A 244,618-nucleotide genomic window follows, 5' to 3' on the forward strand; every position below is an offset into this window, starting at 1 on the left:
ATATTTTAGTGTACATGCTATTTTTTTTATTATTGCAAAATTAAATTTAAAAAGTAAAATATTGTAGCAAGAACAAACAAGTAAAACTATTTTCCTACGATTTGGGTTAGCATTTATGTAAATAATTAAATAAAACTGTTAAATATTCATTAATTGCAACCAATCACATGTCTGTTGCGGACATTAAAACACACCCATGCCCTCGCCGGGACTCGAACCCAAGACCTCTGGATCAAAGCGAGTTGAGTCGACCACCCAACATGCTCGGCTACCGAGGCCAGCATAAAACTGTTAGGTTGGCCTCTTAATGTAAATACATACTTTTCAATAAAAATGTTAATTGTTATCTAAAAAACAAATGAGCAGACACAAAAGACATAAAGAGACTTTGAAACATTTTCTAAATGTTTTTCCTGTTACATTTCATTTGCACGAGGAATATAATAGCTGCTTAAAAACTGCTATACGAGGACGTAATTTTTATTATTAAAAAAAGGGAGTGAGTGAGTCATTCATTCATTTATTTCAGTGATCAGAGCCCCCCCAATAATTTTGACAAGTCGGCGCCCCTGTGCATGAGCAAAGTTATGAGCAATATAAAACACACAGGCACCGCATATTTATTTGTAAATTTATGGCCAAGAGAGAAATCTTTTACGAGAACACACAAATAATATACTTACACCCATAACGTTTTGTGAAATTTATCTAATTTGTTTGTGTAATTAGCTCAAATAGATAACACATATAAAAATAAGGAAGAACACGACAATTCTTTCAACTGATTACGCATGAAAATATCAGAAAATTGTTGAAGAAAGAACATATACATAAAATGGGTAGCATTTTATCTACACAGTGTAGAATAGTGAATGTAGGACGTATTGCTTTTCAGGATTGATGGAGTATACTTTGTCTCTCAAATCATCGTATACTTCCCATTCATCATTGAGACGGTAAAATGACCTAGACTATCTTTTAAACATGCACCTGTATAGCGAATTACACCTCTGAGATGATATTGTATTCCTTGAATTGTTAGAATCTTTGGTATTTCAGATAATTTGCAGGTAAGCTGTACATTTCTTTCAAAATTTTCTTCAGCAACTTCTACAAAAATATGGTACCGTGAAGGAGTTCTGTTAATAGTACGCAATCCTGCACAAAGAGGGTACTGTGATTCTTCTAGATTTACATAAGCATCATCGTCTGAAAAATCATGAAGTTCCCTTATCTCAGAACGGCACATGTGTGTCCTGCTTCCTGTCAAACCTCTCTCAACTTGTTCCTCAATACTATCTAGTCTGGAAGGTCTACTTATGCTTGATACAGCAATGGGTAAAGACATAGTTTTTCTGGGACATACTGCTGATGAACATAAATGCTTTTCTTCACCAGAAGCCATACCACTCCACGCATGTTGAATCATCTGTGATATTGGTAATCGGGCGTCCAATGAGGTAATTCCTGCAGGCAAAGTTTTGTAGTTTTTCATGAATTCTAGTAATGCTTTCGCACGAAGGCAATATGTAGCTGCTGTTGGTCCAAACTTCATCATCTGTGTCACGATGTAGGCAGTATCATTTAATTCAGAATTCTTTAGAATAATTTCATAGTATTTCTGGCTGTCACAATATGCAACACAAGCTAACTGGACAATGGAATCAAATCCACATGTATTCCTTACCATTACTTTCATTTTGCCAAGTTTGACTGGGCGCAAATGACATCTATTTCCATTTTTTAAAATCCCAATTGGCATTGATTTATTAGATGTGCTCATGTCAGTTCGAAGAAGTTCAGTACTATGTTCTAAATATGAAGATCTCGGTCTTAATTTCTCTCCTTGACCTTTCCAGTTTTCAACAGCACAACTTTCTGCCAATTTGTCTGTGTCAATAGTATTAACTGAATTGGAAACTGTACCTTCCAACAAGGTTGGGTTATCATCTCTCTTAGACACTTCTGTTGGGGGTTGTGCTTCCTTTCTTTTATGGTCGTGTATTTCTGTTCCTTTTCCAGACGTCCTTATCTGTACTGGATCATGACAATAATTCATATTAGAATCAACACAGTGATCAGGTTTGGAAGTTTGGTATTCTCTTTCTACAAAAAGCGCAGTTTTGCTACTGATCTGCATTACACTCTGGGAGTCATGTTCCAATTTCCGTGACGCAAATGACGAGGCTGCCAACTTCATTGAACCGCTGATGTACTGTATGTGTGTAAGAACAAAATCATCCAGTCGGGCAGGCAACTTGACATTCTGGAAAACTCTATTCTTTGTATTATTGAAATTGCTTTCTACATGGGCACTGGAAGCTGTCTTTTCACCATAACCGAAATGTGGCACCATGACAGCTGTCCATGTAGGAATAAGGTGGCACAAGTTCAAAATATCAGCTACAATATCTGGCAAGTACTGTTGATTTCCTCTGTTCCCATCTTCATTTACATTTCTCTTAACTTCCTCTGCAATCCTTTCTGCCCAGATGCGAAATCCCGCTGCTTTTGGAATTTCACTTTCAACTAGTGGGTCAGGTGGTAAAGACACTTCCGTTTCAGATTGTTCAGGAATATCTATTTCAAACCCGGCAATTCGATGTTGCAAATATAATTTGCTAACTTCGCAATGCGTTTTTTCTCCAGTAACAGTGTTAACACCCTCAGACTCGCTCATTGCAACGGTGAAAATGTGGCTTAAAAGCGTTTCAATGTCATTCAAGTCTGTGGATTGAATAACTTGTCCAAGAGATCTTAGATAAAGTTGTCGAGTTCTTCTCAGTTGTCCACGAAGACTTCCGAATTGACTCATGAGTTTGACTACGTGAGACACATCTGATCGTATGAAGCAAGTGGGAAGGCCTTGTAGTTTTTCATCAGGTTCTATGGACATGATCTCTGAACACTTATCTAAATACCTAGCAAGGGTCTGAAAGTTTGTAAACGTTTGCACGCAGGCAGACATCAGGGCCTTGGACATATCCGTTATTACCTCCATGGGTACAATTTTACATTCGATCAACCACCGACATAGCCAATGTCTGATAGTCTCTGTGTCATGGCGTTCACTGACCATGTTACAGGCAGGATATTGTTTCTGTTCCTCAGGATAAGGCACCGTTGCTTCATATAGAAATATATTAGAGGACATCCTTTCTTTTGTTCTTTCAAGTTTCTTAACAACACTACCAGTAGCATCAATACATAACCGCGATATATCTGTTGCTTTGAATATTGCCTGTGTAACACACTTGTTCATGGGACCAGTAATGAACAATGAGCTTATCATATGTCACGTCCTTCAATGACGAACTGTAAGGTTCCATGTACTTCGCAATACATAAAGCCAAAATAGGATTTTCATGCAACCTACTTTTTTTCTTTCCCAAACACTTGGCAATCCTCAGTGCATTTAATGTTGGGATGTGACTGGGTTCAGATTCACCAAATTCCATTGCTGCTTCAGCTTCTTCACACCTAATGGAGACAGCTGACTTATGTTCCTTACATTGTTTTTTGATTGCATCCTTTCTTCTTATTCCCGCTAATTGTCTTTTGTCTTGCTTGGGATGGAGCTGGCGATACTGTCCCTTAAAAGTACATTCCATAATTACTTTGCCATTCTTTGGAATGTGATTAATGTTACCTTCAAGAAATGAACCGCACCATCTGCATATTCCCGTGATCTTGACATATTGCCGATCATTTTCTGCACAAACTTTTCCCCCAGAATAAACCATTCTGCATGGGCACCTTGTTTGTGCATGAAAATGATCATGAACCTTGTGCGTCCAAACATTCCTCTTCAATACTTGCATTGTTCGTGATGAAGTTCTGCCTTGTGTTTTGCGGTTGTAAGCAACTTCCTCTGGTCCCATTTCCCGCCACTCGCATGCACCAAACTCAATATTAAATTCCATTGCATAATGACCTAAATCACCAACTCGCTCACTGTCAGGCACCCCACTTAATTTCTTCTGTACTGAGTCTGTAGGTATATCATTCCATTCTGTGTCAGATTCCTCCTCCGAAGAATACACTAAAATGGGTTCTGAAAGATCTATACTTTCCTTTGAAATATCTAGAAGTTCATGCAAACCGTATCGATTTTGGTAGGTATATGTGTGTAAGGCCTCTGGTGTGGTACTGTACACATCTTTCGCAGCTTCACTTATCCTTTTCCAGACACTGTCGCTTCTAGAAGCAATGTTTCCATTCCCAAGATTAATAGCCTCCTTTTCTGCAAGAAAGAATGGCTTCAACTTGTCAATTGGAATAGAACAGGACCTTCCACGACGTGGTACTCGTACTTTTGAGACATACGAAATCTGCAAAGATTTTAAATCATGAAACTAAGCAATAGGGTAAAAAGTAATATAAACACGAAACCAAGTTCAGTTCAATAATTTAAATAAGAAATAATTTTGATTTCCACGTTGCAGACAGCACGTTCATGTAGATTGATTGGTTTAGTTTATTTCTCGTCCCTTAAGCACGTTCATGTTGTAATTCCATAGTAGCACATAGTCCACTAAAAATTAGGCTAATCTGGATTGGACCCAAGAACCCGAACCATTGTGCAATATACCTAAATCTGGAATGAAATCCAGGACTCTTTAATTACAAGGCAACAACAGCATCAACATTATTGTCGGGATGCCTTGGTACTTGCTAGAAGTTTACTTGTCAAAATGTAACTTTTCCATGGGACAATATACAATTGGGTGAGTCAAAAATAAAAATAAAATGAGATCGAATAATGTGGGCTAGAATATAATTTTGGCATGGCATTAATTTACGTGCTCAATCTCAGCTCCATACGTTATCGTTAAGGACTTGACGATTTCGTGACAACCCATTGCCTCATTCGGTTCCATCAATATGGTTAAGGGTTATAATGGTAAATCTATCTGAGATACAGAATATTTTTTTAAAAAAAATATTACCGCAGATATTCAATTTCTAACATTTCATACAACACAATCATATCTTTTACAAAAATGAAAACCTTCATCTTCATTGATATAAGCGTGAATAGCAGAGAACACAAGCGTGAATAGCAGTGTTGCCCACGAGACGAGACTTTGGCCTCGAAAATATTCGTTTGTCTCGGGACACATGATCAATCTCGTCTCGTCTCGAATTTTTAAAAGCCTGTCCCGTGGACAACACTAGTGAATAGCAGAGAACACTCATTAAGATCGTGTAGAGTTTGTAGCGTGCCCGGTATTTGAGTGTGCAATATTCCTTCTTGATTTAGATGTCAAAGCTATATTGTGCTGTATTCTCTCTTGTAGAAGGTTTCTTTCTAGGTTATGGTAAGCAAAGAGGTATACAGCCCATCAATTCTCCTCCTGGGAATGCCTGATTCCCGCTCTGGAAGCGGGATAATATATAATTAATACAAAAGTTCGTAATCAGTACATTTCAGTTGGAACATAATTTATTAATGTCACTTCATTTCAATGAACATTGGTATGTGAGGCCATTGGGAAGTAGGCCTCATGAACTAGTGCAATTAAATATAATTGAAAATACACTGAAATATAGTAGTTGTGAATGGTGCAGTGCCTCCCAATAGCTAGAAGTGCAGTACATAATCTTTCAGCTAGATCGTAGGCCAAGGGCAATGTAATTGCACATTCTAACTTCTCTCCTAAGCAATTTCGGACATAGAGCCAATTTAAGTCTTACTCTGTAAGCAAGGTAATCTAGATTGTTTTCTAAGCGGCAAGTTCTACAATTAAGTAGGTGCGATGATTGCCTGTTTACATGCTAGTAATAAATTGCATAGGTCTTCGACCAATATAAACTCGCCATCACCTGTGATCCTGCTAGTACAAGATCGATGGACTCTCGACAAGTGAGACGTGTAAATATCCCATAAATGATGCCCAAAGTTAAATTTAGGTCCCTTATTTTACTTGATGAGTCATCACGTCATAAGGAGTACAGTGTACACCATCTGTGGGTGAAAGACGGGGCACTGTTTATTGTACAGCGAGCTATTGCATTTGAAATGGTTGGGTGCTAAACTTTCTTTACAATCCTGATGAAATGTGCTATGAGGCCTGGAGGCCGGGTCTACCTAATATTTATTTGTCTATATACAAATATTACTACTTATAATTTAATTAAACAGTCAAAACAAGAAAAGTGAAATTTTAGGTCTTTCGACAGTTGCAGCAAATTCCCATCCCTGCTTGGTACTAAATCTTCGCATTCAATGAAGCACCTTTCTGTCGTCTAGCTCACTCCGTCGGTATTTTCTTTCCGCTCCTTTTAACAACGCTGCTAGCTCAGCAATCCGCACGTGCATACGAGAGCGCTCGTTCACAAAAAAAAAAAAAACGGGATGACCTGGACTGATTTACAATATGTGGCAGCGTTCTACGAAGTGTTCTCTTTCTAACTGAAAACAATTTGTTATAGTTTTATCATCATTACAGCCCAGTAAGATCTGAGATTGATCGATTGATTTAATTTATTTTACTTCGCGTTTTGTGGCTCTTGGCTAATTTGCGAAGATGGTGATGAGTGATGAAATGATGAAATTGATGAATGGACATTCACAAACAACCAAACTCGAGCGGGATTCGAACCCGGGACCCTTGGCGTCGAAGCGTGATGTGCTAACCACTCGGCCACATGGTCCGGCCCGATTGTGTGGGAAAGCTCTTGCAGTAATACATATAATAAAGACGTAGCGTGGCCGTAGGTGGTTGGACGTTGCATTATATTGTGCATCAACCTCGACAAGTGCATTCGTCAAAGTTTTATTGTCTTGAAGTCCATAATATTGGAAACTGTGGGATTACACTTAAATACAATTAAAGATTAGTCATCTGAGGTGTCTAGATTCTAAGAAAACACCAGATTAAATATCCGAATTTATAGCAGTTAGCATGGCCACAATACGAGTATTAGTGACTAGCTTACGGTTAACCCCATCCCCCTGGACCACGTACTACATCTAGATGTCTTTAGTCCAATCCCGCGTTGTGGTCAAAATCAGGGTGGTATTTGTAGGGCGGATGGGGGAATCCCCCCTCTGGGTACTTGTGTCCCCCAATCTGCTTGATAAATTTTATCCATGGGGGGAAATTTATATGGCATAAAGTCATTATCTCATGCTCTCCCTAGATAGTCAGTAGAATCTCCCCACTGGAAATTTCTTAAATACCACACAGGTCGAAATGTGAAATATCATAAAATATCAGTGTAAAGTTCTCAAAATTTTCTCCGATCAGAAATTTAAAAATGTGGCTATCAGCATAATTTAGAGCGTTCGCAAAATAGGGAAAATCGATTTCCGTGAGCAATCTGAAATGTGTTGATCCATTTCGCTGAAGCGTTTCTCCATGCTACATGCACCGAAGAAACAAATTTGTCGTTTGTTCTCTCACCATCCAAAGAGGGAAAAGTACGTTCTCTTTTTAGCTGCATTCCACTTAAGTATGTAAGCATCAGCAATAACTGTTGGAACTCGTTGTTGAAAGACATCAATTGTAGATAGATGGCCCATATTGTTACAATGTAACAATGTTGTTTACTACTTTAGTAAGATTAAATCTTTGCTTGGATCATAGAATACATCGCCGTAAATTAATTTCTGATACCCTGTTATTTTTTTCCCCCATGAGATGTGAGCTCCAATTACCAGATCAAACTTCCGTTTTAAAAGTTATTCAGTCAAAAATAGTTATGGAGGGTCATTTTAAGGGAGGTTGCACTTACCAGTTCTTGTTTTCCCGATTTCTTTACTTTCATTTTACTTTTTAAAATTTTCCTCCAAATTTCGGGGGCGTCCGTAGTCCCTTCAGCCTCTCTATGCGTACGCCACTGTCCTTGGCTGCTGGTAGTGTTAAAAGAGCTGTACACCAACTTTGTATAAGATTCAGAATTCAGTTTTCCAGAGATCTTGTCGCGCAGTAATGTGTTTCGTCAGCTTTTGTGGCAAACTGTGGTCGTTTACTTACTCGTAAATTCTCAGAGACGGTGACGATTGTTCTGAACCTTTTTCAATGATACACACCTTAAAATGTTGACCTTGGCTCTTTGTCCTTCCTTACGCTTTTCATAAAGCGTACGGTATTATCGACTTTAAACATTTTTTTCGGTTATTTTAGAATTAGAATGTCAAGAAATTTTTAATAATTTTCTCACAGAAATTTCCCGATTTAGTTGGGAAATGACTTTCTTTTGTACGAACGTCGGGATTTTTAAAATTTCACATACTGATCTCAAACATAATTGTATGCTGTAAGCGCTTGTCTTGTGTGGACAACAGTACTTACAATTAAATTAGTATAAATATGGCTAAATGCAACAACGGGCAGTAAACGGATGTCATTCCTGAATAATAGCACATTACTTCTTAGTTGCTCATCGGATGGATCTAAAAAATCGTCTACTTTGTCAAGATTTCTCTTCTTTTTACCGTCATTAAGTGTTTTTATGTCATACATTTTATCTGTCACGCAAAATTATTTGTAAAGAAAAAAGCCACAAATATGCGATTGAATTGCCCACGCACGGTAACATTTAGACTGAACAGGAAGTTGCTGTTTGTTTACTCGTGGATAATCCCCATAAACATCGAATCCGAATTGTCACATTTTGACGCAACCTGAGGGAGCGAGGAGAGGTACGTGAGGAAGTGATTAAAATTTTTAACATTCGTTGCTCTAGTTGGCACATAAAATTCTAAAGACTGAGAGATTACGATGTCCCCTTTGCATTGTACCGTTCCATGAAGACACACGTCGGAGTGTGAGGATAGGGTAGGGTAACCAGACGTCTTGATTGCACGACAGTCCTTGAGTCTGTCCTGCTGTCTGCGATGCTACTCCAAAAATGGAAATATGTCCTATTTTTCAAACAGCGTCCTGCGAATGTCCAGCAGAATATCCAGACGAATTGTTTAAATCTGTGAAACTGTTAGTGCCTTTTAAATTAATAGAACCTAGACATTGTTAGTTTATATAGAAATACTTGTGGATCTAAAATATTTCTCGCTCGCTTCGCTCGCGACCTTGGTCTACCGCAAGCAGTCTGTTCATGATAATGATATGTAAGCTACCGAACAGTGCCGGCGATTAGGGTTGGGCGAAGGGGGACAGTTCCCCCCCTCACGTTTCGCCACTTTTGCCTAAGCACTATGCCAAACCTTTAGTGTTGTCCACGGGACGAGACGGGACAGGCTTTTAAAAATTCGAGACGAGACGAGATTGACCATGTGTCATGAGACAAACGAATATTTTCGAGACGAGACAGCATTTCCACGAGACGAAACAGGCCAAAGTCTCGTTTCGTGGGCAACACTACAAACCTTATCTACAAATGAAAATATACTGTCTTTGCCCTCCCCAGTTTTGCCACCTTGCCCCCCCTTCCAGGTTCTCGAACCAATCCCCGCCACTGGTACCGAGTGATGACTAAAAGTATATGCCGGGGCGCTTTGAAAATTGAAAATAGCCCAATTCTGGGGAATTGCATGTTTGATGCATTGATGAGATTATTACTACAACTGCGGCAAGAGACAAATATATTTTCAGTATTGATTAATATTTTAATATTACAAGTATTTGACAGTGTGTGGATGTCTTATAATAAAAAAGTAAGGAAACACACACACAAAAAAAAGAACAGTTAGAACGGGAGAGATAGGAAGGTTAATCTGTAAAACTTAAAAGATAAGCAAAATGAGGAACGAAAAAGAGAGAATGAAAAGAGAAGTATGTACAAAGGGAGGAACTCCATGGCGAAGTGGTTGAACGCTAAGAAGCCAGGTCCTGGGATCAAATCCCAGTCTGGGCATGGATGTTCTTTGAGTGTCCATTCATGAATTTAATCGTATCATCACTCTCATATTCATTGTTGCAATTAGCCAAAAAGACATAAAAGCGACGGTAAATAACAAACATCAAATCAATACAAGTACGTATTTAAAGGGGGCCCAGGGAGTCCGGAACTCGCCCGAAAGGATTGCCAAGTACTAAAATTAAATAATGATAATATGCTTGTTTATCATTTTTTTGTATAATCGATGGTTATTAATTTCCTCTGAGCTATTTGGAAGGCAAGGATTATATTGGGATCGTACAGCTTTGAATGACATTACAAAGATTTATACACACTACTACTCATAATAATGTGCATAAAATATTAATCAGAAACTTTACTTTTCTCCAACTTCATCTAACATTGTTTCTGTTATTCAATAAATATTCAATTCTTCATATTTTTTACATTAATTTCATTGCCAGGGTACTTGTTTTTACATAAATTATTCCGATCTTAACTACAGGTAAGCTCTTACATCTTTATTCCATAGGCGTGCGCATGGGGGGGGGGGGGCAGATTTTTTCCATGGAAGGACAAGCAAGGTATTTTAGAATGGGGCATATCAACCCGATAATAGTGTTGTCCCCTCAAAAAACACTACTTGAATTTGAAATTACCGCAATCATGTAAATTACTATGACTGAAATCAAATTATACGTGTGAAATATATACTTATAGGTTGATATTCGATTTCAGGGTGGCTACAAACAAGCAGAAATGAAATTCCCTGACTTTTCCAGGTTTTCCAGGACAAAATTTACATGTTTCCCTGACTATTACAAACTAAACTTAATCGATGTTTTTGCAAATGGAAATAATAAACTCATATAGATCCAGGTATAGATTTGTTAAGTACCAATATTATCTTCTATGAAATTGACTTAATTTCTCTATTCTCTATGATTTGAATTCAAAATGCAAAATAATGAATTTGGAAAATTATTGCAATTCACAAGCTAGGAAAGGATTACGGAATTTTATCATACGCAGTAAGTTTAAAATAAAATACTTGATTATTTTCAAAGTTACGACTAAATGAGATACGAGCGAAGAGTGATTGATTTCGAAATACAATTTGTAATTTATCAGTCTCCTTATACATTCTCGTTATTATATGTTGATATTTCCACTGAGGTTTGGAACCCTCTGCTTGCAAGAACCATGAGTGCGGACTTATTTTTCGGTGCATGAAGCCACTTCTCTCTTCTCTGTAAAACAAACAACTTAACTCTTGCATATAAGTGAAACAATTGAATTGTACAAAAGAAAGTGTCATATTTCCTTACATTATCAATGGTATTTCTGCTTCAGTACAGTATATCCAAGTGAAGTACTGTGAAACTGACAACATGCAGTTATACAATCATTGCTGACGAAAAGGGTATGGAGGCATTACAAATTTTGTTGCCATGGGCAACAAAATTTAGTGCCATGTTACGACAAATGCCAGAACAACGCTGGTGATTATGCCGAAAATTAGGTTACGACTCACTGTTACTAACGAAATAAATTACAACTGATATTCTTGTTTTATTTATGCCTAATCGGTAGGGATCTTGATTTTTTGTTATTTTTTTTCAAATTGGTGTATTTTTATTTTTTTTATTTTTTACTATTCGGTGTTATTTTCCCCAAAATTCACATTTTTATTTTCTGGCAAATATCTGAAATTATACCTTCATGGTGTTTTTAAACAACTGTTTCAAATTGTAAGTCACATGGCCTACGCGTCTTCGTGAGAGTTTCATATCTTGAAAGTTATTTTGGGAAAGTTATTTTCCATACCGCCTTTTTAATTTTAAGGTAAGGGTTTCAGATAATGGAATTTCCCCCGTATATACTGAAGGGTGCATAATGACCATAAGTGGCGACGCACCCAAAAAATTTAAATCAATCAATCTCACGTGACAGATACCGATATATTATAGCACCAAAAATTGGCATTAACTGTTTTTGACTTGTTAGTGTTACGTTTCCCAAAATTCGTGTTTTTGTTTTAGGACATTTTTCTGTCAAATATACCGAAACTTAATACTCCACTGTGCTTCTAAACTATTATTTTAAATTCTAGGTCACATGGTCTACGTATTTTCGTGACAGTTTGATATGTTGGAACAGATTTTTGAGGAAGTAAAAGTAAAGTGTTCCCCTGCACTTTGCCATGAAGGTGTACAGGGGTGTGGAGTTTGGGCCCTACACTTTCTTGATCACGGCTGAAAATGGGGGTGATATGATCAGCACCACGCTCCTGGCTACCTTTATCCCTCCAGGAACCCGCTTGATATGACGCTGGGTGGGAGCCGGAGCAGTTTGAATAGGTGGAAAAGATTCCGGTTCTTCCCCGCAGGGAATCGACCCCGGGTCTCTCGCATGGTAGTCAGACGCCCTAATGACTGAGCTCCATTATTTATCGCTCGACAAATGCCGATGGTGCGCACTTAGCTTGGTAATTCAAAACACATCTCGCGCGACAAATACTGAAGATGTGGTGCCTGTGTGACGGTAGATACGCACTCGATCTCCTGTTAGAACCCTGCCACTTTGCTCTGTGATGCAAATGGTTTCGATAGAAGTTGAAAAAATCGTTGGAAATACATAATTTAATGTGGCTGTCGGAATTATTCCATTATAGTTTACTCTTGAATAAAATGTTGGAAAACTTGCACTTTCTATGTATACAAACATGGCCTAGAAAAGACAAGAATGTTGGATTTCATGGAATTTTTTGTTGTTTTAGGACATTTTTTTTAAAAAATCGCTAAAAACGCCAACAATTCGCATTTTATGCCAAAGTCGCATTATTTCGATATTTCGAACGGGCGAAAAGTGTGTCCAGACATCACTGCACATTCATAAACACAACTTCGCAGCAATTACCATTTTTCAGGGTTTTCGCATTTGCGAAAAATCAATGTCCCTATTAATTGGAAATTACTTTATGGCCACCCCTCGTATAAATCAGTACATGGAAAGTGAAAATTTAGCAGGGCTGGCAGAGAAAAGTCAATTATTGAAGAAAGTGATTTGCTTTTATGATTGAATGATTCGAGTGAACATGATATTGAAATATTTACGTATTTTTTATTAGTATTTTATTTCATAATATTGGACATTAACTTACTCAGTGAGAGATTAATGACCATCTCTCACGAGTTTAAACATACAGGACAGAGAGTGGCGTTAATTTCATTGCAATACTAGTGTTGCAGTAAATTTGAGGTTGGGAGCATGCACTTGCCAATTTTTATAACGTTCGCCAATGCAGACTTATGTTCCACTTTTTCGTGATAGTATTCAATGTATATCCCGTTTTGTTGGATTCTTCTTGATATCTAAGAATAGTGCAATGTTATTGTAAACGTATGTTAACTTGTGCAAAACCAGTAATACGTCAGGATGATAAAGAAAACCTTCGTAAGCATTGCTACATTAAATAAGGTGAAGTGAGCCGGAAGAGTAATAAAATTCCAGCAGCATATTTGCAGTCTAAAGCTCTTCTTGTTTATGCATGCGATTTTTGTTGGATGTTGCAGTCCGAAGACATGCAACAAAAATCAATTCCATACGAGTGCCATTCATGCAATTTCTGTCGCATGTTGTAGTGAGATACTTTGTCAGGTGGCGATACTCGACAAAATTCGTATTTATCTTTGTTTCTATGTTCCTTCAGTTTGTCCAACAAAATGCCTTACTACGCAGTCCGACAACTATCGGACGGCGCCACCCGCTCCCATCCCCTCCATCTGTTAACAGTTCTGTCGACTTACTACTCCCATACGGACAAGAAAAAATGATAATTCAATGTATTTTCCACGTAATAGAGGCTTAACACATTTTTCTGCCCCTCCAGAAATTTCTCTCTCCCTCTCTCTCTCTCCTCCTGCCATGACTGGTTTCTGGCGCTGTGGTTGTGTTGTGCCTCCGAAAAGGGGCCTCCGAAACTTAGTAACAAGATTTCCTGTCCCCGTGCAGAGTTCCATAACGATATCTTAAAAAAGAAGTCAATCAAGACAAAATTCCCTGACTTTTCCAGGTTTTCCAGGTCTGTCGCCACTCTGGATTTCTAAGGGGGAGGTGTGCCATTCTCCCCCTCCCCTCCAGAAGTCCATGTCCCTACATTATTATACTTTCACCTAGAAATTTAGTGTAGAGGAATCTTATCGCCGGTTTTAAACGATATTATACTTTTAAAGAAAATCAAGTATATTCAAGCCGGTTTAAATTCAAAGCAGGGTTGCAGAGGCAACCTCGGACGGAAATCAACTGTAGGGACAAACATTGAGGTAAAAGAAAGCAAGGCTAGTATAATCTAAGAGTAGCAGGACAAAAGGATACTCAAGATGGAATTTGTTTCCACGTTTTTCTTGCATTATTTCTTCCAGACGTCCAAGAGCACCTGCAGGGGCACAAAGGGGCAATTGCCTCCCCTCGACATCAAATTTCGTACAAATAAAAATACATTTCGTAAAAATTTCTTGCACTATTCGCTCGCACTCTCTTCTTCCTACAGTCTTGTCAAGTTCAGGACCGTAACTAGGGGGCGGCGAGAGTTGGCCATGGGCGCCGAACGATCTAAATGGAAAATATTGTAAAAGAGAATGCGATGGACCCCATGATTTTTTTGACATATTAAATCAATATTGTTTTCAGTTTGCAAAAATTCGGATCTAAATATTTTCTTGCTCGCTTCGCTCTCAATTTGTTATCTTATGCATTGCATTGTGATTTGCCAGAGAGAGAAGTTATAACTACCAAGTACTTCAGACTCTTGCTGCTAAACAGTCTTCTCTTAAATGCATGAATACAATTGTTTGAGAAAAGGAGCGCTGCAATTTTCAGAGAGAATGTATTTATTCGTTATGGTACCTCGTATGTATGTTTGTGTATACATATACCCATCAATGCAATGAAACTAAAACAGTGACATAAAATGAAGTTTTCCTTTCCCGACTGAACTTTCATCAAGGCTGTTGCCCCCCCCCCCTAATCAGAGGGTCTGCGCACGCCTATGCTTTATTCCAATACCGTCTCTTTACCAATTCATATAATAGTAATACACTATTAATTTACATCGTATTGTAATTAGTATTAATTTGATTTAATGCAATTATTTTAATTCAAATATTATTATTATTACTATTATTATTGAGATACTTGGTTCGGACCCCCCCCCCAAAACATATTTCTAAATACGTGCCTGCAGCAAAAAAAAAAAAAAAAAGAGAGAGAGATTAAAGACAAATGTGTAATATTTCAGGAGACATGTAAGCAGTATGAATATTTCTTTGCGAAAAAGGGGGACGGGGTTTAGTTGACCCTGTGCTCTTTTACTTATAGCAGCAATCACCCCCAATACCCATCTATGGATGTCCTGCTTTCCGTTTCAGAAAATCTGGTCACCCTAGGATAGGGCCTCACACATTCTCGATATCGAGCATATTGGATCCCCGCCAAGAACCCCATGCAGAGCAACAATTTTATAATGAAGAATTCCTGTGTAATATAATTTTTTTTTTGTGTGTGCAGAGGGGTTTCAAAGTAGGCGGATTACTGGGGAGGAGTGGAAACAACCGTAAAACATAAGCTTTCGAACTGACATTGTTATAGAATCTAGATACTTCAGAGGACTGGTCATTTACTGATGATGGCGAATCAAAATTTGTGACTGTCATCTTTTTATAACATTCACAATTAAGTTGCATTAATGATAAAAATCTTTGATAAGAAGAAAGACATTTCATTATCACTGTTACTGTTCTAATTATGTATTATGGGATATAGTGTAATATACATCAATTCGTAAGTAGATTTCAGTATTTTTCTTTCTTAAAACAAATAATATATTTGTTTTAGTTGCTAATACAAAACTAACAGCAACAATCCTGGCTTGGTTCAATAGTGAAAGACGGAATTTCTCATCATATGATGATTTTGTGTGCAAGTTTCTTGAACAATTTGCTTCGAATGATTTGTTAGAAAGCCAACTGACAGTTTTGCGTTCTCGTAAATACAACACATCTTCTGGTTTATCATTAGAAGCGTACGCATTGAAGGTATATTCATCTTATTGCAACCTTGTAGAAAAGCCTAAACAAGCTGAGATAATAAGAGTAATTCTGAAGCAATTGCCAGAAACAGTTTCTAAGAATGTGGGTTGCCACGAAATTTCCAACCTTAAACAATTAACACAAAAACTCAGGGCAATAGACTTATATTCTAGTGATAAAACCAAATCTTTGTCACTACCTGGTGATTATATAAGTGGGGAGTAAAACTCGAATAGGTTCGAAAAATCTAGGCATTTTGTAAGGCAAGTGTCTATGGAAAATAAGTCATGCAGCGATTCATCTAGCTTCAGAGAGACTTATGGGCCAATCAGCTGCTAGGAATCCCAGAAACAACTATAGGCAATCTGGAGCTAATCAAGAGAGCTATAGGCGACAAGGTAACGATCGAAATTTGTACTTTCATAATAATAATCGAAGAACAAACACTCAAAGGAACGCTAGTAATGGCAATAATACAGATGCACCTAGATACAACAGGAATAGAAGATTTCAAAGTCCGACCAATACAGAATTGCGAGGTGACTCCATTAACACTAACTCAGAGATTTCAGCAAGGAACAATGGAAATTTCCGAAATGGAATGAATTGCAATGACATTAGTTTAAATCAAGAATGTTCCTCAGTAACTAATGCTACTAGTGGGAGCCCTCCGAGAACATTAAACAACTAAGGCGGGGAAATGCGCTCCAATTCGCCCTGCCAAAGGATGACCACATGGAGCTTACTTGTAATTATGATCCTTACCTTTTGCATGTTAAGTCTTGTCTCGGTGACTTTAATAGAGTTAAATATTTAGGCGTTGATAAAGAAGATGTTTTACCTGTTGCATTTTTGCTGGAGTGGTTTGATTCAGAGCCTGAGTGGACTGTTACAGATAAAGGAACTCCTACACCTTTACTTGAAGCACCAGAAATACAGGGAAGAATTTGTGACTTGTTTCTTAATTGTTTAATTGACACTGGTAGTCAATGTAATTTGTTGGATTACAAGGTTTGGATCACTCTAAGTTCTTTATTACCAAGTATAAAGCTGGAACCAATAGAAGGAATTCAGTTGGCTTGTTTCGCCGGTGACCAACGTATAAAAGTTGTGGGTTTTAAATATGTCATTATGCAGTTGGGAGATGAATTTTCCACGTGGGTTTATATGTAGTTAAACAATTACATGCCGATTTGATCTTGGGAGCACCATTTTTGTGGCAGTATAAGGCTATAATTAATTATCGTATGTCTACTGTTGAACTAATTCATTCAAGTGGTAAGGAAGTATCAGCTCCTTTTGTTCCGAGTTCCACAAATAATACTTGCTCGCTAAATTCCGTAATTGAATCTTGTAAAACTTTGACATTTGAATCTTCTCATGTTAATGATTCTGCTTATCTAGCTTCTGAAGAAGATATCCATAAGAAAGTTTATGGCAACGAATATTGTGAAGCTGGAGTTGCTGATAAGTTATTTAATTTATTACTGAAGTATCAAGATGTGTTTTCGGACAAACCAAAGGCAGCCAAGGTGGAATCTTATGACATACAACTAGATACGAATGAACCTATAGTGGCATCTACGTACCCTATTCCATTCGCTAGGCGAGATGATATGGAGAAAGAATTAAAGAAATGGAAAACGTGGGGAGTAATTCATGAAAGTACTTCTCCATACCGGAACCCTCTCCACATAGTTCCAAAGGCAGGTGGATTGTGGCGTCCTGTTGTTGATTTTAGGAAGCTGAATGAACATGTAATTTCACCCATGACACAGGTTGAATCTATATCTGAACTTTTGCCTAGGTTGAGAGGCGCAAAATTCTTTTCGACGATTGACCTAACTTGTGGATATTTTCAAATACCACTGACACCTAGATCTTATAAGTTCACATCTTTCTCATATCGTGGTATTTTAATGGAATTTCATTTTTTGCCTTTTGGTATTAAGAGTGCTGTTAGTGTTTTTGTCGACAGAATGCATAAAGTGTTTGGCAATGATACTAGTTCATTTCTTATAGTGTATGTGGATGATATTCTTATATTTTCATCATCACTGCAAAGTCATTTAAAACATTTGGACTACGTGTTGAAAACTTTGAAAGAAGTAAATATGTCCATCAAATTATCGAAGTGCACATTTTGTAAAACTGAAGTGAAGTTTCTTGGTCACATAGTATCAGGTGAAACCATCGCTGTAGATCCAGAAAGAAATCTAGCAATAACTGAATATCCTACTCCAAAAAAAAAAGGTAAAGTGCTCCCCTGTGCATAGCACCACGCCATGAAGGCGTATAGGGGGTGTGGGGGTAACGCCCAACAAATAGAAAAGCGTTAAGAAAAATTTTAGGAATGGTAAATTGGAGAAGAAAATTTGTGGATAAGTTTGCAATGATTGCTGCTCCTTTATACGATTTACTTAGAACGAATAAGAAATGGGAATGGAATGAAGCACATCTCCAGGCATTTATACGCCTGAAGGAATTGGCTTTGTCTCCGGAGATGTTAGCTCAACCTGACTTGAACAACACTTTCCATGTAAATACTGATGGCAGTAAAATTGGAATCGGTGGAGTCTTATGGCAATATTCTGACGATGGTGAAACTTTGATTATCCAGTATGCGAGCAGAGTTTTGCGAGGTTCAGAATTAACATATTCTGTGCATGAAATAGAATGTCTTGCCATCCTTTTTTTCCGTGGAAAAATTTTCAATATATCTATTGGGCAGACCATTTGTAATACACTGTGACCATCAATCACTTTCTTGGTTAAATTCAGCAAGATCGTTAAATCCAAGGCTTAATAGATGGGCTTTGAAATTGCAAAATTATGATTATACAATTCAGCATGTTAGTGGTTCTGCAAATACAGCCGCGGACGCGTTAAGTAGATATCCAATTAAGTCACAAAACAATTTGTTTCCTTCCACTTTACATGTAAACTGCACAGATATTGATTTACTTGAAGGAGAATGCTTTTTGTATTGGATGAAAGTACAACAAAACGATGAATTATGTCAACGAATAATTTCTATATTAGGCAAGGGTCATGACCATTTCGAAATTAAGGGAATATTTAAACTACATAAAAATATATTGTTTTATAGATCTACCAACTCGAATCATTGGAGAGTTTTTGTACCTGAAGCAGCTGTCAAGAAAGTTTTGTATGAACAACATGATTTGGCGGGCCATTTTGGGTTTTCTAAGCTTTATAAAAAGTGTTCTAAATTCTATTTCTGGCCTAAGATGAGAGGAAGTATGAAGTCATATTTAAGTGATTGTGTGGAATGTGCAAGGACGAAACAAAAAACACAACATATTACCAAAGAGGAGCTTCACGTGATTTCTTACAAATTACATCAGTTCTTATCTTTAGACTTGATTGGTCCATTGCCATTATCTCAAGGATATCAACATATTCTGACTATTGTAGAATTAACCAGCAAATATGTTATGGCTTATCCTCTCAGGAAGGCTACAACTCGAGAAATTATCAACAGAATTAACTTAGGTTATTTCCATCATTATCCTATGTGTACAGTTATGTTAACGGATAATGGATCACAATTTAAATCCAATGAATGGGAAAAATTTTTGAAATCAATTGGTGTAAAGCATATTCTCACTTCACCATATTCGCCTCATGCGAATCCAATTGAGAGATATAGTAAAGAGATCATTCGTTTGCTTAGACTCTTTTGTAAAACCAACCACAGATCTTGGTCCAAAGTTTTAACAAATGTTATAAAATTACTAAATTACTCATATAACGAGGTTGTTGGTTTCACTGAAATTTTTCTACACGAAGAAGTTCGAGATAAAATAACTTCTGTTATTGACTGGCCAGAAGAGATGAACGAATTGTCTTGGAAAGCTAAATATATTCAGTTAATTGAAACAACTAAACGTTCAAAATCTAGAAAGAAGATTCATTCAAACACAGAAACCCCTACAATTGTTCAAGGAGATTTGGTTATGGTTAGGAATCATGCAAGAAGTTCTGCCTTGAACAAAACTATCCATAAATTTTATGACTTATATGTGGGGCCATTTTTGGTGGAGGAAGTGAAGAACAATTTCGTGAACTTGGAGTCTTTAGATGGACAACAGATAAAGTGTAGACACAATTTACAAAATATCAAACCCTTTCACTGTTCATTGGAGAAGAAACACGAGTTGTTGTTGAATGTTAACAAATAGGTGCGCAAGGGTAACAACGTAGTTTTGAATTGATTGTCATTATTTGAAAGATTTGTTATAGTATTAAATGTTGTTTTGAATGTTGAATATTTTAAAGTTATGTAACTGTTCGATGTGTATATTTAAAATCTTGTATCTTTTTAAGCCATCAAAGTATGATGTCTATATTTTCTTCACCCCAGGAGGGGAGATTATTGTGACTGTCATCTTTTTATAACATTCACAATTAAGTTGCATTAATGATAAAAATCTTTGATAAGAAGAAAGACATTTCATTATCACTGTTACTGTTCTAATTATGTATTATGGGATATAGTGTAATATACATCAATTCGTAAGTAGATTTCAGTATTTTTCTTTCTTAAAACAAATAATATATTTGTTTTAGTTGCTAATACAAAACTAACAGCAACAAATTACACGCTGTTTATTCATGACTTTTTTTTCGCTTTCTGTATTCCATGCCGTGTATCTAAGGATAGGATTGGCACAGATCCTGGTGCTCCGTTGGCGTTTATTTCAAGTATTTTGTCTTGTGTAGCTCACGCCGCGTAAAACGGAGTCCTTTGACATAAAATAGGTATGCGAGGGGTCTTACTAGATACAATCCCGAAATTCATGAAAATACACATACATTTTAAAGTGCATCTTAAACTTAAATACCATGCTTAACAACTACGTATGTTTTAAAATGGGAAAAATACTTACGTGTTCGTCTTGCGGTGAAAATTCCAGATTATTAGAGGCAACGTAAAAATGGACGTTTTCCCAGGGTCTCCACATTATGAACCTGTATCACCTAACATCAAGAAGGAAACTGATTTCTTTGCCTTGCTTCTCATTCAGCAGTTGGTCTCAGGAAAACTGAGACCCGAGAAACTATAAACGATCAGCACACTAACCCAGCGCGGCGCTTTGTTGATACAAACAAAAATAATCGGACAATTATAAAGGACACAAAATCAGTAAATAAGCAACTCCAGTCAGATTGTTGAATTGAATGTTCATTCTATTTTTGGTTCCGAACTCTTTAAAGAGGGTCTGTCACGGATTCTCTTTGTGCGATGCTGTTAGAAACAGTGTAATATGACACTACCTCGCCCACACTACCCCAGGGTCAACACAACAGAAGGGGCTGAAACACAGTCGATGCGTGTGAACTGCTCACAATCGCAGCCGAAATATTCTTAGAAATGCCGAGGTATATTTATCGGCGTATACAGTCAGGAGCAAATATGGATTGGATAAGAACGATTCCTTACACTACCTTGATCCTTTCTTTCCATCTTTCTCGCACTTCACCCTCGCAGGGATTGATCTTAGTGGAATACATAAGCGACATTAATTATATCAAAAAGGAGCAAGTGCTGCATAAGGGTACTTTTCAAACATGCTACTTGGTACAGTCACGGACACTTCTGGGTGGTACTTGTAGTGCATTTTCTTTATTTTTCTCTGTTATTTGACTTGTACAAAACATTTGATTTGGTGTCCAAAACTATGCAACAATAATACAAATATCCTGCACTGTTTACTTTTCAATTGTCGAAACTAGTACATCAGCATCTACTTGTACTGCCACTTTTGATTTTGATCTCTCTCGGTTATTTGACTTGTACAAAAATTTTGATTTGGTGTACAAAATTGTACAAAAATAGTACAAAATTCCTGCACTGTTTATTTTCGGATTCTCTAAAATGTACTAAAGCATTTACTTGTAGTACCACTTTTGATTTTGATTTTTCTCGGTTATTTGACTTGTACAAAATTTTTGATTTGGTGTACAAAATTGTACAAAAATAGTACAAAATTCCTGCACTGTTTATATTCGGTTTCTCTAAAATGTACTAAAGCATTTACTTGTAGTACCACTTTTGATTTTGATTTTTCTCGGTTATTTGACTTGTACAAAATTTTTGATTTGGTGTACAAAATTGTACCAAAATAGTACAAAATTCCTGCACTGTTTATTTTCGGATTCTCGAAAATGTACTAAAGCATTTACTTGTAGTACCACTTTTGATTTTGATTTTTCTCGGTTATTTGACTTGTACAAAATTTCTGATTTGGTGTACAAAATTGTACAAAAATAGTACAAAATTCCTGCACTGTTTATTTTCGGATTCTCTAAAATGTACTAAAACATTTACTTGTAGTACCACTTTTGATTTTGATTTTTCTCGGTTATTTGACTTGTACAAAATTTTTGATTTGGTGTACAAAATTGTACAAAAATAGTACAAAATTCCTGCACTGTTTATTTTCGGATTCTCGAAAATGTACTAAAGCATTTACTTGTAGTACCACTTTTGATTTTGATTTTTCTCGGTTATTTGACTTGTACAAAATTTTTGATTTGGTGTACAAAATTGTACAAAAATAGTACAAAATTCCTGCTCTGTTTATTTTCGGATTCTCTAAAATGTACTAAAGCATTTACTTGTAGTACCACTTTTCATTTTGATTTTTCTCGGTTATTTGACTTGTACAAAATTTTTGATTTGGTGTACAAAATTGTACAAAAATAGTACAAAATTCTTGCACTGTTTATATTCGGTTTCTCTAAAATGTACTAAAGCATTTACTTGTAGTACCACTTTTGATTTTGATTTTTCTCGGTTATTTGACTTGTACAAAATTTTTGATTTGGTGTACAAAATTGTACAAAAATAGTACAAAATTCCTGCACTGTTAATTTTGGAATTCTAGAAAGTGGTACTACAGCATTTACTTGTAGTACCACTTTTGATTTTGATTTTTCTCAGTTATTTGACTCGTACAAAATTTTTGATTTGGTGTACAAAATTGTACAAAAATAGTACAACATTCCTATAATGTTTTTTTGTGATTTCATGAATGTGGTACTACAAGTAAGTGGAGCCCCTCGCAGCGCGCACAGTCAAGGTCACCGGCAGAAATCGAATGTCGCTGCTTGTAGTTAGATACAATAACAATGTTAATAAATGCTCCTATTAATAATAATCCTTGAGCGATTCAATTTATCTGAGATGAAGGGAAACTTTGCACGATAAAGGGAAATTCTGTGCCTAAAGAAACGGAAATGATGCTTACTGCGAAAGAGGGAGGGCAAAATATGTCGCAGAAATGGACTTTAAGGGAAAGATGCCAAATAAAAACGGAAGTTGGTTTAGTCACCACTTAACGCTCTACTTCACCCGCATTCACGTCACAACTTTCGTGTCCTTTATCTTCCCCAACAGTATTAGTACTACCACCGAGTGAACGTAGTTGTTAGCGTTGGTGGGGTGTCTGACGAGAATTCTATTTCCGGAACGGGTAAGTTTATGCGAGAATTTGTATTTTTCTTATCCTGTGTCGCTCTCTGTTACTTCTGACTAATCGCGACATTGAGGACGAGTGATGATCGCGGGCCCAACGGACGGCTTACCGACTTTTCGCTACATAGCTCCATCTGTCCACGAATCGTCTTCGGGGGGGGGGGGGGGTGATGAGTGTCATCAACTCAGTAGCGAAGTAAAAGCTGCAGGGGTAATATCGCTCTTCCGTTACATCGTTGCAGGCCTCCCCGATGGCGCAGTGGTAGCGTCGTTGCCTTGTAATTAAGGGGTCCCGGGTTCGATACCCGGTGGAGGCACATAGTGGTTCGGATCCCACTTTAAACTGTAGGTCCAGTCCCGATTAGTCTTACTGTGCATAAAGTGGACTTAAAACACCAACTCAACGTTGCAAAGCGTACCTCTGATTTTGTCACTTGTTTTTATTATCTTGCTTGTACTCTGGATGTTTTGTGTACTATTTTCCGTGCTTTGTGTACTATTGTACAACTTGTATCCAGTAACGGCGCTAATCAACTCTCTCTCTCTCACCCGTCTTACAGTATGTTTGGCAACATGTGGTGCATCCGACGCTCATTTGTTTCGTCCCGCCAGGAACTTTCGGTGCCTTGTGACTCGAAAATGCCCGATGTCAGTCGAAGAGAATTCAATTGATCGCTGATTTTGTTTCCCAGCCGCCAGCTGGAAATGAGAGCAGTATAGTAGATGAAATTGGTTAATGGAGAACACTAGCAAAGAACATGCCGAGCCCGAGAACTTCGGTGGCGAGTTCGAATGTCGACCACCTAACGTGCTCGGCGATTTTAGGTGGGACGACGTCAATTCACCCAATGCCCCGTTTCTAAATAAGCTCTCACCAGCAAAGCTCCCATCTTTCAGCACTGAAAAAGGAATTCGGAGGGGTAACTATCGCATGCAACATTTGAGTATTTCTCACTCGTATTCAAGAATTTAATATCTCCTTTCGTGCACTTAGCTGTTGGAAAATTACTTCCATTAAAACTTCATCTCGTCTGCTGTTGCACGGCGAATACATCTAGCTCCATTGTTGAGAAATATTTCTTTGCGAGCAAAATTCTAATCCATTTTAATCTAACCCTCTCTAACGAACACTAAGCTCCAACTTTGAGGATTTTTTTTTAATTCCTCGCTTTGTATTTTTTTTCATGTGCAGCCTTCAGTTTAAACAGGCTCTTTAAAAATAGGAGCTTTTCCCTTAATACCAAACGTACACGGAAGATAAAGACACGAGTGATAATAGGCGATATTTCCGATTCAAGTAAACTGAATAAAGGGTTAACATGTGGAAGTAATGCGGAATGCTCTCATTTCAAGCCATTCGTGTGCGCTCAGCGTGAGCTTTTTCGTCCGAGGAACTGATACATTTTTTACCACCGCGAACTGGAATCCCGATCACGCGTAGCACAAATAAACGAGAGCTTTCATCTCTATGACCCCGATCGTTTGAAGGTAAATTCCATGCTTTTTCTGCATTTAGATATGAATGATATTATAAATCCTGAACATGGGAATCTACTAATTTTTTGTCTGACGTAAAAGCATTGAAAAACCAAGTCTTCCGTCTGTCCATGGTAAGGATCAATCCACTCTCTTGACCATCCTTATGCCGCTTTCCTTCGCTTGCATCTTAAGCTTAACGCTCACCGAGATGCCGGAAACGCGCCGCCCCAAACCTGTAAGTGGAAAATTCAATTTGCCTTTCCGAGGATATTCCGCCCACGTATCGCGCCGCCACGCTCCGAACCACGCCGCCGCTCGGAACACTTTCCATGCTCGACTACAGCGGGGCCGAGCATGACGTTTGCCGGAGCTAAACGAAGAGACGCGGAATTACACGAGAGGGCATTCGGAAACGAGGCCAACGGAAAATTTTCACCCTAGAAACCTGTTGGCACGAAAATTCCAAGCGTTTCGCTGTCGTAGGCGATGTACACCATTTGATTTCAATAGAAGCAGACAACAGAGGTTCTGTTTCAGCATTTCCCTTCCTCTTCGCCTTCCCACCATGTTTGTCAATGAGGATCCCGTAATCCACGTCTGCCAACCAAGTGTTCTTGATTTAATTATTCTAGCAACATCGGGGGATGAATATGGAAGGGGTTCATTATTACGCAAACCTTCTCACCGTCCCAGTTGTTTAATCTCTTTTAGGTCAAAATATCTTTCTTACGATTTTATTTTCAAAACCTGTTATGTTCTTGAGTTAGAGCTTCGGTCTTGAGTTTTTGCATTAAGCACACTTTAGGAACAGATAGGTTAATAGCACAGGTTAATAGGGTCTGGACCTACCTATTAAAGTGGGATCGGAACCTGATAGAAGCTTCCCTGGCGTCGGCCAAAAGGTTCATCCGAGCCTTAAGTCATTTCTCTGCCTCTTCGGGACGGAACTCGAACCCGGAACTTAAAGATGATATGAAAAAGATGATTACTCGCTTGAAACAGAGATGTAAAAATCAAAAGCTTCTGAGATTCCTAAAACCTTTGATGATATCTTTGTATTGATTCAAGAGAGTGGTAAAGAGTTAGAAGCAACTACGACGGTGACAAGAACGTGCGTGGGTCATTAAACGCGCTCCACATATGAGAGTGCCTACGACATCGAAAGGGTACGATTTGTGTCCTCCTACGCACAAGCTGCCAGTGCGTAGGTCCCTCTCGTCGTTTGATATTTTATTCGTTCCCTCTTGAATCCGCGACGTGTGCGGAAAGGATAAGCACGGATAAAGGTACCGGGCAACGGTCTTCATGCCAGAAATTAATTCTGCACAATCGCGTCACACGCATCGCAACCTCGGTTATTTTTCGCTACGCTGTCCTAGACACCGAACAAAGGAAGGATGAAATTTAAATTTGAACCGCTTCGATGCGACGATTTTCATTTCCACAAAAAAAAAAGCATGTCAACTACACGCTGCGTTTTAATCAGAATTTTTAAGCTTTATTTTCTACCCATATAATCAAAACTATGCATGTACGAGCAATTTTTCATCAATAACCTTTATCCACGCCTTTTACACGTAATTCATTATTGGGCCAAAGACCTTGTAAAAGTGAAAACCCTATACTCATGGCGCGTATAACAATGACATTTAATACTAACTGACTTTTTGAGTGGTTTGAAAATTTTCGTAGTATTTTCTGACTTGTCCATGACTTCCGTAGTCAGGCCAATTTTCCTTACTTGTCAATGACTTCCGTAGTCAGGTCAATTTTCCTTACTTGTCAATGACTTCCTTCGTGGTGCGTACCAATTTTCGTGATTTCTTCATGACTTACTTCGTCGATGTTCAATCTTCCTGACTTGTCTATCACTTTCTTGTTCGTGAGTTAATTTTCCTGACTTTTCCATGGCTTCCCTCGTAAATTTTCCTGATTTTAAAAAGTCGACTTTCTTGACTTTTCCATGTTTTCCAGATCGGCGAGAACTGTAAGAATGGTAGTGAGAGAAACATTCCGTGCCAATCGCCCTAAGACATGCGACTATCTACTATATTACTACTGAACATTTTGACCGAAATTTGTTCATCTTCATGAAAAGCTTTAAAATGTTTAATTTTCAATATTTCAACATTTTGAACCTTCAAAAATCTCTAATGTTAGTTCAGAGATATATTCATATAATACCCCCATACTCACGTACTGACGATGTACATGTAATTTTTACTCACTAATGACAAGTCTTTGTCGCAAGATACCCGGCGTGTTTCGGGATCTACCAATGTTTCAGAAGTCTGCCACAACTTGAAAACGAGGCACCTCGAAGAAACCGTGTAATGTACGTATCTCGCGCATTTGATCTCCGAGGCTTCTTAGAATTGCCTAGTTGCCACGATTTCCTCAAAACGATAAAGTCTCGTTTTCTTTGTGAAAAACAACATCGGGTTGTCGTGGCACTTCGTAAAGCGTTCTTGTTCGAACAATCGCTTCCTAACACACACCAGCAGGCTACGTCAAACGCAGAAACAGCTCAAATCGTGGCAGAGAAACGCTTGTATTTTTCTCATTTTATGTCGATTTCCTGGTCGATTGGGCGTCTGAAAGCCACGCGGAAGATCCGGGGTCGATTCCCGGGATGGCTGATGTAATGTTGGAAACTTTTCGGCCTTGTCCCCGCATAAAGCGGCTCTGGAGCTCACCCGGCCTCAAATGAATGGGTATCTGTGGGCAACCGTTGGGTGTAAAGGCAGCCGGAGTGTGATGATGATTACCTTCAAAACGGTCTAAGAATGTGTGGGGCCCCTACCCCCACATCCCCCTATATATGCCTCACGGCATGGCGCAAAGTGCACGGGGAACTTTACCTTACCGTTTATGTCGGTTGTCTAAGTCTATTGGTTAAACGTGGCGATGAGGATTAACGATCTGACGACACTGGGGAAGGTACACTCACAAAGGCACATCCATGCCCAGGACTTCAACCGGAAACCTTCGGAGGCAAGGGCATGAGTGGATCAGTCAATGCAACTCGAATAGGCAAGTTGCCACATGTGCCTTATTTTACTACAAAATGAAGGTCTCCGCAGTAGAATTTTAATATTAAGAAGCATCAGCTTCAGAACTCCAGGGTTCTTATGATAGGCATCTGTAGGTCAGAGGATTTGAGTGTAAAATTTATAAATAAATTCCAATTGCATCACCACTTAAGAACCGGTTACTCATTCCTGAAGAATCTTATTGCAAAACTGTAAAGTACGTGATTCGAAGGAAAATCTGATAATGGTTACCATTTTCTTCACCATTACCGCACATAGAATTAATCAGATTTTGCAAATATATCATGAAATAATATACGCAGCATATCACATACAGCCACGTACGTCATTTGACACGTGTAGCGCAGCTTATGATATGTTTGGTTACGTGGGCATTTCCTCCTTACGTACATGGTAGAGAAACTAATTTAAAGAGTATCTTAATTTCGAATACTTAAAAATACAACATCAAGCGTAGTAATTTCTACCATATTTTTTCTGATTGCAGGTTACCATACATGAGGGTGGTCCACTAAGAAGCGAGCACGATGGAGATCAACTCGACGCAGATCCACATCCGGCACGGCATGAAGCGGCTGCGGGAATCGTACAAGTTCCACCAGAAGCTGGTGCACGAGGACGGAGCGCCGTCTTGGACGCCTTCCGTCGACCCATCCTACGCCACGAAGTACATTTCCGGCGACAAGGACATCTTCGCGGAGGTGGACAACGCAAGTGACCTTTACACGAACTCCTCGACGGGCAACGCAGAGTACGCGAACGCCAGCTCCAACGCCACGGGCGGGAGCTTGGAGGAGTGCGACTTCGCCTGCGTGCTGAACAAGCTGTGCGTGCCCCCGATGCTGTTCTTCTGCCTGGTGACCATGGTGGTGAACGTGGTGGTGGTGTGCTCTGTCGTGTGGATCCGGAGGCCGCTCTCCCCGACGCTGCGGTTCAGCGTCGGCATGGCGGGGGCGAACGCCTACGCGTCCCTGGTGCTGGGGATCGGCCTGCTCGTGAACAGCTACCTCCCGCTCTACGTCTTCCGGGCGCCCGTCTGCCTGGCGCTCAGCCTCGAGGCGCTCCGCCTGGGGGGAGTGGTCGTCACCGTGCTGCACTTGCTGGCGCTCTCCATCAACCACTACATCGGAATCGTGAGGCCGCTCCACTACACCTACACCATCACCCCCAGGGTCACCAACGGCTGCATCCTGGTGCTGTGGCTGAGCCCCATCATTTTCTTCTTCATCTACTTCAGCTCGATAGAAGGGCAGGGCTTCCAGTCCGATGGCTGTTCGAAATACGACTTCTTCATTTTCAGGAAGTTCCGCAGCCTGATCTGCAGCTTCTTCTTCACGCCGATGATAGCCATGTTCTTGATCTACGCGCACATCTTCTTCATCATCAGGCGCCACCAGGCCAACTGGCAGCGGTACCAGGGCGGGCAGGACTCCTCGCGCAACGTGAAGGCCATCATCACCACGCTGCTCATCCTCGGCACCTGCATCGTGGGCTGGATGCCCGCCGTCCTCATGTTCCGCCTCTTCTGCGAGGATTGCATCTACCCTATCCCCCCGCGCGGCGACGTCGTCATGTCCTACGCCTACATCACCAGCAACATCCTATTCATCATGAAGTTTATGGTGGACCCCATCATCTACGCCGCGCGGATGAAGGACATCAAGACGGCGCTGCGGCGGATGGGCGCCACGTGCTGCGGGGCCTGCGTGTCGCCGCTCGAGTCCCAGTTCGCCACCAGCAGCGAGTAGTCGCAGCACCGGTTCTCGCCGCACCACGCGCATCAACAGAGCCACCATCCTGTTACAGCGATGCCAACCCTAGCATAATGGTGCTAAACCTAGCATAATTTAACCACCTTTGGCACCTAGCACCCTATGTTTGGCATAACAGCCAAATCTAGCATAATCTGCAACCGTCGGTAGATATTGAACTCAAAGGGAAGTGCTCTGAAGAAGTAAAAATAAAAGTAACTTCACATCTCTATTTCAGGAGTGGACATGTTTCTAACAAAAGAGAGTAAACCTGCCCAGTGATCCCGTCCCACACCAACGCCTTTCATCTCTCCCGCATCTTCCTGCCATAAAATAGAAGAGGAGGGTTGGGGCGGCCCGCCCTCAAAAGTGTGTCCTTTCCTAGCACCGACACAAGGGGTCAACCATTTGCGGTGTCTGTTTTTTCACGAGGAATGTTTAGTAGAAAATTTCATTGACAAATAAAGCTCATGTGGCGCCCTCCTTTGTCGGCTAATTTGAACCATCTTTGTCTTTAGCTTGTGTTCGGTTCGGTTTATTTAACTCGATATCTAACCATTTCGGAAGCCGTCTCCCGCGGCGAAAAAAACGTTGTTCCTGTGCATGATTTTAATTCTTCGTGCTTGAGTCTTTCAGTGTATTTTTGAGCGTGTGTTGTGTTTGAGTGTATCTATGAGTGTTTTTTTTCCTGCTTTTTAATTATTTTTATATAAAATATATTTGGAACAATTTTGAAAAATGATTACTAATAGCAAAGAAGTAACTGTGAAACTCCCGAAAAGGAAAAAAAAAACAACCATGGGGATTTAAACCAGAAATGGGAGTCGTATGCTCAGAAATATAGAAAGGAGTGGGAAAGAGGCAGTTTTTATTTTTTCGTTTGGTGAGCACCTTTTTTCCTTTCCTTTCCTTTTTCTATTTGGAAAAATTATTAGTTTACATATAAATGCATTCTATGAGCATTTGAAAGTTGTAAAGAACTAGCACAAAAGTGTGTGTCTCTATAGCAAAGTGTTGTTGGAGGTGGAAATGGGTTAATACGTCCTTCCATATAACACAAAAAATGCAGGGCCTCCCCAATGGCGCAGTGGTAGCGTCATTACCTTGTAATCGAGGGGTCCCGGGTTCGATACCCGGTGGAGGCACAAGTGGTTTGGATCCCACTTTAAACTGTAGGTCCAGTCCCGATTAGCCTTACTGTGCATAAAGTGGACTTAAAACACCAACTCAAACCAACTCAACTCAAACAAAAAATGCAGTAGTATATGAAAGATATTTGTGAATTATACATCCCCCGCCAGTAATTGAAAGATAACGACGCTTAGCTGTGTCATGTCATCTTCCCTCTCCCCATCTGCTAGAAAAAATATGTGAAGTATTTTTACAAATTTACTAAAACACATGCCCTAGTTCGACCCTTGGTAAAGTATGGAGGACATATAATTATGTTTTTTCCATCCCATAGTCCATAGACCATTTCATCTGTTCTTCCTTCACCGTCGTACTTACTCCCAGAGACCCTAAGGCAAAAAAGGGACTTAAAATAAATAGATCTTAGGGTGGGATAAAATATAACATTTGAAAATAGTAATAAAATATATTGTTAATAATAATAATAATAATCCTGCCCCAGCACAATTGGGTGGCATTCTAGCATAATTTCAAAGTTCGAACAGCACTTTTCGTAGCTGAGGGGTTGGCAACGCTGATCCTGTACCGGGTGAGTTCCTTCCAGTCGACGCCCGACGGCAGCCTCAAGCGCAACGACACCAACGGCCACCTGCCGGGAAAGAACCACATGCTCTACAGGCACAACACGTTGGTGGCCAACAAGACTCGCACGGACACGTTCATGTAGAACTGGGTTCTGCCTCGTGACGTCGCGCCCGCATGAACTGGCGGTGCGCCGCATGATCGAAATGACATTACGGCAACACGTAGGACCAAATGAACTTAACAAACTTTTTATTACTTTTACACGATGCACTCAACTCTGTCACGCTCGAAATGAGATTACCTTGAATCGGTTCAGGATCAGGGAAGATTAAAAATGATAAATTATTCGCAATGGAGATATGACCTCGTGTCAGTAACTGCTTTTGCATTCCTTCATTACGTGGCTTTAAATTGCTGTTATTAGCTCGTCATGCTCTCGTGGGTGCCTGATGCACACGCTGGAGAACATACTCACAAACGCACGCACGCACGTGAATTAAATTCTCAATTGATGTATTTGCAATGTGCAATAACGTTGAAAAAGAACAATTGTGGAACATATACATTCATAATATAACACAATTTATCACTGAGAGATATGTGAAACGTAAAGTACGTTATTACATTATCGGCTTTATATATAGCTTCACTGGCTGGATGTGCGACTGGTAACTACCCCTCCTCAAAGTTATGACAAAATTAAAGAAACAATTTATAAATATTAAAACTGGTGTATTTTTAGTAAGTTATAACTCAGAATTAAAATGTTTAATTTGTGAAAAATTGTATTTTTATCGATCAATTTACGTTGACAGAATCTCTCCCGTCCCACAAATCTTCTGAAATTCCGCCTGTGCCCCGCTTATACTGAAGCTTCCTTGCCTTGCTACCCAATGGAATAATCATTGAACGTTCAGTAAATGTCCTATATCTATTCATTAAATTCATGTATGACAGACAATGACACATGTCCCAACACAAAACTTGACACAAGCTCTTACATAAAGTGCGGGGGGAAACAATAACAGTGTTAACAGTGTCCATGACTATACACAGTGCGCAAAGTTTCATTAGAACCTGTTTCATTCTACATCCGGCATGTCTTTTCATGTGGACACGAAGACTACCGTAGCCAGTACGTGGTAGAAACAATATTACACTACCCAGACCTGGATTCCTGTAGGCTTTTCTCGAATAGTAAAGTCCGCTTCTGTACCAGAAGAACTCGGAGCAACAAATTGACAAGTCACATCCTGTCGAGTTTTAAGTATAGCGATTTTTCTACTTTTGAAAAATTATAGAATTATTAGGCTTTGTTATTACATAAGTATCCATAAGGAAGTATGTCGAAAAATCTTCACCGTTGGATTTCTCGTGAAATTCTAGCCTGATTTGATATATTTCATCACCCCCATCCCCGTCCGCGAACACACCAATATGGTTCCGCCTAGGCCCGACCTGTTTCTATCATGATCAATTGTACACAGCTAAACTCTTTTACATTTTATAGGGGTTAGGGACTTTTGAATCACCCTGTATAATGAAACAAGTGAAAATCCGCCGATATCATCGACTAGCTTCCTCCGTTCCAGTCCAGCAAAGATATTCTTCGCGAGTGTCCATCAATTTCATATCATCAGCTGCAAAGCTGATGATATGAAAATCGGATTTTTAGATAAAAATCGGAAATCGGATTTTTAGATAAAAACGTGTTTCTTTGTAGCTTCTGCACGAGTGTCAACCACACGGCTACGAAGTCTCATTTCACATAAAAATTAATAAAACATTAAAATGCTGAGCAAGGCAAAACTTATAGTATAAAGAAAATCATGTTAGAGGAAACGTTACGTTTTCAGTGTATATTTTTTATACTATAAATGTTGCCTTGGTCAGCATTTTAATGTTTTAACTACATGGAAACAAGGCTTAACAGTGTTAAAAATTAATAATTTTACCATTAGCGCACAAAACACATATTTCTAGGGAAAGAACATAATATGCACATATTTTAGATACTCCAGACAAAATAAAGTTCTCAAATTCATTATGGAAATGCATATTTTGGTGTTAATGCATAAATAGGTCAAATATGTGGTCAATTAGTAAATTACTATCCTATTCGGGACCCGGTCACTCGTGCCCTCTACGGGAGAGCTACTCAAGTGTGGAAGCTTTCTTCGGTGTCCAGGGTGTCTACCAAAATAACAATTCCAAAATTCAGAACCTTTTCTTGACCTTTCTTTGCCTTTCCAATTTTTTCTTTCTCGCCCCTTACTTAGGTACAGTTGGCAATTAAGAAAATATTTATTTCTTATTCAGTCAAAAATCCCTACAACAAGCTGGTTAAGATGAAAACTGAAGCTGTACTCTAACAAGCGATTTAGGTTTGCTTTAATTATTAATGAATGGAAAAGTTAATGCTTCAGACTTCATCTTGGATGGGGAATGGCTACAAAATTTAATATTTTTACAAAACCTCACGCATACAAGAATGTAATTCTTAAGAAACAAAATGAACAAATCTTAACCACAACTCAATACAATTTTACATTTCCAAATACAGTATTCAATTTTATCAAATCCCAGTACAGGTGTATAACCATGTAAATTCAGAATGCTGTATAATTAGCAAAAATTCTTGACCACAAGCATAATTTCTTGCTTGTTACAACAGTAAATTAAAAGAAAGCCTATTGTTTCATTAAATACTTTTTGGGCCTTTTCTATTTCTTGTAATTTTTGATTGGGCTTACAGTATAAGTTTGGCAAAATGCGAAGAACCCGATCGTGTCGGCGATATATCGTCAACCCAATAATATTGTAATGTAATTTTGGTATATTTTAAAGCAAAATATATATGTAATTAGAGTGGAATACTTACACACTATTGTTAATGAAAATTTGAATAACTTTTAATTATTACAATTTTCAAGTTTCGGTATAGGTTCAAAGTGGTATCGGCTCAGCTCAGCCCTAATTATTATTATAAATTATTACATAATTGTTCAGTTTCTATTGAATTTTAAGCATTGTTTAAGGTTTCTGTGTTTCTCTCCCAAAATTGCACAACATATTAAGATACGTCCATCCGAAATTATTTCCCATCATTCAAGGTCACGCCTCTGTGTGACAACTGACGGACGAACATTTAGCAAATGTGATGAACTGTGTTTTTTAAGAAATAGACTCTTACGTTCTCTGGTGCAAAGATTATTATCAGCTGCTTGATTCGCATTTGATATCGCGATATATCGTCACAGATCAGACAGAGACAAAGTGCATAACCTTTGTCACGGGCTGCTAATTTAATAATAACTAAATAATTAACTCAACTAACTCAACTGAGCTGAGCTTAGCAACGCAACAACGAAGAATCTCTCGCCTCACCTGCTGGGCGAATTAAACATTACATGAAATATAATACGGTCAGGATAAGTGCCTAACAGTCGGAGTTACCAAGAATAAACCTAGGAGGATTTGATTTTAAATACCTGAAATGACGTTACATAATACTACGGTGTTTCTGAATATACACATATATTAAAGCACAGATAAAAACACAGTACATCTTGCCCTCTTTCACTCGATCTCACATTCATACTCTCATTCCATGGCATATGGCGACAATATGACAATTACAAAGGTTAGATTAATTACTACTTTGATCATACTCTTGCTATGTCTTGGCTACATTGCCTTTTACAATTTATCGTTTAGGATTTTTAGTATAAAGTGAATAATTGTTCCTTGTGCGAACCCCTTCTATCTTTTCTGAAGGTATAAATATATTCAATGAACTGTCGTTTGCGGCTAACATAAACTCTCATCTTTAAATTGATTATTCCGCCGGAATACCGATGCCTAGGGATGCCATAGCGCTGATTTAAGTTAAGCAATGATTTGATTTACGCAGATTCGCGGTAGATAGTCGTCATCTTTCTCACACACGCACATGGTTGGATCTTACCTTCGCTGCATTCCCTCTGACCTGGGTTGGGTGAAAGTGGTCCTACAGTTCTGGAAGACATCCCCACACTCCATCGTTGCACCTCGCGGTTATCCTGGTTGGCGAAAGTGGATCAGTCGGCAGCTCCATCTGGCCTCATCGGATCCTGGCTTCACTCGTTCACTGTCGACTCCATACGACAACTTGCGCAATAATAGGTCAGTTCTTCGCGGTCACTCGTAAGTACAGATACGTGACTTGGGCGATGAGACGAACATACGCGATGAGCCATTCGCGGTTTCACATGGATATCAAATGTTATTAACTTTCACTACTTAGGACGTTGTTTCGGACGATTGACACGGGTGGACGTGTCTGGCGTTATTCTCACATAACCACACGTATGTGCACGGATGCGTTGACGGCAAGGGGGAGTAACGACCCCCTGGTTCTATTCTGCTCTACTCCATGGCTCTGAAACACTCACTCGAGGAAAAACAAATCCAGACCTCGAGTCTGCTTGCAACTCGCAGCTCGGTCGCGCGTAGCTCACACTCCGGTGGCGATTGTAGGCAAACTGTGTAAAACTGTTTCAAATCATCCCTTTTATTCCAGATTTGAACGTAGTGACGCGCTACCCTCTATGATCAGGTGCTTGTTTATTGTTTCTGGTGCTTTGACCGTTGTCCTCCTATCCTGGTCAATGCTCACTCCGGTCCTTAACCTTTGGTAGCAGCCCCTCGCGCAGAGATTAGGCTAACTCTTTCTCCATTGTAGTCAGTCACGAAAAGCAAGGACATCTCAGTAGGGTAGCTTCTCCCTTTCAATTCAGCGATGAATCTTTAATAATTCATAACTCCCGTAGTTCTGTTCTGATTAGGCTCAAATCTTGGAATCAGTACTTTCATGATGTGGTCTTCCGCTGGTTGAAATCTCATCCAATTCGATCCATTGGTTTAGAAGTTGCATTTTTCTTGTTATTCCCATAAGAATGCATGTAAATCCGAATTCGGGCGAAAAACGGTGGTTGAGCAAGCTAGTGTTGGCTAAGGCAGTTCGCTAGACACCTGTATTCGCGACGGATATTAATAATACCAATTGCAATTAATTCCTACTAACGGGCAATTAGATTAATTACTTGTCACTCAATATTTGACCGTTATAACATTCCCCTCCTTTTAATTATGAATTTTTTTCAGAGCGAACTTGCGAGTGACAGGAAAAAATTCATACCACATATTAATGATATTTGTTAGTGATCGCACACATAGGCGTCTGAATAGGGACTCGAACCCTGGACTGTATAACTTTTAACTCAACATTAGAATGAAGTTATACTTTCTGCAATTGTACTATAATTATGAGAATATAAACGAATATGATAAAGTATACAAGAATACAATATAAAGTACATTTTAACATGGAAATCTCAACGTATATTACCACATACCTACTAACTTTGGATACACCCTGTAGTTTTATACATAATAAATGAATACTGAATAATAATCTAAATAAGATATAAGTAAATATTTGATTTGCAATTTGTTCCCGCTCACACATATGTTTGCATACTTCTTGCATTAATTATAAGAAAGGTCTACATTTTTTGCCTTTTAATATATAAAAAATAATCTCTAATTTTCCTATTGTTTACTTTACAATCGGGGTGGCTCTAGTGCAATATTTTCTTCAGTGTCTCCTTTGACATGAGCCGGACTGACAAAGGAGTCTTCTAGTCTCCCGTCGGGCCTTGAATATCGGTTGTCTGCTCCAGACATCGCTGTTCTTGCCTCAGTCTACTTCGTCCGGGTTGGTAATCCGGGGAGAGTGAGTCCAAGTTACGGCTAGTAGACGGTCTATTCCAGTCGGGTAAATTAGCAGTAGTCTGTGGGGACACGACTGTTCTAACCGCATTCACAGCACGATTCCTCTCAACTTGACTCGGGTTGTTTTGACCCCTGCAGTGTTGCCATCTCGCGTTTTCTCCATCTCTATCATCTCTGAAGTGTTGTTGTTGTGGGCGGTGATTGCTGTACTGGCCTCGCTGGCGATAAGCTTCTCTATTGTTCCTCCCAGAGTTCTGTCTCCGACTATTGTTTGTCGCCAAGTTTACTTTTGGGAATCCCCCTTGCCTTCCTTCATCAAAATCTACAAACTTTCTTCTCTGATTCTTGTTTTCCCAGGATGCTCGTTTCTCTTGCTCCAGCGCGTCCAAATCGCAAAGAATCATCGACATCGTGTCCAGGTTGGAAAGTGCGTCTCCGGTTAGCTGACGTTGCACATAATGCGGAAACATTGCGCGTATTGCGGCTAACATTTCAACTGGCTCAATTCCGGGCTTCAGGGCGTGGAAATCACTCACTCGCTGCCAAAAGAATTGTTTATAGGTGATTTTCTGGCTCTCATCAAGCCTGCGATTTCTAAGCAAAGTGATTTTGCGTTCTACTAGCTGGCGACCTTGAAATTGTTGCAGAAATACTTGTTCAAACTCTTCAAAGCTATTAAATAGTGGATTCCGCTGCTCGAGCCAGATCCTTGCACTCTCTTTGAGTAATTTTCGCATTAGCCTCAAGCAGTCTGTGCTATCGACACCGTACAATAAACAATCTTCCTTGAAGTCCCTTATGAACATTGACGGTAAAGTCTCGTCGTGATCGGGGTTGTACGTTTGAAAATGATCTAGGCTGACTTTTGAGAATATTCCGCGAGTATTGGACTCCGGGTTGGAAACACTGCGTGTCTCCTGCTGGGTGAAAGCGTTCAAGCTCGGCGAGCTCCCGCTCCGGCCGATGACGTCACGCGCTGCTTGGCGATCTAAGGAAGTTGGTGCTGATTGACAGGTCAGCTGGTTGGTCACGTCTGCTGCGACGAGCAAAAGAGTTGGGTTCCCATCCCTGGACGTTGCCTCCAATCGGCGAATCTCTTCGTCCTCATTTCTTCTCCGTTGCGTGATTTGCAAATCCTTCAATTCACGTGTCTCCGCTTCCAGTCGTTCTAATCGTCTGGTTATGCCCGTCTGATTCTCGGTCGTTCTTGCGTCCAGCGTTCCAATAGTTTCTTGAACCTGACGTAACTCTACACGCAGATCTTTCTCCATTGTGACTACATTAATGTTTGTCTCTTCATGTCTCCTTTCGCATTCCTTCTCTGACTGAAGTACTTTCTCCTTCTTTTGGTCAATTTTGGAGAACAGTAATTGGAAACGGCGGTCCCATCTTTCCTCTCTCTCTCTCCTTTCGCCAGCCTCTATCTTCCGCCTTTCTTCTTCTTCTCTCTTCCTCTTCTGTTCTCTTTCTTCATCTCTGGCTTCAATATAGCTGATTAGCTGAGAGAACATGGCCTGTACGTCCATATTTTCTGGAACTGGCAACCCTGTTACCGACTGCTCTTTCCCTAGATCCTTATCCACGTTGCCGGCTGACGAAACGCCTGCATCTGTAGAATGCTCAAACCCTGGGCGGTCCATCGTATTGTTGTTGGCTAATCTCTTGCAGAGCCGAGTAGTTCTTCGCATGCCAATCTTCTTCTTCTTCTTCTTCTCGTGGCTGGCTATCGCCGAAGGAAAAAGATATCAAAATTCTTTTCCTGGTTTCTGGTTTCAGATCCCGGGGATCGCACCCCTCACCTGCTTCCGTGTCATAACGCGTGTCCTTTTGTCCTTTATCGTCCGAAGTTAATAACGCCCATTGTTAATAAAATAATAAGATCCTCTAATAATTCTGCTATGGATAAATGCTATAGTCGCGACAAAGTATTTCACTATTACACCATAAAACACACAAAATAGTTCTAGCTACACATCGATTGCATATTCAGTTAATTAAAATCACCGTACAAATTACACATTATTACTTTAAATGAAAACGTCTTTATAGATTCTTATCAGGATTTTCAGTTACAGGTTGCAATTATTTAACTTTCAACAAAAAAAATCTTAGTTCCCCCTTAGCGTTAAATTCTGGTACCCTGTCGTAGACATTCGTAGGCTGAAAACTTCTCTTTAACAACAAGTATTAAATCCCTTGGGTAATAGACATAACTGATTGTTAACCATTACAATCAAACTTCATAAAAATTCACATTGAGTAGATAAGCAACTAATTAGAATACTCGTGACCTCCAGGTTCCTTACTAGCCTGCCTGTAACATCGTTCTACGAGCCTAATTCCTATTTGCATCCTATTTGCCTACTCTTCTATTTGCCTATTCGTCGATTATTCGGGCCTACTTTTTACACCCTTACTTGTCTATTCACATACTCGTCGATTATTCGGCGTACATTTTTACTTGCCTACTTATTTTATTTGCCTACTCGTCGCTTGTTCGGGCAACTTTTTATATGCTTACTTATTTGCCTACTCGTCGAATGTTCGGGCGCCATATTTTACTTGCCTACTTTTTTGCCTACTCGTCGAATGTTCGGGCGCCATATTTTGTCACGGGCTGCTAATTTAATAATAACTAAATAATTAACTCAACTAACTCAACTGAGCTGAGCTTAGCAACGCAACAACGAAGAATCTCTCGCCTCACCTGCTGGGCGAATTAAACATTACATGAAATATAATACGGTTAGGATAAGTGCCTAACAGTCGGAGTTACCAAGAATAAACCTAGGAGGATTTGATTTTAAATACCTGAAATGACGTTACATAATACTACGGTGTTTCTGAATATACACATATATTAAAGCACAGATAAAAACACAGTACATCTTGCCCTCTTTCACTCGATCTCACATTCATACTCTCATTCCATGGCATATGGCGACAATATGACAATTACAAAGGTTAGATTAATTACTACTTTGATCATACTCTTGCTATGTCTTGGCTACATTGCCTTTTACAATTTATCGTTTAGGATTTTTAGTATAAAGTGAATAATTGTTCCTTGTGCGAACCCCTTCTATCTTTTCTGAAGGTATAAATATATTCAATGAACTGTCGTTTGCGGCTAACATAAACTCTCATCTTTAAATTGATTATTCCGCCGGAATACCGATGCCTAGGGATGCCATAGCGCTGATTTAAGTTAAGCAATGATTTGATTTACGCAGATTCGCGGTAGATAGTCGTCATCTTTCTCACACACGCACATGGTTGGATCTTACCTTCGCTGCATTCCCTCTGACCTGGGTTGGGTGAAAGTGGTCCTACAGTTCTGGAAGACATCCCCACACTCCATCGTTGCACCTCGCGGTTATCCTGGTTGGCGAAAGTGGATCAGTCGGCAGCTCCATCTGGCCTCATCGGATCCTGGCTTCACTCGTTCACTGTCGACTCCATACGACAACTTGCGCAATAATAGGTCAGTTCTTCGCGGTCACTCGTAAGTACAGATACGTGACTTGGGCGATGAGACGAACATACGCGATGAGCCATTCGCGGTTTCACATGGATATCAAATGTTATTAACTTTCACTACTTAGGACGTTGTTTCGGACGATTGACACGGGTGGACGTGTCTGGCGTTATTCTCACATAACCACACGTATGTGCACGGATGCGTTGACGGCAAGGGGGAGTAACGACCCCCTGGTTCTATTCTGCTCTACTCCATGGCTCTGAAACACTCACTCGAGGAAAAACAAATCCAGACCTCGAGTCTGCTTGCAACTCGCAGCTCGGTCGCGCGTAGCTCACACTCCGGTGGCGATTGTAGGCAAACTGTGTAAAACTGTTTCAAATCATCCCTTTTATTCCAGATTTGAACGTAGTGACGCGCTACCCTCTATGATCAGGTGCTTGTTTATTGTTTCTGGTGCTTTGACCGTTGTCCTCCTATCCTGGTCAATGCTCACTCCGGTCCTTAACCTTTGGTAGCAGCCCCTCGCGCAGAGATTAGGCTAACTCTTTCTCCATTGTAGTCAGTCACGAAAAGCAAGGACATCTCAGTAGGGTAGCTTCTCCCTTTCAATTCAGCGATGAATCTTTAATAATTCATAACTCCCGTAGTTCTGTTCTGATTAGGCTCAAATCTTGGAATCAGTACTTTCATGATGTGGTCTTCCGCTGGTTGAAATCTCATCCAATTCGATCCATTGGTTTAGAAGTTGCATTTTTCTTGTTATTCCCATAAGAATGCATGTAAATCCGAATTCGGGCGAAAAACGGTGGTTGAGCAAGCTAGTGTTGGCTAAGGCAGTTCGCTAGACACCTGTATTCGCGACGGATATTAATAATACCAATTGCAATTAATTCCTACTAACGGGCAATTAGATTAATTACTTGTCACTCAATATTTGACCGTTATACCTTGAGATGTCTTGCGTGCAATCTTCAACGTCAAAATATAATAACACTTGATGTTTGTTTAATTAATTTCATTAGTTTATACCACCTAACAACTGTTATGTTGAATAATAGAAATAGGCCTACTCGTCTCCCTGACGTAGGCATTCGCAGGCTAATTAATTTTGGACTGCCTAAAGGGTAGTTTCAATTGCCTATCTCGATAATATTAGCCTAATTGTAGCAACTTCATGCTTCTTTTTCACAGTTATATGAAGATGAAATTTTAACATTATTGTTTCTGAGTATTCGTTATGACTTTAGCTCAGGTTTTCCTATCCTTGTGACGATATTTACGTTATTTAAATAATAAAAGTAAGCAATTAAAAACCAATATTTGCACAGTAAAACCAATTCTAACAGATGTAATATACAATACTATATATCTGCAGGTAATAACAGCTGAATCCATCTTATTAACTAATATGTGGGCCTCCCGATAGCGCAGTGGTAGCGTCGTCGCCTTGTAATCAAGGAGTCCCGGGTTCGATTCCCGGTGGAGGCACATAGTGGTTCCCACTTTAAACTGTAGGTCCAGTCCCGATTAGCCTTACTGTGCATAAAGTGGACTTAAGACATCAATTCAATCAATAAATATGTAAGTTCAGTTTTTCCCACGTTTTCTAATACGCATCAACCCTTAAACTATAATATTGTATAGGTCGCTTCATAGTTAATACTCTGTGCTATTTATACAGTGAAAAGTACCTTCTTTACTACGTGATTCCTGTTTCTTATAGTAAACAATTTCACGTTGCTTTCAGAGAGATGGGGGAGGGGGAGATGTGACATCTCAAATGAAACTGACATAGCTTACTTTTTTAAGCGCGGTATTATTTTTATAACTTTAATGGTAATTTCTATATTCTATATTTTTTGAGAAGACATTAGGAGATGCCCAGGCACACCCCTATGTTCTCTGATATGCAGAAACGTGACGATCTGCTGGTTTCAATCTTTTTATGATAATTTTTGGTTATTTTTTTTAAAAAAATAGACTGTTCTTCCGGTCAGTGGCGTACGCAAGGGGGGGTTACGGGGTTTAACCCCCCCCCCTTGAGCTTGTGAAATATTATGAAAAATGCTGTGAAAAATAATTTAAATGGCCAATTTACCACAGTCAGAGATCTGGGACAATACTATTACTATTACTACATCTACTACTACTACTACTACTACTACTACTACTACCACTAATAATAATAATAATAATAATAATAATTTGAATTATTATTTCCATGTAGCATGGAGAAAAGCACAGCATTCCAAGCACACGCGTCTTTCAGAGTGATGCCTTGAAAATAAGCACAAGTTCTTGAAAGTGAAATATGAGGGTAACTATGATTTAAAAGAGAAATAAAATGTTTTGTATTTCAGTTGCAACAATGTTCAATACTCTGGCGTACGCAGTTTTTTTGGGGGGAGGGGCCGGAATAGTAAATGTGGATAACACATGGCTTTGTTTTGGAGGGCAGGATGCATAATAAAATATTTCGTATTTTTGGAGCTTTTCAGTCTATTAAAATTGTATTCAAAGACAAAAATGGTAATCGGGACTCACTTTAAAAGAGGTTTCGTATTTACACATTTTGATTTTTTAAAGTTCTTAACGGATTTTTATTTGAAAATTCTGATTTTCTCAAAATTTTGGTAGGGGCTGTAGCATCATCGATAGAGGCATGCATATTTTGTTTTTGACAAAAAGAAAACGAAATTTGAAATAACAAATTGCAATGTTAATTTTTAAGGTTTCTGAAAGGTGTGAGGTGCATTTTCCTACCCTGTTTTGTCACGAAATGATGCGAAATGACCGGCAAAATGCGAAATAGACTCTTAAACACGAAATTTACCGTTTATATACCGACGCGACACTTTCTGAAGTCTGAAGTATCCTGTGTGTTATGCAATTCACGGAAAATTGATTAATTTTGCTGTAAATATTTGAAAAACAAAAATGGACTCCTCTATACAGGAATAAACTTAATATTCTGGTAATGATTTAATGTGCTATTAGAAGGGATGTGTTTATTTTGTGTAATAGTGCAGTTTTTAAATCAAATTTGGGATTATTTTCACATTTTTAAAACCAAAATGTAATTTTATATACCGCTTTTTCACCGCTATAACAGCGAAATTTCATTTTATTTACAGCTTTTGAACCCGAAATTGACTCTGTTTTTATACTGAAATTTTGCTTTTTTATATACCAAAAGTATGTGCCTCTAACCATCGGCCATGCCTCTACGTACGCCAGTGTTCAACGAACATGTATTTTTTTTGTGTGAACAATGAGAATTAACTAAAGAAAATTCTTGGTTCGTTGTTAGAGGCTAATGTATAGACAAAGGCTAGGCAGACAAGAATACAGTCACCAGTCTGCTTTCCCATTGTATTATTTACCGCAGCACGTTTGAATGTCTCTCTTTAAAATGTCTCACCTTGTTGACTAGACAATTATTCAAATGACAAGAAGCTTAACTATTGTAAAATGTTTTGTTGGTAAGAACAGCGAGACAATCCAGATGTGAATTATCGGGGACATTTATGCGGGGAAGAAGCCGGAAAAATTTCAACCAATTTCGGGAATCTAATCCGGATCTCCCGCGTGATTGTCAGACGCTCTACCGACCAGACCACCGCAGCTCCTTGGATGAGTTCCATACTTTCATTATTTCAATTTATTTTAATATATTTTCTTGTTTTATGGATTTTTTCACCCTTAAAATGTCTCACCTCGTTGACCAGACAAAAAAAAAAAAATGCTCCCAGGATTTGATAAAAATTGAATGATTAGAAACTAATTTCATTCTATTGTTTTCATAAATGGTATATTTATGTAGATCTCTACTACATAATAGTAGTAGTGGTATTAGTAGTATTATTAGTAGTAATTCAGCTAATTAATTAATTATAAGTATTATTAATTAATTGTAATTATTATTATTTAATTAAAGTATAATAAATCAAAGGTAATGTGAATTTGGAGAAAGTTTTAGAAATAACCCCCCCCTTGACGAAATCCTGCGTACGCTACTGCTTCCGGTTGCATGGCGGTTTCGGTATTCATACGACTAGCTCTTGCTGGCGAGAGATTACCAAACGTCTCATTGCCGTCCTACTTTGGTTCAAGAGAGGGAGTAGTACGTACATAACATCTAAGTGTATGTATGTTTTATGCTCCCCTTATATTTTATTAGCTCGAAGTTATGTTTTTCTACATAGCTATGTATAAGTAATTGCATAATATAATTACTTCTACGCGCCCGACCCTGTGGCCGAGTAATGGCGGCCCCTGTGGCGGAGTGGTTAGCACATCGCGCTACGACGCCAGGGGTCCCGGGTTCGATTCCCGGCTCGGCCATGGATGTTTGTGATTGTCTGTCATGAAAAGTCTTGAAATTGAAATATGAATGAAATGATATGAGTGAATGAAGTGTGATGGGGGAAGCTTCCGCATAGGGGCTTTCCTTAAAAAAAAAAAAAAAAAAAAAAAAAAAAAAAAAAAAAAAAAAAGTGGTTAGCACATCGCGCTGCGACGCCAAGGGTCCCGGGTTCGAATCCCGGTCGGGCTTGGTTGTTTGTGAATGTCCATTCATCAATTTCATCACTCATCCCCATCTTCGCAAATTAGCCAAGAGGCACAAAACGCGAAGTAAAATAAACTAAATCAAATCAAATCAAAATCAAAACTTCTACGCAACAACGAGCTACTTTCATAATAATAAATTAAATGTTAGTCAACAGGATACGTACAACAACTTTTTTTAAAAAAATAACAAAGAAATTACACCTTTGTAGTGCAATGCACCAAATATACTCTGTCCAGGGAATTTCTGGAGCACGCAAACGAAAATAGGTCCTCTGCGAAGGTAGTGACTCGAGCAATCAACACTCTCTTTCTTCCCTTTTCTACCGTTATGCGTGGTCTTGCTCTACAGATTCCCGAGACAGAGTGTACATACGCCAAGCGTGCTCACCTGGCATAAATATCGAAGCGTGTATGGTGCACTTTATGTTCAAACTTACATTTACTGGATATCTTGAATAGTCGACAGGAGATTCGTATGTGCCAGACCACTTGATTTGGTTTGATGCGTAGCTAACGATGGAGTCGATATAGTCGTTGTAGTCCCTGCTTCTCCTTTGATGGTTCCTGTTGAAGTATTAAATAACCGAGGTCAGAGTAATTGGGCTTATTTCCATAAGGCTATAATGTAGCCAAAGGCAGTGACGTAGCAACATATCGCGAGGCCCTGGGCGAGATTGGAATGCGAGGCTCACATAAATTTACACTTGAGACGTAACACATTGCTGGAATTTTCTTTAACCAAAGTAGTAGTAATACTAGACACGTTCTTCATTCATTAAGACAGCTGAAATATCCTTAAGTATGCTAAATATTATGCTCCTATACTCCATGAGGCCTTAAAAAGATCGCTTCGCGGGCTTTCAGCAGACGACAATATGGGGGTGTGTCTGCGAGAACCAATCAGGTCCGCGAATGAGCGAGCCCGGTTGCCACAACTCCGGTTGCCACAGCTAGCTCGCTGCACCTTTCTGGAAGGGTGAGTGACCTCTGCTTCTTGCTACCTCGGCCTGTTTGTTCGGCTGAGGAGCAGACGGCACGAGAGTATAGACAACAGTGTGCGAGCGACGTCTGCTGTTAGCCCGCGAGGCGCTCTTTCTAAGGCCTCCTGCAGTATAATGTGGCAGTGCAAGAACAAGACAAACAAAAAAAGACAGGACGAAGTGCTTTTTATTCAGGAAAAGATTAAATGGATAAATATGTCCAAGCAAGTTATGATCAATTTTTGCGAAAATGTTTCACATGAGAGATAAAGGGTGTCTCAGAAATATTTTCGATTTTGATTCTGCCCTCGGGGGCAATTCGCACGTTACGGAGAAATGAGATAGATCGCAAACGCTTGGCAACATTGTTAATATTTAGTGGCCTCGGAGCGCTTTACGGGGCAGCAACGGGCTTTTTGTGTTCGTGCGTCTTATAAAAATAATGATTCTTATGTTGTTGTGCGTCGTTTGTACCGGCATAATTATAACCTGGCAGGAATGAGAGACGTCCCAAGCGCAAATTTAATGAAATATTGGGTGAGAACGTTTGAAAACCTTGGAAGTACTATGACGAGTAAACCGCCGGGACGTCCAAAGTCATCAAGATAGAACAGAAACGTTGACCGTGTGCGCAAGTCTGCTATTCCTCGTGCAATGCTTCGGCGAGTGATCGAAAACTTTAGTTCAAGAATAATTGAATGTGAAAACATTTGTCCAATACTCTTTTCCACAAATAAGAATTTAATGTTTAAGCTTTCTTTTGGTAATAAATTTATCTTTATACCAAAAATTTAAGTATTTATTTTAATGGTTTTAAAAACGAAAATATTTCTGAGACACCCTTTACAATAATTTTTAATTTTCCGGGCCCTCTTACTCTTAGGGGCCCGCTTGCCTGTGCCTGTATATTACGACTCTGATTTGATATATTCATTAAAATTATAATGTTAAACTAAAGTTTAACAAAACCAGATACAAACAGACTGTTTTAATTTTATTATCCATAAACATTAGCCTTTTCCATGTACTTTTCTCACTTGTATTTATTAATTCTTCTGTCAACCCCATGAGACGCGAGGCGCCCACTTCGCCCAGTCCTTGCTACGCCACTGGTCAAAGGATACATTTGGAAATATAACGTGGGTTGGCACCACTGTGCAAATTCAGGTTTTTGCTTTGACGGGGGAATGTACACTCAGTGGCGTGTTTGTTAGTTCATTTCAGGGGTCAAATTTGTATATGTTGGCAATTAGTAAACTATTGTCTTGTAGTTATATGTAACTTAGAACAGTGGTTCTAACTTACGTCATTAAATCTTATGATAAAATTTGCACTAATTTAAAAACAGTATATTTAGAAACAAAGTATATTATCAAAAGAACAAAGTCATACACATAAAGAGTTATCGAACCAGTAATCAGAAAATTTGACCAAATTTCTATTGTCTGGTTCGAAGTTATTTTCCATCTAGCCTACCTATAAGTCAGGCACGTATCTTGAACTATGTTTTTTGGGGGGGGTCCGAACCAAATGTCTCAAATATTATTATTATTATCATTATTAATAATGATAAATGAAGAGTAAGGGGAACAAGGAATGTCACAAAACCAGTTTTTGGAGAAAACGACATTTTAATACTAATCTATGTTCTTTCACAGTACCTCAAATATTCGATCGTCTCTTACACGCACATTTCTCATTTCATTCCCGTGGTTTTTGTACAATTGTTTAGTACAAGTTCCAACCAACAGAATGAGCTGTAAACCTCATAATCGAAAAAAATATGGACATTTCTTGTTTTTTTCTCTTACCCTTCAAATAATATAATAATAATAATGCTTAAACTAAAATAATTATAATTACATATATTAAATTAATTAAAATAGTTTGTGTTAAAATATACAAATTAATTATTTTGATGGAATTAATTGTCACGTGCCAGTTTCGATGACACAATGAAAGTTGCAAGGAGGAATGGTTTCTCGGAATCGACGAGAGATGGCATCACGCTATATAAAGAGGAGCAAAGGAAATTATAAAAAACTTGGAGCGGAGAAGAGGGATTATATATATATTATAATAAATTGAGAAATATATAAAAGAAGAGTTCAAATACTATAAAAAAAAATAGAATGTTGTATATAGTAAATTAAAATAATTAAGAATATGGCCGCATATGAAACGTTTAGGAAAGTTATTAAGTAAGCGAACGAATTCATAAATATATCTCTTGATTTCTCTGACGAGGAGAACATCGTCAGTGTTTTGGTTGTTTGTCCCCGGTGGCGCTGTGTCAAATTAGACGCCCCGAAGCACTTTTCGGTTGCGCTCTTTATTAGTTCCACTGGGACATTGGTAGCGCTTGTTATTAGCGATCCTGGTTATTCCCCTTTGGTCGTTAAATAGGAGGTGGGGCTATTGTCAGTTTAGTCGACCCTACTCTTTCTACAAGTATAGCTTGTATTGTTTGCCAAAGAAGCGGGGAAAGCGAGCGCATGTAGATAGAATAAATAAGATTACGCTTTAAAAAAGAAAGATAATAAATTAAAAGAAGAAAAGAAGAAGAAGCCTTTTCCATATTAAAAGAAGAAGAAGATTTTCGATTATCAAAGAAGAAGAAGCATTTTTGATAATAAAAGAAGAAGAAGCCTTTTCCATATTAAAAGTAGAAGAAGCCTTTTGATAATAAAAGAAGAAGAAGCCTTGCGATAATCAAAGAAGAAGAAGCCTTGTTGATAGTCCAAAAAAAGAAGCCTTTTCGATAATCAAAGAAGAAGAAGCCTTTTCGATTATCAAAGGAGAAGAAGCCTTTTCGATTATACATATACATATACCGCGTGAGGCACCTAAAAGTACCACCTGAAATAGCGAAGAAACCAGAAACAGTAGCGATGTGAGGTTTGCGGGAAACAATAATATCAAATGGGGCTCGTAAATCGGAGGTATGGGGTGGGTCGAAAAATATCGACAAATGGGGCATCTGGAGCAAAGTCATATTTTTTTAAATGGAATGATATACAATAACATGCATAATATAAAAGAGCACACGCAGAGAAACACAACGCCGTTGGTCTCATGCATCTACTGCACATAGGAACGAAGATATGGCCATGTGAAAATATGTAAACAAACTAACAAGTGGCCCACTTGACCGTCAGTACCACGGCATGTAAGACTTCTCAGGTGCCTGACAGAACTGCCTTTACGCAGAGCAAGTTTTGATAGCAGGTCCACGAGATCGTGTTAGTTCATAGCAAGTAGTCGTAGTGGTAAGAGCGAAGATTATGGTGTTCACAAACATAGAAAAAGCAGACATGATCCTGATTTATGGGGAATGCCGAAAGAATGCCTCAGAACCCTACCGTGTGTACGCAGAGAGATATCCGGACAGACGACAGCCATCTCGACGTCTGTTTGGTAAGTTATTTATTAAATTAAGAGACACCGGAAGTGTAACACCACGAGCACGTGTGCGGAACAAGCCAACTACAGGTGAGACAGGTGCAACAAATGTTCTCGCCGCTGTTGCTGTGAATCCGCACGTTAGCTCCCGTGAAATTGCCAGGGATGCTGGGATGAGTCAGCGAAGTGTATTGCGCAATCTGCACACACACAAGTTTCACCCATATCATATCTCCCTCCATCAGGAACTTCACGGGAATGATTTTGTGGACCGTGTTCGGTTTTGCACATGGTTGTTACGACACGACACACCCGATTTGTCACGTATCCTCTTCACTGACGAGGCAAGTTTTACCAATCATGGAAATGTCAACCTAAGGAACATGCACTATTGGTCGGTGACAAATCCACATTGGCTTCGCCAAGTGGAACTCCAGCGCCTATGAAGTGTGAACGTGTGGTGTGGTATAGTGGGTGAACATCTCATTGGCCCTTTTTTTATACAAGGGACACTGAATGCTGACCGATACATACCGTTTTTACAACATGAACTGCCTGTACTAATGGATGACATACCACTTCAGACAAGGAGGGACATGTGGTACCAACATGACGGGTGCCCAGCTCACAGTGCAAGACGCGCTACAGCATGTGTGGAAAATACATTTCCAAATCGTTGGATTGGACGTGGAGGGCCTGTCAAATGGCCGGCTCGTTCCCCAGAATTGTCACCGTTAGACTTATTCCTGTGGGGAAAGCTGAAGGACATTGTCTACCGGGATGTGCCAACAACTCCAGAGGATATGCAACACCGCATTACTGCGGCCTGTAGGGACATTCCCTACGAGATGCTACATTCTGTGCAACGATCTTTGCGTGGTCGCCTCGTTGCCTGTATCGCAGCTGACGGCCACCACTTTGAACACACACTTTGACAGGTTTTCGCTTCTTACGCAGTGGTTCTTCGACATACTGTCATGGTCATTTTCATTATACTGTAACACTGTCAAATACATGGTGCTGACGATGTCTACTGTATTTTTTCTTCCTTTAACACGTTCTGTCTTCATCTTGTCCAATGGCTTCCGACATCTCATACTTGTACATGCCGTGGTACTGACGGTCAAGTGGGCCACTTGTTAGTTTGTTTACATATTTTCACATGGCCATATCTTCGTTCCTATGTGCAGTAGATGCATGAGACCAACGGCGTTATGTTTCTCTGCGTGTGCTCTTTTATATTATGCATGTTATTGTATATCGTTCCATTAAAAAAAAATATGACTTTGCTCCAGATGCCCCATTTGTCGATATTTTTCGACCCACCCATACCTCCGATTTACGAGCCCCATTTGATATTATTGTTTCCCGCAAACCTCACATCGCTACAGTTTCTGGTTTCTTCGGTATTTCAGGTGGTACTTTTAGGTGCCTATATATATATATATATATATATATATATATATATATTCTCTGTATTTTGTATAGTTCTCAGAATATAGATCCGCATTTAACTATATCCTCTTGGCTATAAAACGCTTTCTTATTTGGAATTCTCAAATAAAGAACCTATCCCCCTGAGATTAAGATATCTGTAGCCGTGGGATGTGCCAACAATGTGTGTGTGTGTTTGTTTGTTTGTTTATATTGTGTAGTAGTTGTGGTGTGTTTGTGTTTATATTATGATGTGTTTGTGTGTGTCTTGTGTAGTAATTGTGCTGTATAATGTGTTTGTGTTCGTCTTGTGTAGTAATTGTGCTGTCTAATGTGTTTGTGTTCGTCTTGTGTAGTAGTTCCTCCATTCATATTGGGGGTTAGGCGTAGAACTGACAACTCTGCACTGTAAAAAGACACGTCAAGAAACAGAAATATAAGGCCATGGATGTTCCCAAGGTAAAATATTCCGGAGGTAAAATAGTCCCCCGTTCGGATCTCCGGGTGGGGACTACTTTGGGAGGTCCCTGGACTAAGGATAAGATCTACGTTAGGAATAAGGATATTAAATTAGGCACCTGGAATGTTCTGAGCCTTTACCGGCCTGGGGCATTTCAGTGTACAGTTAATGAGATAGTGAAGTATAAATTAGATGTAGTAGCTGTCCAGGAAGTTAGGTGGCCAGGAGAAGGGAATTGTAAAACTAAAAATTATATTTTTTTCTATGGTGGTACTGAAAATCATAATTTTGGAACAGGCTTTTTCATAAATAATAGAATTATCTCGGCTCTTAAAACAGTAGAATTTATTAATGATAGGATATCATATGCAGTTTTACAGGGTAGGTGGTGTAAAATTATTTTAATAAACATACATGCACCAACGGAAGATAAAGATGATAATACTAAAGATGATTTTTATACAGAGTTAGAACAGGTCTTTGATAAATTTTCTCAGTATGATATGAAAATTCTGTTAGGTGACTGTAATGCACAGATCGGCAAAGAAGAGACATTTAAACCCACGATTGGTAAAGAAAGTCTTCATGAATTAAGTAATGATAATGGTATAAGATTGATTACTTTTGCAACCTCAAAGAATTTAATTGTGAAAAGTACCACTTTTAAACATAAAGATATCCATAAATATACCTGGTCTTCTCCAGATGGTAAAACTCATAATCAGATAGATCATATTCTCATTGATAAGAGAAGGCATACTAGTATGATTGACGTTCGTACACATAGAGGTGCTGACTGTGCCAGTGACCATTATTTAGTAATTGCTAAATTAAGAGAAATACTCTCAGTGATAAATCATAAGCAACAAAATCTTAAAGTTCTAAAATTTGATACAGGAAAGTTTGCTGATGAAAGAATTAAGAAAGATTACCAAATTAACTGTCAAATAGATTTGATGTTTTGCAGGATTTAAATGATGATGAAAATATAAATGAAACAGACGTAAATAAGAATTGGGAGCACATACGTAATGCAATAGAATCAGCAGCTAAAGAAAGTATAGGATACCATAAACCAAGAAAAAGTAAGCCATGGTTTGATAATGAATGACATAATCTAATAGAAATAAGAAATCAGGCTAGACTTAGGTGGTTAAATAACTCTGATGATACAAATCTAAACAATTATAATAGAATAAAGCGAGAAGTTAACCGCACGTTTAGAAGTTAAAAAAGTGATTACTTGAAAAGCAAAATTAACGAAATTGAAACAAACAGCAAAAATAAATATATCAGAGATTTATATAAAGGTGTAAATGAATTTAGAAAGGGGTGGCAACCTAAAGTAAACTTGATAAAAGATAAAGACGGTGATTTTCTAGCTCACCCAAGCGATATTCTAAATAGATGGAAGAACTACTTTAATGACCTTTTAAATGTCCATGTAGGAGATAAATCAGAAGTAAATGAAGTCCACACAGCAGAACCTTTAGTTCCAGAACCTAACTTGACTGAAGTTAAAGATGCTATTAAAAGGCTAAAGAATAACAAAGCACCTGGCATTGATTTAATACCAGCTGAATTAATTAAATATGGTGGAAATTCATTAATATGTCAAATTCATAAATTAATTTGTTTAATATGGAATAAAGAAGAAATCCCTCAACAGTGGAAAGAATCCATAATTGTTCCTGTGTTTAAAAAAGGTGATAAAATGAACTGCAATAATTACCGTGGAATTTCTCTACTCTCAACAACATACAAAATATTGTCTAACATTCTTTTAACAAGACTAACCTCATATGCTAATGAAATTATAGGTGATTATCAATATGGATTTAAACGTAACAGATCAACTACAGATCAGATTTTTCACATCAGACAGACACTTGAAAAAAAGTGAGAATATAATCAAAATGTCCATCAGCTATTCATTGATTTCAAAAAAGCATATGATTCGGTCAAAAGAGATAAATTATATAATATATTAGTAGAGTTTGGAATACCTAAGAAGCTTGTTAGTATGATAAAAATATGGACCAGTGAAACAGAAAGTAAAATTCGTGTGGGTAATAATATGTCTGACAAATTTATAATTCATGATGGGTTAAAACAAGGAGATGCATTATCTCCATTGCTCTTTAATTTTGCCTTAGAATATGCTGTAAGGAAGGTAAAAGAAACTAATGAAGGACTAAAATTAAATGGTGTGACTCAGTTGTTAGCATATGCAGATGATGTAGACTTACTGGGGGATGATGTGAATACAATTAAGAATAATGCTAAAATATTTTTCAAAACTGCTAAAGAGATAGGTTTGGAAGTTAACAAAGAGAAAACTAAATATATGCTTACAGGCCGAAACCAAGTCTTAGGTAATAATCAAAATCTAATTATTGATAACAACTCGTTTGAACCAGTTTCCAAATTCAAATACTTAGGAGTAATATTAACAAATGAAAATGATATTAAAGAGGAAATAAAAAGTAGGCTTAATTCAGGAAATGCATGTTACTTCTCTCTTCATAAACTTTTGTCTTCTCGTTTAATATCTAAGAAACTAAATGTTAAAATATACAAAACCGTAATTTTGCCTGTAGTATTATATGGGTGTGAAACTTGGTCCCTTACATTGAAAGAGGAACATAAATTGAGAGTATTTGAAAATAAGATCCTTAGGAAAATCTTTGGACCTAAAAGGGATGAGGAGACAGGTGAGTGGAGAAGGTTACATAATTTAGAACTACATAATTTGTATTCATGTCCAGATATTATTAGAATAATTAAATCAAGAAGACTTAGGTGGGCAGGCCATGTGGCACGAATGGGAGAGGAAAGAGGAGTTTACAGGATTCTTGTTGGGAAACCAGATGGTAAGAGACCTGTAGGAAGGCCAAGACGAAGATGGAGGGACAACGTTTAGATGGATCTAAAGGAAATCGGTAGGGATGGAAAAGAGTATATAGATCTTGCTCAAGATAGGGACAGATGGAAGGCCTGTGTTGCTGCAGCCATGAACCTTCGGGTTTAAGAAGGCTAGAGAGTTAGTTAGTTAGTTAGTAGCCGTGGTATAAATAATATTTAAGTACGTACCCCCAGGGGCGTAGCATAATGAATGAACACTCGCGAACCTCCATGCCCAGGCCAGGATTCGAACCCGGGACCCCTGGCGTCGTAGCGCAATGTGCTAACCATTCCGCCACGAGGGCTGGCTCTTAATAGGATAAATGCGGTTTTGACTCGAGTGTTCCTTCCAGCAGTGCGTGTTTTAAGAATCCAAAAGTTGGCAACAGCGACTGCCCTTGAGACGGTGCATAGCCAGGTGTAATCTCTTTGGAAGCTTGCAAGGTCTGCAAATACACGTGGGCTTTCGATTATGGGTCTCACTTATCGCATGTAAGTCAAACGCCTTCCCGGTCAACCGCGATATTTCGTCTTCTGGCGTCAGGTTAAATGCCTGCGTTGTTAGGCTAGTCGGTTGGGCATCTTACTGCCGAGTGGGAGACCCGAGTTCGATTCCCGGGGTGGGTGATCTAAGGTCGGAATTTTTTCGGCCTTGTCCATGCATTAAGCGGCTCCGGGGCTCACCCAGCTTCAAATCAATGGGTACCGGGGGGCAACCCTGGGGGGGGGGGGGTAAAGGCGACCGGAGAATGGTGCTGATCACATCACCTCCAAAATGGCCTAGATCGAGAATGTGTTGGGCCCTACCCCCACATCCCCTAAATGTGCCTTCGTGGCTCGGTGCTATATGCACTTACCTTACGTTGTTTGGCTAAATGTAGCGTATTTATGATAAGAGATTGAAACCTAACCAAACCACGAAAGCATTCCACACTTGCGCTCCTTTTATTTGCTTCATTTTTTCGCATATATATTCAACATATTCTTTATATATATATATATATATATATATATATTTATATATATATATATATATATATATATATATATATATCCTTGTCTTATTAAGAGTGACGTAATGAAGAAAATGTGTGTAATCGTGTTACCTTAGTGTCCAAATATCAACCTGCCCGACCTGTCATTTGTTCCACGAGACAAGGTAAGCCTTTACTCTTTAATAGCAAGTATTCAATAGTTGGTAAGCCTAAAAACATCCAAAGTTTTTCACTGCATTCCTTGCAAGGGCTCAAATGTGAGGAAGGTTCCGGTTAACCCCCGAGGTAATGACCCGCTGCTGGGAAGGGGAGGGCCAAGCAATGACTCATTTTTCCGTGTCGCTCTCGCGAATGTCAGATCGCTAGTCCCGAAAATGGACGAACTGCGACTTGTAAAAGAGGGAGACTACAATTTGATTGTCATTACAGAAAGCTGGATAAAGGACGGAACACCACTATCTCTAATTACTATTCAGGGTTATGAAACGCTAACAAAAAATTGAACCAAGAAAAACTGTGGCGGAATTGTAGTTTTTCATAAATCTAACTTAACTGCTCGAACAATAGAGACGAAAGTAAACACTGAAGGCATTGAAACATTAACTTTGATTCTGAAGTACATGAATAAACAGTTTGGTGTATGTTCCATATACAGACCGCCCAATGTCCCATACGCAAAACTTACATTGTTCGAAGAATTAATATCCGAAATATATCCACTAGTTGATAATCTCTTCCTGTTAGGAGATGTAAACTGCGATTATCTCACCCCGAATAAACCAGAAACACGGTTTTTAAGATCGATTTTTGATTCATTTGGTCTAACGCAAATAGTTAACAGGTTGACTGCCACAGTGAAATCAGGTGTTGACTCACCCTTGCCACGATGTTTTTTTTGTTTCATTTTGTTTAAAATAATCTTAGAAACAAATAAAATATAATGTTACTTTATTACTAATTATAATTACGTCATAATTGGCGAGTATCAATATTGATATTCATGGAAACCGAGATAAAATTTTTACTGTATTGCCATGAGTATCAAAATTGATACTCACAAAAATTGGGTCTGATGAAAACTGTTTTCACATTTAGTACAATTTAGATATTTCAGGAGAATTATTTTTACATAAAAAATGGGATTTCACAAATAAACAATCACTTTTTTCAAGAATCTGTAACAAAAATTAGATTTTTTTGCTGATATAATTATAATGATACTCAGTTCCAAGTGCTGGTTGAAATTACAAAGAATTCCCAACAGATAATTGTTATGTAAACAAACAAAAAATTGTTGTCTTCAGTTAGCATAATAATATTACTTTTGTTTCACTTTATGTAACTCAAAGAATCACTCTGCACAAAGAAAAAAGTTGCAAATGTTACATTTATTGCTCACTTGCTTGCACTTTTTCTGAGCTTCTTTCCTTCCAGAAGCAGCAACCAACTTCTTGTAGCAATTATTGCATTTACTGCGTTTTGGTGCTAAGGAAATAAGATTCTGCTGCTTTTGTTGCGTCTGGGATGGAGATGGCACAATTGTGTGTTTCTTGATAAGTACCATCACAATACATTGTTTGAAGAAAGTTATTTCCATCTTCCTTCCAGTCACCCTCTTGAACAAAGAAAGTGAGTTGGTTACACTTGTTCCCATTATTATATCAAAGGCTACTTTTCTATACCATTTAAGGCTTCTTCGTAATGCACTTGAATATGAATTCATTTCATCGGCCAGGTTAATCAAAGCTTTGCCTTTATTGTAATCGGCTACAGCAGCTGGCTTCAAAACTGGTCCTCTTCTTTGCTGCACGTAGTGTACTTCATCCCCGTGCTTTGTAGTAATCATCAGGACGTCTCTTGTGTCTTTCCATTTGAGAACTTCTCAGAGCAATAACCTCACCTTTTTGTAATTTTTTAGTTGTCACTGCTCTTGGCACATACTTCCGATTGGAACGCATAGTTCCCACCAAATGAGTATTTTTTTGTACAAGTTCATGTGCCAGTGCAATTGAAGTGTACCAATTGTCTGCATACAGAGTTCTACCTAAATGTAGATATGGCTCGGCTAGCTCAAGTACATGATACATGATAGAGCCATTCCAGGTTTGGCTTCTTTTCCCGCATAAATTTTGTATGCAATAGTATAAGAATCTGCAAAACCTATGCCTCTTGTTTTTGATATACTGGCGGAACACAATACGACCTAAGAAAGGCACAATAGACTCATCAATGCACATAAATTCTTCAGGTATAACACATTGAGTAAACTTTTGTACCAGTGTTTGTATGAGCCCTTCAATTTTGTGCAATCTGCTCCCAGGCTGTGCTGTTGCATTATCTGCACAATGAAACATTTGTAAAAAAGCCTCAAATCTATTTCTTGACATTATTTTTGGTACATTGTTATCAAACAGAAATGAATTGTTTCCAATATGAAGCGATACTAGGCATCTGCACAAGTCCCATCCACATAACTTAACCTAAAAAGTTTCTCATTTCTTCTCGATCTGTGTCGATCCATTTAGTCAAGCAAGAATGTCTTGGCAAATTGTTAGATCTTGAAATTTTTTGCCTTGCATATTTGTTAGTTTCAACAACTAGCAAATCAATCAGATCATTGTCCAAAAATAAACCACAGAAATCTGCTGGAGTTCCGTCAATGAGAATTTCAAAGAGATCTGGATTAACCCCAACAGATTCATTGTAGGGATTCTAAAGAAACCGTGCAGTTTCTAACCTGGTCTTTTGAATGCCAAGTCAAAATATTGCAGTGACTAGGGTTAACATTAACATCTGATTCAGTATCAGAGTTATAAATGTTTACTGGAAGTTGAAACACTGCTCCTGTAGTGCAAGGACTATTGGAGCTATATATATATATCACTACTGTCTTAGCTTCAACTTGTAGGTACATATGTTGGGTCCAAATCGGAATCATCACCACACTCTATTACGTCGTCACTTTGTGTGTCACTGGAAAATCCTTGAATGTCACTTTCTTCATCTAACATTTGCTTAAGTATTTCTGCTTCTTTGTGTTCCATTTTTCAGCACTCCATTTACAGCAATCCTACACAGAAAGGAACCCCCAAGAAACAACCAACGAAGTCAATCTGAGCTTTCCACAGTAAAGAGAACACAAAAGTGGTGCCAAGCCATTACGCTTCTGAGAGCAATGATAGAAGTGTATTTTTGTGCTGAAAATTCTGCTCCTTAATGTTAAACTAATGAGAAAGTAATGTAATATCAATTTATATATATCTTAGTGTAGAATTGTAATACTGCAACGCTACAACAATCGTTAAAAAGCTTGAAATTTGTAGAACTGTTTAACGTGAATAAACACCGAAAACTGAGTATCAGAAATGATTGTCAGTGGCAAATAAACATCAACGTGTGAGTATCACCTTTGATACTCATGGCAAAATTGGCAAAGCAAGTGAGTATCTGTTTTGATACTCATGGCAGTCAAACCAACCCGTATCACCGAAAAAAGTAAAACGCTGCTTGACATCATAGCCGTCGACAATACAGAATTACTGTTTAAAACTGACGTCACTGTCCCAATCGGTAAATCAGATCACTGCGTTGCGTACGCTGATTTCTTGTTGCAGAAACCGGAACCTCAAGCGAGTTACGTTTATTGTAGACATTTTAATACCTTCAACGAAGAAATTTTTGCAAAAGATATAACTGATGTAGATTGGTCAAAGCTTTACTCACTTGATGTTCATAATAAAGTGGAGTTTTTGACCTCAAATATACAACATGTTTTTGACACGCACGCACCTCTAAAAATCGTAAAACACAATAAGAAAAATGCACCGTGGATCACCAGTAATGTTAAATTGTTGAGGCGAATCAGAGATAACGCGCTACGAAAGTTCAAACTTTCGAACAATCGAAGCGACTGGCAACAATATAAAGAACTCCGGAAATTTACAACAACTGTCATAAGACAAGAAAAGAAATGTTACCTTACCTTCAAATTTGGCGGGAAAAATTTAAACCGGAGAGAAACATGGAATGAGTTGAAACAATTGGGTATTGTTAACAACAAAAAGTCTCACGATAATACATTCTCGCTCATAAGTACCACTGAAGATTTAGATGCCGTTAATGACCATTTTGGTAAAATTTGCAATGAATCTGAAATTCCTCCTCCACTTAAGGCTCAGCAAATAAAGCATTTCGAGAACAAAACCTGTTCCACCGCTGAACAATATTTTAACTTTACTGAGGTAACTGAAAAAGATGTACATAAAACTATTTATAGCATGCGTTCAAATAGTTTTGGAGTAGATGGTATCAGCACTAAAATGCTCAAACTTTCTTTGCCTTATGTTTTATCTCCGCTAACGCATGTCATTAAGTCCTCTCTTTCCAGTGGCGTCTTTCCTGAAATGTGGAAAGAAGCACGAATCCTGCCACTTCAGAAAAAGCAGATCGCCACTTCTTACAATGACTTTAGGCCTATCAGTCTTTTGCCTGTGCTATCTAAAGTACTCGAGAAAATAGTGCATTCGCAGACGTTAAACTACGTTAACACGAATAATTTACTGCCCCCGCTGCAATCCGGATTTCGTGAGAAACACAGCACAGCCACTGCTCTTGCTAAAGTTGTGGATGATATTCTTTATGCCATTGATAAACAGCAAGTCACTATTTTAGTACTTCTGGATCTCAGTAAGGCTTTTGACACTGTGCAGCATGATTTATTATTAGCCAAACTTAAATATTACAAGTTTTCTCCTTCAACATTAAACTGGTTTCAAACATATCTATTTAACAGACTTCAAGGGTCGTATTACATAACTCACCATCTCACGTGTCTCAACCTATAACGCTGAAAGCAGGCGTGCCGCAAGGATCGATATTAGGCCCCCTCCTCTTCACCCTTTACACTTCAGATTTGCAGCAAGTCATAAGATTCTTCACTCCACATTTTTACGCAGACGATACCCAGTTATATTTCTCAGATCATTATGTATCGTTGGAACATAAGCTTCAGTCACTAAATTCTGACTTGAACATCGTCAGTAACTGGTATGTATCTAACGGTCTTAAAATAAATCCAGAAAAATCCACTTTCATGATCATTGGTTCTAATTATTCAAGGTCGTTAATTAAAAATATTAAGATCGAGCTCAAAATAAACAATTTGCCCATTGTCAGGAATAACACTGCTAAAAATCTTGGTCTGATTTTTGACGAAATTTTTGATTGGACAGAACATGTAAAGACGCAATGTAGGAAAGCTTACGGAACACTTAGGAATCTGAATCGTTTCCGTGACTTCCTCCCTGCGGAATGCAAGCTAAGACTCATCCAAGCATTAATCTACCCATTGTTCGACTATTGTGATAATGTTTACGGCCCTCAACTCTCGCAAAAGCTCAGTAAAAAAATACAAATGGTGCAAAATGCGTGCTTCCGATACATTTTTCAAGCAAAAAGATCCGATCATATTCTTCCATTCTTAAATAATAATCAGGTTCTTACCATGGCAAACAGAAGGAAGTTGCACTATCTCTGTTTTATACGCCGCATACTGACAGAAGGTAAACCGCAGTACCTGTTTGAGAAGATGCATTCCCGTAGTGAAAACCATCCGTATGTTACCCGTAAGCGGAACAACTTCGATTCGTAGCGTTCCTCTGAACGCGGGATCTTAAATAGGGATGTACTATTAGTACTAGTTGATGGTAGAGACAGCCCTGAACGGGCAGGTACAAATATCTAACTATTCATTCAAATAGACTCATGATTCGTTTCTAGACTGAAGTGAGCAATGCAAATGGCAGAATGGGTGTAGACTAGCTTACCCTGTTCGGTTTAGAAATAAGACCAGTAGCTCCTGCTTCTCCGATGATTCCAGATTAAAAGACCTCGTGTCGCTCTCATGCGCACGTATTTAAACACTCGCTTGGCCTCTCGTCACCTCTTACCAAAGGCCAGTGTTCTTACCATTTCCTGTAGAATGCTTATTCTACACATTCTGAGCAGGAGCTGACAAGGTCTGCCAGGGTCAATATTTCTTAATCGAACGGGGTATGGTACGACACCCCCTCTTGCAAGACAATTTCTAAAATTGAAATTGTAGTCATGAAAAGTTTAAATTGAACCTTCTGCCATTCACCAAAATTTAAAAGGTTTTTGTTTATTACATGAAAAAAAGTTACATAAAATAAAATAATAACAAAAAAATGTCGGAGACCCTTCACCGAAAATTAAATGGAACAGAATTAAGCTCAAGCTTGAAAGCTGAAAGAAAGTCCTATGTTTACATTAGCCACACGCTGGAAGAGTCTTTCGTAATCAACAATGCTGACGGTTGGTCAACATGCGATATAAAGTGTTGTTTGCAGGTCCGTGGAGTCAGCGGAAAGTTCAACACACTGCATCGTAACGCGATACATGCGACTTGCTTCTGAACAAGTGCTAAATAAGCACAGAACATAATCCGTGAGAAACTTTAATGCCGCATGCTCGCAATCTTCCGCCTCATCAGGATGACAGTTCGAGGCGAGAGCAAAGGACCGTGGTAAACACCAAACTCCACTGGACTGCGCACAACCACACGAAGATTAAAAAATGGATGAAGGTTATGTTTGCACTTGCCACTGACGTTCTTAGCACACTATGTGTGCACACTATGACCTGAGAAATGAGACGGCAGGGCAGTCCAAATACATTCCAACCCCGGAGTCCTGGGGTACGAAACACTGTTCTGTGACATACACGGTCCTTGACCGATCATTTTCACTGGGGGACCGGATTCGAATCCCGGTGTGGAAAGTTTCGGAATACTGGTCAGCAAAGGTCAGATGAAAAGACGTGGGCCGTGGGGCGGGCGAACACAGGGTAGTCCATGGGAAGCCACTCCAAGTAGCGGTTCCAAGCCCCAAAATATGCCTTGTCCAATGGCGAACACTGGGGGGGATGTTAGGATAGGCCCCCGAAAGTTCACAGCAGACGCCATTGCATACAGTAATTATGGCCACTGGTAGGATGAAACGTCACAGGTGGCCTGGCAGGTTGCTGATCCACAGGGCTGGGTCTCAACACATTTGGGTCGTTGACTGTACCCGGAAAGTTCCAATATGTGGTGAAGGACATTGCCTGGCCTTACAGAGCAAAAGGGGACGATGTACATGAAAGATGTTCATGCTTCTTCTTAAGGGGGTTAGAGTCGTGGGGGGGGGGTTGCTCTGTAAGATGACATTTCTTCTGATGTTTCTGACGCTGTTCCAGTCCTGGGATGTCACTTGGAATAGGATTTTCGGTGCTGCTACGTGACATACACCGCTGAAAACCAAAGGAGGCTGGTGAGCTCCAAAGCCTTCAGGAATGCGTTCTTCTTCCGGCCTCAAAAATCACTGGACTTTTCGAAATTCCTTGAACTCTTGGAATTCCCGAACAGGGAAAGAAACAGGTTGGACATGGGAAAACTACATTGCTCTCAGTCATTCAATATTGAAAATATATAAAAATGTGTAAAGTAATCGTCTTCTATAGGCAAGTGAAAATCATGAGTAAAGATAAGTAAACTAAAATAAAATAAACTGCCCAATAAGTGATATAAATTATAAAACAAAGTTTGAATGAAGGCTAAAGAAAATAAAAGGCGGAAAATGTTATTTGACGCCTTAACACTGGAACACCATTAAAATGAAAATCTAACTTCATCAAAAGTAATATATGTATATATTGACTAAATTATATATATATATATATATATATATATATATATATAGCCCCTGGCTTCTCCCAAAATATAAAATAATGTGCAATATAAACTAAAGTTATGACATGGCACTAAATGCCCTTTGTTGGGACATGACCAATATACAATAAAATAAACGAAAATATCTAGGATTAAATATTGATAAATATATAAAAGTAATATGTAGATGGTATAAAATATATCCCCTGGTATCAGAAAATTAACCCAACGAAATCCATTAATATCATGTCAGAAGTGTCAAAGCATTGTAAAAAATGAGGAACTGACGAAAAAAATAATTAACCCAAAATTTGGTAACGTCACAGCTGTTAATACGGACCTAGCCACAAGTAAATTCGGGATCACTAAGATATAATAAAAGGGTAAACGACATGGCTCCAATGACGTTAAGATCATGAATTACGAAAAATACATAAGAATGGAGGAATAAATCAAGGCGACATAGTGACGCATTGTTAACGCTCACTAGTCAAGGTTGGTTTGCGCTTGCATACGCCTGACGTATAGCATAAATAAACAGTTAAAATGAAGTTCCAAATTAGTAATAGGATAACAGTAAATTCAAAACTGAAACTAAACTGGGTTATTGATTTAGAAAACATTTCTTGGCTATCTGTGAAGTAAATTTACGGTTCTGAGAATAAAGGGGAAAAAAATATATATAAGGCATTGCGTTAAACAGAAAAGAGGAATAATAATAATGCTATAACCCGCCGTGGATTTTCTTCGTCACTTAGCATAAATGCTCGTCGCGTAAGAGATTACACTTGACCCATGACAACTGTAGGCGTCTAAATCCACTCTTTTGAGTTTTTAGCCTAATAAGGTAAACAAAACTACTGTTTATGGTCGCCTTAGGAAAAAAAAAATGAAACGGAACCGTAAATGAACATCATGACGCCGGGCCGGGAGAAAATTATAGGATTTCGTATGATATTACTTCAACTAAAGTCTATGACGTGTGGGAGATTAAAATATAAGCACAATTACTCGCTATTACCTACTTTACGAAGATTAACATGAAATTAATCTGTAAGAAGTAATTAAATTTCATTCGGGAAACTTTTGAAAATTCTGAAGGAACGAGAAAAACGCATAAATAAGCGCCCTTGAAAAGACTCTTATTCTCACCTCTTTGGGAGGCTAGGAATTTCAGTGTCGACGCCAGCTGAGTGTAAAGTTCATCTACAACAAAGAAAGGTGTCATCAAATTATCTCTCTCCGAGACTGAAATAAGATATGATTCTTCCGCTAACTCGAATGTGAAAATTTCCGCACGGAAATCTGGCGACTTACATGGGAGGAAAATCCTGGACTTGAGTCTTGCGACTGCACATATCCTGAGTTCGAAGGAACAAAAGGAAAACAACGAATGAATCGTGCTTTCGGTGCAGAGATTAAACTTGCGTGTTTAAACCTATCGTAAGCTGACGGAATGTAAACGTGATTATACCTAAGGGGAGGGCTTGATTGATTACACTATTCGCAATACTTCATCGTTATTTAATGAAAAAAATGACAACCAGATTTGCCTTAATTTAAACAACCTTTTTAACTTTTATTGCTATTTAGTGATTTAGTGATTTGCGATGCGATTAAATAACCACACGAAATCTGTTGAATAACGCTAAAGAATGTTTATTTAAACATTAAGGAATGCCGTAACTTGAAATATAAATATCATAATATAAATACACATGAAATTTAAGGTATTTAAAATTCAAAGCTAGAAAACGCAAAAGGAGGAATATTAAGCTATCCTTTAATAAATAGCTGAAGGAGACAATAAATATATGGATAATAACAAAAAAATCTCGTTAATATGTGAAATACTCCACGCCTTGAATACCGCTTACGTCTCGTTCTACTTTTCATTACAAGTTGGCTTACGCCTAACTATGGTGTTTTAACAAACTAAAAGTCATGCAGACTAAGTCATTCTTATGTCATTGCGCTACAATGACAGTGTCATTCCTCTTGCTACGGGTACCTCTGTGTACACAATTAATTCGTAGGGGAAGACATAATTAACCTTAAAACTAATGGAAGGGAGCGTCACACTTACTACCTTTAGTAGCGGACATCATTGCTCCTCTATTCCTTAAAACATATATATAAACACTTGCGCACTCTTTTATATTTCACTACCGGTATATTTGCGCGTACAACTAAAAACACCTATTATTATCCCTTAGCTAGAACATTGAATCAACGAGCGGGTTATACTCTAGCCGAATGGTAGCGTCACTCTTACTACTTACGCCAGCGTATAGTAGCGGACATATAATTGCTCCTCTATTCCTAGAAATATAATTAGCGTTTCGTTTTTTCACATATTAACTTTACTTTAGTAAAAAAAATATTCCTTAAACAAGGTAAAAATAAAAATGCTCTGCGACTGACTCGTGTATTCTCTCGACTATCTCCTTATCAATTTGCACTACAATTATTAGTACCAAGGCTCCCATCTTCGGGGCGAGGAGATTTCAGTCATTTTAAATTACGAGTGAGTCGACCACTGATCCTTGTGCATTTCAAAACTATACGTGATAAAATTAAATATCCTCCTTGCGATAATCTTTAACAGTTTAAACTTAAAACACATAAACACAACTGGCGTTACTTTTCGGATCATTAACAAGTTACGGTCTGTTTTAAAAATATATATGAAATTGAAACTTTAAAGGACTTTAGTTAATTAAAACACAATTAACTTCAGCAATACTCTCTGCTGTGACCCACTAAGTACACACATCATGGTGTGATTGAGTCGTATCGTTTATAGCCGAAATATCATAAGTCACGCACCAAATTTACGTTTAAAAAAATACCAAATTGTATTTCAAGAGACTACTGCAAGGACAAGGGTCATCAAAATCAAGTGCCACTTTCAAAATTTAGATAAAATCCTTGGAATTGATGATAATTTCCCAGGTGGTAGTTTTGTCATAGCCATCAGGCCCTGACCGAAGGTACCGGGTTCGAGCGAACCACGGCGTTACTAGGAGCGGAATGACAAGGGCTTGTCGGTAGACGTGCCCGGGCTGGCCAAATTCTGGGCGGAATATGACACTCGAATATCCGACATCGAACCTTCCGGCGCGCGGAATGACGGACGTACCTTATGCCACATCGCATCGACGCGGAAAACCGCGACGAAGCAAAAGCGCCCGTGGCTACCAAAGGAAACATTCTATTTTCGTTTCCTCCGCATTGTAATGTGCTTTAATGCAGCGGGTGATTAGCCTATTGGGTGGGTGTGGTGGGTAAGGACTGAATTAAAGCTGATTATCGACATTAACCATCATTAACATTAAAACTGCGTGCTACGCAGCTTTCCCCAAAAATAAAGATTCGCGGAGAAAAAAACAATTCTGACATGTCACTATTTAACAAATTTCAATTTTCATTTATTTCAGAGTGAAATAAATGAAAAAATTCCGCAACTCCACTACGTAACTCTAATTTACATCACAATTCCGTAAAATGGATGAAAAGCCCAAGCATCTCACCACGTAACGATGCCTATCCTTTCAATTTTCATGTCTGTTTAAGAAAACAAGTCTTTGACGCTTTTAATTTCCAAAAGAAAATGAAAAGGCCCGCATCAATCCACCACGTAACGTTCCTCGCGGGATCTTAAATAGGGATGTACTATTAGTACTAGTTGATGGTAGAGACAGCCCTGAACGGGCAGGTACAAATATCTAACTATTCATTCAAATAGACTCATGATTCGTTTCTAGACTGAAGTGAGCAATGCAAATGGCAGAATGGGTGTAGACTAGCTTACCCTGTTCGGTTTAGAAATAAGACCAGTAGCTCCTGCTTCTCCGATGATTCCAGATTAAAAGACCTCGTGTCGCTCTCATGCGCACGTATTTAAACACTCGCTTGGCCTCTCGTCACCTCTTACCAAAGGCCAGTGTTCTTACCATTTCCTGTAGAATGCTTATTCTACACATTCTGAGCAGGAGCTGACAAGGTCTGCCAGGGTCAATATTTCTTAATCGAACGGGGTATGGTACGGATTTACCCCATCATTCTACCACGGCCTACAAATCATCCTTCTCCTTTTCGGCTCCCAAAGCATGGAATGCATTGCCTGCAAATATCGCTAGTGTAAACAACTCATTATATTTCAAAGGTAAAATAAAAGATCTGCTGTTAATGGAACAATGGCAGAGTCGGGGCACATACTGAAGGTATCAAGTCACTCACTATATGGAATTGTACTATTGTCTTTTGTATTTCTAGTTACACTTTTTTTGTATCCAACTAATTCCTATGTATTTTTTCTTTCTTCATTTTTTAAAATTTGTTTTATTATTATTATTATTATTATTTTTTACGTTTAGCTTACTGCCCCATAAGTTTATATCATCTCATATGTATTATCATATTGACAAGGGTTAGGTGGCAGAGCAGCCCTTGACTGAACCTCGCCCGCTGAATAAAGAAAATTTATTATTATTATTATTATTAAGATGAAATACTGCGCTTGACCGCGATGGTGCTTGACTTACGTGCGATGAGTCATACCTTTCGAGACGATGCTTGGCGCAGCGAAACCCAGGAAACTGTTGTTACTCACTAGGCGAGGGAAGGAGGAGAACTTGGGTCGGTGACCAGGCGGACATAATCTGCCTACGTGCGGCTGTTCCGTATTTCTTGTCTTCCTGCGCGCACGTTCCCCTCTCCATAGTCAAATTGGGCCACGCACGCGTCTATGTCCGGTCTTGTTCAAATGTTAGGGTAAAAAAACAGTACGGCACAAGGAACCTTGCTAATCGAAAGAAGCCCGGTCAAGCCATAAAAATGTCAGGATATAATGAATGAACCAGATGTCGGACAGGCACCTCAAACAAGCCTCTCCCACTCAAACTGGTCCCCATTCTTTCCGTTGAGCGGAACTCTGTCAAAAGAAACTGGGAAAATGAGGAGGGTGTCTTCCACGAAGGGGAGAAGTGAACTAATCACAGAACCTTCCACTTGAAACAAGAGACCCAAGATCAAACCGTGTTTGATCCTGGGAACATCTGCGATGAGCGGGGCTCCACCATGTTTTTCCCCATTTGACTCCATGGTTTTGAATTACCGGAAACGTGTCCCTGCGAGTTTCTGGCAATTAGCGATGAGGGATGTGCTTCACTGTGTTTTTACCCTTAGCGACAACCACATGGAGCTTACTTTGTAAGATTCTCTTTGCAGTCACTTTCACGGTTGTTTTTGTGTACGTTTCAATACTAACCAAAATATTTTCATCTTCGTTGTATATTATAGTTGTTACGAGAAAATAATCTACGTTATGTATTTTTAAATTTCCCTGCCTTTGTAGATTCATATTTAAACACGTGAGGTTGGGTCACTCTAATGGCGCACTGGTGGCGTCGTTGCCTTGTAATCACTGGGTCCCGGGTTAATACCCGGTGGAAGAACATAGGGGTTCGGATCCCACTTTAAACTGTAGGTTCAGTCCCCATTAGCCACTTAACAACAATAACAGAGGTCCCAAGTTTGAATCTCATCCTGGTCGTAGGTGTCCATCAATTTCATATCATCCATCACTCATCCTCACTTCGCGATTAGTTCAAAGTGACAGAAAAGTGACGTATAACAATCTAATTCGATCAATCAAAGCCTTTACAAATAGAAAAACGCAAAATGCTGAAGGAGGCCAAGGAAATAGAGAAGAAAGGTGAAGAAGACACAATAAATTGGAATGGGGGACTGAAGATAAACAAAGAATGGAAGAAGGTGTTAGAAAGAGTGGAAAGGACAAGAGCGAAAGAGGAGAGAAGAAGGAGTAAGAATGAAGAAAGAAAGGAAAAGAAAGGGAGATAAAGAGTCCAACCACATTCCAGATGAAAGAAAATGTTTAGCTAAATCGCCTGTCAGGTGAAAGTACAGTTGACAAGGGAAGGCCACCTGCTGGAATGTTCCAGGAAAAACAACTTTCTAATAGTCTTGTGTCTGGAGGGGAGTAATTTTTCTGTATATATATCGTGCTGTTTTGTACCTTGTTTCATTTGTACTTGGTGCAGAGTCTGAAGAAGACCTTGCTAGAAGGTTGAAACGTTACGTTTAGTTTATGTTTCATAATAAAATAAATTTCTGGCTTGTCAGCATATTCAGTTTTTCATATCATGGAAACAAAGCTTAATGGTGTTATAATTTACAAATAGAGTTTGTAGTTTCCCGTGTACGCTAGCTATTAAGAAAGCTATGGAGAATGCAGGGATACATTTAGTATGCAATAAAATCGCAAAAGTATAATACGTAATATGGCTACATGTAAGAAAAATTAAAATACAAATTCCTTTCTCTTTCACTGTATTAACAGTTGTTACAGGAATTATTTTACCATTGCGATTTGTATGTACAATCCTACACTTATAACGGTGCTCCTAATGCAGCCAAACTTTTCAGAAGAAACCCGTTGAAGTTTTTCTCGAAGTCCTTGATGACTGTGTTCTTCATGGCCAGTCCTATTACTATCTCAACTGCCGGATAAAGAGATTCGTCGATACTCCCTGTGGTTACAGTGCTCATTATCCTGAAACAAAACAAAGATAATTAGACATTTGCTCTCATTTGACAAGTTCTTTTAACCAAATACAGGGTGTCTACTAAAACAACAAATCCAAAATTCTTGGCATTTCCTTGGCCTTTTTTTTTCTTAACCTTTATTAACACGGCCAGTACACTAGACTCTCGCTAATCCGGCCCTCAATAGTCCGCCCATGTAACAAAATATTGTAGAAAATCAAAAATATGTAGTGCGTACAGCCTATGGCTCGCACAAAAATAAAATAAATCTTATCTTATCTTATCAGTAGTCCGGCCCACATCCGGCCTGTAGTCACTCAAGCAGAAATGACGCGCACAACAATGAATTATCGTGTTCAACAATGTTGTTAGTTAAAAATGTTAAACAATGCTATACATACGTACAGTATTTGAAATTGTGACTTTCTTACAGTAAAGTTCAGTACATACTACGGCTTCTAAAAGGAAACTCGTAGAGTACAGCCTGTATAGTCCCTATGTGTTTAAACTACATAGTAGTACGTGATTTCCGACCCTCTCAATAATCCGGCACTTCCTCGAATCCGGCACCCATATGTGCAAGGAATGCCCGGATTAGCGAGAGTCTAGTGTACTTAAGTAAAGTTGGAATTTAGTAATTAAGAAAATAAATATTGTTTTAGTGAAAAACCCATATCAAAAGTCAAATTATGATGAAAGGTGAAGCTGTATTTAACAAGATACTTATATTTGCTAATGCATCCCGTAGTGTATTTGGTAGACTAGCGAGGCTCTGGCGTCTGGACTCACAGCCAGAATATTACAGGGTGTCTATAAAAGAACACCGGGGTTTTAAACAACGATAACGCGCAAACGGTATTAGGTAACTCAGGCAAGTTAATTACTTTGAAATCAGTAGCTCATCAAGTTTTATTCACGCCGTTTAGAGTTCCAACAAAGGTTGGCAACGCTGTGCAGCGTTGACCTTGAAGTAGCCGAGCCCAGCCGAACACAGTCGGTGCAGTTCAGTGCAACAGCGACGACACAACAGAAGGCGCAGTGTGTGATATGGCTTGTAGAAACTGGACCGGCTATTACTGTACAGCGGAACTTTCGACGCGAGTATGGTGGTGTTTAGCCTTCGGACAAAACCATTCGTCAATGGCTTAAGGCGTTTAAAGAAATTGGAAGTGTGGATTGGAAGGAAAGGGCCTATTCCATGGCCTCCAAGAAGTCCGGACCTTACTCCCTTATACTTTTTCCTATGGGGACATGTGAAGAACATGGTTTATGCGGAGAAAATTCAAGATGTCAACCATCTAAGGCAAAGAATTATCACATCTATGGCAACCATCTCCCCAAACATGTTGGCCAGGACGTGGCAAGAAGTTGATTATCGTTGGGATGTGTGCCGTGCTACAAACGGGGACACATTGGAATTTGCTAAATTGTAAACAAAATTTGATAACATTACCTTCAAAAATATGTATTTACTTTTTCCTCAGTTTCAGTTTTGAATAAAATATTTAGCTTCAAACCCCAGGAGTTCTTTTATAGACACCCTGTATTATGTAGGGCTCGTGTTGTCGTCCCTCTATATTTGCGATTGTCCGTTCATAAATTTTATCTTACCACCATTCATCCTCATCTTTGCGATTAGCCAAAGTGGCAGAAAAGTGAAATAAAAAAAAATAATCAATCAGTCATAGTAGTAGCAAAAATTCTTGGCCACACAAGTATAATTTCTTGACTTTTAATTGACTTCTTGACCTACTTGTTCATTTCTTTACATTTTCTTGACGTTCATGATTTTCTTGACTGGTAGATACCCTGAAATAATAATATTTAATTGAAACTCGAGACTAAGTTCGCATGAGAACTGGTAGCATTCACTTGATGCCTGTCAGTAAGGGTAAATACCAAGGATATGTAAATACTTTCTCGTTCATCATTCAAATGAAATCCAAGTCAAGTTTTTACTCAGGTAATGATATATCTTTTACTTCTTACCAATAAAATTAATTGTGTGTCATTCCATTGTAATTTCAAAGAAATAACAGCGTCTTACAATTTAGCTTGACCACACTTTACATCATTATTAATTTATTTATTCATTTTATTTTGGTTTTAGCTGTTATACCAGCTCTACACCAAGTGTCCTAAAATATGTCATGCATGTAACATGATTCTGTTGCATCAAATTACAAATTGTTTTCATATGTCTATATTAATATCATCAAAAATCTAAAGTTGATAAATACAATTGTTATATCTGGTGAAGATATCAAATTACAAATTTTGAATATATATATGTCTATATTAATATCATGAAAAATCTAAAATTGATAAATTCAATTGTTCAATTGTTATATCTGGTGATGATATCAAATTACATATTTTGAATATATACAGTTTCCATATGTCTATATTAATATCATGAAAAAATCATAAAATGATATATACAATTGTTACATCTGGTGACGATATTAACGAGGATAAAGAGGTTGGGAGAGGTATTCCTTTTTTATTAGATTCTTGAATTAGATCTCTCTTTGATACAAACAAAAATTCAAAGCCGAAACTAAAAACAAAACACAGTCCATAATTATCATGGCAACAGGTCTTAGAAGATATATACATGCAGGTGAGTTACCATTCTGTGGTATCATCAGTAATAGGTCTGATTATTAAATAACACAAGAATCACATCAAATTACAGAAATTAAGAATAACAATAAATATTTCTACAACTGGGAAGAACAATAAACATTTGTACAACGAGTAAGGAAATTAACAACAATAAATATTAGCCCGTGAGCCGCGGTAGCTCAGTCGTTACAGCGTCTGACTACCATGCGAGAGACCCGGGTTCGATCCCCGGCGGGGGCGTTTCAAGCTTCTCCGGCGCCCACCCAGCATCGTATAAAGTGAACGTGGAGGAAACTCTGTGGAGTAAAGGCAGTCAGGGGCGTGGTGATGATCACATCACCCCCACCTTCGGCCGTGATCAAGAAAGTGTGGGGTCCTAACCCCATACCCCCTATACACCTTCATGGCTTGGTGCATAAGCACAGGGGAGCACTTTTTTAAATATTTAGCCCAAGGGGAAAGGACGTGTCACATTGCCGCTATGTAGGACAGAGGTAACAAATCGTTCACAGTAATGGCGGTCAGGGCATTGCCAACCTCGTCGAAAACTATCAAGAATAAAAATGCAGAGGAAGAAAGGAAGAAAGTGTAGAAGCAAGAGTTATTTTTATTTGTATTACTTCGCAGTTTTGGAACCCAATCGCCGCCACTGTGTACTACCAGTTGTTTTGCCCGCCATTGTAGCACATGGCCTGTGTGATGTCATAAATACAAGATGGCTGCCGCTTCATGCACTAACAAAGAAAATCGATCATTACTCCTTTAAGAGTGGTTTTTGACAACATTTTATAGACATATTTTTTGTTCAGAATTGAAAAAGGAACTAAACTGATTCTTCCACGCCTTCATGGCGTGGTGCATAGCACAGAAGCACTTTACCTTTTTTCTTACACTTTTCTTTATAACTCGCAATGTTATGGAGATATATCCAGTGAAACTATCCCATAGTGGTTACGATCCCACTTAAAACTGTAGGTCCTATCCCGATTAGCATATCTGTGCATAAAGTGGACTTAAAACAACAAATCAATCAATCAACTCAGGACTTCTGGCCACGGAGCGTGCCCTGCCAACCACTCCGTCACGTAGATCGGCGAAATGAGACAACAATCAGGAAAAACATAGAAAAAAATGCTGAAGATCAGGGAATGATGAAAAACACCAAGAAGGAGACAACCCCCCTTTTTTAGCGTCAGTATGAGGTAACAATGACTCACTTTATGTCGTCCACCTTCGTCCTGCCATATGTAATGACTTTTTTCGCGGGGTCGAAACCTATCACCACTGTTGCCAAAGCTTTCACTTCGCATACGCTCTCTCCGCGCACATCTGGAACGCCGTCTGTTATAGTCAGGCTAAAGGTTATCTGAAATAAACAAGACAAGATCAGGAACGTATCCTGGATCCCTCTAGCGGGAACCAAAGGCACACGCATACGTGAACAGCGAATGAGAGAACCTAATATTTCATTTAACGCCTTGTTTTCACGTTACTTACCCTCCTAAAACAATTGGGGCAATCCATGTGAAATGAACAAGTGAAGAGGCATTTTTCAACCTCACATATTTTGATTCATTCGAAATTTGGCATACTGAAATGGCCACTTGAGGTAGGAAAATATGCAACTTTGCAGATCCATATCTTTTGTATTTCTGAAAGTACAGTGTTGCAAACTGCGATTTTGGCCATTTTTTCCGACATCTTTTTTTAATTTTAAATTACAATATTTCGGCAACAAGGGCACCTACAGAAGTGTAAAGGTCTTGAAGGGCTCTTTTACATGACATGTAGCATGTTTATGCCAGGGTAAAAAACAATTGAAGGTGGTGTAAATAACATTTTTGTAGACATTTCCCCCAAAATTGGTATTTTAACTATTTTTTTTAAAAAAAATACATGTCATACATACACTATTACTCAATAAGTACACAAAATTTACAAATGCGACGCCAATGGGATCCGGAGTTATGTTAGATGTAGATTAGGTTAGGGTAGGGTATAGTAACAGATTTTGATAACTCCATTATTAGTGTGCATAGCAAAAAATGAAAAGAGGGGTAAGTTGATGGAAGTAGGTGAGTTTCACTCTGAAGTGCTTGAATTTTCAACGTAGCATGCACCGTTCAGGATGTACACTGATACGACCCTAATTGGTAACCAAAAATGCCATATCTATTATATTACTATTTTAATGTAAGGAACCAAGTTCCATTACAGGCAAAATTACTGTTTTGTATATTTTAACTTGTAGCAAGCATGCGGGATAAAAATGTTGTTTTCTGAGGACCAAGGGCGGATTAAAGGGGGGCGGGAGGGCGACCACCCCCTCCGAGGCTCTTGAGGCGTCATGGGAGACTTCCACCGAGGACCTACTTCATTTTTTTCATATATTGATAGATAATTTACACAGTTTGAATGAAATATAACACACATAGTGTCAATTAAGGATCATACAAGAGCGTAATAAAGGGCGCCCCACTTTCGAGGGCGACAGACCCTTAAGGGCCTTATTATATTTCTTCAATAATATGCACGGTTGAAATGCAACAAGGCAAATATTGTGGTACTTTCCGAAGAACTACCGTAATGGAGGAGATATGGGCGACGAAAGGTATGAGGCGATGAGTGACAGAAGGCGAATGAAGATAAGAACGACGAAAAATAGGGGCGACGAATGATGCGTGGACGACGTGACGGAGGGGAGGAACAAAGATAAGAATGACGAAGGATGAGGCCGACGAATGATAAGGGTGCGACAAGAGAGAGGGGCGACGAGAAACAGTGGCGAATAAAGATAAGAATGAAGAAAGATATGGGCGACAGAGAGGGAGGCGACGAGAGACAGGGGACGCGAACAAAGATAAGAATGACGAAGGGTTGAGGCGACAAATTACAAGGGGGCGACGAGAGAGGCGGACGAGAGACAGGGGATGGATAAAGATAAGAATGATGAATGATAAGGGTGCGACAAGAGAGAGAGGGGGAAGCGAACAAAGATAAGAATGACGAAGGATGGGACCGAAGAAAGGAATGAGGCGATGAGAGACAGGAGGCGAACAAATATAAGAATGACGGAAGATAGGGGCAACGAATGATAAAGGGGCTACAAGAGAGAGGGAGCGACGAAAGATAGGAGGCGACGAGAGACAGGGGCGAACCAACGTATGGATGACGAAGGAAGGGGAAGGGACGACGATAGCACGAAATGAACTTAAGGTGAAGGACTATAGTAATATCACTAGGGTGGATGGAAAGAGTCGGGATAAAAGCGCCCCTTCACAGGGGTTCTAGAAAATATTCCCGTCACCTCTGCTTCCTCACTCATTTCTTGCATGCACAGTTACTGTGGAAAGGCCGTAGCCAGAGAAACAGCAGCTGACATGTACCCGAACGCCACTAGGGTGATGAAAAACATTTAGGCAAACTACAACTATCAATCTCAGTAGCTTTCTGCAAGAGCAAATTAAAGACTTGAGGATGCTATCATTCTTCTACTGCGCTTCTCACAAGGGCTTTTTTTTAAGTTATTTATAAATTTGCAAAGTTGGAATGATATGTATCAAACACTGAGGCATTTTATGACATACCCAAAATTAGCAACTATGAGTGGTGAAACAGCCGTGCTCTTCTTGCCTGTTGGAACAAGACAGGTTAAGCTGCTCCACTGTTCCCGGCAGTCACATCTATTGTAATAAAATATCAATAGTTGTGAGTTTTGAGAAATCTATTAGCCTTTATTTCATTGAAGTTAGAAAACTTACAATGATTCGTGTGCTCAGCAAACGTTGTAGTATTTTATACAGTGCTATAAAAACCGAAGGTGCAAGCGGTGCTTCAAGCTTTGGTGCCTGGACCCCCATCCAACTTTGTTTTAAAAATTTAGAATGAATATTCCTTTATTTCTTAGTTCTACATTTAAATAAAGATGAGATTGAAGAAAACAATAAAGTATCACTTATTAAGTAACACAGACTTGTGTTAAACTTATTTGCAGCAGAAAGCCTCAAGATTGAATACAGACTTCGCGGGCCTTTAACAAAATCGTTTCTTTGTCCTGCGGTGCTCCTTGATTTATCAAAACACTAACTTGAAAAGTGTACCAGCGACGTTAGTTCTAATCTTGTACACCCAATACATTCAGACAGACACTATGCAATGGAAGATATCACAATCAGTGGTGTGGTCAGGATTTTCGAAAGGGGGTGTACGTTCTTTTGTAGAAATACTGGGACAAAAGGGGATTATGACTCCCATCAACCCCACTTTGGTACGCCTCTGATCACAAAACTGGAGACCATTTTTGAAGTCACTACTTTCATCCTGGAACACGCCTATTACACATCTACTACACTTGATTTCCTCACTTTACCCGTAACTGTGGCCTGTGTAGAACGTGCACTTTCGAAACTTTAGCCAATAACATATTATCTGCGGATAAACAAACATGTCAGATTTGAACAATGAGCACAGGCAAATTGAATGGCTAAACGTTGAACACGCTGTGAAACACTTTGCTCATGCCAAAGCACGCAAGCGAATGTTTTAGTTTTTCAAAAAATTGAAGACTAAAATTGGTAAACGCTGTAAGTGCCAGAATGATTCAAACACCGTTTTCCACGTTAAACTGTGAAATGTACCATGCTTTATAATGTGGTAAACGTGAAATGTGGCTGGTAGACCTCTAAGTAGTTCAAAGGGCGTGTAAAGAGGTCACTAGTGTGCACGTTCTTACTGGCTGATGCGATTTCCCAACACTCGATTTCAGGCTCCTTGCCCAGAATTTTATTTCGGGGGGGGGTGTTCAGCCCTTTTTCCCTTCCCCTAGCTAGGTGCCTGGTAATAATAATAATAAATTCTTTATTTTCGTTGACCTCTTTCCGAAAAAATATAATAAGAAAAATGCAAGAAAAAATACAAATAATCGTTAGAGTTTCAAAATTAACAGTTATATGTCTGCTAAGTACAGTTAACATAATTTATACATGACCAGATCACAAATGCTAAATTTGTAAAAAGAAATATACATTACCAAATTTCAATATTAAAATGAAGTTTACTACTTTAATTCATTAAGGTTGTACAGTGCTGTTAGGTACTGTTTTATTTCTTTCAGTCTCTTGTACGTATCAGTAATTTGTTTGATGTGTGTGGGGAGTTTGTTATAAAATGTTATTCCTGCAACATGAGGTGCTTTGTTTGAAAGAGCAAGTCTATGCGCTTGCATATGAAAGTTATCTTTTTGGTGTGTTAGTGCGTATGTAATTACTTTATAAATATATAGGGACAGACAAATCGTAGCTAGGGGGAGGACTAAGGAGGCTAAATATCTAATTTAAATGTTATTTTTATTGTTAATAACAGAAATAAAGTTATATCATAGTAAAAACTGGATTACATCGAAAGAAGTTTAGTGTATAATAGAGGAACCAAGTTATATTTCTATATTCTACCATTTAATCCAAGGAATAAATGGATCCACAGGTTCCAAAACTTAAAGTTTTCTTTGTGAAAGGTCACAGATTATAAACTTTATGAGTAAAATTTACCACTAACTGTTAAAGTCTTTTCAGTCTGACGTTTCTGCCGTGAGCAGACGACAGAATTCCACACTTTCAGCGACTGTCAGTTTGGTACACTTCGCAACATCTTATTTGACCGCCCCGAAAGAATTCTAAGTCCCAAAATCGTAAACTTTAGCAACATTGCACTTCGGCTCCAGGTGAGAGTAGCCAACTTTGAGTAGGTCCTTCCACTAGACGAAAAACGCTGCGGTGATAGGTTTTCAATTTAACACTTTCCATGAACTTAGAAACTATAAACCGCTATTATAATACGCAATCAAAAAAGAAATAATAAATTGGAAAAAGAACCTTGAAGGATATTTACGATTCTGCTTGCTCGACTTGATATTTTGGGGGTTTGAAACACTGAATAGAGTTTTTCTCCACCTGGAGGAAATTGCCATCACGTTTGTGCAGAAAGAAGCAAATTTGTGAGGAGTTTATGCGACATTTTATTTACAATACCTTGCACAATATCGAACAGTTCTCAAAAACATATATTTTGCACGACTTGTCGAGAAAATGAGCTTCAAACACAGGAAGGTGGGAGTCTTCATAAACGTCAACATGTTTTTAAGGGTTTAACGACATTAAGTTAACGTAGAGCAGTTGGTTAGGCGCTGCTATCCTTATTTTTCATCAAGCGTGAAAGGTAGCGGGTTCAAATCCCACCCTCTCCTCTTTCTTTTTTTTTCTTTTTTTGTTTGCTGAACAGATACCGTTGATATTAGAATATTTAAAAAATGAATCCGATGCACACTTGAGGGACGTCCCTTCTGCACATATTTCCCCTTAGAAGTTGGAGATTTCCAGGATTTAAAGTTAAAACTTTTCTTTTTTAGTTATTGTTCATATGTTGTGTTCACACACACATCATGATTAATTCACACATCACATATATGTATTCAGGATGCAAAATGTAATGTTATTTAAGTTATATATTGTTTGTTTTTCACTGACACCTAAAATATTGATTATTTGATTTCGATATTAAGTAGTGATGTAGTGCAGTACTGTAACGGAGGAGAGCGTTTAATGAGTTCAAATTGCTAAGATTTGTAATTTTATGTCCGTTCCTTCTTAATGACTGTTGTCAATCCCCTCACCACCATCTTACCATGCGTCTAAAAATAATAGTAAATCGCCAATTAACATAAGGAAATGGTTATTGCGACGGAGGCTGATTCGATAAGAAGCTACTAATAAGTATTTATATAGTGAGTGACAAACAAAAAATTCAAAACCTCATAATTATCGTTAATTCCTCACTGCTTTGTATCTAAAATGTTTGTCTTCTTTGAACAGAAAGTACGAGTATCAGATATAACAATCTTTCCGCACTAACTTTGCAATATTCGAAACCACCATTACAGACTTAGGTCTATGTAACTTGATTCTGCGCATTCCACGTGGCATGTGACTTCCCCCTATCATCGAAATAACTTTCTCTTATTATTTCCTTTCACCTCGTGAAATACAGAGACCAATGTTAACTTCTTAGCACGGTGGATAAACTTTACACCCAACGATATACTCCTGAAAAAAGTCCTGCCTAGGTGGAGAATCGAACCTACGACCTCCCTCGTAAGAATCAAGCACGTTACCTCTTCTCCAGGCAGCTCATGTTAAAATTTGCTACCAGTCTGAAGAAACCAATTCACACATAATATCATATCTATAATTTCCTCATGGCAATTTTCATGAGGAAACGAATTCAGATAAAATCGAGAAACGCTGAAAGGGAAAAATGATGAACATATCTATTGTTGTTTTGTCAAATTTTGTAAATTGTGTAAAATTTCCGTGTTTTGAGAAGTATTTTGTTGTTTGTTTAAAGTAGAAACAGGAGAGCGAAAATGAGTCATTTGAACCAGACCCTGTTTGACAAGAAACTTCAGCTTTATGTATGAAAAAAGAGAGGAACGTATGAAATATAAAATATGTGTGATCAGGTGGCAAGGCTGAATACCCTAGCTGGGTCTTCCTCCGCCTTACCAGATCCAGGTATAGACAACCGCCCAAATGGTAAGGGAAGATTTCTGCCTGTACCTCCCTTGCCGACTCGCCCCCCACTCCCATGGTTGAAAGCAAAGTAAGTATATAATATAGTTGAGAAAGTAGCGCAGTCTTCCCTCCCGAAGCTGAAAAGAGAGGGTCGTGGGCGGTCCCAACCCTGACGTCACTCACGGGACAGAGGTGACGCTGTCACTAACCTTCCCGCTGCATTTGTGTGAGGGAAAGTGAAAGTGCCTTGTGTTCCCTTTTTCTGTAGCTCTTGTGTGATAATGGAAATTTTTTTCCAACAACAATAACATTTCAGGAAAATGCCGCGTAATTGTACTGTTGCTTTGTGCCCGAACAACGCAAGAAATACAGTTGGACAGGCACGTATCCAAGCAAAAGTTTTCGGTTTAAACTAGATAAAATGAGGATTTTGGTTTCTTGTGCTGTGAAATAAGATAATGGGACGATAATTTAAGGAGAGAAATAATTATCAAGGCAAGACGGGTATACAAAGTGGGGTATAGGGGGCTTGACCCCCCCCCCCTCTCCAGGAAATTTTTCAGTTTACGTTAGATAAAATTAGGCTTTCGGCTTCGTCAATAATATGACAATAATTTAAGGAGAGAAATAATTACCGAGAAAAGACTGAGAATGTTCTATAACCCTGTTATTGTTATTAGCGCGTATCCAAGATGGGGATCAGGTGGCTCGAGTCCCATCAGGTAAATTTTTCAGTTTACACTACATAAAATTAGGTTTTTATCTTCTTGAATAATGTGACGATAATTTAAGGAGAGAGACGGAGAAGTACCCTGTTGTTGATAATATATTGCACGTAAACTTTACTGTTATCGCAGTGAACTTGAGCACTATGTTGGGATTTGTCAGTATTTGGAAGCTGCACAACAAAGGTAGCTTTACACGTAGGGCGATTCGTTGTAATTTCTAATCTCTGGAAGACGCGAGAGGGAATGTTCTTGAATAAGAGGAGTCGAACTACTGGCAACATCTATTAATCGTTTATCTGCGGAACATTCGCGGTGGCTCAGTCGGTAACGCGTTTGACTACCATGCTAAAGGTCCCGGGTTTGATCCCCGGCCGGTTCAAATCCGGGAACTTTTCTAACGATGGAAGCGGCCCCGGCGCCCACCCAGCGTCGAATGACATGGGTACCTGGGGGAAACCCTGGGGGGTAAAGGCGGTCAGGGGCGTGATGCTGATCACATCACCCCCACACACGACCGGATCAAGAAAGTGTGGGGCGTTACCCCCACACCCCCTATACGCCTTCATGGAGTGGTGCTATGCACAGGGGAGCACTTTACCTTTTTTTTTTACCTTTTACATTCTAGAATATAATGAGGATAAATATGCGTTAATGACATGGGTACATGGGGGAAACCCTGGGGGGTAAAGGCGGTCAGGGGCGTGATGCTGATCACATCACCCCCACACACGACCGGATCAAGAAAGTGTGGGGTGTTACCCCCACACCCCCTATACGCCTTCATGGAGTAGTGCTATGCACAGGGGAGCACTTTACCTTTTTTTTTACCTTTTACATTCTAGAATATAATGAGGATAAATATGCGTTAATTAGAACCATTCCTAAATAGATATTCTTTGACCGGACCTTGGATCCAATGAGAAAAATGGCGCTGTCTCTGACGTCATTTCCTTTTAAGCGTTCAATTCAAGGACTTGTTCATGATTTATTTCATCGTGTATAAGGCGCTTTACTTCAGTCTCCAATATGAAATCATAAAAACTGCTGGTGACTTGATTTCAAAAAATGTGTCCAAGATAACGAGTGGCGTTCCCAGGATTTTCGGAAGGGATAGTGGTTACGTACACTATTTTTGGTGGTCATCCTCATTTTGCAATCTTTTCCTGTCTTTGACGTTCAAATGGAGCTATGACCCCACCAAACCTCCCTTGAGCACATCACTGGAGATAAATAAGTAAGCATTTAATCATATTGGAAGACAAAACATTAGATGTGTTGGGAACGGAAGGGTTTTCACTGTGCATTAATTGTTTCGAGATCCAGCTGTATTCTAGAAGACTTACTTTGATGTGTGAGAAGACTGCGGAAGCTGTGACAGGCAATTTTGAACACTTGCGAGTGCTTAGGCCTGAATATGAACAATTTGGTAGGTTTCTGCTTTTATAAGAGCTGCGAACATGGGAGGACAAGGCACATTAGTAGTGTTCAGGCTTGAATCAGAGAGAAATATTCGACAACTGTCTGTGTCCAGTTCGCAGCCCACAGTTTGAATCTCGCGATGTCGAGTGGATTGTCCATCTCGTGTATGTGTAACAGGCCTCCAATAAAAAAAATGGGTAAGCTAAACAGTCATAAATACGGATGTATTAATTTGGGCAAGAAAACGCGCGTTCTAATTGTTGATCTTGGTTTCGTTTATTTTCCTTCACCTTTCTGCCACGTTTGGTTATCGCGAAAATGAGGATGAGTGATGATATAATGAAATTGATGAAGGGACCTCACAAAGACCAATTCAGGCCGGGATTCGAACCCGTGACGAGCGCGAATTCTTGTTCCTATGTGTTGTACTCTGCAGTGAATAATGAAATAATTTGGAATGAAAAATGTATCCCAGAACTAAAAAAGCCAAATGAATATTTTTGAAGAAACTACAAAAAAGTGTGTTTTGTTACCTGTTGATCCCCTCTAATATATTTAATTTTTGCCACCTTCCATCACTTTTTCTAGCTGTATAGATTTAATCGCGATAAGTAGCTAATGAGCTTATGGAAGTCACGAGGGACAATCATAAACAGAAAACTGTGTACTCCTGATTTCACAGTGCCCTGCAGATGCACTGGGAGGAAATTATTTGTATTTTCTTTTTCCTTTCTTTAGCGTTGCTTTTCCATCACTTTACCTAACTTCTGCCATGACGATGAACGTTGATTAAATTAAACGTATGAAAAGTGGTTACATGGGAACACTCATGCACAGGCCAGGGCTCGAGCCCGGATCCTTCAGTAACGAGACCGTGAGATGCAGAAATTAGGGAAATCAAGCAATGCATTTTTTTTTGGAAAAACGTTAATCATATACAAATATGGTGTATCAAAAATCCAATTGAAATTTACGTACCACTGAGTAAATACGCAGTTTGCTTTTCCGATACCCACGTATCCGAATAGTTAGAGCTTTCCACTCATCTTTGTTGTCGGCCGACCTCCGTGGGGGAGTGCAAGTGGTCCCGGATCGGTACCCGGTGGAGGCACATAGTCGTTCGGATCCCACTTTAAACTGTGGGTCCAGTCCCGGTTAGCTTTTATGTACATAAAGTGGGCTTAAACACCAAATCAATCAACCGCGGGGAGTGGTTATCACTGCACGCTACGACACCAGGAGTTCCGGGTTCGAACCCCTACCTCGGCATGGGTGTTTTTTGTGTTTGTCTCTTCATTAATTGTATTGTGCCATCTTCGCGATTAACCAAATGTGACAGCGACGCTAAGTAGCAGAAATCAAATCATTGATTGATTGTTTCATTTGTTTTACTTCGCTTTTCCTACACTTTTGGCTAATCGTCAAGATGGTACGATAAAATTGATGAAGGGACAAACACAAATAACACCCATGCCCAGGTCGGGGTTCGAACCCGGGATCTCTGGCTTAATAGTCAAATCAACATGTTTTGTATTTTCGAAAGTGGATGGGATTAACGTGTGCTTCTTTTCAGTAGTCCTTCCTCATTTTGCAATCCTTTCCTTTCTTTGACGTTCTATTTTTAGGAATACTGGGCCCTAAAGGGGGAGGGGGATTATGACCCACACCAACCTGTCTTGGGCACGCCACTGATTGCTATCCAAAGTGTCGACTCACCGCACGTCACTGCGTATTGCTCTTTTTTGCAATCTCCTGTGCAGCTCCTCCCCATGCTATTATGTAATATTCTAGTTAAAATATATACATTTTCTCTACTTTTTTGCATACATGGTCAATATGATATGTACAGTAGAGCGTCGATTATCCGAAGTAATTGGGGGACATGGGTGTTCGGAAAACTGGTTTGTTCGGATAATCGAACTGTACATGTTTATTTGCCAAAAAGAAGTACTGTACAGTAAATTTATTCATAAAAACAGGCATCTCTTTAAGTATGTATTACAAAGTAACGTACAAAGGCAACTTTAGTAGGAATATATAGTATGTGGTACAGTTTATTAAACAAAAATATGTACATATTACATACGCATTTTGCATGAACAATACACACAGTACACAAAATTAACGTTTAAAAAAATCCTTTATTTTGGTCTGTCTAAGCAAGCCTACACGCTTACGAGCAGCTAAGTCACGTACTTTTTCATTACAGATATCTGAAAGTGAGCGAGTACACAGTTCGGTTAAGCGGTCGTTCGGTTGACCGACGTTCGGATAATCGACGCTCTACTGTACATTTTAATTTATCAACAATAACTAAACCTAAAGATTTTGCTGGATTTTCATAATTGATATCATTGTCATATATTCGTCGATGGTAGAGGTAACTTTTAGGGAATGCATAAATAGACACAATAAAGAGAGAACCACAGAGCTTACCCCTCACATATATAAGAAGGATAGATGGAAGCATAGGCTGGAGATACCTCGCAGCGGTCCGTACTTCGTATTTTAACCACTAGATGGCAGGAACATAATTTAAAATGCATTATCCTTCTTATAGTTCACACATTTAGCGAAATGGAAGTCAAGGCGTAAAATTAAGAAATGTATTTAGCTATAATTATTTAAATATATTTTAGCTAAGTTGTTAACAATAACTTAAACATTTTGAACAACGCTTTTTATACATTTCAAAACTCCCGCAAGTACAGTTTTTAGTTGTTTGCACATATAGAAGGTGAATTTGCGTTCTATTGTCCCTGTTCGGGAAGCCATTTAAATACAACTAATTTTTTCAAGGAGGTATGGTTGAGTCGCTGCATTGCGATTCCTAAGGCCTCTTATTTACCAATACGAAGATATCATTTAATATTAGTTTACCCTAATTTCCAGTTTCGTATGTGCACATTTTTTCTTCCTTCGTTCATTATTTCTACTCCTTTGACTATAAGCCTATACATCTACAATTTATCTTGTATCTATATTTTGATTTTGTTTTTATTACGTCACTTTTCCACAGCGATAAGGATGAACGATTAACGAATGCCTGAGCCTGGCCAGGGTTTAAATCTGTGACCCAGGAAACGATGAGGCTGGCATGTGTGTGATTCATTTGTTTAACATTTTTCATTCATACGAATATGGACCAACGGTAATACTACTACTTATTATTATTATTATTATTTGATTTTTGGCCGATTCTACTGTCACGCGCGTGTCAACAGTAAGAATAAGTGTCAAATTTGCTCCTGCCACGTAATTCGTCTGCTAAGAGGATGTTACAAATGAAGGGTACAGGGGAAAAAAGATTAATGTCACAGAATTACAAAAATTGATATTTTGCCTCCTTGATATTAAAGGCAGTCCACACTAACGGTTAAAATGTCAAAACAGGCTAAAAGTGCTGAGAGACACATTCAGGCGCGGAGCGTCCATGTAAGCCGTGTAAGCCGGGCTTACACTTTATTAGTTCTAGTAAAATGTATGTTATTATATGGCAAAATTCCTAAAAACATCAAAGTTCAACTCGGCCCGATACCAGTCTTCGAGTTCCTGTTTGTTAGATTGCAACACTTCAGCACCATGGGGCATACGGGAACTCCCGCCTTCTGCTTGCGGAAAGTTGTAAGCCGTCTGAATGTTGCCTTACAAATTTCTGACCGCGAAGGAGCAATGCCTACCGTATCTGGACGGAGAAGAGCAAGGAATATAGGAGGGAGAAGAGCGGGCCAAACCCTAGGTTTGTAAACCTACGGCCACAGGCTTACAGCAGCGTTGCAAACCTCATGTTTAGAAAAAGTGTTGTTCATGGACGTCCGCAGTATTTCTTTCCACCAGGGAGGATTAAGCAAAGTATTTTTTTTTTTCAGGGGTTGGGGTAAACTTCTCAAAATATACTAATTCAATTTGAAGTTAAGATTTTTCTGCAACGCCCTTACAATAATTAACAATTTGATGTGACTGAAATGAAATTGTATGTGTGAAAATGGTTGACATTCATTTTTCAGGAAGTGTATCCTTGCGTTGCCCCTTCTGGACATCCATGGTGTCGTTTAAACTCCGAAATTATGCTACATACTACTAAATTGTTCTGTGATTTTCATATTATTAATATTAATTTATAACAAAAACATAAATATAAATTCGAATGGTTCAACCAACGGCATGTGTTCGACGTTATACGTGAAAAGTTTGGGAAAATTCAGCCACAACGAAAAGTGGCCCTCTTGTTTTATTTATATCCCCAACTTACAAACGACTTTTTACTTGTGCGAGATTTAGCACCATTATGCTTGGGTTGGCTTCACTGAATACGCGCCAGCGAGACACAGGTACAGCGCCTTGAATAACGTTGTGTGGAAAACGACCCAAGAAACTGGTTCCCCAGGCGGATGAGAAACATAGATGGCAGTGCGATCAGTCTCGGTGCTATTTTTCTTATGAAAGTAATGCGGCTTTGTTAGTTTTTGGAATATATTATGTAGATTTGTTTGTCTTGAAAGGCGGTAAGTGAATTGATGGAAACAGTTATATTTGTGGAGTGATTTGCAGTCACGAAATGGCATTCATTTGGAAAGAAAAATAAAATAAAATTAATAAATAAATAAGTAGCATGCGTAACACAAGAAGAAACATCGCAAAGTGATTCCGGACGTCAGGTGTTGGATTGTGTACTAGAGTTTTATTTTTCTATGTTATTAGAATATAAATACTTAGTATCCTGAGAGATATTTCATACCGAGGCGACAAACCACAAGTGTCGCTTGGAAGCGAGCAGTCCGTAATCAATGCAGCCTTTCGAACCGTAGGAACACAAGCTCTGACTGCACCGTTTCCTCAAGGAGATTTTACACCAAAGCGACACGGGTCCTTCAGTCCAAGGCAACTTTCACACCGAAGCGACACATGTTGCTTGGAAACGAGCCAATCAAGAGCAACATTTCACATCGTAGCGGCATGACGGGAAGCACAGCTTCTTGTCGCTTTGGTGCGCAATCTCCTAAAGCAAGACACTCATTGAATCGCGCATGCGCAAACAACAAACAACGGCAACATGTTGCAAGCTATTGAGGAAATGGCCCAGTTTGAGCGACGCACAAGCGACAAAGCGACACGTGTGACTTATCGTGTCGCCTAGATCTGTTGTTGTAATGTGCGGTTTTTCGTGTCGCCTATCTGTTGTTCCCACAATTAACAGCGAACGCTTGCCAATAGACTGAAGGCACCATGTCGCTTGTCACTTAGTTGGGAACTCCCCCTGTAGCGCGTCGCTTCTGTCTGAGCACCCTTCCTTTAAGGAGCTTTCCGACCGAAGTAACAAGTAGCACGCGAATACGCCATATGAACGCGTCGTTTGCTGTTTGGACCCTCATGTGCAATGAATGCTATTTTACAGTCTGGAAGTGTGAGTCACTAGTGTGACAGTGTGTCGCTTGTCCCATTGGTTTGAAAGTTTCCTTACACTCATGTCGATGGTACTAAGAAAGTTTTGTGGGGTTCCCCTTGTCGTTTCATGGAATTATCATTATCATCATCGCCACGATTAGTTTAAAGCGGAAGAAAAGAGACAGTAAATATCCAAAATACAAATGCTTCAGTGTGTATATCTTTAAAAGAAATGATGAAGATGATAATAATAATGAACCTAATTCATACACAAAAATTTAGTTGCCAAGAACATTCCACGCGTATTTTTTCTCCCGTATTATTAACGAAAGTCTGACGATAACAGGACGTGGTCGACTGTCTAGAATGTTCGTTAATATCTTCGCAACCACTGTACCAAATATCATAGCAATTATCACATTCATAGAAATGCTTCATGTAAAAGAATCAGACGTTGCAGCGAAAACTCTATTTACTTCCATTTTAAGCAGTCGAACACCAAGCACCGGGGTCAACACCAGCGCCTCTAGCGGATCATTTTCGAGTGGAACCAGCCAGAGCGCGCTTAACTGTGCCGTTTTCCACACTACGTTATTCAAGGTGCTGTAACACAGGTCCTGCAAGAGGAGGAGGGGCTCCAACGTTGTCGGGTACGAATGGTTGACTGCAAAGGAAATTTGAGCCGGTGGTGCTTCAAGGAGTGTTTTTTTTCCAGGAACAGGGAATTCTGAAGCAAAAATATAACAGGAAGGGGAAAAAGGAGAAACCTAAAAATGAGCGGGATACGGGATAACTACATTTAGTATATTTATAATACTATATACAACAATATTATTATTATTAAATACTATCCTGATTAATTTTGTGTAGCTACATTTGTGCTAATTATGATATTTACTAAGAAGATCAATTTAAGTGAATGATCTAAAATAAAGCTACTGCTTTACAAACAAGTTTATCTACTAATGTGACGACATGAATACTTTCCTGATATGTTCTGTTTGCTGATATAGTATATGACTGGCTTACCTAACCCATACATAATTCGTAAACATGTCTGTATGTATTTTGGCGGCGATGTTACTACGTTGAAACTTCATTGCTGTTTTTACAGCAGACGATTTTCAAGGAACCCGTTTCCTGTCCAAAGCTCGGTCACCCCTATTTAGCCACTGAACGCGTTCGGTTGGCGCATGCGCAGTTCCGTCCATGGTCTCGGCTAAGGCAGCCAGACAGTAGATACACATTGATGTGCTAAATTCTTGTTTCTGTTTTTAGCTTGTAGGAGAGGATAAACATCAGAAATATTAAGATCTCTGTTTTCCGTTTATGTATGAACTCAGCTGGTAATAATTGAGCTAAAAAGTGCAAAAATAAATAAATAAATAAATGTTAATGAAAGCTGAAGATTGAACCAATTTTACAAATCTTATGTCAAAAGTAAACCAAATATTATTAATTACGTAGTCCGTGATTCAAACACTCTTCGAACAGCGTTCGAAAAGCCTGTTTATGATCTTTTAGGTGCCAGATTTATTTTTACTGTATCCTAAGAAAGCACTTACATGTCATTTGATAGAAATTTCTGGATATGTCCCTACAATTAGTGAGCACAGTGACCAATTTTGGATCTGGTTTCTTTTTGTTTCCCCGTTCTTGTTGTCGAGGTATTGCTTTTGCGAATTCCATCTATTGAAAGCGGACTGTCGGCCCTGTGCTGTGGTGTGATAGTGAAGTACATTATGGAATAAAATAAGTGTGATTGTGCTGTGGGGTGGAGAACTTGTTGAAGACGCCGTTATCCAGCAAGGATTTTGCTGCCAAGAAGAAACTTGTGGATGTAGCAAGCATAGTAACAGAAACGAAAAATAAAATGCGCCGATTTTGTGATTCAGGGTACGAAGCTGATACTTGGTTATGCGGTTGTAAAAAGTATTCAGCACTTTTCTGTTTCCTTCTGTTTTCGTTGCTTTATTATTATTATTCATTTTATCTAACTTTGCATATTCTTTATCGTTACGTTATTCATTGTGATAAGAATAAGACTGACTTAATTAGAATTTTTAATTTGGTGAAAAATTCCAGGGAAGTGTTCTGAAAAAATGGGGGGAGGGGTCGATGTGTGTGGATAAATCACTAACCATGTCAGCCCAAAAATAAGCACAACGGGAAATAACCTTCATCATGATAGGCTTACACTGTTGGAAAGGTCACGCTCCGCCACTGCACATATTTAATGAAGTTTTAAACAAACGTGTGCAGGGGAAAAAACTATATACTATGTCCTAGGCTTACAGGGCAAAAAATATGATTGTCCATCTATTGTGTAGGAATAGATCGTCGCGTACGATACGGACTCATTGCGCAATATAACAACAATGCGTCTCTTAGGTTTACTGTATCGTTTCACCGAAATTAGTGACATCTCAGCCCTCACCTTGTACTTCAAATCATTCATCTCCCCAATAATAGAATACTGCTCTCCCGTCTGGTCCATGGCATGTCCCACTCAGCTCTCCAGAATCGATTCTGTTCTTAACTTTTTCCTGGCTATAGTTCGTTACAGGGTTCCCTCATTACGCAACTTTCCAACACCACATCTCCTGGCCTTTCTAAACCTACAGACTCCCTATCAGCGCCGTTTACTGAACGATTTTAGGTATCTTTACAAAATTGTCAATGGTAAAATCCGTTGCAACACGCTCCTTCAGGAATTCCACTTTCGAGTGCCTATGTGCTCAACACGCAACACAAATCTATTTTACACAAAAAAGCCTAGACTGGAAATTAAAAAAAGATCGCTTTTCCACAGACTTCCCACTCAATATAACGACCTCCCATCAAGTGCGGATGTATTTTCCACAGAATATGCCTTTCGGTCAACCATCAGAAGGTATGTTGCCAAATAATATTTAAATTGTGCTATCTTGACTTATTTATATTAATATTTTGTCTTATTGTGCTATTTTTATTTTTGTTCTTTTTTGTTATTTTCATTGTTACTGATTTCAGTGTAAAATGGCTACGTGCTGTATCTGGAATTTTCTCAATAAATAAATAAACAGCCTTTACTTCACAGACGCATTGTCGTCTCAGTTCTGACATTGTCAGTTTGAATGCAGGTTTTGTTGGTTTCACAGTGTTCGCCACGAGTGACCCAGAAGTGGATAATTTTGGAAGAACAAAGAAGAGGCGAGTGATGTTAGAAAGAAAATGCTGTGTAGTACTCATGAAACAGGGACAGACTGCAAGTGCTCTCGTTTGAAATGCTTTGCGGTGATACCTCCTACAGAAAGAAATAACATAATTGTGCAATTTAATAGAATGAACAATTATAATGCACAAAACTCTTATCTAGGGGGTTTAATTACTGTTAACGATGTTTTACGAAGAAAGCCAAGACAAAATCAGGATGACGCCAATTTACATACACATTCATACAGTTACAAAATCCTTGTACTTTGAGGTGGTGTAATGGCTGAGTTACCTGTTTGTTACAAGGCATTTGTGGATTTACATGGTGTCAGTGCAAGGCGTGTACAGACAATTCAGTCTAAACTAGCACTGACAGGTTCTGTTGGTAAAGATGAGCGTGGGAAGAATAAAACTAGACCAAACAAATTAAAACGGGAAACTCTGAATGCCATATACAGTAATCAGGTTCTTGTATTATCTTGTCCACATCAGAAAACGTTTAAAAACTGTTACAGTGACTTACCCGATCAGGGGCCATTCCTACATGGAGTGTGGTCGAAACATGTCTCTAATAAATCAGAAAATTAGACCTGAAGTTCCTGCAGATTGGAGTGACAACATTAGAGCTGCAAGACAGAAACCAAGTCCTTTCATTGTGGAAGATTGTGACCAAAGTTTATTTAGAAGTTGGGGCGATTTCTTTCATGGTACCTTCAAACCAAAGTGCCCGTTCCCTACAAGACCAATCCTTGAGCTGCAGATTGAACACACTCAACCTCAACTTGTATTACACAGGAACACATATAACGGCGCTTGGTCTTCAAGTGTGATAACACTTGAAAAACGCAAGAGAAACATCCAGCCTTAGTTAGAAGAAGGTGAATTTGTGTATCCATCAAGAAAATATGGTATGGCACTTCCAATTTCTCTTGAAAAATATAAAGACTTGCAAGACTTGAAGAAATTCTGTGGACAATATGCAAGGTTCTATGAAGAACTTCCTCATAGTGATAAATGAGTGACTTTATGCATTTGCATTTTGTTCGTGTATTTCACAAAGCATTCATATTCTTTATTAAGGTATTTTACAATTCAAATGGACATTCACCTTTCTTTGCTTTTTTTCTGTGCGAATAATGGACATTCATCATTTTCACCTGCAAAATGTGCATTATGAACGAATTTTGCCAAAAATGTGTTCTTCGTCTTTACATTATTAGACACACTGTTATATAATTAGTTAAACAATACAATGCTTCAGATTATGTAAAACTTTCATACAGTGCTAAGCCATATTGTAGATGTAAGAGCGTTTCAAACATTAAAATTCATTTAACTCCATTCCAGTTTCTTGTGACATTCATCTTTTTTCCCCTGTACCCTTCAAATCATAAGAACAGATGAAGACGAGAAAATGCAAGTTTTTGACTAGTGGGAATGAATGTACAGGTAATTTAGAACCTTTTTTTTTAGAAAGCATTTAGCGATATTATTTTAATGCTAACAGAACCTAACCTAACTACGAGAGCATTTAGGTTTATTATTAGAATAATGCTAAGGGACCTAATCTTAAAACATTTTTGTGTAAGTAATCGCTAAAACTTCACAGTATGTGTTACAGACGTAATTGCATACATAGCATGATGAAATCACGATAAAACAAAGACCGAGTCTGCTGCCACGCGCATGTCTCTTCTGAGGTTACAGCAGAAAAAGAACGTGACAGCAGACACTACCTCGATTTTTTTATAATAATAATCCGTCGCGCAACAGCCCATGAAGGGCCTAGGCATACCTACCGACTGCCGGTCTTCCTCCCACTCTTTCCTTCGTCACTTCTAAGCGTGGAGATCTTCAACCAGTATTGGAATAGTCGGGGGGGGGGGTCAGCCCGACGTATCCCCAGAAATTATGCCCTCAGATTGTGGAAACGATGGGTAAAATCGTTCAGTAAGTTGATCCGGATCAAGCAGATCGTGTCACAAAAATTACCCGTTCATTTTCCCTTGGGGGGGGGGGGTGATGGAAACGTTTTGGGGGTGTAAGTTTGTGGATTTTAAGTGCATATTTTGAACCGTTTTTAAAATGTTCGCCCTAATTCAATTTGTTCATAGATATTTCCAGAGATTAACCCCCCCCTCCCTTCCCTTCACTTAACATTTCATTAGAAACAATATGTCAAATGCAGGAAGAGATGGAAAATAGATTTTTGTGATAATGTTAACATTTCAGTCTAACGTTTCGAATATTGCTTTCCAATAATGTTCAGTACTTGATTTAATCAATCGTTGGATAAAACTCAAGATATGACATTGAAAAACACAAAATTTAAACATATTATTACCAGGAATCATTGCATGCTATTCTTAAGCTAATTATAAGGAAATTTAAAACATTTGCGCAATATTTTTTAACTCTATTTGTATGGTTCTTGTCGTAGGTGTAACTCGAAGTTCATCATGAGGGGGTGCCCAATTCATCGATGAGATATCAGTGCATGGGTGCACGCTCGCTTGCCTGTCTGAAGCAGTGGCGGCCGGTGGCAACTATGATGGGTAGTGCCAACGTGATCAAGAAATCGAAAAAAAAAACCTCCGCAATGCTCACCCCCGCCCCCTCCTTGAGGTTGCGCCACTGGCCAAGATGTATATCCTCGTTTGGTAACGTGGAAAACAACGTGTGTTTAAGTAATAACGTACTAATCCGATTCATCTTCACTCACCAACCTATCTTTATACACTACAGGACACTTCCCTAAAAATATAACGATTACAAGAGGTAAGGAAAAACAAATCCTATCACCTTTTCCTCGTCCATGCACACGTATTCTAACTGGATGTCGAAAATATCTTTGTTATGAAAATAAATTGTCGAAATGTCAAAGGAAACTCGCATCATCATAGGATTTTTTACTTTTATATTTTTTAAAAAGTCTGAATGGCCCTCTTGGTGCATCTATCTATTATCAAAAATGTTCATTTAGCTTTGGAAAAGTACTAGGTTCATTTCTCCAAAAGTAGGTAGAAATTACTTCCCTTCCCCAACGGGTATTACAAATTAGTCGTATTTAGCGACTTTTCTCTGAAGGTGGCAATTGTGTCAACACTGCGAAAGTTCCCCCGCCGTGCCAGGCCAAGACGGGCACGGTTTCTTATGGGCCAACCCCGCCTTCCGCCACTTTGTTCTCGGCTCATGGTGGAAATGTTCCTCGCTGAGACTTCTTCAACCCTCTGCACGTGTGTCAACTTGGTTAGGTCCATGATTAGGCCAGCTCTTCCGCGGCACGGACTGTTGCCTCGCGAGGGCACGAACGAAACAGCTGGCGATGCAGTGAGGAGGTTGGGGCGGTCGTCACGTCAACTTGACCGATTGCAAGATTCGAATCTCCTTATCTGTAAACTATCAATGTATTAATTTAACAATACTTGGCGAGGTATGCATTTCTTCCGAGGGTAGTGCCATGGCACGGCGGCTCTACCCCTCGAGCCGCCACTGGTCTGAATTAGTACTAATAACTACAGATATAATATGACTAACTAACTCTCTAGCCTTCTTAAACCCGAAGGTTCATGGCTGCAGCAACATAGGCCTTCCATCTGTCCCTATCTTGAGCAAGATCTATATACTCTTTCCCATCCCTACCGATTTCCTTTAGGTCCATCTCAACGTTGTCCCTCCATCTTCGTCTTGGCATTCCTACAGGTCTCTTACCATCTGGTTTCCCAACAAGAATTCTGTAAACTCCTCTTTCCTCTCCCATTCGTGCCACATGGCCTGCCCACCTAAGTCTTCTTGATTTAATTATTCTAATAATATCTGGACATGAGTACAAATTATGTAGTTCTAAATTATGTAACCTTCTCCACTCACCTGTCTCCTCATCCCTTTTAGATCCAAAGATTTTCCTAAGGATCTTATTTTCAAATACTCTCAATTTATGTTCCTCTTTCAATGTAAGGGACCAAGTTTCACACCCATATAATACTACAGGCAAAATTACTGTTTTGTATATTTTAAATTTTAGTTTCTTAGATATTAAACGAGAAGACGAAAGTTTATGAAGAGAGAAGTAACATGCATTTCCTGAATTAAGCCTACTTTTTATTTCCTCTTTAATATAATTTTCATTTGTTAATATTACTCCTAAGTATTTCCTAAGTATAACTTGTTCAAATGTTAGGGTAAAAAAACAGTACGGCACAAGGACCCTTGCTAATCGAAAGAAGCCCGGTCAAGCCATAAAAATGTCAGGATATAATGAATGAACCAGATGTCGGACAGGCACCTCAAACAAGCCTCTCCCACTCAAACTGGTCCCCATTCTTTCCGTTGAGCGGAACTCTGTCAAAAGAAACTGGGAAAATGAGGAGGGTGTCTTCCACGAAGGGGAGAAGTGAACTAATCACAGAACCATCCACTTGAAACAAGAGACCCAAGATCAAACCGTGTTTGATCCTGGGAACATCTGCGATGAGCGGGGCTCCACCATGTTTTTCCCCATTTGACTCCATGGTTTTGAATTACCGGAAACGTGTCCCTGCGAGTTTCTGGCAATTAGCGATGAGGGATGTGCTTCACTGTGTTTTTACCCTTAGCGACAACCACATGGAGCTTACTTTGTAAGATTCTCTTTGCAGTCACTTTCACGGTTGTTTTTGTGTACGTTTCAATACTAACCAAAATATTTTCATCTTCGTTGTATATTATAGTTGTTACGAGAAAATAATCTACGTTATGTATTTTTAATTTCCCTGCCTTTGTAGATTCATATTTAAACACGTGAGGTTGGGTCACTCTAATGGCGCACTGGTGGCGTCGTTGCCTTGTAATCACTGGGTCCCGGGTTAATACCCGGTGGAAGAACATAGGGGTTCGGATCCCACTTTAAACTGTAGGTTCAGTCCCCATTAGCCACTTAACAACAATAACAGAGGTCCCAAGTTTGAATCTCATCCTGGTCGTAGGTGTCCATCAATTTCATATCATCCATCACTCATCCTCACTTCGCGATTAGTTCAAAGTGACAGAAAAGTGACGTATAACAATCTAATTCGATCAATCAAAGCCTTTACAAATAGAAAAACGCAAAATGCTGAAGGAGGCCAAGGAAATAGAGAAGAAAGGTGAAGAAGACACAATAAATTGGAATGGGGGACTGAAGATAAACAAAGAATGGAAGAAGGTGTTAGAAAGAGTGGAAAGGACAAGAGCGAAAGAGGAGAGAAGAAGGAGTAAGAATGAAGAAAGAAAGGAAAAGAAAGGGAGATAAAGAGTCCAACCACATTCCAGATGAAAGAAAATGTTTAGCTAAATCGCCTGTCAGGTGAAAGTACAGTTGACAAGGGAAGGCCACCTGCTGGAATGTTCCAGGAAAAACAACTTTCTAATAGTCTTGTGTCTGGAGGGGAGTAATTTTTCTGTATATATATCGTGCTGTTTTGTACCTTGTTTCATTTGTACTTGGTGCAGAGTCTGAAGAAGACCTTGCTAGAAGGTTGAAACGTTACGTTTAGTTTATGTTTCATAATAAAATAAATTTCTGGCTTGTCAGCATATTCAGTTTTTCATATCATGGAAACAAAGCTTAATGGTGTTATAATTTACAAATAGAGTTTGTAGTTTCCCGTGTACGCTAGCTATTAAGAAAGCTATGGAGAATGCAGGGATACATTTAGTATGCAATAAAATCGCAAAAGTATAATACGTAATATGGCTACATGTAAGAAAAATTAAAATACAAATTCCTTTCTCTTTCACTGTATTAACAGTTGTTACAGGAATTATTTTACCATTGCGATTTGTATGTACAATCCTACACTTATAACGGTGCTCCTAATGCAGCCAAACTTTTCAGAAGAAACCCGTTGAAGTTTTTCTCGAAGTCCTTGATGACTGTGTTCTTCATGGCCAGTCCTATTACTATCTCAACTGCCGGATAAAGAGATTCGTCGATACTCCCTGTGGTTACAGTGCTCATTATCCTGAAACAAAACAAAGATAATTAGACATTTGCTCTCATTTGACAAGTTCTTTTAACCAAATACAGGGTGTCTACTAAAACAACAAATCCAAAATTCTTGGCATTTCCTTGGCCTTTTTTTTTCTTAACCTTTATTAACACGGCCAGTACACTAGACTCTCGCTAATCCGGCCCTCAATAGTCCGCCCATGTAACAAAATATTGTAGAAAATCAAAAATATGTAGTGCGTACAGCCTATGGCTCGCACAAAAATAAAATAAATCTTATCTTATCTTATCAGTAGTCCGGCCCACATCCGGCCTGTAGTCACTCAAGCAGAAATGACGCGCACAACAATGAATTATCGTGTTCAACAATGTTGTTAGTTAAAAATGTTAAACAATGCTATACATACGTACAGTATTTGAAATTGTGACTTTCTTACAGTAAAGTTCAGTACATACTACGGCTTCTAAAAGGAAACTCGTAGAGTACAGCCTGTATAGTCCCTATGTGTTTAAACTACATAGTAGTACGTGATTTCCGACCCTCTCAATAATCCGGCACTTCCTCGAATCCGGCACCCATATGTGCAAGGAATGCCCGGATTAGCGAGAGTCTAGTGTACTTAAGTAAAGTTGGAATTTAGTAATTAAGAAAATAAATATTGTTTTAGTGAAAAACCCATATCAAAAGTCAAATTATGATGAAAGGTGAAGCTGTATTTAACAAGATACTTATATTTGCTAATGCATCCCGTAGTGTATTTGGCAGACTAGCGAGGCTCTGGCGTCTGGACTCACAGCCAGAATATTACAGGGTGTCTATAAAAGAACACCGGGGTTTTAAACAACGATAACGCGCAAACGGTATTAGGTAACTCAGGCAAGTTAATTACTTTGAAATCAGTAGCTCATCAAGTTTTATTCACGCCGTTTAGAGTTCCAACAAAGGTTGGCAACGCTGTGCAGCGTTGACCTTGAAGTAGCCGAGCCCAGCCGAACACAGTCGGTGCAGTTCAGTGCAACAGCGACGACACAACAGAAGGCGCAGTGTGTGATATGGCTTGTAGAAACTGGACCGGCTATTACTGTACAGCGGAACTTTCGACGCGAGTATGGTGGTGTTTAGCCTTCGGACAAAACCATTCGTCAATGGCTTAAGGCGTTTAAAGAAATTGGAAGTGTGGATTGGAAGGAAAGGGCCTATTCCATGGCCTCCAAGAAGTCCGGACCTTACTCCCTTATACTTTTTCCTATGGGGACATGTGAAGAACATGGTTTATGCGGAGAAAATTCAAGATGTCAACCATCTAAGGCAAAGAATTATCACATCTATGGCAACCATCTCCCCAAACATGTTGGCCAGGACGTGGCAAGAAGTTGATTATCGTTGGGATGTGTGCCGTGCTACAAACGGGGACACATTGGAATTTGCTAAATTGTAAACAAAATTTGATAACATTACCTTCAAAAATATGTATTTACTTTTTCCTCAGTTTCAGTTTTGAATAAAATATTTAGCTTCAAACCCCAGGAGTTCTTTTATAGACACCCTGTATTATGTAGGGCTCGTGTTGTCGTCCCTCTATATTTGCGATTGTCCGTTCATAAATTTTATCTTACCACCATTCATCCTCATCTTTGCGATTAGCCAAAGTGGCAGAAAAGTGAAATAAAAAAAAATAATCAATCAGTCATAGTAGTAGCAAAAATTCTTGGCCACACAAGTATAATTTCTTGACTTTTAATTGACTTCTTGACCTACTTGTTCATTTCTTTACATTTTCTTGACGTTCATGATTTTCTTGACTGGTAGATACCCTGAAATAATAATATTTAATTGAAACTCGAGACTAAGTTCGCATGAGAACTGGTAGCATTCACTTGATGCCTGTCAGTAAGGGTAAATACCAAGGATATGTAAATACTTTCTCGTTCATCATTCAAATGAAATCCAAGTCAAGTTTTTACTCAGGTAATGATATATCTTTTACTTCTTACCAATAAAATTAATTGTGTGTCATTCCATTGTAATTTCAAAGAAATAACAGCGTCTTACAATTTAGCTTGACCACACTTTACATCATTATTAATTTATTTATTCATTTTATTTTGGTTTTAGCTGTTATACCAGCTCTACACCAAGTGTCCTAAAATATGTCATGCATGTAACATGATTCTGTTGCATCAAATTACAAATTGTTTTCATATGTCTATATTAATATCATCAAAAATCTAAAGTTGATAAATACAATTGTTATATCTGGTGAAGATATCAAATTACAAATTTTGAATATATATATGTCTATATTAATATCATGAAAAATCTAAAATTGATAAATTCAATTGTTCAATTGTTATATCTGGTGATGATATCAAATTACATATTTTGAATATATACAGTTTCCATATGTCTATATTAATATCATGAAAAAATCATAAAATGATATATACAATTGTTACATCTGGTGACGATATTAACGAGGATAAAGAGGTTGGGAGAGGTATTCCTTTTTTATTAGATTCTTGAATTAGATCTCTCTTTGATACAAACAAAAATTCAAAGCCGAAACTAAAAACAAAACACAGTCCATAATTATCATGGCAACAGGTCTTAGAAGATATATACATGCAGGTGAGTTACCATTCTGTGGTATCATCAGTAATAGGTCTGATTATTAAATAACACAAGAATCACATCAAATTACAGAAATTAAGAATAACAATAAATATTTCTACAACTGGGAAGAACAATAAACATTTGTACAACGAGTAAGGAAATTAACAACAATAAATATTAGCCCGTGAGCCGCGGTAGCTCAGTCGTTACAGCGTCTGACTACCATGCGAGAGACCCGGGTTCGATCCCCGGCGGGGGCGTTTCAAGCTTCTCCGGCGCCCACCCAGCATCGTATAAAGTGAACGTGGAGGAAACTCTGTGGAGTAAAGGCAGTCAGGGGCGTGGTGATGATCACATCACCCCCAGCTTCGGCCGTGATCAAGAAAGTGTGGGGTCCTAACCCCATACCCCCTATACACCTTCATGGCTTGGTGCATAAGCACAGGGGAGCACTTTTTTAAATATTTAGCCCAAGGGGAAAGGACGTGTCACATTGCCGCTATGTAGGACAGAGGTAACAAATCGTTCACAGTAATGGCGGTCAGGGCATTGCCAACCTCGTCGAAAACTATCAAGAATAAAAATGCAGAGGAAGAAAGGAAGAAAGTGTAGAAGCAAGAGTTATTTTTATTTGTATTACTTCGCAGTTTTGGAACCCAATCGCCGCCACTGTGTACTACCAGTTGTTTTGCCCGCCATTGTAGCACATGGCCTGTGTGATGTCATAAATACAAGATGGCTGCCGCTTCATGCACTAACAAAGAAAATCGATCATTACTCCTTTAAGAGTGGTTTTTGACAACATTTTATAGACATATTTTTTGTTCAGAATTGAAAAAGGAACTAAACTGATTCTTCCACGCCTTCATGGCGTGGTGCATAGCACAGAAGCACTTTACCTTTTTTCTTACACTTTTCTTTATAACTCGCAATGTTATGGAGATATATCCAGTGAAACTATCCCATAGTGGTTACGATCCCACTTAAAACTGTAGGTCCTATCCCGATTAGCATATCTGTGCATAAAGTGGACTTAAAACAACAAATCAATCAATCAACTCAGGACTTCTGGCCACGGAGCGTGCCCTGCCAACCACTCCGTCACGTAGATCGGCGAAATGAGACAACAATCAGGAAAAACATAGAAAAAAATGCTGAAGATCAGGGAATGATGAAAAACACCAAGAAGGAGACAACCCCCCTTTTTTAGCGTCAGTATGAGGTAAAAATGACTCACTTTATGTCGTCCACCTTCGTCCTGCCATATGTAATGACTTTTTTCGCGGGGTCGAAACCTATCACCACTGTTGCCAAAGCTTTCACTTCGCATACGCTCTCTCCGCGCACATCTGGAACGCCGTCTGTTATAGTCAGGCTAAAGGTTATCTGAAATAAACAAGACAAGATCAGGAACGTATCCTGGATCCCTCTAGCGGGAACCAAAGGCACACGCATACGTGAACAGCGAATGAGAGAACCTAATATTTCATTTAACGCCTTGTTTTCACGTTACTTAACCTCCTAAAACAATTGGGGCAATCCATGTGAAATGAACAAGTGAAGAGGCATTTTTCAACCTCACATATTTTGATTCATTCGAAATTTGGCATACTGAAATGGCCACTTGAGGTAGGAAAATATGCAACTTTGCAGATCCATATCTTTTGTATTTCTGAAAGTACAGTGTTGCAAACTGCGATTTTGGCCATTTTTTCCGACATCTTTTTTAATTTTAAATTACAATATTTCGGCAACAAGGGCACCTACAGAAGTGTAAAGGTCTTGAAGGGCTCTTTTACATGACATGTAGCATGTTTATGCCAGGGTAAAAAACAATTGAAGGTGGTGTAAATAACATTTTTGTAGACATTTCCCCCAAAATTGGTATTTTAACTATTTTTTTTAAAAAAAATACATGTCATACATACACTATTACTCAATAAGTACACAAAATTTACAAATGCGACGCCAATGGGATCCGGAGTTATGTTAGATGTAGATTAGGTTAGGGTAGGGTATAGTAACAGATTTTGATAACTCCATTATTAGTGTGCATAGCAAAAAATGAAAAGAGGGGTAAGTTGATGGAAGTAGGTGAGTTTCACTCTGAAGTGCTTGAATTTTCAACGTAGCATGCACCGTTCAGGATGTACACTGATACGACCCTAATTGGTAACCAAAAATGCCATATCTATTATATTACTATTTTAATGTAAGGAACCAAGTTCCATTACAGGCAAAATTACTGTTTTGTATATTTTAACTTGTAGCAAGCATGCGGGATAAAAATGTTGTTTTCTGAGGACCAAGGGCGGATTAAAGGGGGGCGGGAGGGCGACCACCCCCTCCGAGGCTCTTGAGGCGTCATGGGAGACTTCCACCGAGGACCTACTTCATTTTTTTCATATATTGATAGATAATTTACACAGTTTGAATGAAATATAACACACATAGTGTCAATTAAGGATCATACAAGAGCGTAATAAAGGGCGCCCCACTTTCGAGGGCGACAGACCCTTAAGGGCCTTATTATATTTCTTCAATAATATGCACGGTTGAAATGCAACAAGGCAAATATTGTGGTACTTTCCGAAGAACTACCGTAATGGAGGAGATATGGGCGACGAAAGGTATGAGGCGATGAGTGACAGAAGGCGAATGAAGATAAGAACGACGAAAAATAGGGGCGACGAATGATGCGTGGACGACGTGACGGAGGGGAGGAACAAAGATAAGAATGACGAAGGATGAGGCCGACGAATGATAAGGGTGCGACAAGAGAGAGGGGCGACGAGAAACAGTGGCGAATAAAGATAAGAATGAAGAAAGATATGGGCGACAGAGAGGGAGGCGACGAGAGACAGGGGACGCGAACAAAGATAAGAATGACGAAGGGTTGAGGCGACAAATTACAAGGGGGCGACGAGAGAGGCGGACGAGAGACAGGGGATGAATAAGGATAAGAATGATGAATGATAAGGGTGCGACAAGAGAGAGAGGGGGAAGCGAACAAAGATAAGAATGACGAAGGATGGGACCGAAGAAAGGAATGAGGCGATGAGAGACAGGAGGCGAACAAATATAAGAATGACGGAAGATAGGGGCAACGAATGATAAAGGGGCTACAAGAGAGAGGGAGCGACGAAAGATAGGAGGCGACGAGAGACAGGGGCGAACCAACGTATGGATGACGAAGGAAGGGGAAGGGACGACGATAGCACGAAATGAACTTAAGGTGAAGGACTATAGTAATATCACTAGGGTGGATGGAAAGAGTCGGGATAAAAGCGCCCCTTCACAGGGGTTCTAGAAAATATTCCCGTCACCTCTGCTTCCTCACTCATTTCTTGCATGCACAGTTACTGTGGAAAGGCCGTAGCCAGAGAAACAGCAGCTGACATGTACCCGAACGCCACTAGGGTGATGAAAAACATTTAGGCAAACTACAACTATCAATCTCAGTAGCTTTCTGCAAGAGCAAATTAAAGACTTGAGGATGCTATCATTCTTCTACTGCGCTTCTCACAAGGGCTTTTTTTTAAGTTATTTATAAATTTGCAAAGTTGGAATGATATGTATCAAACACTGAGGCATTTTATGACATACCCAAAATTAGCAACTATGAGTGGTGAAACAGCCGTGCTCTTCTTGCCTGTTGGAACAAGACAGGTTAAGCTGCTCCACTGTTCCCGGCAGTCACATCTATTGTAATAAAATATCAATAGTTGTGAGTTTTGAGAAATCTATTAGCCTTTATTTCATTGAAGTTAGAAAACTTACAATGATTCGTGTGCTCAGCAAACGTTGTAGTATTTTATACAGTGCTATAAAAACCGAAGGTGCAAGCGGTGCTTCAAGCTTTGGTGCCTGGACCCCCATCCAACTTTGTTTTAAAAATTTAGAATGAATATTCCTTTATTTCTTAGTTCTACATTTAAATAAAGATGAGATTGAAGAAAACAATAAAGTATCACTTATTAAGTAACACAGACTTGTGTTAAACTTATTTGCAGCAGAAAGCCTCAAGATTGAATACAGACTTCGCGGGCCTTTAACAAAATCGTTTCTTTGTCCTGCGGTGCTCCTTGATTTATCAAAACACTAACTTGAAAAGTGTACCAGCGACGTTAGTTCTAATCTTGTACACCCAATACATTCAGACAGACACTATGCAATGGAAGATATCACAATCAGTGGTGTGGTCAGGATTTTCGAAAGGGGGTGTACGTTCTTTTGTAGAAATACTGGGACAAAAGGGGATTATGACTCCCATCAACCCCACTTTGGTACGCCTCTGATCACAAAACTGGAGACCATTTTTGAAGTCACTACTTTCATCCTGGAACACGCCTATTACACATCTACTACACTTGATTTCCTCACTTTACCCGTAACTGTGGCCTGTGTAGAACGTGCACTTTCGAAACTTTAGCCAATAACATATTATCTGCGGATAAACAAACATGTCAGATTTGAACAATGAGCACAGGCAAATTGAATGGCTAAACGTTGAACACGCTGTGAAACACTTTGCTCATGCCAAAGCACGCAAGCGAATGTTTTAGTTTTTCAAAAAATTGAAGACTAAAATTGGTAAACGCTGTAAGTGCCAGAATGATTCAAACACCGTTTTCCACGTTAAACTGTGAAATGTACCATGCTTTATAATGTGGTAAACGTGAAATGTGGCTGGTAGACCTCTAAGTAGTTCAAAGGGCGTGTAAAGAGGTCACTAGTGTGCACGTTCTTACTGGCTGATGCGATTTCCCAACACTCGATTTCAGGCTCCTTGCCCAGAATTTTATTTCGGGGGGGGGGGGGTGTTCAGCCCTTTTTCCCTTCCCCTAGCTAGGTGCCTGGTAATAATAATAATAAATTCTTTATTTTCGTTGACCCCTTTCCGAAAAAATATAATAAGAAAAATGCAAGAAAAAATACAAATAATCGTTAGAGTTTCAAAATTAACAGTTATATGTCTGATAAGTACAGTTAACATAATTTATACATGACCAGATCACAAATGCTAAATTTGTAAAAAGAAATATACATTACCAAATTTCAATATTAAAATGAAGTTTACTACTTTAATTCATTAAGGTTGTACAGTGCTGTTAGGTACTGTTTTATTTCTTTCAGTCTCTTGTATGTATCAGTAATTTGTTTGATGTGTGTGGGGAGTTTGTTATAAAATGTTATTCCTGCAACATGAGGTGCTTTGTTTGAAAGAGCAAGTCTATGCGCTTGCATATGAAAGTTATATTTTTGGTGTGTTAGTGCGTATGTAATTACTTTATAAATATATAGGGACAGACAAATCGTAGCTAGGGGGAGGACTAAGGAGGCTAAATATCTAATTTAAATGTTATTTTTATTGTTAATAACAGATATAAAGTTATATCATAGTAAAAACTGGATTACATCGAAAGAAGTTTAGTGTATAATAGAGGAACCAAGTTATATTTCTATATTCTACCATTTAATCCAAGGAATAAATGGATCCACAGCGTCCAAAACTTAAAGTTTTCTTTGTGAAAGGTCACAGATTATAAACTTTATGAGTAAAATTTACCACTAACTGTTAAAGTCTTTTCAGTCTGACGTTTCTGCCGTGAGCAGACGACAGAATTCCACACTTTCAGCGACTGTCAGTTTGGTACACTTCGCAACATCTTATTTGACCGCCCCGAAAGAATTCTAAGTCCCAAAATCGTAAACTTTAGCAACATTGCACTTCGGCTCCAGGTGAGAGTAGCCAACTTTGAGTAAGTCCTTCCACTAGACGAAAAACGCTGCGGTGATAGGTTTTCAATTTAACACTTTCCATGAACTTAGAAACTATAAACCGCTATTATAATACACAATCAAACAGAAATAAAAAAATTGGAAAAAGAACCTTGAAGGATATTTACGATTCTGCTTGCTCGACTTGATATTTGGGGGGTTTGAAACACTGAATAGAGTTTTTCTCCACCTGGAGGAAATTGCCATCACGTTTGTGCAGAAAGAAGCAAATTTGTGAGCAGTTTATGCGACATTTTATTTACAATACCTTGCATAATATCGAACAGTTCTCAAAAACATATATTTTGCACGACTTGTAGAGAACATGTGCTTGAAACACAGGAAGGTGGGAGTCTTCATAAACGTCAACATGTTTTAAAGGGTATAACGACATTAAGTTAACGTAGAGCAGTTGGTTAGGCGCTGCTATCCTTATTTTTCATCAAGCGTGAAAGGTAGCGGGTTCAAATCCCACCCTCTCCTCTTTCTTTTTTTTCTTTTTTTGTTTGCTGAACAGATACCGTTGATATTAGAATATTTAAAAAATGAATCCGATGCACACTTGAGGGACGTCCCTTCTGCACATATTTCCCCTTAGAAGTTGGAGATTTCCAGGATTTAAAGTTAAAACTTTTCTTTTTTAGTTATTGTTCATATGTTGTGTTCACACACACATCATGATTAATTCACACATCACATATATGTATTCAGGATGCAAAATGTAATGTTATTTAAGTTATATATTGTTTGTTTTTCACTGACACCTAAAATATTGATTATTTGATTTCGATATTAAGTAGTGATGTAGTGCAGTACTGTAACGGAGGAGAGCGTTTAATGAGTTCAAATTGCTAAGATTTGTAATTTTATGTCCGTTCCTTCTTAATGACTGTTGTCAATCCCCTCACCACCATCTTACCATGCGTCTAAAAATAATAGTAAATCGCCAATTAACATAAGGAAATGGTTATTGCGACGGAGGCTGATTCGATAAGAAGCTACTAATAAGTATTTATATAGTGAGTGACAAACAAAAAATTCAAAACCTCATAATTATCGTTAATTCCTCACTGCTTTGTATCTAAAATGTTTGTCTTCTTTGAACAGAAAGTAGGAGTATCAGATATAACAAACTTTCCGCACTAACTTTGCAATATTCCAAACCACCATTACAGACTTAACTCTATGTAACTTGATTCTGCGCATTCCACGTGGCATGTGACTTCCCCCTATCAGCGAAATAACTTTCTCTTATTATTTCCTTTCACCTCGTGAAATACAGAGACCAATGTTAACTTCTTAGCACGGTGGATAAACTTTACACCCAACGATATACTCCTGAAAAAAGTCCTGCCTAGGTGGAGAATCGAACCTACGACCTCCCTCGTAAGAATCAAGCACGTTACCTCTTCTCCAGGCAGCTCATGTTAAAATTTGCTACCAGTCTGAAGAAACCAATTCACACATAATATCATATCTATAATTTCCTCATGGCAATTTTCATGAGGAAACGAATTCAGATAAAATCGAGAAACGCTGAAAGGGAAAAATGATGAACATATCTATTGTTGTTTTGTCAAATTTTGTAAATTGTGTAAAAATTCCTTGTTTTGAGAAGTATTTTGTTGTTTGTTTAAAGTAGGAACAGGAGAGCGAAAATGAGTCATTTGAACCAGACCCTGTTTGACAAGAAACTTCAGCTTTTTTCCAAAGACTGTATGAAAAAAGAGAGGAACGTATGAAATATAAAATATGTGTGATCAGGTGGCAAGGCTGAATACCCTAGCTGGGTCTTCCTCCGCCTTACCAGATCCAGGTATAGACAACCGCCCGAATGGTAAGGGAAGATTTCTGCCTGTACCTCCCTTGCCGACTCGCCCCCCACTCCCATGGTTGAAAGCAAAGTAAGTATATAATATAGTTGAGAAAGTAGCGCAGTCTTCCCTCCCGAAGCTGAAAAGAGAGGGTCGTGGGCGGTCCCAACCCTGACGTCACTCACGGGACAGAGGTGACGCTGTCACTAACCTTCCCGTTGCATTTGTGTGAGGGAAAGTGAAAGTGCCTTGTGTTCCCTTTTTCTGTAGCTCTTGTGTGATAATGGAAATTTTTTTCCAACAACAATAACATTTCAGGAAAATGCCGCGTAATTGTACTGTTGCTTTGTGCCCGCGGTGGCTCAGTCGGTAACGCGTCTGACTACCATGCTCAAGGTCCCGGGTTCGATCCCCGGCCGGTTCATATCCGGGAACTTTTCTAACGGTGGAAGCGGCCCCGGCACCCACCCAGCGTCGAATAACATGGGTACCTGGGGGAAACCCTGGGGGGTAAAGGCGGTCAGGGGCGTGATGCTGATCACATCACCCCCACTCACGACCGGATCAAGAAAGTGTGGGGCGTTACCCCCACACCCCCTATACGCCTTCATGGCGTGGTGCTTTGCACAGGGAAACACTTTACCTTTACCTTTTACCTTTGTGCCCGAACAACGCAAGAAATACAGTTGGACAGGCACGTATCCAAGCAAAAGTTTTCGGTTTAAACTAGATAAAATGAGGATTTTGGTTTCTTGTGCTGTGAAATAAGATAATGGGACGATAATTTAAGGAGAGAAATAATTATCAAGGCAAGACGGGTATACAAAGTGGGGTATAGGAGGCTTGACCCCCCCCCCTCTCCAGGAAATTTTTCAGTTTACGTTAGATAAAATTAGGCTTTCGGCTTCGTCAATAATATGACAATAATTTAAGGAGAGAAATAATTACCGAGAAAAGACTGAGAATGTTCTATAACCCTGTTATTGTTATTACCGCGTATCCAAGATGGGGATCAGGTGGCTCGAGACCCATCAGGTAAATTTTTCAGTTTACACTACATAAAATTAGGTTTTTATCTTCTTGAATAATGTGACGATAATTTAAGGAGAGAGACGGAGAAGTACCCTGTTGTTGATAATATATTGCACGTAAACTTTACTGTTATCGCAGTGAACTTGAGCACTATGTTGGGATTTGTCAGTATTTGGAAGCTGCACAACAAAGGTAGCTTTACACGTAGGGCGATTCGTTGTAATTTCTAATCTCTGGAAGACGCGAGAGGGAATGTTCTTGAATAAGAGGAGTCGAACTACTGGCAACATCTATTAATCGTTTATCCCCGGCCGGTTCAAATCCGGGAACTTTTCTAACGATGGAAGCGGCCCCTGCGCCCACCCAGCGTCGAATGACATGGGTACCTGGGGGAAACCCTGGGGGGTAAAGGCGGTCAGGGGCGTGATGCTGATCACATCACCCCCACACACGACCGGATCAAGAAAGTGTGGGGCGTTACCCCCACACCCCCTATACGCCTTCATGGAGTGGTGCTATGCACAGGGGAGCACTTTACCTTTTTTTTTACCTTTTACATTCTAGAATATAATGAGGATAAATATGCGTTAATGACATGGGTACCTGGGGGAAACCCTGGGGGGTAAAGGCGGTCAGGGGCGTGATGCTGATCACATCACCCCCACACACGACCGGATCAAGAAAGTGTGGGGTGTTACCCCCACACCCCTATACGCTTTCATGGAGTGGTGCTATGCACAGGGGAGCACTTTACCTTTTTTTTTACCTTTTACATTCTAGAATATAATGAGGATAAATATGCGTTAATTAGAACCATTCCTAAATAGATATTCTTTGACCGGACCTTGGATCCAATGAGAAAAATGGCGCTGTCTCTGACGTCATTTCCTTTTAAGCGTTCAATTCAAGGACTTGTTCATGATTTATTTCATCGTGTATAAGGCGCTTTACTTCAGTCTCCAATATGAAATCATAAAAACTGCTGGTGACTTGATTTCAAAAAATGTGTCCAAGATAACGAGTGGCGTTCCCAGGATTTTCGGAAGGGATAGTGGTTACGTACACTATTTTTGGTGGTCATCCTCATTTTGCAATCTTTTCCTGTCTTTGACGTTCAAATGGGGCTATGACCCCACCAAACCTCCCTTGAGCACATCACTGGAGATAAATAAGTAAGCATTTAATCATATTGGAAGACGAAACATTAGATGTGTTGGGAACGGAAGGGTTTTCACTGTGCATTAATTGTTTCGAGATCCAGCTGTATTCTAGAAGACTTACTTTGATGTGTGAGAAGACTGCGGAAGCTGTGACAGGCAATTTTGAACACTTGCGAGTGCTTAGGCCTGAATATGAACAATTTGGTAGGTTTCTGCTTTTATAAGAGAATCAGAGAGAAATATTCGACAACTGTCTGTGTCCAGTTCGCAGCCCACAGTTTGAATCTCGCGATGTCGAGTGGATTGTCCATCTCGTGTATGTGTAACAGGCCTCCAATAAAAAAAATGGGTAAGCTAAACAGTCATAAATACGGATGTATTAATTTGGGCAAGAAAACGCGCGTTCTCATTGTTGATCTTGGTTTCGTTTATTTTCCTTCACCTTTCTGCCACGTTTGGTTATCGCGAAAATGAGGATGAGTGATGATATAATGAAATTGATGAAGGGACCTCACAAAGACCAATTCAGGCCGGGATTCGAACCCGTGACGAGCGCGAATTCTTGTTCCTATGTGTTGTACTCTGCAGTGAATAATGAAATAATTTGGAATGAAAAATGTATCCCAGAACTAAAAAAGCCAAATGAATATTTTTGAAGAAACTACAAAAAAGTGTGTTTTGTTACCTGTTGATCCCCTCTAATATATTTAATTTTTGCCACCTTCCATCACTTTTTCTAGCTGTATAGATTTAATCGCGATAAGTAGCTAATGAGCTTATGGAAGTCACGAGGGACAATCATAAACAGAAAACTGTGTACTCCTGATTTCACAGTGCCCTGCAGATGCACTGGGAGGAAATTATTTGTATTTTCTTTTTCCTTTCTTTAGCGTTGCTTTTCCATCACTTTACCTAACTTCTGCCATGACGATGAACGTTGATTAAATTAAACGTATGAAAAGTGGTTACATAGGAACACTCATGCACAGGCCAGGGCTCGAGCCCGGATCCTTCAGTAACGAGATCGTGAGATGCAGAAATTAGGGAAATCAAGCAATGCATTTTTTTTTGGAAAAACGTTAATCATATACAAATATGGTGTATCAACAATCCAATTGAAATTTACGTACCACTGAGTAAATACGCAGTTTGCTTTTCCGATACCCACGTATCCGAATAGTTAGAGCTTTCCACTCTTCTTTGTTGTCGGCCGACCTCCGTGGGGGAGTGCAAGTGGTCCCGGATCGGTACCCGGTGGAGGCACATAGTGGTTCGGATCCCACTTCAAACTGTGGGTCCAGTCCCGGTTAGCTTTTATGTACATAAAGTGGGCTTAAACACCAAATCAATCAACCGCGGGGAGTGGTTATCACTGCACGCTACGACACCAGGAGTTCCGGGTTCGAACCCCTACCTCGGCATGGGTGTTTTTTGTGTTTTGTCTCTTCATTAATTGTATTGTACCATCTTCGCGATTAACCAAATGTGACAGCGACGCTAAGTAGCAGAAATCAAATCATTGATTGATTGTTTCATTTGTTTTACTTCGCTTTTCCTACACTTTTGGCTAATCGTCAAGATGGTACGATAAAATTGATGAAGAGACAAACACAAATAACACCCATGCCCAGGTCGGGGTTCGAACCCGGGATCTCTGGCTTAATAGTCAAATCTACATGTTTTGTATTTTCGAAAGTGGGTGAGATTAACGTGTGCTTCTTTTCAATAGTCCTTCCTCATTTTGCAATCCTTTCCTTTCTTTGACGTTCTATTTTTAGGAATACTGGGCCCTAAAGGGGGAGGGGGATTATGACCCACACCAACCTCCCTTGGGCACGCCACTGATTGGTATCCCAAGTGTCGACTCACCGCACGTCACTGCGTATTGCTCTTTTTTGCAATCTCCTGTGCAGCTCCTCCCCATGCTATTATGTAATATTCTAGTTAAAAGATATACATTTTCTCTACTTTTTTGCATACATGGTCAATATGATATGTACAGTAGAGCGTCGATTATCCGAAGTAATTGGGGGACATGGGTGTTCGGAAAACTGGTTTGTTCGGATAATCGAACTGTACATGTTTATTTGCCAAAAAGAAGTACTGTACAGTAAATTTATTCATAAAAACAGGCATCTCTTTAAGTATCTATTACAAAGTAACGTACAAAGGCAACTTTAGTAGGAATATATAGTATGTGGTACAGTTTATTAAACAAAAATATGTACATATTACATACGCATTTTGCATGAACAATACACACAGTACACAAAATTAACGTTTACAAAAATCATTTATTTTGGTCTGTCTAAGCAAGCCTACACGCTTACGAGCAGCTAAGTCACGTACTTTTTTCATTACAGATATCTGAAAGTGAGCGAGTACACAGTTCGGTTAAGCGGTCGTTCGGTTGACCGACGTTCGGATAATCGACGCTCTACTGTACATTTTAATTTATCAACAATAACTAAACCTAAAGATTTTGCTGGATTTTCATAATTGATTTCATTGTCATATATTCGTCGATGGTAGAGGTAACTTTTAGGGAATGCATAAATAGACACAATAAAGAGAGAACCACAGAGCTTACCCCTCACATATATGTATAAGAAGGATAGATGGAAGCATAGGCTGGAGATACCTCGCAGCGGTCCGTACTTCGTATTTTAACCACTAGATGGCAGGAACGTAATTTAAAATGCATTATCCTTCTTATAGTTCACAAATTTAGCAAAATGGAAGTCAAGGCGTAAAATTAAGAAATGTATTTAGCTATAATTATTTAAATATATTTTAGCTAAGTTGTTAACAATAACTTAAACATTTTGAACAACGCTTTTTATACATTTCAAAACTCCCGCAAGTACAGTTTTTAGTTGTTTGCACATATAGAAGGTGAATTTGCGTTCTATTGTCCCTGTTCGGGAAGCCATTTAAATACAACTAATTTTTTCAAGGAGATATGGTTGAGTCGCTGCATTGCGATTCCTAAGGCCTCTTTTTTACCAATGCGAAGATATCATTTAATATTAGTTTACCCTAATTTCCAGTTTCGTATATGTGCACATTTTTTTGTTCCTTCGTTCATTATTTCTACTCCTTTGACTATAAGCCTATACATCTACAATTTATCTTGTATCTATATTTTGATTTTGTTTTTATTACGTCACTTTTCCACAGCGATAAGGATGAACGATTAACGAATGCCTGAGCCTGGCCAGGGTTCAAATCTGTGACCCAGGAAACGATGAGGCTGGCATGTGTGTGATTCATTTGTTTAACATTTTTCATTCATACGAATATGGACCAACGGTAATACTACTACTTATTATTATTATTATTATTTGATTTTTGGCCGATTCTACTGTCACGCGCGTGTCAACAGTAAGAATAAGTGTCAAATTTGCTCCTGCCACGTAATTCGTCTGCTAAGAGGATGTTACAAATGAAGGGTACAGGGGAAAAAAGATTAATGTCACAGAATCACAAAAATTGATATTTTGCCTCCTTGATATTAAAGGCAGTCCACACTAACGGTTAAAATGTCAAAACAGGCTAAAAGTGCTGAGAGACACCATATTTAATGAAGTTTTAAACAAACGTGTGCAGGGGAAAAAACTATATACTATGTCCTAGGCTTACAGGGCAAAAAATATGATTGTCCATCTATTGTGTAGGAATAGATCGTCGCGTACGATACGGACTCATTGCGCAATATAACAACAATGCGTCTCTTAGGTTTACTGTATCGTTTCACCGAAATTAGTGACATCTCAGCCCTCACCTTGTACTTCAAATCATTCATCTCCCCAATAATAGAATACTGCTCTCCCGTCTGGTCCATGGCATGTCCCACTCAGCTCTCCAGAATCGATTCTGTTCTTAACTTTTTCCTGGCTATAGTTCGTTACAGGGTTCCCTCATTACGCAACTTTCCAACACCACATCTCCTGGCCTTTCTAAACCTACAGACTCCCTATCAGCGCCCTTTACTGAACGATTTTAGGTATCTTTACAAAATTGTCAATGGTAAAATCCGTTGCAACACGCTCCTTCAGGAATTCCACTTTCGAGTGCCTATGTGCTCAACACGCAACACAAATCTATTTTACACAAAAAAGCCTAGACTGGAAATTAAAAAAAGATCGCTTTTCCACAGACTTCCCACTCAATATAACGACCTCCCATCAAGTGCGGATGTATTTTCCACAGAATATGCCTTTCGGTCAACCATCAGAAGGTATGTTGCCAAATAATATTTAAATTGTGCTATCTTGACTTATTTATATTAATATTTTGTCTTATTGTGCTATTTTTATTTTTGTTATTTTTTGTTATTTTCATTGTTACTGATTTCAGTGTAAAATGGCTACGTGCTGTATCTGGAATTTTCTCAATAAATAAATAAACAGCCTTTACTTCACAGACGCATTGTCGTCTCAGTTCTGACATTGTCAGTTTGAATGCAGGTTTTGTTGGTTTCACAGTGTTCGCCACGAGTGACCCAGAAGTGGATAACTTTGGAAGAACAAAGAAGAGGCGAGTGATGTTAGAAAGAAAATGCTGTGTAGTACTCATGAAACAGGGACAGACTGCAAGTGCTCTCGTTTGAAATGCTTTGCGGTGATACCTCCTACAGAAAGAAATAACATAATTGTGCAATTTAATAGAATGGACAATTATAATGCACAAAACTCTTATCTAGGGGGTTTAATTACTGTTAACGATGTTTTACGAAGAAAGCCAAGACAAAATCAGGATGACGCCAATTTACATACACATTCATACAGTTACAAAATCCTTGTACTTTGAGGTGGTGTAATGGCTGAGTTACCTGTTTGTTACAAGGCATTTGTGGCTTTACACGGTGTCAGTGCAAGGCAGTCTAAACTAGCACTGACAGGTTCTGTTGGTAAAGATGAGCGTGGGAAGAATAAAACTAGACCAAACAAATTAAAACGGGAAACTCTGAATGCCATATACAGTAATCAGGTTCTTGTATTATCTTGTCCACATCAGAAAACGTTTAAAAACTGTTACAGTGACTTACCCGATCAGGGGCCATTCCTACATGGAGTGTGGTCGAAACATGTCTCTAATAAATCAGAAAATTAGACCTGAAGTTCCTGCAGATTGGAGTGACAACATTAGAGCTGCAAGACAGAAACCAAGTCCTTTCATTGTGGAAGATTGTGACCAAAGTTTATTTAGAAGTTGGGGCGATTTCTTTCATGGTACCTTCAAACCAAAGTGCCCGTTCCCTACAAGACCAATCCTTGAGCTGCAGATTGAACACACTCAACCTCAACTTGTATTACACAGGAACACATATAACGGCGCTTGGTCTTCAAGTGTGATAACACTTGAAAAACGCAAGAGAAGCATCCAGCCTTATTTAGAAGAAGGTGAATTTGTGTATCCATCAAGAAAATATGGTATGGCACTTCCAATTTCTCTTGAAAAATATAAAGACTTGCAAGACTTGAAGAAATTCTGTGGACAATATGCAAGGTTCTATGAAGAACTTCCTCATAGTGACAAATGAGTGATTTTATGCATTTGCATTTTGTTCGTGTATTTCACAAAGCATTCATATTCTTTATTAAGGTATTTTACAATTCAAATGGACATTCACCTTTCTTTGCTTTTTTTCTGTGCGAATAATGGAAATTCATCATTTTCACCTGCAAAATGTGCATTATGAACGAATTTTGCCAAAAATGTGTTCTTCGTCTTTACATTATTAGACACGCTGTTATATCATTAGTTAAACAATACAATGCTTCAGATTATGTAAAACTTTCATACAGTGCTAAGCCATATTGTAGATGTAAGAGCGTTTCAAACATTAAAATTCATTTAACTCCATTCCAGTTTCTTGTGACATTCATCTTTTTTCCCCTGTACCCTTCAAATCATAAGAACAGATGAAGACGAGAAAATGCAAGTTTTTGACTAGTGGGAATGAATGTACAGGTAATTTAGAACCTTTTTTTTAGAAAGCATTTAGCGATATTATTTTAATGCTAACAGAACCTAACCTAACTACGAGAGCATTTAGGTTTATTATTAGAATAATGCTAAGGGACCTAATCTTAAAACATTTTTGTGTAAGTAATCGCTAAAACTTACAGACGTAATCGCATACATAGCATGATGAAATCACGAAAAAACAAAGACCGAGTCTGCTGCCACGCGCATGTCTCTTCTGTGGTTACAGCAGAAAAAGAACGTGACAGCAGACACTACCTCGATTTTTTTATAATAATAATCCGTCGCGCAACAGCCCATGAAGGGCCTAGGCATACCTACCGACTGCCGGTCTTCCTCCCACTCTTTCCTTCGTCACTTCTAAGCGTGGAGATCTTCAACCAGTATTGGAATAGTCGGGGGGTCAGCCCGACGTATCCCCAGAAATTATGCCCTCAGATTGTGGAAACGATGGGTAAAATCGTTCAGTAAGTTGATCCGAATCAAGCAGATCGTGTCACAAAAATTACCCGTTCATTTTCCCTTGGGGGGGGGGGTGATGGAAACGTTTTGGGGGTGTAAGTTTGTGGATTTTAAGTGCATATTTTGAACCGTTTTTAAAATGTTCGCCCTAATTCAATTTGTTCATAGATATTTCCAGAGATTAACCCCCCCTCCCTTCCCTTCACTTAACATTTCATTAGAAACAATATGTCAAATGCAGGAAGAGATGGAAAATAGATTTTTGTGATAATGTTAACATTTCAGTCTAAAGTTTCGAATATTGCTTTCCAATAATGTTCAGTACTTAATTTAATCAATCGTTGGATAAAACACAAGATATGACATTGAAAAACACAAAATTTAAACATATTATTACCAGGAATCATTGCATGCTATTCTTAAGCTAATTATAAGGAAATTTAAAACATTTGCGCAATATTTTTTAACTCTATTTGTATGGTTCTTGTCGTAGGTGTAACTCGAAGTTCATCATGAGGGGGTGCCCAATTCATCGATGAGATATCAGTGCATGGGTGCACGCTCGCTTGCCTGTCTGAAGCAGTGGCGGCCGGTGGCAACTATGATGGGTAGTGCCAACGTGATCAAGAAATCGAAAAAAAAAACCTCCGCAATGCTCACCCCCGCCCCCTCCTTGAGGTTGCGCCACTGGCCAAGATGTTTATCCTCGTTTGGTAACGTGGAAAACAACGTGTGTTTAAGTAATAACAAACTAATCCGATTCATCTTCACTCACCAACCTATCTTTATACACTACAGGACACTTCCCTAAAAATATAACAATTACAAGAGGTAAGGAAAAACAAATCCTATCACCTTTTCCTCGTCCATGCACACGTATTATAACTGGATGTCGAAAATATCTTTGTTATGAAAATAAATTGTCGAAATGTCAAAGGAAACTCGCATCATCATAGGATTTTTTACTTTTATATTTTTTAAAAAGTCTGAATGGCCCTCTTGGTGCATCTATCTATTATCAAAAATGTTCATTTAGCTTTGGAAAAGTACTAGGTTCATTTCTCCAAAAGTAGGTAGAAATTACTTCCCTTCCCCAACCGGTATTACAAATTAGTCGTATTTAGCGACTTTTCTCTGAAGGTGGCAATTGTGTCAACACTGCGAAAGTTCCCCCGCCGTGCCAGGCCAAGACGGGCACGGTTTCTTATGGGCCAACCCCGCCTTCCGCCACTTTGTTCTCGGCTTATGGTGGAAATGTTCCTCGCTGAGACTTCTTCAACCCTCTGCACGTGTGTCAACTTGGTTAGGTCCATGATTAGGCCAGCTCTTCCGCGGCACGGACTGTTGCCTCGCGAGGGCACGAACGAAACAGCTGGCGATGCAGTGAGGAGGTTGGGGCGGTCGTCACGTCAACTTGACCGATTGCAAGATTCGAATCTCCTTATCTGTAAACTATCAATGTATTAATTTAACAATACTTGGCGAGGTATGCATTTCTTCCGAGGGTAGTGCCATGGCACGGCGGCTCTACCCCTTGAGCCGCCACTGGTCTGAATTAGTACTAATAACTACAGATATAATATGACTAACTAACTCTCTAGCCTTCTTAAACCCGAAGGTTCATGGCTGCAGCAACATAGGGCTTCCATCTGTCCCTATCTTGAGCAAGATCTATATACTCTTTCCCATCCCTACCGATTTCCTTTAGGTCCATCTCAACGTTGTCCCTCCATCTTCGTCTTGGCCTTCCTACAGGCCTCTTACCATCTGGTTTCCCAACAAGAATTCTGTAAACTCCTCTTTCCTCTCCCATTCGTGCCACATGGCCTGCCCACCTAAGTCTTCTTGATTTAATTATTCTAATAATATCTGGACATGAGTACAAATTATGTACTTCTAAATTATGTAACCTTCTCCACTCACCTGTCTCCTCATCCCTTTTAGGTCCAAAGATTTTCCTAAGGATCTTATTTTCAAATACTCTCAATTTATGTTCCTCTTTCAATGTAAGGGACCAAGTTTCACACCCATATAATACTACAGGCAAAATTACTGTTTTGTATATTTTAACTTTTAGTTTCTTAGATATTAAACGAGAAGACAAAAGTTTATGAAGAGAGAAGTAACATGCATTTCCTGAATTAAGCCTACTTTTTATTTCCTCTTTAATATAATTTTCATTTGTTAATATTACTCCTAAGTATTTGAATTTGGAAACTGATTCAAACGAGTTGTTATCAATAATTAGATTTTGATTATTACCTAACACTTGGTTTCGGCCTGTAAGCATATATTTAGTTTTCTCTTTGTTAACTTCCAAACCTATCTCTTTAGCAGTTTTGAAAAATATTTTAGCATTATTCTTAATTGTATTCACATCATCCCCCAGTAAGTCTACATCATCTGCATATGCTAACAACTGAGTCACACCATTTAATTTTAGTCCTTTAGTTTCTCTTACCTTCCTTACAGCATATTCTAAGGCAAAATTAAAGAGCAATGGAGATAATGCATCTCCTTGTTTTAACCCATCATGAATTGTAAATTTGTCAGACATATTATTACCCACACGAATTTTACTTTCTGTTTCACTGGTGCATATTTTTATCATACTAACAAGCTTCTTAGGTATTCCAAACTCGACTAATATATTATATAATTTATGTCTACAGATATAATATGACTCTTGAATAAATGTCCACACTGCGAGCGAAGCGAGGAAGAACATTTTTAGAATTATTTCCTTGCAAACTGATTATGCATATTATTAATTAAACATAGCGACAGTATCCCACGATGTTTACTCTTTACAATCTTGATTTGCTCGTTCGGCGTCCTCTTTACCTCAGCATATGCCCCTCCTGTTCTAGCTTTAGTTAGAAAATATGCATATATATAATTTTAATAGTTCTATGTAGCGAGTGAGTTCCAAATTCTGCGGATGTTTTCAAATCTCTCTTTAAACAATGATTTACAAACTGAAATAAAGTAATGAAACTCTATATATTTAGAGCATGGCCATGAAGACTTTAAAATATAGTGGGAAGTTGTGATGCACGTTTAATAGATGATACCTGGTATTGCTTTTGAACGAAATCGGTCAAGTAATTCCATATTGAAGTATTATACCCTTACAGGACTTTTGAATATACACTTGGCACTGTTGAGAGTTTATCTTTCAAATACTGAACAAGATACTCTAGGGAATTAGGAGTCATGTGCCTCTTTGCCTTAAAACAAAACTAAATAACATGTGCAAATAAACGCATGGCATGAGTAGTGTAATTGATGATACAACCAGGGCCACTTACAGGTGTACAAATGATGAGCTCATATAATTAAACAGCCCGATTTGCCCACACTTAAAATTATGCCAAGATGCCCTTATTCCCCAATTCTTCAAGTGTGATATGCTCTTAATTCTAAGAATTTTGAATCCTAGTGTACAAATGATGACCCCCCTCAGATTGATTTGCCTACACTTATAAAAGGCACTTCTGTGAGATTGTTGTCCATAAATTTGTTAAAAATATGCCCCTTTTGATATTTTTTTTGCCCACACCTAAAACTAGGCCAAACGTATTAACACACACCCACACCCACCCACACCCACCCACCCACATACACCCACACATACACACACACACACACACACACACACACACACACACACACACATACACCCACACCCACACATATTTACTTCTGGTTTAAGTTCAATTGGGCACCAGGCATTCAATTGCATCCAGCTTGTTTGTTGTAATCCACTCTTATTTAGAGTCAGGCTTATATTTGTCCCAGCCTGTTATACAAAAATCAATACATAACACTCAGCGCTAGGTTATTGCCTTTCTAGGACATGCATGTCTGTGCAGGCATTTGCGGAAGGTCAGTGTAGATCAATATTTATTCTCTTTTTCCACTTATAGGCTATTAGCTTTACAACCTGTCATAATAAGCATAGAGTTTTGGTTTAAAACCCAAAAAATTTTATATAATAAACTGAGAATAAAAATTAACAATATTAACATATTAAATATACACAAGAAATATACAAAGCACACAGCTGAACAAAATATATATATATATATTAAGTACAAAATTTTGAATTGAACCCCAGGAAATCTTATATAATAAACCAACAACAAAAATGCCAAATCAAAAATATTGCAATCAGTGTAATAAAAATATATCCAGCCCCAATTGGGCCAGACACCAAAAGAATTGTCACCCAGGCAAATATAGAACTCCCACTAAAATATGTCCTAAATGCCACAAAATATTTAGCAAGGCATATTTCAATAGACATGTGGGCTCTTCTTCTGCACAGTTATCAACATTGCCCCCACAACCATCTACATCTGGTCTGAAAAGGAAGCATGAAACACCTGTTAATGCTGGACCAGCAAAGCAGCCACGCTATGAACCCATCCATAGCAGTTTTAACGGCCAATTAGGGGATCACCGTTTTGTATCAGAGCCAAGATGTGACATTAAGAATTTTTTGAACAGTATAAATCCAGATGTGCAGGCAATTCTAAATGCACAAAATGGCTCTTATAAGCTGTCCCTCAAATTGTTTACACAATATAAGAAACCAAACGCCACAAAATTTACACAGCCCCACATAACAGAAACTGTACCTGTATATTCAAATTCAAATTCAGACAAAATAATAAGCAGTTTGATAGATCAATTGAATATTAAACACTCTGAATTTGCAGCAAAAGAGTCTGGATGGAGCCTATGCGGATCTCCACACAAGTTATATATTAATAATTCTGAATTCAGCCCATTACAAGGTTCCACTTATGTGCCATTACCTGCCAATATCAAAAACAAAACAGCCGTGGTTAATATAAAAAATAATGACCAGAAATGCTTTTTGTGGTGTATTTTAGCTGCTTTGTATCCAGTTTCAAGGCATCCTGAGAGAATAACTCATTATAAACAACATGAAAATGATTTTGATGAGGCAATGGAGGGTTTAGAATATCCAATGCTTGTTCAGAATATTGATAAATTTGAAAAAAAAGGCCAGGCACATCAATAGCAAACAATTATCTATTAATGTATTTACTTGTTCTACTGGCCGTGATAATTGCTTGATAGATCCTCTCAGAATCAGTACACTTGATGATGAATCTGCTATTCCGATTGATCTGCTCTTAATTAAAGGGGATGGCACAAATCATTACACTCTGATACATAATCTTGAAGCTTTAGTCAGAACACAACTAGACAAAACTCATAGAATATTCAAGTTGTGCAGAAGATGTTTGTCTGTATTTGATGGTCAAAAAATGGTGAAAGGGGTTCGGGAAGAGAATGCAGAAATTGCTAAAAACAAGTTACTTGAGCATCTGAAATACTGTGGCAACCATAAACCTGTTCATATGGTGATGCCAATGCCAAGTGAAAATGCAAAATTCAAAAAGTTTGAAGCCCTGTTGGAACACCCAGCATATATAGTCTGTGATTTTGAATCAAATCTCAAACCCCTTGCATTTTGCAGCCCAGATCCTCATGAACCTTCAATTACACCATACCAGCTACATGAACCTTCCAGTTTTTATTATGTGGTTGTACAGGGTGGTGTGGTTAGTAAAGAATATTTATACATGGGAGCAGATGCCATCAAAGAATTTGCACATAGAATAGAAAATGAGTGCCATGACATAGCATCTAATATTTTATTAAAATCAAAACCCATGTTGCCTTTAACAGAGAAACAGATTGAAGATTTCAACAATGCAGAAAAATGCCCGGTATGTGATTCTCAATTTTCAGATGCAAATATCAAGGTGAAACACTATTCTCATACAGATGGTAAATTCTTAATGGCCCTGTGTAATAGCTGCAATATTAAGATCCAGAGACCAAAATTTGTCCCTATATTTTGCCATGGAGCATCCAATTATGATTTTCATCATTTGATCAGGTACGAGGGGTTTGACAAGCAGAATTTAAATATTTTAGCTGAAAATAATGAGAAATATATTGCCATTAGCAAAATAATTAAAGTTAATAGTGTTCCTATTCACTTAAGATTTCTTGATTCTTACAGAATTTTATCGGCTAGCCTGGCTACACTGGCCACTCAATTATCTGATGATCAATTCAAAATCACATGTGCTTTGTTTCCAAATCAGGACCTGAAATTAATTAGGCGGAAGGGTGTATATCCATATGATTATGTTACAGATTTTTCTAAATTTGATGAGTGTTCTCTGCCACCACAACAAGAGTTTTACAGCAAAATCAGAGCATCTGGAATCACTGATGATGATTATCACCATGCCCAGTTGATGTGGAACAATTTAAAATGCCAGACATTTGGTGATTATCACAAGGCATATTTAAAACTTGATGTGACCCTCTTAGCTGATATATTGCAGGCATTCAGAAAATCCTCCATGCAAAATTATAAGCTGGATCCAATGTATTTTTACAGTGCTCCGGGCCTAGCATGGTCTGCAATGTTTTTAAACACTAAAATGCAATTGGATCTGATCCAGGATCAAGATATGTATCTGTTTATGGAACAATGTATAAGAGGAGGCATGGTGCAATGTTCTCAGAGATATGCCAGAGCAAATAACAAACATATTCCTGATTATGATCCAGCACTGCCATCAAATTATATACTGTATGTAGATGCAAACAGCCTCTATGGTTATGCTATGATGGATAAACTGCCATATGCAGGGCTTGAGTGGGTTGAAGATTTCAATATCGAAGATCTTAAGGATTATGATGACAGTAACTATGGCCTGTTCTTAGAGGTTGATCTGACAATTCCTGATGATTTACACAACACATTTTCTGATCTGCCCCCAATTCCCGAGGTTAAGTGTTCACCTGGCTCTAAACAGAAGAAATTGATGATGACTCTGGAGCCGAAACAGGATTATGTTATATATTACAAAAACCTCCAGTTCCTGATGAATCATGGTGTTCAAGTGACCAAAGTTGGAAAAGTTATGAGGTTCAGGCACTCAAGATGGTTGAAACCATATATTGATACAAACACAGAGCTTCGAACATCTGCAATGAGCCAATTTGATAAGACCTTGTTTAAATTGATGGTCAATTCAGTGTATGGCAAAACAATTGAAAATGTCAGAAAACATATTGATGTTAAAATAATTACTGACCCCAGCCGGAGCAAAAAATTGATTGCAAAGCCCAACTTCAATTACAGAAGAATTTATGATGAAAATATGGCACTTTTCAACATAAAAAAAAAAACAAAGATTAAGTTTGATAAGCCTATTTATGTGGGGGCTGTGATATTGGAATTGGCCAAATTACACATGTTAAAATTGTATTATAATGTGTTGAAGCCTTTTTATAAGGATCGTGTAAAATTGATGTACATGGATACAGATAGTTTTGTTCTTGATATTCAAACAGAAGATGTTTATCAAGATATAGCACAGCCTGAATTGTTTAAATATTTTGATACCAGTGAACATACAGAGATTCAACACCACAACAAAAAGGTGCCTGGCAAGTTAAAAGATGAGACACTTGGTGATGTTATTGTGGCATTTGCTGGGTTAAGGGCCAAGATGTACAGTTTTGAAACATGTAGTGGCGCTGTTGCCAAAAAGGCCAAGGGCATTGGCAGAGTTATTGTTGACAAAGAGCTTGTATTTGAGGATTACAAAAATTGCCTCAAATCATGTAGCACAATCAGAACACAGAAAATAGAATTCAGAGTGTGGATCACTTGTTGACTAGCAATATTGTAAGAAAAGTGGCTCTGGACCCACATGATGATAAGAGATGCATTTTGTCATGTGGCATACATACTTTACCATGGGGTCATTGTGATTTGAAAAATGGCAATCAATGCCCAATTACAGAGCATAATTTGAAATAAATAAACATGCCTATGAACTTATTTGGGTTCAAAAAACAGGCTATTATGGAGCTGCCAACACCACAACCCTCTTCTGATATAATATCTAAAGAGCCTCCCCGATGGCGCAGTGGTAGCGTCGTCGCCTTGTAATCATAGGGTCCCGGGTTCGATACCCGGTGGAGGCACAAGTGGTTCGGAACCCACTTTAAACTGTAGGTCCAGTCCCGATTAGCCTTACTGTGCATAAAGTGGACTTAAAACAACAAATCAAATAATATCTAAACTAAGTGCTTTGTTAATTATTCATCTGAACAGCATACTTACAGATGTTGATGATGAAACAGGCAAAACATTGTACATATTTAACAATAATTTAAATCATTACCAATTACCTGTAGGTGGTCAATTGCAATTTATTACAACCCCTGAGGGTAATGTCAAGATTTCAGTAGGGAGAAATATTTATAGAATTAAGCACTCAAACATGATTTCTGGCACTGTATATACTGTTTCTGCTGGTGACTGCTTATATATTGAGGTCCCTGGGTCATATGACAAGCTTATACCTTTTTTTATAGAATTAAGAATCAGATATTCAATAATAAATAACCACTAAAACAAAAATGCCTAATGATATATTTGGCCATACAAGACATGAAGATCACAGTGATGAGATTCTGATGCCTGATGTCAGAGTCAAGAAATTAAGAAGTGATTTACAAGCTTTACAAACCACACTCAATGCCAGTCTTCAACTAGAAATTACAAATTTACAATCACAATGCATGGACCCTCTTCTTAAAATTGACTCAGAACTCAAAGTGCTGCTTCAGAAATATACTGATCTGGCAACATTGGATAATTTTCAAAGTTTAGAAGAAGCTGTAGCAGCTCTTCAAGCCAAATTTAAGACCCAGGCCACCAACTCTGAGCAATTGAAACAACAATTGGAAGAGCAGATAAATAATGTCCAGACACAGCTCCAAACAATTGTCAAAAGCATAAAATCACAAGAAGATTTTGATCTAGTGATTTCCACTCTAAAGGAACAGATTCAATCACTCCAGATACCTAATCTGGACCCCTTGAACAATGCCATAGCCGAGGTTAAAGAAAAAATTGAGACACTTGAAAATTTTATGAACAACTTGCCATCTTCTGATGCTTTGAGTGCAATAACTCGGAGTGTTGCCAACATCAAGCTGCAACTTGAAACATATGAAGATTTTGGAAAAATTCAAAGTACCATAACCCATCTTGAGGGTACAATAGCAGCAGTGCAAAGTGATTTGACAAATGTACAAGAATCTCTAGAATCCCGCCTGCCTGGTATTGTAGACACACTTGTCAGTGTCCAGCAACAGATCACAAAGCTTGAAAACCTCAACACTGAATCTGAACTATCTCATTTTCATCACTTGATCGATGATATCCAAACAAAACTTGAAATTTTACAACAATCAACACCCTCTCAGGCAGATATAGCCCTGCTCCAAAATGCTATGCAAAATGTGGCTGATGCTTCTGAATTAAACAATGTAAAATTGCCACTTGAATCTTTGCAAAATACTGTATCAAATCTGCCTACATCACAGGAACTTAAAAATATTAAGAGAGCAGTGAATCGCATATTGAAATCAGAAGATATCAAGAATATCCAGACAGAGATCAAACAACTTACTCAGACAGTGGCCACTCTACCAACTAATCAACATATTAATGAACTGCATGCCCTGTTTGAGGATATCAGAAGACAGGTCCATGATCTTACTGCTCAAAATTCAAAATTGGCAGTTATTGAAAATTTGCAACAAATTGTAGCTAATATCAAGCAGCAGCTAGGGACCATGGAATCCAATCAAGCAAATGCTCTGTCTGTTTTTGCCACACAGCTTCAAGAGATTGTGCAACAATACAAGAAACTTATTGTGGACATAAAAATCAAGCCAGGCCATGATGATGTTGTTAGGACCATCAATGAGCACCTTGAATCTGTAACAAGCAGATTGCTTACAGCAGAAAAAGAAATAACTGGCATAATCGAGAATCCTAAACATACAGTAATTCTTGAATTGTACAGCATCCCCAACAAAGAATATGGTTCACCATTTACACCAGGTGGCAAAATATATATGCTGTCCCCTGCACAATTTTATTACCAGTTTTTTGTTGGGGACACACTGAGACCAATCAAGATCAAATATTGGCTTCAACCACAGGCACACCACTACCCCACCTTATCAATAACAAATGCTGACAACAAACCAAAAATCACCAGTGTAGAGTTAGAGGATTTTACAGATCCCAATACATTAGAAACATCTTTTGCTGAAGATGATGGATCTCTGGAATTTAATATACAAATAGGAGACAAATTATATTTAGAAAATCCTGTAGTATCAGCTGCTGAACACCCCATAGTTGCAATATTCTTGTTTTCATATTATGTCTAGACAAATTATTGTTGATGAATTACACAGACAAGCCAGACATAATTATAAGAGACTGCCAGTAGTCACAAAAGGCATAGATGATTTATGGCAGAGCGACTTGATTGAGATGGCAAGTGGACAGTTGAAAAACTTAGACAAAATCAACAAGGGCTACAAGTATCTACTTACTGTCATAGATACATTTTCAAAATTTGCCTGGGCTGTGCCACTCAAATCCAAGACTGGAAAATGTGTTACAGAAGCCATCAGGACAATCATCAATCAGAGTGGAAGATCACCGCGCTATTTGCAAACAGATAATGGCAAAGAATTTTATAATTCTGTGTTCCAACAATTTATTAAAAGCCAGTCAATACAACATTATTCGAGTAACAGTGATCTCAAAGCCTCAATTGTAGAGAGATTCAACAAAACCCTAAAAAATCTTATGTATAAACAATTTACACTTCAAGGTAATTATAAATGGCTTAATATTCTTCCAGAACTTCTACATAAATATAACAACTCGGTTCATTCCACAATCAACATGAAACCCTCTGAAGTAACTTCATCTGATGAGCAAAAATTGATCAGGACTGTTTATTATCCTAGATACCAGCCAACAACAAGAAAAGCCAAATACAAGGTGGGTGATCAAGTGAGAATCAGCAAATATAAGCACTTATTCAAAAGAGGCTTTACAAGAAACTGGAGCACTGAATTATTTACAGTGGTTCAAATTAAACCTGGGACCCTTAACACATATATAATAAAAGATCACCGAGGAGAAATTCTCAAAGGCCGGTTCTATGAAGAAGAACTCAACAAAACTAAACAGCCTGACACATATCTCATAGAAAAAATCATCCGCAGAAAAGGCAACAAGTTACTTGTCAAATGGCTAGAACTTCCAGAACACAGCTGGATCGATGCAGACAAAGTGATAATATGAGCACCTGGGATGTTATAAAAAGGCTGCCAGAACCTGAACAGCAGATTAAGAGAAATGGCAAGTTGCTGCCTGATAATATTAGATGTCTTATTGTTGGGCCATCGGCTTGTGGTAAAACTACACTAATGATTGATAATTTTTTATTGGCACCCAACTGGTTAAACTGGAAAAACAGGCACTTGTAAGTTTTCTCTAAGAGCTTGGAACAATTAAAATATCAGCAGCTGATGAAGCTATATGATGGATTGGATATTGCCACTTTTGAACCAGATGTTAAGCCACTCCATGAATGTCTCGATAATTCTGTTGTTGTGTTTGATGACATTATACTGGATAATCAAAACAAGGTTAGAAATTTCTTTACACAGGGCCGACACAAAAACATTGATTGCTTCTACCTGGCACAGACTTTTTCTAAAATACCGAAGCAGCTAATCCGAGACAACAGCAATTTTATATGTGTGTTTCATCAAGATCATACCAACCTCAAACACATACATGATGAATATGTAGGTGGGGACTTGAGCTACAATGATTTTTCCAAGATTTGCAGCAGGTGCTGGATCCAGGACAGTTATGGGTTTGTCACAATTGATATGACAAGAAAACCCAATAGTGGCAAATACAGAAATAAAATCAACAATTTTCTAGACATTGAAACATACATAAATAACCATGAAAAGGCCAATCATTGATGATCTTAAATTAAGAGATTATCTTGTAAAAAGATTTAAGGGATGGAAATCACAGAACCGAGGAATTTATGAACAACATAAACAAACAGAACAGCCTATTATTGATGCTATTAGTGAATTAGGTAAAAATATCAAAACTGTTACAGAGCAAAATCAAAATTTGATCACAGAGCTTGTACCTGTAGCTGCTAGGAACATATTAGATTATCCAATCACCCCACTTTCCAGTATCCATACACCTAGTCCTGTTGCTCCTCGAAGAATTGTAGCTACCCAGGATCCTATTGAATTGGGTCTTCTTGCTCAAAAATATTTAAGCACACCTAAAGACAACAAAGATGAGGTCTTTGGCTTATATGCTGACACAGAGCGTGATGGTAGCATCATACATAGAATTGGCAATTTCAGAGTAACATTTATGGGAGATGATATAATTGTATATTCAGAATCTCATCTTGGACAAAGAGGTGGTTTTGTTAAATATCCCGGCACACCTGGGTTGTGGGAACTGATGACTAGGAAAAAACCTGGCAGCTATACAGATCAAGACTATGAGCATTACAAAGAAATATTAATAAAATCAGATGCTCTATACCAGAACAATGATCCCACACAAAAAAAAGTCAAGTCTAGCAGTGGAGCAAAATACAACAACTTAATCAAGCCCATATGGTCACAGATCAAGACTGGCAGTGGAATCAAACAATACAACACCCTGCCTAAAGAATTTGTGTGGGTTGATGATGTCAGGAAACTTGTAGATAGGTTATTGGTGATAGCTAGAGAGGAAAATGCTGGCAACCACAATTTTTACAATAAAAAGGTTGGAATTATGGACATGATAAGCACCAAATTGTCTAATTTTATAGTAAATGACACTAAGGGGATTGGATATCTTATAAAAATTATTAATACTCTCTCTGAGGGCCGGGGGTTGGTTAATGACATTATAAACAAGCTGCCATTTGAACTACATATTCCAGGCTATCAGTATTGTGGTCCAGGCACAAAATTGGACCATAGATTAAACAGAGGTGATCCTGGTGTTAATCCCCTAGATGCTGCTTGTAAAGACCATGACATTGTAGGGTGTTTTTGTCAATAAACATATAAAGTATATAAACGAGAGATCAAGAGTTAATATACTACATAGGTTGTAGTCTGTGCAAAGCTGCACTATCGATGTTCTACTGTTTTGGTTCTCGAATATTTTTTTTGTAGCACTTGTGTTCGTCCGAGTGAGAAGCACAATAAAACTTCTCGGAATAAACTGTACGTGTTCTTTTATTACACCAACATAGGTTATGGGCCCAGAACGCCCAGAACACGTCTAATGCAGTTGTAATAAGGAAAAACGAGGAAGTGCGGCTGTTCATGTTTGAATACGGACTGTGAAAATGGAGTCGGTGAAATCGACTATACAGAAGTTAAATAACAGGAACTATCAAACGTGGAAGTACAAATTGGAGTTACTACTTCTAAAGGAAGAATTGTTGGATGTAGTGACGGGTGTGCAGCCAAAAGAACCGGACGAGGAATGGAAGAAAAAAGACGGAAAAGCTAGGGCCACCATTGGACTTTTGCTGGAAGATGATCAACTCGTTCATGTAAGAAAGCAGGAAACAGCGAAAGGATATTGGGATTCTTTGAAACGGTATCATGAAAAATCAAGTCTCACAACTAAAGTGTATTTATTGAAGAAATTGTGCCGCTTACAGCTTAGTGAAAATGGCGACATGGAGCAGCACATTTATGCAATGTTGGATATTGTGGATCAACTTGCAGCTTTTGGTGAAAATTTAGCGGAACATTTGCAAGTAGCAATGTTGTTGTGTAGCCTGCCGGACAGTTACGAGACGCTAATTACTGCACTGGAGACGAGACCGGAAGAAGACCTAACTTTAGAAATGGTGAAAGGGAAGCTCATACATGAATATAAGAGAAGAAAGGAAGCCAAAACTGACAGTGGTGTTTATTCAGAAAGTGCTCTTAAAGTTAAATCCGATAATGTGAAAAGTGTCTGTTTTTTTTGTAAAAAGCCAGGTCACTTTAAACGTGATTGTTTTAAGTACAAGGCACATAAAAGGAAAATTGTGTATAAAGCAAACCAGGTGAGTAATGTTGAAGAAAGTGAAAAAAGAGATGATGAAAGTGGTTCTGATTGTGATAATGTTAATTTTCTGTGTTTTGAAGCAAGTGAAAAAGGTACTGGTAGAGACAAATGGTACATTGATTCAGCAGCCACATGTCATATGACCAGTGACAAGGAATTTTTTGCCACATTTAATCCAAGTATAACAAATGAAATATACCTTGCAGATGGAAGTTGTTTGAAATCACAAGGAATGGGTGAAGGTGTAATACAATGCATACATGATAAAGGTATACAGAATGTATTAGTAAAATCTGTGTTGTATGTACCTGAGTTGCATGGTAGTTTACTATCAGTGAAATGTCTTACTGAAAAAGGTTTAAATGTTGAATTTCACAATAACACATGTATCATTAGTAAAGATGGAAAAACTGTTGCATCAGCAGATCTGACAAATAATTTATATAAGTTGAATACTATTTCAAATGTAGAATCTGTAAATCAATTGCACAAGGTAAGTCATGAAAATGACAGGAAATGTATTCATCTTTGGCATCGTAGGTTAGGACACAGAGATGCAACAATTGTTAAAAATCTTGGAAATATAGTTAAAGGTGTTGATATTGATGCATGTAATGTAACTAAAGTTTGTGAGGAATGTATTCAAGGTAAAATTTCTCGTAAATCATTTCCAAAATTGAAAACTGAAAAATCAAAGGAATTATTAGATATAGTGCATTCAGATGTATGTGGTCCGATGGACGTTGAAACTCCTAGTGGGAACAAATATATACTTACATTTATAGATGATTTTAGTAGGTTTACTATGGTATATTTAATGAAGAAAAAGAGTGAAGTTGAAGATAAGTTACAGGAATTTGTACAGTATGTAAAAAACAAATTTAAAAGAAAACCTAAAGTAATCAGGACTGATAATGGAGGAGAGTATATGTCATTACAATTGAAAGATTTCTTCAAAAGGGAAGGAATAGAACATCAAACTACAGTACCATATACCCCACAACAGAACGGCGTTGCGGAAAGGAAAAACAGAAGCTTAGTTGAAATGGCTCGTTGCATGATAATTGATGCTGGCATGCACAAGAAGTACTGGGGTGAAGCTATAAATACAGCAAATTACTTACAGAACAGGTTACCCACAAAGATATTGGAGACTACTCCATATGAAAAATGGTACGGAAAGCAACCATACATGGGTCATGTGAAAGTGTTTGGCAGTGTTGGATATGCTATGATTCTAAGTCATCGACACAAGATGGACGTTAAAGGAAAGAAACTTGTCTTAGTTGGATATGAAGGATATAAAGGATATAGGTTACTAGATATGACATCTGATAAGATTTACATAAGCAGAGACTGTAAATTTATTGAAAACTCAAGTCATGTAATTTCAACTTTGAAACCTATCCAAAAATCTGAATCTAATCATAATACTGATTGTGAATTATCCGTGGACATTCTTGGAGAGGAACCAGAAATGCATTCACATTTTGGTAAAAAGGAAGTGAAGAGTGATTCAGAACTAATTTGTGATTCAAAAACTGATGAACATACAGATATCAAAGTAAAGAAAAGGACACCAGATGTTATCAGAAAATCTACTCGTACAACAAAAGGACAATTACCAGCTAGATATCTACAAAAGGTCATTGTGGAAAGAAAGTTACCAACATCTTTTGAAGAGGCAGTTACAGGACCTGATAATAATAAATGGGTGACGGCAATGAATGAAGAAATGAACTCATTAAAAGAAAATAAAACTTGGGAACTAGTTCAACCAGTAAATGGAAGAAATGTAATTGGTAGTAAATGGGTGTATACCATTAAAGAAGATGCACAAGGAAAAGTTACTCGTTACAAAGCCAGACTAGTTGCTCAAGGATATTCACAAATCTATGGTGATGATTACGATCAAGTGTTTGCACCAGTTGGAAAACAAGCAACATTCAGAGTTCTTTTAACAGTTGCAGGACAAATGAATATGGCAGTCAAGCATTTTGATGTAAAGACAGCATTTTTGTATGGTGATTTAGATGAAGAAATATACATGAAACAACCTGAGGGATATCATCAACCTGGAAAAGAAGAATATGTATGCAGATTGAAGAAAAGCATATATGGGTTAAAACAAGCCGCAAGATCATGGTATAATAAAATTGATGAATTTTTGGTTAACAATAATTTCAAAAGAGGTGAGGCAGATCCGTGTCTTTATACAAAATCAGTTGATGGGAATATGATCTATATTCTAATGTATGTAGATGATCTTGTTATTGCATGTACAAATGTTGATTTAATTAATGATGTAGCAATGTTAATGTCAAAGAAATTTCAGATTAATTGTCTTGGTGATATTAATTGTTATCTGGGAATTCAAGTTGAGAGAAGTAAGGATGGAATTTTTGCTCTTCATCAAAGTAATTACATAGGAAAGTTAATCAAACAATTTGGACTGGAAGATGCAAAGTCATCAAAAATTCCAATGGATCCTGGATACATTAAATATGCAGAAACTTCTGAACCATTACCAAGTAATGAGCAATACAGACAAGCTATTGGAGCATTATTGTACATAAGTATAAATACTAGACCAGACATATCGGCAAGTGTGTCAATTTTGAGTCAGAAGGTCAGTTGTCCTACTAAAGCTGATTGGATTGAAGTTAAAAGAATTTTTCGTTATTTAAAGGGAACTCAATCATATAAGTTAAAATTAGGAAACAAATTTGAATTTGAAAATGATTATTTGTTAGGTTACGCAGATGCTGATTGGGCTGGGGATGTGTCAACTAGAAAATCAAACAGTGGTTATGTATTTATGTATAAGGGAGGTATGATAAGCTGGGCTTGTAGAAAACAATCTTATGTTTCATTATCTTCCACTGAAGCTGAGTATGTGGCAATTGCAGAAGCATGTAAGGAAGCAAAATGGATAAAATATGTGTTAAATGATATGGATAAAAAATGTGATTATCCAATTATCATAAATGAAGATAATCAAAGTTGTATCAAACTAATTAAAAATGAAAGGGTTAGTTTGAGAACTAAACATATTGATGTAAAATATCATTTTGTTCGTGATCTGTATTATAAAGGTGAAGTAACATTTAAGTACTGTGCTTCAGACGACATGATTGCAGATACATTAACAAAACCACAAACAGGTATAAAGTTAAGAAGGAATTGTAACTTAATGAATATGATGAGTGAGTAATTATGATGATACACACTTTATTATTCATTGAAAAAAAGGGGGGTTATATGTAGGGTGTTTTTGTCAATAAACATATAAAGTATATAAACGAGAGATCAAGAGTTAATATACTACATAGGTTGTAGTCTGTGCAAAGCTGCACTATCGATGTTCTACTGTTTTGGTTCTCGAATATTTTTTTTGTAGCACTTGTGTTCGTCCGAGTGAGAAGCACAATAAAACTTCTCGGAATAAACTGTACGTGTTCTTTTATTACACCAACAGACATAGCATACAACACACATTCTGATCTTGACAAGAGACATGTTGCAGACAAAAAATTAGAAGAGGCTGCATTTGGTAGATTTGTAAGCAAAGTTGCTTCTTTGAGTGAGAGAATAGCAGCATTGGGAACCACCATAGCTATGAACACCAAACAAAAACTGGGGTGGGTGCTGTGAATATGTATATAATAAACCTACAATGAAGGCCAAGGGTGTTATGTATCAGATACCTTATGCAGGTCTTAAATCTCTTAAAACTATTGATAGTCTTTTAACCAAAAAGCAGCGCAAGAAAAAAAGCTCTTGTCTTGCCAAGGGCCATGGTATGAAATTGTTGCTTAGTACCCCCCAATTAAAAAAATTACAACAATCCAGGAAAAAATCACATGTGGGGGGTTTCATATTTACTATCCCTGCCATCTTAGCAGCACTTGGGGCTGTTGGGAGCTTGACTGGGGGATCAGCTGCCATAGCAAAAACAGTAATAGATGCCAAAAAGAATAGGGCAGAATTAGATGAATTGAAGCGCCCTAACCTGGCCATGGAGAAACAAGGCAAAAGTGTTAAGAGAGCCATGAATAAGTTTAAAAAAAACAAGAGCCGCTTACAAACCAAGATATTGAAGCGTTAATCAAGCCACTGGGCATCAAAAATTTTAGAGGTGTGTACATGTCTGATTCTTTACCAGAACAACCACTCAACAAAGAGTGTGGCATTGTTAATTTGGATAAGTACAAAAATCAGGGCACTCACTGGATCTGTTATCTTAAATATTTAAAAGATGAGGCATTTGTATTTGATTCATTTGGAGGTGTTCCACCTGAAAATTTAGTAAAATATCTAAAATCAACTAATCTTTATTACAATAATGCCCGTGTACAAAATTTCAAAGACGTTAATTGTGGACATTTGTGTTTATCTGTTCTCAGATATATGTCTCAAATAAATAAACCATCAAATGAAGATTTTCAAAAAGCCTTGTGGTATCTGAAACATCATGGGGGTATTCCATCTCACCAGCCAAAATTCAATATTGAAACTTAGATTACATGATGATATAGTGTATCCCAAAACAATAGCTCTCAGAGCATTTTATGGCATGTACTTGATCCCTAATATTACACACCACAACAACAAAATTGCAGTTGGTGATCAAAAAATTGTCATCACTCCAGGGCAATATAATCTGTCCACTCTAAATGCTCAATTACCCAGAGGTATAGTATTAACTCAAAATTCTGTCACTCACAGAGTAGAGATTGTATCTGCTACAGAAACAGTGGATCTGGGTACTATAGGAGAGCTGTTAGGATTTGAGAACAACACAAAACTTGAACCAGCCATCAAACACACTGCTATTAATATACCTAAATTCTTAGCCATAGAGACTCTGAATATTCACTGTTATGTGGCTGAGGGTATGATCACCAAATCAAATGGCATAGGCACTCACAAACAAACTGGCATCATTGCAACATTCAAACCTAATTCTGAATTTATGGAGCCAATCATCTACACTCCATCCCCAACATTATATTTTCCTGTGTGCCATAATAGAATAGATTATATTGAGTTGATGGTCACTAATGAAAAAGAAGAATTAGTTGATTTTGCTGGAGCCACAACAACTGCAATCATAGAGATTAATATTTAAATAAAAATACATACAAAAAAAAAGGAAAATATTGAGAGTTATGAGCTACAATCATTCCCCCCAAACAGGAGGACATTTGCAAATTTAAATCAACCCAACACAGAGATTGAGGTTGATCTTGATGTAGGGGATGGCTTTATACAAATTTGATGTTGTAAAGCTCGATGGAACAGATTATCCGGCAAATTCAAATATAAGATTGGTAGACAATTTTGTGCCACATCTGTTCTCTGAAATTGAGATCAGAAAGCATGGTGTTGTTATAAACAGAGTAGATTATCCCGGCATTACCTCCACAGCTTTGGCCACATTAAATTATCCAAAACCGAGGCTTCTTACTACAAAATAGGTGGATTTGAGGCTGGTGATAAAATATTATCCAAGTGCCACACAGTGCTGTTTCCTATGCGCCTGTTGCCAGGATTCTTCTCAGATTACAAAAATATTATGTGGAAGGGTGGTTTAAGAATCACATTTAGAAGAGCTGCCAATGATAATAATGCTTTGATGAGGTACAGTGCAATAAACTCTACAGGGGAAGCTTTGCCTAATACCCTACCTGATGAAGGCAAATGCATTATTCAGACTATGGAGCTAATAATCCCGGTTGTTGAATATGAAGCCAGTTAAGCTCTTAAATACAAAGCAGATATAATAAAAAATCCACAAGTACCTTTACAATTTTATACATATAAATGTGTACAGAAGCCTGCCGCTGGTACTTATTATGAGTTTGATGCTACAAATTCATTCTCCAGTATACAATATGACATGCCGGATTTTGTGGTGGTACTGTTTCAGACTGGAAGACACAATAATCAGGAAAAAAATTCAAGTAGATTTGATAACTGCAACATCAAGAACATATATCTTAAAAATGGCAGAAATGAGGTATTTCCTAGAGAAAATTATAATTTAGACATGTCCAAGGATGATTTCCTTAAATTATATGAAGCATTTACAGCATACAAAAGGGTTACTACTGGCAATACTGACATGTATTACACACCAGATGAATTCAAAGCACAGAGACCCATGTTTGTCATCAACACTTCAAAAAGAAAACAAGTTGTGGTTAATGACAGGACAAACATTAAAATTATCTGTGAATTCCACGATACACTCCCTGATGACACTATATGTAGTGTTATTCTCATAGGTGAAAAATCATATGTTTATGATGTAAGAAATGAGAGAGTCACAGAGCAATTCTAGAAGAATTACATTGTTTTAGTACTAGATATGCAAGTTGAGCCTGGTGCCCAATTGAACTTAAACCGGAAGTAAATATGTATATATGTGTGTGTGTGTGTGTGTGTGTGTGTGTGTGTGTGTTTGTGTGTGTGGGTGTATGTGGGTGGGTGGGTGTGGGTGGGTGTGTGTTAATACGTTTGGCCTAGTTTTAGGTGTGGGCAAAAAAAATATCAAAAGGGGCATATTTTTAACAAATTTATGGACAACAATCTCACAGAAGTGCCTTTTATAAGTGTAGGCAAATCAATCTGAGGGGGGTCATCATTTGTACACTAGGATTCAAAATTCTTAGAATTAAGAGCATATCACACTTGAAGAATTGGGGAATAAGGGCATCTTGGCATAATTTTAAGTGTGGGCAAATCGGGCTGTTTAATTATATGAGCTCATCATTTGTACACCTGTAAGTGGTCCTGGTTGTATCATCAATTACACTACTGGCATGTTAACTGCCAAAGGGAAGGCAAGGAATTTTCATTCTAAATTGAGGTAATGCTTTATTTTCAAATATTTAAAAACTGAATAGCATTTCTTTCACTTTCCAACACAGAGAGCACAATGAAGAAAACGAAATTTCTCTCTCCACGTTTTCTAGCAGGCAGTGGCAAGCGCCGTCTTGTGCGCCTATGATTAGATATAAATTTGGGACTTAATATAAATTAAATTTATTTTTATGTTTAATTCCTTATACTTCCTTTTCATCTTCTGAAAAGTTGGGAAAAATTAAATATGTCATTATGTCAGGAAACCGACTAGATAAAAAGAGGAAGACAATTTTTACTAAATCTATATCTTTGCAAACTGACAATAACTTTAATTTAATAGGGTGCCAGTTATTTCACAGAACTCTACGATGTTAACGCTTTTCTAATTTTATCGGTTTTGCTTCTTCAGCACCCCATTTGTCCTTAGCGCCCAGGCAACCACCAAGCGGGGACCCCCCCTTTTATAACTGTCTTTCTAATGTATAATTTCATTTACAAAGGTAATAACTTAGAGCCACAAAAATGGCCACATACATCAACTATAGACGTGAATGAATCACTTAGGTTCTTCATGAAATACTTGCAGTTTTATATTCAATACTCAGTCAGTAAATTTTATATTAGTACTTTATGAATATCTGTTGAAAGAAATTATACCTACATATAGTGTCACTGCTTTTCTACTCACCACTTTCGGTTTCCTTCTGTCTGGTTTCATTTTCTGTGCTTTCTTCAGCCAGTTTTGCAGTAAAGTTTCAGACATTGTTACACTAAACAGAACAACATCACACGAACTGAGATGCTACAGTGAGACTGATCTAAGGCCTAAAGCATTTGACCGTTCTCTTCTCTATCACTCCAAAATCATTCATTTCGTCCAAGTTACAGAGAATAGTGTTGCTAACCATAGTAACAGAATTCACTAGCTACAAGGAGTCAAACCTGCATCTTGAATTCCTTACCTTAATTTTATCGTACTTTTTCACATGAAAGAATCGAAATGAAAATGCAACAAAATGTAAATTTCATTGACTCAGGGCTTGAATTTACAAATCTGTAACGTATTTAAGAAATATTTATTTAGGTATTCAAACGCTGAACTGTCAACATTGTGTGCAGTATGTGCTCCTGGAAGGAGGGTGACAGATCAGTTTGACATTTTCCAGATGGCAGTGTCTCTAGAACTGACCGAAGCCTTCTTGTCAAGGGAACTAGTGATTCCAGGAAATGGACATGCTGCACCCTCCTTCTTTGACACTTTGGTTGTAGTTAATCGAAAGGTCCATTGGACTACGTTTCTTGTATAGAGCTACAAATGGTTCATTCTGTTGTTGATATAAAAATCCATATTTACACCCCTCTACGGAGGGGGGGGGGTTCCAATTTTCTGCTTGGTGGGTGTTCGTCAAAATTTGGGAGGGTGTTGGGGGTGTTAGGGGTGTGTGGATAAATTACTGTTTGTCACACAACTGTCCCTTCAGCGTTTCATTTTTGTGCCTAGTGGTAACTCACCCCCCCCCCCCACTGGCCTAACCTGCTTCCAATGGATTTTTCGCCACTGGAACCACTTCTCTGTGGCACATCACTGATTCTGATTAATCACCAGTTGATTACTTTAAAAATGTACCAAATGTAGTTCACTGCACGTTAATTTTAAAAAAAAAAAACATTCTTTAATCTTTATACTGCTAATTGTCAACTTACTGTGAAGTTTGGGAACTCAATATTAGCAGACAAATGAACAGCGTCACCAGGGCTGGCTAGTTCCTTGACGTCACCAACTCTTCCGAAAGCAGATCGGTCTTCGTGAAAATAATGCCAAAATGACTGGATGTATAGGCTTTCCTGCATATACAATAAAAAACCATCTTGAATTAACATTTTTGGAATAACATGTGTGTCCTGTTTACAGCATTTTATAGTAATTTACACAGCAATTCACGTCTTGTAAAACAGTGTATCTTCCATCTGGCTCAAAGGATCGCCAAGTGCCTGGGCTCGCCCAGTGTTGGTGGCTTCCCGGGAATGACGTAAGTTCAATCGTCAGAACCTCATTGATCTGCAGCATTGCATATCAGGTGTATGGGTATCGAAAAGTATCGGTTGGAATTTATTTACCGATACCTTAGCGGGTGTTTGGTATTTCTCGGGCTGCGCAAAAATGCCTCTCGACACTTTCGATGGGTCTAATCATTCTGGAAATTATACAAAATTCGAAGGTTCTCGTTATTTTGCACCGGTTTTGTGTAAAAATGACTTTATTTATTCGGTTGATGCATAAGTTAGTAGCTTTTTTTTCACAGTGGCAAATTTTTATTTGATACTAATTTGAGATGAACAAAAGATATAAATTAATCAGTAATATATTTTCCTTCATTGTCTATGACTGTCTACCAACGCTGGGGTAGATTTTTTTTTTCAATTCAACACCTGAAGAAATCAGGTTCGGGGTTAAAAGCGTCGTCAAGCCAAGTTTGAAGGGCATTTTCGTCACCAAAGGAGCTTCCTTGAAGATTGATGGATTGAGAGCTGAATAGGTAGCAATCCGAGGGCGCAAGATCGGGGGGGAGGAAGGAGGATGTGGAATAACTACCCAACGAAGCTCCTGGAGAGCAGCTCTTGCCATGTTAGCAGAGTGTGGGTGTGCATTATCGTGTCGCAGCACTTGATGGTGTCTTCCTGGTCTACTCGCTGATTTGGTTGTGTTCATTTAAAGCGTGCGTTATCCTGAACTTACCTATGGAATGCAAATGTCGGACGATGGTTCAATGGTCACAGTTCATCACATTTGCTAATTCTCGAGTCGACTGACGTGGATCCTTGTGGATTAAAGCGTATGAAATGTTTTCATTAAAGCCCGATGGTCCTCCTGAACGTGGAGGAACGCTTAAGTCAAAAATGCCCTCTTTGTAAGGACAAAACCATTTTCTTGCCCTGCTTTCCCCGTTGGCATTCTCCCCGTACAAGAGACAAATGTTTCGAGCCCACTCCGCTGCCTTTCCCTTATGTTAAACTCAGACAGAAGAATATGTCGGAAATGATCCCCCCTGAACACTTATTGTTCTTTAACCCATAAATTACACCCTCTTTCTTCAAATATGTAATATTCAATGAGTATTCACAAGCACAACAATGCCACTCCAATTGATGAACATTAAACGATAAACTAACTCCTAACATCACATTGTTGCCATACCAAACACAAACGCTACGAACTTATGCATCAACCCAATAATATTGTAATGTAATTTAGGTATATTTTAAAGCAAAATATATATATATATATATATATAATTAGAGTGGAAGAATACTTACACACTATTCTTAATGAAAATTTGAATAACTATTACTTATTGCAATTTTAAAGTTTCGGTATGGGTTCAAAGTGGTATCGGCTCAGCCATAATTATTATAATAAATTTTATAAATATATTACATAATTGTTCAGTTTCTATTGAATTTTAAGCATTTTTTAAGGTTTCTTAACTACATTTTACTGCTTCGCGGTCGTTTGGTGCATTTTAATAATTTTAACTTCTCTCAAAATTGTACAACATATTTTTCTTCAGCTCAGATTCAGACAGAGACAAAGTGCATAATCTTAAGATGTGTTGCGTGCAACCTTCAACTTCAAAATATAATAACACTTGATGTTTGTTTAATTAATTTCATTAGTTTATACCACCTAACAACTGTTATGTTGAATAATAGAAATAGGCCTACTCGTCTCCCTGACGTAGGCATTCGCAGGCTAATTAATTTTGGACTGCCTAAAGGGTAGTTTCAATTGCCTATCTCGATAATATTAGCCTAATTGTAGCAACTTCATGCTTCTTTTTCACAGTTATATGAAGATGAAATTTTAACATTATTGTTTCTGAGTACTCGTTATGACTTTAGCTCAGGTTCTCCTATTCTTGTGACGATATTTACGTTATTTAAATATAAAAGTAAACAATTAAAAACCAATATTTGTACAGTATAACCAATTCTAACAGATGTAATACAAGACTATATATCTGCAGGTTATATCAGCTGAATCCATCTTATTAAATAAATATGTGGGCCTCCCCGATGGAGCAGTGGTAGCGTCGTCAATCAAGGGGTCCCGGGTTCGATTCCCGGTGGAGGCACATAGTGGTTCGGATCCCACTTTAAACTGTAGGTCCAGTCCCGATTAGCCTTACTGTGCATAAAGTGGACTTAAGACATCAATTCAATAAATCAATAAATAAATAAATATGTAAGTTCAGTTTTTCCCACGTTTTCTAATACGCATTAATCCTTAAACTATAATATTGTATAGGTCGCTTCATAGGAAAAATACTCTGTGCTATTTATATAGTGAAAAGTACCTTCTTTACTACGTGATTACTGATTTTTATTTGCGTTGCTTTGAGAGAGAGATGGGGGAGGCGACATCTCAAATGAAACGAAAATATCTTATTTTTTTAAGCGCGGTATTATTTTTATAACTTTAATGGTAATTTCTATATTCTATATTTTTTGAGGATACATTAGGGGATGTCCAGGCACAACCCTATGTTCTCTGATATGCAGAAACGTCACGATCTGCTGGTTTTAATTATTTTATAATAATTTTTTGGTTATTTTTTTTGCCGTCGTACTTTGGTTCAAGGGGGGAAATAGTACGTACATAACATCTAAGTGTATGTATGTTTTTTGCTCCCCTTATATTTTATTAGCTCGAAGTTATGTTTTTTTACATATGTAGCCTATAAGTAATTGCATAATGTAATTACTTCTAAGCAATAACGAGCTACTTTAATAATAATAAATTAAATGTTAGTCGACAGGAGCTCGACCCTGTGGCCGAGTGGTTAGCACATCGCGTTCGACGCCAAGGGTCCCGGGTTCGAATCCCGGTCGGGCTTGGTTGTTTGTGAATGTCCATTCATAAATTTCATCATTTCATCACTCATCCCCATCTTCGCAAATTAGCCAAGAGGCACAAAACGCGAAGTAAAATAAACTAAATCAAATCAAATCAAAAAAAATCGACAGGAAACTTACAACTTTTTTTAAAAAAAATAACCAAGAAATTACACCTTTGTAGTGCAATGCACCAAATATACTCTGTCCAGGGAATTTCTGGAGCACGTGAACGAAAATAGTTCCTCTGCGCAGATAGTGACTCGAGGTGACTCGAGCAATCAACACTCTCTTTCTCCCCTTTTCTACCGTTATGCGCGGTCTTGCTCCACAGATTCCCGAGACAGAGTGTACATACGCCAAGCTTGCTCACCTGGCATAAATATCGAAGCGTGTATGGTGCACTTTATGTTCAAACTTACATTTACTGGATATCTTGAATAGTCGACAGGAGATTCGTATGTGCCAGACCACTTGATTTGGTTTGATGCGTAGCTGGCGACGGAGTCAAAATAGTCGTTGTAGTCCTTGCTTCTCCTGTGAAGGTGCCTGTTGAAGTATTAAATAACCGAGGTCAGAGTAATTGGGCTTATTTTCATAAGGCTATAATGTAGTCAAAGGCAGTGGCGTAGCAACATATCGCGAGGCCCTGGGCAAGATTGGAATGCGAGACTCACATAAATTCACACTTGAGACGTAACACATTGCTGGAATTTTCTTTAACCAAAGTAGTAGTAATACTAGACACGTTCTTCAGGCATTAAGACAGCTGAAATATCCTTAAGTATGCTAAATATTATGCTCCTAATGCGGCAGTTGGAGGTTCTTTATTGTAAACATATTCAAATCGGCAGTGCAAGAACAAGAGAAAGAAGAAAAGACAGGACAAAGTGCTTTTTATTCAGGAATAGATCAAATGTATAAAAATGTCCAAGCAAGTTATGGTCAATTTTTGCGAAGATGTTTCACATGAGAAATAAAGGGTTTCTCAGAAATATTTTCCATTTTGAATCTGCCCTTTGGGGCAGGGGCGCCGACTTGCCAAAATTATTGGGGGGGCTCTGATCACTGAAATAAATTAATGAATGACTAGCTCTCCCTTTTTTAAGTTTTGGCTTCAGTGTTCGGAATCTCATAAAAGCCCATGAATTCCTAATAAATATCAAAATTTTTGTTCACACCTCGAATGCAGAATATTAATTGTCGACGGATGGATATGTCACAAGTTTCGTCAACCGCAAAATATTCCCGACTTTTAATATCTGCTACCACGGAGCGCAAAACAGATCTCCCTAATATATCAATGATCTAATTCTGAATGTCATGTGAGAGCCATTTGTAGCCCGAACTACCCTACTTCATGCATATCGTCTTTTGAAACTCTTTTTAGAAAAAATTTAACAATACTCATAATTACATACTTAGTATATAGTAATAAGTCATGTGTTTTTCTGTCTCTGGTCATAGTCCCCCCCCCAAAGTTGATGGTTTAGCGGTTCCAGCCCCCCCCCCCCCCAAGTTGATGGTCTATAACATTTCAAATGTGTATTTAAAGTTAAGTTCATGTGGCACAATTCAGAGTAAACTTTACAAGAGAAACAAAATAATACATTAGATCCTCTAAAGCAAAATTATTTGGAGGGCTCTGCCCCCACATTGGGGGCTCGAGCCCCCCCAAGCCCCATGGAGTCGGCGCCTATGCTCTGGGGCAATTCGCACATTACGGAGAAATGAGATAGATCGCAAACGCTTGGCAACATTGTTAATATTTAGTTGCCACGTGTTTTTTTGTGTTCGTGCGTCTTATAAAAATAATGATTCTTATGTTGTTGTGCGTCGTTTGTACCGGCATAATTATAACCTGGCAGGAATGAGAGACGTCCCAAGCGCAAATTTAATTAAATATTGGGTGAGAACGTTTGAAAACACTGGAAGCACTATGACGAGTAAACCGCCGGGACGTCCAAGGTCATCAACATCGAACAGAGACGTTGACCGTGTGCGTCAGTCTGCTATTCCTCGTGCAATGCTTCGGCGAGTGATGGAAAACTTTACTTCAAGAATAATTGAATGTGAAAACATGAACGGTCACCATTTGTCCAATACTCTTTTCCACAAATAAAAATTTAATGTTTAAGCTTTATTTTGATAATAAATTTATCTTTATACCAAAAATTTAAGTATTTATTTTAATGGCTTTAAAAACGAAAATATTTCTGAGACACCCTTTACAATAATTTTTAATTTTCCGGGCCCTCTTACTCTTAGGGCCCGCCCGCTGTATATTACGACTCTGATTTGACATATTCATTAAAATTATAATGTTAAACTAAAGTTTAACAAAACCAGATACAAACAGATTGTTTTAATTTTATTATCCATAAACATTTGCCTTTTCCGTGTACTTTTCTCACTTGTATTTATTATTTCTTTTGTCAACCCCATGGGACGCGATGCGCCCACTTCGCCCAGTCCTTGCTACGCCACTGGTCAAAGGATGCATATGGAAATATAACGTGAGTGGGTATCACTGTGCAAATTAAGCTCTTTGCTTTGGCGGGGGAATGTACATTCAGTGGCGTGTTTGTGAGTTCTTGTAGTTATATGTACCTTAGAACAGTGGTTCTAACCTACGTCATTAAATGTTATGATAAAATTTGCACTAATTTATAGACAGTATATTTAGAAAACAAGTATATTATCAAAAAAACAAAGTCATAGCTACACACAAATAGTTATCGAACCAGTAATCACAAAACCAGTTTTTGGAGAAAACAACATTTTGATACTAATCTTTCCTATGTTCTTTCACAGTACTTCAAATATTCGATCGACTCTTACACGCACATTTCTCATTTCATTCCAGTCGCTTTTGTACAATTGTTTAGTACAAGTTCCAACCAACAGAATGAGCTGTTAACCTCAAAATCGAAAATAATAATTGGCCATTTCTTGTTTTTTCCCCTTACCCTTCAAATAATAATATAATAATAATAATAATGCTTAAACTAAAATAATTATAATTACATATATTAAATTAATTAAAATAGTTTGTGTTAAAATATTCAAATTAATTCTTTTTATTTTTTATTATATTTTTATAACATGAATAGGTACGCGTAAAAGGACGGTGTGAGGATAGTGATATAACAACATGTATTCATTTTCTAGCTTACGTGCAGTTATAGTCGGCAAAATTTGTGCAAAAAATAAATTAATTAAAAAGCTGCCTGACTAGGAAATGCATGGTAAATAAATAAAAAATAATATTTATTGAATATAGAAAAAGGGTGTTAGATCGAGTGGACGAAAAGAACCATCGATTAAACAATAAGTATATTTTCATTATTCAACTTTAGTTATTTTATTTTTTCATTATTTTCATTATTTAATTTAATTCTTTCGGGGGCGAACCGGAACCCCTGCCCCCTCCTTGCTATAAGTCTCTTGTGAACACTTTAATGTAGGGCTATGTAAAATATCAGCTCTATTCCATGATAACCTACCTGAAAAACAACCTGCTGGGAATGCGAGGTATAGTCGAATTACTTACGGAACATCTCCAGCGAACTGCGCGAATCTGTTTAGCGAGACTAGTGGGCGTGTAGAACCTGAGCAAGAGGCTTAGCGATAGGTTCTGGGTTGAGATGACGTCAGCGGCTCGCTTGGTTAATTGGCTGCTTCGAGAGTTGTGACTCGTTCCGATGCTTCAAATGCATAACAGCCAAAGATGTTGCGGAAATAATCTCCCTCTACTCAGTTGTCTCTACTCGGTGAGCCTGGTCAGTTGTAAAATGGTGTCCTTCTATAATCCACAAGGCTGCATACTTTTCGGCAGGGAAGTCTTTGATAACTGGACCATTATTGGACACGAATTATTTTTTAGTTACGATTGTTATATAGTTAAGAAATCGCATACTGGAATGCTTTAAATTCCATTTTCTTTGAGGGGGATAAAAACATCCCTGACAGGAATAAAAATATTTTTGTTTTGCCGGGAATATATCCCCACAATCCCCTCTCCCTCCCCGTTAGATCGCACACTGGTGGGCATCCAGTAGGGATGTTGATTCCAACCAGGGTGCCAAATTACGGAGGGTACAGAGGGGATTCTCCATGATATCTTATGTTGATAAACATCTCACTACCACTAACATTTTCTGAGGGGAAAAATTTTGGTTATAAGCACAGAAATTAACAATTGTTGGGTTGTCCGGAAAGTTCTGAGCGTTTTCATCCTATGAAAGAAAACTAATGTTTTAATATTGGGGGAAAAAATATTCTCCAAAGTATTGTCAGAGATATCTGTGGTATTGTTTACTTTTCGTGATGGCCTTGGCCCATCGTTCTAGCAACTTCAAAATACCGTCAGCTTAGATTTGGATTGGCTTGGAGACGAAGACGTCATCGGTGTGTTGATTTACAGCGATGGAGTCACGGAATGATTTTCTGTTCCAAGGGAAAGTTGGGTGGTGCAATGTCCGGTCAACATGGAGGGTGTGATAACACGTCCCAGCCATTTGAGTTAAATTTTCCGCGAGTGACCAAAGACACATGCGTTCTCGCTTTGCCTTGGTGGAACATATCGCCCTTCCTATCACTATCGGTGCTGTAGTTGAGATTAGCCATAGCCGTACACCCTCTGGTTAAACTTACTTATTACAGTATACATTGATTGATTTGGTGTTTAAGTCCATTTTATGCACAGTAAGGCTAATTGGGACTGGACCTACAGTCTAAAGTAGGATCCGAACCACTATGTGCCTTCAGCGGGTATCGAACCCGGGATCAATTGATTACAAGGCTAAGACGCTACCACTGCGCCATCTGGGAGGCTTTATTACGAATTGCCTTCTGCTACAATGCGCCTTCTACTTTCGCTTCGTTTATGTTTATTTAGGTAATTTGTGACGTAGTTGAAACACACCTGTAGACTGATATACTCTGCCTCAGGAGTCTGAAACAAGGGAACGAAAACATGTCATCTACGCAAGTAGAGACTGGAGAAGTCTCGACTAATAATGGCGTGGGAGGGTAAGGGATTATAGGGGGGGGGGGGTAATGCGACTGTTTACACTGCTTTGCTCCGCCCACTCGCATTCTCCCCTTCTCTTCCGTTACGCTCGGCGTTGTTGCACAGGCCCCTGGCACGTAGTTATTAGATTGTTTTATAAGCAACTAGGTTTCTATAACGGACAATTTTTCTATCCACAACATAGTACTTGAACTCACCTTTCTATTGAATTAATTTCTTTCTCAGAACATTTTCCAGTACGCAAGAACAGAAGTATTATCGCTAAGGCTACCATGCAAAAGGATCTCATGTTTGATGTTCTGGAAAACTAAAGAAAAGGCGTTAAAAATATCTGGAAATACTAAAAATATCCTGCATATCTCACTAAGACACTTCTAAATACTTCAATATAAATTTAAAATAGTCCATAAGTATGTACGATTCATCAAGGGTGCCCGCAGGATTTTATCCCAGGGGGGCAGAGTCATATAAATTATTATCATTATTATTATTATTATGATTATTGCTAGTATTGTTGCTATTATTTTGTGGTTGTTATTATTATTATTTCATTACTACTACAACTACTACTACCACTACTTATTATGTTTTTAAAAGGACATACATTTGTAATTTCCATATTCTGTTAATCTAAATACGTACAATTTTCATAACTGTATACTTAACATATTAATTCATGTAGGACAAAAAGCTGTCTTTTTATAGTTAGATAATGAGTGGAAAATAGACTGTAAGCTTAAATGAAACCCTGCTTTAAATAATAATAATTATTATAATTAGAGACCGGATGTTAGGCAAAATGCCTATTCTTTCCTGTTAGAGATATGATGAAAACAAATGTTGCGAAGGCCAGGGGTGAGGGATTAGCTTCATTTAAAGGCAATTTAATTTTGCCTATTTTGCCTATTTCATACGATATTGCCTATATTATTTCATAAATGCCAGATATTGCCTATTTTAGGCATTTTCTTTAAAATTGAGACATGACTGAACTCTGTCCATACAATTTCCTGTTCCCAGGATTAGTTTCCGATGCTTCCAAGAAATTTAAAAATAACAGTTAGCGAGTTATTGCAGCTAATAAGGACTTGGACAAATTAAGGGCAATTCAACAAGTTCTGAAAGGTGAAAATATGCAAACTGAGTTAGATCCAAACGTTCTCGCGTGCTTTAAGTATGCTCCGGTAACATCTGTGGAGTTTGAAAGATCTTTTTCGATTCTAAAAAACGTGTTGTCCGATTGCAGACATAACTTGTCGGTTGATCACCTGAAGAAATACCTTGCTGTGACGTGCAACCACAATTAGTGCTTCTTATTCAGAGACTGCCAAACCTTACAGTACAAACTTAAAATGCATTTAAACAGTTTCTCAGTTCGAACTGCTGTGTGGAATATATAGTGTAAATTTTTTAACTGAAATAACCCTGTGTGCAGTGATAAAGTGTATATTAAATAATTTGCATACTGGTTGGAAGTAGCCAACTATTTCTTTTGTCAGACTATTGTGTGTAGCCATTATACAATGGAAATTTTTGGACTGACGTGATTCCTCTCTGCAGTGATTTATTAAGTACAATATTGGACTGCTATCTCTAATGATGAGCTCCTGGTTTATTTTAAGCAACTATAAAGAATGTACAGGTATGTTTCAATATTATTTAAACACCTATTTCTTTTTTGTAGCTATGTCTTTCTTCATTATTTTGAGTTAAATTTCATTGCCTTTTTTATTGCCTATTTGTATTTTAATGCCTATTTTACTGCCTATTTTGAAAATTATAAGTGCTTATTTGCCTGCCTATTTTATATGTTTTTAGTGCCTAAACATCCGGTCTCTAATTATAATAATACTTGATTTTGTGCTTGATTTGGTATTTTTAAGTCCACCTTGTGCACAGTAAAGCTAATCGGGACTGGACCTACACTTTAAAGTGGGATCCGAACCACTATGTGCCTCCACCAGGTATTGAACAATTATAATAATAATAATAATAATAATAATAATAGTTGCTGTAACTTACTTCCTGTTAGTCACAGAAAACAATATTTTTTTTATATAAATTATCGCTACAGCCTACAATTTCACCATTCGAATTACATGAACTCTTTTTAGAAATCTCAGGGGGGCAAGTGCCCCCTGGCCCCACCCGGGCGCCCTTGCGAGTCATTGAGAAGTACACCAAGATGTGAAAATATGCATTTGGGGCAATACTATAAATTCACTATAGCTTCTTACTAATATGTACGTAAATACATGAAAATTGCTATAGGAAACGTGCTTGTTTATTGTTTAAAATTGCCATTTCTTAAAGTAAGAAGCAAGTAATAATGTTTAAGGGGCTTATTAATTTAACCGGTTTAGTAATCAAAATCAAGAGTGATACGTCCAATTTTTTTAATATCTGTGGCAATTATTTCTCATATTTTTTTTAAGTGACATGTTAGCTTCATCGCCTTCTGTAATACAGGGTGATTCACAAAAAACTAACACATTTCTTTCCTAATTTATTTCAACAAGAATGTTGCTAAACACAATTTGTTATGCCACAAATGTAGAGTAACTTTGAGAGATTACTACCCTCTACAGCAAAGGCTGAAAATGTCCTCCCTGCTGCTCTAAGTACAGCGCAACACGTCATTCCATGTTACTGGCCGCTCGTTGGAGAACGCTGTTGTCAGTACCATTGATCTCGTGTACAGTGTTTTGCTTCAAATCGCCCAAAGTCTGGGGGCGTGTGGCGTAAACTCTGTATTTTAAGTAACCCCATAGGAAGAAGTCCGGTGTTGTCAAATCCGTAGATCTCGGTGGCCACAGGTTCTTGGAGATTATCCGGTCGTCAAAAAAACTTTCAATGAGCTCCATGGATTTGGTCGATGTATGGCATGTGGCGCCGTGTTGTTCAAAGTATCCTTGACTCAGCTCTAGCCTTTACGCAGCTCTGTGTCAATCAGTTGCTCAACAAACACCACGAAAATATGAAGCACGTAATGTATCCTTGCAATGACAGCCAGTTTCAGCGACGAAAGCTACCAAATTCTGCACAGCTGCACACTCTCTTGAGAATGTATGAATCTCCCAGATGTCCTGCGTCATGTGAAACTAACTTGGAGAATTACGAGGTATTCTTGTCTCGATAAAACGGCAAAGAAATGTGTTAGTTTTATATGAATCACCCTTTAGCTCTATACACTGCGCATGCGCTACCAACAGTCCGAGGCGACACAATGCACGAGTGACAGATGCAGCTTGTCGTGTCACTTCGGTGCGAAAGGTTGCGATTATTTCTGTTGGTTGGTTTCCAAGTGACCTCTTCGATGGAGTTGTCTAATTGTTGTTGTTGTTGTTGTTCTCACATTCTAATCGAGGGGCCTCAGGTTCGACTTTATACTGTAGGTCTAGGCAAGTAGCCAGGGGGATAGTTAGATCGAATTGTAATAGACAAAAATAATTGCACGATGATCATTTTTAATTGCTTATTACAATTGACGAAAGGTACAGTTGTTGATTAATATTTTATGCATAAATCTTTGGAACTTTTCTTCAAAGCCATATGACCAATACGTTCAGCGGAATTAAATAACCATCTATTATGTAACAAATTCAAAACGATTGAATTTTTGATTATTTAATTTTAGTACTTGGTAAGTCTTTGGGGGGGTCCCTAAATACGCCCTTGCTTCCAGTGGAAACCCGAACGAAAAACCATCTTCCGTAACTATTTTCATATTTTCTCATCGGTGAAGAACGCATAGTTTTTTTCCCCTCTAATTAATTTTTCTCACTCAATCTGGGGCCGAGAATTGTATGCAAGGATAAAGCCACCGACCGACACATGTTCTTCTCACAGGAATCGGCGACATTCGTGTCCAACTGGTTGACACGTGTCACTTTTACTCTTAGACGAGATTGGGAGGAACATGAAGATCGAGTTTTTTCTTGATGTCAGGAACTACACTACACTACTAATATGTGTAGTTCCTGATGTGTCTAATATCTACTCCCTACCATGTTTACTTACCGACAAGCTGGAAAATATGTAAGTGCTAAACTACAACGACTTTCTATCTCTCAAGGGGCACACAATCAGCATGATAAGATAACGCCATAATCATATTGATGATGAATTGAAAAATTGAAAATGGTTCCATCTATACACACACGGAAGGATTAATGGCGAGGGTGAAATATAGGCTCTCCACAGAAACTTCAAATATCTGTGTATTTTGGTATTTTCATTATTTACACTTCGGTCTAATTGTGATAGTGAGGATGAGGTATGGTTAGATGAAATTCATGAAAGAACACTCAAAGGAATACTCAACACGCGTCAATTAACATAAGAGTACATGTGGCCCCCTTGAAATATGAATGTCAGACTTAATTTGAATAGGCACACATGTCATCTCATAATATCTTCCCGGTCTCAACGATGGCATAATGATAAAGCTGGTGCTTTGTAATCAAGAGGTTCCAGGTTCCATACTCGGGACATGTGAAGGCACATAGTGGTTCTGATTCAACTTTAAACTGTAGGCCGAGTCACGACTAACCTTTCTGTGCATAAAAACAAACTCAATCAAGCAACCTGTAGGCCCAGTCCAGATTAGCTTGTCTGCATAATATAAATTTGAACAAGAAATGCACCTTAAGACACTGTCAAAAACAAGAAATAATTACCAATGTACAACAAATCATTTTCAAATTTGAATTAATGAAATACTCTACTATTCCCCCGATTTTAGTGTGCCAAATTCCTTTCCTTACACCTAAAAATGATGCTCTCGCCCAGTTTGCGGCGATTGGGTTCCAAAACTGGGGCGCAAGGTGCCAAAGCTGGGGCGTGGGGCAAGGACAGCTTACTTTCCCTTGGTATAGTGAAACCACAAGGAAAGAAACCTGCCCAGAACCTCACCGCGCTGGCGGGTGGGGGAAAGGAGCCTTCAGCGTGGCTCACGTCAGTGTTGCTAGACCTATTGATTTCTCGGGAGAATTTCTTAATAAACTATTGCTATGGAACCTCCAACGCCCTGCTGATAAACACATTTCCTGCTCATCTTACTTGAACATGGAAGGGAGAGGTAGAGTGGAACTCCACTCAGCAATGAAAAGTGCTGTTTGAACTGTGAAATTATGCCAAACGATATGCTAGGACATTATTATTATTTTATTACTATTACTACATTACTATTTTTAGGTGGTTGTATTTTATCCCACACGAAAATCTATTTCTATTTTAGTTATTTTACGTCGCTTTTGTGCCTCTACGGGTAAGTACGACAATATGGATGAATGAAAAACTGATGAAATGAAATGAAGTGACACAAACACAGTGAAATGTCCTTGCCTTATTAGGTAGAAACACTGACTTCGTAGCGTGGGTAAATATTATTTTATACATGTATGTGTGTGTGTGTGTGTAACTATTTATATATATATATATATATATATATATATATATATATATATAATAAATGCAGCAACATAGAGGGAGCATAACTGACGAATAAAGCATGTGAGTGTTAATAACAAGAAATTTGCTAGAGAACGAAGCGGCATAGTTCAATTACAAAGGAAATAATGCACCCCCTCCCCCGTAGTTGTTTGGAACTTTAATGAGCTTGAAAATACATAATTTTCTATCCTTAATATACTATTCTATACTTAAATACTTCATTTTCTACAAAATTATATAGCGGCATGGACGTCCAGAAGGAAGTGCAACGATGGTCGCCACCCACCCTCTCCTCTTCTGGAAAATGAATTATGACGTAAAGGTACCGATTATTTCAGACGTATGAGTTGATTTCAGTCACAGTAATTTACATCCATTATTATAATAGGGATGTAGGAACGTGATAATTTCAAACTCAAGTGGTATTTTCTGAGAGGGAGGGCAACATTATTACGGGGTAATATGCCTCGTTTACCCACCTGATAAAAATACAATGGGCGCCTCCAGGATCGCTCAACATGGTAGCAAATGTTGACCTGCTACGTCACACAGTTTTATGGCCTGTCCTGGATGCAAAGTTGAGAAGTAGCGACGTTCCAGCCGGAAACAATTGAAAATCGCATTGCGTTGCCTTGTGGCGTCTGCAGCGAAAATGGCAGGGCGTGTTGGGCTGTTGAATACGGTGTCACTATTAATGGATTATGAATCGATGTGATGACATATATATGGATGCTATTTCAAATTAAAGTATGTGCTTAATCTCGAAGTAAAACATGAGTAGATCTAGATCTGTGTCTACTGTCTATAGAGATACAATTGGGGGGAAATGTTATATTCCTAATTTGAGAGCTTTGGTTACAACAATTATCTGTGGTTACAATTTTATTTCTCCAAAATAATACGTAATAACCATGGAGGAGTGACATTGAGTGTAGAAAGGTTGTGGCCAGTTTTATTTAAGGATATATGTGTTTAAATTAAAGATTATTTTCGTATAGGAGTGCAAGTTTGACACAACGCTCTACTTCTTGTGTGTTTGTTTGTTTGGTGATTTAAGTTAACTTTATGCACAGTAGGCTAATTTGGACTGGGCCTACAGTTTAAAGTGGAATCCGAACCACCATGTGCCTACACCGGGTATTTTACCCGAAACGCTTTTTGTGTGTGTGTGACCTTATTGGTTGTAAACCTTTGTTAAAACACTTATAACATACGCATACGCTACACTATAAGTGAAAGAAAGATTAGTTTCGAGAATGTGCTTTGAAATGTGATCATTATTCCTCAATAGTTTCATGCCATTGTTAATAGGTCGGCACCCGTGGTGGTGTGGTTCCCGGCCTGGGAATGAATGCTTGTGAGTGTCCTTTCATCAATTTCATCATATCATCATTCATTCCCATTTTCGCAAATTTGTCAAAAGTGGCACGAAAATGAAGTAAAATAAAACAAATCAATAAATCAACCATTGTTAATAGGACAATAATAAATACGATTTAAGAACAATAGTTTCATTTGAATTTTGTTTTTTATCGTCGCTTTTCTGCTACTTTTGGCTAATCGTGAAGATGAGGATGATTGATTATATGATGAAATTGATGAAAGGACACTCACAAAGAACACCCAGGCTGGGATTTCAAACCCGTGACCCTGGCGTTGTAGCCGCGGATGTTGGCTTACGAACAGAAATGTTGAAGAGTGAGAATAAGTTGCAAAATGTGTGCAAGATTGTATAACGGTGCTGTCACTTTGTTTTCACGCAATAATGTTTGATATAGTTTAAATTATCAATTGCTGATTGTGCTTTCGTAGCTGCGAAAAGAATGTGAATTAAAGCAATATAAATAAAAACGTACGAATTAACGTTTATACATTAATATGCCACATTTTTTAGTTGTCTTTATGATTAACTCTGCATGATCATCGTTTAAGTTATTGTAATACCATCCTCCTTCCAATGGATTTTCAAATATCACACGGTGCATTTCTTGATATCACGCTCCCTTGAAAAGTATGTATTTCACCCAGGAAATGGCCTCGATACTTGATGCCAATTTTTCTTGCAAAAGAAGGGACATGAAGAAGGGACATTCACAAATAATATCCCGGAGTGGTTAAACATCGCGATACGACCATAGAATAGTTAACTATTCTATGATACGACGCCGGGTCCCGGGTTCGAATCCCGGCCTGGGCATGCTGTTCGTTGTGACTGTTCCTTCACCATATCATCACTCATCCTCATCTTCGCGATTAGCCAAAAGTGGCAAAAATGCACAGTAAAATAAATCAAATCAATCAAATAACATCCATGCCTATACCGGACCTCGAACCCGAAACTTACGTAGCGAGATAAAAAATGGTCTCCACCACATGCTCATCCGATTTAGCCAAAAAAAAAACTTAATGTTGTGAACAGTATTTGGGTTCATTACTTTTTTAACTGCGTTATTTTGTTGGTATTTTTAAATATACTTCAGTTGAAGCCAGTGCATAATTATCCGTTGACAGATCACTCATTCTCCGAGAATATAGTGGCGAAAAAGTTATTACTATTTAAGGCTATTGGATGCGCGACCTAAAGGTGCGCTTGGGCTACATAATCGAACTTACAAGTACATTTTACTCCACGCATCTTTTAGTTCCGCCGCGCCATGTTGCAACTAACAGAAGACAACAGACTTGCAGACGACAGTTGACCGCAGGTAGCGAGAGAATTTTATGTTGAGTGAAGCCGCGGTCGCTCCTTCTCAACAACCAGGTAGCAAGCGCCTCCAGGGTTCTTGCTACTCAACAATGTTGGGTTGCTGAGTGGTCCTGGAGGCGCCCATTGTTTCCCCCTCGCTGGAAAAAATTTGCGGACGCTCCCTTGCCTCCCAGTGCGCACGCCTATGCCGCCCCTCGCTCCCGAGAACGTCGTCATCGGATTTTGTAGCAGGGTTTCCCAAGGAACATTCTCCCGATTTTTCAAGTCTGACCTGGCAACACTACCCCGAGCACCGATAACGGCAAGGAAGATGCGCGAACGATTTTGACGGAAGGTTTTTTCCCTTGTGGTCGAGCGTGTGTGTGTGTGTGTGTAATTGTGTGTAATTATTAGTGGTGTTAAGGACGGAACTTCTTCTGATCGGGGCAGAAGTTTTTCTACAGACAAATTTGTCTGTGGTTTTCCCGGTACACATTTTCGCAATTAGTCTCTGGCAATACTGTCTACTACCGCTAGTTGGCAGCACTGAAACAAAGGAATAGCAAGTAGCGTTCCACCAACGTGCCACCACATGACGTTCGAAGGTTCATAACACGTGGTAATATTATCGAAAAATGGAAGGAATATTGCATTTGTTTCAGACGGTTGTTGAATCCGATTGGTGTGATGCCTATTTACCAACTTTGCTTCAAGCGTGCAGTAGTCAGCAGTCATTTTCTCTAAAGGTAAATATTTACAATCAAAGTATCCATGATGGACATGTTCAGGACGGGGGGGCGACAGTACACACTCGAAACTTTAGACATTTTGAATTTTAATCGACAATTTTAGTGTTTTACGTAACATAAAAATATTTCAACGTGTGTGATATTTAATGCCGAAATGTGTGTGACCAGCGTTCGTTCGGTTGTCGTATTCTGGAGCTCCTGCACCATTAATTCAGAACAAAATATCTTTGCACACACACACACACAAATCCAGAAGAAACAACGCTCCTGGCCTAACATAAATGAACGAAAATTACTGTCGCTTAGCACACCTACACAAGGTATATCAACAGATAACATTAATATTTAAGATTTTCCACTTGTCATGATTGTACAAGGTTCAGCACTGTAAGTTCTAACAACAATGTTGCTCCTAAACCATGATATTTTCGTTACAAGTAATGGTACTATTATCGTATGGGTGAAACACCTACAAATCATATATTTCGGACTTCTTTACATTGTTAACGTGTTGCGGAACATTTCTTGAGGCGAAATAATGCATTTCTAACTAAGATAATGTTTATTTTCTCTATTTACGAGTACTTACTGTTACTTGTTGCTTCGAATCTGTAACACATTATGGCCGTGATAGCATACTGGTTTAGGGGGCGTTCTGAGAGTGTTTTGTCGATTTATGCAGTGGTGCAACCTCGTTCACCGGAAAATATCTACTTTCGTGCCCCTATTTGAAATTATGCTAATACGTCGCATTTACGTGTAGAACTTGTAAAATAACCTTGCGATTTACCACGTTCATTGTCCATACACAGCAATTCGGAACCATCTTTCTTTCGCAATTCGTTAATGCTCTTCCTTTACGCACAACACTCTTGCAACCTTGAATATTGACGTCAGACGAGGAATGCCTACGTGGTTAGGTTAGGCCTGTTAGGTTAGGTTCCATTAGCATAAATACAAAGAAAAAATAATATTTTCGCTAAGAGACGCGTTACCTTTGTATTGCCTAACATGAAAAAGGTCTCCTGCGAAGTCAGAACACAATGTTGCTAGAGTGTTGTGTGATAAGTGACACACATTCGGGTCGGAACCATCTTTCTTTCGAAATTTGTTAATGCTCTTCCTTTACGCACAACCATCTTGCAACCTTGAATATTGACGTCAGACGAGGAATGCATACGTGGTTAGGTTAGGCCTGTTGGGTTAGGTTCCATTAACATAGATACAAAGAAAAATTATTATTTTCGCTAAGAGACGCATTAGCTTGTATTGCCTAACATGAAAAAGATCTTTCCTGTGACGTCAGAACACAATGTTGCTACAGTGTTGTGCGATAAGTGACACCCATTCGGGTCGGAACCATCTTTCTTTCGTAATTCGTTAATTCTCTTCCTTTACGTACAACAATCTTGCAACCTTGAATATTGACGTCAGACGAGGAATGCCTACGTGGTTAGGTTAGGCCTGTTAGGTTAGGTTCCATTAGCATAAATACAAAGAAAAATTGTAAAAACAGCTCTCTCCTGTGACGTCCGAACACAATGTTGCTACAATGTTGTGCGATAAGTGACACCCATTCGGGAAAAATGGCTTGTTCCGAACTCGACAGGTGGTTCTAGTGAAAACACTGGCTACGGGGTTGCATCGTCTTAACACACGGAACATTGCACTCTAATGCAATAAGCAAATGGCGGGAGCAGAAACAGCGTGTCGGACAGAGATTTTCGTAGAAAACAAAACGCATTCACATTAAAATGGATCAAATCTACATTCAGGAACTTCCAAACCGCTCAAGAAAATGATTTCCGTAAGTACTTTCTCCTGTAAATTTGAAGGAATCTGTTTTACCCCTACGATAATGTTACCCAAGTAATTAAATTACTCATTGCAAGCATGTCACAGGATTATCTTCCAAGTTATCAATCATGAACCTGTTGGAGTGCTTTTTCCAGGCTAGCATTTTATTTTGTAAATTAACCTAATCCCGCTTTGGTACTAATTTACTATAGTTCAAACAGATTTTTCATTTTTACAGAAGAAACTACGTACCGTAATAAGTTCCTGAAGCATTGTATAACATCAGGAAAGTGTTTTGTGTGATATGGAAATGTATCATAGCGGAAATTTATATTCTTCGTTGAAAATTCATGCTCCGACAGAGAATAGCCTTTCACGCGTACACCTTCGTACATCATCACGTGTCGTGATTGTGTTTTGTTCATTGGGTATCCAGTGTTTCGAACTGTCTGCGTTTGCAACGAAAGTTAGAAACATGACGTGTTGTGGATGTGTGGTGAAATTCATACTGGGTGTGGAAGATCCAGTGGATTTTTTAATTTAATTGAACACTGGATCGTGAAGAAAGGAAAGGAATGTCGAAAATGTGACAGTGAATGTAAGGTAATCGTTAGAAGGGTAAAAATTTACTATAGTTCAAACACCTATAATTTCTTCGTTTCGTTAACCTTTGACATTCGTACTTACCTCGCAGAACATTCCTTAACATGTATTGACGTTTTTTGATCAAAGTAATTGCAATTTTTCACATCACAAGTACTTCTTTCTCGTAGCCTTGTCGCTTGCCTCAGACACAATATGGCGCATACACCTTCCTACATAATCGCGTGTCGAGCTTGTCTTTTGTTGATTTTCATTTGTTATGCAGTGTTTCAACCTTTCGGAACCCAAGAAATACCCGTGAATAAAGCTCATCTGATCCAATTTTTAAAAAAAAACTATTTTGCATTCTTTTGCGAATGAAATTTTAATGTTTCGTGGCGCTATCCGTGAATGGTTTTTGGGGCTATCTGTCCCGGAATCGGTGGGAAATTGTAAGTAAAAAAATATTTTTGTTTGAAATTATTGAGTCCAAATTTCCCACAGATTCTGGGCTACGCCCCTGGGGTAATTGAACTACCGCCCCCAACCGCTACCGCGACCCCGCATCTGCTCCGGCTCCCTCTATAGAGTCCCTGTTGATGGCATGTTAGAAATTGGCCAGAGCCACCTACCCCCAAATGAACCCCAAACTTTTAAATTTGAAGAAATCAGTTTCCAGGATACGGAAAACTTACCTGAATTTCACCGCGCATCCATGACACGTCATATTAGGCATATACCCACAGCCCATTACTTCTAACGGTACTAGTTTACTATCCTTCGGGCAGATTTCTTCATTTCTACAGAAGAAACTACTTACCGTAATAAGTTCCTGTAGTATTGTCTAACATCTGGAAGGTGTTTTGTGTGATGTGGGAATGTTTCATAGCGGAAATTCAACCATTGACGCATAGCCCCACGAACTATTTCCAGTAAGGTTAGGTAGGGTCACAATAGGTTACAATAGTTAAAAATTGGTTTTGAAAAAAAATATGCATAGCCCCACACACCATTACACACAGCCCCACAAACCATTTGCGGAAATGTACGTTCTTCAGTTACAAAAACACTTTTTTAAAAAAAATTGATCAAAAAAACATGAATACATGTTAAAATATGATCCGCGAAGCAGATAGGTAAGTACAAATGTCAAAAATTGACGAAACTCAGAAGTTATAGGTGTCCGAAGGATAGTAAACATTTACCGATTTTTCATTGTATTTATGCTAATGGAACCTAACCTAACCTCGTAGGCATTCTTCGTGTGATGTGTGTCCCACCATTCTTCCATGCTGAAAACAATGAAACTGAGAACGCAACAGTGTGGCAATGCTGGAGACAGCGTAAAGAATTGGATCTCACTTATCGCACAATAATTGACCAACCTTGCGTTCTGACGTCAAGGCAGAAAGCTTTTCAATTTTAGTGTTTACTTCTCTTAGCGTAAATAATGTTTTGTTGTATTTATGCTAATAGTACCTAACCTAACCTCATAGGCATTCCTAGTCATAAGCATTCCTCGTCTGACGTCGGAACAGAAGGTAGGGAAACTGTTGTGCGACAAGAAAGGTCATAGCAACTACTTTTATATTTATTCTACAACTTCTACATGTTATTTTACAATTTCCATGCTTGACCGCCAATTATTAGATGCAGATTCGTGATTAGGAGGTCTCAATTAGTGAGTGTGAAATTTCATAGAAATTTGAGACTGGTCCGGTATTGTAAACTCATGCCTCATTTTATTATATTCATTGGCAGTGTTGTTGAACTTACTGCTAAGAAGTTATTTTAAATTAAAAATGGGTGTGACCAGGTAGTGAGAATGGTAGAAAGTGCTCAAGACCAGAAATTACATGATCAGGTGTTGGGAAATATTTACCGAAGTAATTTTAATGCTAATAGCCCTAAACCTGACCTACCTAACCTAACAATGAAAACATTTAGGAACGTAATACCCCTTCATACTCACGTGACATATTAGCAGCACCAGTCCATATCAGAACACCATGCGGTATTTTCCCAACTCCATGGCATACAGATAAAAAGTACTTGTCTCCTGCACGAAAATAATTGCACACAGACGTAAACTTCGTACACATCAGCAACTAAAGAGTACACACATCCTTGTAGCAGGCCACGCCAGGTTGTAGATCATGCAGATGCAGTTTCAACTCTGGTGAAAATAGCTCAAAGCTAGCTTCAAAACCTGCTGAAAAAAATAGTCACTCCGTAAAAACAATTGCTCATGATTTTTGCATGCAAAGGGTGTTTACAAATGAAAGTAGTATGAGATAGGATTTTTACGTACGTGAGCCGTACTTGTGGGATCAACTATATCTGTTATTTGTGGTTTCTGTGCCATGAAGAAATTTTATGTCGTAAAGTATCTACATCTATGAGTTAAAGAAAAAATTGTTGTAATTCTCAAGGGATTTGATGAAGGGCCCACGTTTGGCATTCTTGTCATTCTGGTTTGTTAGGTTTGATTAGTTTAGTAGTTTCACATGAGCAGTGGTCACAAAGTATTAATTCAAAGTTTAACAAATTACTTACTACAAACTTCAAACTTACTTACTTTATTTACTCACTGACGTTTGAGATGTAAATTAAAAGTTTCCCAGCATTTCCAGCTTTCTGATGTCCACATTATTCTTGTAACCATCAGGGATATATTTCCACTTAGTTCACATAATTCCTTTTTGAATAAAGAGTTCGATATATTTTATGTATTTATGTAATTCGATATATTTTATGTATTTATGTAAATATTGATTTTTACATCGTTTAAATAGATCATTTTGATGCAAGTGGATCTTAGATGGTCAGAAGAGTAATGTGGACTCGTGTCATATTAATAGTGTGTGGATTTCTGGTATAAGAATTAGCAAATATTTCTGATGCTTGCTACAGAAACTGCTACTACAGAGCATTCCCTGACATTTGCTACGAGTCTCGGCGGCAAGCAGCCCGGTATCAGCGCTTGTTTTTCCCGGTCAACGAGTCCGCGACAGTCGCACACTACAGGCTGTTTTTTTTCGCTCTCCCTACCTTCGCTCTCTTTCCCTTTCTGTTGACGTTGCAGACTGACGCCAGTATAATCCTCCCTCGGAAGTTGTGTTGTGTCGTGTCCGTGTGTTGAAGATTGTGGCTTAATATGGCACCACAAAAGTTTACATTACAACAAAGGATTTATCTTGTCGAGTGTTACTTCGGAAAGAGGAATTGTGGAGAAGTGCAACGACATTTCCTGGTGTTCCCGTTCCACATAGGACCACTCTATTAAACCTCGTAAAAAAGTTGAGTAACAGGGTCAGTTCTGAATAAAAGTGGAAAGAGAAATGGGGAAATCTAAAAAATAAAGTATGCAAAGACAATCCCCGCACCATCCGTGAGTTAAAATAGAGTATTGTACGAGAAATCGGGAGAATTACCGTAGACGAACTTGCACGTGTAAATGTCAATTTCCTTCGGAGATGCCAGGAATGTGTTGCAGCAGAGGGACATCATTTTCAACACCTTCTGTAGTCAAGGTTAGTACACAATATGAAAACTGTAATTTTTAATAGCCAACTCTAGCGACTGTCGCGGACCCCGTTCACTGGGAAAGACAAGCGCTGATGCCGGGCCGCTTGCCGCCGAGTCTCGTAGCGAATGTCAGGGAATGTTCTGTATTAGCTATTACAAAAAATATGTTTGAATTTTGTTTATTAAAAATTAGGGATGGGCCGATATGAAATTTTTGGCAATACCAATAAAATATCAATATAAAATTTACCAATAACTGATATTCTACTGATCCCATATGAAAATCCAAATCATTAACCTCCTTAATAAATGTGTTACCATGTTTCTTTCTTAAAAGAAGCTGCATGTTTAGACAGTTACTTTTTAAGAAGCTATGGAATGGGGATTATATGTTTACATCCATAAAAATTATATCAAAATGGAACATTATTGCACTAAATTGTAAGATATTTATAAATATATTGGATCGGTAAAATTATTGTTAATTTTACTGAAACACCAATATGTCTATATTGGCCAATATCAATAGGTACTGATTAATCTTTCCGATCTCTATTAAAAATGTATCAATATATGTTGTGCTAACACAGTGGTTCTCAACCTTGTTCATTCCGGGACCCACCTTGAAGGATATTACACTTCATGGGACCCATAAGCATGGGGGCCTGCCAAATTATTTGTACGAGTGTGCACCAATTATATCTTTGTTAACATCAAGTACTTTTACGCTTGCTTAAACAAATTACACATATTTCATTTTAGGAAAGTAAATATGTAATATTAAGGATTTAGTAATTTCAATATAATAAGCTTTGAAGAAACAGTAAATCAATTTTCGAACCTGATGCCGCAACCCACCAAACACCCTCTCGAGACTCACCAGACGGTCGTGCCCCTTAGTTTGAGAAACAGTGTTAACATCTTGGTGATATTAAATTAACTTTGTGGCCATGTGCTTAGTAACAGCCTTTTATTTTATTTTCAGAGCACAAATGACGTGCAGTCTGTTGTAGCGCACATTAACAAAACATTGAATACTCCATCAACCAGGTATTGTTTTTTCTAGTATTCTCTCTTTATGTGTGTGTGTGTGTGTAAGCCTGCAATTTGTGTTTTTGTAATCACTGGACAATATACCGTGCATCCATTTAGATCTTCAGCCAAGAGATCGGGAGAAACGTGGCGGGCGGCGCTGACGGAGATGCCGACATTTGCGGCCTGTAATGCCCGCTTATTTTTATAGACATATGCAGACATTTATATAAATATTGCAAAACGAGCACTAACCTGTGTTATAACATGCAATAGTTCTTCTGTAATTCATCCAAGTTCTGCTCTTATATACATAAATAAATACGCTATAGAAACGATGTTAAGAGCCACAGATAATAAAGCATTTTAATCATAGTTTTGATCAGTAACGTCCTGCTTAAGTTTATATCCTTGAAAGAGTTTTGTGGCCATGGGAATCGTTTGGAGGTTTCGAATGTGCAACACTGTATCAAGATTATGCCACAGACGAAACCGTTAAAAGTGAATGGTTTTCGTGAGCTTCCTTGCACTCCGAAATATCCGAGCTCGAGTTTTTTTTGTTCCTTCGCGACTAGATGAAGACAGAGTTGTGAATATAGTGGCGAGCAATGTAAACCAAGAGCATGTTAATTTCGTACTGTGCACAAGAGTGATATTCTTGGTTACTTGCAGTTACTTGTTTGTGTTATTGCAGTGTGTATGTGTGTTGTCAGTGAGACGATTGGAATGCCAGTCGCAAGGTTCGCGTTAGAACAAAGATTTTTTATGTTGTCACGTGCCAGTTTCGATGACACAATGAAGGTTGCAAGGAGGAATGGTTTCTCGGAATCGACGATAGATGGCAGCACGCCATATAAAGAAGAGCAGAGCTCATTGTACAAACTAGGAGCGGAGAAGAGGGATTATATATATTATAGTAAATTGAGAAATATATAAAAGAAGAGTTCAAATACTATAATAGAAGTAAATAGAATGATGTGTATAGTAATTTAAAAGAATTAAGAATATAGCCGCATATGAAACGTTTAGGAAATTTATTAAGCGAGCAAATGAATTCAGAAACGTATCTCAATTTCTTTTTGATTCTCTGACGAGGAGAACATCGTCAGCTTTTGCATTTGTCCGTTCCCCGGTGGCGCTGTGGTCAATTAGACGCCCCGAAGCACTTTACGGTTGCGCTTCTTTTTAGTCACACTGGGCCATTGGCAGCGCTTTTTATTAGCGATCCTGGTTATTCCCTTTTGGTCGTTACATAGGAGGTGGCGCTAGTGTCAGTTTAGCCGACCCTACTCCTTTATATAAGTATAGCTTGGTTGCTGGGGAATTGCCAGGGAAGTAATGAGAAAGACCCACGGGGAAAGGAAAGAAAACATATATAAGGCATAAAGAAAAGGAAGCGAGACGACGCTACTAGATTTTCTTGTATATAGAAGAAATAATAAAAGAAGAAGAAGCCTTATTCTATAATCGAAGAAGAAGAAGCCTTTTCCATAATCAAAAAAGAAAAGAAGAAGAAGCCTTTTCCATAATTAAAGAAGAAAAAGCTTATTTCCATAATCAAAAGAAGAAAAGAAGAAGAAGCCTTTTCCATAATCAAAGAAGAAGAAGCCTATTCTATAATCAAGAGAGAGAAGAAGAAGAAGCCTTTCCATAATTACGAAGAGAAAGAAGAAGATTTCCTTTCAAGAAGAATGTAACCGATGTAAATTTTCAATATATTTCAATGTCGCTATATATTTTTCTCTGTATTTTGTATAGTTCTCAGAATATAGATCCGCATTTAACTATATCCTCTTGGCTATAAAACGCTTTCTTATTTGGAATTCTCAAACAAAGAACCTATCCCCTGAGATTAAGATATCTGTAGCCTTGGTAAATAACATGTAAGTACGTACCCACAAGGGGCGAAGCATTAGTGGCGACCAACGTTGCGGCTAGCCGAATTGTGAATAAGAAAGCAAAGAGAGAGAGCCAAAATGGAGGAAGAAAATAAAATTGAAGGCGAGAACAGAGAAACTATAATGGAGGAAATGGAAGACAGAAAGGAAATATTAAACTGCTGTGGAAGAGAGGGAAATAATGAAGAAACCATCCTATGCACCTCATGCAAAGAAATGAAACATTGGCTATGCGAGAAGATAAGAAGAGAAAAGTACGTAGGAATAAGTGAAAGAGGAGATTATGTATGCAAAAATTGCAAGGAACAAAGGATAAATCTAAAAGAAGAGAAGAAAAGGAAAAAGAAAAAGAGAAAATGAAAGAAAAACCAAAGAAGACAGAAGAGGTGAACATGATAGAAATGTTCCAGAAGTTATCGATGCAGATAGAAGAAAGTAAGAAAAGGATGGAAGAAAAGCTCGAGGAAAACAGCAGGAAATTGGAAGCTTCGAGGTCCGAAACCCATGAGATGTTCTTGAGATTGAATGAAACGTGTGAAGGAAATAGAAAGTCGCTGGAAAGCAAGATAGAAGAAACGTTAATCGAAAGTATAAGTTTAAATACAAACAAAAGAATAGAAGAGGAGGTTTCGAATCTCGGAGAGGAAAATAAACAAAGAAACGAAAATTTGGAGAGAAAGCTGGTTGCAAGTAAATCTCAAATAGAATTAGCTGTTTCAAGAATAATAGAAAACGAAATCAAGATAGAGGAAGCTAAGCTCCTGATAGAAGTTTGGAAGTGAATAATAGAATTGAAAGGGAAGTTCTAAAACTCAAAGAAGAAAACTTGCATGGACTTCAAGAAGCTCAAGAAAAAACTCTAAGTATAGAAAAGGAGATTGTGGAAAATCGAGCCAAAATGAATGCAGCAGATAAGAGAGGAAAGGAAATGGATAGAAAAATAAACGGAACAGTATCCAGGATGGATAAGACAGAGAAGAGAATGGAAGAAGTGGAAAGAAGATTAGGGAATATATCAGTAAAAGAAAGGAACGATAGATCCAGTTTTCGATGCAGGGAGGGAGATACTTATATCAAAAAAGAGATAAAAGAAGAAAGCTCTAGCGATGAGTCTACAACAGAAGAAGAAAGGAAAAAAGATTATGGAAAAAGATCTCACAAAGGAAAAAGAGAAAATGGAAGAGTAGAGAAGAAAGTAGCAACAATGAGAAATTTTTAGACACGCTAGAAGAAGAATACAAAGGATGTGAAAGATATAAATCAAGGATACCTAGACCACAGGAATTACAGCATATGCCTAAATTTAATGGAAATATATCAGAGAAATGCCCAAGGAAATTCCTGAAGGAGCTTACCACGAACATACGTTTAATGAGAATCCCAGATCACATGACTCTTAGTCTCATTGACACGTGTTTCGAACAGTCAGCAGCTGGGTGGTACCAATTAAACCAACACAAATTCAAGGACTTTCGAGAATTCAATAGAAAGTTTTTAGATTACTATTGTAGCAAAGACATCAAGGAAAGGCAATTGGAAGCCCTAAAACGAAAACACATCGACTGGTCGAAAATTGAAAGTCTGGAGGAACGTACATGGGAAACTTTGAGAAGCTTTAAGAATTTGAAAGAAGGATGCAGTGAAGAGGAATTAGTGAAGCAAGTAATCCAAACGCTACCAGTAAGAATCCAAAGAGCTATAGCGGCGGTGAAAATAAAGGAAGTGAAAATAAAGGAAGTGGATAATTTAATAGAATACCTAAGGACAGAAGATATGTTGAAGAAAACTCAAAACTCTTGGGATAGAGAGAGGAATGACAGGGATGGTCGACCTTATGCAAAGAGACGTTATGATGACGAAGATAATAGCAACAGGCAAAAGTTCCGAAGACAAGAGCTCGAGGTTAGAAATCTGGATTTGAGAGGTCAGGACCAGGATAGAGGAAGAGGAACCAACTTGAGAAATAGGAACGATCACGTCAGGAATCAAGAGTTTGTTGGAGATGGACGGTACCAGGGATATGATAGGACATATAGAGGTCGAAATAGGTTCCAAAGATATGGCACAAGGGGAAGTCCTAGATGGAGAGAGGAAAGAGAAGAAAGACAGCAGAATGGACGAGCATCCAATGATGAAACTGAGAGAAGAAATATAACTCAGAACGAAGAGAGAAACGAGGCAATGGAGCTAACAAGAAGCTATTGTAATGATGGAAGAAGGTTCCAAGAAAGATCACACGGAGGGGAACATTTGGAGACCGCCCAAAGTAATCGAGCGTCAAACATGTAATGCTCTTGCAGCAATCCCCAGGTGTGAGAGCTAATGAAAAGGAACATGAAATGAGGGGAGAAACAATAGAGAAACCCAGCGATAGTCTAGAATTATGTTTAGTAGGAGAACCAAACTTTGGAAGACTAAAACCTGGAAGGACGTTTTATGTTAACGCTAAAATAATAGAACTGGAAGTTAAATGTTTGGTATATTGTGGAAGCGTAGTGGAAGTCATGAGTTACGAATGCTGGAAGAAAATAAGAGAGAAGTACCCGCAAGCTAGATTAGATACATGCGAGAAAGACAGGATTAGATTGGTCATGGCAGCCGGCAAGGATGCATACAAGATACAGGGATCGATAAAAATCATGATGAATATTCAAGGTGAAAATTTCTCAGTAAATTTCCTAGTGGTGAAAGGATTACGGTGTGAGATTATTTTAGGAGTGTCTTTCCTAGAAAAGTATGATGGGCACATTCATATCAAAGAGAGAAAGCTAAATGTGGAATTGGAAGAGTCGTGTAGATTTGATATTCCTATGGAGACAATATGTGACGAGTCGACAAAAGAAATGTGTGTTCGAAAACAAGGTCTTGTGGTTAACAAAAGGGACGTTATGTATGAAGAAAGTGAATACGACGAAGATAAACATAGAGAAATAAAGGAGAAAGAAAATGAATATGTGGCGTCCGTTAAAGAAATACAAGATAAAGTGAGCGAATGCATAGAAATCTCGGAAAACGAGAGAAGAGAATTGAGAAATGTACTTGTCAAGCATAGGAATTTATTTAGCCAGTGACCTGGACTTACGAATGTGTATTCATATGAAATAGAGGTCGACACAAATCAGCCCATAGTATCTAGGCAATATTCTATACCGTTTACCAAGAGGAAAGCTGTTGAAGAAGAACTACAGAAATGTCTGGATTGGGATATCATAGAAGATTCAAATAGTATTCACATAAGCCCCATGCACGTAGTGGATAAGCCAAACGGAGGCGTGAGACCTGTTTTGGACCTGAGAGAGCTAAATAAGCATGTATTACTACCACGAAACCAAGTAGAAAAAATAAATGAGTTGTTGCATTCATTTGCGGGAAGCAAGTACTTCACATCTTTTGATTTAACGTTAGGATACTTCCAGGTGGTGATTGAAGAAAGATCTAGAAAATACACAGCATTTAGGTATGGGTCCAGGTTATTCCAATTTAGGAGACTACCTTACGCACTAAATTCATTGGTGTCTGCATTTACAACGGCACTAAACAGAATATTTGGTCTGGAAACAAGGTCATGGTTAGCAATATACGTAGATGATATGTGTATACATTCAAAGGACTGGATGGATCATATAAGCAAAATAGACTGGGTTTTATGTAAATTGAAAGGAGCAGGACTTACAGTTAAGTTAGAGAAATGTTCTTTTGCAAAGAAAGAAATCAAGTTCCTAGGGCATATAGTGTCTGGAGGAAACGTAAGACTTTGCAGCGATAAAAATGAGGCTATAAAATGTTTTCCAAAGCCTACAACCAGGAAGCAATTGCAAAGATTCCTAGGGATATGCAATTGGAGGAGCAAATTTATTAGGAATTTCGCTTCAAAAGCCAAGCCTTTATACGATCTTTTGAGAAAGGATATGAAATGGAAATGGGCACAAGAGGAGGAAACGGCTTTTAATGTACTAAAAGAAGATCTGACATCTAGTCCAGCTATAGGCCAGCCAGATTTTGAAAAACTTTTCATCATAGGAACAGACGCATCGAATATAGGTCTAGGGGCCTATCTCTTCCAGAAAACCGAGGATGGAGAAGATGTTGTAATTCAATATGCGAGCCGTGCACTGAAGGCGTTCGAAAGGGCGTATACCATTAGCGAACTGGAATGTTTGGCCATTATATTCGGTATTGAAAAGTTTGCGGTTTACTTGAAAGGAAGAAAATTTAAAATTCTTTGCGACCATAAGAGTCGTATATGGTTAAACTCTGCTAGGCAATGGAATCCTCGCTTGACAAGATGGGCATTACTTCTCCAGGAATACAGTTTTGAAATAGTGGACATTAAAGGAAAGGACAATAAAATTGCAGATGCCTTAAGTAGATCTCCTTTACATATGATGCAGGAACCAGAAGAAGTGTTGAAGTTATCCATAAACGCCATCATGGATGAAGAACTCGGGAACATATCCAGACAAGAATGGATAGAAAGCATGAAGAAAGACGAAGAATTAAGTGGCATCCTAAATATTTTGAATGGAGATAGAAATGAAAACGAAAAGAAAATGAGAAGAGCGAAGATAGAAGGAAAATATGTAATTAAGGAAGGAATGATTTTTAGAGTAAGCGTAGATAAATCTAATCAAGTGCAACTCTGCGTACCTGGAGCACTAATTCAAAAAGTACTCGCAGAAGTGCATGAGAAGTCTGGACATTTCGGGATCGATAAAACATTGAGACTTGCCCGGAGATTTTTCTTCTGGAAAGGTATGAAGAGAGACATGGTCGATCATGTAAGAAATTGTATGTTATGTATAAAAACTAAACCTTCAAAATTAAAAATGGAAAGAGAAGAGTTACACGTAACTGCAAAAAATCCTCTAGATATGATATCTATTGATCTGATTGGACCTCTCCCAAGATCGCGAGGATTTACATATATTCTCACATGCGTCGACGTGTGCAGTAAGTTTGTAATATGTTATAACCTCAAGAAGGCTACAGCAAAGGAGATAGTAAAATATTTAGAAGAAGGATTTGTCAAACACTATGGAGTTCCATTAAAAATTCTAACGGATAATGGTACACAATTTGTATCGGAATACTTTAAAGATTACTTGAAGTTTAAAGGAATTAAGATGATAAACGTTACCAGTTAGGATCATCTAAAACTCGACAGTCCTCAGCTTCTGTACACTTTTTTTTTATATTTCGCAGCATGATATCAGTTACAATCAGTCTGAATGCACTTGCACAAGTTTCATCCGCATTACACGTAGCGTGTGACGTCGGTCCTGGTTTGGTAGGAACTATATTCTGTTTTTGTAATCTTCCGCATGTCTTGTAATTTACATCCAATACCGTCCACACAGTCTGATCCGGAGCCACTTCACTACCACTAATATGAGTAGAATTCCCTTGTTCAGATTCTTCACTTGAATCACAATCAGTATATTCGACATCTACATCAGAACTACTGGAGACATCTTCTTTGTCAAGGTCTGTAACATCTTGGTTTTCAGTCCAGCTGTCACTGCCTTCATCACCAGATATCGTCAATATCCTGCAACTGTGCTAGAATCTCTGCCCCTGTAAGTCGTTTACTCCCTGCAGACTCAATAATTTACAAACACTAAAACACCTTGCTTCAAAACAACCACAATGGCTGTTCACAATTATTTCAGGTGCATCTATAATACACCTTCATAAAAAGGTATCTACAAGAATCGAAAAAGTCGTGTTTTTTATCCAGGGTTAAAAATAGGCAGATGTCAAAATGACCCCCCTGGTAGTTCTAGGTAAATCATCATTTTTAAAGAAAACCAATAATAATTTAAATCTGATATTTAGGGTGTAATCACAATGATTATAGAGAAGAAAAGTGACGCCACTTGTTGAGCATATTTTAATTAATGTTCAAATTAAATAATGATCAATGACGTTGAGGGGTCAAAATGACCCCTTTGGTAGTTCGTGTGTTAATGAATAATAGAAACAGTAAGAGAAGTCACATAGAACGAGGGAAAAATTTATAAATTTACAAATGAACTTTCCAATATATAAATTTTTCATCCTCAAGGAGGGGGATATTGTGTCACGTGCCAGTTTCGATGACACAATGAAGGTTGCAAGGAGGAATGGTTTCTCGGAATCGACGATAGATGGCAGCACGCCATATAAAGAAGAGCAGAGCTCATTGTACAAACTAGGAGCGGAGAAGAGGGATTATATATATTATAGTAAATTGAGAAATATATAAAAGAAGAGTTCAAATACTATAATAGAAGTAAATAGAATGATGTATATAGTAATTTAAAAGAATTAAGAATATAGCCGCATATGAAACGTTTAGGAAATTTATTAAGCGAGCAAATGAATTCAGAAACGTATCTCAATTTCTTTTTGATTCTCTGACGAGGAGAACATCGTCAGCTTTTGCATTTGTCCGTTCCCCGGTGGCGCTGTGGTCAATTAGACGCCCCGAAGCACTTTACGGTTGCGCTTCTTTTTAGTCACACTGGGCCATTGGCAGCGCTTTTTATTAGCGATCCTGGTTATTCCCTTTTGGTCGTTACATAGGAGGTGGCGCTAGTGTCAGTTTAGCCGACCCTACTCCTTTATATAAGTATAGCTTGGTTGCTGGGGAATTGCCAGGGAAGTAATGAGAAAGACCCACGGGGAAAGGAAAGAAAACATATATAAGGCATAAAGAAAAGGAAGCGAGACGACGCTACTAGATTTTCTTGTATATAGAAGAAATAATAAAAGAAGAAGAAGCCTTATTCTATAATCGAAGAAGAAGAAGCCTTTTCCATAATCAAAAAAGAAAAGAAGAAGAAGCCTTTTCCATAATTAAAGAAGAAAAAGCTTATTTCCATAATCAAAAGAAGAAAAGAAGAAGAAGCCTTTTCCATAATCAAAGAAGAAGAAGCCTATTCTATAATCAAGAGAGAGAAGAAGAAGAAGCCTTTCCATAATTACGAAGAGAAAGAAGAAGATTTCCTTTCAAGAAGAATGTAACCGATGTAAATTTTCAATATATTTCAATGTCGCTATATATTTTTCTCTGTATTTTGTATAGTTCTCAGAATATAGATCCGCATTTAACTATATCCTCTTGGCTATAAAATACTTTCTTATTTGGAATTCTCAAACAAAGAACCTATCCCCTGAGATTAAGATATCTGTAGCCTTGGTAAATAACATGTAAGTACGTACCCACAAGGGGCGAAGCAATGTATGACACGTACGTGAAAACAGACTCGTGTCAAGACGTGTGTAGGCAATTTGTACAGAAATTCCCAGGCGTTTCAACTCCACACAGAGATACGGTTAGACATCTTGTCCTTAAATTACGAGAAACTGGATCGTTAAATTTCAAAACACCTAAGCAAAAACGACTGATTCTAACCGAAGCAAAACTCGATGATATTGGTGCAGCGTTAGAACGTTCTCCAAACAAACCTCTACGCCGTGTTTCACAAGAGGTGGGCGTGTCAAAATCATCGGCACATACAGCCACTAACCTACTAAAATTAAAACCATACTCTTATAACACAGGTTAGTGCTCGTTTTGCAATATTTATATAAATGTCTGCATATGTCCATGAAAATAAGCGGGCATTACAGACCGCAAATGTCGGCATCTCCGTCAGCGCCGCCCGCCAGGCTTCTCCCGATCTCTCGGCTGAAGATCGAAATGAACGCACGGTACTTATATGTATGGATCTTGTGAATAATATCACATTGATAAGAGTTTTATCTGTGAATCAAGCAATTTATTATTATTACTATTTTAAATGAAGTTGTTTTATGGAATTGTAATTATGGATCTCAAATATCATCAGATAATTCAAATTCTTCTTTCTTTCTTGATCTGTTCTGTAGAACTAAATTTTAAATTTTATTATTTATTCCTGTGAATTCCTCATCTGAGACTGATTTTTTCATTTTATATTCACTGCAAGCACATTTCAAATATCTTAAGTTTTTTTTAGATATATATGAAAATCCCTTGTGGAATAGAATATGGACTAGTAATTTCTTTGCAACAAGTTTCTTATCTTTGCCCATTTTTGTTGTTTGCATTAGTTTTCTTGTAACCAGTTTTTATATTTTTTATTTGGTTGTTCATTCTACTTGTATTAAAACCATTTTTCCCTTGCCATCTTGTAAAGTTTTCTTCTTTCATAATATCTTTGTTATTTGAACACAGTCTTTGTCCCCTTAGTAAAAAAATAAATAAAAACACATTGTCCATTGCTTCTACAATGCAAGCAATACCTACCTAAAATGAAAAACTGGTCAATATTTTCTGAAATTATCAAGACGTGTAGGAAATTACAGTTGATTTTAAAGTTATGCAAATTTTCATTGTCTTTGCACTAAGAGGCAATTTGAGTTGCCAGCCATAGGCGGAAGAACATAATGATGTGACAATTGCCACCTTCATTGCAATTTCTGACTACTATGTATTTTCCACATAAAGAATCAAGCAGAAAATGCTGGCTCAACCAGATCTCCGAATGTTGGTCTCTGGCATACTGTGCCATTGGGCTACCAACTGTCAGCCCTGGTTTTGCCTGATCTTTCACTTGTGCTGTTTACAATAGAAAAATGCATTTGTTATTCTAACATTCTTGACAACAATAGAGAATGCAAACTCAAGCTTTCACTGTGAAATCCATTGCATATAAAAAATATACTTAATTTGATATTGAATGCAGTTTGTCAATATAAACCTGTTTTTAGGGGCAACAGGAGATTCACTTTTAACACTTGAAAGTAAAGTTGGTAATCCATTGTTTTGGTAACAGAAAAACAAAATGTATTTGGAATTTGCATTAAAATTATTGTCTTCTAAGCCTAATGCATTTTATTTAATAGGTGAGCACCTTTCTTATTTAAAACGTTAATTTTTCATGAATTGGAAGTCCATTTTTAATCCCGTACTTTGATTATAGTAACTAAATGTTTTAACACACTTTTTTGATATGTATAAATCCATTCGTTTACAATAAGCATACTACAGTAAGTTCCTGTTAGAATTTACTTCTTCCTGTTGCAATTTTTGATCAGTGTTTGTTAGATAGTTATTACAATTAATATGTATGTTAATAAAATTCTCTAATTATATATTTTCAGCAAAAATAATTTTGTGCATTATTGGCCAATATAATGCTAGGAAGTATCACATGAAAAGTCACCCCCTGGTACTTCCTTTCTACTATCCAGTAGTTAGTTACTGTTAAATTTTCCTTCTTGTTATTACCTTCACATGTGAAGTGAATATGTAATACTTGTTTAACTGGGATTCTGAGTGTTTAGCTAAAATATTGTGATTTTCTCCCATACACGTTCATGTACACTAATTACTTTTGATTTGGTCAGTAATTCCTTGTATTTGTGGTACTAATGAGTTGGTGGATTTCAGGGCTGAAGGGCTGCTTATATTGAAGACCTTCTTGCCACAGTGCTCGGCCGATGTGTTCACAGAGAATGTGGTGATGTGGATGACTCAGTGCTTGAAGGGATGTGAACAAAAGGATGCAAAAGAAGTTGTGGATTTGTCTTATACAGTCATGGGTACGTATTCAATGTCTTAAATTTCATGAATCCAGGTGTCTACCAATCGGGAATTCAGATTTGCACAATGAGCATTTGTCAACCCAACTCACAATGAACCCCTACAGATTGAACCAAAATGCTTTCCTTTATCCTGAATTAATGTTAGTAGGGACAGAGGAAATAAATGTCCAAGACATGAAGTTTGATTGGCACGTTTGTTAGTGAAACAAAATATCAGATGCAGTACGTTATCGAACATAATCATTTACTGTACCTTGAAAAAGTTTGTTCTATGTAGCTGTGTAAGGTGTACAGTTTAGTGATCATTGTTTTCTACAGGGTGTCCCTGCAGTCCCCCGGGGCAGAGTGGTGAGAACATCGTGCTATAATGCCTGGCCTGGGCATGGATGTTTGTGAGTGCCCATTCATCATATCATCACTCATCTGCATCTTCACAAATTAACCAAAAGTGGCACAAGAAGCGAAGTAAAATAAAGCAAATCAATCAATCTACAGGGTGTCCCATAAGTCTGGACCCATGGCATTATGTACTTTCAGTGTTTTCATATACAGTGGACTTTTTTTATTTTTGTATTATCCAAAGTTCAAATTTATGAAAACGTCACATTAAAGATGATTTCAAGGAGAATAACTTCTGTTCGAATTACCGAGTAATTTGATTTATCCAAGTTCTAATGATGCATGCCTGCATTGATGTTTTATTTCTATTATATTAATTAATATATAATAAATATGTACAATAAATACAAATTGTAGTGGTAAACCAGGTCTACACACAGTTTCCTGGATATTGGACTGTGTGTGGAGGATGAATGAAGTGGATTTAAGGAACCCAGATCTCACTGCTCAATTTGCATTTGTACGGCCACCTAAAGTCTGTGCTGCACATGATCAAAATTCAGAGCATTCACCTTCTTGAAGAACACACAGACCCTTTTTGTTGTTAATGTATTTGTGTGTGGGTGTTGAGAGGTGAAATAGAGAAAATATGTACTTGTACCTTTGAATTTTTGGAAAGTTCGCCAGAAAGATGGGGAATTATACTTGAATTTTATCGTAGCCCTAGAGTGGCCATCCTGCATATGCTTGTTGATGAGTATAAAATTAGGTTTAAATTGTTTGTCAATCATTGGATCCATTGAACCTTTTGTTGCTCAGACTGTTGAGAGAAACACTGGTCTTACGGAGTGTTCAATTTTTTTTGACAAAGTAAGGAAGGGAAGATATAAATATGGCAATGTGAGCACTCGGGTACAGTCACGGACAGTTCTGAGTTGTAATGAAGACATTGACTTTGAATGGGATCGTTAAACACAACAGTGTCTGTGACTACAAGCATAAGAAAAATGTTCATCTGTGGTGACTGCAGGAGGAATAAAGGACAGTCCACCAAAGTTTGCAAGTAGACTGTCCTGCTTCTCTCTTTGTATGGTGTACAACTGTGAATCATTCTTTCCCTGTATTGTAACGCATTTCAACTTGCAGGCGAGCTACTGGAAATAACAGCACAATATCCTCAGTTCACGAAGCAGATGTCGAAAATTGTTCCCCAGCTGATTGTACAGTTTAACAAGGCTTCAGAAAAGGTAAGTTCTATTTTCACTAACTTGTTCATTTTTTAAATATACAGTTCAACCTTGATTTCACTTTGTCTTTAGGATGGAAATGCTTAGTGTAAAATCCAGAAATATTTTATATTTTATTATGTTTGAACCGTGAAGATTAAATGTATGATGTGGAAATTGTGAAATACAGGAACATAAGGTCAAGTTTCCACTTTACTTGCAATGATTGATTTAATCTATTGTGTGGGCAATATATCGTCCAGACGATATATAGCGATATTGAAAAAAAGTATCATCCAGGCAATGTCAACTAGACCATAATTTGGTGGTATATATTGTATCGGTGACTTATTGTCACGATAATTTAGCAATATAAGTCATGTCAGCAATATATCATCATGAAATTTGGTGATATATATCATGTAGATGATATATTGCCTATATCACGATATGGAAAAAATATCGTATTGTATAGTCTGTGACAATTATTGTGATCAAATTTCTGATCGCCCATACCTAATTTATTCCCTAGCATATGGCTGAGACATCTGTAATCCCAGTGGCTAGGATTGCACCTGTCCCAGTACCATGTGACAGCAATTGACACATCATTTCTCTGGAACTCCACATTATATTTGAGTTCTGTTTTTCTGTTGAATTTGAATGCAATACGAGTTTGTCAGTAGCTGTTTTATTTTTAACGATTTTAAAATGTGGATAATTGAAATGCATGGAAATGTTTGTGCAAGTTCATAGACCCAAGGCTTAACACCTCTTGAGGGCCTGTGCCTACCTACCAACTGCCGGCCTCACTCCCTACCACCAGAGATAGATCATTCAACCAGTTACAAGGTGGCATGTTGCCAGCATGACAAACCCGCAGTCGTCATCGTAGGTTTTCTATGACCAGGCCACGCTACTTCTTAATAGCTCCCCAATTTCCTCAGTGGCAGGTGGCCACCAGTCCCATACACAGGCCCTAATCTTAGGAGAAAAGTTAGGTTTCCCCCAGGACACTCGAACCAGCACATGTCCCATAGCCAGAGCCCAAAGCTTGCACTTTTTCATTGTTGACATTCCATCTTGATATAAATGGAATTTGTATGAGCATGTTACAGTGCCAGGGGTCCCATATTCGAATCACAGCCTGGACACGTGTGTTCTTTGTGAGTGTCCCTTCATCAATTTTCATCATTGCGATTGGCCAAAAGTAGCGGAAAACCAACGTAAAATAACCAGATCAATCAATCCTATTTGGTGAATCCCCTGGAGTCCACACACCAATTCAAAGTGAACAGAAAATATCCAAAATGCAGCACCACTTCGTACTAATTATAGTTGAAAATTGGTTCATTGCTTAACTTTGAAAAATATATATTACACACACGCAAAGAGAGAGTAGTATATTTATTGTAGCAATGGCTAATGTGCTAGTTTCTTGAAGTATTTACATATCAAAAAAGACCACTATCTTTTAAAAAAACTTTTTTCTTTTCTTTTTTCTGCCTGCCTCTGTCCAACCTGTATTCAGCACATGGTCAGAGAAACAGGTTGGAACACTAGACCATATATACAGGGTGTTTCTAAAGGTCGTTTACAACGCTTGGGAGGTGATTCCTCACACGAAAACAAGCAAAAAGTCTAAGTTCCATTTTTACGACTGAGGCTTCGTTTCCGAGATAGGAGCCTCGCAAAAGGTGACAAAGTGAACGTCACACCTGACTGGGACGAATACTATAACAGATAGAGAGGCGGTTCCAAGGGAATCATAAAGGAATCGTATGTGCTCAGTCCGGAAGTCACTATGAAAAGTTCACTGCACACATGCGCAATGGAGTCCTCAAAGGAATTGGGGATTTCCAGCAAGAACAATGCATGGAAAAGGTATGTAACACAGCAAGAAGGACCGTGACAATGAGAAATGCGTTAAAGACAACACATCCCGACCTCAAACATCAAAACATGAGCACCGAACACAAAATCCGAAAAGTTGAGCACGGTTGCATACCCCAGTTACACGCGAGGAATGAACGAATCATGTCATGTGGCATACGAGAGACACATTACTCTACCAGGAGGAGGGAAAGAAAAACACAATATCAGATGATTGCGACAACGTGTATTTTTACATGCGACAACTACGTAGTATCCCCCCCCCCACACACACAACAAACAACAAATGCTACAATATCTTACGCACAGACAGTCCGTGTCACTGTACACCAACTGAAGATGTTACTTTCACCACACAAAGGGGGTGGGGAGCAATACCAAGAGTGTTCTCACTGGTATTTGCCGAGGGCAATAATCACAGACGGTTTTCAAAATGTCTGCCGTTTACTTCTACGCAGATATGACAGCGACGAATCAAGGATTGTCGAGTACGAGCAAACAAGCCAGGTGTATCTGCTACCGTCGCGGCAGCGACGTTGATGCGAGCAACGAGGTCCTCAGCTGATGTGACAGGTGTGTCGTATACGAGGGTTTTCATTTCTCCCCAGAAGAAAAAATCGAGAGGGTTGAGATCTGGCGACCTCGGTGGCCAAGGCACAGGCTCATCCCTACCAATGAACCTATTGCGAAACACGTCATGCAGGAAATGTCGTACATTACAATCGAAATGAGCTGGTGCACCATCGTGTTGGTACCACATTTCTTGCCGCAGTGCCAAAGGTACGGTCTCCAACAGTTCAGGCAGAACCTCACTAAGAAATGCATGATACGTGCGACCATTCAGGCGAACAGGGAGAATGTATGGTCCAATTAAATGATCATGTACTATCCCGCACCACACATTCACTGAAAACCTGTGCTGGTGATGGGCCACAAAAAGTGCATGTGGGTTGTCAAAGTCCCATACATGACTGTTTCTACTATTGAAGACATCCATCCTGGTGAAAATGGCTTCATCTGTCCACAATACGTTTGCCCCGAAGTGAGGGTTTATGTCCAGCTGATGCAACAACCATTGGCAAAACTCCATACAAGGGCGAAAGTCACGAGGTAACAGTTCTTGTACTTTCTGCAGTTTAAAAGGGTGCATTCCTTCCTCTGACAACACTCGCCAAACATTCAAATGAGACGTGTTTCGTGCCCGAGCGAGCACTCGCGTACTGGTGCCAGGATGTTCTGCGACCGCTGTTAACACATCTTCTGCAAACTGATGTGTACGTACACTTCGGGGTCTTCCAACTTCTTGCCGCGGTGGTAACACTGACCCTGTTTCACGCAGTCGACTGCCCACTACCTGAAAGAAGGTGTGAGACGGTAAACGTCTATGTGGAAAGCGTTCTCCATAAAGACGCCTTGCCTCACGGCTATTACCACGTGCCTCCCCATACATGAGATGCATGTCTGCTAGCTGCTGGGTCGTATACGCAGCCATCTGTGTAATAGGGAGCTGGAACCGCAAAGTATTGTTTTTGTTTAACACTGGCACACTGCACAAATTGGCCGTATCACCGTACGAACACCACAGACCAATTGTGAACCAACCCTTCGAGCTCCTCTCGCGGGAACAGCAGTCATGAAGGTCAAACGTAGACTACGAGAGCCAGACTTGCCTGTGCAGCGCTTCCAAAACTGGTCTCTTTTACGTCACAATGATCGCGTGCGAACACTTTTGGTATTGCTCCCACCCCCTTTGTGTGGTGAAAGTGACATCTTCAGTTGGTGTACAGTGACACACACTGTCTGTGCATAAGACATTGTAGCATTTGTTGTTTGTTGTGTGTGTGTGGGGGGGGGGGGATATTACGTAGTTGTCGCGTGTAAAAATACACGTTGTCGCAATCATCTGATATTGTGTTTTTCTTTCCCTGCTCCTGGTGGAGTAATGTGTCTCTCGTATGCCACATGACATGATTCGTTCATTCCTCGCGTGTAACTGGGGTATGCAACCGTGCTCAACTTTTCGGATTTTGTGTTCGGTGCTCATGTTTTGATGTTTGAGGTCGGGATGTGTTGTCTTTAACGCATTTCTCATTGTCACGGTCCTTCTTGCTGCGTTACATACCTTTTCCATGCATTGTTCTTGCTGGAAATCCCCAATTCCTTTGAGGACTCCATTGCGCATGTGTGCAGTGAACTTTTCATAGTGACTTCCGGACTGAGCACATACGATTCCTTTATGATTCCCTTGGAACCGCCTCTCTATCTGTTATAGTATTCGTCCCAGTCAGGTGTGACGTTCACTTTGTCACCTTTTGCGAGGCTCCTATCTCGGAAACGAAGCCTCAGTCGTAAAAATGGAACTTAGACTTTTTGCTTGTTTTCGTGTGAGGAATCACCTCCCAAGCATTGTAAACGACCTTTAGAAACACCCTGTATATATATATCTATATTAGGACTGAGCTGATACATCCGATACTGGCGATATCGCCATCAGTGAGTATCGGTTGATTTTCTTTTACCGATACCAAAGATTTTCGGTGGCTAGAAAACCAGGCAAAGGCAACAGCTCGTCTCCACATTTGTTCTTTTGAAATGTTTGTTCACCCTTCCTTGTGACAGATTGGAAGACCAGGATGAGAAGTTCCGTAGATTTTCCTAGAAACACTTCCCCACCGTCCTGGGAAGCAGATGACAAGATGAAATGCATGGATGAACAAGTGAAAGCTGGACCCAAACGTGACCATGAAGGCATGTAACTGCTTAGTTAACGCTGTGGGAAATAAACTATTCATTGCCAATTCTTGCTTGAAGATCATGGTCGTAAGATAGGTGGATGTTTTTAACCCCCCCCCCCCCCCCCCCGCACTAATGCTGGGTCAGGTAGTTGCGGAGTTCTTGGGAAAGAGAGATGAAGTTATTGGGAAAGAGAGATGAAGGTCACTGTGAAATTATCTTTGTTTTATCTACGTTCAAGCGGGAAAGGGAATCAGCAATTTATACGTATCCTCTTCACTTCTGTCTTTCGTGAGGGTTAATTATTTCCGCCAAAAGTCTGCCCCCATGGCGGAGTGGTTTGCACATCGTGCTACGACGCCAGGGGTCCCGGGTTCAAATCCCAGCCTGGGGATGGATGTTTGTGAGTCAATTCATCAATTTCATCACATCATCACCCATCCCCATCTTTGCAAATTATCCAAAAGTGGCACAAAGATCAGAGTAAAATAAAGCAAATCAATCGATCATTTCCACCGAGATTAGATTGGGAACATACGGCTTTGAATGGCAGTACTAAGGAAGATAAGCTAATCAGGACTGGACCTACATTTTAAAATGCGACCCGAACCACTATGTACCTCCACTGAGTATCAAACCCGGGATCTATTGATTACAAGGTGACTGCGGTACCACTACACCATCAGGGAGCCCCCTCTAAAGATTTATGTACACATAAAATATTAGTTTTTCTTGTATGTACGCATTGCTTGCATGATAGAATTATTTTCCTGTAGTTTACGGTTATTACAAGCATAAGAAAACAGTTTTTTCTTTGTGACGTTTCAGGAGAACACACGCTCCTTTCATCAGACATTTATTTTCATTTTGACTAAAGATACAGTTATAACAATGGTTAGTAATTTTTAAACAAAAAGAATCTGTTATATAATGGATGTTGTCAATGTTACATTGTTGTAATATAGCAACTTAACTGTAAAAAAAGCAGTCTATTTTATTTTTATTTTAGATTTTTTTTTTTTTTTTTTTTTTTTTTTTTAAATTATGAATCCCAAATATCATCAGGTAATTCAAATTCATCATCGTTTTCACAAAGTCTCTTGATGTTTTCTGTTACATTAAATTTTAAAGATGGTGGCTTACTCCATTTGTGAAAAAGAAAACTCCACATTGGATCTATGTTACCATTTTCATTATTTAATTTATTCCAGTGTTCTTCTGCAATGAACGAGGCTTCCCAGACATTCAACTCTGTGTTTCCCGTTAATCTTTTTAAAACCCTTCTCTTTTTAATCAAATGCTTCTCTTCGATGATATGAGTTGACAAACCTGTTCTTGGGTTTAGATTTATAATGTCCAAATCATGTTCGTGCCATCTTATTGCCATTTTCCTTGCTGTTTGTCCCACAATCTTTTGAACATGAACAACTTATATTATATATTCCTGTGGTTTCCACATCTGGTAGCGAGTTTCTCATTTTGAATTCATTAAATGTACATTCCAAACTTCTTGGTATTTAAAAACAATTTTGAAATTAAAACTTCTAAAAATTTTTGCAATTTTATGTGAGAATCCCTTGTGGAATGGAATGCACACAAATTTCTTTTCAACAGATTTTTCATCTTTGTCTGTATTTCTCTTTTCCTTTAGTTTTCTTGCAACTTGTTTTTTGATTTGGTTTATTCTGTTAGTGTGAAAGCCATTTTCTTTTGCTATATTAAAGAGCCTTTCTTCTTCATTATTAGAACATAGTCTTTGTGCTCTCAGGAAAAAATTTAAAAATATGTTATCCATTGTTATACGTGAATGTTCTGATTTGGCATGGATGTATTTTTCCCCCACTAATTTTTTTCTATGGACTGATGTTTGAATTGTTGAGTCAGTTGTCTTAATTTGCAGATCAAGGAAAGAAATTACATTGTTATTCATGGGTTCGCAAGTGAATTTTATGCGACGATGTGATTCATTTAACGATTTAAATACGTCCATGATGGTGTTCTCATTTTTAGCAATAATTAGCACATCATCTACATATCTGATGTAGAGTTTGATATCCGCACCTATCGCATTAACAATTGGAGATTCTATGTAATGAAGGAAAATGCTGGAGATGATTCCGGATACTGGGTTTCCCATTGATAGACCATTATTTTGCTGATAGATTTTGCCATCAAATATAAAGTAATTGTAATTTGCACATACAGTAAACCATCGAACCATTTCCCATCATTCTACTGGGTTAACCTTCATCTCAATAAGCCATCTGTGTAATGCATCTGTGGCACCTTCTATTGGGACACTAGGATATAAATTTTCAACATCAAAACTTGCAATACGATACTCACTATTCCAAACAATATTTTTTAGTTTCTGTTTCACTTCATATGCATTTTTAACACTGAATGGTGTTTGTTGTTTAATTATAGCAAGTCTTTCAACTAAATATTTGGATAGTTTGTATGCAGGATGTGTGAAAGTTGCAATGATGGGTCGTATTGGAGTTCCCGGTTTGTGAGTTTTTGGTAGTCCAAAGGCAATCGGCAGGGTTGAATTTTTGACAATGAGTTTTTTCTTCATTTCTCTTGGTATCGTGATACTGCTTTCAATTACTTTCTTTACCTCATTTATTATTTTAGTTATAGGGTTTCGAGAGGTTTCTGTGAAATTGTTTAATTTGAAACATTCTTCCATTTTTTCTTTATAGTCCTTAATTCGGATAAGGACAGGTTTATTTTCCTTGTCCGATTTTATTAAGAAAATGTCGTTTTCTTTCAACCAGATCTTGAAACCATGAACTTTTTTTCCCAACCTTATATGCTCTTTCTCCCGTTCTGTGTATTTTGGACCTCTGTTAGTTCTTCTGTTGTATTCAAAACTTAAACGTTCATCAAGAGCATCATGTGTGAGACTTCGTAATTTTCTTTTTTCCTCCTCATCATCTAAGAAATTCAGTGCTTTCTCTATTGAAATCTTCCTTGTGTATATAAGCACTACCAACTGAAAATTTCATTCCGAATTGAAAAATTTCTATATACTCATCAGGTACCTCAATATCCGTAAGATTTATAAATAATCTGTTGTCAATGTTCTTAGTTGATCTGCAAATTAAGACAACTGACTCAACAATTCAAACATCAGTCCATAGAAAAAAATTAGTGGGGGAAAAATACATCCATGCCAAATCAGAACATTCGCGTATAACAATGGATAACATATTTTTAAATTTTTTCCTGAGAGCACAAAGACTATGGTCTAATAATGAGGATATCAAAAATGAAGAAGAAAGGCTCTTTAATATAGCAAAAGAAAATGGCTTTCACACTAACAGAATAAACCAAATCAAAAAACAAGTTGCAAGAAAACTAAAGGAAAAGAGAAATACAGACAAAGATGAAAAATCTGTTGAAAAGAAATTTGTGTGTATTCCATTCCACAAGGGATTCTCACATAAAATTGCAAAAATTTTTAGAAGTTTTAATTTCAAAATTGTTTTTAAATACCAAGAAGTTTGGAATGTACATTTAATGAATTCAAAATGAGAAACTCGCTACCAGATGTGGAAACCACAGGAATATATAATATAAGTTGTTCATGTTCAAAAGATTATGTGGGACAAACAGCAAGGAAAATGGCAATAAGATGGCACGAACATGATTTGGACATTATAAATCTAAACCCAAGAACAGGTTTGTCAACTCATATCATCGAAGAGAAGCATTTGATTAAAAAGAGAAGGGTTTTAAAAAGATTAACGGGAAACACAGAGTTGAATGTCTGGGAAGCCTCGTTCATTGCAGAAGAACACTGGAATAAATTAAATAATGAAAATGGTAACATAGATCCAATGTGGAGTTTTCTTTTTCACAAATGGAGTAAGCCACCATCTTTAAAATTTAATGTAACAGAAAACATCTAGAGACTTTGTGAAAACGATGATGAATTTGAATTACCTGATGATATTTGGGATTCATAATTTAAAAAAAAAAAAAAAAAAAAAAAATCTAAAATAAAAATAAAATAGACTGCTTTTTTCACAGTTAAGTTGCTATATTACAACAATGTAACATTGACAACATCCATTATATAACAGATTCTTTTTGTTTAAAAATTACTAACCATTGTTATAACTGTATCTTTAGTCAAAATGAAAATAAATGTCTGATGAAAGGAGCGTGTGTTCTCCTGAAACGTCACAAAGAAAAAACTGTTTTCTTATGCTTGTAATAACCGTAAACTACAGGAAAATAAAAATAACATAAAATATTTATCAGAAACTTTACTTTTCATCTAATGGACGTACCCATTTGTTATTCAATAAATATTCATTTATTTTTTTTTACTTCTTTGACATTATTCCTTGCCAGGACAGTTGTTGTCACACAAATTTTAGCCGGCTTAACTACACGTAAACTAGATGATGAATGTTTGCTGTTTTATCTCTGATTTTATAGCATCTATTTACTATTTATGTAATAACAATATTTTTTAGTCTAGATAAAAAGATCAAAATAGGTATTATTATTATTTTATTATCTCCATAGGGTTACAATAAAGCCATACAACATTTCATTTTGAACAAAATTAATACAAATAATGACTTGATGCCCTATATAGTAAAAAAAAATGCAAAAGCTACATATAAGGAAAATGTGATGAATTTACATTATTATATATAGTGTTCTATAGTAACAATGAAATAAAGAAAGTTTGAGAGTTATACACATTTAGAAGAAAAGAGAGTGTAAAGTTGTGTGGGTTTGGATATGAGTGTGTATGGAATTGCTGTTCGAAGTACAGGGATGAAAATTTTAAAATATATGTGTGGGTGGGAATGGTGGGGAAGGGGGGGGGTAAGCACTGAAAATAATATTTCCTCTGTTTCTTAAGTCTGTGGTTACATACAACAATTCTCCATATGCATCGGAGAAATTAAGTACCAATTAATTAATTTACATATTATTACGAATCTACCAATAATTATATTAACGTATTAAATAGAAACACTTTTATTATTATATTTCTGAGAAACTAGGCTCGGACTGGCTCCCCAAATTATATATTTCTAAATTCATGCCTAGTGATGTGATGAGTTAGTATGACTCGGTAACTAGCCTTTTTATTTTGTACTGGAATTATACAAGTATCAGTGGGTATCGGCAAATGGTGGGATCAGCTCAGCTCTAATCTATACGCACAATAAAATTGTGTTTACCTAGCTTACTGGTAGACTGAGATACTTATCAGCACATATTGTTCAGTACTACGTAATCCAATGTATTTCAGTGAACTATTTAATTATCGTCAATAGAACTTTACTAGTTGAGGGACCAAAACAGTATTACACTTTAGAATTTTATTTTAATGTCATTTTTTTCGGAGCCCATAGAAAATGTGATAACAATAATTTTGTTTCACACAAGGATGTGATACTGCATAATCAACTGCAGCTATCCATGGTGAATAGCTCTATAATTTTTTGTGCAGCACTGTACTTGTACTTGAAAATCTTTCTCGCCAGGATGGTAACTATCTGTTAATGGTTAATAGTGTGTGTAAACTGTATGTTTGTTGTAGAATCCTGTTATGCCATGTCAAGTGTAGACCTATTGGGAGAGCAATGATTGGGCTGTTCTCCCACCGAACACAGTTTATACATGTACAGGGGTGAAAGGTGCAATGAACGAAACAAAATAAACAAAACACACAAAAGGAGGAGAGAAGAAAAACACCAGATGCATTTACAGATACACACACACATACTAAACATTTCTGAACAGAAGATTAATATAAGGATATTAGTTCCTTCCCTTTGGCATAGTGGTAACGTCGTTGCCTTGTAATGAAGGGATTCTGGGTTCAATACCGGGTAGAGGCATATTGCACAGTGGTTCAGATTCCACTGTAGGTCCATTCCTGATCAGCCTTTCTGTGCGTAAAGTCGACCTACAGACAAAATCATTCACACAAGGATATTGAAATCGATTACATAATTATACCGCCGTACCCTTTAACTATTAAATTGTGCAATGCCAAAATATGAAATTTCTAAATTTCACGTAAGTATTTTTAAACTGCATTTACCGCATCCATCATGAATTCAACACCTTTCATACGTAAGGAAATGCGGGAATACGAGCGTAATATCAGGAAAATAATTATGCTAGTTTTGTGAGCTAAGATAAAACAATTCATAGGTAAATATATTATGTTTTAATATGGTTAAGAATTTGTCACAAGTGTTAAAAATCACCATATTTACCTGGAAAAGATAAGGAACATGTTTTGCCAAAATCCAGAGGAACCCTGTTTGAGTGAGGTGCAATTATTTTCTCTTTCTGTGTTTGCAGATTACGTACAGAGGTCTGCGATGCCTGGAATCTTGCATGAAGAGTTTTCCTGGTCCTTGTGGCCCTCTCAAGGTAAGAGGGATTATGTGATTCAGTGATGAAGAAAGTGATGCTGTGTTCAGTGTTGCAGAAACCTCAAATTTTTAATACGGTTATATGTTACTCCCCAAAGTTAACAACAGTCCAAGTTATACCCCCTCAAACATTGACAAGTACAAATAGTTGCAGTATAAACATGTTTGTTTTTTAAATTTAAATTATCCCCAATTTGATAACACTCAATGCCCCATTAGAATATAATCACAGTTTCTAAAAAAAAAAAAATGGCTTTCCCGACGGCGCATTGGTTGCGTCGTTGCCTTGTAATAAGCAGGTCGCGGGTTTGATACCTGGTGGAGGCACATAGTGGTTGAGATTCAAATTTAAACTGTAGGTTCAGTCCCGATTAGCCTTACTGTGCACAAAGTGGACTTAAAGCACCAACTGTAATTTTTTTTCGAATGATATTTGAGTAAGATGTTTGAAGAAACTTAAAATCTCCAAAACCTGTGAAGCAAAAGAACATGTCCTAGTCTCATTTGAAAGCTAATGGAAAAGTTAAATCACCTGAGACTTTCTGTACCTCCTGTTAGTTCCAAGGTTAACCATTACAGTGGAACCTTGATTTTACATTTTTCAGGGTACCACGCTCAATATGCTAGGTTATTTGAGCGTGGTACCCTGAAAAATATAAAATCAAGGTTCCACTGTAATGGTTAACCTTGGAACTAACAGGAGGTACAGAAATATGGGAAAATGTAAAATGTGGGAAAATGTAAAACTAGGAAAAATGAAATTGGGGTTCCACTGTATTATGTAATTTTATTTAAAAGAAAGTTATTTTCAAAATGTGCTTGATGTGTTGTTATTGAGTGCTTACACAGGGTGGCTACTCACAAGGAATTCCTTGAATTCTGTGATAAGTTTGTTTCTTCATCTGAATATGTAATTGCTGTCAATGTAAATGAGAATGGCTCATTGTGATAAATTCCTAATGCATCGCATGGTTGCCAGGTGCATGCAAGTAACACTATTTTCACGAAAATTGCCAAGTTTCTTTTTTATTGTTTTCAGTAATTGCATGATGTATAGAGTTTCAAAACATGCCTTTTGTGGCACTGAAACACCAGCAGTGTTGTCAATGCACAGTCTTAATTTCTATAAACAACGATTTTCCTAGTTTCCCCTTAAAGATGGCTATCGGTAGAAATGAACATTCCATTTTTCACTGCCATAGATGCTGGACTAATCCACTTAACCAAACTGTAAATTACCGACAGCATGCCCGTACATGTTGTGTTATGTGCCAGTTTTCATGCCTTGTAAAAATTTCATTTACACTTCCCGTTACATCTGGCAACACTGCGTGGACACTAATGAAATCCAATCATTGTTCCCCAGTTTAAAAATATATGCATGAACAAGGCTTCAATTTGGTATAAGGATTATATGTATACCACTTCTGGTTCAAAAGTTGTACTATCCCCATCTCCAGGTTGCATTGTAAATGGAATACCCGATAGCACATTCATGTCATTACCAGAATATTACATTTATTCCTGTATGAAGGTGTTCATTTTTTCTTCTCAAATATTTACAGCAGAATTAATCATTTTCCGTGAATTACATAACTCTCAGGATAATTTTGTCTTCAGAAAATGTCATGTCGGTAAATAAACTCCAAATTTCATGTTTAAGAGTCTATTTCGTATTTTGCAGTTCATTTTGCATTATTTCGTGACAAAACAGTATAGAAAAATGCACCTCACTCCTTTCAGAAACATGAAAAATTAACATAATGTGTTATTTCACATTTCGTGTTTTCATTAAAAGCAAAATATGCATGCCTCTATAGATTAGTATATATCGAAGCTGAAAATTATATTTCAACAGAAACATAATCAAATTGTGACTTGTGTTTGGAGATTCAAACCTGAGTATGTGAATTGGCAAATGTGAACTCCGCAACATAAATTAATTATTTTAAATATATACACCATTTAATTAAATTGAATTAGAATTTTTGGATACATTCGAATCACACAGACTCTATATTTTTAATGTATTTGTGTGTGTATGTGTGCGGGTGGTGAGAAGTGGGTGATAGGTATGTTTGAAGTAGAGAAAACATCTGCTTGTATCCTTGAATATCTGAAAAGTTCGCCTTCAAAACCGGGAATGAATCTTGAATTTTATCATGGTCCTAGAGTGGTCACCCTGTTACAGATTTTCGCCACTTATATAAAAAATTGAGGTAAGGATGAATGAGACCTTTGCTGATTCTCCATTATCATTCTCGCTTTCACATTCACACAAGATGAGATTTTTTGAAGTGCAGTTTGTACCCCCTCAAAACATCCTGCACCACTGATCATGTCGACCATGTAATGATGATTGTGTTCAGGGTAACACCACACCATACGCAACATTTCAGATGTATGGGAGTATGGGTAACTTTAGTCTGTGACAAGACCAAAAGTGGTCCTTGTAAAATAATTTGCAGGTGATCATGAAAAGTTTCTACTAGGTATAGAACAGATTAATCGATACCCTATTGGTATCAGCCGATATATGCTTATCGGTAAAATTACCAATAGTATTACCGATCCAATATATCTATAAATATAATTTAGGAGAACATTCTGCCATTTTGTTATAATTTTTATTGATAATCTCCATGCCCTATTTTTTAAAGAAGTAAATGTCTAAATATGTGGCTTCTTTTGCATTGCAGTCAATGCAGGAACCATTAGGTGAACCATTCAGGTTCCTTAAGGACCAGTTGAAATGTTATATTGGATAATTTTTGGTAAATTTTATATGTCAGCCGATTCCTAGTTTCTACCATAAATCATTCATTTAACATTTCTTTCCCACTTTTTTTTTTTTAAACAATAATGAGGATGAATGATGAGTTGATTGATAACTTATCTGCCATGAGGACATTCCCCACTCCTTTCATTTTTAACACCATGTATTCAGTTACAGTGAAACCTTGATTGCATGTCTCGGGGCCAAGATGGGAAAACTTGAAATCAGGGAATGTAAATTAAGGGTTCGCCTGTATGTGGTTGAAGGAATTAGTAGTGAAACTCTAACAGTTTATTGTGATCTAGTGCTAGTGTCGCTGCCTGTATGACAACTAGAAGTGGGGGACAATGCTTACATTCACCAGCATGTACATCATGTGTTGTATAGAGCTTTGGTCACAATGGAGGATATTTTGAATTTGTGGAGTATTCTTGTACAAGCCATTTACTCATTTTCAGTTACAGCAAAATATTAGATATTACTTTGAGCCACCTCTCTTCTCACAGCATAAAAATGTAGAAATTTTAAGAATTTGGCAGAAACACTACATATGAAATAACTAGAGGCATGCATATTTCATTTTTGACAAAAACACGAAATGTGAAATAACACATTGTAATGTTAATTTTTCATGTTTCTGAAAGGTGTGAGGTGCCTTTTCCTACCCTGTTTTGTCCCGAAATGATGAAAAATGAACTGCAAAATACAAAATAGACTCTTAAACACGAAATTTACCATTTATGTACTGAAGCGACACTTTCTGAAATATCCTGTGAGTTATGCAATTCATGGAAAATTGATTTATTCTGCTGTAAATATTTGAGAAGCAAAAAAGGACCCCTTTACACAGGAATAAACTTAATATTCTGGTAATGATTTAATGTGCTATTAGGAGGGATAGGTTGATTTTGTGTAATAGTGCAGTTTTTAAATCAATTTTCAAAACCAAAATGTAATTTTATATACCGCTATAACAGTGAAATTTCATTTTATTTACCACTTTTGAACCCGAAATTGACTGTTTTTACCGAAATTTTGCTTTTTTATTTACCAAAAATATGTGCCTCTAGAAATAACATAACTGTAATGTTTTTCTTTGTTTTTAAAAGGTGTGAGGTACATTTCCCTACCAAAATTCTCACAAAATCATGCAAAATGAACAGTAAAATGCAAAATAAACTTTTAAACATGTATAATAAGTATAGTTTTCAAATCAAAATAGGGGATTTTTTTCACCATTTTAACAACAAAATGACATTTTATAGACCACTTTTGATCCTGAAATGTGCTCAGATTTTTGTACTGAAATCGTGCTACTTTATTCATCTTGAACTATGTTCGCTGAAGTGCAAGTTCTGGATTATCGATGCTTGTAATCCTTTTCAGGGTCGATTGGGGGAGATCCTGTTGCGGCTGGTGAACAGCAGCAACAAGTGGATGGTGAAGGTTGCTGCAGATTGCATGGCCCTGACTCCACAGATCGGAGGTGGAGGAGTCGCACAAGTCCTCCACAAGAAGGAATGGACGGTAACGCTGCAGAAGATGATCGGCACCCTCCATGGCATCTTGGACAGTCTCTATGCAGATATCTATGAGTTGCAGGTAAGCATAACTTTTGCCCTTTCTTGTTTTTGAGTTCGAGTGATGGAGCAACAAGTTCACATCTCCACTTCTTTTTGGCCCTCCCTGTTTGCATGGTGGTAATGTTTCAGATCCCACTTTAAACTGTAGGTCCAGTTCCATTTAGCCTATCTGTGCATAAGATGGACTTAAAACAAAAACTCAAACTCCACTTCAGTAATTTTAATATGTAAGCATTCTAATGGTACTATAGTCGTAAGGCCAGTAGGGGTAAGAACTGGCCTGCATTCACAGTGCAGATCGGTTATTTCGACAAAATCCTGTTTTCCTGCTGGCTACTTTTGGGAGGAGGGATTCTAATGTTGCTGCTTCTTGCCCAAAAGAGGGGCAGCAGTAGGCCTAGTTGGCTGTTTGACCGCAAGTTTCTTTGTAGTAAACGTGGCAACAGCAGGTCAATGTTATAAAGGCATTCCCCATGCCAGGATTTTGCGTGTACTTTTTCCTGTATGAATGTATTGCTTACATTGTAAAATTATTCTCTAGTAGTTTCCGGTTCTTACAAGCACATAAATACAATTTTTTATGTAACGTTTTGGTAGAACACACTCTCCCTTCATCAGGCATTTATGCTCAGTTTGATTAACGTTATGGTTAGAACAATGTTGTAAATTTAACAGAAATAAATAGAATCAGTTATACAATGAATGTTTGTTTCAATTGTTGTTGTATGTTCACTTTATGCACAGATAGGCTAATCAGGAGAGGACCTATGGTTTTAAAGTGGTATCTGAACAACTGTATCTCCACTGGATATTGAACCCAGGACCCCTTGATTACAAGGCAATGAAAATACCAATATGCTATCTGAGAGGCTGCAATGAATGATCAATGTTAAAACATGACATCTGTGAAACAAGCATATTAAAAAATATATATAAATGTAAATTAAGATGTTATCAAATTTTAATTATGAATTCCAAAGATCATCAATGATTCGAAAATATCTTCCTTTCTACAAAGATTCTTGATCTCTTCTGTAGGATTAAATTTCAAAGATGGCTGCTTATTCCATTTGTGAAGAAGAGAACTCCACAGTGAGACCATTTTGCTATTACGTATCATTATTTTATTTCCTGCTATGTTAAAAATAAAAAATTCTGGAAAATTAATTCTAGTGTCAACCCTATGGACACTGGATGGACCAAATTTGGAAGTAACCATGAGGATGTGTAATGCCCATTCCCCCAATTAAAAAAAAATGTAACATTTTCAAAAGTCAAAGTATTCAGGAAAATATGATAATTGTATGTTTTCCACAAGACCCTTAATTGTCATACGTTGTAAGTGGGTTTTTTTTTGTTCTCATTATTACATGCAAAGCAATATATATATATATATTTATTTATTTACTCCTACCTGATTAAGTCGTGGAATTTCTCTACTCTGAACAACATATAAAATATTATCTAACATTCTTTTAACAAGACTAACCCCATATGCTAATGAAATTATAGGTGATTATCAATGTGGATTTAAACGTAACAGATCAACTACAGATCAAATTTTTCACATCAGACAGACACTTGAAAAAAAGTGGGAATATAATCAAAATGTCCATCAGCTATTCATTGATTTCAAAAAAGCATATGATTCGGTCAAAAAGAGATAAATTATATAATATATTAGTAGAGTTTGGAATACCTAAGAAGCTTGTTAGTATGATAAAAATATGCACCAGTGAAACAGAAAGTAAAATTCGTGTGGGTATTAATTTGTCTGACAAATTTACAATTCATGATGGGTTAAGACAAGGAGATGCATTATCTCCATTGCTCTTTAATTTTGCCTTAGAATATGCTGTTAGGAAGGTAAAAGAAACTAAAGGACTAAAATTAAATGGTGTGACTCAGTTGTTAGCATATGCAGATGATGTAGACTTACTGGGGGATGATGTGAATACAATTAAGAATAATGCTAAAATATTTTTCAAAACTGCTGAAGAGATAGGTTTGGAAGTTAACAAAGAAAAAACTAAATATATGCTTACAGGCCGAAACCAAGTCTTAGGTAATAATCAAAATCTAATTATTGATAACAACTCGTTTGAACCAGTTTACAAATTCAAATACTTAGGAGTAATATTAACAAATGAAAATTATATTAAAGAGGAACTAAAAAGTAGGCTTAATTCAGGAAATGCATGTTACTTCTCTCTTCATAAACTTTTGTCTTCTCGTTTAATATCTAAGAAACTAAAATTTAAAATATACAAAACAGTAATTTTGCTTGTAGTATTATATGGATGTGAAACTTGGTCCCTTACATTGAAAGAGGAACATAAATTGAGAGTATTTGCAAATAAGATCCTTAGGAAAATCTTTGGACCTAAAAGGGATGAGGAGACAGGTGAGTGGAGAAGGTTACATAATTTAGAACTACATAATTTGTATTCATGTTCAGATATTATTAGAATAATTAAATCAAGAAGATTTAGGTGGGCAGGCCATGTGGCACGAATGGGAGAGGAAAGAGGAGTTTACAGGATTCTTGTTGGGAAACCTAATGGTAAGAGACCTGTAGGAAGGCCAAGGAGAAGATGGAGGGACAACGTTGAGATGGACCTAAGGGAAATCGGTAGGGATGGAAAAGAGTATACAGAACTTGCTCAAGATAGGGAAAGTTGAAAGGCCTGTGTTGCTGCAGCCATGAACCTTCGGGTTTAAGAAGGCTAGGGAGTTAGTTAGTTAGTTAGTGATTAAGTCGTCCTGGGGTAGCATCTATCTTAATTCCTATTGATCATATAGCTCATGAGTGTAAAACGTCTGCAGATGTAGTTAAAATTTGAATACACATTGATTGGTAATACTGTCCGGTTATCTACTTCTAAAAGTCTGAAGTCTTTTATAAAATCAGAATATTCATAGCTTCAGTATCATTGATGCCCAATTGTTTTTACTGTTACATATATATACTCACACACACACACACAGGGTGTTCTGCTTCAACCTAAAAGAAAAATTCATAACATTGAAACAATTAGTTCCAATGACTGAAAGTTGGTATCACTATAAAGAGGAATTGAAAAAGTTTTGTAGGCAGTTTGCACATGTGCACGAGCTATAGAGTTGTTCAAACACGGTGCCAAGTCACCATGTTGATGTCATTTAGCACTTGCAGAATTGAAATCTATTCATGGGCATGTTACAGGAATACACTGTGCCTCTTCCAGAAGGAACAATCCTCGAGCAAGATTAAGCTCCATGCCATTTTGCCATAGAAGTCTAATGTTTCTTCGATACAATGGATTGGGAGAGGATCTTGGTTCTTGACGTGGCCACCATGGTCACCAGACCTTACTGTGCTCTACTTTTTGCTCTACTTTTTCATGGGTTTTAAGGACCAGGTGTATGTTACAAATGTTGGAGGTCAGTCAGGCTGACATGAAAGAATTTGTGCTGCAATCAACAATGTGATGCTGGAGAATGTATACTCTGAGGTGGAATACTGTTTAGATACTTGCGTGCCACTAAACATATGGTCATTCAAATACTTTCACAAATACATCTCTCTTTTTCCAGATTTTAACGTGTAAACTATAACATTTTAAAAAAAAACTGGAATCATCAGCTTCAGAGCTTTGGTGAATGATACTCTAAAACTTTATTTTGTTTATTTTTATTCCAGAGATACGATCAAGTTTCTGCAAGGTTCGAGTTGCGTGAAATCCCTGACACAAATCCTGTTCTCAAATTGCAAATATTGAAGCAGCAGCTTGTGAACATGTGCTATTTCATTGAAGCACTGCTCATGTGAGTATCTGTTTTATCATGTTGTACTTATAGCCCTAGTTGTTTTTATCAGTAGAGTATTCAGTAAGTACGAAGAGTGCAGGGGGAAAACTTGATACGTCCAATTTTATCAATTTCTCATCAGTGGCATTAAATAGCTCTGTCAGTGTAATTTTGTAAGTTGTAACTGCACAGACGAGAAACTCATGTAGAGTGGACCAGCAGGTTGGAAACATTGCTTTTACCAAGAATTGTACTGTCAGACATAAGTGGGTAATCTAAATTCAGTGTTGCATAACATTAGCAGGGTGATTATTTTCCTGTAGTTTACGGTTATTACAAGCATAAGAAAACAGTTCCTTTTTGTGACGTTTCAGGAGAACACACGCTCCTTTCATCAGACATTTATTTCCATTTTGACTAAAGATACAGTTATAACAATGATTAGTAATTTTTTTAAACAAAAATAATCCGTTATATAATGGATGTTGTAATTTTTTCACAAATGGAGTAAGCCACCATCTTTAAAATTTAATGTAACAAAACATCAAGAGACTTTGTGAAAACAATGATGAATTTGAATTACCTGATGATATTTGGGATTCATAATTTTAAAAAAATTTGAAATAAAAATAAAACAGACTGCTTTTTTCACAGTTAAGTTGCTATATTACAACAATGTAACATTGACAACATCCATTATATAATGGATTCTTTTTGTTTAAAAAAAATTACTAACCATTGTTATAACTGTATCTTTAGTCAAAATGAAAATAAATCTCTGATGAAAGGAGCGCGTGTTCTCCTGAAACGTCACAAAGAAAAACTGTTTTCTTATGCTTGTAATAACCGTAAACTACAGGAAAATAATTCTACAATGCAAGCAATGCGTACATACAAGAAAAACTATTAGCAGGGTGTCTACTAGTCAAGAAAAAGTAAAGAAATCAACAAGTAGGTCAAGAAGTCAATAAGAAGCCAAGAATTTTTGCTATCACAATAACTGATTGATTGATGTAGTTGATTTTACTTTGGCTAATCATGAAGATGAGGATGAATGTTTGAAGGGATCACAAATACATAGGGTTGGCAACACGAGCCGCACATAACATTATACTGGCCAAGTCCTTGCTAGTCTGCCAAATGCAGTCCAGGATGCATTAATAGATTAAGCAAGTCTAATTCTCTTGTAAAATGCAGCTACAGTTTTCATCTTAACCTGACTCTTAGTAGTTTTTCATTAAATAAATATTTATTTTCTTAATTGCTAATTTCAAACTTTGCCTAGAAAGGGGTCAAATAAATAAAGGTTAAGAAAAATGAAAAAAGGTCATGAAGAAGTCAAGATTTTGTATTTGTTATTTTGGTAGACACCCTGATTAAAAGTGAGTGATGTACTCTTTTGTGAATGTAGATTTAGAATTACATTGATGCATACAGGAAACAGAATGAACGGTTATGATTTCAAGAATATAATATAAGATGTAAGCCAGTTACTAAAGATATATCCGCGAAACTTACTTGTAAAAGGAGGGGCAACAAATTCACCACCACAATCTATGGAAAACCAGGGGCAGGTTACCAATATATCCACTCCCTTTCCAACCACCCACCCCAATATAAAGCCAATGTATGGCTTAACTTCTACAGAAGAGCTTTCTCGCACTGTTCAAGTGAAGAAGATTTGAAGGAAGAAGTTATCATAGTGACGGACATAGGACTTCAAAATGGATACACAGTATATCATCTCTCTGCATGGTGCAGCAAAGCGGAAATGCAAGTACGACAACCTAACCTACTCCACCCAGCCAGCAGTGATAAAGCCAAATGGATTGCCTTCCCTTACCACCAGACTACATCCAACCACCTAGCCAAAACATTGAAACAATATGACATAAAACTTGCACAGAAACCAATGACAAAATAGCCAGTGCCCTAAGCAAACACAAGAGATCATTCCTTTTCCCACTAGACAACCCAAGTGTATATGATGCCCAGTGTGAGTGCAACTAACACTACATTGGCAGATCCATCAAATGCAAAAAATCCCAACCCACTACCGGACTAGCAAGGCACCTCAAGTTCAACAAACACAGGATCCAAAAAGTTTCAGTTAGGCATACATCACACACCCTAATCGACACCAAAATCAAAGAGATGCATGCGATTATGCACTTTCCGCACGAGCTGAATTTCGACAGTAGTCAGGCTCATCATGTTTGGCTTGCATTATTACAACAGCTCAAACCCATTGCAAGCAGCAGACGAAATGGCTACACCAACACCCCTAGCGGTAGTCAAGGAAACAACAACAGGAACCAGAAGTCAACATAACAGTAAAGCATCGAGTTCCCAAGTGGATGGTGGCAGAGACCACCGAAATTAATAGAACATTTACAAGTAAGTTTCGCGGATATATCTTTAGTAACTCGCTTACGTCTTATAATATAAACCGCGTTGTTTAATCCCCTCAACGTGAAATATAATTTTGTTAAAATTATCTTTATTTTTTCTTTAGCAATCCATTCCCTGTGACGAAGGGTGTTCCTCCAAATGAAGTTCTGGCCCTTGTCTGCCGTGGTTTAGCTGTCACCTGCAATACCCTCGGAAGGAAGTCAACCACGGAAGCTTTGGCTGTGGGTTCGTTCCTGCCCGAGATTCACTCCAGCTTCCTGCGGGTACTGACTGCACTGATAACATGGTAAGCTTTATAGAAGGTAACTGGTCAGACATGACATTGGATCTGTTTGGTCTCACATTTTTCCTGTGGTGTCTTCCAGACTGATCATGCCCTATTAACCTTTCAAGGGTTTCCACAATTTGCTTTCCTACAAGAACGTGGTACTTTGAGGAAAGATGGAACAAAATGAACCACAACTGTCTATGGTAAATAGTTTTCCTTCAACTTTTTTTGTGTGTGTGCGTACAGAACTGCACATTTGAAAAGTGCATGTTTAAATACCTTCCTTCCTGATAGACTAACCAGGTTAGCCTCCTCTCTGCAGTAGGTTGATGATTGATCTCCATAGTAATGTAGTTGGTTTAGGATTTAAGCCTGTAAAGAATGTTCTTTGAATGTTGAAGAAAATATCTAATTGCACTAAACTCGTGATTGTTAATCTCTTCATTATACATTCAACTGTGAAAAATGAATTTACTGCATGTAAAAATAATATACAGCATGACCCAAAATGATTATCAGGGTTTCATTGTACAGGGTGTCCCATTAGCTTTCGAACCCGAGAAAAACGTAATTTCCGAACAAACATACATAGGAAAATGAAATTCACAATACACGTACCTTGTTTCATGCTGAATACATGATCGTCACAGCAGGTGCTGCAAGTGTCTACACTGGACGTCCAGACATGTTTATACACGGCGTTCCATATTGTGAAAACTCCGATGTAGAGTCTTTGGTGTGATCTCGTGAATCGTATTCTCGATGTTGTTTCGAAACTCTTGCAGTGATCGTGGTTTGTTTCTGTAGACACAACCTTTAAGGAAACCCCATAAAAATAAATCCGGAGGTGTCAAATCTGGGGATCTTGGCGGCCACAATCCTTTGAAGATGATTCTGTCACCAAAAAAGGACCCAATTTCTGCCATGGACACATTGGAAGTATGGCGTGTCGCTCCGTTTTGTTGGAAATAACCGTGACACAGTTATTCATCATCCAGCTGATTCACAAATGCACTGAAGATGTGTAAGTAAACTTGTGTGTTTACTGTATCTTCAAAGAAGCTGGGTCCAATGATACGCTGTCGGGAAATTGCACACCAAACTCCCACCTTCAATGGTCCTTTACGGCGTAAATTCACGTTGAATGGTCTGATACGATCCCGATATACAATATTTCTTTACATTGAACATGTGTTCTGGTACGGTGTACCGATCAATCCTCGCGATGCAGGGATTTGCGCATCACACTAACCCACACGCACCACTTCCCCTGGCGCCACCTACCGTCTTTGTTTTGACGCGTGCGTTTATGTTCAACCCTGGCTCGTGTTCAGCGTAAAACAAGGTATGTGTATTGTGAATTTCATTTTCCTATGTATGTTTGTTCGCAAATTGTAATGTTTTTTTCGGGTTCGAAAGCTAGTGGGACACCCGTTAGTTTAATTTCCCTTATACAAGGTTCATTCAATAAATAACTGGAAAAGTAGATTAAAAAATCTAAAATACGACCGTCATTGTTATATGTTTGTTATTTTGTGAAGGCATCTGTAAGCTATTCATAGTTGGGGCTGGCATGCCTGCCTCGCGCATGGGATGCTGGGAAACAGTTACACTAGATGGCGGCACCCTTACAGGAGTGTTCAAAGTTGGAGCAGCGAAGTGTCATGAGATTTTTGTTGAGTGAAGGCGTGAAACCGATAGAAATTCACCACTTGACAGTTCAGTACGGTGACAACTGTATGAGTCGATCGCAAGTGTAAAAGTGGGCTGAGAAGTTTAAACAGGGCATAACCAGTGTTGAAGATTCTCCGCGTCCAGGTTGCTCTGCTCTGTCACTGCAGTCACAGAAAGAAACATTGCTGAATTGGAGGACTTGATATGGGAGAACTGGCGTATTACTGTCAGTGAAATTACTTCCCAGATGGAAATGTTCTTTGCTATGTTCTTTGAATGTGCGTATTCAGGTTCAAGAGCAACTGTGGAATTTTAGAGATCGGAGGAAAGGAGACGGGAGATCCTTTATCACCATTATGTTAATTGGTTAAGATGTCTTGTGTAAGGGGTTCACTTCCACATGAGCAAGAAGATCGGGGCAGAATTTTTCTTGCTCAGTAATTAGAAGACTAGTGACGATACCATAGGCATGAGAAAGCAAACACCCTTCAACCTGCAAACAAGAAAAAGGTGAAGGTCCATTCTGCACCATACCGTGATGCATATATATTGGGATGTGGGGAATGAAGTGATCAGTACCATGCTCCGGCCACCTTTACCCCCCAAGATTGCCCTAAGGTACAAATTTATTTGAGGCTGGGTGAGCTCCAGAGCTACTTTATGAGGCAGCTTAGAGAATAGAACCCAGGTCTCCAGAGTGGCAGTCAGACACCCTAAGTAAATAAATGTATGCTCTTTTGGCCAAATATGCATTTTGATGGCATTTAGATGTGCGTTTTTTTTTTGTTTTTTTTTTTCAGAATTTTTTTTTCCAGAAATTGAATGCAACTGGTATATTATACAGTTATTGCGTTCATTATACAATAGTTGAGATAACATTACAGTCAACTCTCGATTCAACGACCTTTCACAGTTCCCGGGAAAAGTGTCATTATTTCGAAGGGGTCGTTATTGGAATTTGCACCAATTTTCAGCTTAAAGGGAGCTCAAACGGACACAAAGATGCCTAGGAGATGGTAACACCATTTATCCTGGTAGTTATACAACATGTTATGCACAGGATGCATGTTGTGAGAAGGAAAATAGAACATGAAAAAGTTTTCACAAAAGAGAATTTAAAATAATGTTACTTTGTTTCAATTGTGCACAGTCGTTGCTTTTCCAGGAAATTCTTACAATTCTAGTTCACGGAGAAACCCGTTTGCACTGAGACCAATAGAAAGGAAAACAATCTCTCGCTTATTGCAAGCGGAACTCGAAGAATCTTGACACCAGTCACACTGGTGCCAGCAAAAGTCGGGAGATAATCGGGCAGAATGAATGTTGGATTTTATACGGGTTTACTGGAGCATTGTCTGTTACAAGATTAACTGGTAAGATTAGATCTCTCGGGTACACAACCTCTCTAGGTACCTGACAAAAAAAAATAAAGGGAGGGTTGTCATTTTCATTCTGGTTCGGCTGTGTAAAATACATCTTAAAAAAAAGTCACTTTTCTTTGCTTCAACCAACTTCATTCACCCACCTTCCCCATTCAAGGGAGCAGTCCAAACTCCTTCCTTGACTTGCATTGTAAAAAGGAAACGTGCAACTTGAAATCTGTTTTCACCCAATGCGTATTCTAGAATAATCATTCGGGTTTGGAATTGAATTTCACTTTAAACTGTATATTTAGTCCCGATTAGCCCATCAGCATAAAATGAACTGAAAACAAGCTTTATGAAACCGCATTTTCTCATATCAAAATGGTAGATCGTTATTTACTCTCACCTTAATTGACTATTTAATGTTGGATTTAGGAGTATTCTCGATGTCCAACACCCACCCCTCCAAACGTTTTCCCCTTGAATAATGTATTTTTAATTGGTCTCAGCGACCATTCCTACATTGAACACTCTTTTCTTTTTTTCCTCCGCATGAATGGTTCTGAAGAAAAGCGGATGCAAATTAAATTTACAGATTTGCTTATCAGAAGGTGCAGAACATGAAGTTATTTTAACTCTTGTTTTCCTTTATGGAGATCGAATTTCGTTATCATCAAATCAATGGGGTGCTGGATGATCCAGCAAGCAAGAGCTTTGCAGATGCTAGACAAAACACTGGCGCCAGCTGCATCGTAAAAACAAGGAAACCGGCTGGAAGTTCGAGCAACAGGTGGCGGAAGAGAAAAGTCCCAGCATTTTAAAGATAACACAACTGTCGAAGATGGAACTTTTAACAGCAGTGTAAAGAAGAAAGAAATTACCCTTGCTTTACATTTTACCATGCAACAGACAATAATATGGGCAATATTTCCTATGCAGACAACAGCATTAAAAAATAATAATAATAAATAAATAAAAAAAACTGAATTCTACAATTATCAACATTGCCGTGCACACCAGTGGCGGAGAATGAGCTGGAGAAAGGGGGAGGGTCACTTTTTTTTTTTACTTGTTCTATGGTTTTTTTTGTTTGTTTTCAAGAATATACTTGTGTAGTAGTTCCTCCATTCATATTGGGGGTTAGGCGTAGAGCTGACAACTCTGCACTGTAAAAAAAAAAAAGTCAAGAAACAGCAATATAAGGCCATGGATGTTCCCAATTTAAAATATTCCGGAGGTAAAATAGTCCCCCGTTCGGATCTCTGGGTGGGGACTACTTTGGGAGGTCCCTGGAAAGATGGAAGGCCTGTGTTGCTGCAGCCATGAACCTTCATGTTTAAGAAGGCTAGGGAGTTAGTTAGTTTCAAGAATATATCCAGAACTGGTTGCTCCATTTTAGACGTCAAAGGAAAGGAAGATGGGTGGGTCCTTATGCACCCTCGCCTGTAATCAGCCCGCATCAGCAAGAAAATCGTGGCTGAAACATTCTGCACGTTTGCTGACAGGAAAAGAGGGAGAAATCAGTCAGCCAACGGAACACTTTTTTGTCAGATATTACGACATTGACACAATTAGGAAAACGTATGAAGTGGGAAACGGGAGTTATGATGCACGTAAGATCGAAGTAAACTTTTGTGGAAACCTGGATGACAATGCATTAAGCGGGTTGACGATCTTTACTCCTATGTGGTTTTGATTATCTCTAACTGTTTCGCTTTTTTATGAAGTGTTACAGGGAACAAAGAACACGTTTTGAATGAAAGCGGTTACCGGAAGTTATAGACTACAAGGCCGAGAGTTGCTCACTGACAGGAACCTGCTGAACTCTAGGTCAGAGCTGGACAGATGGGCCAGACTTCCAGGCATCTGTATTTTCGAACATTCCTGCGATCTTATCTCTCAAGGTAGTGTATTTATCGATGAAAGAGCTTGACCTGCCATACACATTGGCAAAGACTGCAAGTCCAGCAGTCATTTCGGGCTGCTCCCACCCTCCCCCGCGAGTTTTCAGCAGCTCTTAGGACAAGGAAACAAGTCAAGTCGATTTAAAATAACTTCCAAGCACATTCAATCTTCTCTTCTCCCGTATCCAAGAGCAAGCGTGGCAAAACAAGCCTGGTGCGTTGGGTATTGGCAGTCGGGTGCGGGGTAACATTGGTGCACTTGAGGGAGGGGAGGGCAGAGGTCAAGTGCTATTGGATATCACTCAAGCATGGTGTGGTGGTGTCTATTTTTAGTTCAGACCCAATTGTGAGCGGTAGAGTGCTCGTAAACGGAATGAGTGGAGGAAAAAACAATGCATTTTTCGGCCGATTTCCTTCAATTTTTCAACTTTTTTTTCCAAATTTTTCTATTTTTTTCTAAATTTTTCACGGTTCCCGGGAAAAGGATCGTTACTTCGAGAGAGTTGTTATACCCGGGGTCGTAGAATTGAGAGTTGACTGTATTTATTAATTACACAGATCAATGTAATATAATATATAGACAGAAAACACATTTAACAAACATAAAGTTCCTATCGTAATTTATGCATTCTTAAAGTTAGTTATATTCTGTCTGAAATGAATTTTAAGTTGTCTTGGAGATGTCAATATTTAAAGCTGGGTGATGAATGTCTTCATGCATGTGAGGATCGAATTCCCTTGTTACTGTTATGTTATTAATATTACTTCATATTAAATCTAATTGAAATTATTTAGTTATTGGAGTGGCATGAAGTGATTTAATTCTACACAAGCTACGTTTGAGAATAAGAGATTGTGATGCACCCCTGTTATCTGAGAGAAATTGAAATCATCTGTAATAATAAGAAGGGAGTCGTAACGTACCCAATTTGCGTTACACGGTACGTTCCATTTTGTAGGAGGAAGAGTATGGTTCAACTGCTGGTACCCATGTAACGTAACGAAATGCAATATGTTATAGATTGACGTTACAAGGAACGTAACAAAATGTATTATGGTAGATATTAACGTTATAAAGGAACGTAACGAAATGAGCACATTGGAACATAACGTAATATGCAATATGGTATATACTACTGTTACAAGGAACGTAGTAACGAAATGCAATATGGTATATACTAGCGTTACAAAAACATAACGAAATGCAACATGGTAGTAAATAACGGTACATAGGAACGTAATGAATGCAATCCTCCGTAACGGAATGAAGTGAAAGGCAATATGGTTAACTAACGTTACATAGGAATGTAGCAAAATGTAAACCACTGTAGCGGAACGGAACAAAATGCAGTTGGGTACATACCATCTGCATAAAGAACGTAAATAAATTCAGTATGGTAGATGTTAACGTTACAAGGAAAGAACAATTCACAAATGTTAGCTAGTAACGTTATAGGCACGTGACGAATATAATGTATTTAACATCAAGGAAGAAAAAGGAATAGCCCAAATCTCTTACCTTTTATTGGAACATTGCGAAAAATAACTCAGTATATCGTATGGGATTAATGTGAAATAGCCGTGAAAAATATGGTTGTTTGTAAAAAAATGAATTTCAACCAGGGTTGTTAAAGGGTCAGAAATTTTAAATCAATTCAATTCCAGTTCAGCAGGGAATATTAGCAAGCATAAATGGATCTGGACTGTAAAGAGCCTCTTTATGTATTTCAATTCGTTCCAGGGACATTTTCTCCTGATCAATTGAAGTACGGCACAGGGACCTTCTTTCCGGATCAATTTAAAGACGGTCTAAGTTCCATATTGAAATGAAAGAATACGCAACTTGGACGGAATTTAAACTGTGCGATAAAAAAGTTTCCGGTCTTGTTGCGGAACCCAATAGAAGAACCCATTAGAATTTATGGGTTCGTGAACGTTTAACAACCCTGATTTGATATTAAATTACATTTTTGGCTCGAAATTGAATAAAGCTTCCAACTAGTGTAGAAATGAGTAGCAATAGGAGTGCGCACAGGGTGCAAGGGGGGGGGGGCATTTGCCCCCCCCCCCTCGTCATGGACATCTTTCGATATTTTAGACGCAGGGAAATATGCCATATGCAATTGCATATTAACCCGGTAATAGTGTTGCCCCCTCAAGAAACACCACTTGAATTCGAAATTATCGCATTCTTGCATCCCCATTATAATAATTAATGTAAATTACTATGACAAATCAAATTATACGTGTGAAATATATACTTTTAGCTGACATTCGTTTTCTAAAGGGGAGAGGTGGCCATCCTCGCCCCCTTCAAGATTTCCATGCCCCTATATTATTATACTAATACATATATTATATATTATACATATATAACTAAATATATGCTTACAGGCCGAAACCAAGTGTTAGGTAATAATCAAAATCTAATTATTGATAACAACTCGTTTGAACCAGTTTCCAAATTCAAATACTTAGGAGTAATATTAACAAATGAAAATTATATTAAAGAGGAAATAAAAAGTAGGCTTAATTCAGGAAATGCATGTTACTTCTCTCTTCATAAACTTTTGTCTTCTCGTTTAATATCTAAGAAACTAAAAGTTAAAATATACAAAACAGTAATTTTGCCTGTAGTATTATATGGGTCTGAAACTTGGTCCCTTACATTGAAAGAGGAACATAAATTGAGAGTATTTGAAAATAAGATCCTTAGGAAAATATTTGGACCTAAAAGGGATGAGGAGACAGGTGAGTGGAGAAGGTTACATAATTCAGAACTACATAATTTGTATTCATGTCCAGATATTATTAGAATAATTAAATCAAGAAGACTTAGGTGGGCAGGCCATGTGGCACGAATGGGAGAGGAAAGAGGAGTTTACAGGATTCTTGTTGGGAAACCAGATGGTAAGAGACCTGTAGGAAGGCCAAGACGAAGATGGAGGGACAACGTTGAGATGGACCTAAAGGAAATCGGTAGGGATGGAAGAGAGTATATAGATCTTGCTCAAGATAGGGACAGATGGAAGGCCTGTGTTGCTGCAGCCATGAACCTTCGGGTTTAAGAAGGCTAGAGAGTTAGTTAGCTATATTATTATACTTTATTCCAGAAATTTAGGGTAGAGGAATCATATCGCCGGTTATTAAACGATATTATGCTCTTGAAGACAATGAAGTATTTTGAAGCCAATGAAAGTTCACAAAGGAACAACGGCGGAAGAAGGTGCAGTGGCACAACCACAGGGGGCAGGGGAGATTAGCCCTCAAACTTGTACAGAAATCCATTCTAGGAGGTAAGGAAGGCAAACATTGGACTATAGAAAGAAAGGTTGCAGAATCTAAGAGTAGCAAGACAAAAGGATACTCAAGATGGATTTAGTTTTCACGTCTTTCGTGCACTATTTCTTCCAGACGGCCAAGAGCACCTGCAAGTGGGCACAGAGGGGCAATTGCCCCCCCTCGATTTCTATTTTTATACCAATTTTAAAAAAGTTATATAAACTTGGACAGTTGCTGCTGATTACGGTGTAAGTTTTGCCCGTGTAAGGTAATAAATAGATTTATTATTAATTTTTGAAGCCGCACCGTTCATTTATAAACACACTGTATATGAGCCATTGTGAATTCGAGTCAATTAAAACATTTTGAGTTGTTGCGAGATTATGTATTAGGATAAAATTTGGACATAAATAATCTAAGTAGAAAAAGTGCAACTTGTATATCAAAATTGCCATGTCCATCTGATCTCCGAAAGTAGTGTTTAGCACATCACATTTCAAGTACTGGACCTTCAGTTTGAAGTGGAATCCGAACCACTTGTGCCTCCACCGGGTATCGAACCCGGGACCCCTTGATTAGTAGGCGACGACGCAACCACTGCGCCATCGGGGAGGCCATTTCAAGTATAGTCAATGATTGTATCTAGTATATGAACGAGATTTGTCCCTCCTCTCAAACAATTCGTGGCTTGTCCCCACCGAACGAAGTGTTTCCGAAAGCAGGCATTATGCATGAACAGAACAAAAAATACTCCTGAGAAATTACAAAAATTATAAGCCAGTTCGTGACCGGGAGTTATTGACGGTCCCCCCCCCCCCCCAACCTATCCGCTTTAGGTTCCGGGTTCGAGTCCTGGTCTGTAAATATCTTTTTTAGGTGTCTCTTCATCAATTTATCATCCACCTTCATAGTTTCGATTAATTATAAAAGTGACATAAAAGCAAAGCAAAATAAGAACAAATAAAAATAATTGCAAAATGACTACAATGTCAGAACTACATTTGAAAAATAAAATGCGAGCAGAAGATTCATTTTCAAACAGGTATTTGGGTAGAATTGTGTAGACAGACAGCATGCTCCCGAAAGTTGCCAATCCACGTGTAGCATGACCTTCGATACTGGGGTTTCGCTTTTTCAGGAAAGTTTTCTCGACCCTCCTCAGGCGTCTCATCAAGAATGCCTCGGTGTTCGCAGAATTGCCAACTTATTTTCCGTTGGAAAAAGGCTTTTTCCTCCTATTTAATCTGCGGTTGGCTCTACAATACATCATATTAAACAAGATACAACAACTGAATTACGGCAAAGTAGGTTAGAAACCCTGCATGCTCAAGAGCAGCTTCGATAAGGCACCTGAATTGTTTCGAGCTGAACCAGGAAATCGGCGATCTTTATTCCCGAAGGCCATTCCGTAAAACTAATGCCACAAGAAGTTTTCTGTGTGGATTTGAGAGCATGAAATTGTAGGTTGATGATAGTACTACAAGACGTCAAGTGGATTTTTTTTCTGTTTCGTTATTTTATATAGCTTTGCTACCTATATAGTTTGAATAACTAATCAATCATTTGATGAGCAGACAAACACGAAGAAGCCGATCCCGTGGCAAATTAGTTAGCGTAATACACTGCGAAGTCTAATGTCGGATTAGAAAATATGGATGGGTCATTTGTCTTTATACCACTTCCATCACCTATCACATCCTTTATCAGCACGATTAACCGAAAGTGGTAGACGCCAAATAAAAATAGAACCTTTGCATGAATGTCCGAAAGAGAGGCAAGGGCACGACCCACCTGGAAAAGGAAAGTCAACCAAAAATTATGTATATCGCGCAATTGCATTTTAGCTATAATAATATATGTTAATTATTGCATGAACATAACTTCAAATTAAAGCAATGGTTTTTGAGGAGACAACACTGTTATGGGGGAACATGCACCTTGTTTGCCCCCCCTGGAAAAAAACTACCTTGCTTGCCCCTCCCTGGAAAAAAAATCCTGCAGACGTCCATGAACCTTTGGTATCGACTTCGGAGTATAAAGCTGCAACGTGCCACCACTCGTAACTCCTCGGTATCCCGAATTGGCAACGCACCGCTCCTTGCTCCGGCTGGTCAGTTGGGAGCACCAGTTCTCACCCAGGGATCGGGATTAAGACGATCCACCCTTCCTCCAGGAAGGAAACCACCGAGTTGCGACACGTGACAGTAAATAAAATTCCAAATACTTTATAATTAAAATGTCCAAAATCTTTAATCACGAATCGCGTGCGTACATACCGATTCGCACAAGTTAAAAGTTATAATTTATTGGGTCATGCACGCCCGCAGGCAGTCATAAGCAATTTATTTAACACGAGAGTCCGCGCACCGCCTTCACAGTTAATAGCAAGACCTCAACTGCTACCTCAAGCGCGAGGTGCAGCATAACAGATTGTTCTAACTTACAATACAAACTCATAACATAAAATAACACAAGAAAAACTGATAATTTATATAACACATCAATGCTAATTAGCGATAGTAAGCTAAAGTTAAGGTTGGCAACAATTAAAAATGCCAACGTGGAAGTTTTTACATCGCCAAGAACACGAAGCGTGGTTCCCCTGCTCCTAACATAAACAGCCAATAGGAATACGATATTTTATTGAAAACGAGGGAGAAATACTTTGCTATAATATTACAATATTAAACTATATAGAAATAATTAAACTGATTTTATCAAATAAATCATATTTGCCCTTGTACATAAAAAAATGATTAAATAAAGATTTAGTTTATAAGGAAGACAAATTACTTCAATCTTGTACATTGTTGAACAAAAATCGATATTAAGAAGAAATGTATTTAACTTGTGCTTCAAAAACAATGAAAACGTTGCATATATTATTTGGGATCCTATAAATTCTGAATAAATGTTGCAAAAATACGTGAAAGAGAAAGTTAAAAAAAAATACGTGAATAATATTATGAAATATAAAGAAACGTAATATATACATGAATTATAAAAACAATTAACTATAAATAATTTAATCCAAGTTCTTAACTTGAAAATATACGAATAATATAAATGCCAATATACAACTGAAATCTGCCCAACATGGCGGTCGTTAGAAAGCGTTGTTTCTTCAATGTATAGCGCGGCAATAGACCGCGACAGCCTCTTATTTGCCAGGAAATATCAACACGAGAACAGGGATAGGAATTCCTCTTATTTTAGATTTTCTCAAACTAATGGAGTGCATACATTGCTCTAAGCAGGATGCTCTCTACCTTATGATGGGAGCAATGTATGCGCTCGAAACATTGGACGCTAACGCCGATTTAAGCTGGCTCGCAAGCCGAGAACACTGTTCGAATCTCCACAGGAATATAATAAAAATGTATCATACCCAAATGACACATCTGGTGCAATACCTAACGTGCCAAATTTTGGAAAATAGGAGATGGTAGCGCCACTTCCCCAGGATTATTATCCGTGGCTTGCAAGCAAGGTTCTTGTACGTGTGACTTTTCTGTTTCTCAGACTACGTGCGACTACCTACAAATAATAAGTCTACATCATCTACATATGCTAACAACTGAGTCACACCATTTAATTTTAGTCCTTCTTTAGTTTCTTTTGCCTTCCTAACAGCATATTCTAAGGCAAAATTAAAGAGCAATGGATATAATGCATCTCCTAGTTTTAACCCATCATGAATTGTACATTTGTCAGACTCATAAATACCCACACGAATTTTACTTTCTGTTTCACTGGTGCATACTTTTATCATATTAACAAGCTTCTTAGGTATTCCAAATTCGACTAATATTTTTATAAATACAATTAAGAATAATGCTAAAATACTTTTCGAAACTGCTAAAGAAGTTAACAAAGAGAAAACTAAATATATGCTTACAGGCCGAAACCAAGGGTTAGGTAATAATCAAAATCTAATTATTGATAACAACTCGTTTGAACCAGTTTCCAAATTCAAATACTTAGGAGTAATATTAACCAATGAAAATTATATTAAAGAGGAAATAAAAAGTAGGCTTAATTCAGGAAATGCATGTTACTTCTCTCTTCATAAACTTTTGTCTTCTAGTTTAATAACTAAGAAACTAAAAGTTAAAATATACAAAACAGTAATTTTGTATGTAGTGCTCGTATTATATGGTCCCTTACATTGAAAGAGGCACATAAATTGAGAGTATTTGAAAATAAGGTTCTTAGGAAAATATTTGGACCTAAAAGGGATGAGGAGACAGGTGAGTGGAGAAGGTTACATAATTTAGAACTACATAATTTGTATTCATGTCCAGATGTTATTAGACTGATTAAATCAAGAAGACTTAGGTGGGCAGGCCATATGGCACGAATGGGAGAGGAAAGAGGAGTTTATAGGATTCTTGTTGTGAAACCTGATGGTAAGAGACCTATAGGAAGGCCAAGACCAAGATGGAGGGACAACGTTGAGATGGACCTAAAGGAAATCGGTATGGATGGTAAAGAGTATATAGATCTTGCTCAATATAGGGACAGATGGAAGGCCTGTGTTGCTGCAGCCATGAACCTTCGGGTTTAAGAAAGCTAGAGAGTTAGTTAGTTAGTTTAAAAGGAAGTAGCTAAAAATGAGTAAATAAAAAATATTACGTGGCAGAGTGGTTAGCACAGCGCACTACGGCGCCAGGGGTCCCGGTTTCGAATCCCGACCTGCACATGAGTGTTCTCTGTGAGTGTCCCTTCATCAGTTTCAGCATTCGTCGCTCATGCTTATCTTCGCTTTCTGAACCGCCAGGTGTACAGCACGTGTCGTAGCGTTTCGCGTCCGAATTCCAGGAACAGGCAACTTACGGTTGGTTACCTGACCAAGTAGCGTTTCGTCCGAGGACTACCATCCTAATAGTGTTTAATGAAGCAAACTCTTGCTAACACTCTTAAATGCTCCATCGAAGAAAATATTTTTTTTTGTTTTAATATTTATTTCCCTCTGGAAATTGCAAATCTCACCTTCGTAGTTGTCAGATAGTAAGGAAGTGTTGCCATCTGCCATGACTAAAATGTCTAGATCCAAGTTCACTTCCTCTCGACGATTTGTTTTGATTTGATTTGTTGTTTTAAGTCCACTTTATGCACATTAAGGCTAATAGGGATTGGACCTACAGTTTAAAGTGGGATCTAAACCACTTGTGCGTCCACCGGGTATCGAACCCGGGACCTCTCTCTCGACAATTTGTCTTGAGTCTGCACTTCGCTGTCTATGCAATGTAGTTTTAAAAGTTGTAAACCGAGGTATACTAGTCACCAATTCCATCACTGCCAGTGGTTACTCAAGGTGTGACTCATCATCAGCCAGGCTCGAACGAAATGCAACTCATTAAACCATCACAGACGAACTGTAGCATTTTTCTAGAAATTTCGCTTTCGGACGAAACGCTACTGAACCGTACAGCAGTCCCAATGCTTGCTCCAAGTTGCACAGCTGCTTTCGGAGCTCTTGGTTTGGAAAGGGGGTGGGGATGAGGAAAGGTTCTTGATTTTTTATACTGAAGCTCGTTCATTTCGTCCTCCTATTTCTCTTGGTTGAATTTTCTGAGATACGGAATCTACCTCATTTTGCTTTTCATTACGTTTTATTGCATCACCCACGGTACGCTTACATGTACTACTTAACATTTTCAATTTCTCTGTACCCTTTGGTTAGGTACGGTAAAAATAAATAGCTGCCATTCGTCAAATGTTGTATTTTTGTTTTTGTTACCCATTTTTCTCGTACTTCAGTCAGGGAGCAATGCAGCTACTGGTAACAAATGTAGTCAGGAAGTAGCATCAATTGTTCCTTCCCCGCACTGTAGTTGACCAGTAAAAAAAACTATGTAAAGCCTCCTTTCTATTACTACAAATTTGCCATGCAACATGACGCGCTGCATGTGCCAAGCATTAGTTGAAATGGAAACTGTCTGCAACATGCCGCGGCGCAAGTGCAGGGGACAAAATTGCCCCAACAATTAAGACGCACAACATGCACCGTGGACAATGGAAACAGCCTGCTGCAAGTTCCTGGGGCATGCGCACTAGAGTAGAAACAGACGACGCGACTACAATCTGTGGTCCAACAAGATTTAATAACAATGCAAAATCACTTACAGTCATTCTTACAAAGTTTTCGTATCCACTTTGAAGACGTAAGTCTCTCATCAACGAGTTATGTGCTCCTTCCGAATTTCTTTTCGCTAGAAAACTTCTAATCCACCATCTAGGTCGTTTTCGCCTCTTATTTTTACAAGTTCATGGTACGCGCCTGCCATAACCACAAAACCCGCCATAGTTGTATTGTTCATCTTTACACAAGTTAAATCACTACCAAATTATTACAATACAAGAGAAGAAACACTGACTACTCTAAAGCAGAATGGAAAAACGCTACACTCAAGTCCTGCACTCCGGTACTGTTGCGGGCGTATTTTGCAGAAGTAGTTTTGAATTGGAAACAGTGGACTGAATGACGCGCAACATGCACCGGCACATGTTGCGCGTCATGGGTCTGGAACTTGTCAGAATGGAAACGTAGCTTAACAGAAACAGAAGGCTTTCACGATTCGTCTGAATATTAAAAGTGATCTCTTTTTTCACACCCAAACATAAATAACTATTTTCAGATTTGAAAACGTAACAGGGGTGTAAGGGGTGACCTTCCACGTATTACATCCAATCCTCAACTTCATTCCACGTAGTACACCCTGGACTGCTCTTTGCAGACTAACGAGACTCTGGCGACTGGCCCTATGGCCAGTATAATTCTGTGTGTTCTCCTGCTTTCTGTCATATGCGCTGAGTGCCTCTTTACAGCCTCAGCTTTTAACCTGTCAGAATATTTTAATATTTCAGTTACGCGACATTACAAAAGGTAAAGTGTTCCCCTGTGCATAGCACCATGCCATGAAGGCGTATAGGGGGTGTGGGGGTAACACCCCACACTTTCTTGATACGGTCGTGAGTGGGGGTGATGTGATCAGCATCATGCCCCTGACCGCCTTTACCCCCCAGGGTTTCCCCCAGGTACCCATGTTATTCGATGCTGGGTGGGTGCCGCTTTCACCGTTAGAAAAGTTCCCGGATTTGAACCGGCCGGGGATCGAACCCGGGACCTTGAGCATGGTAGTCCGACGCGTTACCGACTGAGCCACCGTGGCCCAACCATGCGACATTACAGTTATGTTATTTGTTACGGTAAGGGGCTGCACCCCGTATAACGTGGCGGGTGCAAAATAGCCAAAATTTTAAAAAAAAGTTACATATAACTTTAAGAAATGTGTATAAATATTTCACCATCGTTTATATTTATGTACATGTTGTTAATTTTCAAATATTGTGAAGAAATGCAGCAAAATGCTACGTATTTGATTACTAATGTGAGCCACTGTATATGTTATGTTTTTATTTCATGAACAATATGTGGTCAAACATTACTTTGCAGAGCTCCGTGGCGGAGTGGTTAGCACAGTGCAATACGACGCCACAGGTTCCGAGTTCGAATCATAGCCTGTGCATTATTTTCTTTGTGATGTCCTTTCATCAATTTTGTCATTTCATCACCCATCCTCATCTTCGCGATTAGCCAAAAGTGGCATAAAACCAAAGTTAAATATAACAAATCAAAATGAAACATTATTTGGCATGACAAGAATGGATAGGTTATTTTGAAGCTGCTGTTATTAAAAGCAAATTGTATGTAGCTTTCCTAGACAGACGTTTCACACACAGAAACTGATTGATTGGGTAACGGCTGCGGATTCTTACTCGAGCAGAAAATATATATATTTCCATTTATTACTTACAACAATAGCAGACTGATTTCCTGCTAAATCAAAGAAAACTTGCATTCACAGTTACAAATTGACGTGTTGAATGAACTTAACTACAGATTTCTCTCACTCCAATTCTGATTAATCGAACGGCACACCACAACGTGGGTCATTATATATTTCCAACTTACTCTCGAGTTCCTCAACTAAAAATAAATTGACTGCGAGACAAAAACTCCTCTCCGATAACACATTATATGCAGAGTATACGTAAGTTGAAATTCCATCATAATAATAATTTGAATTCTTCAAGTAGTAGCTACAAATATAATTTTTCATACATATTTTCTTAGCAAAATATGAAGTTCCTTACTTCACAAGGATAACATATACACAGTATTTCACAAGAGTTTTTAGTTCGAGCTAGTCGTAGGCCTAATATGATTATAAACATCACTTCATTACTTAGTTAAAAAAAAAAAGTGCCAGGCAATCAGAATTCGAGGGTATGCCTGAAATTATTTGTAGTATCTCATGTATCAAGGGGGCTTTTTAAGTAAAATGAAGGTCATGCTTTGGTCAATTCCGAGTAGTAGAAACGTAATTATACTGCATGTTGCAACTGAAACCGTAGCCTCAAAGTCCGAAGTCGTTTAGTGATCCACTCATACACTCGGTACCAAACATTTCAAGTTCGAGTAGACATCTGGGCATGGCTGTTTTTTTTTTTTTGTAAGCATCCCTTCATAGATTTAATATGATCATCATTCATCTTCATCGTCGCGATTATCTACAAGTGGCAGAAAAGCGATATAAAACATGAATAATACAAACAAATAAAACAAAAGAGGATAAAAGGATGAACTGAGTTTGAGTTAATGATAGGAAGTTTTATAAAAGTACTGTTTCTTGAATAATCTTGTCCTTTGTTCCGATTGTATTTCTCAGTCACACGTTGCTCAATGTCCATGTCGACTGCCGTTCTTGCGTTCTTGAAAATTACTTTCTTGTCTGTCTATGCCCTTCTTTCAAACGTGGTAGGTAGGCGGGCGTTCTGTCTGTTTCTACACCAAAAAGTTTAATGCACCTCCTGTGCAAGAAGACAAGAATTACTGAAAGTAATTTTCAAAATTGTAAGCGGATGAGGGCCCTTGTAAATGATAAAATATACTGTCCTTTATTCGCTTAGTTTTGAGAATCACTTTCCATACAATTCTTGCCTTCTTGAGAGTCCAATGGCCCTGTCTAGCTACAGACCAGTTGCACAAACGCGGTTTCGTTTGTTTCGTACAACAATTCCATCTAACATTTCGTTTCTATGCATTTTCTACTTGCCAAAAGTGCCTTTCATATAGCCCCAAGGCGTTTTCTACTCGGATGCTTCGTGATCGAAGGTCACGTGTACAAAGTTTCAGGATTCAGATTTTCCGATTTTGCGTGGTGCTGCTGCTATCAGATAGATAGATAGATTGATTGATTGATTCCCTCAACAAACGTTTGCTTTGCTATCGTATAAAGTGAACGTACATATTAAAATTCATCTAGCATAAATAATCAAATTAGAACAAATTCACATAAAGCGATTAAGTATGCAGAAAAGAAATATATTTGTGATAAATACATAGTTAATAAGTAAATTCCAATAACCAGAACTTTTGTCACGCCGAATCTTGTTTACGGATGTTTTCAAACGTTTTGTTTTACAATTTAATTTTTCCACTGACATCCAAAACGAAAATACGTATTATAACTTAGTGCCTTTCAAGGGGTCAAAGTACTGTAATGTTAGTATGCTGCCGATCATAATTATGAGGCTTCTTCGAAAACGCCTTCGATAACGGTATTTGCTATTCGTAACGGATATGTGTATCACTTTTTCGAAACAGACTTTTGTGGAGGAAAAGAACTGTAATGTTACAAAAGTAACGTGCACAACTATACGAGAGACCTATGTTATTCTCTCCGGAACACGGCATCGGACACGGTATTGCACATCGGAACGTCTGTATCATACCAGCTATAAATAGCGTTGTTGCTTTGAAAAAAGGAGTGTAACGTTTTTACAGCCGTGACCTCAATTAAGTTACTGGTTGATTGTAACGTTACTATCACTTTCCACACACACTAAAGTTACTAGTCAATACGTGACGAACCTCTTTCTTACCCTGTAACGTTACTGGTTGCCGGCAATGGATGTAACGTTAAAGTGTCACGTGAAGACCTACTCCTTTAGAGATCAGTTATGGTTCGGTACCGTTATGCACACCTGTAACGAAATGTTCATATACCTGAGGTAATGTTTCTGTTCACGAAAAAAGTTCTTCTGTTTCTGGTTGTAACGTAACGGAAACCGTAATTGAAAATACCGTTCCATTTCGTTACGTTACGACTCTCTGATAATAAGTAAAGACCTGCTCATAAAGTGATTCTAAGGTTTAATATATGGAACTGTATACAGATCAACTTGTATTTGGGGGGGGGGGGGGAATAGACTACACAAATATACATATCTGTTTCTCTAATTTTTACTAGCAAGTAATTTATCACAGGGTCTGCTCTCAGAAAATATTATCACACTCTCGTTTATTCTCATTTTTCATGTCCCCTTCACTGTACAACACACTAGTCACATAATATTGTTACAAACTGTATTTGTTTTGTGTGTTTATATGTATAATTAGTTATAACTAAATGATTTTATTGGTATTTCATATTTGTATGTAAAGAGTTGTATATTCTTGGATCTCTTCCATGGTTCTCAAGAATGTAGTTTGAAAGAGCCAATAGGATTAGAACTTTCTGCCGTGCGACGAGGGAGGAAGTATAAATTTGGCCTCTGACAGAGTGAGGTACTGTGTGTGTGAAACTGAAAAAGGTGAAGGTCCATTTTGCACCATACTGTGATGCATATGTAGGGGGATGTGGGAGGTGAACCACGCTCCAGCCACTTTTACCCCCCAAGATTGCCCTAAGGTACAAGTTCTTTCAAACTTCAGTCGCCTCCTATCAGTTGGAAAGCATCTTCGTGGCGGCTCCGCCGTGGGGTTCACATTAGAGAAACAATGTAAATAATGTAAAATAGAGAACTTGGAAGAATCCAGTCCTTGTTTGTAAATAAATGTATAAAGCCATTACTGCGACTTGCAGCAATTATCATGCAACGTAATTTCAGTGTGATCTTGCCTGTCAAATTGATTCTTTGGTTCCGAGCACTCTGGTGAGGATTGGGATGGGAACCCAGGACTAACGAGCTAATTTAGTTGTTTATTTGTTTTTTGTTTTTCCTGCCAGGCCCGACCTGGTAAGGATGGTGTGTTGCGAAACAATAAGCATAGAGAAAACATTCTCTGCCTCACGTAAAAGTATACTGTACATTTGTTCGAACTTCATCCACCCATCCCCCACACAATTGATTTGGCAAGAATATTTTTTCGTCAGTGAGTAAAATATCGCCTTATCTACCCATAGAAAAAAATCACTTTAGCTTGTGCATTTTCTGATATAGCATTCGTGAAAAATCTTCAGATTTAAAATAACACAGGCCTGCGAAATTGAAGTTGTTGAAAAATACAAGAGACGTGTTCGCTGAGTTTTACGTTAATGGGTGTGCTGATTTCGAAAATGACCTCCATTTTTTTCCATCATGTCAGGATTTTTTGTAAAATCGATATCAATATTTTTGCTAAAATCCTATGTGAAAAGGAATTTTCGCGAACAATTTTGCATGCACTATCTGGCAACAGTGGTTTTGATCCATTTAAATCTATGTAAAATCGATGCTTGGTGATGCAAATTGATTTATTGGCAATTGATTTTATTTTTTATATTTTTGTCCCATCGTCCTTGATATTTGCGCTCCATATCTTTAATATCTTGGTGGAACCTTTCACCCTGTTCTTCGCTGACTGCTCCTAAATTTTCGGGGAAATAGTCCACATGTGAATGAAGGAAATGTAGTTTGACACTCATGGAGCAACCCAACGCTTGAAATTTGTCCAGCATATTCATAACAATTGCTTTATAGTCAGGATCCTTGTAATTCCCCAGAAATTTACTGACCACATCTTTGAAGGCAACCCAAGCTTCTCTCTCCTTTGTTGTCATGCTAGTCTCAAAGTCTTTATCCTTCATGAGCTTGCGGATATCTGGACCAACAAAGATTCCCTCTGTCAACTTGGCTGCGGATAAACCTGGAAACTTTTTGCACAGGTATTTGAAACAATCGCCATCTTTTGAAATAGCCTTGACAAATTGCTTCATTACACCTAATTTGATATGCAACGGGGGTAACAATACTTTTTTTGGGTCAACTAAGCTGTTCCGAATCACATTCTTGGTGCCTGGTTGAAGATTTTGTCTTTTAGCCCATTCTTTCTTGACCCAATGTTGAGTTTTTGCACGACTGTCCCACTCACAAATGAAGCATGGGAACTTTGTATATCCACCTTGTTGACCAAGAAGCATGGAGATAACTTTCAAATCACCGCAAATGGTCCAACTGTGGTCGGCATATTTTATTTTGTTGAGGACGAGAGCCAGGTTTTCATAGCGTTCTTGTAAATGTACCGAGTGTGCAACTGGTACAGATGCATACTGGCTTCCGTGATGAAGAAGGACAGCTTTCAGGCTCCTTGTCGATGAATCTATAAACAGCCTCCATTGATCTTTATCGTAGATGATATTAAATTTACTCTTCAATCCGGGAACATCAGAACAATAGACCAGGTTCTCCGCTTCCTCAAAGTACTGAACAAAGTCCTTTTCTCGATTCCTGTACCAATAAAACGTGGTTCCTTTGGCCAATAAATGTTTTTCTTTCAATCTGGAGCCCAACAATTCAGCTGCCTCTTTCGAAAGGCCCAGATTTCTAGTCAGATCATTAAGTTCAACCTGAGAGAAGGGCTGAGGTGAATCGCCTCCAGAGGGCTTATATTCGGTATCGGAGCCTTGGCCGTCTGGATGTTCCAAGTCTGAAGACTCTGAAGAGATGACTGGTAATTCAGTTGGAGGCAAAGGCACTGGCACATCAGGTCCATGAGGAATGGGGCGTATGGCGGATAGAATGTTCTCAGGATAAGAGATTAGCTTGTGATTTTTTCGGTTATACCCACTGACATGGCAGGCACAAAAGTAACAGTCATCACAGTGGTTCCTCGGCTCCCTCCATGTCATAGGAATTCCAAAGCGTAAAGCAGTCTTCTTTCCGTTGAGCCATAAGCGTAGATCATTGAGACACTGCACACACACTTTATGAGGAGCCCACGATTTGTCCTGGTCTCCGAGTTTCATGCCAAAATACGAAAGATAAAGTTTTCTTACATAGTTTGTTATGCTCCTCATGCGATGTTTAAGAGCACTATATTCGCCGCATATGTAACAAGTCATCTGGCACATTTTCACAACGTCTCGAACTCGAAGCCATGGTTCACGAAACGCACAAAGGAAAACACCAGTTTCAATTGTTTTTGTGATGCAGTTTCCACTTGTCACTGTATCAGCGCACGCACGACACTACACATGAAAGACAAATTGAGACGAACTTACAAATTTCCACGTCTTTTATCTTACTATGAACATGGTAAGTACATGATCTGCTGGGTTAAAGAGCGATAAACTGAGTCCCTCATGAGGACATCTGTTTTATATCATTTCTGCTGCCTCCAGACAAGTCGCGAGAATTCAGTCTTACGAATAACATGTTCAGGATCAATCCAGATAAAGCTCGACACAACTGGAAGGTGACTGCCGATTACTCTGGCTTAGCGAGCGTTCCTGCACAGTCAGCGAACCAAGATAAGGATTTGTGCGACGCTATTGATCGAGAGCGATTGCGACGGGGAGGGAGGGACGTCGATGGGGGGGAGTCACCGAGGGGTATCGTTTCACCATGGTAGAATGATGGTCAGGCAGGGAGGAAAGATATTCCATGCCTAAACAACATATTAATGGTAAATGTTCATACAAATCCAAGTACAATTAAATTTTTCAAGAAAACGTGACGTGATAGACATTTTTCTTTATTTTTTTTAACTCAGCACCACAAAATACATAAAGTTCACCTATCACTTCCCTTGTATTTTTTTCATCGCAGGCCTGTGTAATTAATCTAGATCCAATCATATTTCCTTAGGAATCTAAACCATTGAAGAAAAGTGCAGTTCTTATCAAGTATGGCAAATCCTTCTTAATTTTTTTCCATTTCCAACTCTGCAAACAAGGAGAAAGGAAAAGTTTTTACGAACAAGTCTGACCCCTATTTTATCGTTCCCGTCAACAGTGAAGGATTCCGTAAATTTGTAGGCAAAAAGAAGCAAATGGTGATAGTTCTTTTGCATTTTAGTGGGGGGGGGGGGGAAGGGCAAACAAAGACACCTCAGTCACACGCATTGTGTCTAAACTGTAGTGAAGACAGCATTTAGCAAGAATTGTGTTGGCAACAGTGTGTTTGTTGTCTGATCCTGAGGCAGCAGAACTGCCGTTTCCCTTCTTGTCCAACAAGACGAACTTGTGTGCCTCCCCTCCCCTTCCTCAGTTAAGCATTCCTCTTCGCTCCCTCCTCTTGCACAAGAAACCTAACACCTGCATCGCGGAGTGAATGAAACTGTTGCGAAAACAAGAAAAGGAGGGAAAAGTTGCCCCACCAACAGACCAGCCTTCTGGCAAATTTTACATCGGAACTTGGAAAACGTATATAGCAGGAAACTTAAGATTGAGGTGAACGATATATTATTTTAACCTAGCCTTTTGGCTGTACCTGGATGGCTGAACGTATTAAGTGGGAAAACTTAAAATGCGTGAATGTAAAATCAGGGTTTGACTGTACCGACTACTTGAAATCCTGTTAATCGTTTTGGACGCGATGTATTAAAGAGACCTAATGAATAGGTACTACATCTTTCAGAATGATTGTCCTGTCCTGTATGTTTTCATACATGTTTTTGAGTAGGAATGATCCTGGGTTAACACCTAAATTGCTAAAACTAATGGCATGAGCACTTGGTTACTTGGAAGCTCTAAAAAATGATTGAATTTTCGATACATATATAATTTTTTTAAGTATGAAGTATTAAATTCTGGTACTTGTAGATTTAGGTATTAAAATGTGCAACACTGTGTTCTTGTTACTTTGTGTATTTTTTATTATGTTTTTTTCCTTTTGTGAACAGTTGTCAATCCAGTTTGCTCCCATATGCTACATTGATTTTGAAGCTCGTCATCCAGACTTTAAAGTGGACAGTGAAATCTGAGTGGGTGTATGGAGTGGAGAAGCCTTACAGGTAAGGAAAATCGGATAAAGTAGCAAACAAGAGTGTCTACAAGTCTGGAAATCGTGGAGAAGTGAGGGAATTTAATTTTTCTGGAAAAGTTGTGGAATTGTCAGACAGATTTACTGTTTCTAGAAAAATCAATATTTTCGTGGAAGCTCACTAAAAATGGCTTCTTGAACAAAGTTGATAAGGACAAGCAAGAAATTTTAAATTTGTTGTGGACAAATTATAGTAGTTTGATATGCTGAATGTTACCGCCAGTTACAGAAAAAAATGTGTGCTAAATATTCTAGTAAAAGGGGTCATGTTTTGAACTACTTTTAACTAGAAATCGACTACAGTAAGTGAGTATTGGCATTTCCCACTTTCTTGTTGCAATTTTTGGGTTATGTTTGGTATATATTATGATTAATACATATATCATTATATTTTGTTGTAATTATGTATTATTTATGCTGTGATTCTTATGATTTTTTTTGTAAATAAAAATATTTGTTTATCATTAGTCAGTATGTGGCAAATATTACGTAAAAGCTCACTGATATCCAACAGTCATTTTCTGTTCAGTTTTCCTTCTCATTATTACTTTTAACTTCATTTAGTGGGTCTCTAAGAAGTGTGGTGTCCTTCTTATACAAACAGGGTGTCTACCAGTCTGGAAGTCCTGGAAAAGTCAGGGAAAATTACTGGGTTTCTGGAAGAATGCACTAAAAGTAGGTTTTTTAACAGAAAAAGGCCTAGCAAAAAATTTGAAATTTGTTGATCCCAAACTATTCTTCAGTTTGGTATATTGTATATTACCGGTAGTTACAGTAGAAACTGCATATGAAATACTTTAGCAAAAGTTCATGTTTTGAACTATTTTCAAGTAGAGATCTACTACAGTAAGTTGCTAGTGGCATTTAACCCATTCTTGTTGCAATTTCTGTGTTGTGTTTCATTGACATTAGGATTAATATACACTGCTGGACAAAAATAATAAACCAGACACCTTCTTAATATTTGACATCTGAATTGCAATTACTTATGAATTATGCTCTTGGTTAGGTATTGAACAATTGAACATTCATTATTGAATTGAACATTTTCCATACTTTTTCCGTTTATTATTATTCAGGTTTTCTTATTTCCAATAATTTCTGCAACAATTAGAGCTTTCGAATCAGAATTTATGCGTTCTCATAAAAAATGCAAGGGTCCAGTTTTTTTTTGTCAGCATTCTATAAAAATGAATTATTTGTTTTCCATTAGTCAATACATTATTTGGTCCCAGGGTTGATGCCCGGTGGAGGCACATAGTGGTTCGGATCCCACTTTAAGTGATATGTCCACTGATGCCCCTCTCCAAGATCCAATTTCTGTTCAGTTTTCCGTCTTATTATTACTTTTAACGTGCGGAGTAAATATTCTAAAAACTTGGTTAAGTGGGATTCCAAGACTGGTGGTTAACTAAAATGTACTTACATTTCCATAATGACTTGGTCTGAAAATTTTTCGTTATTGGTCTGGAAAACCTGTTTCTAGAAAATTGTAGATACCCTGGCAAACACATTTGTTTGAAATCACGTGTGTCACTCATTCACCATGTACAAATGACAGTGTCGTTCAATTGCCTGTGACAGAAACAATTATCATGGTGTTGCTGAGGAGAAAGCATCTGTTGATTGCATGAAATTCAACCTGAAGAATCTCAAGTAACAGGTTCCAATATGTAGTCTTGGCTTTATGAAATGTGTTAAAATCATGAATAAAGTCCCAAATTTGATTTAAAAACTATACTTATTACACAAAATCAACATTTCCCTTCTAATAGCACATTTATGTAGTTATTAGAGTATTTCTTCCTGTATAAAAGGGTCCATTTTTGCTTCTTAAATATTTATGTAATCAATTCCCATGATATGGCATAACTCATCAGGAAGTGGTGTATCAGTAAATAGACTCTAAATTTCATGTTCTAAGTTTTGCACTTCATTTTACATCATTTCATGACAAAACATGATTAACATACATCACACCTTTCAAAAACTTGAAAAAAGAACATTGCTGCATGTTATTTCACATTTTGTGTTTGACAAATACTAAATAGGCATGTGTCTATAACTATTGGCTATAATTTTATATTAGTTAATTGTTAATATTTTTTCAATATCAAGGACAAGTCTTGACCCTTATGTATACTGCAAAAAGCAAATTTTTGTTTTTTAAACTACTCTGTGATCAGAAGTATCCAGACACACACCTGAAAATGAAGTACAAGTTTGGGCCACCCTCCATTGGGAACACTGGCAGTCAATACGGTGTTGGCCTTGATGACAACCTTCACTCTTGCAGTCATACTTTCAATCAGGTTGCGGAAGGTTTCCTGGGGGAATGGCAGCTCATTCCTCACGGAGTGCCGAAATGAGAAAAGATATAGATGTGGGTCGGTGTGGTCTAGCATGAAGTCGGCGTTCCAAAACATCCCTCAGGACTCTGCGCAGGCTAGTCCATTAATGGAACGTTGTTGTCGTCAAACCACTCCCCCACAAGCCCTGCAGTACGGATAGGTGCTCGGTCGTGTTGAAAGGCACAATGGTCATCCCCGAACTGGTCTTCGAGGATAGACAGCATGCAAGCGGTTAAAATATCGAACGTATGCTTGTGCCGTGACATTGCCATGTAAAGCAACAAGGGGGCTAACCCCCCTCCAGGAGAAACATAAGCACACTGTAACCCTGCAACCCCCGAATTTCACTATGCAACTGTCCAACTATGCAATTTATTGCAACTGTCCCCGGTGTGGAGCAGTTTGTCGCAATATTTTAAATTAAAAATAACTTTTCAAATGTTACTTAACAAAATTAGTCTATTAACCAAATTTTACAGTCACTATAGTAACGAATAATAAACAAAATAACATCAAAATTGAACAGAGTAGCACAACAGAATTTTCTTCATTCTTTTCAGATTATGCTCACAACTAAATAACAAAATATAATTGTAAAATGTCTTTGAATTAAAGAACTGTTGCAATAGCCTCCTCCTCCGGTTGAAAACCTTGACATCATACTTTGATGTAGAAATACGTATATTTTTCAAACTTAACATCTTCAATGTATCATCTTCACTTCTTCTTCTACTACTTCTTTGGCAGCAATCTTATTCCTTTCACATCTTCTTTACAGCCATCTTCAGTAGATTTCTTCTTTACTGCAATCTCATTACTATTACTATTTCATAACCATCTTATATCCATTTAAAGGGTTATATTCTTCACGAGTGCACTTCTTCCCTTTGAAGCTATATGTGCAAATGAAGTCCTTCATTATAATGGTATACCATATTACATTCATTTTATCCTACATTACATATATTCTTTCTTATCATTCTTCCAGCGAGGCACTTTGTATATTTTCTTCTTGGCGTTTTCCGCTTTTATTCGTGTTAGACACTTGTCTTTGATACATTGAAATGTCAGACAAATAAAAGACATGGCTTGTGAGAGGAGAAGCCAAACATAAGTTCTTCCATAAAAGACAATATGATGATCAACAGAACATAAATAAACAGATAAAATACAATAAATTCATGCTGTTTTACACACGATAATAAGAAACAATGAGCTTTCTTGTAACAGCGATGATCAACTCACTGTTCAAATAAACTCACCTAACCTTTCAGATGAAACAGGATTATCCGTTCTAGCATCCGAGTAATTTATCGAATTACGAGAATTATTACAAACACTGTCACTATTCTGATTAGTATTACAATTAAGTGTATGCTGGCCACTAATATAAGATGATTGTTCATCAACATTTGAATTTCTTCTAACACCAGCACTTCCATTATTATTATTATATATGGATGGATAATGTTCACGTCTGAAATTAGAATCATTCACGTTATTATTAGTTCTTTCAGACCTTACAAACTGCCTTCTTGAGGGATTGCGTTCAAATCTTCTGGGAGATGGGCGATGATTTACATTGATTCCTGCATTTTCGGTCTGTGTTGTAGAATCATAAGAATTCCGCTCCACATTTACTTGCCTGACGAAGTATTTTGGTCTGTCGAAACTTCTCTTCTTATTAGCCCTGTCATCAGAATCTGTATTATCACCAGGCAAAGATAAACTTTTATTCTTATCGCTCGAATACAAATCAATAGTCCTTAACTTCTGCGTCAGTTGCTTAAGATCTGTAATGTTATGGCAGCCCACATTCTTTGAAATTGACTCAGGTAGCTGTTTCAAAATCATCCGTATTACTTCAACTTTGTTTGGAGTTTCCACAAGGTTACAATAAGCAGAGTACGTTTTTAAAGCGTATGCTTCCAATGACAAACCTGAAGCTGGGTTGTATTTTCTTGATCGTAACAATGTCAACTGACTTTCTAATAACTCATTAGATGCAAACTGATCAAGGAATTTATGTACAAAGTCCTCATAAGAAATGAAACTCTTCTTTTCACTGTTGAACCAGTAAGCGCCTACATTATAAAAACACTTACGAATTATACATAATTTATACTTGGGAGGAACACCAATTATGTTTAACATTGTAGTTAGTTGTTCGATAAATTCTCTAGCAGACTGTTTTGAAACATCTCCTCCAAAACGTGGCAATTGACTAAGTTCACTAACTCGTGAAAATCTATTAGAGCATGTATTAGACTGATTATAAGAATTCCATGTAGAATCATTATTCAGCCACATCGGGTTATAAGTACAGTTTGTTCTAGTACAAGGACTATGATTTACATTTAAGTCATCAGGAAACTGATCATGGATTAAGGAATGACATGTACTTTGACGTTGGCAATCACATACTGAAGTTTCAAGACCTGTGAAATTGTCTTTACTATCACAAGCAACATAAGTTCTAGAAGGTATGGAATTTCTGTTAGATGTAGAACAAATTTGCTTTGATGTGTCTGTAGCACATAAAGAACTAGGTGCATTATTTTCAGTATCACAAGTATGTACGTGCTTATTATCATACAGTAAAGAGTTGTTCAACGAAGAAAGACATGAATGGTTATTGAGTGAACATGTACAATGGATTTTGTCAACAGTAGGATTGCTATTACTAAATTCAGTATTATCTAAAACACAATGCTGCAATGCATATGTATTCTTGCCTTGTGAAGTGGAAGCTTTAGCAAATTTATTTCTACTTTTATTGTGAGCAGATTTGCCCTTGCACAATTTGGTTACATTTTCCTTTACAGAATTCACTTCAGCATCAGATGTATCATAGCCAGAAGAACCTGTATGAAATGTTTCGCATTTATTGTGTTCACTAAAAACAACATGCTTTATTTTAGAATTTAATCTTGTATCAGTTTGGCATGCTATGTGCCTATGTTCATTAATAAGTGCATCATCATTACTTAGTTCTTTATCTGGTTGTAGAACGTCTCTAACCATACTAGTACAAATAACATCGCTTTGCTCTAAGTTAATGCATTTCTCATTTAAATCCTTAAGCATAGAATCAAATTCTTGCAACTTTACCTGAGTAGTATTCATATTTGTTTGTAGTGTACTTATAGAAGTTTCATGTTGGCACAACTGGTTTGATAAGTGTTGTTTTAACTCATCATCATGATGGTCTAGTTTTGATTCAAGATCACTGACTTTCGAATTTAATAAAGTTACTTCATCATTTATACGTTCATTTAGTAACCTATTAGCTGATTGACAAGAATCAGAAACCTCCTGCAACTTATTTTCTACATGTTGGAGTCCTTCGTTCAGTTTTTCAGTACTTTGCTGCAACCTAACCAATTTTGTGCCCCAAACTTCACAGTTTGTTTGTAAACTTTCGCGCAGCGTTTCAGCGTTCTGATCAAGTCTATCTTGTAACCTATTCTCCAAAGCTTCAGTATTCTGGAGCAACTTCTCTTGCAACCTATTCTCCAGAGCTTCAGTATTCTGAAGTAACCTATTTTCCAGAGCTTCAGTGTTCTGAAGTAACCTATTCTCCAGCGTTTCGGTATTCTGGAGCAACTTGTCTTGCAACCTATTCTCCAGAGCTTCAGTATTCTGAAGTAACCTATTCTCCAGCGTTTCGGTATTCTGGAGCAACTTGTCTTGCAACCTATTCTCATGTTGGGCCAAACTCAAGTGAAAAGCAGATAAAATTTGGTCAATATTGGGATTTACTGTATCCAAGTATGATTTTAGAGTGAATGGATTGAATTCTGGTTTGCATGCCTTACAGTAATAGTCTTCTTTCATAGAGCTGAATATTACCCAGTGAATAACTGTAAGACCCCTACAATTTACGTGTTCCCATTTCTTGCATGACGTGCATTCAATCATGCGAGTGTCAGAAAATCTGTCCTTACAACAGAGTAAATCCTCCATTTGCTTACCAGAATTGTCCTCTTCGTTGCTTACTTCAGCAACATCACTGAGATCCGGTTGAAGGCACACACTACTTCGAAGCACGTAAGGAACTTCTCTTTTCTTCATTGTAGCATTATCAGTTCAGTTCTTATCAACTTACAATTTTCGAATCCTGGCTCTAGGTCGCCAATTTATTGCAACTGTCCCCGGTGTGGAGCAGTTTGTCGCAATATTTTAAATTAAAAATAACTTTTCAAATGTTACTTAACAAAATTAGTCTATTAACCAAATTTTACAGTCACTATAGTAACGAATAATAAACAAAATAACATCAAAATTGAACAGAGTAGCACAACAGAATTTTCTTCATTCTTTTCAGATTATGCTCACAACTAAATAACAAAATATAATTGTAAAATGTCTTTGAATTAAAGAACTGTTGCAACTATCGCCACTATACAGGCTGGTAGATGTCGTTCACCAGGCATTCGCCACACCCTACCATCAGATCGCCACTTTGTCTACAATGATTCATCACTACACACACTTTTTTTCCCACTTCTCTATGGTCCATTTTCGATGCTCCTGGCACTACGCGAGGCGGCGTTTGGCATTGGCCTGTGAGATGTTTGGCTTATGGCCAGCTGCTCGGCCATGGAAACCAAGTTGCCTCACCTCGTGCCGAACAATCATGGTGCTTGGAGTAGATCCTGATGCAGTTTGGAATTCTTGTGTGGTGGTGGCGATGGATGATTGACGATTACGCTTGTCAACACTCGACTGTCTCTGGAGGTCAACATGGGAGGTCGGCCTGCATGCTTTTGGGTTGTACACATCCCTTCACATTTCCACTTCACCATAACATCAGAAACAGTGGACCTAGGGATGTTTAGGAGGGTGGACTCGCAGACTTCTTACACAAGTTGCACCCAACCACCTGACTGCGTTGGAAATCCGTGAGTTCCTCATACTGCTGTCTCGCGATGTCTGCAGACTACCGAGATCGCTGACCATGTGTTCCACGTGGCAGCTGGCAGTACCATGTCGCCCCTCTATGATAAACACATGTTTCGCAGTGTGTTTGGATACTTTTGATCACATAGAGTATCTTAGTGATACTGCATTCCTAAATGTGTATACAAAATATATAATTTTTGTTTATAGTGAATTGCGCTGTGCAGCTTACGAATCCCTTGTCTGTTGGTTGCGAGTGTCTCGTGGTAGCAGCACTGTGGAACTTGTGGTAGACGAACTGATGCCCCTCATTCTGAAGGATGTAAGGGTGGAAAAGGATTCCACTGTTCTTGTGGTAAGTTTGTTGGTTTGTTCGTGGCATGCAAATATTGCATATTTATCCCCAGTGCTGATTGTAATGATGCAGAGTTTATAAGTGACATTAGAGTCCCATCAACAACATGTTTGTTCTTCTTTTAAAATACTTTTATCAGACAATTTAGAAGAGCAACATTAATTAATACAAGTTACAACACTACATATCCATTGACACTGTTGTAGTATAGAATTCTGTATTGAACTTGCATCTTCCAAATTAGACCAAAGCTAGTATAAAATCTTCAATAGCATAGTGGTTAGCGCTCTCACCTTGTAATGAAGGTGTCCTGGATTTGATTCCCCGTAAAGGCACATTGCCCGGTGGTTCTGATTCCACTTTAAACTGTAGGTCGAGACCAAATTAGCCAATATGAGCATACAGTGGAGTTAATACAAACTTGACAAGCATGAGATCGTTTGATAGTTGAAAATCCTACAAGCAAAAGTTATATTCAAGAAATGAAATAACTATTTTTATTATTATTATTTTAGTGAAGTGCTCAATATTTTGATTACAATTTGTGTCCCCCTTGTGTCAAACATTTAATATACTTGTAATAAGAACGATTTTCATTTTTGGCTAATCATGTTTGTCACGTTCACATTTCATCGCTTTGCATAAATACCTAAATATTAATGAACTGAACATGAATTCACTGCACATCATCTCTCTACTTTTTTTTTATCAAGAAACTAACAAAAACAGCCAAAACTCTGAAACCACAGAAAAAACTCTCCTTTGCTTTGATTGGCTGGTTCACAGAATCCAGTCGAGGAAAGCCAGTAGCAGTTAGAACATGACCTATTCCTCAAAACCAGTCAAGCAGCCAGCCAGGCAGCCATCACTTCCTGTGAAGTAGCAAGTTCAGTGCCAACTAACTGGATATCCAGATGCGTGTGCAGGATAATTTTTTTTAAAACTTTTTTTTCCGTTCATCAGTGAATTGAACTACAGAAACAATGTGCAAAAATTTATTGTAGAGTTATGGAGAGAGTTGTTTCCAGAGGTGTTCATCCTCCGGAGGGTGACCCTCGTGAGGGCAGACCTCACCCTCACCCTCCAGAAGACATGTGAGGGTGAGGGCAACTGCAATCTTGGAGGGTGAGGGAGAAGGCGAGAGATCTCGGAGGGTGAGGGCGGTAGAGGGCTAGGGCGAGAGTGATCTTGGAGGGTGAGGGAGGTGGAGGGAGAGGGTGAGAGTGATCTCGGAGGGTGAGGGCGGTGGAGGGCGAGAGCGATCTCGGAGGGTGAGGGTGGTGGAGGGCGAGGGAGACTGCGATCTCGGAGGGTGAGGGGAGGTTTACTCAAAATGAACACCTCTGGTTGGTAAATAACCATATTCTTGTCTGTTTATAACCAACCCAAATTAACATATGCAGACTCTTTAGTCGACGTTTGTTCTCGCCGTAGGTTCTTGTCAGGCCTGGACATTTATGAGTGTCCCTCATCAATTTCATTCTATCTTCACTAATCCTCATCATTGTGGCTAGCCAAAAGTGTCACAAAAATACAAAATAACTTGTGAAAATTCCGTGGGTTACTTTCTCCTTTCCACCTTGATGGTGCTAGTGAAAAAAACCCATGAAACTTCAGAATTTTAATATGTTATTTTATGCTGCATGTTTTTAGTTCCTCTGAATGTTCGTGGCAGTGGTTCTACAGTTCCGTGCAGTGTTAATTGGACATTTTCCATTGTAGAGTTCTTTAACACTACTACTTCTCTCGTTTTCAGGTGAACAAATTTCTTTTTGGCAGGGAGTCGCTGTGGAGTACTTGGTTAGTGGATCAGATGTGTAGTATAATTACAGGTCTGTCACAAGTTGGATCCCACCACAGATCAAAAATTAATTTGTGCACCTGAAGACGAGAGAAGAGGTGCTCTCTCAAAATGTGATCTTAGAATAATTATAAAGGCACTAGAAAATGGATAATGTTCAATTAACATTACATGGTAGTATTGCACATAAGAAGTTCCGATATCAGTGTGGGTGTGTATTAGAGTTCGGAAGTTGATGAAAAATCATATATTGTTCTGGGGAATTATCAGTTTTTCAATTAGAACGAGATAATGTTGTTGTTTTTTATTTTGACCTTTAAATTTTCTGACCTTTTTTCTTTCACGTGAGTTTTCAGTATTTTTTGTTACTTTTGTTGCATTTTTATCATTTTTGGGGTTTCCTTTTTGCTCCTTCCTGTTTTCATGAATTTTAAATGTATTCGCTAGCATAGCTTACATAGTTAAATTTCAAAACAAGTGTGCCATGAATTGACAATATAGTGGAACCTCAATTTTACGTTTTTCAGAGGACCAAGCTGAAAGATCTTAAAATGCGAGAAAATATAAATTTTAGGAGAATTTTATAACACTTTGCTATGTTGGGACCATTGGGATTGAATGTATAATGCAGGAAAATGTAAAATCTTTGTTCCACTGTATTATTTTTTAACTGAAACCTTTGGCAATGGATTAAATTATATAATTTATAATTAATAATTATTAATTGTGGTAAATTTATTTTTCAATCTGTGGTAAAATTAGTCAACGTTTTCAGATGCTGACTGACTATTCAATCATGCAAGGCCCTGTCTAAAAGGAGTTGAATAACTTACACAGAAAAACCCTGCGGTGTATTTTATGTAACCTTGACGTAAAAGTAAGGAAAACTACATTAGCACTCATTTGTTTTTTCCCCTTGTGGCAACCTAAAGTAAACTTGATAAAAGATAAAGACGGTGATTTTGTAGCTGACCCAAGCGATATTCTAAATAGATGGAAGAACTACTTTAATGATCTTTTAAATGTCCATGTAGGAGATAAATCAGAAGTAAATGAAGTCCACACAGCAGAACCTTTAGTTCCAGAGCCTAACTTGACTGAAGTTAAAGATGCTATTAAAAGGCTAAAGAATAACAAAGCACCTGGCATTGATTTAATACCAGCTGAGTTAATTAAATATGGTGGAAATTCATTAATATGTCAAGTTCATAAATTAATTTGTTTAATATGGAATAAAGAAGAAATCCCTCAACAGTGGAAAGAATCCATAATTGTTCCTGTGTTTAAAAAAGGTGATAAAATGAACTGCAATAATTACCGTGGAATTTCTCTACTCTCAACAACATCTTATCTAACATTCTTTTAACAAGACTAACCCTATATGCTAATGAAATGTGGATTTAAACATATCAACTGCAGATCAAATTTTTCACATCAGACAGACACTTGAAAAAAGTGGGAATATAATCAAAATGTTCATCAGCTATTCATTGATTTCAAAAAAGCATATGATTCAGTCAAGAGAGATAAATTATATAATATATTAGTAGAGTTTGGAATACCTAAGAAGCTTGTTAGTATGATAAAAATATGCACCAGTGAAACAGAAAGTAAAATTCGTGTGGGTATTAATATGTCTGACAAATTTACAATTCATGATGGGTTAAAACAAGGAGATGCATTATCTCCATTGCTCTTTAATTTTGCCTTAGAATATGCTGTTAGGATGGTAAAAGAAACTAAAGAAGGACTAAAATTAAATGGTGTGACTCAGTTGTTAGCATATGCAGATGATGTAGACTTACTGGGGGATGATGTGAATACAATTAAGAATAATGCTAAAATATTTTTCAAAACTGCTAAAGATCTAGGTTTGGAAGTTAACAAAGAGAAAACTAAATATATGCTTACAGGCCGAAACCAAGTGTTAGGTAATAATCAAAATCTAATTATTGATAACAACTCGTTTGAACCAGTTTACAAATTCAAATACTTAGGAGTAATATTAACAAATGAAAATGATATTAAAGAGGAAATAAAAAGTAGGCTTAATTCAGGAAATGCATGTTACTTCTCTCTTCATAAACTTTTGTCTTCTCGTTTAATATCTAAGAAACTAAAAGTTAAAATATACAAAACATAAATTTTGCCTGTAGTATTATATGGATGTGAAACTTGGTCCCTTACATTGAAAGAGGAACATAAATTGAGAGTATTTGAAAATAAGATCCTTAGGAAAATCTTTGGACCTAAAAGGGATGAGGAGACAGGTGAGTGGAGAAGGTTACATAATTTAGAACTACATAATTTGTATTCATGTGCAGATATTATTAGAATAATTAAATCAAGAAGACTTAGGTGGGCAGGCCATGTGGCACGAATGGGAGAGGAAAGAGGAGTTTACAGGATTCTTGTTGGGAAACCTGTTGGTAAGAGACCTGTGGGAAGGCCAAGACGAAGATGGAGGAACAACGTTGAGATGGACCTAAGGGAAATCGGTAGGGATGGAAAAGAGTATATAGAACTTGCTCAAGATAGGGAAAGATGGAAGGCCTGTGTTGCTGCAGCCATGAACCTTCGGGTTTAAGAAGGCTAGGGAGTTTGTTAGTTAGTTTGTTTTTCCCCCTTTGCAATGCTTAGTTTAAACCACCAAACAATTAGTTTTATTGAATTATTCATGAAGCAACTACTCGTGTTCATTTCAAGAACATAATTATTTTTAGGTCTTTTTTTTTAAAGGTTTTTAACTAGCTTTTCATAATTTTAGACTTTTAGGTCATAAACTTCTGAGCCCTGATTATTTTCATAGTTAAGTGTATCCTGATTTACTACTATTTATAGCAGCTTGTGTTGGTTTACAATGTCAAAAGACATGCACTTCTTTAGGAAAGAATATAATTCGTTGCAGGACTCGGGCACAACACCTAAATCAGGCAAAAAAAGATTGAAGCAGAACACGATGATTTTCAATCAGCAAATTGCATCCACAGCAAAGAAACAGGATAAGAAAGCCAACAAGGATACGTGTCGTGCTGCTCTGCAGGCTCTTCAGTGCTTGTTCCATGGAAGTGGCAGTTTTGTTAACCCTCAGTTTCACAAGGTAAGCAGAGAGGTTTCAGGCACAGTTCGTTTCATAAGTTGTGTCCGGCAATTGAAGCCACAGACCTTCTAGGTAAACGTGCCCGGTTAATTGTGTGAAGTTTTGTATTTTTGCATTGCTGTTTTTGTCCATTGTCCGATTAGTCGTAATTTGAGTCACTGTTTTATGAGTGTCCTGTAGAAACTTTAGGTATGGATTCATGAGTCAAATTTGTAAATGTTGATTCACTTGTTCCTTGGAACATCATAGGCAATCAAAATGTAATTGAAAAAGTCAGCATCATCAATAGGGTGTCTTGTACCAGTCATAAAAGTCAAGGATTTATGCTTGTCGAGAGTTTTTGCTATCACATGACTGAGTAATTCATTTAGTTTTGCTTTTGTCCCCTTTGACTAATCGCGAAGATGAGGATGAATGGTGGTAAGATAAGATGGACGAAGGACAATCACAAATACATAGGGACGACAACACGAGGCCCACATAAGTTTATACTGCCTATGAGTCCAAATGCCAGAGACTCTGTAGTCTGCCAATTCCAGTCCAGGATGCATTAATAGATAAATCAAGTCTAATTCTTTTGTTAAATACAGCTTCAGTTTAAATCTTAACTGGCCTTTTGGTAGGGGTTTTTCATCAAGTAAATAAAGGTTAAGGAAAACGAAAAACAGACATGGAAAAGTTAAAATATTTTGGATTTATAATTTTGGTGGCACCCTGATCAACTACAGCAGCAATGGCCGGCCACCTGATCATATTTCACCATGTGAGAATCAGAGGAACGTAACTCCAAAAATGCAGTTTTTGGTTTTGTGTTACATATCATCTCAAGAGCTCTTATTTGCGGTCTCCTTAATCCATAGCAGTAAAGTAGTGTCGTGTGTCTACAATTTACTGATTTTTTAAGCTCAGACATATTCATAAGAATACATTATTTCCTCTCTCCTGTAAGCTTGATAAATTGGTTCTTACACGACAATTTGCGAAAGAGCATCCTCATGTGAACATGAAGCCAATGTCCGTGGTGAAGTGGTTCCTCCCCAATGGTGCATCCTCACCATGTAATCAATGGGTCCCAGGTTCGATTCCCGGTGGAGGCACATAGTGGTTCGGATCCGACTTTAAACTGTAGGTTCAGTTTTGATTAGCTTTACTGTGCATAAAGTGGACTTAACTCTTTCGCTGCGGTCGTCGCATTTATGCACAGCATGCCAGGTGCCTTGCTCTGCGGAAGTCGCATTATTGCGAGTTCATACTTCCACTCGCTGCGGGTGTCGCATTTCCGCAGTACGTCGCTTTTAGTAGCCTTCAGACATCTGTAGATACTATTTGGAACTAATTGAACTTGTAGTTTTGTTTATATCCGTATGATGTCGCTAATTACGCCTCCGTTTAGAATACGAACGTTGAGTGCTCTGACATGTCAGTTTCAAATGCATGTTCGAATGTAAACAACATGGCTTCGTCAAGTCTTCAACACTTGTCTGATAATGATGTTACTCAACTGTTGAATCAGAAGGTGAATTAAATTGTGACGATAATAGCGACAGTTTTTATGAGACTTATTGGTGACAGTGATTCTGTAGTGTCTGATGAAGAATTTGTACCGCCGTCCGTAACATTATGGAGCAGAGTGCAAAGCAGCATTGATCTAGGTGCGGGAAGTTCGACACAGGCAAGTGCTAAGTTACTTGATGACAGTACAGTATTTAGCACACCATTTTCTTGTTTTATCAAATATTTCCCCCGCTCAGTATTTGAACACACAGCAGAACAAACTGAAGTTTTCACCACCCAGTATCTTGATATTTCCACGCCGCTCCACCACTGTGTCATCCCGTGTTTTGAGAAATACCATACCATCAGGGACTACAGAATGGTTTGCCAGTGCAAGGAATGACTTTTGTAATTTCTCTATAACATATTTTGCAAGGTAATTTTTTAAAATTATTCTTTCTAAATTTTTTTTTCAAAATTTCAAAATATTTCAAAATTTTTCAAAATATCATACCACCAGGGACTACAGAATGGTTTTCCAGTGCAAGAATGAATTTTGTAAGTTCTCTCTCATATATAACGCAATGTAATTGTGAAAACTATTTGTTTATAAAAAAAAATATTTTTTTCAAATTTAATTACGCAGCCAAGGGATATTGTGCGCCAGAGAATTCCGCAGCGAAAGAGTTAAAGCACCAACTCACTCAATCAATCTGTGGTGAAGTGGTTAGCACAACATGCTATGATGCCAGAAATCCCAAGCTCCAATCCTGGTCCAATCATGGATGTTCTTTGTGAGTGTGTCTTCTTCAGTTTCATTATATCACTCATCCTCATCGTCACAATTAGCCAAGAGTGGCAGAAGAGCTATTGTAAGTAACAAAAATTAAATGTTATGCACATGTAGACTCCAAAGTGAATGGCAGTACTTCAGCATTGTAAGAAAAGTGATCGTCAGTTGTTTTCATGCATTCTATTCTCATCTGGTTTGCAAATAACAATAAACAATAATGTGAAGAGAAGGTAACCTTCCCAACAGTATTTTTTATCTTTTTTATCTCTCGATGCAAGCAGCTTCATCACTCCTCTACTGCTTACTGGCCTCCACAAGTTCAAAAGACTTGTCCATTCCTGAAATACGAGGAAAAAATCAGAACTTCGGTTAATACTAGGGATGGTCCAATTAATCTGTACTCTCTCAGTATCAGCTAATATAAGTGTATCAGTAAAATTAGTGATAATTTTACCGATCCGATATATATTAATATATTTTTAATTTAGGGTCTACCAGTAAATTACAAGATATTTAAAGATATATCGGATCATAAAATTATCAGTAATTTTACTGATACACTTATACTAGCTGATACTGAGAGATTAATTAGTACCGTCCCTACAAAAATTCAAGGGCGTTAGTGATAACACCTTTTTTCTCAGTAAATAAACACTGACAGGCAAAAATACATTGGTAGAAAATACATTTTCAGGGAATGTGACTAACGAACGTATAAAGCAGGGTGGGCTGATATCACTTTGAAATACCCTCACTAATACCAATAATTGAAAATTGTAACAATTCAAAGTAGCTGAGCAAATTCATAAATTTCCCATTTGAACTACATGATGATAGTATAACAGTGAGCTTTAAAATTTTCACAAAATCCATTTCTCCCCACGATGATGTGAAAATAATAAAATTATCAATTTTTGTATTGCAAAAGCTTCTTGTAGCATTTTTGCAGACCCCATAAAAATATCAGCTACTTCCAGTGATTAAATTAAAGTCGATGTTTTACGATTATTGGTATCAACTCAACCCTACCAGAAAGTCAAAATGTATATCATGGGAAAATGTAAAATGTAGGTTGCAATGTATACAGATGCATTTGAGGTAAATGTTGTATAATTTTAATAATTCTTTGGTGAATATATATTGTAGTGCAAACTATATGACTAGTTCCTTTCTCTCCTGACATACTTCATTCGCATTGGCTTTGGCAGCTCTCGGACATTCTCTTCTCTGACCTTTGGCTTTGTCTTTCTCCTGCCTGTAGCTTCGGCATCAGGGTCGAATTGCATCAGCTTCTAGTACCTGAACACAAGCCTCTGAAAAAAATATATAAAACAAATCACTCGAGTTACTCATTCATGTTAAGATTTTTCAGAGTGTATCATAAAATTACATGCATCATACATGTCTGTTGATTGGTGACTCAAGAGTTACATGTAGCCAGATACTTAAATACCTAAGTCACCACTTATAATGTATCCCTAGGGACATTGAATTTTCGCGATGCGCGAAATGTGGAAAAAATGATTCAATTTTGAACATTCTGCACGTAACTAAACCCCCAATGATGAAGTATGCATGAGTTTTATTCACGAAGTAATGCAAAATGTGTGCTTTTCCACGAAATGAACGCTTTTTCGGGAAATAACCATGAAATATAAAATTAAGTAGAAAATATGCAAAAACCGGCAATCAAGGTTGTGCGCGCAAACTGTCGATTTGTAACGAAACGTTTGCCTAAAGTTTCCTACCACTTGCAGCTGAAGAACGTTTTATCATCGATCACATCAGGAAGGTGCTGCACATTGGGATTTCCCATGCACATAATCTCAGTTCGAAAACTTCGCTAGCTAGCTGTAGCAGCGATAAGATTAGTCTATCTCCACTTTCTTTGCCCCTGCACTATGGCCTCTAAATACTAAGCCTTGTCTAGCAAGAAAGTAAACTATCCTTGCCGCACCCAATCGCCGCTACTGGCAATTACACTTGAAATGTAAGTACTTGTGTATGTGTACAGTATATAAAAATGAAGTAGTTTATCAATTTATAGCTCTTTTGTATGTTGTTTCCTCTCATCATGAAAATGTGTGTGCCAATTTAATTTTTTTCCACCACTGGTATATATCGCTCATCTAACATTCTATTTACCGCTCTCCTCAGTTTTTATTTACCATAAATTTGTCTCCCTATGTATCCCCTACCAATTTTTCATTCTGGTTCTGGATAATACATTTTCAGTTGCAAATCCAACAGGTTTCCCTGTGACTTCCACTAGTGACACTATACTGATTGTGAGCCCAACTGGTGGTGACCTAGTTTTTGCTACATAGCTACATCTGTCCACTAATTGTATTCAGAGGTGTGCACCTCGATGAGTGTGAACAACCTCCGTTGCGAAGTAAAACCTGTAACGGTAACATCGCTCTCCTGTTACGTTGCGAAGCGTACATCTGTTTTTATCAGTTTTTATTGTTTGGGCAGTGTTTGGTGTACTTATTTCCCGTGCTTTGTGTACTGTTGTGCAACTTTTATCCAGTAACGGGGCTGATCAACTTTCTCTCTCTCCAATTTTATAGTATGTTTGGCAACATTCTGTGTATCCAATGCTCATTTGCATAGCGCCAATGCTTCCGTGACAGGGTTTCAAATGCTGTGGTAGATCTATAGCTGATTTGTGTAACCCACAATCACATCACGCCGGACCCCATGGCCGAGCAGTTAGCACATCGCGCTGCGACGCTAGGGTTCCCAGGTTCGAATCCCGCTCGGGCTTGGTTGTTTGTAAATGTCCATTTCATCCTCATCCCATGGAAGGCAATGACAAACCACCATGGGTTCACCTTGCCCAGCGACCTTCCAGTCAAAAGACCTGCTTTCCGGCAGACAACTCATCATCATCAATCACATCACCTCCAGCTTAGAAGAATCGAGAATGTGTGTATCCCTACCTCCCGACAGTGAAATGTAAGGGAGAGGCTTCCTTTTATAATTATGAAAGGTAGCAAATGTGATCAGGGCTGAGTGCTGCCATTTTGACCTGATATTCTTGCAGCTTCCAATACTTTGAAATTGAGACAATTTACAACAGTTCAGATATTGTATTCCCTTAGAATACAATATCAAGCCACCAGAGTTTTACTGTAAAGCATTGATAGTTTCACGTGAAATGATCATTTCATCACAAAATCCACTTCTCTCCCCAATGTTGTTGCAAAAGAAGATCAAAAAATAATGCATTTTTCATAATTTCTAAGATATTGAGTAAAGTGCTGAAGTGAGAGAATTTCGCTTCTCAAATAGTTTGCACGGATGACGCTGGATAGATACAGAATTCAGAGCTGTTTCGAGCGAATAATGCTCGAATGGGCATAACAAATGGTATATGCTCAAAGCCCAGCAGTACACATATAACCGTAATTTGTCTGTGGTAGTGATCCCTCAAATATGGATCGTGAAGTAAAAGACGCCGTAGAAATTGAAACTTAAGTGAACACAGTCATCATCTCCACGTTAAATGTAGTTTAGTCTATCTTACCAATACAGAGTAACATATTAAAATGAAATAGATGATTGTGGTCTGAAACTGCCAGGATGGATGTTTTACATATGATTATTGTCACATTAAAATGATTGAATGATTAATTTGCTTTATTTTACTTCGCCTTTTGTGCCACTTTTGGTTAATTTGCGAAGATGAGGATGAGTGATGATATGATGAAATTGATGAATGGACACTCACAAACATCCATGCTCAGTACAGGATTCGAACCTGGAACCCCTGCTAACCACTCTGCCACTCACATTGAAATGATATTCCATTGTAAACACTCAAGTGTGGGAGACTGGAATGAATTTGAGCGAGTGGTTCCGTGCAGTACTCTAATATAGACTCCGGATAAACATTGGTTGTTATGGGTGATCAAATGCAACCAATATTTTCTGGTTTTGGTTGATATCGATACATGAGCATTATCATCTCAGCCTTAATTGTGACATTTGTAACAATTGAGTGTTCAGAAATATCATGTTCATTCATTTCTTATTTTATTACAGGAGATTCAGGAGGCTGTAATTCATTTGTTACTGGATTTCCAGCGAAGTGCACATGATCAGTTGATCCCTTACAACAACGCAGAGTGCCGGAAGGAATTGTATGGAGTTCTGCAAGCCCTCGTGATGAACCCAAATCCCAAGTGGCCTCCTCCAATTCAGTTTGCTGTGCACCTGTTCGCCCAGGGACAGAACGATCTTAATATTGAGGTAAGAGGATATGAATCAATGAGAAATCAGTTTAACCCTTAAATGCAGATGTTTAACAATGTGTATTCTGTGATGCATTAGCACCAACACCAGCATGTCCAATAATGCCATGTAATTTGATATAAGGTGTGTCTGATGAAAGGCAGCATCAAAAACAGTGTTTAAATGGTTGTAACAATGGTAAACTACAAGATGAATAATTTGTTATAAGATCATAACATAATTTAATACACATGTGAAGCATGCTTACATATCCGGATACCTGTTTGTTAATTTTTTACCTATCTTGATCCTTTTTCCTACATTTCCAATCTCTGAAATACTTGGGTCGTTCAATATATAAGTTTCCGTATGCTGTAAAAAAAAAAAAAAAATTAAGATACATTAGAAAACTATACATACATGTGTAGAAGGATCCTTCCTCACTTCTCCACATAATCCCCATAGATATTCAGGCATTTGTTCCACTGTTGCACCAATTTGTCCATACCCTTTGCAAGAAAATCAGGGCTCTGGCTATTCAGCACTATTCTCACATTCTGCCTCACTTCTTCATCTGTTTCGAAACTGTAACCTTGCAATTCAGACTTTAACACCGGAAAAAGATTGAAATCACTCGGTGCTAAATTGGGGCTGTATGGAGGGTGGGGCAGCCGTTCCCACCCCAATTCTTGAATTTTGTGTTGTGTTTGCACTGCTGAGTGGGGGCGAGCGTTATCGTCAAGAAGAATGACACCAGCTGACAGGAGACCTGGTCGCTTATGTCGAATTGCGTTTTTCAGTTTATCTAATGTTTGACAATAACGGTCAGCATTAATTGTTCTTCCTCGTTCCAAAAAGTCCATCAGCAGAACACCCTTAGCATCCATGCTTCTGAACTCCTTATGATGCGAACCCGCATTTTCCGAACAAGCATTTACTTTTCGCCCTTGAGCGCATGCACCTTCACGTCTGATAACAAATCGATTGTTGTTCCTTGTAGACGAAGGATGGCGCTTGCCAACCATGTACTTCTTTTTAATGGAATTGCTTTATACAATATTTTATAGCGCGGGGAAACTTATATATTGAACATCCCTAGTATGAAGAAAATTGTAGCTCATCATCAATGAGATGCATAGTGCTTACGGTCACCTAAAATTGACTGCCAAGTCCAAAAACAGGCTGAAGAAAAGAAAGAAAAAATATGGGAACTGTTATTTGTTGAAAGACGCTGGAGTTTCTCTCCCTCCCCCCTTCCTTCTGGTTACATATTTTCGTTTCGCTTTCAGATGTAGGCAAAGAACCTAGAACTTGCCATCGCTTGACAAGAAAGCTACTTTCCTGTACGTAGCAAGTTACGTTCCCTTGTATAAAAAGTACAAAAGTAGCTATGTACTTCCATTGAGTTTATATATTTGATACAAATTTTAATTTGAACAAATTGTCCTTAAAATTATGTTGAATATGTTCAAATAAAATAAATGTCTAGCAGAATTCTTGAAATTGCTTGGATTCTCGATTATTATTGTTACATACTCTTTGATACTACGTGTTTAGCTACATATCCTTTTGATAATTCATAGTTAGGTACTTATTTTGTACTTTGATATTACATAAAATCGAGGGTCTAGTGATGACCCAACAAACATTTCATGTCTGTAATGTTTGCTAATATAACAATAAACATAAGAAACTGCTATAAAATTACATTTTTTGGACCATTGCTTTTTCCCCGAACAACCTAGATATACAGTGGAACCTCAGGGGACCAAGCTTAAAAACTTTAAAATTCAGGAAAATTTTGCTGTGTTGCGACCATCAAGATTGAATGTATAAGGTGGAAAAATGTAAAATCTGGGAACGTAAAATTGGGGTTTCACTGTATTTGTGTAAAAGTGGAAGTGTTCATATTTATTATACAGTGTAAATAATTGTTGGTATAAAGTGTAAATTGTGCATTTTTATTGATTACAAATTTTGTTGTAGGTTGGTAATTTCTGCACTGTAGCCCTTGGCATTTGCGAAAAGATCATTCATCCGTCAAGACCATCGTTGCAGTTTACATTAAGTCGTGCCGAAGTGGAAGGTAGAGAGGATGCTGGTATCTTGAATGGAGGGGAAGAACTCATGGTTACGGGCTCAAAGGACAATTCATCTGTAATTTCAGGTTCCGGGTCAGCCTACAGCAGACGAAAATCAGATGTATCTGAGGCAGCAAGTGATGATGATGCTCCTCTAAATTTGAAGCTTGAAGATGATGATGAAGAAATAATAGATGTATCGGATGATGAGCAAGTACTTCAAAAGGCATCTTTGTTTTTGAATAAGGCAAGCCCTTCCGCCAAAGCTCCCAAGCAGGTCTCGCCTAAAGTTAAACGGTCAGTTTCAGAAAGGAATGTAACAAACATGGAGGAAATTGACATTGATGAGGATGTCGGAGAAGGTCGAGCAGCTGATGAGGTTTCTCAGTCCCAACGTGGAGATAAGAGTAGGTCCAGTCCGAGAAAGACACAGGCGGCAAGCAAGGAGGAGAAAGAAGTCATAGGTATGGAGGATGACGATACCGTTGAACTGGATATGACGAGTGAGGATGTAGAAGAAAGTCCTGAAGAATGTGATGTTGGATCGCGAGTGGTAACTGGAAGTTTCTCGTCACCGAAGAAGACTGCTGCAAGTGGTTCCTTATCTAAGACCACGGTTAGCACACCCACCAAAGACACTGAGAACAGTGAGTCAATCGTGATTGACGAATCGAGTAATAATACCGTCAGCACCTCGTCATCAGAAGCTCCGGAGGGAGTCGCCGTAGATGAAGATAAAACTTCGAAGATCGACAATAAGGAAGTTGTGATTTCTTCTGAGGACAGTTCCCAGGACACATGTTCGCCAGCAACTGCAGGAAAGAGAGTTCGTGATGAAAGTAACGTAAAAGTGGGAAAAGAAGGCAAAGAGAATGGAGTTGGTGACAAAACCATGGAACCTGATGTGAAGAAGAGTAAAACAGGCAACCAAGAAACAAATGAAAACAGTACAATGCTTGATGATTTGGAAGAAGAACAGATGTTAGCATCCTTTGTGGATGTTGGTGTAGGCGAGAAGTAAGGTCTGTGATTATTTATAGAGAATGATTTCAATAAACACCAGTTGGCCCATGCAATGCAATTACAGCCATTTTTTTTAAGTATAAATGTTCAAATTTTTATCAATAAATAGACATACGGGTTCTTCTTAAAGGTTTGCATAACCACTTTTCATAGATGCAAAATGATATACAGTGTTTTTTTTTAGGTTGTTTTTATTTTATATTTCATAGGACATTTCATCTTTGCTTCCCAGAACACACACACAACTTTCTATGATTAGTCACTCTGCACTTGTAAGCAATGTCCTTGTTTCTTCCTAGGAAAACTTTTTTTTTTTCACCTTGCTGTACCTCCCCAGGTGTGATAACAGGTTGTTTCTTCTCCTTACCTTCACATGACCTGCTCTTCTTGCCTTCCCTCCCCTCCTCCTCCTCCTCCTCATGGCACTGACCTTCACCCTTTTCTTTATCTTCCACTTCGGCTCTGGAAACTTTACTTATTTACTTTTTTATTTATTATATATTTACTTATTAGCTCCACCAATTTTGTTCTCATTTTCTCTGCCCTGTTTCTTCAGATATGCTTCGTTTCTGTCACTTTTCTCTCTTTCATTTTCCCTCCTGTAAAATTGTTTTGTGTTGTGGTTATCTTGTGCGGGCATAAAAAAATAAAATTAAAACTACTTTTAAGAAAAACTGTGTATTATGTTGCATGTAGACATACAGGGTGAGCATAAAGTCTTTCCCTGATTTTAAACATTTTTTCACAAAAAAGTATGATAGGTAGAGATGTGTTTTTTTTAAATGACACCAACATGTATGTATTTTAAGAGGCACATGCATGTTGTGTTTTGAAAACGTCCCCAAAATCACAAATTTGTTGTTTATTCATAAACATCAACATTTGTGCCATTTTGTTGCATGGAGAATGTCTAAACAATACACAATTTCTCTCAATATGAGACTGTATCTCCTCAGTGACTGTTGCTAACACGAAGCTGTTTGTGTTAAATTTTAACCTCTAGATTCCAAGTGCTCTTGAAGCATGGTTAGTTGATTACCAAGGACTGTGCTTAAACGTGATGTGCACTTTGTCCATGCAGTAGGCTTACCCATTTTGGGCATGTAGCCAACAATGCCGGCCTCCTTAAACTTCGCGTACTGTGCTTTGATGCTTTTAACATCTGGAGAGTTTCATCCATACTCCATTCTGAACTGTCTTTACACCGTCACAAGGGATTTATTTTGTGGTCCCGCAGAACATGTTGCACTTTCTCCTTCATTATGCCATGTTGAAACAGATGATCAGCATGGTTTCCAGTGCTGCACTTTCTTATACCACAACATTAGTCTTACTAACTTTTTTTTTATTATTCTTTTTTTAAAATCCAGGATAGACTTCATGCTCACCTGGGATATTCTGCTTGTGAAAATTACTGTCAATATTAGGACTGAGATGATAGCCGATACAGGGTGTCCAGAAAGTCGCACAACAGAGACTTTGAATGTACGTAACTTTTGTACAAAAAGTGATCGAGACATGAATCTTACACTTTGTCCATGTAGATATTACTTAAACCCTTTTGTGAATGAAGACAGTGGATCTTCGAAATTAATAGGATTGAACCATTAAATTGTGCAACGCGGAAGTACGAAATCTTCTAAATTTCACGTAAGTAATAATATCAGTCGTTTTCGATTATTTTTACATATCACCCCCTTCCCTCTCCCACCCCTAAGGGTGCCAGGGGTGTCTTACCCCCACACTATTTTATTCCAGATTGTAAGTCATATGTGTACCAAGTTTGGTCATCGTGAATGTCACCAATTAGCTTAGCGACTCCAAAGACACTAGATTCGACACTAATGTTAGTCATTTTTGACATTTTAATTTTCACCCCCATCCCGATAGGTGATGAAGTTGAAGTGGAAGGTCATTAGGAGTGTCACTATTCATCGTGGTGATTCCGAAAACTATGGATTCCACACTAATATCGGTCGTTTTCGATTATTTTTACATGTCACCCATCCCACCCCTAGGGGTGCCAGGGGTGTCTTACCCCAACAGTATTTCTTTACATATTGCAAGTGATAGGTGTACCAAGTTCGGTTGAAATAGCTCCAAGCGTTTGAGAGTTATG

At 38.1% G+C, this 244,618-nt stretch overlaps 3 protein-coding genes across 3 annotated transcripts; 2 read left to right on the forward strand and 1 right to left on the reverse strand.

Moving 5' to 3' along the window:
* Positions 1–28,459: 28,459 nt before the first annotated feature.
* On the forward strand, positions 28,460–29,680 carry LOC145994178 (melanocortin receptor 5-like). Its single transcript, XM_083130275.1, has one exon. The coding sequence runs from the start codon at positions 28,460–28,462 to the stop codon at positions 29,678–29,680; it is 1,221 nt and encodes a 406-aa protein (XP_082986401.1).
* A 66,683-nt stretch (positions 29,681–96,363) lies between these two features.
* Positions 96,364–150,377, reverse strand: LOC145994437 (uncharacterized). The gene is made up of 6 exons (XM_083130572.1): positions 150,324–150,377; positions 146,501–146,610; positions 141,691–141,817; positions 138,080–138,220; positions 100,441–100,589; positions 96,364–96,602 (listed from the first exon to the last, which is right to left on the reverse strand). The coding sequence occupies exons 2-6, from the start codon at positions 146,590–146,592 to the stop codon at positions 96,440–96,442; spliced, it is 672 nt and encodes a 223-aa protein (XP_082986698.1). The 5' UTR covers positions 146,593–146,610; positions 150,324–150,377; the 3' UTR covers positions 96,364–96,439.
* Positions 150,378–154,994: 4,617 nt separating this feature from the next.
* LOC145994011 (proline-, glutamic acid- and leucine-rich protein 1-like) lies at positions 154,995–242,576 on the forward strand. The gene is made up of 13 exons (XM_083130081.1): positions 154,995–155,189; positions 162,085–162,149; positions 173,448–173,599; positions 175,088–175,188; positions 186,142–186,213; positions 190,378–190,593; positions 194,257–194,381; positions 196,879–197,061; positions 220,221–220,331; positions 227,824–227,968; positions 232,678–232,869; positions 239,207–239,413; positions 241,382–242,576. The coding sequence occupies exons 1-13, from the start codon at positions 155,079–155,081 to the stop codon at positions 242,495–242,497; spliced, it is 2,796 nt and encodes a 931-aa protein (XP_082986207.1). The 5' UTR covers positions 154,995–155,078; the 3' UTR covers positions 242,498–242,576.
* The last annotated feature ends 2,042 nt before the right edge of the window (positions 242,577–244,618 follow it).

The sequence above is a fragment of the Lepisma saccharinum genome, chromosome 10 (assembly GCF_977018435.1).
Source record: "Lepisma saccharinum chromosome 10, izLepSacc3.1, whole genome shotgun sequence".
Lineage (NCBI taxonomy): Eukaryota > Metazoa > Arthropoda > Insecta > Zygentoma > Lepismatidae > Lepisma > Lepisma saccharinum.

Coding starts and splice junctions, on each gene's coding strand:
- LOC145994178 (XM_083130275.1), top strand. CDS start 28,460: ATGGAGATCAACTCGACGCAGATCCACATCCGGCACGGCATGAAGCGG.
- LOC145994437 (XM_083130572.1), bottom strand. CDS start 146,592: ATGAGATCCTTTTGCATGGTAGCCTTAGCGATAATACTTCTGTTCTTG. Junction 138,221..141,690: donor ATTCAAGATATCCAGTAAAT/GTAAGTTTGAAC, acceptor TTGTATATGCAG/GAAAGCCTATACATCCAGTC. Junction 96,603..100,440: donor ACGAAGGTGGACGACATAAA/GTGAGTCATTTT, acceptor GTTTTGTTTCAG/GATAATGAGCACTGTAACCA.
- LOC145994011 (XM_083130081.1), top strand. CDS start 155,079: ATGGAAGGAATATTGCATTTGTTTCAGACGGTTGTTGAATCCGATTGG. Junction 197,062..220,220: donor CTGACTGCACTGATAACATG/GTAAGCTTTATA, acceptor TTTTGTGAACAG/TTGTCAATCCAGTTTGCTCC. Junction 239,414..241,381: donor AGAACGATCTTAATATTGAG/GTAAGAGGATAT, acceptor ATTTTGTTGTAG/GTTGGTAATTTCTGCACTGT.